At 41.2% G+C, this 241,682-nt stretch overlaps 1 protein-coding gene, 1 long non-coding RNA gene and 1 other non-coding gene across 4 annotated transcripts; 1 reads left to right on the forward strand and 2 right to left on the reverse strand.

The window, feature by feature from the left end:
• Positions 1-11,820: 11,820 nt before the first annotated feature.
• On the reverse strand, positions 11,821-143,090 carry ELOVL6 (ELOVL fatty acid elongase 6). Of its 2 annotated transcripts, XM_043513414.1 has the most exons (5): positions 75,453-75,460; positions 75,243-75,244; positions 57,818-57,949; positions 23,267-23,418; positions 11,867-17,980 (listed from the first exon to the last, which is right to left on the reverse strand). In XM_043513414.1, exons 3-5 carry the CDS (start codon positions 57,886-57,888, stop codon positions 17,556-17,558), a joined length of 648 nt encoding a protein of 215 aa, XP_043369349.1. In that variant the 5' UTR covers positions 57,889-57,949; positions 75,243-75,244; positions 75,453-75,460; the 3' UTR covers positions 11,867-17,555. The 2 variants fall into 2 exon arrangements, with proteins under 2 accessions (XP_038257022.1, XP_043369349.1); XM_038401094.2 differs by lacking the exons at positions 75,243-75,244; positions 75,453-75,460 and adding an exon at positions 142,605-143,090 and having other exon boundaries at positions 11,821-17,980.
• A 4,773-nt stretch (positions 143,091-147,863) lies between these two features.
• On the reverse strand, positions 147,864-168,956 carry LOC122459819. The gene is made up of 4 exons (XR_006280762.1): positions 168,943-168,956; positions 168,745-168,746; positions 161,496-161,505; positions 147,864-148,092 (listed from the first exon to the last, which is right to left on the reverse strand). It is a non-coding gene; the product is annotated as an uncharacterized LOC122459819 (long non-coding RNA).
• Positions 168,957-218,451: 49,495 nt separating this feature from the next.
• On the forward strand, positions 218,452-218,579 carry LOC119855346. Its single transcript, XR_005292847.1, has one exon. It is a non-coding gene; the product is annotated as a U6atac minor spliceosomal RNA (small nuclear RNA).
• Positions 218,580-241,682: the final 23,103 nt, after the last annotated feature.

Consider the following 241,682-nt stretch of genomic DNA (forward strand, 5'->3'; position numbering starts at 1 on the left):
ATCAACATCCTAAATCACCTGTGACTTGGTATACCCATAGTGGACTCAATGATTGTCTCCTCTCTGCCTTCTCTGCACAGCTGGGCGGTGCAATGCAGCTGTAAATGCAGTGCATCTGGCTTCCTGATAAGAGAATCCTCCAGTGGCATAGAGCTGTCAGAACATCTCCAAGGCCCCGAGTCAGTAAGGTACTGAAGCACGTGCCTCATTTTAAGCAAGAATTCTCACTGCAATCAATGGGATTTACTTGTGCGCTTGGATCAGGCCCTTTGAAGTCAAAAAGAGCTGTCCCATTGATTTCAATAGGGTTTGGATCAGGCTCAAAGTGAGGCATATGCTAAAGTACATTACTGTGCCAGGTCCTAAGACCATTGGGCTTCTCCTGCAACACTCTGCTGGAGCGGAAGATGTGGCCCACTGAAATTTGACTCAGGTAAATACACTATAGGGCCAAAAATCTTAAAGAAAAAGCATTCAGAGGGTAGCATTGATATTAGCATTTATAAAACAAGCTGCTCAGCTCTAGCAATAAAACCCAATTTCCTCCATTACCCAGGATAGACCTTTTTTATTGACAGTCTCAGTTTACAAGACTGGTTGGCAGGGGCAACCAGCAAAGCATGGTGATCTGAATTAGCTTCTGTGTTCCCAGCAGGTCTGATCTGGCAGTCCTTACTGACACAAGTAGCCCCACTGGATTCAGGTGGATTATTCAAGTGACTAATAACTGCTATATTGGGTTTGCATTTTTATGTTTTTGACTAAATTAGGTGCAGCTCAGTCTTATAATGAAGATACAATCCATTGTATTAGCAGAATGAACTTGGGGCCCTTTTTTTCCTCCCAAAGACAGTGATTTATTCTACAAAGCCCTATTGAAATGAATGAGATGTTTTCAGATTACAATCATTTCATATTGCATATAAGCCTATTTGGCACAAGACTTATCCAGGACATAGTACAAGCTCCCCTGGAAGAGCTGCTAGGCAACCATGGCTGGCTACAGGTACCACATCCAGCCTCCTCTCTCTTTCGCTCAGGTATTTGACAAATTCATAGATGGGATAGATCATCCAGCAATGGTTCCTGATGGATCTGTGGTACTGGGCAGCACCATCTGGAGAAGCATTGTTTAACACAGAAGGAGATGGATATAACGTGTAAACAGGAGTGGTCAGTGGCCTGCCAGAATATGCAAGAGAGCTCATGGTGATAGGGATTGGGGGGGGGGGGCGGGGAGGGAGAGAGAGAAGAGAGACCTGGGACTGGTAAGGAGCTAACAGTTGGAAGAGGGATTAACAGACAAAACAAGATGGGGTGGGGGGAAGAATATGCAGAGAAAAACGATGGAGCATGAAGCTGGATCAAGAGTAAGTGGGGTCAGGGGAGCCAATGCTTTGGGACATGCTCCTTTCCCTTCCCCCATCCTATGGAAATCCCTGTGTAGGTTGGGAAAGGGTAGAACTGAGAGGACGGGTGTCTTCATAGCAGCATCCCCCCACAACCCAAAGGAATTCCTCTGCATGTGCTAATGTTACTTTACATGGTGAGCCCCCTCTATACAAGGCAATCCCTGTGAAAGTGAATATGGACCACCTTGCACTGGGGAATGCACTGTAGCAGAGCTCCTGAGTGAGCAGTTTCCACAGGGTGGTCCACAGATGCTTTGAGATCTGATGGAGAAAGCCCATGGACACCTGTAGTTTCAAGGAGCTGAACTACCTGTCTGCTGGGCTGTGCAGAGCATGGTTCAAAATTTTTCAAATGATTCTTTGTCAAAAATAGACTATTTTTCAAAAGTTAATTTTTTGGTTAACATTTTCAATTTTTTTGTTACTAAAACCATTTTTGGTAAATTAAAATGGATTTAAGAGTAGCAAATGTGTCACCAAAAACATGAAAAATGGGGCCATTTTGAACCCTGTCCAATGAAAACAACTTTGAAATCTGAAGTCAGCATATTTTGTGACAACGTTATTCATTTTCCATCCAGCATAGGAGGTGGTGTTGGTGGATTGTCTGGTTCAGATGGAACACCAGGCATCCTCTCTGTTACAAACAATTTCCTCCTTCCACATATTCCTTCACAGAAAAGGACAAGATGGCCTTCTGGAAGAGAGGTACTACAATATATATTACATCTCCTCTGTAAGCAACAATTCACTTACAGTGGTGAGCTGTAACACATTGGGTATCTTATCAAAGAATGGATTAAATTAATTAAATAAGATATTGCATTTAGACAGCAGGTGAGGTGCATTAGAAAAAGGAACCATTCACATCTCAGCTGATATATAAATAGCCACTGAGTAAGCTGCCCTGAGTAGTTCAGGAAATACAACAAGCCACGGAGTTTCATTCATTATATATTATATTGAATAGTTTCTATGTGTTTAGGTAAATCTGAGCCAACTTTGCCAAGTCTTACTTTAAAGTGTCGTTGGGGTTTGATAGGATATTCAAGGAAAAAATAGAGATGAATAGATTAGTTGAACACAGACCTTTATTTCAGCTGGTGTTGATATATGTCATTCCTTTTTCAAAGAGGTAGAGATTTTCAAAAGATACTATCACAGGTTGCACCACTCACCACTGGTCTGGCACATCCTGCTGGTCACTCTGAGTATTAGCTCCTGAGGTAGCCATTCCCCATCTGCAGTTTGCACACCATGGCTGGGATTCTGGTCTACAGCACCTCTTTCTCCAAGACCTGCAGCATCTCCATCATGACTTAGCCCTCTGGCTAGGTCACTGAGTGTTCCCCCTTCCGGGGTACAGTCCATCAGTGGTCCTAGGCAGTCCTTTCATTCACTGCCTCAATTCTATGCCACACCCTCAGCGACTGGTAGGGGAAACCAGGCCTCCCTCTTCTCTGGGTTCCAGTCCAAGGACCCACAGCTCAGCAGCTCTGAGCATCCTCTCTCTGCCCTTCCAGGACTACTTCCTACTACTCTGGTTCCCATTATCTCACTGAGTATATCAGCTCTAAGAAACCACTTCCCGTGGTGGTGGTGGTGGTGGCGCTGCTGCTGCTGCTGCTGCCGCCGCCGCCGCCGCCGCCGCCGCCGCTGCTGCTGCTGCTGCTGCTGCTGCTGCCAGTCTTCCTGCAGCCTTTCCCACCAGCCAGATCTGGCCTCAGCTTCTGGGCTTTAAAGGCTTCACCTCTTCCTGCCCAGCTGAGCCTCCTTGAATCAACTGCCTCCAGCCTAAAGTTCCCCTGTTTGCAGCATAATTAACTGATTGGGCCTACCTGGCCCACCCCAGCTCTTGCAGGGTTAGTGTGGGGAGCTCACCCCATCACAGACACATACAGTTCTTAGAACACTGTTAGTGGGAAAAACTCCACCACCCTCAAAATCTGACACAGAAAGCAGATTGCAAGCTCTTTAGGACAAGGGGCTGCCCACTTATTATATGTACAATGACAAGCACAAATGAGCCACAGCCTTGTGGAGACCTCTAGGTGCTACTGCAGTACACATGTATAATAATGATTAGGGCTCCATGTTTGTCACAGAGGTCATGGAAGTCACGGATTCCATGACTTCCTGCAACCTCCATTACTTCTGCAGTGGCCAGTGTAGCTGACCCCAGGGCTGCCCAAGGAGCCAGCTGCTCAGGCGGCCCTGGGACAGCCATGTCGGTTGTTGCTGGAGCGGCTCTGAAGCCAGTCACTTGGGTAGCCCTGGGGCCAGCCGCACTAGCCGCTGCTCTGGCAGTCCCGGGCAGCTGACCCTGGGGACCACCCGAGCAGTAGCCAATGTGGCTGCCACGGGGACCGCCCAAGCAGCAGCCAATGCAGCTGGCCCTGGGGACTGCCTGAGCAGTGGTGCCGGGGGCGGCTGGAGCCGCTGCTGGCCCCCCCGGGGCACACCCTACGGTGATGGCCAGAGCAGCCGTTGACTCCCTGGGGCTTCCCCCCGGCAATGGGTGCAATGGGTCCCCCAGCCCCATGGCAGCCTCCCCTCCTAAGATTCAATTAAGGGTATTTATGGGATAAGTTATGGACAGGTCATGGGCCGTGATTTTTTGTTTCTTGCCTGTGACCTGTCCATGACTTTTACTAAAAATATCTGTGATTAAATTTTAAAAAAAAAGCTTATGCTCAAATAAATTTGTTAGTCTCTAAGATGCCACAAGTACTCCTTTTCTTTTTGCGAATACAGACTAACACGGCTGCTACTCTGAAACCTGTGATTAAATTGTAGTCATAATAATGATATGTTAAACTGGCATGCATTTAGTATATGAAGATCATCAAGAATCCTGTACAAAACATGTCTAGGGACCCCGTGATTGTATTAAATGATGAGACTTTATTTTTTCCTCAGTAATACAAACAGACATCCAGAGCCCAATGCCTCAAGATACATAAAAAGGTATATCAAAGGCTGACGTTACCCTGCTACCCACACACACAGCCAGACAGCCATATGGTGGTACAATGGCGCTGAAAAGAAAAGGATCTGCAGATATTTTACAGGTGCCACAATGATGGATGTTTAACATGAGTCCAAGAGCGGAAGAGGCTGCTGTGACTAAGAAAATCACACAGAGAAGTGTCCATTAGAAAGAAAAAGAAACTGATTTAGAGTCTCCTTTGCTTCATTCAGCTACCACAGCTTTGTTGCCAAGTACCATCTATTCTGTATGTAACACCCCTTTTAAAAAAAATGTAAAGTATGGCAAATACTTTAATTTCCAATTTAAAGTAACAGAATTGTCAAAGCTTACTGGTATTATTTAGGCTTCTATTAAACATGTGTCCTAAAATATAACCCCTTACATTAATACAAGGCTATAATTTAGGCCCTGCCCTGAGAAAGGGGCAGTGTTTATGCTGCGCCACCCCCAGGAAGCACTGTGCCTCAGAAGGAAAACTCTTCCCCTCCCTACTCTGTGGTAGTATTTTGTACCCCTATGTGCTGAGGATCAGCAGCACTGGGCAGTGAGTTGGTGGGTAGCACCAAAGCTCCTCCCATTCCTCACCCTTCTCAATTCACTGGCTCTGGAGTGGAAGTAATTGGATTTGGAGTGCCTGCTTACTGCTGCATAGATACCTTGCACAGGAGTGTAAGGGGAGTTCTCACTCCCATCTACAAGTATGCAGTCCATCACAATTTAGTCCTTAGTTTTACTCACTGTTGTCTAATGATCTGTATGTGATCCTATGAGCAGAAGAATGTTCTGGACAGTATGTAGAAAACTACACTTGCAGAATCTTTTGGCTATAACAATTTACTCCATTAGCTAGCTCTTTATAGTCACATTAGTAACTGGACAACATGCTAGAATAAGATTGAGAAGGTAAATTCCTTCCAGGTCTTTCAAAATTTCTATTTTAAACCATACTTTGCAGGTCTAATAACTGGCTATATAAAAGCACTTTGGGCTGAAACCAGGTATGGCAGGGGTGGGCAAACTTTTTGGCCTGAGGGCCACAAAGGCATTGAGAAACTGTATGGAGGGCCAGGTAGGGAAGGCTGTGCCTCCTCAAACAGCCTGGCCCCTGCCACTATCCGCCCCCTCCCACTTCCCGCCCCCCTCAGAATCCCTGACCCATCCACCCCATCTGCTCCTTGTCCCCTGACCGCCCCCCTCTTGGGACCCCTACCCCAACCTCCTCCCGGGACTCCACCCCCATCCAACCCCCCCTGCTCCCTGTCCCCTGGCTGCCCCGACCCCTGTCCACAACTGCGCCCCCAAGACAGGCCCCGCAGGACTCCCAAGCCTATCCAACCTCCCTTGTTCCCCATTCCCTGACCCATCCCCATCCAATCTCCCCTGCTCCCTGTCCCCTGACTGCCCCAACCCTATCCACACCCCCACCCCTAACCACCCCCCGGGACCCCACCCCCTATCCAACCCCCCCACTCCCTGTCCCCTGACTGTCCCAACCCTATCCACACCCCCACCCCTAACCACCTCTGGGACTGCCCCCTGCTCCCTATCCCCTGACTGCCCCCGGGACCCCCTGCCCCTTATCCAACCCCCCCGCTCCCCGCCTCCTTACCATGCTGCTCAGAGCAGCAGGAGCTCGCAGCCCTGCCTGAGCCAGCCATGCTGCCCGCACTGCACGGCAGGAGCAGTGGGCGGGGGCAGGGAGGACAGCAGGGGAGGGAGCTCAGGGGCTGGACAGGACGGTCCCACAGGCCAGATGTGTCCCACGGGTCCTAGTTTGCCCAACTCTGATGTATGGTATACAAGCAATTAGCAAGAATGCAGCTTTCTTTCACACGCTTTATATTTTTTGCCAGAGTCTAGCAAAAAAAATTTTTTTGCCTTAAACAAATCAAATTTAAAAGCATTTACAGTGGTTACTATTTCCAAGTAGGAAGATCTCAGGGAAAAACTTGTGCTTCTCTCCTGGGTTTTTCACTTCTGTCAGTGAAAATGAATGAGGCACTTGCAAGGACTCCCAGACATTTTACATTTTGCATCATACATTTTAAAGCAATCTCCTAATTGTTTTGCAATGGACAGCTCAGATGATGCTAAGTCCAACATTTTCAAATGTGGCCTCTAGTTTTGATGCCTTATATAAAACTACTTCATAGGGAGTGCTTGTGTGCTTAAAATTAAAATATGTGATCAAGTGCATTGATTTGCTGTGTCAGGGTCTTAGCAACTTATCCATCTGTTTGTAATGAGAATTGAGGGGGATGCAAGAAAGGAAGAAGAGGCAGAGAGAAAGGGGCAGGAATAGCAAGTATGACGGCCCATTAGATTGTGAGTTTAGGGCAGACAAGGCAATGTGATCATAAAGGAGCTATTATAGGGAAAAATGTACGTCAGTTGGAATTGTGCATGTTCACCTTTGAAAATCAGGCCCTATGTGTCTACAATCAGGCAATCCAAAAATAAAAAAACCTTGAATTTGGAGCCACTTTTGAAAATCTGGGCCTTACTATGCATCTCATTGGGTTTCACACAGAGATGGGCTGCGTAAGTAGTGTTGGGCTGCAGATTTGGATTAGGTGTAGGCTAGAGTCTGAGTTTCTGGCTGAATCAGGGCTAGGGTTTGGTCTTGAGTTAGCTCAAAAATCTCACAAGCTATTTTGGGTAGATTTCAGTGACATAAGATCTGAAACCAGAAACAAGGCCCGTTCAGTTTTGGATCTGATCCAGAGAGCAGGTTCAATTCTGACTATTTAAAACTGAACACCCCCACGCTGCCCATGTTAAAAGAGTTTTCATCCAAGATTGTGGTTTGGGTTTATATCTAGTTATTTTAATATTCCATTTGAAACAATCAAGATATTTACACTTAAAATAGTACTTGTTGGGCATCTGAATTGTTTTACTTACATGTTTTTAAAGTTGTGAATAATCCTATTATATAAATTAATTTTACTAATCACTATTAAATAATTAATACCATTAACCATACTTAATAGTGATAACACGTTTGTGATAGGGTATATACTTCATCTTGGCATTAATGTGGGCCAGAGACAGAGGGGAAAGTAAGCTGGTACAGTCCGGTACGGCGTACCGGCAAGAGCTGGTACACCACCCACCGTACCAGCTTCACCAGGCTGGCGATTTAAAGGGCCTAGGGCTCCTGGCAGTGGCCTGGCACTGGGCCCTTTAAATCGTTGCCAGAGCCTCACTGCTGGAGCCCCGGGGTAGGGGTGGCAGCCGGGTGTTCCCTGGGCTCCGTCGGTGATTTAAAGGGCCTGGGCTTTAAAGCCCTACCCTTTCAGGTTGAGGCCTTGCTCCCCTGCTCAGGACTCAGCGTACCGGTAAGTCCTTTAAATTACTTTCACCCTGGCCAGAGAGGCCAATTAACCTCTCTGGCTGTACATGGAGGGTGGGCTAGGCCTACCCAAAGAGGAGTCCTAGCTGGAGAGGAGCAGGATGGGTGTGTTGAAGGCAGGAGGCCTGGAGCAGAAGGGGGCTTTAGAAAGAAGCACTGTGGTCTCTCCCCTGAATTTGTGAGACCAGGAGTGTCAAGAAGGAAGCCGGGGTGGGGAGAGTTGGCCCTGGGATCTGCTGTTGAGTAGCAAAGTTTGTCTAGAGAGAGCGAGAGCAGCCCATGGGGGTGCAGCAAGCTCCCAGGGTGAGCCCTGATAATAGAGCAGGAGGTGAACTTCTAGGGAGAAAGCCCTGGGAGGCTATCAGTGGGGGAACACAAGGATGAAAGGTCAAGCCCAAGGAGGGCTGAAGTGGGTTTAAGTTTATCCTTTTGACTTTGGATTTATTAGGGGATTCTGGGGGAGCCCTGTGAGTCCTGGCCCTGAAAGAAGGGTGAATGTAGAGAGGCTGTCAGCAAGGCCTGTTGACAGTCTTGATAGGAATAAGTCCAGGGTGGTGGTAACAAGGAATCTGGCAGAGTGACTCTTAACTGCCTGTCTTGGTGTCCGTGGGCTGGAGCTAGGGTTGCCATCTGTCCAGGTTTTCCCAGGAGCGCCCCTTTGTTCTGCTAGCTGTCTCAGGAAATCTGTGAGGGACTCAGATGTCCAATTTTATGGTCTTAAAATAATGCCAGATGTACCTAGTTGGTGCCCAGGGTGGGTCTGAGATCGCCTGTCAACCACTGGTAAGGTAGTGTGAAGCCCTGATATAAGGGGCTATGGACTGTTGGAAGGCCTGAGAAAAAGGTACGTGAACCCCTGGACTGAAAATCGAGGCAATGGAATGGACACTTTGTATTTTTGCTGAACTTTGTTCCCCCAGAAGAGATGGGACCTAGCTGGGGGCAAGGGTTTGAAGGAGTGGGGGCTGAATCATGAGAAAAGGAAGAAAATTGCAGGGCCAGAGTGGCCATTGGTATGGGGTGCTAGATGAGGAGAGCCTGGTATGCTCTACGGGGACACACCTGCAGGGAGTACACCCTTCTAAAATGTGAGTTACTGAAGAAAATGTATTTGATGCACACATTTCATACTTTACTCTTTAGAGTGATAGGCCCTAACCACATATTAATCACATGGAACGAAATGTTTATGTTGTCTGTCAAAATATTTGGAGAGTCGGTTTTGATTTACTGCACAGAAAAACTGGCTGTATTTATCTTAGCATTTTTAAGACATGATTTTGGTAAATTATGACATTTTGGTGGTGGTGTAATCTAAAGGATACTTTTCTAGTCAAAGTTATGCAGGATTATCACATTAGTTTTATTCTACAAAATCTTATTGAAATAAGGTAGAGGGGAAGTGGGGCTTGTATTTGTACAGTAAGTGTAATATTGTTTCATATTGCATAAAGAGAGTTTGGACTAGAGTCTGATCTCATTTACATTGACATAATCCTGGAATAACTCCATTAAATTCAGTGAAGCTACTCTGGATTTGTTCACATTACTAATAGCCAGAGTGTCCGCAGTATGTAGTATGTAGAAATAGTTGGCTTTTCTACCCAATGGAGTAGTTTCTACTGAATAAAGTCACTTATTTAATGCACCATGGGTTTCAACAGAACTTTGCTTAATTATCAGACTATTTAGGAGTTCTGCATAATACTGACATAATGTGATATAGTTTCTGTTCAAGAAGGCTAAGAAGGTTGCTGCTGCATCTGAGGGGACAAAAACCGCATTCCACTTGGGAAAATGTTCTGTGCTATTTGTGCTATTAGTTAAGACTAATCATTAAACAAACAGACAAAAGCTAAGTTATAAGGGATACATTTTCCATTTGTGATGAGGGAATTAATTCCATCAGCAAGAATAGGAGCTGTATTTTGTATTGAATAGTCTGCATACTGCTTTGAAAATTGACCCCATAAATCTGATGAGTTTACAAAAGCAAGGGAATGCAGAGTGGCTCTATGGTTTGACCAAGGGATGATCTTATCTTGCTCCAGCTTTAACTTTTGCTGGCCATTTCCAAACAAATGGTCAAATGAATGCTTTGCCAGGGTGTGTGAGCTTGTGGATATAGATTATGAAATATCCTTTTTGTCAAAGGATTAAACTTCAAGTGGTTTGCCTGAGCATTTTACACAGCAATGTACATCTAACTGCTTAATGAGCCTTTTTTTCTTTCTATTTTTGCTTCCTGTAGAGTGTCAGGATTTCTGCTTCCAGATGGCCTCCTGATGTAGTCTGTTCTCAGAAAAAGCACGCAATGGGAGCACTTTTTGGCTCTGCATCTGGCTTAGGTTTAGGTTTGACTTCAAGATTCAGGTTCAAGGCTGAATGAAGTCAAGAGTTCAGGGTTATTGACACTGAGATCTCAGAGGTGGTGGTGGCCTCAGATGGTGAACAACATAACAGGTTAGCCATTCTCCAGGTGGTTTTTCTCCATTTTTAGCAGAAAATCTGTCTGTGACTAAGAAAATAAAACCCAACTGGTTTTGGCTCTAAAGCTGTTGGGAAGAATAAACATGGAGGTATTCAAGTATGAACCTACTCTGCCTTCCCAAATTCCAAGGGGCTTAGATAAGGGGTTCTCGTTTTGGCCCATCTCTACTGTTGATCCATTTCCTAAGGGCCTCTTACATACCACATAGGCTGCAGTACTTGGCCACAGCACAGTTTGTTAAGAGCAGAATATAATCATCCCTTATCCCCCTCTTTTAAGGACACTACGTGAGATTTTGTTAGCACATAAATATTGTCTTGAGGCAGTAGTTTCTTGTATTTAATCAATATAAAATTAAACACTTTGCTGGCTTGAATTTTCATACACAGAAGTCCAAGTCTTTAGAAGTCCAAGTGACAAAAGCATTACTAAGGACATCTGGTTTCTATTCCTGGCTCTGTCACTGACTTGCTGGGTGACCTTGGACACATTGCTTCACTGCTCTATGTCTCAGGTTCCACATCTGTGAAATGGGGACAACAATTCTCACCTTCCATTGTAAGGTACTTTGAGAACAGTGGCTGAGAAGCACTATAAGAGCTAAGTATGCTTATTTTCCAGCAAAATAATACGCTTGTACATTAAAAGTTTAGCATAATTAGTTAAATTAAGTATGGCTTTGATTTAACTGGAAATTTTTAAAAACATGTATTTTTTTTTTATGTAGGATTATGGAAGAATGTGTTCATGTTTTGGTAGTGGTGTGTGTCAATGGTAATGTAGATTGTGATTCACACTACAGAGGCCTAGAACAAGCAATGTTGTGTTTAAGGTTTTGGTAAAAAGAGAAGCATTGTTCCAAACTGGACGACTGTGGGGGGCTGTTTATTGAAACTCTCATGTGGTAGGCCAGCAGTTCTCTTCTGGATGGTGGGTGGGGTAGGAAGAATAAACTAGTGGGTGGTGTGTAGGGACTAATGAAATTGTGGGAAGACCACTGGAACTGTCAGCGTGGCTGAGTAAACTGTTCAAAGGTTAAAGAAATCCTTGTAAAGGGGTTTAAAGGGCACATGGAGGTTGGGAAGAACTCCATACAGAAAGGAGAGACCTACTCAGAAAACTTCAGCCGAAGTTACTGTGACTCTTTCAGTCTTATGAAAGCAATGGGGTGTACAGTTTCTCAAAGGACTGATTCTGTGTCTGTGCATTCCACCCCTCCATTCAGAGTGCAACAGGGCCAGTCTTAGACCAAATGGTCTTGCCCCTAAATTCAGCCTTTAGTATAATATAAACATGATGGATGGAGCTTTTCTAAAGTTAAAATCAAAAGATTATGATCCTTTTGAAATCCATTACCAGTAAGAATAAAGACGCGTGTGTGTGTGTGTGTGTGTGTGTGTGAATGTATGTGTATAAAAATCATAGTAGGGGTGGGGCATGAAGTGAGATACAATAGGAATACCATAGTTTGATGGCCAAAGACTTGCCTATGTCACCCTATAACCACACATAATAGAGTTATTACCCCAAGAGATAATATAAGAAAATAAAACACAGAAAAATAATTTATTTTGAACCAAAAGTTAAAATTTTATTTTGAATAGCAATATCCCTCCCAAAAAATAAAAATAAAATTCCTTTTATGTAGGGAAATATCCATTTGAAAATGGCAAAATAAAGCTATTTCTCTTATTATTCTCTCCTAGTTATTGTACACATTTAATCTGATCTGTATAGCAATCTATCTTGAGGTTTAATACTCCAAGAAGCCAAAAGTGTAGTGGCTTTTGAGAAAGCAGAAAAGTCAATCAGAGCTGTGGCATGGGTGGGTTTGTTTTTTGGCAGATGGGCCTATTTGAATTTGCCCAAGATTAGGAAGAAGTGGGACTTCTTAGGAATTATGTAAGGGGAATACTGTTGTATGTCCAATAGCAAAGAGATTCAAACACATCGACTTGGCAAAATGCAGCATTCCACTGAGATATTGAAATTTTAGGAAAGGCCCATTACCTCCCAAGCTGCAGAACTCACTTTGCAAAGCTGATCTAACTTGGGTTGGCATAGCTGGTTATCTTGAAACCTGCTAGGTGATTTTGGCTCCCTTTGGTGCTGATCCTGCAACTAATTCCAGGTGGGTAAAGATCTCTCTGCCCATGTACAGCCACAGTGACTTTGGTGGAGCTCTGCATGGGCATAGATCCAGTTGCAGGATCTGGGCCTTTTGTCTTTAATTGAATGAACGTAAGATGTATAGAAATAAAATAATAGAAAAATATTGAAGATTTCTCCTTATAATTTTTGCAGTTCATTTAGGGAGGGTAATGTGACTAAGGATTAATGACTTTTGTGTCTTCATGGCCTGGTGCTGATCAACTTCAACACCCATTGAACTTAGCAGGATTTAGGTCTTTTATCACCTTGTAGGACTGAACTCTGAAGGCCTGAACCAAAGCCCACTGAAGTCAATGGAGGTCTTTCCATCTACTTCAATGGGATTCAAATCAGGCCCTGAACGAGAGAGACATCACACCAGTGTTGGAGTTCATCATCATCCATTCAAATCGCTTCTTCTATCAAAGCCAGTTTATTACTATACATAAAGTATACTTATATTTATTTGTATATAAATATATTATACTGTTATAAGTGGTTCTGAAATACAGGACAGAAAGCAAACAATTAAGTTGTTTTGATACATCCCATTGCACTAACATACTGTATCTGGCACCTGCCCAGAAAGGCTGCTGTTTTCATAGTCACAATCATTTGTGTTTTACAGTCTTTTATGTAAAACTGATTAGCTGAATACAGGAGGACTTTAGCTCACTTAAGTGTTTGTCAACTAACATATTCTCCCAAGACTTAATTTTATGAGAGAGAACAAACATACTGAAATCAAGTCATCAGGGTCACAAGCTAAAAACAAATCATAGAACAATTCTGAAGTTGTCAAACACTTGAGTGGGACCAAGGAACCACTGTGGAATTAACTACTCAACAAAATGTGTAGGGACAGACCATTTCACCGAAGTGTTTTCCACCAGCCACAGTATTATAAGCTATATAGGATAGGTATAACCCATTTACATTAGACTCATTTTTCGAAAGATTGCTAGTCCACATTTTCACCTCTCACATCTAATGTCCAAATTTTAACACCAACCTGCACCCTGATTTGTAAATGGTTTTTGTCAGTAACTATCATCTCTTGGAAAACAGGACAGGATTGCCTTGTCATATCTACCGTAACATACATTTTAATCCATGATTCCAGCTACTCAGGTTGCTTGTTGACTGTATTCCATTTGCATGGCTGTGTCTTTATTTCGTAAGGTAAATGCGGTTGCTAGTTTACTGTGACATTCTCCTTGTGGGCTCCTAGGAGTAGTTCTCCTTTGCATCCAGTTACTCTTATGCGCTATCTAGGAGATAGGACACAAATCATTTGTGACTCTGATGTACAAATGTTTGTAAGCATGGGTTATTTTCCCACAGGCACAACTTAAAGAGTTTTCAGACTTACCCTACTTTTTGACATTTTTATTAACCAGTTGAAAATATTTTCTTTAAATAGTCACAATACAATATCTCTGCTTAGAACGAAATTCTGCTCTTAGTTGCATGAGTGTAAATCTAGAGTAACTCCATTGACTCCAGTGAAATTGTACTGGATTTATACTTGTGTAAATTAGAATGGAATTTGGCTCCAGTGGGCTGAATTCATAATTGGTTGTAACTTCCTTGACTTCAGAAGGCCAAATGAATCCCATGAACTGCTGCCAACTGTCATTATTTTATCCTAGGTTTACAATACTTAGTGTTTTTCTTACAGTTTGAGCTCCTGGAGTCATGTGACTATAAGAGAGTCTTAGCTTTCATTGAAAAAAGATGAAAGCTCATCTTTCATCTAGCCCTCATGTTTGTAGAGTAGAGGTTGAAACTGTGACCCCCCCAATGCTCCAAATGATGAAGGCAAAGAAAAATAAACCCATCACTTATTATTTTTAAATCATGATTTTTAGGGCCTGACTCATGAATTTTGAACAGTTTGAATTGGCAATACTGCATAAACTTCAGTGGAATTACACCAGACTGAAGCTGGCTCCGGAGGTTTAATATAGATGTTATTGGGTTAAATGATGGGATCCTGAAGGGGATGTGTGCTTTTTTGAAAATAAAAAAATAAAAACAAAGATTTTTGTATTTGGACTTAATCTAATTTAAAGGAATTGAGACTATCACAACTGAATCCAGTGAAACTTCATCAGTCAAAATTCTACTGTATAATACTGCAATATAAATAGGACATAAGTAAATGAGTCCATGGTATGGCATCAGATAAAGCAAATGACAGTTCAATCTTCACTACTGTTCCTAGGTTAGCTTTAATCTAGCTAGCATTGGTATGCCTACCCATGCTATACTCGCAACTTCATTTGCTATGTAGATCTACTCATAGTGGAGTAAGGTACTACCCCCTGAGTGAAATTCTGGTTTTGTTTAATTCAATGGCAAAGCTCCCAGGATTTGAATCTTGCCCTATATGTTTAAATACAGTATCATTTGTTTTTCACCTTGACAAATTAAACAAAATGTGTAAAATACTGTATATTTTTTTAAAATACTGCACAGAAATAATCGTTTTAAAAAAGTCTACTGTATTATTTCCCCTCTGTTAAACCACTGAGATTATCCCACAATACTTTACCTACCTGTGATCTAGCTTCTTATTTGTAATGTTTACTGAGCCTTTAAATAAACATAAAATAAATTAAAATGAATGCAATTTTTTCCCATTACTCAGATAAAAGAAGTGGCATTATCGGGTGAAAATGTTAGCATCATTCAAGTCAATGGCAAAACTCCCATTGATTTCAGTGGAGTCAGGATTTCACCCCTAATTTCAAAAGACATGTGGGTCACTTTCACCTTCTTTTTATTTCAGCCTGCATAGAAATGATTAGAGACCACAGAAACACAGAACTGAACATTTGAATGGCACAATCGTTGGCTTGTTACTGATGCTTCTGTTCTGACTGAATTAAAGTTTAATTTTGCCTTTTTCATCCTTAATTATTTTGCTTCTCTTCAGTTACTGCTACCTTTCAGCCCAGGCAAAAATTAAGCAGGAGAAAAGAGCTTATTGTGCATTATAATTATCTACTTCCAAATCTGTGAAATACCATCATTTACACATTTAATTGGTTTTGTCTAATAGCTCCTATACAGTAGTTCTATAATTTAAGTTCACGTCATCTTCAATACTGAATATCATATTTTGCTGTTGGTTGTGTACGGTAAAATAAGGCCAGAACATCAATAACGCAAGTAACACACATGTAAACTTGTTTTTCTGCTTGTTATAGTTATGGGTAGGCCCCCAAGGACTTTCTGATTCTTTTAAAAGCATTCACATAATACGGAATGTAACTTTATTTTTTTTCTTCTTCACATAATGAGACACTGAAGGCCCTTGTCATCTCTAATAGGATATTATGCAGCTCTGTTTTTATGAATGTCAGCACAATTAAAGCCAAAATAATAATAATAATACTACTTTGTACTGTACAATCTCAAATTAAAGCAAGATAGATAATGACAACTTTTGCATTAGCCAGAAAATGTGATTCTCTTCCACGGGACTTTTTTCTTGTTGACAAGTCACATAACGTGTATATGGGTGTAGCTGTGTATATTCTATGCAGAACAGCAACCCCTATTCTGTTCATCTAGTTCTTCTAATTGTTTAGTTAAACTATCAAACTGATACAACTTAGAATACTACATTAACACATTTAACATCAAGTTTACATACTTGCTTTTTTTAAATACTAAGAACTTGTACACATTTTATTTGGCTTTGTAAGGACTGAAATATTACAGATAATGCAATCTACTTTTCTTTGAAAGAATATGGCTCTTATCAACTAACTCTCTCTGAGGTTCAGAGTGAAATACCTTTTCTTCTATCTGTAGCTGACTTGAGAACAGGATGTCTTCTTAAGTGGTCAGAGGATGCTACAGTTCAGATTGTTCTTAATTAATGATAATTCTCTCCGGACATTAGACTTGAGCTGTTGCAGCAAAATTATTTCATTTAGACTAATTTTTCTATACAAGTCTCAAGAAAAACTATTCCAAGTATGTTTTGTTGTAGTATCTCCACATGACCAGAGGAGGGCACTTTAAACATCTTTGCACCGCTTATGAAGCAAATGCAGAAACACAGTGTAACCCAATGTCACATACAGTCCTGCCGAATGCTATTAAGGTTGCAGATATCTTTTTCTGAAGTTCACAAAAATATAAAATATGTGCTGTACCACAGGGCTCTATTTTGTAGATAGAGAGAGTGCCTATCTCTAGCTATCTAGATTTTTTTTTGATTCCTCCCCATTTTCATTTTCTTCAATTTATATTATACTGCTGATTAATCTGAGACTCACAGATAATTGTTAAAAATATTTTGGGGTTCTCTTCCTCGCCCTCCCTACCCACTGCTCTGTTGCTAGCCGAGGTAATTTAACAGAGATTGATTTAACCCTCTGTCTTATTCAACTGCAGAAATTCCTTGACTTTGATTGGAAAATGCACTTGGAAAAAGCACTCTCTGAGATATGATATGTATTGCAACAGCACATCTCATGAGATTAAAATCTTGTAAAATTACTGCTCCTCTCTGCCTGCTCAAAGCATTGATGTTGCATACCAGATGTGCATACACAGCATAGTACAGAGTGGGGAAATCAATCTTTTATCCACTAAATTCACTACTACAATGGAGTTCAATGACTTTCCATAACAAACATTCAAGATAGCCATTCATTTTTCACTTTGGGGCTAAACATGTCAACCCTTTAGGATAAAGTTTTTAATTTTGTAACTGTACTGGTATCATAGATACAAACAGTTTGCTCTCTGCTTTGTTTTGTTCAAATTTAATGCAGAAAAAAGATTAGAAAGGATATAGAAATAATTTGTTTTTAATAAAAATCTTTCTTCCATCTTTGGGGAAGAACAACGCTTATTTTTTCCCCCAAAAATGTTATTTTCTTTCCTTTTTCAGAGCTGACAGGTACAAGAAGGAAGATGTCTTTCCTCAGCAGTCCTTTGAGATGGAGTAGAATTCAATGAGTCCTCACCATGATAGGATCATAAACTTACTGGTTTAAACCAACCTAGCTGTCCCTAAGCTGCCGAGTTTTAGCTGCACCATTCATGTTTCCTTGTGCCATTTTCTTTTGTTTGTTTTTATTTTGTTTTTCTTGATGACCCTGAGCTATGGCTTCTGTCTTGTTTATACCACTAGTCAGCCTTCCTTGCTTTTCTGGTTTTGCCGATGTAGGCCTCAAAGAAGAAATGGCAGAATAACACGAAGTAGCTGAGGTACATGAGAGAAGACCAGATGATGTTCTGAACATGGGAGTGGCACTGCCCCTGTTGCATCCAGGAGAAGACCAGATAATTAACTACACAACCAATCAACATCTGAGTGATCTGTGATAAGGTGATGAACATGGCAAACTTGCGTGAGACTCTGAAGCCAGCAGCCCGCAAGGCATAGTAAGAGTACATAACGGCGTGGACCCCATAGTTCATGGTCATAAACCAGCCACCACCAGCCACCATGTCCTTGTAAGAGTACCAAGAATAAAGCAGCACCGTAATGTGGTGGTACCAGTGCAGGAAGATGAGCTTCTGTTTCCTAAGAATAATGAATATTGTATCTCCTGTAAGAGAGAAGACAGCGGGGGAAATATCAGAAACAAATCAAACTACTTTGTAATTCTTATGTTCTGCCAGGTTTAAAATGGTGGGAAGTTATTTAGATTGTAGCGTTTTGATGAAAACCTCTGATCTAAACACCCCCATAACTTTATTGGAGTTTAGAAACTACTTCTGTATGTATGTCCAGAGCCAGATTTTACAAGTGTCCCTTTGTCTTTATGACAGGAAACAAAAACTCCAGGTCCAAACACTGTCTGTACTGGGGGCGTCTTTGTTTGAAAAGAACATAGGATCCAATTGTGGCATGGGTAACTGCTATTTTAAAATGCTACTGCTTAATTCAGAGACATTCTCTGCTCAGGAGGCAGAAAGTCTCTCATAAGCATTGTATTTTTGACTTGTGTTTTTATGTTTTGAGCACAAGCAATGTCCATTTTCTGATGCAACTTCAGGAAGCAGTGGTATTTAACAGACACCGGGAAACCACGTTGAACAAACCAAAAGCTAATTATAGTAAGGGAAGACTGACTATGAGTTGTCCCTGAGGTTATAAGGCAGAAAATTCAAGTCAACATTTTCAAACCTAGGTGCCTAAAATTAGACTCCTAATCCTATATTCAGGCATATGAATGAAATATCTGATTTCCAACCCCTGCTCATGTGAAAGTCAATGAGAGTGGTAGCTGCTCAGGTGCCTAAATATGGATTTAGGTGCCCAAATTTAGACATCCCTACCCCCCAGGCTTGAAAATTTCAATCACAGAGCGCAAAGATTTTGTATCACTGGATCCTGGCATATAGGACAAAGTGAAGAAAACTCCTTATGGACCCATCCTCTCCTGTGTCTGTTTGCTGGTGGAATTACAGTAGGGTGAGAGATGAATCAGGCTCTGTGGAGTTACACAATGCAGTGACAGTCATGAATAACTGAGGGAGGAGTTTGTGCCACTGTTTTCTCACCAATAAATATCTAGTCACCTGTGGCACTCAGTGTTAATATGAATAGGAACAGGAGGGACTATACTAAAATTGTTTTTGTAGCAAAGTTCTGTGTCTGTGTAACTATTAAGAAATCTGTTTAATGTACATGTTTTCAGAGTTTATATAAAGAATATTATGACTTGAGCAAACTATTGTCAAATTGTTCACTGTTGATCTACACAAAGGTCATTAACAAACAAAGAAAGTGAGTCTTTCTGCAAGAGAGGTTTAGGTTTTTCTGCTTTAGGTTTTTCCCTCCATGCAAGCAGGATTTTTTGAACATAACTGCCAGAATTGTTAAAGGGACTGTAGTGGTTGGAGCGGAGGGAGGTGGAGAGAATATAACATAAAACAATGAGTACAGTCACATTTTTCAAAATGATTAGTGACTTTTAGTCCTCAGTTTTTTGGCCGCCCAACTTGGGACATCGGCAATGGGGCTGATTTTCAGGGGTAGGTGAAGGTAGGTAGACCTTATTAAATTTAATTTAATAAGGTCCATTTAAGATGCCTCAAAAACCTGAGCCAAATCACTAATTATATTTAAGAATCTTGGTTGCACCTTCCACTGACACTTCACTCAGAGCTCGCAACCAACCAGGCCTGAGATTTTGAAAAGTTTCTGGGACTTTTTTCTGCCATTGGTTGTCATTTCCCCACATTTCTGCACTTCCTGGTTGTGGCTTGACTAAAAGTACTAAATAATGAAAATCGTAAAAAGAAAAGTCCTCTGCTGTTTCTAGCCAAACTGAAGCAGGAAGTACCAGACATCTCAAGGGAGAACCTGCTCTTGTGAGAGTTTGAACTCATTTTTTAAGACTCAGGTCAATAAATTCTGTTCTCAGTAGCTTCATTAATGGCAATGGAGTCATTCTGGATTGACTGACTAGTGTGACAGCATCGGGCTCAACAGGCTCAAACAGTATGAATAAGTATCTGAATGCTTGATACTTATACAAATCAACCTGAAACAGCTGCATTCACTTATTACTATACCACTGGAGAGGGAGTGCACATGTGAACACTTCCTGGTTTTAGAGAGAAAACGAGGTAATTTTGAAATACCTTATATCCCTTTCCTTCAAATTCTCATGCTATTGTTGCAGAAAGATGTTTTAGTCTTCTTCCCACTTGCTGTTTCTTTCCTCTCTTCCTGCTGTTTGCCACTACTGCATTGATCTTCGTTATTTTATTTATATGCATATGCTCTTATTATAGACAGTGATTTATGGGGGGGGGGGGAAGTGTCAAGCATGAAGCACAAAGTGTGTTTATAGGTGCATATATCCTTGGAGAATCCAAAAGATGAAAATTAGTGAGGGGTGGAACTGAACCTATGCCTTACATACGAAGGTTACCGTTACACTCGCTTCTGCTTGCTTTATTAGCTGCAGGAATGCTGAGTCACATTTGTTAGCACCTACATTTCTAGCAGATAGTTCCTGATTTTAACAAAACCAAATCTAAGAGGGTTTTCATGTAATTCAAACAGTAAGAAATCAAAGAGTCTGAAACAGCATGAAGGGGGCTGTGTCTTCTTGTCTCACGAACTGTATAAATTGCTAATCTGAAATCCACTGAATTGTGTTTGCTGCTGAAATACAAACCTATTCCTGCTGTTTATCGGTATTTAGTGAATTCTGCTGCTTTGTGAGGTTTCAGTAACCTGCAGCCTCAGAAGTGAACTGGAGGGCTGCTGAATCGTTGTCCCCTATTTTGTATTAAGACCATTCTCTCTCATACTAAGAAGTCCTATGAGCAGCAAACATATAGGCTGGGTACTAAACATACTCTAGCAAGTATATTCTTTATAGCCTTACAAAAATTGCTGGAGAGAAAACCATTTACAAAATCTGCATTCAATAGGAGGGTGGGTGGAAGAACTGCAATACTATGGGAAAGGTATTTTCTGTCTGTAAGAAGCAAACTGCCAACTAAGCTTCTGGTGTGTTCGGGGGAGGGGGGTCGAGGGAACACACAATGTTCATGTGTGTACACACACAAATAAGGATAAATAAAACAGAACTGAGGCAGAATGGGACCTGAAGCCTCCTGCTTCCATAGCTTGATGTTATTGTGTGTGGCTTCCAGATTTATATACAGTAAGGCAGATGCTGCAACTCTGCAAATCACTCTATTAATGTTTATCTGTAATCACTGACAACTTCAGACATGGGGCCCCTGTACACTCTAACAGTGAGTTTCTTGTACATGGTTATTTATGGGACAGGCCTAGATAAGGTATGGAGGAATCTAGTGTATTGCTCTATACTGGGTTCAGGACCTGTCCCCCATCAGTCCAAGTACAGTGATAAGCCCAAGGCTGCAACTTTCCCTTGACACTGGATACAGTCAGTATGATGTCTATTCTTGACTATTAAACCTGTGACCTACAGACCTTAACCGTGAACTCAACAGCTTGAGTTTAAGGATCCTGGCTGAAAGCTGTAACAGATTCATCTCTGCTGCAGACAACACATAGAGGGGGGGACACTGAACAATGGGTTACATCAGGTTTTCTTGACCTGCTGACTAATATGTATGTTCCTGAGCTACCAGCTGCACAAAGCTGAATAGCCCCAGGAACCTAGACTTAATACCACTTCTATTTCAAGATGGAACCTCTTTTGCTCCTTCCCCACCCCCTAATTTCTACTGATCTTAGGTGGCTTTTAGGGTGGTTTCCCATAGCCATATGGAACAGTCAACTGCTTCCTCTCCTTATACTCCAGTCTGGATAACTTGTTCTGGCTGAACAGTCTAGGAATTTCTATTAAACTTTATTTTTATTCTGAACAAACTGCATCAGGAGTACGGGCTTGATTCTGCCTTCACTTACGCTGATATAAGTGAAGAGTAACTCCACTGAGGTTAATGCCATTTTACTGGTGAAAAGCTCATAGCAGAGGATGTATCAGATCTTACGTATATCTATATGTTGGTTGTTGTTCAATTTCAGTCAAGAAGTCCTGGTCACTAGCTCAGTGGCCGACATCCAGCCCTGCTAGGTAGCAGACTAGCAAAAAGCAATTGATTTTTAGTTATGTTCAATGAGTTGATGGTCACTAGGTGCCCACATCACCAAAACCATGAACACTAACTAGCACCTATCAGCCATCTCTGCAGAGACCAAGGACCGAAGACAGACCTACAATTTCAGTCCTATATGTCATCTGTCTAGATCAGGCTTGGGGTATATTAGCAGGGTAGTATGGGGGAAGCTTGGATTGCTAATGCCTGTACTATATCTGAGAGTGCACTTCATGGTCCAGCATTGCTGAACTAACAAACTTACCAAGTACTAAATTTAGAAATAGGGGGCAAGGCCCAACTATTTTGCAGGAGACCTCTGTATATGATCATTAAAGTAAAGGAATTAAGTTTCCAATGCCCTATCTGGTACAACCATTAGATAAATGCTTATTTATCTCTAGATAAGGTGAGAGGAGAAACAAGGAACCCTATGAAGAGATAAATGAAAAACAATACAACGTGGGCTTATTTGTCACCTCCTATGGGACAGGAAATTGCCCCAGCATGAATATTTTGCTTAATCAACAGGTGACAGACTGCCCCCAATCTAGCAGATAACACTAGGTAACTCTCACTTCCACGATGAACCGCTAATAGGCGTTAGGTTGTCCCTAACCCTAGCATAGGTGTGCAGAAAGAGTGGGGAAAACAAGGGCACAAAAGGTTTCTCTGCCTCCTTTCATACCCTCCAAAAAAGTCAAGGAGAAATAAGATCCCCTGTACCTGGGGGAGCATAGAGACTGCTCCATCCGTTGCCCCTCGTAGAATACTGAGCCCCAGAGAGGGGGCTGCGAGCTACAGGGCCATGAGCCTACTTGCCCTCCACATTGGCCCACGGAGTTAGTTGGGAGCACAGGGAATGAGCAGGCTGTATCATCTCAGGGGACCTATGGGAGGGGCACAATGCATGGGCTTCATGTGGTTCTTTAATGTCCCCAACTCAGAGCTGTACTAAATGCCACGGGTTAGCCCAGGGATATGAGTTAACTACGCAAAAACCCAAGCTTGCATAAACTGAATCAAAACTGCTAAAAATTTGAGGTGAATTGACCTGAGGGGTTTGGGAATCATCTTGTTCAACTTTTCATGGCTCTAATCTTAGCTCAACTGAGCTTAAAGCCTAGTGACTGAGGAATATGGTGGTTTGGGGTTTGGTTTTTTATTGACAAGCCTGAAAAGCGGTTTTCAGCAGCACTGAATGGCCTGCCTGTTTTCTACATAAACTCTTTTGCCCAAAATATGCACATTAAACAAAAACGAGAGCAGGTACTCACCTAGTTCGGGTGCTTTGCTTAGCACAAATGCGTACGCCCAGAATTTGCTGACAGGTCCATTGTAAAAACTCTGGTCACACACTGACTGCTTCAGGCCTTTGGTCATCAGAATGTACAGCATATAAGCACCAGTTCGAACAGCACCAAATATACTTCAGAATAGAAAGAGAAAATAAAGAACATTCAGTATATATTTAATAGCTAAACTTAATCACTTCAAATCATTATAGTAAAAAGCTAGTGATGGTCTTAATTATTAGCACTTTGGGACCAAATATTGATTCAGGTGTATAGCTAGAGTAACTTCACTGCCTTCAAGAAGTGATTCTGAATTTCCAGAATGAGTGGAGAATGTGGGTGATCTGCTTGTTTTATTGGACTGAAATAATACCACTGATGACAGTCTGGAACAATCATGTCAGCTCCCTTCTTTCAGACCTAGGGAAATGTTACTTCAGGTATCAAGCGTAGATGGGAATGTCTTTTTTAACTCTTGCATAATGACAGGTTTCAGAGTAGCAGCCATGTTAGTCTGTATTCGCAAAAAGAAAAGGAGTACTTGTGGCACCTTAGAGACTAACGAATTTATTTGAGCATAAGCTTTCGTGAGCTACAGCTCACTTTTCACGAAAGCTTATGCTCAAATAAATTTGTTAGTCTCTAAGGTGCCACAAGTACTCCTTTTCTTTTAACTCTGCGTGTGCAACCTGCAGAATTTTGATCTTGCTGGCTGGGAAACTGCACTGTCCACAAACAGTGAGTTTAATAGCAGCTTGCATTTTTTATTGTTATTAACTCCCTCCTCTGGGTTTCTCAGTATGTTCCATCATCTGTTTTCTGTGCCCCGGTCCTGCAATCCTGTACCCGGCTAGAACTCCACTGACTTCAGTGGGGAACCTGCTTCAAGAGAGGATCTTAAGCATTTAAACTCTTTTGGTAGAGGCCCTGGCTGGCTTCATTTTGTGTCTCAGACACCACCTGGCACATTGTTTGCTCTTAACTCATTATTAATAGAGGAACTGACAAGCTAGCATTAGACAAATTCATTTCATGAGACACACAAATCACCCTCATTTCCTTAAACCTGTTTGGACAACCAGATATGTTGTGTTCTTTCAATGTGATATATTAGGATGTACATTATGGTGTTAATTAGTGTCATTGATGGAAGAGTTCATTTTAGATTACAACTGGCATACAGGTGGCACTACTGAAATGGCTTCGCTTCAGCAACACCAGCTGTACCATCATCTAGTAGCTGAGCAGGTCTCCACTTTGCAACCCCTAGCTGTTGGCTCAGTAACCAGAAGGATGAAAGGCCATTCTGGATGCATTACACTCCAGCTTGAAAACCGAATGTGGAGATAGACTCAAAGGCGTCTTTCTCACCCTGCTTGCTAAGTTATAAGAGCACTCATGCATACTGGTTAACTGAATGGCTTCACTACCATTTCTGAAGTCATACTTTAAGTAACTTTAAGTACTTTAAGTAACACAAACAGCCTGAAAAAAGTTCAGGCCTTTCACCCTCTGAATGCTCAGGCATGCAGAATTCACCACACTGGATCCCTGTACCCCACCACTACCCTACATCACCTCAGCCAACACTGCCTTGTATCGCTGTGCCCAGTCAGTTCCCTGCATCACTTCAGCCAATGATACCTCCCATTGCTGTGTGCCAGCACTGCCTTGCATCACCTCCCCACATCCGTGAGGTCCATCATTGTCCCACAGCACCAGGCCCCATTGCTGCTCAATTTAACTGCATCACCTCCCTCATCACTGTGACTCATCCCTTCCCAGCATCACATCCCCACTCCCTACCTCACATCACGTTGCCTCACATCGCCACATCGCCTCCTCCATATCTGTGCCCCATTACCAGTGCCCTGAACCACTGTTCCCAATCACTGGTTTGTGATATTGCCCCCATCACTGTTCCACATCACCTACTCCATCAGTCCTCTGCATCTCTATGCCTCTTCACTGCTTGGGGGCATTGCCCCCGTTATTGTGACCCACCAGAGCTTCCCATCACCTCCTCCATAACAGTCTCAGATCATTGTGCCCCCATCACCACTGCGTCACTGCCCCCATCACCTCCCCCATTGTCCCTCATCCCTGTGACCCATCACTGCTCTGCATTCACCACTTGGCCCAGGTCTCCCACTCACCTCATGGTCCCCTGTCATGGACACCCATGTGACAGTAAGAGGGGTGATGTGATGGATTTGACTGTGGAAATGTATGCATATAGGCATTACGTATTAATCACACATGCAAAAAAGGAGGAAATAAGGTGCACATTTTTAACAGTGTGGGTAATCAGCCATTGGGACAGCTCACCTAGAGTTGTAGTGGATTCTCCATCACTTGCAGGCTTTAAATTAATACTGGATCTTGCCAGAGATATGCCTGAGCTCAAACAGAAGTTATGGGCTTGAGGCAGAAAATACTAGTTGAGTTTCTATGACCTGTGTTACACAGGCTACACAATTATAATGGTCCCTTCTGGCCTTAAAATCTGTAAATCTATTAATCTAGGTCTTTATATCATTTTTATAAAGTCTCTTGATTTCTAGACCTATAACATTAACAGGTATGCATAAACTGATCATTGCAGGCCAGCAAAACACCATCCCCACTGCTATACACAGCATTGCACAAGAACATTGTACCAGACATTACAGTGGTTTTTAACTTCCTGTGGAACATCAAGTACTGTGCTCTTCATCTGTGCTGCACATGGAGGGAAATGTTGCTTCCTGACTCCTGCACTTATCACCTTATATCTTGAAGCATAAGGTTTGGGTATTCTATTAGTATATATAACTACAAGTGTTATTAATGTACAAGTTATCCTGTTCTTCTCAACTCAAGCTTCAAAAGGCAAGTGATATGATGGTGATATCATCATTTGTATTGCAATAGCTATTAGGACCCCCACTCATGGACCAGGACCCCATTGTGCTAGGTGCTGTATAAACACAGAACAAAACAGAAACATCTCTATCCTTAGTATCTACCTGGACTTTATGGCCTCTCTTCTGTGTAGGGTTGCTTTCTTGTAGAACCTTTTTCCCAGCATACTTTTCTCATATCTTTCTGGGGCCACCCTTTAACTTTGGCAGAGACGGACAACTGCAACCTTAAAGCAGCTATATTGAAACTGGGTGCTCCTTGCTGTATCTCCTCTTCTTCCAGCTAGTAAGTATTCTAACTCCTGTTTTGCTTTCCTTTTCTCAGTCCTGAGGAGACAGCACAGTCTCAGTTATTTGAACTGATGTTTTCCTGCAGCAGTGAATTCTACAGGCTGACTGGGATAGCTATGTTCTTGTTTCATTTAGGAGTTGGGTGGGAAAGCAGGGATTAGTGGGATCAGATGGAACATGTCCTGGATGTGCAGTACCAAGCAGTCTAATGTCAGCACTGAGGCATTTGCTGACATGAAAATAAAATGGGGAAAAAAATCGGAGAGAAATATCCTCTATTATAAAGTAAAATAATTGCAAGCAACATTATGTCCATTGCTCTTTTAAAAGAATCATGTTTTAATAACATTTGCAAATCAAACAGGTTTCTGAATCATGAATTTAAGCTCAGATCAGAATAGTGTCTGTCTAAAATAACAGACCAAATTCTGATTGAGCTAAAACTGGTGTAAATCTGGAAACTGAAGGAGTTACTCTAGTTTTATATCCAAGTAACGGAGCAAAATCTGGCCTGTAGGGCATACTGACCACTTAATTTGGTATGGATGAGATCACATAGATCTTCATATATTTCTTTTTTATTAATATTGTTCTGTCATATTTCCCTTTGGTACTACGTGTGAGTATATGTGTGTGTTTTCCCAATTACTCTGGAAGGCTAGATGGGTAATAGCAATCCCATGGCAGGACACTTAGTTCTACCTTAGTGACTTGTGGTTAGTATTCTACCCAGAGTTTTCCTTCCTCAACCATAGTGATCTTTTATATTAGGCAGATGAGAGCAACGTTATCTTTAGCATAATACATACATTTAACTGATATATTGGGCTGTGCTTTGTGCCTACACTCTATCCAGTTGACAAGCTGAAGTTACCGGACAGCATAATGTTTACTGAATGCCCCAAAGTGCATGTCAAACTCAGAGAAACAAAGTGGCTTTTTGTGCCCCCACCATTTAATCATGTTGTTCCTTCTGTGAGATGTGATCAACCAACTGATTTATGTTTCACATAGAAATGATGTGCAGGAGGGTGATGGGATTGCTTGCTCAGTAAATCACTTCCGCTTCATTTTGCCCAAGCCCTGCTCTCTACTGTCACTATTGTGAGGCATTAAAATGAACTGCCTACCAAAGCAGTCTGGCAAGTGGGAATCAACTGCGATTCTAGAATTAAGGTAACTATTGAACAGTTACAGCCATTCCAAATAAAGAGATTTATCAAAGACATACTGCACTGGTAAATACTGCTTTCTCATCTGTTCAAATAAAAAATGGCCTGCATTTCTTTCCCTTCAGGCTGTGCCTTCTCGAGTAGACTAACAAGAGTCCAATTGATATATTTTGATCATGTTATGGATAGGTAAATATCTGCTAATATAAAATTAATACTCTTCACTTACTTTCTCCTTTTAACATGAGACTCTCAAAACATTTTACAACATGGATTAAGACCATGAGACTTTTGAGTGGGCAGGATCATCACTCTATTTTGGAGATGGGGGAAATTGAGGCACGGGGCAGGTAAGTGATGGGACTAAGGTCAAAAAGCAAGGTAGAGATAGGAGCTAAGCTAAGGAATGGTCTCTAGGAACCCTGACTCTTAGGTTGCTGATTTAACCACTAGACAACATTCTTTCCACACAACTGTAATAATGGGAATTGAACCTGCTTCTGTGGGGGCTGAATTAACTCTTGGTGTTCATGCTACATAGATATGAAAGCATCTGACAAACACGACTACATATACTAAAACACTGCCACAACAGTGCTGAGCAGAGAATGTGGTCTTATTTCAACTCTTTAAAATATCCAAAAATATCCAATTTTCTTGTTTAGCTTGCTGCAGCATCAGTACTGTGTATTGTTCTACCTGGAATATTTGACACATATTTTATTTTCTGCTCACAGATCTAGAGACAAAGCCCATTTTCTGGCTCTGAATGACATGCACATCTTAGAACAGAAAACAACATCAGCCCACAAGTCAAACAGTTCCGCGTATCAGCAACACAAACAGAGCACTATGGCTCTTCTCTAAAAACAGACACAAAACAAAGACATAGCTTTGTGTCTGCAGGCCTAGCTGAAGTTGGGACCACACTGGAATTTATAAGAATTCTGTGTATGGTTCTGCTCAATTTAAAATGAATTAGTTATGTGTTACACATGTACACTGTGCCCAGATCTTTGTGTTTTGCATGTACATAGTGTCTCTTATTCCAAAGGATCCCACCATACTTTACTAACTATGTACATATGGCACTAATGAAGTGCAGCCAATTGGATCACAGCATACTACACAAACATAAAGGCGGGGAAATTCTGGCCAAGGACTTCAGGCAAAACTCTGCTTATACACATGGGAAACTTAAACCCAAAACAGAGAGGAGCTTGGCTTGTAAGAGCTCATCACAAATTCATCTTCTCCCCTCCACCAACCCACACTAAGCCTGGATTGGAATAAAAGGATGAGCTTTGAACCACTAATTTTAGGAAAAGCCAAGCTATTACAAACTTGCAGTTCGGGTGTCACTCCCTTCCCAGGGAACATCCATGGGAAGAACTGGGGGGAAGAGAGGGCTGTCATGTGACTACGGTAAAGATTCAGAGAAAGTCACTTTCTTCTAATACTCAGGAGGGAGCTTCATTAGAATGAGGATAACAGTATTATCTGTAAAGCTACTCGGTCTCATTGTGTTTCACTGTAGATCTTCTGCTTAGAAATGGCTCCAACCTGGCTTCCTGACACAAGTTTAAAAAACTCCAGCAAACACACCCTTGCAGTTTCCTTTTTTTTATAAAGTGTCTTTTTACAAGAATTTATATGTCACAATAAAGTATAGATCTGGTCATAACATAACACTGGCTTTATCACCCTCCTGGAAGTCCGGATATCTCTTAACAGGTATAGGGAGGACGGTGAGATGGTGAAAGAGTTTTAGGGGACTTGTAGGGCCCATGAAGAATCCAGTGGCAGAATTCAGAGCTGTCTAGTTTCAACCATTGTGGGGCTGGCCTAGCCCTGAGAATTGGGGAGCCTTAATTCTGCCTTGACGTATTTATAAAAAGTGTGTATTCCTTGAATTGCCCATGTATCAGCAGTGAGTTTCTGTTGACGTGCACATCTGTAGAGTTAGCCAGATTTTCTACCGAGCATGCTTCGTAATTAAAATCCAAATCAAAGAACTTTCATACGAAGAGTTCATAAGAGAGCACATGTTCCTAATTGAGATCAATTCAGCAGCCTTCAGCCTATTTTGCTGTATCCCAATAAAGATAAGAATTGAGGCCACAATTTTTTATAATGAGAAGATTTACAGGTGAAACATGCTGAGTCAGATAGAAATGTCTCTACGTCAGTTCCTAAAAATTTGACATTTTTTTGAGCACATAATAAAAGTTCATTAGCCTTAATGTTTAATTCAATAGAAGATATTTTATTGAATGTATTAGGTTTCCATTCTTCTGCCAAAGAACTGGTTTCTTAATGGTTTGGGGTGGCCTCGCTGTGCCAGCATGTCTGCATGCTGATGTAATTGCTGCAACCTCTTACAAATGTGCAACAGGTTATATTTCCTTTTAGTAATATGGAAATTGAGCTGTTGCCTGCATGTTTGAAACAACGACATCCCTCACACTGACAGGATGGAGTGGCCTGGTGTACTACAAACATGCTGAGACAGATGAGAGATGAGGTAAAAATACCTAACAGAAAATCTCTATGCTTAGCAGAGTGAGAGAAAAATGAATAGCAGCTGGTTACATAAGGGCGTCTATAGGAAAATAATTATTTTATCAAGGTTCATAGTAAACAGATGTTCTGTATGTGTAAATACATTTATTCCTGTAAACAGAAGTCACAAAACAATCAACATAGCCTGTCTCAAATCCTTATATTGGAAGTTGTCTTCTTTGAACTCTAGATCAGTGAAGAAGCAGATTTTAGAATCTGAGACTACAAATCTGTGATATCACATGCACAGTGCATCAAGTTCATAACTAACATAAATGAAGTTCGGCCCACATAAATCAATTTGGCCCATACCTCCCCATGTTGTAAGAAACACTGCCAGTATCTTTTTTACGTACGTAGAACACATTTCAGACAGAAGAACGTTGAAATATAAACTTTTTTTTAAAAAGTCCTTTACGAATGTTTATAAAGGCTTTTCTATTCTCCTACTGATGTTTATAAGGGCAACAGAGAAGCTTCTTTCAAAATGTTTCATATTTGCTAGACCCTTTTGAAGCTGGATCCCAAAATACCTGTGACCAGCTTTGTTTGAAAGTCTACCATTGAGAAGCACAGGGAACAAATTCAGCCATGGCATAAGTGGAAATAACTTCCATTTATTTTTGCAGGACTTGTACTTGCTTAAACCAGAGATAAATATGGTCCTTGGTCTTCACAGACTTTAGAATAGTGGGTCTTTTTCCTGTTTATTACAGACAAGTTTTTCCACACATCTAAGAGAAGGCTGGCAGGAAGCTGTTGTTGAGAAATAGATATTCCTTTGGCATGCATAAGCACTGTAGGATAGTCTGCAACAAACAGTGCAGAGATCCTACAAAACAGCTTCATTCATTACATAACCTTAATTCAGCTCTAGAATATGGACCATCCTGTGCATTGTACAAGTACTGGAGGAAAAAAATAGTATGTGATTATGTAATTAAAAACTGTACTCAATGCATACATACAAATAAGATGATTAGGATTGCACAGGCCACCTAAAAATTCCTAACTTTTGAGTGCTTGACTAAATAACTTTAATATTAAGAGAGTGTATTTTTTAGTGTAAGCATTATGATATAAGATATGAGTGAAAGGCTGGTTCTAACTATGCAGTACTCACATAGATTATAATGTGTTAGCCAATTTGCCATTCTTGTAATTATCATGCCATCCAAGGAATGGGAAAGAGAATTTTTAAAAATATTTTCTTACTGTTTTTTATATTGAAATGTAAATAAACTACCATTCATATTTTAGCTGTTTGTTTTTTTGAATCAACACTTTCAGTTGGCAGTTGAAAGTGTTCTTGTTGTGCTGGGGAAGTCCCCTCGAGATTCTTGAGTAGGACTTTAAGAACAAGCAAACAAAAACATCTGTCTTTTGTAGATTTGTGTCTAGGTTTTACACTGACAGCAGCTCACGCTGGGGCAGACCTCTGGGAGTTTAAACAGTGCTGTGTACAAGAAAGAGCTGTGTGAAAAACTTTACACAGAATTTAAAAGCCTGAAACTTTAAACAAAATTTAAAACACTCACAAATTTTGCCTCTTTTTTTGAATTTTCAAAAATTTTTATTTTGTGAAAAACCTGCAAATATATGGCAGTACGGAGGGCAAGTTGGTTCTAAAAATAGGGCCAGCAGGGAGTGAAGTTTTCCCTTTCTCTGTGTCCATGTTAAAATGCAAAACATTCCTGGATGATGGTTGGGTGTCCTCAGAGCCTCACCAAGGCAAGCACTGAAGATGCAAGATGGAAAAGAGGTTACTTAGTACTCCTTGAAAATCCAACAAAGACAGAGGGGAAGGTGCCTTTGAAGATGAGACGGGAGGTTCTGCAACTTAATGGGGGCGGTTTGTGTGTGTGGAGCTTATTGACAAATTTACAAGGGTTTATTCCAAGTACATCTTGGAGCTTCCAAGTTCCGACCAACCTAACACTTCAAGCAAGGGTTGTGATGTATACAAGTCATGCCATTTAAGGTTTGCGAGACTTGCACCATCTGCAAGTGGGATATTTTGCCCAGCTGTAGAGCTATCCATTAGCATGAGAGAATTGGAGCTCGTGTTAATTTCAGTTGTTGATGGCTGGTTTCCACTCCTCTAGAATGGTAGTCAAAGAAGGGAGTGTGTTAATTCTAGGATCAATAATCTTTTTTTTTTTTGCTATTTATTGGACACTTTTTTAAAATGTATTGTTTAAAATAGCCTATATTGTGTCCATTTGTCCATCTCAAGGAAGAATTCACCAGGACATCACATGTCAATAGTCCTTCTGCTGAATTGGAATTCCATTCAATTGCAGGGACAGGACCTGCTAGATTTTCTATGAATATGAACTACCTAATATATGGAAACAAAGGATGAATGAGCAGTATAACCCCTGATTATATTTTCCCTGAAGAGTAAACTGGCGCATATCTACATTGTTTCTCACAAACACATGAGCTTTTCCCCCTTGTTATTACCAATGAATGGATAAACGAATGAAAGTTGCAAAGGAGCAGAACAATTAGCCAGAGTCAGTAATAATTTTGCTACACTTGATAGCACAAAAAGTACTATTGGGTACTTGCAAACTGGACAGATTTGCTGAAGCTGTTATTTCCCTTTTTAAATTTAATCATGTCTTACTCTACCATTTGTTTGCTTAAATGAAAAAAATACACACTCTTCCATAGGTGCACAGCTTTGCAGTGGGGAAGAGACAGGCCTTATTAGTTTTGTTGAGGATAACTTCTTATGCACACTTTGGATGCCATATAAGTAATAATGGATTTTTCAGAAGGAATGAATTCTCCTATTGACCACAAGTAATAATTCATCTTTTGACAGCTTCAACATATTTTCCTGAGCTGGCCACTGGGAACACTGATGTGACCTTAAGCATGATTCTGATCTCGCTTTACAATGATTTTACCCAAGTGTAGCTTCATGTCTTCAGTGGAGTTATTCCTGCTTTAAACAAATGTAAGGAGTGTGGTATTGCTGTTTGTATATCTGTGACTGTATAAGCATGATCTTTTATCAAGCCATGGCTTTAAACTGGGGTTTTGTGTCCGTTACCATGAGATATGCAGTGTTGTTGTAACCATGCCAGTCCCAATAACAGAAGTTGGTCCAGTAACAGATATTACCTCACCCACCTTGTCTCTCTAATCACCAGGAGAGGCTAAGTTACTGATTTCTAGGTAACCAGTTAAAATCTGGAGCAGGTTAATAATGACTGAAAGCTATTACTATCTTATGGTTGTTTGGTGACCTAGGTGGAATTAACCAACCTCATTTCAATGACTAATGGAGAGGTGTCTGCATTGCAAAAACAGGCATGACAATCTGGCATGTTGTCTATCTCCACATGGAAAAGAGGATAGAAATGGGTTTGTAGTCTGACAATAGGCTCATACCCTGCCAGTGCCACATAAGGACAGCACTTTTCAGCATTGCGTTGGCTGCCAGGTGCAGGAGTCAAAACACTGACCCAAAGAGTACAGGAGAACCTTATTTAACCTGATTCTAGTTATCCAAAAATTCAGAGTCAAACTGATTCTTATCCTGAATTCAGAGTAGCAGCCGTGTTAGTCTGTATTCGCAAAAAGAAAAGGAGTACTTGTGGCACCTTAGAGACTAACAAATTTATTAGAGCATAAGAATGCATCCGATGAAGTGAGCTGTAGCTCACGAAAGCTTATGCTCTAATAAATTTGTTAGTCTCTAAGGTGCCACAAGTACTCCTTTTCTTTTATCCTGAATTGTGTCTTACATACATAGAAAAGTCTTCATCTTATCCAAAACCCTGATTATACACATTATTTTCACTTCCCCATCTCATTTTGATAAACAAGGTTTGACTGTAACTGATAAAAATGTAGTGTTCAAATAAGATGTCTCTCTGAATTTTCGGAATGCTGTGCTGATCAAATTGTATCTGGTTTCTTTTAAACAAGATCCAAGAATGAGAGCGTGCACAAAGAAATCACTCTATATTTGACCTCTCGGTCTTCATCCTCAAAGGAAACCTGCACACCACCTTCAAAAGATGAGCCTGGGAGCTTAAATTCATAATTCTGCTAGACACTAAAAATAATGGACAAATAGAAATACTGGATTTATGGCTCATTACAACAATCATTAACCCACTATCCTCCCCTTACCCCCAGTCTCCCTTTCCTCTTCCCATGATTGGAGGGGCATTAACAGGCCCCTTCACCTTGAATGGTCTCTTGAAATATGGGTTAACTACTTATGCTAAACAGTCTGTTCCAACTTGTATTTAGCTGTAACACTAAGTTCCTTTCCCAGACCTGAAGAAGTGCTCTGTATAAGCTCAAAACCATACACACTGAGAGTGATGCTCACCTTATCTGATCACTCTCGTTACACTGTGTATGGTAACACCCATTGTTTCATGTTCTCTGTATATAGAAATCTCCCCACGGTATTTTCCACTGAATGCATCTGATGAAGTGAGCTGTAGCTCACGAAAGCTTATGCTCAAATAAATGTGTTAGTCTCTAAGGTGCCACAAGTCCTCCTTTTCTTTTTGCAGGTAAGGTGAGCTATTAGCAACAGGAGAGCGGGGGGGGGGAGGAGAAACTTTTGTAGTGATAATCAAGGTGGGCCATTTCCAGCAGTTGACAAGAATGTCTGAGGAACAGCGGGGGAAGGGGAAATAAACATGGGGAAACAGTTTTACATTGTGTAATGACCCATCCACTCCCAGTCTCTATTCAAGCTTAAGTTAATTGTATCCAGTTTGCAAATTAATTCCAATTCAGCAGTCTCTCGTTGGAGTCTGCTTTTGAAGTTTTTTTGTTGAAGGACAGGCACTCTCAGGTCTGTAATCGAGTGACTGGAGAGATTGAAGTGTTCTCCGACTGGTTTTAGAATGTTGTAATTCTTGACGTCTGATTTGTGTCCATTTATTCTTTTACATAGAGACTCTATAGTTTTTCACCTATAGTTTTTCCAGTAACAGCTCCCTGGGTGCCTATGTTTCTGCCTCCACATGTGCACTGCAGTCTCTCTAGGCATCTGGATGCCTAAATCCCAGTGCAATGCATGATCTGAAAAAATATATAAGTTCCTCTGCCTAACTTGCCTGCAGGGCCTGATCCAGAAAGTGAGCTCAGAGGCCACTTAGCAGATTGGGCCCCACACACGAGCTAAAGGGGAGGCAAGAAGAATTTCCCTCAACTTTGAGCCCAGTGGTTAGGGTACTCAATGGGGATGGGAGAGTCCCACAGTTCAAATTCTCCCTCCACCTTATGGAGAGAAGGGATTTGAAACCTCTCAGGTGAGTGCCCTAATCACTGGGCTATGAGATAGTTTATTGAGCCCCACATTGTCTCTACTTGAAGCTGTTCCACTTTAGATAAAAAATTAAAGAGTCACTGGCACTAGGGGACTGGGTCTCCCACAGCCTTGGTGAGTGCTTTAATCACCAAGCTATAGAGTCATTCACAGGCTTGCTTTCTCTCTTGGGCCCACTGATGCTTTAATTATTTATACACAGTGGAGCAGCTTCAACAGGAGAGACTGAGGGAGACAGGAGCCCCCCTCACATCAGAATATCCCATAGCCTAGTGGTTAGGGTACTGTGCATCTAAATCTTTTAAATATGTGCCTGTTAAGCTCTAAGGCCTAGGAACATTTACGTTCATCTAACACTGTTTAAGTTTAAACAAGAACAGGAACTTATTTTTGTGCAGTCTGCCAGTGTTAAAGTTCACAGAGTATGACGCAAAAGCTGAGTTTTCATCACTAGTGTTGATATAGAATTTTTTGTTTTTTTTTTTGCTTTCACTGTGGATAAGTTCACTTGCACTTTAAGGTTTAGGTTTGATCCTACTCAAAATCTCAAAGCTCTATTCAGTAGAATCTGATGACTCGGTCCCCTTTTTAAACAAAACCCACTGAAATCATGCATTTGAGAGCAAAACAAACAACTGACCCAGGCGGTCTCAAAAGACTCCTTGGTAAGCTTTTCAGTTAATGTGATTTGGCTTTCGATTTGGAACAAAAAGCAAATCCAGGGAAGTTCAGAGTGATTTAGAATTTTGTGCAAATATTTTACACGGCTTTATTAAACATGCATTGTCAAGTGCAGATATATAAATAGGCAAGTGCATGTGTCTGTTGGTGGCTGTTACTTTCCCACCTGAGGGTTTGTTTGCTGTGTGTGTGTAAAAAGTGAGATGTTGCTCTTGAGTTATTGGACACAAAGTGAGAACAGAGTAAATTAGCACTATGAGTAAAAATTTGTCTAATGCTTTCCAGAATAAGTTATGCAAAATATTAATTTGGATCATTCTCACTTCTCTTCAGTTCTCCTCTCCCTACTTTTATAGTCTAGGCACCTCCCTCCACCTCCCAAATGGAAATATAACGTGTCTCATGTTTACAGAATTTAAATGACAGAGCTGTATTTCTAGTATACAATCCAAGTTCCATGCCACATAAAAGTAAGGATGGAATAATGAAGTGGTCATAAGTATTTAAAAAACCCTAAACAACCCAACTGAAAGCCTAGTTATTATAACATATTTCATTTTTTGTTTACTATAGACAAAAGTTTTCAAACCTAGAGAGCTATATAAATTTGTTCAGATTTTCAGTGTGGCATATTAACAGCCCTCAACTTCCATCAGCATGAATGGGAATGAAGTATATTCAGCCCTTTGCAGGCTCGGACTCCAAATCTCCTATCTCTGCCTGCATACAGAGTGCTTTACCTAGGAAGTTTTCAGTCCCACTCTTTTCCATTCTTCTGCAGATAGAACAGAACCACATCTACAACCTACAAACAAATCTATCAATTATCAGAACTTACTCTGACCTTCCCAAAACCATGTAGTTATATGTACATTTTGAATATGCATATATTAATTTACTGGCCTGGATAACCATCAGTAAAATGGGCATAATAATGCTTCCTTTTTTTTCCTTTTTGTCTGTCTCTATTTAAATGGTAGTCTCTTTTAGGCCAGGACTGTCTCTTACTGTGTGTGAATATACAGTGCCTGGGTCTGGTCTCTCAGTTGGAGCCTCTAGGTCCTAGAGTAATACAAATAAAAAGTAATGATCATGAATCTAAATTTTATACTTTAAATGTAAAACATTAATAAGCAGGGAACTACCAGGAAAGTTTAAGAAAAATCTTTTTAGTGATGAGAACAGATGTCAACACATGGAGATCCAGGCCTGGACTGGGGCTGTAAAGCCCATAGCCATGGTCTTTCCCATGTGGGCAATGTGCCTGAAGCAGGTACTGTAGCTCCAGGGGCTCTAGTGGAATGCAAGCTGGAGTAGTCCCTGCTCTGCCTTTCCAAAAGGTGCGGTATGAGAACAGCTCTGCTGGGTGCTGTAGAGAGGACTTAGGGCCAGATTTTTAAAACTATTTAGACACACAGGGATGCAGATAGGGTATTTTCAAAAGCACCTTGCTGCCTAGCTCCCATTTAAATCAATAGGCACCTAAGGAGCTTTTGAAAAATCCCACAATATAAAGAGCTGAATTGATCCTGGTCCCTGTACCAGGAGAGGTTGAGGGGCAGCCTTTCTCTCCACAACTCCTTTGAGAATCTGTGCAGATCTGGGCATAATCTAGTCCAAGGTGTACACATTTATTTAACAAAATCTTCATGAAAAAACTGGTGTGGTCTGGCTTAACCCTAGGCAAGAATTAAGGCGGGGGCCGGGGGGAGGGATAATAATAATAATAATAAAAGGCAAATTGGGGCAAAGTGAAGAAAGGACAAGGAGAAGGAATAAGAGACTAGAAGAAAGGGAGGAAGAGACAGAGCTGGAAGAATAAAGACGAAAAATGAGAAGGAAGAAGTGCTGTTAAGTGGAGGATGAATGCTTGGGGAGATGGGATGACAGAGTGCAGGTGGGAGAGGTAGAAACATAATAAAATTCACTCCTGTAGGAGCCTCGTGTCCCAAGGTCTCAAAGTACTTCACAAATACGAATGATTTAATCTTCAGTCCACACTGGGATGGCGGAGAGAGGGAAGTTTCAAAGTGGGAAACTGATGCACTGGGAACCAAGTTTACTGCTGATGTATGCTGATACAACCTCACTGAAGATGCAGCCCCTAATAGCACAGGTATATCTGGCCAAAAGAAATCTCTGTAGCTTGCTTTACATGACATCAGAAGTCTGTGGCAGAGCAGGCCCAGAACCCAGATGTCTTAACTACCAGTCCTCTGCTTTAACTAAATGCCATCCCAATTATTTTGATCAGTACTGACAGCTCACAGAGTCTCACATGATTCTAACAAAGAGCCTCTTGCTACACCACTGACAGGCTCAAGTTCAGTCAACAGAATTTTCAATTACAACCCACCACACCCCCAGAACCTGTCCCCCTGTCCCTTGCATTAACAGAATCTGAAAACATCATGCCTAACCTATTCCTTCAAGTGCCAGGAGATCTCATTAAGCACTCCCAAACAATAGCATCTCCCATTGGCCCTAAACGCTGAGAATCAATGAATGCTGTCCACTGGACTTTAAAATCACATTCATGCAGCAGTAAAATGAAATCCAATCACTACTCATCACTAAAGTGATAAAACTCAACATCTCTGCCAGTTACTGCGGCTACCACTTGGATTGATTTTTTATACGTAAATAGGACTTCCATCACAGCTACTTTATCTTTCAGTTTGTTCTCATAGAATCTTAGTTCCCTGTCGAGGAATGCAATTTGATGCCCCAAATATACCCTCCTTATGACAGGGATTAGCTACTTTATTCCAATATTCAGACAATCTCATGGAGCACAGCACATCAACAATCAGTAAATTGAAGCTCTCTGAATTGCTGAAAAGAACTTTACCAATTTAAAAAGCAACCACCAAAGAAATAAGTGACACGATTAAGTCCTTGCTTATATTCTTTTCACCAGATGTGAAAATTGGTGGAAACAGAACGGGAGTGCCACTCCAGAAAATAAAAGACCATTCACTGGTTATTGAAGGCCTGGCAGCTTCTGGCTAGGAGATGAAAAAGCAGCAACCATCATGCTAGAGACTAGCTTTGGTCAATCATCTCTCTTGAGACACGAAAGACAACATCATCTGCTTATTGGGACATCAGCTTAACCCTATTCCAATGAAGAATTACTAACTGTTTGTTCTCCAGGATGGAAGAAACATCTATTAATCTTTTCCACTGTCAACTTTCCATTTGAGAGTCCCCACGAAACTTCCAAATAGTCCTGTAGAAACTAATCAACAGCTTCATACTATTGATTCTTTCTGTATAAGCAAGGAAATAATATTATCTTCCACATGTGCTGTCAATTGAAACTGTTTACTGGATTTCTGATATGGGTGATAGGCATCTTGATGAAGCAATATTTATTTAGCAAATCCATCGTTTTACAAATAAAAACTCACTAATCCAACCACAAAAATAACTGAATCTCTGTGTATGCCCCACTGACTCCCCAGCACTCTTAAAATAATTTCTTGTCAAGTGAACAACCTTATCAAGAAACATTTCTTAGTTCCACAATATTCATGTTAACAAGTTTGGACTATGGCTAAATTACTAAAAAAAATATTCAATTTTCAGCTTAAACCTAGTGTTTGGCAAGAAATCTTATAAGAATTAAGGAATCCACTTAAGGATTTCTAAAGTAGCAATAAAAGAATTCATAAGCATAACATAACTTTTAAGTAATCCTTAATGAATGCTTCAGGGGCATTTTCGCTCATTCCCTGCATTATTACTGAAACTATTCTGGGCTCCCAACATTATCTTAAGAAAATTTCAGAATAACTGTAATATTCTGGAGATTTGAATACTAATCCAAAAAAGGGGTATACTTATTGCTGCATGATAATTTTAAGATTCTTACAGGATCAAACGTATCAAGTTGTTATAGCAACTGGAATACCTAACACTGAAATGTAGGTATTCAGGAGTTTAAAATTACCCTAGCCAAATAATGCAACAAAAGTAATAAAGTAAAAGATTTACCAGTGAATTACATCAACCCAAGAGGACTAGTGATCACTAAAACTGTAAAGCAGTCAGCAAACTAATGTAACAAAATCTAAATTACAAGGAAAGATTAGTATTTGACAGATTAAAGGAGGCTTAAAGAAGCTAAAAGCTATAATATGGCTATAATGAACTGCTCAGCTCCATAAAATGAATGGCAATTACAGGGCCAGAGCTTCTTACTTAATTTTCAGTCTTTACTTTGGCAGAACTCCTATGGACTTAAGTAGAAGTGCAGCTCTCAGAATTTGGTCTGCAGTTAGTAAACAATAAATACATTTGCAATCTAACAGCAAGTTAGAGAAGACCCTGAATGGAACGTTGCAGATAAAGCTGAACTGTTCCTCTAAACAAACTTGTAGTTTACAGAAAAATACACAAATCTGTAGCTTCACCTCCTGCCATTCCTCCTCTCCTCTTCATTTCATTAGAACTCATGGTTTCAGATTACTAAATTAATAGGCTCATTCACAAAATCAACCGTTTGATTTGCTGAGGCATAACGGTTTAAAGGTTTGTCAGCATTTGTTCCAGTGAAATGCCACAAGAATAATCTTTTGGGGCCTGTTCAGCAGAAAGTACCTGGAGACTTCTCTTTCACAGGTCCATCTGCACCTGTCAAAGGTTTATTTTACAGAATAATACGGGCTACATATCCAGGTTGACCAAGATGTCAAGGTGCCTCCCACAGACACATACTACTGGGGTGGCTGATTTCCTATAAATAAGTCCCATTCACACAAGTGCAATTCTCTTCCTGATTCATCAGCCAGGGTATTTTTAATTCCTCAAACAATCAAAATATTTTATCCACTAAAAAACTAGTGAAAGGACCTGCTCCTGCCATTGGACCATATTCTGATAGCCTTGCTCTTGTTGAGTAGTGCCTTGCATAGTCCCATAGACTTCAATAGGGGTATTTGACAAGTAAGGTATGATTCAAAGAGAGAATGTTACCCCTTGAAATCAATAGCAATCCTTCACTGGCTTTGATGAGAGCAGAACTGGACCAAAATTCTCCTTGAAACAGCAGGTCTCCAGAAGATATACTGGATTCACAATGCAAAAGTGAAAAACTAAAAACAAAAACACTTTGGCCAAAACCATTTTTAATTGTTGGGTCTCTCTCTCTCTCTCTCTCTCTCTCTCTCTCTCTCACACACACTTTTCCAAGGAAATCAGGAACTTTCCAATAAAATTTTAGTTTAGTTGAAAACCCAGTTTTCCACTGAATAATGTTTCAATGGAAAATTTCCAGCCACTCCTATCCATAACATCTGCAGTAAATTGGCAACAATCCCCTACCCTTTGCTTGTGGCAAAGCCATGATTTAGCCCTTTATGGGGCTGATTCTCCTCTCAGTTATACCAGTTTAAATTTGGAATAACTATTAGAATCAATTGTTACAGACGGGTAAAACCTGTTTGCATGAGAAGCGAAATGGACCAATGACATAAAAGTACAACTGTATGATTTATTTCTAATTTAAAGACATATAGTAACAATTTCATCTGATCGCCAAAGAAACAATAACATGCCTGTGCTGGGTAATAAAACTATACAGGATCACAAAGGCTAGGAAGTGATGAGAAATTAATAGCAGGAAATGCCATCACATGATGTTAATGCTGGGTCTGTATAGCCGTAAGAATAGAAATATTTGGATGCAATGGTATTAACCAGAATAAATTAGAGATTGTATTTGTGATATTAGAAATATATCTTTACTTCATTATGTTATCCTGATTGATGTTAAAGAATATATGCTATACTAATATAAGAAATCATCTCTATTTTCTGTTGCTAGCCTTGTGTAATTTGTTTTTCAGTTTGTCAATTCAGCCTACACAGCACTACTTGTATTTCCTTATTAGGATTACAATCTAGTTGTCATTACTTAAGTTATTTAGGTTTTTTAGACTCTAAAGTAGTGGTAACTTAATTGTGTTTTTTTTAAGGCGGAGTTAGGAATAAATTAATGGGGACATAACATTTTTGTTTGATAAATGATTGCTATAAATAAGAGGGCTTTTATTTAAACAATTTTATTATGTTTTATATATATTTGCTGTAGCAGTAGGTTTAGAGCATTTTAAATATTTATAGTTACCCAAAAAGTTTGAAATAGTTTTAAGGAATCAACAACCAAGCTTCTGGAGGCCCTCCTTCCATCCAGCTGCTGGAGAACTTAGTGTCAGATCCTTGCCCAAAGAAAAACTTTCTCGGACTGCTCCAAAGTACAATTCCTAACTAAATTTTTTTATAAATTTTCTCTGAACAAAAACATAATCTATAATAGCCCCTAAAAGGCAAACAATTTCCTCAGCAATGACCAGTAATAATTAATTATTCTCCTTATTAGCAAAGCATTTCTAACCATAACAACACTAAAACTTATGTGCCAAAGGCACCCAAAACCATGGTCAGCTGTCCAAACATTCCTTCTATTAAACATTAACTCCCTGTTCCAACCTTCCATTCTAATTAGCAAAACTGCAAGCATGTAGCTATAGGGCCTTGCCTCTCTGAGCCTGGCAGTGGCTAAACACACAAATGGCTAACTGAAGTACTATCCCGTTTGGGGTACACACAGGAATGTCAAATTCGGGGGTTACAATATCATTCTTCTTAAATCCCTATACTTTCTTTTTCAGTCTCTCACCAGCTTCTTTTTCCTTCTGTTGCATCTCTTTTCTGCCATATGCCATGGCACCTCCCTATCCCCACTCCCCAAAGATGTACAAAAAGCTTCATTGTGCAAATGCTGCTTCTAATATAACTTTATTATTTTTAATCTGTCCAGGATTTTATTTGGGAAAATTAGGCTTCAATTCAATCAGGTACTTAAGCATGTGAATAGCCCTATTGAAATCAATGAGGCTATTCACATGCTTAAAGTTAGAAACATAGTAAGTTTCTTGATGATTTAGGACCTTAAACAACAGTTACTTTGAGAATATATGAGTGCATTACAAATTTAGGAAATATTTCATCATGAATTCTCCTACTCTTTAATTTATACTGTAGACTAGAGCTGAACAAATAATTCATAATAAATGACAAATATTTGACAAATGTCTCTTCAGTTTCCAAATAGATAACAAAATTGTTCATTTGTTCATCATTCAAGTTTATTTGCAAATCTCTTCAGTGTATATTGCTTGGTTTTCAGAAAACTTGCTAACAGTTTATTAAGAATACTTGTGACTTTTGCTGTGTTTCTTAGTTAGATAAGTCACGTTTGTTTTTCTCTTGGCTGATTGGATTGCTTGGCTCATTGAATTGCTCCACCACAGAACTCCTGATTGTATATTCAGTTCATGACATCTGCCAGTTTGAGATTCAGTTTTCACAAATCTTCACAGTAATAGAGTTTGATGGTTTGAATATTTACAAATACAGGTGAACTGACATTAGCTTTTTTCAGACTAATACTTTCTTTTTTCCTCCTTGTTCAGCTTTAGAATATAAATATATATAGTTTTAATGTACAGATTTGTTGAGGATGTAACCCCACAGGGATGATTTTGTTCAGAGTTAGAATATGAAATAAGTGACTTCAAGTGTGAAGATCCATTTATCAATCTATTACACATTTCCAAAAAAGGCATAGTACTCACAATAAACAATATATTACAACAACTTCCCGAGAGGAAAAATAACAGTGATTTTCTACTGCGATTGGTATGTATTGCAATCCAAGTATAAGATGGATAACTAGTGGGATACTTGCCTCTTACGGCTAACCCATTAGTATTGCCGCAGATGCGACTTGCCAGTGGCTTCAACAGAAAGTGAAGCTGCCACTTCTGAAGAGCTTGCACTCAAGAACTAAATCTGAAAGATGCACCCATGGGAATTATTTTATTGCCATCATTTAATTAGACCTTGTCTTCACTACAAAACTTCGTGGCATTGGACACAACTATGAAATGTTCAGTTATCTAAGATGATGAACACAGGGTAGATAAGGACAAACCTGTTCTGCATTGCATCAGCTCGTCATGGTTAAAACTTGGTTTATTCATATCTTCATTGACTGCAAAGTTGTAGTTAGCACTGTGTTAGTTAACTTGGCTCCTTACTGTCATAGAATCATAGGACTGGAAGGGACTTCGAGAGGTCATCAGTCTAGTCTCCTGCACTCAAGACAGGACTAAGTATTATCTAGACCTTCCCAGACAGGTTTGTCTAACCTGCTCTTAAAAATCTCCAAAGATGAAGATTCCACAATCTCCATAGGCAATTTATTCCAGTGCTTAACCACCCTGACAGGAAGTTTTTCCTAATGTTCAACCAACACCATCTTTTCTGCAATTTAAGCCCATTGCTTCTTGTCCTATCCTCGGAGGTTAAGGAGAACTATTTTTCTCTCTCTTCCTTATAACAACCTTTTATGTACTTGAAAACTGTCATCATGTCCCCCCTCAGTCTTCTCTTCTCCAGCCTAAACAAACCCAATTTTAAAAATCTTCCCTCATAGGTCATATTTTTTTAGATTTTTAGTCATGTTTGTTGCTCTTCTCTGGACTTTCTCCAATTTGTGCACATCTTTCTTGAAATTTGGCACCCAGAACTGGACACAATATTCCAGTTGAGGCCTAATCAGCGCGGAATAGAGTGAAATGAATTATTTTTCGTGTTTTCCTTACAACACTCCTGCTAATTCATCCCAGAATAATGTTTGCTTTTTTTGCAACATTGTTACACCGTTGACTCATATTTAGCTTGATTCACTATGACCCCCAGATACCTTTCTGCAGTGCTCCTTCCTAGGCAGTCATTTCCCTTTTTGTATGTGTGCAACTGACAGTTCTTTCCTAAATTGAGAACTTTGTATTTGCCCTTATTTACTTTCATCCTATTTACTTCAGATCATTTCTCCAATTTGTCCAGATCAGTTTGAATTTTAATCCTATTCCCCCAAAGCACTTACAACCCCTCCCATCTTGGTATTATCTGCAAACTTTGTAGATGTACTATCTATGCCTTTATCTAAATCATTGATTAAGATATTGAGCAGAACCAGATCTAGAACTGATCCTGCAGGACACCACTTGATATGCCCTTCCAGCTTGACTGTGAACCACTGATAATTATTTTCTGGGAACAGTTTTCCAGCCTGTTATGCACCAATCTTATACTAGCTCCATAAAACCAACCTAATCTCCTTTTTTGAAAAAGTAACAGATTTTTTAGATAAAGGAAATGCAGTGGATCTAATTTACCTAGATTTCAGTAAGGCATTTGATACCGTGCTACATGGGGAATTATTAGTTAAATTGGAGAAGATGGGGATCAATATGAACATCAAAAGGTGGATAAGGAATTGGTTAAAGGGGAGACTGCAACGGGTCCTACTGAAAGGCGAACTGTCAGGTTGGAGGGAGGTTACCAGTGGAGTTCCTCAGGGATCGGTTTTGGGACCAATCTTATTTAATCTTTTTATTACTGACCTTGGCACAAAAAGTGGGAGTGTGCTAATAAAGTTTGCAGATGATACAAAGCTGGGAGGTATTGCCAATTCAGAGAAGGATCGGGATATTATACAGGAGGATCTGGATGACCTTGTAAACTGGAGTAATAGTAATAGGATGAAATTTAATAGTGAGAAGTGTAAGGTTATGCATTTAGGGATTAATAACAAGAATTTTAGTTATAAGTTGGGGACGCATCAATTAGAAGTAATGGAAGAGGAGAAGGACCTTGGAGTATTGGTTGATCATAGGATGACTATGAGCTGCCAATGTGATATGGCTGTGAAAAAAGCTAATGCGGTTTTGGGATGCATCAGGAGAGGCATTTCCAGTAGGGATAAGGAGGTTTTAGTACCGTTATACAAGGCACTGGTGAGACCTCACCTAGAATACTGTGTGCAGTTCTGATCTCCCATGTTTAAAAAGGATGAATTCAAACTGGAGCAGGTACAGAGAAGGGCTACTAGGATGATCCGATGAATGGAAAACTTGTCTTATGAAAGGAGACTTAAGGAGCTTGGCTTGTTTAGCCTAACTAAAAGAAGGTTGAGGGGAGATATGATTGCTCTCTATAAATATATCAGAGGGATAAATATAGGAGAGGGAGAGGAATTATTTCAGCTCAGCACCAATGTGGACACAAGAACAAATGGGTATAAACTGGCCACCAGGAAGTTTAGACTTGAAATCAGACGAAGGTTTTTAACCATCAGAGGAGTGACGTTTTGGAATAGCCTTCCAAGGGAAGCAGTGGGGGCAAAAGATCTATCTGGTTTTAAGATTCTACTCAATAAGTTTATGGAGGAGATGGTATGATGGGATAATGGGATTTTGGTAAGTAATTGATCTTTAAATATTCAGGGTAAATAGGCCAGATCCCCTGAGATGGGATATTAGATGGATGGGATCTGAGTTACCCAGGAAAGAATTTTCTGTAGTATCTGGCTGGTGAATCTTGCCCATATGCTCAGGGTTTAGCTGATTGCCATATTTGGGGTCAGGAAGGAATTTTCCTCCAGGGCAGATTGGAGAGGCCCTGGAGGTTTTTCGCCTTCCTCTGTAGCATGGGGCATGGTTGACTTGAGGGAGGCGTCTCTGCTCCTTGAAGTCTTTGAACCATGATTTAAGGACTTCAATAGCTCAGACATGGGTGAGGTTTTTCATAGGAGTGGGTGGGTGAGATTCTGTGGCCTGCGCTGTGCAGGAGGTCGGACTAGATGATCAGAATGGTCCCTTCTGACCGTAGTATCTATGAATCTATGAGACAATATCAAAAGCCTTACTAAAGTCAAGATATAGCACATGTACCACTTCCACTCGATCTACAAGTCTTGTTACCCTGTCAAAGAAAGCTATTAGATTGGTTTGACATGATTTGTTCTTGACAAATCCATGCTGACTGTAACTTATCTTCTAGGTGTTTGTAATTGATTGCTTAATTATTTGCTCCAGGTACTGAAGTTACGCTGACTGGTCTGTATTCCCCGTGTTGTCCTTATTTCCCTTTTTATAGGTGGCAAATATAGTACCATTTTCCAGTCCTCTGGAATCTCTCCTGTCTTCCATGACTTTTTGAAGATAAAAGCTAGTGGCTCAGATATGTCCTCAGTCAACTCCTTGAATATTCTAGGATATATTTCATCAGGCCCTAGTGACTTGAAGACATCTATCTTGTCTAAGAAATTTTTAAATCATTCTTTCCCTATTTTAGCCTCTGATCCTACCTCATTTTCACTGACATTCCTATGTTAGATGTCCAATCGCCACTAACCTTTTTGATGAAAACTGAAACAAAAAAAGAAAAGGAGTACTTGTGGCACCTTAGAGACTAACAAATTTATTAGAGCATAAGCTTTCGTGAGCTACAGCTCACTTCATCGGATGCATTACACGAAAGCTTATGCTCTAATAAATTTGTTAGTCTCTAAGGTGCCACAAGTACTCCTTTTCTTTTTGCGAATACAGACTAACACGGCTGCTACTCTGAAACCTGAAACAAAAAAGTAATTTAGCATTTCTGCGATTTCCACATGTTCTGTTATTGTTTTCCTCCCCCTCACTGAGTAACAGGCCTACTCTGTCCTTGGTCTTTCACTTCCATCTATTCACTTCCATCTATTTGTAGAATGTTTTCTTGTTACCCTTTATGTCTCTAGCCAGTTTAATCTCATTTTGAACCTTGGCCTGTCTAAATTGTACCTACATACTTGTGGTATTTGTTTATATTCATCCTTTGTAATTTGCACTTTTTGTAGGGCTCTTTTTTGAGTTTCTGATAATTGAAGATCTCCTGGTTAAACCAAGGTGGTCTCTTGTCGTACTTCCTATCTTTCTTACATAGTGCTCTTGTGCCCTTAACAATGTTTCTTTGAAAAACTGCCCACTCTCTTGAACTGTTTTTCCCCTTAGACTGGCTTCCCATGAATCTTACCTACCAACTCCCTGAGTTTGCTGAAGTCTGCCTTCTTGAAATCCATTATCTTTATTGTGTGTTTTCCCTCCTACCATTCCTTAGAAGCATGAACTCTACCATTTCATGATCACTTTCATCTAAGATGCCTTTCATTTTCAAATTCTCACCCAGTTCCTCCTAATTTGTCAAAATCAAATCTAGACAGCCTCTTCCCCAGCAGCTTTCTCTACCTTCTGAAATTAAAAAAAAATTGTCTCCTATACAGCCCAAGAACTTGTTGGATAATCTGTGCCCTGCTGTGTTATTTTCACAACAGATGTCTGGGTAGTTGAAGACCCCCATTACCACCAAGTCCTGTGCTTTGGATGATTTTCTTAGTTAAAAAAAAAAGCCTCTTCTTTGTGGTTAGGTGGTCTGCAGTAGACCCCCCCACCATGACATCATTCTTGTTTTTTTACACTTTTTAACTTTAACTCAGAGACTTGCAACCAGTCTGTCTCCTATTTCCATCTCAACCTCAGTGCAAGTATATATATATATATTTAATACACAAGGGAACATCTCCTGCCTGTTCTTCCTCAGCAAGCTGTATCCTTCTATACCAATATGCCCATCAAGCGTATCATCCTACCAAGTCTCTGTGATGCCAACTATGTCATAGTTGTGTTTATTAAATAGCATGTAAGAACATGTGGTTTGAGCATTAGCTTGCTAAACCCAGGGTTGTGAGTTCAATCCTTGAGGGGGCCATTTAGAGATCTGGGGCAAAAATTGGGGATTGGTCCTGCTTTGAGCAGGGGGTTGGACTAGATGACCTCCTGAGGTCCCTTCCAACCCTGATATTCTATGATCTGTGAACATGATAAAAAGTGGTAGTGAGGACAAGCCCTTGGTGGCATTAGAGGCGATTATGTCACTCACCCCCCTGCACATAGCATTTTAAGGAGGGAGTTCAGAGGAAAATGAGGCTGCGCTGCTGCTTGGAGTGAAGAGTAGGTGGTCAAATATACACCCAATCTATGTAAGCTTTAGTTGCACAATTCTGGATAATACATATACAATAAATATTCTGTAAAACCTATGAAAAATGAATTGCAATAATCCAGCTGAGGTGTAATGAAATTATGAATTAATGACTCAGGGTCCTGCTGTGAAAGCACTATTCACAGCTCAGCTGTGTCCTAGACATGCCGGTGTGATGGGTTCGGTCACAGAGGCCCCCTTGGGACTGTTACCTGACGTGCTGAAACTACCTCTGAGCCCGTTTCTCCTATCAGCATGGGACTCCAGAACCCTGCCTTGTTGAGCCAGACATGCTAGCCTGCTGCAACACAGATCTAGGGTCTGAACCATGTCCCCAGAATTGCAGGCTTTAACTGAAAACCACTCAGCAGGTACTCCTGTCTCCAACACCCAGCTCCAAATGGGATCCAAACCCCAACTAAATCTGTTTTACTCTGTATAAAGCTTATACAGGGTAAACTCATAAATTGTCCACCCTCTATAACACTGATAGAGAGATATGCACAGCTGTTTGCTCCCCCAGGTATTAATCACTTACTCTGGGTTCAATAATAAACAAAAGTGATTTTATTAAGTATAAAAAGTAGAATGTAAGTGGGTTCAAATAATAACAGACAGAACAAAGTAAGTTACCAAGCAAAATAAAACAAAACACGCAAGTCTAAGCCTAATACATTAAGAAACTGAATACAGGTAAATCTCACTCTTAGAGATGTTCCAATAAGCTTCTTTCACAGACTAGACCACTTCCTAGTCTGGGCTCAATCCTTTCCCCTGGTACAGGCCTTGTTAATTCCAGCAGGAATCCTTTGTCTCTCTCTTGGTCTGCCCCCCCTCCGTGGGAAAGCCCCAGGTTAAAGATGGATTCCAGTATCATGTGCCATGTTCACATATCCTGTGAGACTTCATTATCCACTTGCTGGCACACACTATACAGGAAGGCTTACAAGTAAACAGAGCCATCTACAATCAATTGTCTTAGTTAATGGGGGCCATCAAGATTCCAAACCATTAATGGCCCACACTTTGCATAACTATAATAGGGCCTCAGAATTATATTTCATATTCCTAATTCCAGATACAAGAATGATACATTCATACAAATAGGGTGAACACACTCCATAGATTATTGGCTTTGTAATGATACTTTACAAGAGACCTTTTGTATAAAACATATTCCAGTGACATCATATTTACACTTATAAAAATATTTCCATAAACATATAGAGTGCAACGTGGGCATGACATTTTTGTTGTACTATAGCTAAGAAACAAGTATCAAAGATGACCCCAACTTTACCTTTGTAACAGGATATAAAGTAACCTTATCTAGAGGAACTGGCAACTCAAATTAGCTGTGTTCTCTCAGAATTTAACTTCAGGAAATGTTCAAACATCCAGTACTGAATATCATTTAGACACCTAATCAAATCAGAAATTTCTTCCCCAGGTCATTTGAGATGGAAAAATAAATCTCTATGCCAGAATCATAACCACAATGACAGTGGTTAATTGTTACTCATCCTGTAGCTGAAATTATGCAGTCGAATGAGAGGAATCAAGAACAGCAAAGGTTCAAAAACTGAACCATATGGAACTTCATCGTAGAACTGAGATGGGTACAGTACATCCAGCTCATGTAATTAAAATGTGGGAGCTGAACAAAATAAGACTAAAATAATTTTAGACAGCACCAAAGAATTACTCTTAAGTCTCTCATACTTGAAATGGATCAATAGGCCTGTGAGAGGAAACAAATGCCTACATTCTTAGCAAAACACATGAAAAACCACATTTTTGTTGTTTCAAAATGGAAAAATATTTTAGGGTTGTAACTGTTGCTATTGTAAAACTATTTTTACTGCAAAAATGATATTATAGCAGAGACAAATGTTTGAAAACTGGCAACATTTCCAAAGAAAAAAACAAGTCAAATTTCACCCTCCAAAAATGCTGCTTGCTGCTGACATTGACAGGTTTACTGGCCAAGAGGATGGAGGGAAGCATTAGATGTTAAATATTTTGATTTTAGTAAGGCTTGACATGATGTGACATTCTCATAAGCAAACCAGGCAAATGTGGTCTAAATGAAATTACTATAGGGCGGGTGCACAACTGGTTGACAGACTGTACTCAGAAGTGGTTATCAATGGTTTGCTGTTAAACTGGGAGGATGCATTTAGTGGGGTGCCACAGGATCAGTCCTGCATCCGGTACCATTCACGATTTCATTAATGACTTGGATAAGGGAGAGAAAAGCATGCTCATAAAATGTACAGATGACACCAAGCTGGGAGGGGTTGCTAGCACTTTGGAAGACAGGATTAGGATTCAAAATGACCGTGACAAATTGGAGAATTGGTCTGAAATCAACAAGATGAAATTCAATCAAAGCAAGTGCAATGTACTATACTTAGGAAGAAAGAAAATCGAATCCACAACTAGAAAATGAGGAATAATTAGGCGGTAGTGGTGCCAAAAAGGATTAGGGGGTTATAGTGGATCACAAATTCAATGAGTCAACAATGTGATGCAGTTGTGCATATCATTCTGGGGTGTGTTAAAAGGAATGTTGCATGTCACACACGGAAAGTAATTATTCCACTCTACTCAGCACCAGTGAGGCCCCAGTTGGAGTATTCTGTGTCCTATTCTGGGCACCACACTTTAGGAAAGATGTGAACCAACTGGAGAGTCCAAAAGAGAGCAACAAAAATGATAAGAGGTTTTTCTAAATCTATGAGGAAAGGTTAAAAATATTGGCATGTTTAGTCTTGCAAAAAGGGGGATCCAATAAAAGTCATCAATTATGTTAAGGACTCTTATAAAGAGGACGCTGAATTGTTCTCCATGTCCACTGAAGGCAGGACAAAAAGTAATGAGCTTAATTTGTAGCAATAAAGATTTAGGTTATATATTAGGAAAAACTTTCTAACTATAGGGGTAGTTAAGTCCTAGAATAGGCTTCCAAGGGAGGTTGTGGAATCTCCATCCTTGAAGGCTTTTAAGAACAGGTTGGACAAACACTTGTCAGAGATTGCCTAGGTTTACTTAGTCCTCACCACAGGGGCTAGAATTGATGACCTCTCGAGGTCCCTTTCAGCCCAACATTTCTATTCTAAAATTCACCTTTGACCAAACTAATGAACTCTCATTAAGCTCTCAATAATTTGTGTTTTTTTGTTGTTGTTTTTTAGAAGCACAGCTACTTTCTTATTGTAGATGCCACCATACTTCAATGATCTTAGTAAGGAAAGGCACAATAATACAGTTTGAAGACTGGCCAACTCATTGCCTGGCAGATAGAATTTCCTATTTCAGTCTAGAACACAGTTTCTCCAATCTCAGTGAAGTGTTAAGATTTCTGATGATGGAGATTGAGTGAGTGAGAAACCCACTTTTTTCTTTAAAAAATGACTTGCATAGGCCTTGAAATTGTCCAGAGAAGTACTCTATCAGATTTTGCTTAGACATCATAGCAAATTCATAGCAGATAAGAACATGGATTATTAAAGGCTTTGACTGGTATAATAAAAGTAATATAATTTCAACAGAAAGCAAGAAAAGCTAAGGAGTAATACTGCATATAAAAAAGAGTATTTCCCTATAGCAGATGGGAGTCTGTATGCATAAGAGAAGGATCTAACTCTACCCAGTGTTCCTGAAGTTTTGCAGCAGACTTTTTCCTCTCATGCCATGCGTTATTGCCTACAGCAGAACAATTACCTCCCATGTCTTACATATAACGCTCCTGTTAATACACCTCATAATGATATTAGCCTTTTTCACAATTGCATCACATTGTTTGTTGGCTCATATTTATTTTGTGATCTGAATTCCTTTGGGAAACTAGCAAAAGCATTAAACCCACTGGCAAAGATTACAGCAGTAGCAACACTGGATTAAGTGTAGCACACTTGGAAAAGAGTGGGGATGACTGAAGGCCTGCAGGATGGAACTGGAAATTGTGCGTCAAGGAAGAGACACTGAAAACTAGTTTAATCAGAACTTTCCATCACAAGTTTTATTTATTATTATGGATTCTTTCTCTGAGGCAAGTGGCTCTTTCTTTTTCTGTGAGACAGTATGTGAACATGGAAGCCTCATAATTAGAGTTGGCCAGAAAAGGAGAATTCTTTCCCATAATAAATGTTGCATTTTTGGAGAGCGGGGGAAGTTAGTCCTGGACTAGGATAAAAAAAGTGAAAAATGAACATTTTCATGGGAACAGATTCCAAGAAAAATTCTCTTTTGGGAGAATCAAAATGGAACTGTTTTGCTTCCTAGCTGCCTGCTTGGACAGCTCCTGTCCCCTGAAACAAACAGCATCCAGCACAAAGTGAAACTGACAAGAGCCTTCAAGACCAGCTGTGGGAATTGCAGGTCAGGCCGCTAGAGAAACAAAGAGCCTGGCTGCTCAGTGACATTGCCCCCCCCCCCCCAGGTGGAGAGGTGGAAAACTGGGGTGTTCAGACTCTGTGGTCCCAGAGCTCGGCACAGTGCTTAATTTGTAATAAAAGAGGTGCTGCAGCTCAAGCAACTAGGTGCCGGAGCTCAAGCCATTTTTTTTACACTTGTAACAGATGCAGCAAGCCCAGAGGTGCTGGGGCTATGAATTGCTGAGCCTAGAGATGCCAAAACTCAGCCCTGGCAAGCCCTGGAAGAAATTAAGCACTGGCTGGGCACCCCATCTCTGTGCCTCATTGCTGGGAAGTGAGCCTGAAAGCCCGGGAGGGAGAAAGTCAGGGTGCCCAGCCTTGGCAGCCTTCCTGGAAGACTTTTGTTAATTTCACTGTCTGCCTGCAGATGGACAGTGAAATTGGAATTGGAGAGCCATTAGTTTGCTCTTCCCCCCATGGAAAACTGAATTTTTTCCAGCTAAAATTGATATTTTTGCAGAAAAATTTCAATTTTGCAAAACCAGCATTTTCTGTCAGAAAATCATTCCAATGGAAAAATCCCAACCCGTTCTGCTCAAAATCAACCTTATAATTATATTTTCTTTTCATAAGATGTTGACCTACTTTCTCCCTCTCCCCCTTTCATCCTATACAGTGTAATTGCATCACGTAATTAAGATGCTCTAGAGTCCTAGAGAAAGGCATATATCTTAAACTTACTCTAATAGTACCACTATCGTAGAAATACAGTCTACTGAAGCAAAATTAATATAGTCTTGATATAGTCTTATGGGAATGCTAGAAGGGACATCTAGTCATATGTTTTAGGTACCCTTAATGTAAGCTTTTTTTTTTTTTAAAAAAGTCCTTCCTAAGGGTAGCCATACATTTTAATATAACTCCACCAGTAACCCAGGCAACTTAAAAACTCAGATCTCTCTCCCTACTCAACAATTGCCCACCTTTACAGTTTCCTTCCAAAAAGAAAAGGAGTACTTGTGGCGCCTTAGAGACTAACAAATTTATTAGAGCATAAGCTTTCGTGAGCTACAGCTCACTTCATCGGATGCATCTGATGAAGTGAGCTGTAGCTCACGAAAGCTTATGCTCTAATAAATTTGTTAGTCTCTAAGGTGCCACAAGTACTCCTTTTCTTTTTGCGAATACAGACTAACACGGCTGCTACTATGAAACCTGTCAGTTTCCTTCCACTTTCCAGCATGCGGGAAAAATTATGAGTTTTGCAATGTATCCTGAAGATCATTGGAACTGGGCTATTTAAATGGTGGAGTGCAAGGAAGAGGAAGCAAATTCCAAAGCAAAATTTTCCCTCCCAGAGAATGCCCTGACAACTGCTTCTTCTTGCTTACACTGATGCAGTGCCAGCTCAAGTGCTTCAGCTGATCTCAACTGAGGCAGCATGGCCATGGAGAGAAGTAGGCAGCTAGGTCCTGCCCACTGAGAGCTTTAGAAGTCAAACCAACACCTTAAAACTTCACCCAGAAATCTGCAGGCAGCTGATGCAAATCACAGAGCATGGAGTTAATAGCTTGTCGCAAGATATTCCATTGACCAAGTGGACTAGCATATTTTGTACTAGTTTCAGTTTCTGGATGTTCTAGCCTCATGTTGAGATCATTTACTAAATGTAAAGTATATTTCTCATGTTCATTCTCCTGAGTGGAGTATATTATTTACGTTTGGAAAACTCTCAATAAAAAAAAGCTTTAAAAACTGTATCAGGTCATCATTACTATATATTTACTTCAACACATGTCAGCGTGGGGCTAATCTACATTGAATACAATTTTTTTAAAAAATCATTTTGGTGACCTTTTTCAAAAACAGTTATGAAATCGCACTACACTTTCTCAAATTGGGAATTAAGCTAACACAATGTTACAGAAGACAGCTAACCACTAACGGTTATATTTTATTGGAAACAGAATTGTAATTATGTGTGTTTTGCATCCAAATGGATTCTAAATCACTTTACAAACATCTACAAACTGAATACCATCTAGGAACTGAATGCATCCAATGAAGTGAGCTGTAGCTCACGAAAGCTTATGCTCAAATAAATTTGTTAGTCTCTAAGGTGCCACAAGTACTCCTTTTCTTTCTGCGAATACAGATTAACACGGCTGCTACTCTGAAACCCATCTAGGAACTAGTTCACCCATGACTGATATTCAGCCACTTCTGGGCTAAAGTACAGCAAACGCTAATAGATGCCCGGCAACCCTATGGGTCCAGGTAGGATAGGAGGTGGGGAATGCAGTGCTAATTGAAGGTATCAGGAAACTAAACGTAGCCAGAACGTAAGAACTTAAAAGTAGAATTTAGTCAGGACATTCAGGCTTGTCTTCACTAGGCAAAAGATGATTATTTTAAGAACAGTATTTCCCAAACAGTGGGTCCTAACCCACCAATGAATCACAGAACGGTTCTAGATTTGCCTAGGCAAACACATGCTTCTCCCAATCTAGCACAAGAAGAGGCTACAACTCTTGGTGGGGGGCGGGGGTAGAGCCTGTCCTGCACTCACCCTGGAGCAGTGGCATCTGTCCCATGGGACTGGACTTGGCTCTCCAGTCTGGGTGTTGTGACCTGGTGCATGCAGTCACAGTGCCATTCAGGTTTGATCTGGCCACCCCTATGACTTTGTGTACCAGGTCCCAATACCACTTGCTCAAATTTGACCTGGCTGTCCCTCAATGATGAAGGGATGGCTTGGCCAAACCTGAGTGAAGAGTGACTGGGAAGCTGGCCCAGCCACATGGGACAGGAGCTGCCACTGTGGGGTGAGTGTGGGGTGGTACTGCTCTCCATTCTCCCACCCCATGGAACCTCCCATCTGCACCGAGCTGGGATTAGGGTTGCCGTGCCGGAGCAGAGGGTGCATATATGTAACTAGGCAATGGTGAGTCACAAACAAAAGACAAAATGCAGTGGTGGGTCACCTTAGTAAAGGGGTTGGGAAACACTGTTTAAGACCATCTTAGCTAGCACGTTCAAAATAACAGGTTATAAAACTCTAGTGCAGACAAGGCACAGGCAAGCACAGGCTAGCTAGCTGAGTCCATCCAAAGTACACCTTGCCCTCTCTAAACTAGGTGTTAAACTTTTAGTCAAAACTTGCCAACATTTTAAAAAAACAAACCCACACCATGTTATCGTAGTGAAGACAAACCCTCAAACTAACAGTCTGTGACATAATTTGCAAACCAGCCACAGTGTTCTACTGACATCTCTGTTCACTTTGCAAACCTGAATCGTGCGTTTGTGAACTGCTATAATGAATAATTCATGGAATTAGAAATATATGCAGCTATCAGTGGCCTCTGATATTGGTTTACAAATTGTTTTCATGGTACATAGTGAATTATAACACATGTTCCATATAAACACCGAAATCTGTGATACTCGGAATTCCCTAGTTTCTCTGTACATTAGCTGACTGTGGTTAGTGAATTGAGTTGGTACCATGTGTACCATTGTATTTGATGGTACTCTTATCCTCCCTTGCATTCACAAATTCTGGAAGGGATATTAGGGGAAAGCTGTCATTAAGATCAGTCAGACTCACGGCTGGGTCAGATAGGTGACAAACGGCCTGTCTTTGCTCTCAATGAGAGTTTTGCCACTGACTTGAATGGGGCAAGATCAAACTCGGAGGAGATAGGTCACAGTAGAGCAAGATTATTTCCCACCTCCTCTTATCCTCCCTTGCATTCACAAATTATTTATTTTACTTTCTTGGAATAACCCAAGGGCTAGATTCTGATCTCAGTACACCAGTGTAATTTCATTAATGTCAACAAATTTATTCCAGATTTACGCCAGGGTAACAGATCAAAATCATGGCCTAAGGATTCTACTAACACAACCATATAAATGTAATACTAACTATAAACAGGAACAAGGACAGGAACAGGAACGTAATTGGCTTATTTCATTTTGTAATTTAGATCACTAGGAAAGTTTGGCTATCACAATAATACAAAGTAATTTTCTGATTTAATCACTTCCCTCCTTACTCTTGAAAAGATTGGCTATTAGTTTCCTCCTCTTAAGATGCTTGTGATGTGACAGGCAAAACAGAACTATTTTGGGGTGGGGGGAGGTTGGAGGACTCAAAGACATTAAATGATATAACTAAAGAAATACTTCTTCAGGTGCAGCTTTTTGTCATCTTGATGCTCTTGTTATGTCTGTATCTCTTTTAACCAGTAAACAAACTAATGCAAACAATTCCTTGCTTAAAAAAGGCCTACCTGAAGACTGCAAGGCTCAGGGACCAGAGCACTAGTGGTTTCCTCAGTTCAAATTTTGCTCGTTTGTTCATTAGGTGCCGACCACCAAATATAAAGGCAGCATAGAGAGCTGAAAACAGAAAAGATTTCTTCCTGTAAAAAAAGCGAAGAAAAAAATCCCCATAAAATATTTATTATTCATCAATTGTACACAGTGTTTTCTCATCTTTAGATGATTGACAAGAACTTGTCACTTTCCTTGCTAAAAATAAAACAATTCCCATTTGAACACACTTCTGCTACTAATTTGAATAGTCAAATGTACATGAGCATAAATCCAGATCTTGAAGTTCCTACTCAGGGCAAAATTCCAATTGACTCAATTGGAACTTTCCTGACTAAATACTGCAAGCTTTGGCTTGTATTGCAGATATTTTCTCCCCCTACTCAGGAACGTTTTCCTTTAGTGAAGGAAAACATATGGCACATGGCCAATTTGGTCCTCTGCCCATGCATGTAGTTCTAAAAATCAATTCATTTCGTATCTGAACCAATTGATCAGGTTTAATGGAACATTCAACATGTTCAATTGATATAGCACTGCCTGCATGTTTCATGCTTAACATGCACTTGTCTCTCATTGATTCCTCAAATAAGCATGTTGACTATCTTAACAAAACAAAATTTGAAGAGGCTCCTAAAAGATGGGAACATCTAGCTAGAGGGCAATAGTTCTATTAATCAGTGGCCATACTGTTTTGATTTTTATAGTTCATGAGAAGCAATTTGGGTGCAGTGCAGGGTTATTCTCTGTGGAGAAGTCTAATGAGTTGCTGAAACGGTCATATACTACTTTGCTAATGAACTGAACTACAAAGCAAGCATCACTTGAAAATGCTTGTAATGATACATCAGGATATATATTTCCATCAGCCAGCATTTGAACCTCATTCTTATAATTCGCTAAGGCTCAACTGTAGCAGATCAAAAAAGGATTAAATTTGGGACCCCTTTCTACGCACACAAGAGATTCTGATAGCTTGTAACAAGTGTCTGTCTGCCAAATTAATAATGATGCACAACATTACTAATGTCCTAACTGTGAAGATATATATTTAGGAGCAGATTTTTGGATGAAGTGTGTAATTGCAAAAAAGGGAAAATGAGTAATCATAAATATCAATGGACTAGATAAACTCAGCTGCAGCAGATTGCTCTTTGCTGTAGTAGTACAAAGTCAGCCAGTTTCATCTAAGCCTTAATGAGTGATAAACAAAACATAAATATCACATAACAATGAAAGCCAAATAGCAATATGAGCCCAAAGACATTGCATTAAGACTTGGATAACATAGGACTTTCATGTGTCCTAAAAAAGTACGTTTCTCTTGACATAGTTAATGCAACATATAACAAATCATCAACTGGAATGAAAAAGCAATTAATAGTATTGCATGCAGAGTTATGCTGATGTACCAACAGCTCTGCTGTACCTCAAGTCACCCTCCCCAGCTGAAAATATCCTTGTCTGGCCTGGCACTGGAGTTACCTATGTTAACTTCAGTGTCCCTGGGGATAAGAACACTTGCGAATCAACTCAGGATCTCAAATATTCCATGACAAGCATGGGACTGTCCTCCCTTGAAGAACACACTGAGACTGAGAATCACTGGGGTGGCCATTACAACGGCATGTTTATCATCAGCACTAGTCTTTTTTCCAGTCGGACCTGGATGGTACCGCCGTGTGCTTCCCTGAGATGAGGCATGGATAGCCTACTGAGATGAGGCACTGATGAAGATGAGTTGGTTGAATTTCTCTCCAGGCTAGATGGAGGTGACACTGATGGGCATGGAAAGCTTCTAAATAAATTGGATGAGGTGGTGTATACTCCCTCTGTACAGGGTATACTCACCCTTTGTCTATGAGATTCACACCTCAGGGGTTGTTTGGACCCTAACTTGCTCTGGACTAGAATCACACTGTTTTACATCTATGCTTGTCTGGGAGTTTCTATCTTTTTTCTTAGCTATGGCCTTGCCCATACAGTTATCCATACCTTCAACATCTCTATGCCGGACTAGAGTAATGCACTCTACCTGGGGCCACCCAACAGGGAATCCTCAGCTGGTGCAAAACTTAGCAACCTGCTTAATTAGCAATGAAAGCTGCATTGAGCACATTATACCTGTTCTCTGTATAGCCTACTTGCTTTGTAATTTCTTCCGAGTGGGATTTTCAAACCCCCTCCCCACTCTGGGGGAGGAATCAGACACCTCAGCTGGGCATCCAAATCTCCTAGACAGTTTTGAGAATCTGAGTCTCTATGCATATAGTTTTAGGGTTAGTGCTAATCTATAAAACCATTCATGCTGAGCATCCTGGCTGCTTTAATCTGTCTCTCTCCCCATGTATATATCCTCCTAAGAGCTGAGATCAGCCAAGGTGTTTTTGATAACAGTGTTTGAATTCCGGGTGGCCTGGAGGCAAGTCATTTTCTCTGGAGTGTTCATCACTCTGGAACTGATCCCTATTCTGCTTTACCAGTGTTCCAGTTTGTTGAACTTAAGAGCAAGGTGTTAGAGCCTCTTTGTTTGCTCAGACTTTTCCCAGAGATCAACTCAATAAAGCAAGTGTTTGATTGAAAGGATGATTCTGGAAAGGTCTGGGAAGAATTGCTTTGACTGCATGCATTTTATAATGCATTATGGAATAAAGATCTGAGGGATTGTCTTGATTCTTCCAGCTGTTGGCAGTATGTTGTTAAAGGTCTTATAAATGATGATATATTAATGTAATGCAACCAGAGGCTTAGACAATGGGCTATTAAAGCAAATAAATAAAAATATATTGGAAGTGCTGAAGAATGTGACATCTAACAATGTGCGTAGAGCACCCTCTCTATTTCATCTTCTCTAGCTGCTGATTCTGTATCTAATGCTGAATCTCCACAGGGAAGGTGTGATGGGGCATCTGCCCCACACTGGCAGAAGTGGGGTTAAAGCAGCCCTGGCGAGGCTACGGAGGCAGCCAATCGGGAGAAGGGTTAGAGAGACAGCCAGTCAGGGCCAGGCTGGGCCCTATAAGAAGGGCTGCTGAACTGAGAAGCTTCAGTCACTCCCTGGAGTTTGAGGAGGGAGGTTTGGCTACCCTGAAGGAGGGAGAAGAGACAGCACTATTGCCAGAGCAGCACTGGGTGGGTCAGAGGCACGTGAGTGAGCTGCCGGACTGGGACCCTGATACAAGGGCAGAGAAGGTGCTAGGGCTGTGGGGAAATGGCCCAGGGAAACAGATGGCGGAGGTTAGGGGAGATGCAGTGCATAACTGCAGGGTCCTCCCCCCTTTGGTCCCAGTTGCCACTGATCCTGGACTGTAGCCTGCCACTGAGGCAAGTGGCTGGACAGAGGACTGCTGGCCCCCTACAGAAGGGGGAAGGGAGAGAACTGAATGGGGCACAGCCAGAGGGCTGTGTTCAGAAGAGGACACTGCAGTCCTGAGAGCAATAAGGGTCCTGACGACAAAAGTGATGGCAGCGAGATGCCACTAGATGAAGGCACACTGGTTAACCAGAGCTAATTCCCAGGACAGCCAGCAAGAGGTGCTGCAGTGGTGAATTGTGCCTCATCACAGAAGGAAATTAAATGAATCCCTATGGAATATCTAATATGTCAAAGCAATCATGGGTCAATTTTTATTTTGGTATCTAAAGATATATATATATAGCTGCCTAGGCACTTTTAAAAATCCCACTAGGTGCCTCTCTGCATATTTAGGTATGTAAATTAATACCTTTAGAAATCTGGGACTATGTTCCTTCCTTAATAAAGAAGACATAATGCAGTTTCAATGCTTGTTCTTAATGTTAACAGGAAAGAAACATAAATATCCCCTTTCATAGGCAAGATAACACTTATTTACCCAAATGCCATTTCACTTAGACTCTTATTAATGAAAATATTGCTTTGTGTTAAGTAGGTCAGTACTGTAATTATATTACACTAATTGGAATTGCTACATTTTAGGTCACTTCACCAGCTTTTTAATGAGTTCCATATTTCTTATTTAAATGGTACAGTATCTGTATAAGACTTCCCACTGGTGCTGACAAATACTAGGGAAGTTGACTGTATTGGAGATGCGTACTGTACAGAACAGTTTTAAATTAAAAGGGGCACAAAAGTACAGCCTTGAGGTCATGACAGGTTCTGTATATAAAGGAATCTGATATTGAAAGTATCCCTTCTCTCTTTTTGAGATGATAAAAATAACCATTCACTTTTTCTATTTTTCCCTTATGGAATAACTGTATTAGGGAGATTGTATTGGAGGACTGAGAGTAGTACAGATGATTGGCTATTGGGCTGCAGAACCTTCCACACTAAGATTATTGGCCAATATCATTAATGACCAGAAGTTATTTTGTAATGTTTGTATAATGGTCTGTTTGAAATGTTGGTAGTCTCAGTCCAGTTCTTAATGAACAGATATAAAGCAATGGTAATCAAATGCTGCTCAGTTTTTACTGCAATAGTTCTGGCCAGCATGACACTAGTAACACAGAAGTAATTCTACAGACAGAGTTCTAGGACACTGTAATACGATTGTCATCAGGGATTTTATCCTTATATTACAATCTAAACACAACAGAACAATAAAGCAACATTAAGACTTGAAGCTCAAAACCCAAAAAAGTAAGTCAGTTGCAAAGTCTCACATCTAATAATCTCAGCATTAGCACATTCATATGTCTTCCTTCAATTCTGTTCTCTAGCGATAACACAGACAAAAAAAGACAAGGCTGCCAAGTCCCCCACATTTTGCAGGAGTTCCTGCTTCTCACAGTTGTCCTCCACCTTCCTACATTTCCAGTCTTCAGGGATTAAACACTATCGGTACTGAGTGCTCTGCACTCTTTGTTAAGCCTCTGAAAATTGCCTGTTGTCTCACAGACTGGAAGAATCTTCCTAAAGGCTGTACGGAGCACTATGCTCAGTATGGGAGTTGCTAGAGGGAGAAAGATAATGTGTGGACTTGCAGGCTGAAAATGTGGGGGAGATCTTCTGGAAATCAAGAGCAGAGGAAGGGAAACCTTAGCATGGCAGAAAGGAAATTGGAAAGAAAAGGGTTGTACGAGAAGATGGACAGAAGTGGGTGACAAGTGGAAGGCAAATGAAGGAGGGAAGGAGACGATGATGACTATAGAAAAAGAGAAAAGGATGTTGGCAGAAAAGAGAAGGAAGTGAAGGTGAGAAAACAGAAGGGAAGCAGAAATGAAGTATAATAACAGAGGGAGGAAAAGTACAGTGAGAACAGGAGATAGAAAACCGGAAAAGGAAAGAATTAAAAACTGAGAAAAAGGCAGAGACTGAAGGAAACAAAGAAAGATGGAGAAAATCCATCCCACCAGAAACAGTGCTTCTTGTCAGTCACAGAGAGGAAATGTTCCCTCCAGGAAAGCCAATTCAGGCATCAAGAAGTAGCAGGGAGAGACTGAGTCACCTGGCCTAAGGTAGGAAAACAAAAGAAAATAAACAAGACAAAGGTACCAAGTGATAAATCTTCCTCCTCTTCCCCCTGCCCCTCCCCTCCAAATGTAATTTGTAAAATACTCCAAGTGTTTTTTTAGGCCAAATATTCTTTTGGTGAAATGAAAAATAAGTTACTTTTAAGTGTTTTTCCTCTGTCAGAATGAGCCTTCCACAGAAAAAGGCTATGGCTATTTTAAACTACATTTGATCTGAGAAACTTTAAACTATACAGCACATCTATGTGCTCATTTTGCAAGCAGCCTGTTCTTGGTAACTCAGGTAACGTTACTTTCTGCAAGATGCCAATTTACAATTGCAAGTTCTATTCATATAAAAAGGTGTGAAACCATTCCTAATCACCTTAACATTTGCACTTCTGAAATACCAACAAAGCAAAACCTTGTTCTTGCTTCACAGATATGAGAAAAATCACTGAGAACGTGTTCACTGTACAGATTTGTCAGCTTTATATAATAAATAGTAACTATAATGCTGGAATGTAAATATGCAATTCTGCAACTATTTTTTCCACACCCTACAGTACTTAAGAATTTTAAAGGAGGGAAATATGTCAGAAGACCAATCTTATATGCACGTCAATGTAATGTGGTTTATGCCTACAGCAAAATGTCCCATGATATTTATATTTAGAGCAGTGACAATGAAAGTCACTCATGTGGGAAAGTGCACTCATTAATGAGATTCTTCCAAGTAACGTGCTACCAGGGAAATACAATGCAAACAGCAGTCAGCTTCACAATGGTCCCCCATTCGCTAGATTTCTAATAGAAATTAGCTTTCAAAATGCTCGTGTGACAGGGTATGATCTAGACTGATGAACCTAGGGTGCTGTTTACACTGCTTTGAGCTACCATTCCTGGTCTGCTCACAAACAGCCTTCAGCATGTAAATTAATCCCAATTATAGTGTCTGAGTGCTATAGCCACAGTTTTGAATTACAGTGCAGAGCAACACCAGCAAATTCCCAGTCTTTCCCCCAGAAACGTGCATCTTGTACTGCCCAGATCTCTCCTGGACAATAACATTCGTATAAAGTTCATCATTTTATTAAAAGAAAGTGATATGTACAAACCCTGTTATCCCAAATGGTGTTTCCCAAATACACTGGTTTAGATAAAACAATAAAACAAATGTGTTAACTACAGAAAGATAGGTTTTCAGGGATTACAAATAATGAGGCATAAAAGTCAGGATTGATTATAAGAAAAAAGTAAAATGCAACTAATGCCTAACTTAACAAGTTAGCGATTTCAAAGCAAAGTCTCTCTCACCACATTTTTCAGCAGTCTTACCAGCTGAATTCCTTTCAGTCAGGATCCCTCCCCTAGGGCAATGCTACTTCCTTTGTTCTTCACATGTTGTCAATGCCATGGGTACAGAGGAAGGGAGAGAGCACTTGGGGCATCTGTTCTCCCTTCTTATAGTTCATTCTCTTCTTTGAGAATCCTCTCCAGCTGAGGTTCAGGAGACAAAGTCTGTGTGGACAGGAACCCTCAGCTGTTTCTCTGTCAAGATATAGGTTTTCACCCACATCCTCTTTCCTGCCAAAAATGGCCACTTAACAAGGTGGTGGTCCATTTGATTTTGTTGACATGTGGCTGAGGTGTTGGCTAGCCTTTTGTCTCTGGAGAACTGGTTTGTGACTGCTTTCCAGACTTGTGACATGTTTTAGTAATATCAGATAGTAGGTTCTGATAACTTTACATACAGTGTTACCACACATACTTTACCAGGGCCATAATGATCAGCAAATTATGATTTTTCAAATGATACCTCACAGGCATACTTTGTACAAGATTTATCATAGTTCTATAAAAAGGGTGAACATAGGGGTACAGACTGTCACAGGTAGGTAGCTATTTAAAACACATAGGACAAATCTGTCTTTCAATATCAAGATATCAGCAATAGTTTGATAAACATTTAATTGGACAGGATGTTCAATAGTAAGAGTTTGATTACCCTCTCAAATCAATGCAATTACACTGATGTGTATGAAGTTACTCCTAGTTTATACCAGTGTGAGAATTAAATCAGGTCCTTAGTATAAGACACAATATGTGTCTTAATGGTGAAATCCTAGCGGATCTTAAACATAAAAAAGAAGCTTACAAGAAGTGGAAGGTTGGACATATGACCAGGGAAGAGTATAAAAATATTGCTCGGGCATGTAGGAAAGATATCAGGAGGGCCAAATCGCACCTGGAGCTGCAGCTAGCAAGAGATGTCAAGAGTAACAAGAAGGGTTTCTTCAGGTATGTTGGCAACAAGAAGAAAGCCAAGGAAAGTGTGGGCCCCTTACTGAATGAGGGAGGCAAGCTAGTGACAGAGGATGTGGAAAAAGCTAATGTACTCAATGCTTTTTTTGCCTCTGTTTTCACTAACAAGGTCAGCTCCCAGACTGCTGTGCTGGGCAACACAAAACGGGGAAGAGATGGCCAGCCCTCTGTAGAGATAGAGGTGGTTAGGGACTATTTAGAAAAGCTGGACGTGCACAAGTCCATGGGGCCGGACGAATTGCATCCGAGAGTGCTGAAGGAATTGGCGGCTGTGATTGCAGAGCCCTTGGCCATTATCTTTGAAAACTCGTGGCGAACGGGGGAAGTCCCGGATGACTGGAAAAAGGCTAATGTAGTGCCCATCTTTAAAAAAGGGAAGAAGGAGGATCCTGGGAACTACAGGCCGGTCAGCCTCACCTCAGTCCCTGGAAAAATCATGGAGCAGGTCCTCAAAGAATCAATCCTGAAGCACTTAGAGGAGAGGAAAGTGATCAGGAACAGTCAGCATGGATTCACCAAGGGAAGGTCATGCCTGACTAATCTAATCGCCTTTTATGATGAGATTACTGGTTCTGTGGATGAAGGGAAAGCAGTGGATGTATTGTTTCTTGACTTTAGCAAAGCTTTTGACACGGTCTCCCACAGCATTCTTGTCAGCAAGTTAAGGAAGTATGGGCTGGATGAATGCACTATAAGGTGGGTAGAAAGCTGGCTAGATTGTCGGGCTCAACGGGTAGTGATCAATGGCTCCATGTCTAGTTGGCAGCCGGTGTCAAGTGGAGTGCCCCAGGGGTCGGTCCTGGGGCCCGTTTTGTTCAATATCTTCATAAATGATCTGGAGGATGGTGTGGATTGCACTCTCAGCAAATTTGCGGATGATACTAAACTGGGAGGAGTGGTAGATACGCTGGAGGGGAGGGATAGGATACAGAAGGACCTAGACAAATTGGAGGATTGGGCCAAAAGAAATCTAATGAGGTTCAATAAGGATAAATGCAGGGTCCTGCACTTAGGATGGAAGAATCCAATGCACCGCTACAGACTAGGGACTGAATGGCTCGGCAGCAGTTCTGCGGAAAAGGACCTAGGGGTGACAGTGGACGAGAAGCTGGATATGAGTCAGCAGTGTGCCCTTGTTGCCAAGAAGGCCAATGGCATTTTGGGATGTATAAGTAGGGGCATAGCGAGCAGATCGAGGGACGTGATCGTTCCCCTCTATTCGACACTGGTGAGGCCTCATCTGGAGTACTGTGTCCAGTTTTGGGCCCCACACTACAGGAAGGATGTGGATAAATTGGAAAGAGTACAGCGAAGGGCAACAAAAATGATTAGGGGTCTAGAGCACATGACTTATGAGGAGAGGCTGAGGGAGCTGGGATTGTTTAGTCTGCAGAAGAGAAGAATGAGGGGGGATTTGATAGCTGCTTTCAACTACCTGAAAGGGGGTTTCAAAGAGGATGGCTCTAGACTGTTCTCAATGGTAGCAGATGACAGAACGAGGAGTAATGGTCTCAAGTTGCAATGGGGGAGGTTTAGATTGGATATTAGGAAAAACTTTTTCACTAAGAGGGTGGTGAAACACTGGAATGCGTTACCTAGGGAGGTGGTAGAATCTCCTTCCTTAGAGGTTTTTAAGGTCAGGCTTGACAAAGCCCTGGCTGGGATGATTTAACTGGGACTTGGTCCTGCTTTGAGCAGGGGGTTGGACTAGATGACCTTCTGGGGTCCCTTCCAACCCTGATATTCTATGATTCTATGATTCTATGTACCTTGACAGTGATACCCAGTTCTAAACACTGGAGTTGTATTATTTTTTCTATTACTTGCACAGGATCCACAGCATTTTAGACTTTGTAAACATCACTCTGTCTGTGTCTCGACTAGTGTGCAGTTTAAATAGACACCATACAGACGCAGAATAAATGTGCAAGTGGAATGTGGCTCACCTCTTATAGCTCCCTGATTATTATATATGAAACTTTTTTCATTATTTAAAAGGATATTAATGATCAAGTTTGCAGAACATAAATTTTGTAGAAAGATTAGCAATAATTAAGTCTGCATTTCGGAAAGAATATAGCAAATATGGCAAGGGATTAAAAATAATCATTCTTGCTTTCTCTTTTTAGTGTGCAGATGCTAATGGAAATTAAGAGAAGGAACAGAACTTTACCACCTCATATGAAATTCAAGTGAAAGGATCCAATTCTGAATTCAGCAGGAAGGGACTTCAAGAGGTCATTGAGTCTTTCCCCCCCATGCTGAGGCAGGACCAAGTAAACGTAAGCACCCCGACATGTGTTTGTGTAACCTGTTCTTAAAAACCTCCAATGGTGGGGATTCCAAAACAACCCTAGGTAACCTGTATCAGTGCTGAACTATCCTTAGAGTTAGAAAGTTTTTCCTAATACCTAAACAAAATCTCCCTTGCAGTAGATTAGGCCCATTACTTCTTATCCTACCTTCAGTGGACGCGGAGAATAATTGATCACAGTTCTCATTATAACAGCCTTTAACATATTTGAAGACTATTATTGTAAGGATCTGCAGGACTAGAAGCTGCGGCTGCAGCCTGGGGCAGTGACATTCCCACATCACCATCAGGAGGCTACAGGGGCACTGTGGAGATGAGGTGCCACAGGAAGTATCACCCAAAGGGAGCAGAGCAACAGCACCCTGTGGCCTTCTGATTGGTCCATGGTCACTATTTAACCCTGGAGGATGTCCCTGGAAGTTGTCTGGGTAACCATGTAGACTTCTGGCCTGCTGTGATGGTACACCATACCTTGCTTGCTAATCTCCAGTCTCTGACCCCAGCCTGACTCTCACCATGACTCTTGCCTCCTGATTCTAGCCTGGTAGCCATCTCTGGTCTCTGAATCTGGGACTGACTCTTGCCTATTTGACCATGGCTCTAGTGATTAGTCTGATCCCTGATTGCTGACTGCTGTCTTGTGATAGTTCTTGACTTGGTGACTTCTAGACTAGACTGCCTATGGCCTGGTTCCTTACACTTATCAGACCCCCCTTCAGTCTTCTTTTCCCAGGACTAAACATGCCCAGTATTTTTAACCTTTCCTCATAGGTTGGGTTTTTCTAAACCTTTTATCATTTTGGTTGCTCTCCTCTGGACTCCCTCCAGTTTGTCCACATCTTTCGTAAAGTGTGGTGCCTACAACTGAACACACTACTCCAACTGAGACCTCTGCTGAATAGAGTGTGACAATTACCTCCTGTGTCTTACAAACAACACTTGTCTTTGGTATAAAGATTAATAAACCCCAGAACAATATCAGCCTTCTTCACAATTGCATCACATTGTTGGCTCATATTCCATTTCTGATCCTCTATAATCCCCCACTCTTTTTCAGCAGTACTATCACCTACTCAATTATTCCCCACTGTGTAGTTGTGCATTTGATTTTTCCTTCCTTTTGTTTCTTTATTAAATTTCATCTGGTTGTTTTCAGACTAGTTCTCCAATTTGTCAAGGATCTTTTTTTGATTTTTCTGGTCCTTAAAGAGCTTGCAATGGAGCCATGTTGGCCTCTTATTCTTCTTCATAGCTTTCCTTTGCATTGGGATATTTGTTATTGTGCCTTTAGTTTTGTCTACAAGAAACTGCCAGCTCTCCTGTGCTCCTTTTCCCCTCAGATTTTCTTCTCCTGGGACCTTACCTACGAATTCTCAGAGTTTAATGTCTGCTTTTCTGAAGTCCATTGTCCTTATTGTGCTGCTCTCACTCCTTCCTTTCCTTAAAATCATGAAACCTAATCATTTCATGATCAGTTTCACTCAAATTGCCTTCAACCTTCAGATTCACAACCAATTCCTCCCAGTCAGTCAGAATCAAATCTAAAATACTGTCTCCTTGGTTACTTCCTCCACCTTCTGAAACAAGAAGTTCTCCCTAATGTACTCCAAGAACTTATTGCACATTTTGTGTTTTATACTACAAAGTCTTGTGTTTTGGGTTTTTTCTGTTATTTGTTCTAGAAATGCCTCCTCCACCTCTTCCTCCTGAGTTGGTGGTCTATAGTAGACCCCTACTGTGATTACGGTCATGGCACTGCCCTTGGAGGTGGGTGATGAAATTCAAGTTCCGTCCTCATGAGGCAGAGTGGGGATCTGAACATGGATCTCCCATGTTCTGGATGAGTGCTCTAACTAGTTGGGGGCACCATCTTCTCCTCCTCAGTCATCTTTTGTATGGGTTTAGGTATGCTCTGAGCACATCTACCGAGTCAGGCCCTGAAGGCAAGTTAGGAGGGGGAACACCTGGTTTGTGAATTCCACTGGGGCTTATGCATGAGATATGTGTGCTGGACTGCCAGGATTTAGGTGGTTGATATTTAGGTGCTTCAGAGACTCTTGGAATGGAACGTTTAATTAAAATGGCACAATTTGGTACACTACAAACAACATAACAATAAAGTTTGAATAAAGTTGTTTTTGCCACAGTACCTGTGCTAGACCCAATGCACTGTGATGGAAATGTCAGTCCTCTACCACTGCAATAGCAACACAGCAACTCTTTAAATGACAGTATCTATTGAAATGGCCAGGGCATGAAGGTAGGAAAAATGTAATTACCCCAAATCGAACTTAGGATATTTAATTATGATAAAAGTCAGCAGTAAGCTGATTGTATAACTGTCCTAAGAGATGAACTCTCCAACAGACAATGACCATTTGCACTATTAGGGGCATTTTCTCAGAAATTATATTGTCACAGCTACCACCGGATTGTGAAAAATGTTGTGCAGAGGCCTCTTGTTTTTCAAGAGGGTTAACATGACTTACTCCAAAGAAATATAAAGGGACACCCAAGACTTTCTCGAAAAATCACACACCAACCTTACCAACAGGGGCATCCAAAGATATGTTCAAGTTTATTCATGCAAAATTGATGGAAGGTATTTGGGAAATGTTTGCATATTAACTCATTCAGATAGAGAATGTTATCCTTGAAAAACCAAAATTAAAGCTATGTGAAAAATATAAATTAAAAGATAAATTTACAAAAAAAAAATTGGATAGGGGAACTGGCCAGGAAAGCAAGGCACCTGCACTGCCTGGATCTTATTAAAAGACAATGTCAATATGGGTGTGTGACATTAAAATATTAAATTAAATAGGAATTAAAACTAATTAAAATATAACCATATAGGTCATTGTTGTAACCACTGTTATATATTTGCAGCAAATATTGTACAAAGATTGAGTGAGATGTCTATGTAAAGGTTATGTTTTGCTGGTTATGATTATGCTATCTGTATGCATGTATCATTTTTGTATGTGAAGTTATAAGTATTGGCTCTATACTTGGATTTCAAATGTTTGCTCCTGGGGTAACACCCACAAGGTAGCTATCCAGCACATCTTGAAGGAACTGTTCAAATTAGGTAATACAGTGATGGCAACGTTCTTGGTTTAGGCTTATAGCAGTGATGGAATAAACTGCTGGCTTATGTCAAGTCTCTGGAATACATCCACAGCTCAGATGGGTTATTTAGTCTTTTGTTCAGTTTATTTAGTCTTTTGCTTCAGTTTGTAGCAAAGTTCCTCTAGAGGTAAGAAGTAGGATTGAAGACAAAATGGAAGTGTTTTCAGAGCCTTTTATAGCTTTTGCCATGTGGAGGGCCTCCCATTGTTCTTACTATGAGAAATAACAGCACCAAAATGGAGTTTGGAGTTACATGGGCAAGTCACATGTTCATGCCCAATTTCCCTCAGTCATTGCAGGAAGCCATCACCTACACTCCAGACAGCAAGTTGACATGACAGTCCACTCAGTGTAAGCGGGCCATCTTCCATGGTCCATTGTCAACCAAGTGTTTCTTGATGAACCACTTAATTTGAACAGTTCCTTCAAGATGTGCTGACTAGCCACCTTGTGGGTGTTACCTCAGGAGCAAACATTTGAAATCCCTATTTCTCAGCAGTTCATCCTGAATCTGGCATCCTCAGTTGTGAGCCACTAAGGCATGGTCACAGGATGTCATCATAATGATAGCACTTCAGCACAAAGCAACTTACTATCTATTATAGTAACCTCACATACACACTGAAGCAGAGAAGTGACATAACAGAAACTGCAGGTGAGAACCCTTGGAGTGGGTGACCAATTACCCTAGAATACTTGCTGACACCTCTCAGGAAAGAAAGAACAGAGCTGCCAAAGAACAGATCCTCCATTCCGACAGGTCCTGGAAGCATGCCCACCGCACCTTGTGGTCATCAGTATGAAAGGCTGCTTGACAGATCTAAGGAAATCTGCAGGACTCCTAACCTTCTTTCATTGCCAGGAGGAAATCAGTGACCAAGAATACTAATGAATCACTGTAAAGTACCCAGACCAAAAACTTGGCTGAAAGGAAATCAGAGGTATCCAGACGACGCTGCAGAAATCTTGTCACAACCTTTTCAAACTCCCCCGCCAACAAGGAAGGTTTGAGAAAAAGGGATCAACCTTGAGCCCTGCTACAAAACCTTTGCACTGCTTATGCTGCCAGCTGGGGATTCTGCTGGTGCAGGGGACAGAGCAAGAGTGAGTCAGGGATGTGGCTAGACCATGCTGTGCTCCAGCAATGTTTAAATGGCAAAACTCCACCTGGGGGACAATTTACAGTAGCTCTGAAAAAGCTCTAAACACCACCTCCTGGATTAGGGAGCAGCAACCCTCTCCTTTGCAACTCCACTGCCTCTGATGTGACCGGTAGAGACTGAATGCAAGAGAGAACTTGGCTCAGAATCTTAACTGGTTAGGTCATTAAGATGGTGTATTCTTGAACAAGCATTTAGCCGTGGTTTATTTAAAGGGGGGTTGGCACTTTGTATTCCCAGAGGAGGGTTAAATCCCCAGCAATGAATAACAAACTCAAAGTTTCCTTGCTGTTGACTTTAACTAATCTATGATAGCTATGTAATAGACTACTGCCTCCAGCTTCACCATTAAATCCAGAACCACTGAAACTAGTAAAACTCCAGCAGTGAAGACAATACATTTGACATATCTTCTTTTGACAATGCTCACATGGAAGTAGCCAAACCCATCTGGATCCACTTCATCTTATTTGTGGAGAGGCTGGAAAGCACCTGAGAGTGAGAAATACCTGAAGTGGAAGTAGTCTCTATTTACTGGGCAGCTAACCAAGTAGAACAGCCCAGCTGGTCAGAAATTCAAGGATACAATGACAGGTATGGGGAAAAAAACCTCATTTAGCTTCCATTACAGCCACCTCATTGGAATGTAAAATCTCAGTTCTGCAGTCTATCAGCCTTGGAATGAATTTCCTGCCCCTGGTGCTCAATTTCCTTCACACTGATCCTACCAGGACTTAATTCACCCAGATAGCCTTATTCACTCTTACACAGCCCCTACACATCTGAGCAGGAATTTGCAGAATCAGGCCCTCAAACCTTAATTTTAGCTCCTCTGCTGTTCTAAGATGCCCTTACCAGAAAATAAATTTTTGGGCAGAAATCAAGGAAGGTTAGGATGGAATATTAATCAAATAAATAATAAAACATTCAACATGCTCAAGGATAATTTAGAAATAGCAAAATAAAGAATATAGCTTATTAAAGTACTAGATAAAAACACAATAGTAGTGTATCATAAAGGATTGTATAACCCACAGTTTTCCAGCCTGGTGCACAAAACCATTAGTAAATGTTAGAATATGGAAAATACAAAAGGAGGATTAAGAAACAAGGTAACAGATTGTGATGGTGCAAGTGATTACAACTATAATGGAACAGACTATGGAACAGTCTGCTACTATGGTGGAAGCAGTAACTGATACAGTATTAAAATGCTCTTGAGGCACAACAAATAGCTACTTTTGAAGAAATAGCAATGTTCAGTTTGATTACACTTGACCAGAGCTATCTCAGTTCCCTACAGAAGATGAGCACAATGGGCCAAAAACGAATTTATTTATTTTTAAATGAACATCTCAGAATATTGGACTTAATGAAGTCACTAATAGCTAGGATATAATACAGCAGTGTGAAGTTCAAAACCAACTTTGTGAATGGCTGAGTGCTGTTGTGATTTTTAAGCAGAACTCCCACTGCCATCAAGGGCAATTCATGTTCCTATAATAAATCTACAAAAGTATCTCAAGCTACAGATCACTATACAGCTAATAGTATATGTTGTAGGTATACTTTATTTTATCACATTATATAGTTCCAGGAAAATTCAGAGCAACTGCACTTTTAAAATATGAATATCTGCCTTTTGGAAAAATATTAATTGTTCTGGGGGCATTCCCCTTTTTAATTATAGACAATATCTCTCAAACTGGTAGAAACTTTCATAAGGGAGGAAATTTTTAAAGTGTGACCTCTGTAAAGGCAAAGTGATCAGGTTGATGGATGGCATTCATCATGTTAGTTCTATGGGTATATTTTACAAAAGTACCGGATTTCCATTTCTTAAAGTCACTTAGTCTAGTCACCCAGACTTTTAATTTAGGCATTGCTCTAGTGAGCATTGCATGGCCTATATGATTTAGATGGCAGAGCCCCATTTTCAAAAGTGACTTGGCAACTTAGGAAACTACATCCCATTGACTTTCAAGAAATGAGTAAGAGCAGAATAAAGGATTGTTGGACTCCTGGTGTCACATGATCAAAACAGTTGGTTTTATACATTTGAAACAAACCTCTTTACAAACATTCTTTTTTACTCTGACTATCCATCAGTAGCTTTTTATGTAACTTTAAATTTGGTTTTCTCATGATTCACTTCATAAATATCAGATTTAGTTAATTAAGAAGTTATGGGTAATTGTGCTCCAGGCAGCCTTTTAAAAAATAAATGTAAAAAGTGAGAAAAATCAGTAGAAGCCTCCAATTCCACATTTTTCTGACCTCATATTCATGAGTAAAGTCATCCTATTGTACATTTGTTGCAATCATTGCTCTGTTTAATATCCAAACCATGTCTGAATTTATGGTTTGGATCATTTGAAAATTTCCAAACAGGAGTTTTGTAACATTTTGATGATGTTATTTTAGGAAATGAGAAATTCAATTAATTAGACTGTGAATTAGGTATCCAAACCCCTTACGCTGCTTTGAAAATCTAAGCCAAAAATTCCAGAGATAATCCATCATGAAATCTATAGAGACATCCAATCGGTGTGGTTTATTATACTTGTTAAGGTGGCAGCCAGCAAAATGATATGGGGTTGCTGTTTCCATAAGCAACAAAGGTGTTGAAAAGCTTAACAGTTATGGGCAGTTGTAGAACAAAGGGGGGGAAAAAAGAGTTCTCAAGTCTTTATTTTTCTTGGCAAACATTGGTGCCTTGTAAATCATTTAGAAGCTGTAGATATTGACTGGCACCTTTTTAAAACGTGTGGTATTGTGGCTGTTGCATAAATATCTCTATGTGGCAGGTTTATTTGCTCATATTTGATCTATAAATAGATGAAGAAAATATGACTAATAAAAAGGCTTGTCTTAAATTAATGGGAAATTGCCACACTACATACAGTAAACATTAGACACTTGTGCAATAGAAAATGTTTTTTCCTAATAGAATGGGGGACATGGAAAAGTAGGCTCTTTTCAATGGAAATAATGCATCTTATGGGACATAACCACTTAACAGGCCTTTTGGATAAAAACAGTTCAAGTCAAGAGTATCTGCTGTATTCAAACCTACATGCAGGAAACTGTCTTCAACCAGTTTCTTCAAACAAGTACAATTTTTATAAGAGCATCAGTGAATCTGTGCCACTGCTTTTATGTCATGACCAGATGTTATTCCTGCAGATGAATTCAGTAATGCCTCTTGAGTTTATGGAAGACATTCTCTTTCATCCTTTCACTATTGTTGCTCTCTTAACTGTTTTTATAAGGGGTACAAATGAACATGTTGGTTCTGTAGCAAACAGTGGAGGGCTGGAGGGGCGTTGGGGGAGGCAAAGAAGGGGAAGAGAGGGAAGAATAAAAGCCCCTGCTAAGATGCCATTTTTCAGAACATACCCCAAATGTTACAAAGCTTTCCAAATTTATACATAAATTGCTCTTTGCTGTGTGCCCAGCACAGCCTGTATATCACTCGCTGAACTGTGAGAGCACTGACAACCGTGTTCCACTCGGCACTGAATGGGCTGTCACACTGGTATGCCTTTGGCACACAATGCAAGTCTTTTCAGTGCCATGCCTTCTTACTATCACTAATAACTTCCTTCTGCAAACACATACCAGTCCACTTACTACAGTTTTCTCTTTCTCTGTCTAGTTTAGGGGTGACCTGACTTTGCAACACCCCCTACTAAAGTGGTATTTTGCCAGAATTCTCAGGGCCATACTTAATGGGTATGTATAATATCATATGCGGACACTTGAAAAATCAACCAACCAACCAACCAAAAACTACACAACCATACTAGTTGCTTGTATCTCTCTTCCTTGTTAGATAAATGGAAATTGCTTGTTGATTGAGTTCAACAGCAATAAAGACATAAAGACAAAGATATTCACAGAGACAGATGAATAGCAGCCTTGGACTATTGCATTCTGGAATCAGTAGTCTCCATGGGCCATACTTTTATATCTATTGTAAATTATGCAAGATGGTAGCTGTGCACCACATTTTAAGATCTCAAAGGTTAAATTTTAGGCATCCATCCAGTCTAAGGTATTTCTAATGCACCATAATTATATCATGTAGATGTCATGTCACCATAAATTGATTAAAATGTACAAGTTACCTATGTGTATACTAGTGCTACTTTACTCTCATGGAAAGTTAAACTACATGACTTGGTGCTAGAGTTTATCTTGCATGTTTTAATTACACAGTGACAACTTTTAAAAGCTAAAAAGCCTGATTTTTACACTCTTTTCCACTTTGAGCAGTTGATGCAGTTTCACAGAGGTAATTTTGCTTTTATGGGCCAACATGACTGTACAGCGTGCCATACAAAAGAGCTCCAAGAATAAATGTAATCAATACTTTATCCAACAACTTTTCTGCTGGCCGAATATCCTGGAGCAGATTCCAGTTTCCTCGTGGGTCTTCCTTTTCAATTATTATTTTCGTAACTGGAGTTTGGCACAAGCAGTTTTCTGTGATTATTCCCTATTTTCTTTTTGAAATTCATGGATTTTAAGGCCAGAAGGGACCATCAGCTCATCTAGCGTGAATGTCTGTACAACACAGCTCATTGAATTTCACCCATTTACTCCTGTATTGAGCCCAATAACTTGCATTTGGCTAAAGCATATCTTCCAGAAAAGTGTCTAGCTTGATTCAGAGACAACAAGATATTGGGACTCTACCATTTCCCTTGATGGTTTGTTCCAGTGGTTAAAATTATGTATCTTATTTCTTATCTGTATTTGTGTTGACTAGCTGTGACTGGTTAGAAAAAAATCACATGACATATTATTTGTTTACCAACTGAATGAAGACAAAAACATTTTTGATGTGAATACTTGTATTCACCAAAAATTGCACACACACAAATGCAACTTTGAAAATCATCACTTTGTTAGCACTTCAGAGAGTTTATTCCATCTACTGCAAAATGTCTTTAGCTGTTTCCATGTTTTTTCATCTCCTCAGAAAGCTAGAAAATTGTTTTTTGATGAAAATGAATCAGTGAGATTTTATGTTGTATATAAAGGTACAGGACAGAGAAAGGAAGAGGAAGATATTTAACAATACATGTATGCTGCTTATCTTCTAGAATAAATTCACAAAGGTATGGTGCAATTCTGTAGTCTTCCTCAGTCTTCAGAGTGGTAGTTGTGTTAGTCCGTATCAGAAAACAAATCGAGGAGTACTTGTGGTACCTTAGACACTAACAAATTTATTTGGGCATAAGCTTTCGTGGGTGAAAACTCCCATCATCGGATGCATGCAGTGGAAAATACAGTAGGAAGATATATATACACAGAGAACATGAAAAAATGGGTGTTGCTATACCAACTCTAATGAGACCAATTAATTAAGATGGGCTATTATCAGCAGGATTTTAAAAAAACCTGATTATCACTACAAAAGGTTTTTTTTCTCCTGCTGATAATAGCCCATCTTAATTAATTGGTCTTGTTACAGTTGGTATGGCAACACCCATTTTTTCATGTTCTCTGTATATATATATATATCTTCCTACTGTATTTTCCACTGCATGCATCCGATGAAGTGGGTTTTAGCCCACGAAAGCTTATGCCCAAATAAATTTGTTAGTCTCTAAGGTGCCACAAGTACTCCTCGGTTTTTTTCCCCTTAGTCTTGTCTTTCATTATACCTATTGTCTGTTCCTGGGCCTCTCCTGAGCAGACACAGCCAAGAGAACTAGACTTTGTTCTTGACCTGCAGTAGCCCAGCAATCCAGGCCAAGGCCTCTCATGAGCAGAGGCTGCCAAGTGTATTAGGTTGTGCCGAGATTAAAAACCAAACAACCCTGAACACATTCACTTCTGTGTTGAATTTGAAAATATTTATTTTTAGACCTTGGTTTATGTTTTAGTCTATCTAGCTACAAAGATATCAACAGAAAGTTCAAAAAAGCCCTTCTTTTAGGTATCTATCAATCTTATGTGAAGCTGATGGTTCATTTAAAAAGAATTAAAACTATACCCACAGAATGCTGTCCTTTATATTTATGTTTGAAGGCAGAGATGGACTTTTCTCTCCAGTATTTTAGAAATGCTAGATTCATATTCAAAAAATTCCTCCCAAAAAATAGTAATGGGGTTATAGTACAGATTTGGAAGTTAGGCAAAACAGATTCTTGTCTCAGCGCAAGCACGCTTTTTGTGATTTCAGACCAGCCAGTTAACCTATGTCGTAGTTTACACCTTTATAACAGGGGGATAACACCTGCCTAACTCACAGGACTGTTATGACACTTGAATGTTTGTAAAATGCTTTGGGTGGATGAAAGGTAAAACAGATATGCTGGATCCATGATCCTACTCATATTGAATAGTACCAAACTGTTCAAGTGGTCCTATTAAAGAACATGAATTCACTCACAATGTTTAAGGATATCAGAATCTGGCCTTGTGAATTATGATGAAGCCATTGTGACACAGCTGTTAAGTTTGTGTTTTGTTTTGCTCTTAAATAGGAGTACAACCTCCATGTTTTATAAGAAAAACCCAGCGTACCTGTCCCAAATTTGCAACATATAAACTGAGTAAAGTTTGATTTTTCTGAGATGTTTCAACAAAACCAGTTAATTCATTTGAGTTTTAATCAAACTTAAAAATTACAGACAATAGAAAGTAACAATGTGTACACAGTGATTTTGGTGGGCTCTCTGGGATTATGTAATTACTATTTTAATTAACAAAGGAAAAAATGGCATTATTGGTCATAAGTGAATTTTATGTGCTACAGTTAGCCAAGAAAGAAAATGTTCTCTGTCAACGACGTCTATTCTCCAACACAGTTTTAGGAATCATTTTTACCTGGTTTAGGAGAGGGATATTAAACTACGTTTTGGCATATACCCCAATAATGTTCCCTGTATCCAAAGTTTCCTTTTAAAATATGAGGTGTAGGGAATGGATTTGGCTAGTCAAATGGCATTAGTGTTGTGTCAAAGAAAATACTGCAATTGCTGCATGCAAGCCACTTCAATTTCTAAGAGTGAAACACGATTTGCTGCCTCTGCTTAACGCAAAACACTTTTTGACTACTGAGAAGGCCTGGGGTATTCTTATACTCATTTTAAATAAAATATACAATAATGAAATATTTGTGAGGAATAATCTGAACCATAAGTTCACTGGCACAAAGCTACCACAAAAACACTACCATAATGTTACTGAGGACTGCAATGGCATGTCACCAGAGGCTCAAAGGCCACATGTAATTGGCATGTATACATAACAAACACAGACACTCTAAATAAAAAGGGTCAGGGTGCCCTGTTGTAACCCTAATATTATTTGCTTTTACATCTCTTCAAGATTAGATGTCTACAGCACAAAAAACACCATCCCTCCATATTAGCCACCTCAGTTTGCTCTCACGCTGGTAAGGAGGGAAGACAGATAAGTTCTTTTTGTTTTTCTTTTTAAAAATGTGATTGGGAATGCTTGTGGAAGAGAGGGCTTGATAGCCCCCCCAATCCTGACCTGAATACCGGCACAAGTGATTCCATTACTTTTGAGCTGTTCCAGTACAAAAACAGAAGACTGTAAACTCTTCAGGGCAGAGATATCTACCTACATTATTTGTGCAACAGCTAGCACAACAAAACCCTGATATCAAATGGGACTTCTGGGCACGAGTGCAATACAACACAAAATAACTGGCTTCTCTCTGTAGAGTGTCTTTCATACAAACTGTATCCAAAGGCAATTTACAGAGTTAGTAATACATTAGAGAAGGAGAGAAATTCAAAGCTATAGACAAAGCAAGAAAGGTATGTTCACACGTTAAAGGATAGAATGTGGCTAGCCTTACATAAGTATGCCAGGGGAGTAGAGAGCACCAGTTCGTAAGTCTTCTCCCCCTCCCGGCAATGGCCATGCACAAGGATTAGTCCCAGTTCACCAGGTTCCTTGAGTACAAGGACCTTAAAACTAACAGCTACAAAGGGTATGGGAGGAATGAGAATGGGGCGATGGCCACACATACCCCTGCACTGATTAGTTGAGCTGGGCAATCATTGGAGGAAGTTCAAACTGCTCTCTTTCAATAGGTGGAGCAGGCAGCTCTTCTGGCCCAACCACTCCCCAGCTATACCCACAGTGCCAGTTTAGCAACTGGACGTGGGGACATGAGGAAGCTACTTTCATCTCCCTGATTTGCTTTCTGGTTTTATGCTGGACATATCCTAGCAGAATTTATAGTAGACCAGGGGCACTTTAGGCTTGACTATTTCACTTGCACAATTCTTCATCAGCTAACAAAATCAGCATACAATTTTTGAGGATTTGACAATATGTCAGTTGAGTAAGGGCTGACCGCTGAAACCACTCTTCAAGATGCTGAACTGTGCAAGGTAATGCATGCTGTACAAGCAGATTGGACAGACCCAGTCCTTAAGAGAACTTTATATACATTCTTCATGGTGAGCTCAGAATGAATTTTGTAGATGTGCGACTGGACATATCTTATGTAGAGGAGCCCAGGTGATCACCCCAGCTGCGTTGTGACAAATAGTCCTAGATATGGTTCATGAAGTATATTTGGGAGTTATGAACATGAAGGAACTTCTGCTTAGTTATTCTTGGTGGCCAGTACTACACTCAGCCATTCAGCATCACATGAACGTATGCTAAAACTGTACAATGCATAGAAGTACTGCTCTTCTGGCCCTTTTGAAACCAGTAATCATAGACAGACCATAGCAAATAATTGCAGAGGATGTTACTGGCCCCTCAACTGCACTGCATGGCTACATATTATTGCCTGTTATAGATTATTATTCACATTACTCCTTTGCATTCCTAATTTCACAAGACACCTCCCTCAAAGGAGCTCATTTCTTGCCTAACCATGTTAATTGTGATGTTTGGTCTACTAGAGAGCCTTGTTTCAGGTAATGGGACACCTTTTGTATCAAGAGAATTTGAAGGCTTTCTGATGAATATTGGTACAGTACATTATTAATCTACTGTGTACCATGTCAAAGGAAAGAGGATAGTGAAGAAATTGCATGGGAGAAGAAGCTGTGTGTAGCTCGCGTACTGGAGGAACGCCCAGATAACACCCTTCCTTATTGCACTGAGTCACTGAGTCATTACATGATATTCGGAGTACACCTCATGAAAGTACTGGAGAAGCCCCTGTCTATTGGCTGTTTAGCTAACCTATAAGGACTAAGTTGCCTATGCTGACAGAAAAGGTTCATCCCATCCCTTTGCCATCCTCGAAGCTTACTGATGTAACTAGGAAATATAGGACTTTCAACAAGTGTAGCCATGTAAGTCTCCATGCATTTTGTTCCGGACAAGCAGTGTACGTCAGGTGAGAGTCTGGAAGCGTTTTTGATATGCATGATGTGATCTTGCAGGCTACAGGAAACAGAACTTGGCAAGTGCATTTGCCACTTGGAGAATGTGTTGTTAACCCAGCAAGATATACTGCCTACTGAAAGAGGGAGAGATAGAGAAGAGGATGCTCTTTCTGCATATGATGATGTAATGTGGCCAATGGGGGAAGTTGTGCCAGAGGAACAACATCCACCCCAGAGCTGAATCAGAGGTATAACTTATGCTCCCAGGATCACCTGGTGCCTCTGGAAACATACCACTGAACTTTTTGTGAAAAAAGAAGGAAATTGTGATGGCTGGTGTGCATGTGTGCGCACACGAACTTCTTGCTCCTTGCTCCTGTTTGTTTCCTGGTTCCTGCTCCCTGAACTCAGTGTTCCAGTGTGTGTGTGTGTGTGTACGTAGCATTGGATGTATGTAGTTACCCAGGGCCTATTGCTACATACCTGCGATTTGGACCGTTATGTTTTGTTCTAACTGTTGCAGACGTAACTGGTTCATAGTTATTACACATTTTGATTGGCCATCTACCTGCATGTCTTGCTTCAATTTCCTTGTGTTTTGGGATTGCTGTTCTGCGGTGCATCAGAGTGTAACTCCTGTCCCATGGGGAAAAACCCCTTAAATCAAATACTTACTTCTCTATTAAATTTTCCTACTTGGTGTGTGTAATAATGTTTGCTTCTGTTTCTGATTACATTTTATTGCATCTTTCTTTAGAACTTTTACAGATAGTAGATATGACATTCTATGCTATTACTTTTTCTCTTTCATGCCAGTATCTGGCAGATGAGTTAGCAGCCAGGATTTTTATATATTTAAAAACAGGGGCACTAATTACCACCTACCTGGGGTATAGTGCATTTTAATTCCTTATTGGTTGGAAAAGTTTAGCTTGATCCTGATCCTGATCAAACTCCTCATACAGGGTAGTATGTTTCAGTCATCACTTGAAAACACCTAGTGGAAGGTCCTGAAAAGCCTTTGCCAACCAATAATGAATTATTAAAGAACTAGGGGCCATCAAATGAAATTAATAGGCAGCATGTTTAAAAGAAACAAGAGAAATGTTTTTTCACACAACGCACAGTCAACCTGTGGAACTCCTTGCCAGAGGATGTTGTGAAGGCCAAGACTACAGGGTTCAAAAACGAATTAGATAAATTCATGGAGGATAGGTCCATCAATGACTATTAGGCAGGATGGGCAGTGATGGTGTCCCTAGCCTCTGTTTGCCAGAAGCTGGGAATGGGCAACAGGGCATGGATCACTTGATGATTACCTGTTCTGCTAATTACCTCTGGGGCACCTGGCATTGGCCTCTGTTGGAAGACAGGACACTGGGCTAGATGGACCTTTGGTCTGACCCAGTATGGCAGTTCTTATGAGACATACCTAAGGTAATGCTGATTGAACTAGTGCAGTAAAAATAGAGTGAAGGCCGGCAGCGTGAGCAGCAAGAGGGGCTAGCTGCCCTGCATACATTCCTAGTTATACCAATAGAGCTAGACCAGCAAATCTTTTCTAGTGAAGAACTGGCATTAGTCTCCTAAATAACTTAGATGCTTTTGGAAATTTTACCTATCATCTAAAACTGTTACACAATAGGGGTAAACCAAAAATTCTGAACAGGTGAACCATGTATGGCCCTTTGATTCTGATTCTGAAATATACATTCTCATTATGGTGCCAAGCTGGTAGTGACAGAGGATATCTCTGAAAGACTCATGGGAAAGGTGCTCCTTGGAAATCTCACTCATGCAATTCCTATTACCTGCAAGCCAACTGATAGGAGTATGCTGGTTACATCTCTGTTCAAGAAAAGGCTTCAGAGAACCTGTGAGGGACCAAACTCACTGGGGAACTTTCTCTGTTACATAAGAACATGTTTTTATGCCCCCAATGAAAAAGAAAGTCCTGTCTACAATGGGCTTTTTTGCTCAGAGTAAATTCACAGCACCAGTGCAACTTCCTAATGCTAGCTCCCACTTGCACTGATGCCATGTGTCTACATTAGGGATCCACAGTGGTATGCTTACTCAGAGGTCTCAAACTGTGGGCCAGGACCCCAAAGTGGATCACGGCCCCATTTTAATGGGCTCACCAAGGCTGGTGTTGGCCCTGGGTCACAGCAAGTCTGAAGCCCAGGCCTGAGCCCCACCGCCCAGGGCAGAAGCCCATGGGTTTCAGCTTTGCCCTCCCCCCCCCAGCCCTGCCCAGGTGGGCTTGGTCTTTGGTCCCCTGTCCTGCGGTTGTATAGTAATTTTTGTTGTCAGAAGGGGGTCACGATGCAATGAAGTTTGAGAACCGCTGGCTTACATCAATGTAGTTACTCTGGTGCAAGTTTACCTAGTCTAGACAAGCCTTTAGAAGGCAACTAATGTATATAAATAAGAGCAGAACTTATTGAAAGCAAAGCGTACAGCTTCATCTTTGTCTTACAGTAACTAATAAATCATTGTTATGTATAATACCAAATCACACTCTCACATACTCCTCCCATTAACTTTTCTATGAGTCATTTAATTTCTCAGTTTCCCTTCTGTAAAATTGGGATAATGATTCTTCCTTTCCCTGATCTTTGTCTGGTCTATTTACACTGTAAGCTCATGAGGCATGACTATCCCTGTACTATGTGTCTGTACAGAACCTGTCCCAGTAGGACCCAGATCTTGGTTGGAGCTGGTAGGTGCTATTATAATAATAAACAAAATAAGGCATGTGTATCTGAGGGCAGAATTTGATTCTCTTTCTTCAGCTGGTTTCTCAGACCAACGTTTTATGACCCACCTGAAATCATGTTAACATTGATGGATTAGTTCTCTTTTAAAATATGGTTATCTTTACATATATGATATACAATCCTTTGCATAACTTAGAGAGACAGAGCTATTGTAAATGCAGCTGGATTCAGTGCCTGATGGTGCTTGCAAACTAAATTCTGTGTTTGGTTTATGAACTGCCTGGCAAAGAACCAGCTGTCTATCAAAAGTACTTCCATGGCCTCTGGCACTATTGTATCTAGGCACCTCACACTCTTTAGCATCTGTATCCTCAGAACACCCCACTGAGGTAGGGAAATGATATTATCCCCATTTTACAGATGGGCAACAGGGCACAGAGTGGCTAAATGACTTGCGAAAGGTCACACAGGCAGTCCGTGATGGAGTAGGGAACTGAACTCTGGTCTCCTGACCTACTGCCCTAACCACTGGATCAGTTCCTTCATGTTCACTGAGAGGTATGAGTTAGCACATGTAAACTTACCAGGGAACATCACAATCCACTATTAGCCTGGGCCTCCTACGCATACCTTGCTCTCAAAGCCCTTGAATGCTTCTATATCCCATTTGCCATTTTCAGGGGAGCCTTCTTCATCTGCTGTCCCCTGGGACAGCCTGGGTTTCCAGAGGGACTGAGGCCCAGATCTAGACAGGGACCACTGGTGTCACAGCACCTAAGTTTTGGGTGCCTAGAAAATGAGTGGAACAACACTGTGATCCACAAAGCCTAAACTAGATGCCTAAGCTCTCTATACAATGAATGGGGAGAAAGAGAGGCAACTAAGAATGTGATCCACAAAAGCCAGCATGCTAGGTGTCAAGTATCAGAGGGGTAGCCATGTTAGTCTGGATCTGTAAAAGTGGCAAAGAGTCCTGTGGCACCTTATAGACTAACGGACATATTGGAGCATAAGCTTTTGTGGGTGAATACCCACTTCGTCGGATGCATGTAGTGGAAATATTGTATTTGGAAATGTATTTCCACTACATGCATCCGACGAAGTGGGTATTCATGCTAGGTTGGGAGTCATCTACGCTAGCCAATGAGAAATGCCAACAAGAGGGGTGTGTCCTAAGCCCCACTTCTGTCTCGGAGATAGGCACCTAAGTCTGGGCTGCTGGGAGCACCTATCTGTGCTTGTGATCCACAGCAGGGACACCTCTCCTGGAGGCACACTGTTTAGGTTGTGAGTTGTTTCCTGTGAGAATGAGTGAGGCAGGTCCTCCCTCCACACAAAATGATGTCAATCGTGGTGATAGCAGGAGGAGCCCACCTTATAACTTTTAGCCCAGGGGTTAGAGCACTCACCTGGGATGTAGGACACCCAGGTAGAATTCCCTCCTCAGAGAGAGTGGGGGGAAAGGATTTGAACAAGGGACTTCCACTCCACTAAGGAGAGTGCTCCAAACACTATGGGATATTCTGATACGGGTTTCCTCAATGCCTCCTGTTGAACTCTTCCACTGTGAATAAATAATTAAAGAATCATTAGATGAGAGAGAGAGAGAGAATACGACTCTGTAGTCCAGTGTTAGGGCATCCACCTGGGAGGTGGGAAGCCTACGGTTCAGTTGCTCTGCTGCAATGACTAATTAATTAATTATACACAGTGGAATATCTTCAACAGGCGAGACTAAGAGAGCCATATCAGAATATCCCATAGTTCAGTGGTTAGAGTACTCTCCTGAGAGAGGTGGGAGTTCCCTGTTCAAATCTTTTTTCCCCATCCACCAGAGCGGGGAAGACCCTGAACATCCCTGATGAATGCTCACACCACCGGGCTAACAATTAGGGGGTGGCACAACCCTCACTCTGATCATGATTTTGAATGGGAACTGAACTGGTAGGCAGTCTCTCAGCATGCCTCCAGATTGGGCCCCATGGGTGAGAGAGGAGGAGGAGCACCTATCTTTCCCAAATCATGGATTGCTCTGGGCTTAGGTATCAGATGCCTTAGAGGAGGGAGCAGTGCATATGCTCAGAGGCAGAAACGTAGACACCTAGGGGATTTTTTACCTTGAAAATTTAGGCACTGAGTGAGTTTAGGTACCTACAGGGTTCAGTGGCAGCCAAGTGGGATTCTGTGGATCACAATGGAGCCTAAAACTGGGATTCAGGGGTCTGAGTACTGTTGTGGATCTGGGCCTGACTGTCTAATCCACCATCTTCTGTCTTTAGGGGATGACAGACTAACCCAGCATCATTAACCCACACATTCCCATCCCAAAGGTGTGTACTGAGACCAGAAAATGTCTGTCCTTTCCAGAGGGGAGCAGGAGAGAGGAAAATCTCCTCCTCCTGCCTGAGCAGCTCCGCACTAAGCCCTAGGGCAGATATTGGCCTATTGTGGTAAGTAATCTTTGAGGGCACCAAGACAACAAAGCTGTTCTCAAATAGCCACATGCAAGGAATTGCACGGACTCACTTTCTTGATCGTTTCAACATACAAACTGGGAAATGACTGCCTAGGAAGGAGTACTGCGGAAAGGGATCTGGGGGTCATAGTGGATCACAAGCTAAATATGAGTCAACAGTGTAACACTGTTGCAAAAAAGCAAACATCATTCTGGGATGTATTAGCAAGGTTATTGTAAGCAAGACATGAGAAGTAATTCTTCTGTTCTACTCTGCACTGATTAGGCCTCAACTGGAGTATTGTGTCCAGTTCTGGGTGCCACATTTCAGGAAAGATGTGGATAAATTGGAGAAAATCCAGAGAAGAGCAACAAAAATTATTAAAGGTCTAGGAAAACATGAACTATAAGGAAAGATTGAAAAAAACTTGGTTTGTTTAGTCTGGAGAAGAGAAGACTGAGAGGGGACATGATAACAATTTTCAAGTACATAAAAGGTTGTTACAAGGAGGAGGGAGAAGAATTGTTGTTCTTAACCTCTGAGGATAGGACAAGAACCAATGAGCTTAAATTGCGGCAAGGGCAATTTAGGTTGGACATTAGGAAAAACTTCCTTACTATCAGAATGGTTAAGCACTGGAATAAGTGGCCTAGGGAGGTTGTGGAATCTCCATCATTGTGGATTTTGAAGAACAGGTTGGACAAACACCTGTAAGGAATGCTATAGATAATACTAAGTCCTGCCTTGAGTGCCGGGGACTGGACTAGATGGCCTCTCAAGGTCCCTTCCAGTTCTATGATTCTATGATTGCTTGGGAACCACTGAGCGCTCCCTATCTATTGATCTTGTAAGGTGTTACTTGTCCTTGCAGCTCCCTGCAGAGCTACTAAAGCAAGAGAAGAGTTTCCTGCCCCACCCATAGTGGAGTCTCAGGCCACTTCCTGCTAGCTCCTACCATTGGGCAGTGTTCCACCACCTAGGGGCCCCCTAAAAAGTGAACATGGGAGATGATTGGCCAGCTCACACTTCCCAGAGAACCAGGGGATGGGCCACTGTAGAGACAGTAGAGAGGGGAAAGGGGCACTGTGCTCCTCTGAATACGGTCATTGTCAGTAAGGAGACCTCAAGCTTGTGGGGAATGGGAAAATTATTTATGAAGAGAGGGAGGCTTGGGCAGATGTTTTGAGAATGGGGTGCAAATTTTTGTACCAAAACATCAAATCTTGAACCCAGGCTTAATGTGACTGGGTTCAAGTTGTGATGCAAACATTTTACCTAGTACCGCTTTGCAAAGCTTCTGAACCTCTGAAGTAGTCAGTAAGATTGAAAATGCTGCACAGGACCCTCTTTCCCTAAATAGACACACTTTGATTATTCATTCCAATAATTGATTGCATTAAGGAATCAGCAGCACCCAGCACTACGTGTTTAGAACCTATCTGCATTTTTTTTTAAAATTTCTTTCTTAATCATCTACAATGTATTCCTCCCATTTGCTATAAAAATAACATTTTCCTAATGCAGACTGAATTTATTCTGGAGGACAAAAGTCAATTACCTCTACTACTAATAGATGCACTTCATGACTATTAATGAAATAACATTCCAGCTTTTGACACTAAAATGTTAATGAGAGGGACTGGATAGTGGCTTAGTAATGGGATATAGATCCTTTTACCTCTAGTTCAATAGTTCAAATCTCGCCTATGTCCATAGTTACCAAAGGTCATTATTACCTGGAGGCTATTTGATAATCTATGTGAAAGGAGTAGGGGGTCTCAGTTTAGTTCCTAGTAGAAAGAAGCATCACAAAATGCAACATCACAATTTCTCACTCTCAGCAGAGAGGTGGAGGGTGGTAGGGCTATGGAGAAGGGCTATTCTTTCGCTTCTAGAAGTAGTCTTTTCATATCAGTGTTGAGGAACTTTGGTAAATTAGTGCAGTGCCACTGCTTGTACTATACCTGGCCTGTGGGCAGAGAACTTCAGTATTCAGAGTTGTTTATTCACCAGTAAATACAATGAAGAAGAATCAAGCGGAAGAAGTTTTAGTTTAAAAGGAAAGATTGGTTTAATGTAATATATACTTAATAATGCTGCGGGTTATTTAGCAAGCAACTTAGCAAGCCTCAAAAGAGAATTAGACAAGCATAAACAACAATAGCTCAGCTAAAACCTAATGAAGTTATCACCCAGTCCTCTCATGTTTCAGAGCATACACTAATCACCAGCTGCGTTCAGGAAGAAATTTCCCTCCATGCTATAAATTTGCACAATTCTTTGGATAAATATCAGTGGGTGGAGGTTTATGTTATTCTTAAGCATCTGGTAGAGGCTATCGCTAAGGATACTATAGTAGACTAAACTGCTATAAATGCTGTTCAGGTCTCCAAACAACATAGTAAGTAATTACTAGTTTCTATAATGCCTTCAGCCAAAGATCCCAAAGCATTTGACAAACTACAGTAATATAGGTGACCATTGCTGAAGCAGAGACACATCTGGGATGTAAGATGTAAAATTCCACAATCCTACACACAATTCAGAACAGAACTGAAGATTACTTGATCTTCCATATGGGTCCTTAGATGGTCCCCTACAACATAGTACCTGAGCGCCTCCCAAAATCAATGAGTTTACCCTCACAACATCCCTGTGAGCACAGCAAGAAATACTCTCTCCATTTTACAGATGGGTAACTGAGGCATAAAGCAATTAAGTTCTTTGCTCAAGGCCACATAAGAACTGAAACTCATTAAAACTACATGGGGAATTTTAGGTAGGCATAATGTAATTACTGAACTAAAAAGTAAACCAGTTCACCAAGGAAAACATCCCTTCTCCTATAACCACACATGGGTCTAGACTTAGGTTTTATGTTTAATTGAAAAGATGGCACCTCCACAGTGCAGTTCCCTTTACTACCATGCTGGACCACTGCTTCAGCATTAGACCATTGCTTCAGAGGAAAGACTGCTACCAACTGTATCTACTTCCTACAGCACCTATAATTTTCAAGAGAAACATGAACATATCATCCTGTATATCGTAATCTGAATTAGGCTTTCTTGTGTATCTTACCTTTCTCTTTGCTTGTTTTTTGATCATAGGAAAGTGTTTTTATTGGACTAGATTCTCTCCTGTGGGTGGGACAGATGGGGAGGGAGCAGGCTCATTGATTGTCATGGATAGCATCAGCTTGAAGCATTTTAAGCTATTGACAAGTAGCTATAAATTGTGTCTGTGGATCTCCACCACATCCTTCACACATCAGTGTATTATGTTTGATCACTCTTTTAAACGTGTTTTTTGAGATACAGTGCCCTGAATGCCTTGGTGTGCAGGGGTAGGAGAAATACAATAATAAAAGGCTTGTACTTTGTGGTCAGCAAAATTTCATGGGAAACCATTGCAATATATGAAATAATTGGTTTCACTCAGGCTAGTCTAGAGCCAGTCTTGTGGCCCTTTCAGAAAGCAACATTTTAATATAGTCAAACCCAGTGATTGCAGAGCATTCTTTTAAAAGATATATAAAATTATGTAAAATGGGTCACATTGAAAGTGGTCTATGTTGACGATGTAACTCTACTGTAAACATATAAAACTGGTATCTAATTAGTAATAAAGGATGCATCAGTCAGTCGAAGTTGCAAGGAATAGGGATTTATTAAACATAATGGCCTAAATTTTCAAAAGTGACTAGTGATATTGAGTGCCTCCATTTTCAGGTGTCAACCTGAGACACCTTTAAGGGACCTGGTTTTCAGAGGGTAGTTGCTCAGCACTTTTTGAAAATCAGACTCCTCTAAGATATTTCATATCAGGCACCCATATTTTAGGGCCTCTGGCCAGCATGACAGCAACCAGAAATGCTCCCTTTACAGAAAGGTATAGCAGAGAGCAGCATGCCAAGAGCTCAAGTGGAGGCTCCGTGAAAGTTGATAAAACTTATCAGCTCAATTACTGCAGGGAAATTGCAAACCAGTCCCTTCAGGAAGTGGGCGGTAAGTGGGTGGGTAAATACAGAGTAGAGGTCTATTGGGGGATGAAACACACTGATGGCTGACAGATGTACTCTGAGGAAACTAATACATAAACTCAGAAGATTTTAAGGACAAGAGGTAATTTTGTATGTCTGGGATCTTAGCTGGTAAAGGGAAAATTTCTTGTTGGTTACACCAGAACATAACTTTGCTTTGTTCTAACACCACTTTGCTTTGTAACATTTTCTGACAGTCTTTTCTTCTGCTGCTCAGAATGAGCATCAGATGAACAAACCCTCTAATTCCAATGTCCATCCAAATACCATGCCCTCAGGTGAAGTGCGGCTGGGCTGGGATTGCAAATTCATCCTTCGTCCTGGGTTAGCAGCTGACATATCAGGCGAGTACATAGAGGAAATTGGGCAGATAGTTGCATAAGCACTGAGTACCAGAATTGTACTCTCCCACCCTTCAGTGCTACAAGGATGACTTGTGTCTTGTCCTGCCTGATTTGCCTCAATACCCCGTGTAAGAGTGGAACTGGAAGGAACACATATCTCAGGGCTCCTGACCATTGTATGAGGAACATGTTGCCCAGAGAGCCTGGACTGTAATCCCATCTGGAGCAAAACTCTTTTCACTTATTATTTACATGGGAGGTGAAGAGGTGTGTGGATAGGAGACCCCACATCCAAAACACCCTCTGGAAAGTTAGGTCATGTAACTCCCACTCATGTTCTGTAGAGAAATGCCTGCTGAAAGTATCTACCAAAGTACTACGGATCCCTGGCAGCTCGTGGCTCTCCTCTTAGGGAATTGTGAAGGAGGTTCAAACAATAGTGGAGGGCTTTCTGTTCAGGTGTGATGCTCTATTCAGTGTTAAAACAGATGAGTCCCTTCACTTGTTGATTTCAGAGTAGCAGCCGTGTTAGTCTGTATTCGCAAAAAGAAAAGGAGTACCCGTGGCACCTTAGAGACTAACAAATTTATTAGAGCATAAGCTTTCGTGAGCTATAGCTCACTTCATCGGATGCATTTGGTGGAAAAAGCAGAGGAGAGATTTATATACACACACACAGAGAACATGAAACAATGGGTTTATCATACACACTGTAAGGAGAGTGATCACTTAAGATAAGCCATCACCAACAGCAGGGGGGGGGAAAGGAGGAAAACCTTTCATGGTGACAAGCAGGTAGGCTAATTCCAGCAGTTAACAAGAATATCAGAGGAACAGTGGGGGGTGGGGTTGGAGGGAGAAATACCATGGGGAAATAGTTTTACTTTGTGTAATGACTCCTCCATTCCCAGTCTCTATTCAAGCCTAAGTTAATTGTATCCAGTTTGCAAATTAATTCCAATTCAGCAGTCTCTCGTTGGAGTCTGTTTTTGAAGCTTTTTTGTTGAAGGATAGCCACTCTCAGGTCTGTAATCGAGTGACCAGAGAGATTGAAGTGTTCTCCAACTGGTTTTTGAATGTTATAATTCTTGACGTCTGATTTGTGTCCATTCATTCTTTTACGTAGAGACTGTCCAGTTTGGCCAATGTACATGGCAGAGGGGCATTGCTGGCACATGATGGCATATATCACATTGGTAGATGCGCAGGTGAACGAGCTCTGATAGTGTGGCTGATGTGATTAGGCCCTATGATGGTATCCCCTGAATAGATATGTGGACAGAGTTGGCAATGGGCTTTGTTGCAAGGATAGGTTCCTGGGTTAGTGGTTCTGTTGTGTGGTGTGTGGTTGCTGGTGAGTATTAGCTTCAGATTGGGGGGCTGTCTGTAAGCAAGGACTGGTCTGTCTCCCAAGATCTGAGAGAGCGATGGCTCGTCCTTCAGGATAGGTTGTAGATCCTTGATGATGCGTTGGAGAGGTTTTAGTTGGGGGCTGAAGGTGATGGCTAGTGGCGTTCTGTTGTTTTCTTTGTTGGGCCTGTCCTGTAGTAGGTGACTTCTGGGTACTCTTCTGGCTCTGTCAATCTGTTTCTTCACTTCAGCAGGTGGGTATTGTAGTTGTAGGAATGCATGATAGAGATCCTGTAGGTGTTTGTCTCTGTCTGAGGGGTTGGAGCAAATGCGGTTATATCGTAGCGCTTGGCTGTAGACAATGGATCGAGTGGTATGATCTGGATGAAAGCTAGAGGCATGTAGGTAGGAATAGCGGTCAGTAGGTTTCCGATATAGGGTGGTGTTTATGTGACCATCGCTTATTAGCACCGTAGTGTCCAGGAAGTGGATCTCTTGTGTGGACTGGTCCAGGCTGAGGTTGATGGTGAGATGGAAATTGTTGAAATCATGGTGGAATTCCTCAAGAGCTTCTTTTCCATGGAGAACACTTCAATCTCTCTGGTCACTCGATCACAGACCTAAGAGTGGCTATACTTCAACAAAAAAGCTTCAAAAACAGACTCCAACGAGAGACTGCTGAATTGGAATTAATTTGCAAACTGGATACAATTAACTTAGGCTTGAATAGAGACTGGGAATGGATGAGTCATTACACAAAGTAAAACTATTTCCCCATGGTATTTCTCCCTCCCACCCCACCCCCCACTGTTCCTCTGATATTCTTGTTAACTGCTGGAATTAGCCTACCTTGCTTGTCACCATGAAAGGTTTTCCTCCTTCCCCCCCTCCCTGCTGCTGGTGATGGCTTATCTTAAGTGATCACTCTCCTTACAGTGTGTATGATAAACCCATTGTTTCATGTTCTCTGTGTGTGTGTGTGTGTGTGTGTGTATATAAATCTCTCCTCTGCTTTTTCCACCAAATGCATCCGATGAAGTGAGCTGTAGCTCACGAAAGCTTATGCTCTAATAAATTTGTTAGTCTCTAAGGTGCCACGGGTACTCCTTTTCTTTTTGCGAATACAGACTAACACGGCTGCTACTCTGAATACTTTCACATAGACATTCATCCAGCATACAGGAGATTCCTGAAATTTGTAGCCAGTCAACAGCACTACCAATATAAAGTTCTCCCCTTTGGATTCTCGACAGCACCAGGAGTGTTTACTAAGGTATTGTCAGTGGTAGCAGCTCACTTTCTTTGGCTGGGGGACACGGTTTACCCTTACTTAGATGACTGACTTCTGAAGCGATGATCTTCCCAGGAAATATGAGAAGCAACTTTTATGCTTGTACGTCTGTTTGAGAGGCTGCACATAGAAATGATCCTGGGAAAGTCCATCCTCTGTCAATGGAATTCATCAGGACAAGGCTGGATGCTGTTACAGCCAAGGCTTACTTATTGGGGAACCACTTCCTCTCTGTCACCAGGCTCATTCAGTGACTACATTTGAGCCCCAAAACATCCATGCAATCCTGCCTAGCACTATTAGACCATACGGCTGTGAGTACTTACGTGATTCTGTTCACAAGTCTTCATCTCAAATGTCTGCAAGCCTGGTTGTGGGCTATCTATACTCCAGCCAAACACAGTCTTGAGCTATTCATCATGGTTCTACAAAGTCCCTTAACCTTGATAGCAGGATGAAAGAAAAGAATGTGTGTGGGGTATCATTCAACACCCCTCCTTCAACAAAAACTATGACCACAGGCAGCACACATGGAGGGACAAGTTGCCCAGAGGTTATGGTCCCGTCACGAGACTACGCCTCATGTCACTGTGTTGAAGCTGAGAGCACTCAGACTAGCCTGCAAACAGTTCCTCCCCTGCATTTGCAGCAAGTCAGTCCAGGTACTATCAGACAACATGACGGAGGTCTATTATCTATATCAACAAACAGGAGTGTGCTTTTCCTAGCTCTGAATGCAGACTATCTCCTTCTGGAACTGGTGCATATCCATGCAGATTACCCTAACTCTTATGGGTCTCACCACCATGTCCACTGCATCTAGGGCAGTCTGAACCACCAATCTTGCCACCAGCTTCCCTTCATCAATCAGGGCCTGGAACTGGTCTTAACGTCCTGAAGCACCTTATTGCCAAAGCTGGCCAGCTTGTCCTAGATGTTAAAATTGCATTTGACCATCAGAGCTTGGCAGTTTAAGACTCAGAACTGCAGAAAAACCGAGAAGCAGAGAATACATCTTCTTGACAAAGAGGTGAAGCCTCTTGCATCTTTCTCTAGTGACATAGACCAGATTTGTCTTAGGTAACTACATTCAGTGGCCACAGATACCATCAGCAAGCTGAGAGGTGAGAGAGAAAATAAGTACTCTGACCCTTTTGCAGTAACGAAGTACCTCGTCTTAGCTTGCTTGGATACCAGTGGGATTGTGATGGATGTCTACCAGAGGGCACTGGTAGGTTCAAGCATGGCCTCATTAATAGGGAATGCCACCTTGCTCAGGCCCGAGCTGTGCAAAATGTCCAGCAGTTTGTATGATGCTCGCTGGACCTGTTCCAGGCAAATGTGAAGTGACTTTGCCACTTTCTTAAGTAGTCCTGGAAAGCTTTAGGGTTACCAGGGCGTGGTGGAGAAACTGGAATCACCATGTCATCCAGGGGAAAAGGGAACAAAGTCATGGGCATAGATTCGTCTTATTCTTGTTGCTCTTCTTGTTGCTGCGGTGGTTGAGGCTCCTGAAAAGGCTGAGAGAGCGCCTTTTCTATCCTCGGAACTCGTGGTCTGCTTTGGTTCCTTGTTCCATGATGTGGGTGTAGTGGGTGATGCAGACCAGCAGGTCTTTTAGGACCCAATACATCCTCTATGGGAACTCATAAATCTTTGGTACAGGGCCCCATGTGGCAGGGTACTAGTGAATATAGGGCAAATATTCTCTTGTATGGGAATGGTAAGAAACCTTGGAACCTCCCAATATTAGTGTAGCCAGGGTAGCATAGGCAGCAGTGAGCAGTGGCACAGGCTAGCCGCGCTGAGCGCAAACATGCCTGAATCCTGTGGACATGTACTCGGCACAGCTAGCCTGTGCAGCAGCTTCCATTGCCTGGGATATCCCAGCTACACTATCATTTTTAGCATGCTAGCTCGATGAGTGCTAGCATATATTTATGCAAGCTGGGAATCATAGCCCTAGCTCTGTAGTGTAGACATACTCCAATAGACAAAAAACTTTTCTAAAACTATTTACAGCAGAAGAAGGAGCCAGCATGAACACTGAAGCTCCATCCTAGACCGTGAGCGGTAAAAAAGAAATAAGTTGATGGTGGTCCTGCAGAGCTTTTTATCCCTTGGTGCACAGCACAAGGAGAGCAACAGAACACAAGCAGACCACATGGACACTGCTGAAGAAAATTATCTCGCAGACCATATACATGTGCAACCCTGAAGTGTGCTACACATAGGGACAAACAGTTTCCCTGTACCATTGAGCATGCTCATTGTCCTTCTGAGAGATAATAACGCCCACCCCAGGAACAAACTGGATCCACTCCCCTCTTCACTTGACTTGACTTGAATGATTCTTTACAGCTGCACAATGGGGTAACTTATGTTCTTTCCATGAGCGCGACTGAATAAAATCTGGAATATTCTCACTATGGAGAAGCTCCCCATATTAAAAAACACCCAGTAAACCTTGCAGTACCTTGACTGGATATGATTCTTGCACTAACTCTCGCACACTTCCCAGAGGTTATTGGAGTTATGAAGTAAAAGTTAGAGTGGGTTGGAAAATTGTGTTTTTATTCCATGGAGAATTTTAACAAAAATTGTTTTTCCATTTTTTTCAATTTTCCCTGGAAAAATTCCACTTTTCAGCCAAATATTGAAAATCAAAATATTTTGATTCCAAATGTCACTGAGGTGCCTCCAGATGACTGAAGTTTGGGTGCCTTATGCTCCCATTCTCTTCTCAGGTGAGCTGTCTGCCTCGACTACATCACCTATGACTGCACCTCTTCCTCAACTCTTAAAGAGAGGAGTGGGTGCATCATAGGAGTCCCTGCCCATAGTGCCTCATTGTGAGATGTAGTCTGGCTTGAGAAGCCGGACCATTAGGAAGAACAAGAGCATGGGGCACCTGAACTACAACTCCCATTTAAAATTAAAATATTTCCATTTTTGGCTGAAAACTAAAAACTTTTCAGTTTTCACATGGCATAGCAAGAATTTCTGCAGAAAGCTGATGCTTTTCACAAAAAAATAGTTTAACCAAAACCCCAATTTTCTGCCAAAAAGCAGTTTAGAAAGCAGCTCTAGCAAATGTAAATATGTTAATAAAATATCTGAAACCACCAAATTCTATTTATTTGCCCTTTTAAAACTCCCAAACATCCAGATGAATTTTTCTTTTTCCACTTTAATTTTGTGTTCCAAGTTTCACCTTGGAATGAATTTTTAAATCTTGATTACAGACCCCTGAAAGCACAGGTTTCCAATAGAAATGTTTACCCATTTTAAGGGATAGCAGGGGGAGCCATGCCATATTACCTAGATGCTTTGTCATTTTCAGTGCAACGAAATTTAAGCAATTTGTGCATTATGTAATTGTATAATATTTACATCTGCTAGTCTTACATGGCAATTTCCTACAAACATTGATGACTCACATGCAATACTGATTGAAGGACATCCTTTACAGGTAGTCTTAATTAGAGTACATTGGGATCTATCTTAATGCATATTTGCAGTACACAAAAAAAATTTGTTTAATAGCTCAGCCTGAACTTTACAGTTTGCTGCACTGGAAATTTAACCTTTTATCTAGTGTTCATGACTTTAACCAGTTGAAAAGATGTTCTCTCCATTGGTTTCTTGTTGTTCAACTGATCATCTATCTTAACATTTGGGGGGTTTTCTAAGTGGGATCCTCTGCACTTTCCAGTGACTGTCCTGAAATTACTTTCGAGAAGAAATAAAGAGCCTCCTCTTATTTCATAGATTCTCTAATACAAGGTAAGCAGCTTTACAAGGCTTAGCTAGTCTCTGCTGACCTAACTGCATACTTTACTCCTACGACCGGCTAACATAAGCAGCCCGCTTCCCAAGACAACTCAGTAATTAAAACACTATTTTTTTAAGACCATGCACAATCTTTGAATCACACAGATCAAGTTGCCATGTATGAGATTGTTAGAAACATTTCATGTTTAGAGAGATCATCTTCATATTAATAAGCAAATCAGCATATTGATTGTTCTCAGGGACTGATATAGCTTCCCAATTCAATGGGTACAGTATGGGGTCACTGCCCTCCCTGCACTGATGGGGTAAAAGAATGCCAAGGCCTCTGGGGTCACCGCCCTTCCCATGGGGATGCAGGACTCTGCCCTGCATGCAGCCAGGGGGCCACTCCCAATCCAGCCTCTCCTTAAACTGTGGCCCTGCTGCCAGAGGGATAGATATCCCTGACCCCTGACTCCACTCTCACCCCAAGCCCAGCACAAAACCAGCAAAGGTGGGATTTGGGACCAGCTAGGCAGCCAAGTTGCTCCCAGCACTACAATGGCAGGCACCAAACCTGAATGGTGCTGCAATCCTACGTGCCAGGTTGCAATGTCACTCACTCAGATTTGGCCTGGCTGCTTCTTCATCATGTTGGAAGGGTGGCCGGGCCAAATCAGAGATGAGGGGCCCTGTTTGCAAGTGCACCGAGCGCACACTGGTTGATCCAGGCCTGCTTTCTCAGGGTGCAATTACACACCTATAAAAGCCCTTGGTTGTTCTGTTTTTTTTTTAATTTTACAGTTGTTTTGATTTGTCTGCCTTTGATTCATATTATCGTGAGCAGACCTTGTGTCTGAATCCCTGAAAGCTAATAAGTTTGACATATTGCCAATCAGCACTACAGTATTTATATAGGATCAGGCTGCTAGTGAGTCACGCCATCCCTGCTGAGAGCATGAGCTCACTTGCTGCTAGATCAGAACAGCAGAAGAGCTCCCTGACTGTAGATGAGCTGGAGTGTGGAAAGAGATTTAGGTAATAGGAAGATTTGAGACATCTAAATACCTTTGAAAATCTGGCCTCAAAAAAGGCAGATCGGTGCCCCGTGGGATTTTCCAAAATGCCTAAGCAGGTGAGGCACCTAACTACCTTTGACTTCAATGTGAGTTAGGCGCCTAAAATGCTTGGGTGCTTTTGTAAATCCCACTGGTCACCTACCTGCATTTTTACGCACTTTCAATTCCTCTGAAAATCTGGCCTGTAGCAGCTATCGTCCATAAAGTTTCCTACATTCTGTATAAGAGACCATCATTCATCAGTAAATTCAAGTTTCAATGTATTTACTGGCTGGACAAACTATGTACTATATTGCAAAGAAGAAGAAATGAAGAGATATGTGGCTCTATATTATATACTTATATCTGGAAATAATATCTTTTTAGGGATCAAATTGGAAAAGAAAATGTGCTATTACTCTCTCAAACTCTGCCAATGTGCACTCAGTGCACTTGCGAATAGGACCCACCATCTCAGCTATGGCTTGGCCACCCCTCCAACATGATGGAGTGGTAATGCTACTCACAGTCGACTGTCCAAATCTTCATATATGACTATCTCCAAGCTTTCTTTGTTCAGCAGTAAATGGCTCACACAGATGATGTTTAAATTGACATGAAATTGACATCATGGCATCGAAGCACCAATCTTTAATTTTCTAATCTCTAATCTCTCCTAATGTACCTCTTATTATAATAATCAGGCCATCATGTGTGGCTGGCAATTGTCCTGAATTCAACAGTAGATAAGAGTTTATAATAGGTAGTCTGATGTGCTTTACTTTATGACCTCAGATACACAGTCTTTATTACTGTAACTGCAACAGGAAACTGTGCTCATGATCTCCACATTTCCACTTTCACTGACAGCAGTCTCCAGAAAATCTTTCAGTGATTTGCAGCTGGCTGTCAATAAGCAAGACTTTGTAGTGGCATTGCAGTCTTGCAGAAAACAGAAGCACAGGGAGTCCCAGTGATGGAGTCCAAGAAAGGAAGTCAAAGGGTAGCTTTAGTTTCCAAAACTTTCCCCCCAAATAGTCAGATCAGGAAATCACTTATTCCCATCCATCTCTTCCCCTGAAACCCAGTGAGAAAAATGATGGAAAGACAGCTGGAAAGAAGGGTTTCATTAGAGCCAAAGTACAATGTCCTGAGAAGTCTTTGCCCCAGAGCTTCAACTTGGACAAGCTCTTTTTGCTGCAGCTGCCATTGCTGGGGAGAGTCAGATTAGAAGTGAAGTGTTAGCCCTGAGGAACACTGTGTCATGTAGGCATGATTCAGTAAGACAAAGTGACTGTTCCAGAGGTTTCAGAGTAGCAGCCGTGTTAGTCTGTATTCGCAAAAAGAAAAGGAGTACTTGTGGCACCTTAGAGACTAACAAATTTATTAGAGCATAAGCTTTCGTGAGCTACAGCTCACTTCATCGGATGCATTTGGTGGAAAAAACAGAGGAGAGATTTATATACACACACACAGAGAACATGAAACAATGGGTTTATCATACACACTGTAAGGAGAGTGATCACTTAAGATAAGCCATCACCAACAGCAGGGGGGGGAAGGAGGAAAACCTTTCATGGTGACAAGCAGGTAGGCTAATTCCAGCAGTTAACAAGAATATCAGAGAGATGTTCCAGAGGTGCACAGCTCAAATTGGACTTTCCCCTAGAGCTCCCATCCCTGTTCCCTGCCCTGTATCTCTTCTTCTTTCCTGACCTCATTCCTCAGCCCTCTGCCATCGAGTCAGGCTGCTTGATCCTTCTCCCCCACACTAGCTGGACCCCAGTGTGAGAGCACTGAAACTTCCAACCCCCAAAAATCAATCAGGCAGACACGCAGAATAGAAAATTTAAGCCTGACTGGTTTAAGTTTGGCAAAGTTATAAGCAACTGAAACCAGAGTCTTACAATGGAATAGCTCAGTGGTTTGAGCATTGGCCTGCTAAGCCCAGGGTTGTGAGTTCAATCCAAGAGGGGGCCATTATGGGATCTGGGACAAAATTGGGGATTGGTCCTGCTTTGAGCAGGGGGTTGGACTAGATGACCTCCTGAGGTCCCTTCCAACTTTGATATTCTATGAATTAACAAGAACTCTGCCAGCAAAGCATACATTTATAATGGTAGGTTTTAGTTGGGGTGCTAATAAGCGATGATCACGTAAACACCACCCTATACTGGAAACTTACTGACCGCTATGCTTACCTACATGCCTCCAGCTTTCATCCAGACCACACCACACGATCCATTGTCTACAGCCAAGCGCTACGATACAAACACATTTGCTCCAACCCCTCAGACAGAGACAAACACCTATAAGATCTCTATCAAGCATTCTTACAACTACAATACCCACCTGCTGAAGTGAAGGAACAGATTGACAGAGCCAGAAGAGTACCCAGAAGTTACCTACTACAGGACAGGACCAACCAAGAAAATAACAGAACGCCACTAACCATCACCTTCAGGCCCCAACTAAAACCTCTCCAACGCATCATCAAGGATCTACAACCTATCCTGAAGGATGACCCATCACTCTCACAGATCTTGGGAGACAGGCCAGTCCTTGCTTACAGACAGCCCCCCAACCTGAAGCAAATACTCACTAGCAACCACACACCACACATCAAAAACACTAACCCAGGAACCTATCCTTGCAACAACGCCCGTTGCCAACTCTGTCCACATATCTATTCAGGGGACACCATCATAGGGCCTAATCACATCAGCCACAGTATCAGAGGCTGGCTCACCTACGCATCTACCAATGTGATATATGCCATCATGTGCCAGCAATGCCCCTCTGCCATGTACATTGGTCAAACTGGACAGTCTCTACATAAAAGAATAAATGGACACAAATCAGACATCAAGAAGCAGAACATTCAAAAACCAGTTGGAGAACACTTCAATCTCTTTGGTCACTTGATTACAGACCTAAAAGTGGCAATTCTTCAACAAAATACATCAAAAACAGACTCCAAGGAGAGACTGCTGAATTGGAATTAATTTGCAAACAGGATACAATTAATTTAGGCTTGAATAAAGACTGGGAGTGGATGTGTCATTACACAAAGTAAAACTATTTCCCCTTGTTTATTTCCCCTCCAACTGTTCTTGTAAAGTGCTGGAAATGGCCCACCTTGATTATCATTACAAAAGGTTCCCCCCCTCCCCCCTCCTGCTGGTAATAGCTCACCTTTCCTGATCACTCTTGTTACAGTCTGTATGGTAACACCCATTGTTTCATGTTCTCTGTTTTTTATAAAATCTCCCCCCTATATTTTTCACTGTATGCATCCGATGAAGTGAGCTGTAGCTCATGAAAGCTTATGCTCTAATAAATTTGTTAGTGTCTAAGATGCCACAACTACTCCTTTTCTATTTATAATGGTAAGTGTCAGGCAACCTTAACTCTAGGTTTCACTACCTATGCAGCCTAAAATATATGCAGACCCATCAGATCATTAAAGTTACATTTAGGTCCTCTGAATTCAAGTAGGAAACAAAGAGCTACAGCCTACAGCCTGAGTCAGGTTGTTTCCCAATTCATCTTGTATCGAGAGCTGTGTGCATGTAAAATTATACAAAGTCAATTCAATGTGTGTTTTGCTTTACTTTGTTTCAATTAAAAAAATCTGAGAAAAATGATGAGTTTTCTAACACTTTTTATCTACAGAGTAGGTGCCTGTAAAAATATGTAGCTTTTGGAAAGATTCTATCATTTGAAGAAGAATTCCTATTTATACTGATAGGGAATATTGCTGAAAAGACTAAAATCTTTCAAAATGCTAGATATTTTTACATGCTCTCACTTTACATGTGTAGGGACAAGATTTTATAATTATACTATAAGAATAGAGCTTCTAATGTATGCCTTGATTTCATTCTGCCAGCCACCCTCTTTGAATAACAAAAAGGAATGACTGTCTGAGACTGGGATCCTGTTTCCCATATGCATTACAATTAGGAGCTGTTATAAAGTTTAGTTAGTAAAAGACAGGATTTTGTATTGTGTCTATGGTAAATAGATTAGAGAAATGTTGAGGGCTTGAAGCCCCAACATGAATTGTTTTAGTTATAAAATTCAGCAAGGCTTGATTTACAATGTATTCTGTTGAATATAAAATACTGCTGTCTGTGTACCTTTGAAGGTTTCTGTGAGAGACTGTTTGTGTGAATGAAGAATGCGTGCATCAGGAAAAGATAAGGTATGAAAGCCATCACAAATGTCCAGATGATTAAGAAAAATTGAAAGACTTGGAAACACCAGGAGACAATCAGAAAATATCAATTGTATCTGAGGCTAAACATGTTAGCAGCATTGAGGACCTCAGAGGTGAGGCAGGCACCCCCGAACGTGAGACAACAAACAGGAGATAACGAAGGGAAGCCCGACAATAACCATCAAATGATAACAGCAGAAAACCCCAAGATTAACACCACTTGAGGACAAATGATTACAGGATGACATTGCAAAATGCATGGACTCAAATGGGAATTTACAACTATAAAGATGGGGTGTTTCGCCTTGCAACTCTGGGTTCAGTCTTGCAAAGCCTCGGGGCATCAGATCGCGACCGTCAGAGCCTAGCTCCTCACTCGTCTCAATCTAACTGGCCATTAAATTGACTTGAGCTACAACAGACTAGTAACTATAAAGACCATCTGCAGGACTTGTGTGTGTGTATGTTGTGTGACTGAAAAGCATATGCTAACTGTTGTATTTTCAATAAATACAGCATATTTACCTTCTCTCCTATAAAAGATCCCGTGTGCTTTGTATAGCATAACACGTCTCTGTGAATACAGTACGTATTAAACTGATTTGTATGTATTTATATTAGAATGATTAGATCTGTGTAAAACCACCAGAAGAATAATGTTCCAGTGCTTGGTATTGTCAGAGCAACATTCCAGATCCCACATATAATTTACTCTTGTTTATTCATAGATTTATAGATTTTAAGGCTGGAAGGGAGCATTATAATCATCAAGCTTGACCTCCTTCACAACAAAGACCACAGAATTTCACCCATCTCTACCATGACTCCATTTAGTATCTTTCTTTAAAAAAAAAATCTGCTTTGGAAAGAGAACAAGGTAGTTTGAATTACACAGGAAAAAGTGAAGGAACAGTTACCAGGGTAAAAGCTAAGAAAATATGTTCCAGGAAGATTCTTATCCCCATTTTAGCTAAACAACCCAAAGTAGGTCTGAGATGAAAACTTGTACCAATTTCCCATCAGCCTTAGAAAACTATCTACATTGGTATGCTTGCAAATGCAATTTTGAAGAGTGAGAATCATTCTCTTCACAAGTCATTGGAGATTAGCTCTCCATTTTTCATTTTGCATGAGAGTGACCAAGATTGATCTCCCTCATTGTCACTTAGTCTTTTGAAATGGAATCCGCCACTCCTGCTCTTTGCAGCCATATAAAAATTGTCTCAAATCCCTGACTACTGTCCTCATTGGCAACATGCACACTGCCAGAGGATTTCTAGGTGTAAACCCTTTGCCCCAATAGATGGGGTTGATGGGTAGCCAGTAACTTCTATGAAGGTAGAGATTAATGAACTCAGATTATGATCCCAACCTATGACCCACTAGAGTAAATGGCAGTTTTGCCATTGACTTCAGTGGGTGTGGTATTTGGTCCTTGAGGGTTTCCTACATTCATCTCTGTTCATCCAGTAAGGAGGTCAAGGCTCCATCTCTGTCTGTGCATTTGACTCTAACCAGTAGCTGACCTTTTACTGCATGCACAAGAATGTATCCTACGCTGTTTCTTCCTCTTTGGACATTTGACAATGCTCTGATGAAGAGAAAATGCTGACATGTCTCTGTCCAAAACAGGAATAGTGAGGGATCAGACATGATTTCTACATATGCTGTTTGAAGACATGATGTAATCACACACTTGCACCATTGCTTCTGATTGGAGACCATAAACACATGATGTATCTGCTCATTTTCTCCACCATCTATTTTATTAAAGATTAACAGCAACAGTGTGAAGAAAGGTATTGATTTATTGGTCTTTTGTGGCTGTACAAAAAGGGGGGGAACCAGCAGACTGACAGCAGGGGAATATAAATACTGGCAATTTCCCAAACTTTGTAACCCGAGAAATACTCCCCATGCACTGTGTGTAAAGGAAATGTCAGAGCAGACAACAGCAAGATGGGAACAACTAAAAGTATAGAAAACCCCCAGGTGGGCCCAATATGAGAGATCAAGATTAAGTATATATGTGAACAATTCACAGTTCAGAGAGGGAAAGGGTAGGAAAGATGTTGTGATTTTACATGTAGCAAAGGGAAAAAAGGAGAGTTGGCATATTTTTACATGAGATGTTCATTTCTTCGCTGACTGTGCGTGGCAAACAGCATATGAATTAAAGAACATATTAAATATATCTCCTTGTTGTGAACCACAGTAAGAAAGTGGACGGACGTTATGAAGGCAGCATGTTAACACTGTCATGCTTGAGATACTGAAATATCTGTTCACTAGTAGTCTGATAAGTATGTAGCAAGCCTTGTGCATTTCTTTTTCAGAATGAGATGGCCAGCAGGAAGAATCAAGAGAAATTATATTCAAAAAATTCATTATTCAATTTAAAGGTTAAGACTTTATTTGCACAAAAGTAAGGACACCTAGTTTTATCATTCGCAAACTAACTTTGTCCTCTTGCACTTATGCATTGCATTCTTCACATTAATGTGCAACTTTAGGCAATGTGATATATTTATTCGGCAAATATTACAATGTACAAGAAACTACACTTTTTAAACAGATGCATAAATGTTGTCATTTGCTTTTCTGTAATTATTCCAGTGCTGTACTTTAAATACTGTTTCTTTAATATGACTACGTAAAAGTGCTTAATTCTATACTATGCATGTATATTTGAAATGTACCCTTTTCTCAATGCTTAATTTGTAATGAAACAGGACCTGGGGCTCAAGTAATTTTTTTACATTCATAACTGATGCAAAAGAGGTGCCAGGGCTATGAACTGCTAAGTCTAGAGGTGCCAGGGCTCAGCCTTCGCAAGCCTTGGCACAAATTAAGCACTGCCTTTTCTATAATTACAAGTGCACATTACATTTTGTATTTGTCATGTGATTGGGTACTTCAAGATCTTATTGTAATGCATGGGGCAGAATTATACTTGCTATAGGAACCTTAGCTCTGAATTTAATTGGCAATATTTTGAGTTTACACCCCATAATCCCTCATTGAAGGCAATTACTTTGCACAAGATGAATGTTGGCTCATTGTTTTTTGTATCATTTTAAAATCTGAAAGGTAACAGTTTATCAATAGTTTTGGGCATACATCTAGATAATATTTAGAGTCATAAGCTTCCCACAAAGTAACTCTCATTAGCCAGAAAGGGAATGATCTGCAAATGCTGAAAGGAGAAAAAAATCAAGTTCAATTCAATACAGCATTTGCTTTTTGTTTTTTCTTTTCTTGCTATTGATGAACACTGCATCCTCTGGCACTAATTCCCAAGTTTCTTCCATATACTTTCATTGTTCTCCCCATATGCACAAGTCCTATAGAAATGTAAAGGGGTGAATCCAGTAGGGTATTATGGGCATTATTCTAAAAATTTACAGAATTTAAAAGGGAATGAGATCATTTCAACAGTTCTATAGTTGGAATCTTATCCCCTAGTAAATTTTATAGGACACTTCCATAAGGTTCTGCATTTGTGTATATGTATCTGAAAGGAAATTTTGTGATGCACCTGATCTCCTAATGGACATAACAGGCCAAATTCAACCCTGGTATAATTCCATCTATTTCTCCCAGGATGAATTTGGCCTATTATATCTCAAGGAAAGTCAGATCGTATTTAAGTCTCTATGTGTAGTTTCAATAATTAAGGAGGAGATATCAAATATTACACATGGGTCAAATGAAAGGTAAGGAGACACAAGATCCTGATGCTCAGTTGCTACTGTACTTTGACTATGGTCATTAACCATAGACACAATCTCTGGAATTTTAAAAAGATTAACAGATGTCCTGATATTCTGATCACAATTTCCCAGCTCCTAATAAAGTTCGAGTACAAACCATAGACAACAGCAGGGACTTTTCTGTCTTCTGGGATGCTCTCATTTCTGGCAGATTTGGAGCTCAATCATTCCCTAGGCTACATTGCTATGGCTGGCTTCAGGGAGCAGGAGTAAGTAAACATATAGAATCAACCTCCTTGGGCAAACAGAGTGAGCGCACACCGCAGCACTCAAGTGAGCACTTAGCAAAAGTGTACAGGTTAACACATGAGCCTATGCAACACAGACCCCAGCCCTTTGGGTAAAGTAGTTAGGAGATGTTCAACTCCACTAGTGGTTACTGCAGCAGCAAGCCTAGTCAGGACATAGATAAGAGGATGACTTAATCATGTGACTACTGCCTTGTCATCCATCTCCTCCTACCTGTGGATTCCTGTCTTGGTTGGCAGGAGTCATTTGCAGGATAAACTGGGCAATGTCTCTATTCCTCTTCCTCAAACAATTTAGGACAGAATTTAGTGCTTAACATTTTTTACAAAAACCAAGTTGAACTAAAATGCATTTTAATTATGCAAGACAGACTTAATTTACCAGGCCCAATAACAGGATATCAAGTGGGGTTAAATACCAGAGTGATGAGGGCAGTATAGAAACTAAAGAGAGAAGAGAAGAGAAGAGAAGAGAAGAGAAGAGAAGAGGTGAAAAAAACATACAATGGATTTCAGTAGAAGAGATTTCTGACAACAATGACAGGAAATGAATTAGAAACAAAGTATCATCTTTTACTTTTAATTGAGTCCTTTCCTTTTCCTATTAACAGGCACATTCTCTTGATAGAAGGTGTTCTCTAATGCCCATCGCGATAGTATCTAAGCACTTCACCGGTAAATTAGATCTGCACCAAGAAGTCCAGATTGGATATGAAGGAGTAATTCTACTGTCCTCCCTTCCCACATGCCAAAGGAAAGGTTTCCTAACCACTGTCTCACCATTCTCATTTTGGTGGAATTTTTTTTGAATTAAAAAGCAGTTTGTGCTATGCAGATGTTGAGCTTTTGGTTAGTCTAATCCAGTGGTTCTCAACCTTTCCAGACTACTGTACCCCTTTCAGAAGACTGAGGTGAAACTTGGGGTATGCAAGACAAATCACTTATAAACTACTTACTTACAAAATCAGACATAAAAAGACAAAAGTGTCACAGCACACTATTGCTGAAAAATTGCTGACTTTCTCATTTTTACCATATAATTATAAAATAAATCAATTGGAATATAAATATTGTATTTACATTTCAGTGTGATACTTGAACCTGTTTTTTACTTGTGAGTCTTGTCTGAAGCTGGAGCCCTGGGTGACAGGGCTGAAGCATGTAACTTAGCTTTGCGGGTCCTCCTGTGGCATGGTGCCTCAGCAATTGCCCTGCTTGCCACCCCCTAATGCCGGCCCTGCACTTGCAACCCTCCCTAAACCTATCTTGCGACCCCCCGCTGGGAGCTGTAACCCCCAGGTTGAGAAACACTGATCTAGATGAGTAGGACAGAGGGCTCTGCATTGGCAATAGAAGTTCTTTGGTTAGCTAGTGGATGATAAGGTGCTCTGGGTGATATGCTCACAGCACCCTATCCTGCTAAGGGGTGGGTTGCCATATTCTACATAAGTTGCAGCCTCTATTGCTTTCACCTTCAGCTCCAGGTGCAATGAATTACAGAAATAGTCTGGCGCTTGGCTGTACCTACTTTTATTTCTACCTGATTTTAACTTACCCTCACCAAAATAAGACACTGGCTCTGGGATAGGAATATTGTGCATAGAGCTGCTATACTTTACATGTCTGTGTGGCTAGCATAGGTCTTAAATGCTGTGGCTTGGAAAGAGAAGGAAAGCAATATTAAATAAGAGGTGTAAGACTGTTACTAGCCCTGAACCTCAGTTAAAATAATAATTTTGTAATTCAAATAGTTTATATTTTGAGCTAGCCATTTAGTAGGCATGCATGCATGCGCTCACGCCCATAAAGATAACTGCAGACTTTCTTTGGAGAGCTTCTTCTGCAGGGTGAGCATCTAAAAAGTGTAATTGGTTTGTGCTTTCACTTCAAGAAGTCTATACTTTATGTTTCAGTTCTTTCTAATTTCTCTAGAGAACCTGGTATCCTGATTTATGAATCTACCTATAGCAAAGCATTAAAGTGATATGCTGGAAATCTTGCCAGTACCTTTGACTGTCATTTTCAGCACAAGCCCACCTCATTACAATAGCATACCTTTTGGGCAGATTTTAAATCTCCTAAATTAACCTCTTATCAAATCTAGTGTGGTTAACTGAGTGATGCTGAAAACATGATGACCTATTGTTTTGTTGTAATGGTTACAGAATAAAGTTATGTAAAATAAAACTGTGGTAGAAACGTTGAAACTTTTCTTAGACTTTAAAAAAAAATGAAATTGATGTGAAACATTTTTGCATTAAACAGTGAGTTGAACTTAAACTTCAAAGAGTACAATATAATGGGATTTAGATTCCAGTTTACGTTCACATGACAGGAGATGGACTACACCCAAAAACAAAGACCCCCAAGACATAGTATTTGAGATCTGGACCTGAATTTTGTATCCAGTGTATACAAGTCTGATTTTGATCATCATTCTGATGTGAATCAGCAGCAAGTCCATTAAATTCAGTGGAGTTATACCTATTTAAGTGAGATCAGAATCAAGCCCTACATCTCTAATAAAATAATTTTTTGTAAAACAGAGCACATACAGAAAATATAATGATATGATACTTTTTATCGGCACTTGTTCTTGATTGTGGATGCAAAATGGGAAGCTGGGATCAGGCCTCTATAAAATGTTGTCCCTTTAAGTTCGAGTAAGACTATGAAATTACAAACTGTTATTTTAACAATCACTAATGCCTATCAGGTAGCATTTCCTGTTCAAGAACTAATAAGCTGATGTTTGCTCTATCGGAAATGCAGGCATCTTTAGGACCTATTAAATGATACAGTCCTTGGTCAGAAAGAAAAGGAATACTTGTGGCACCTTAGAGACTAACAAATTTATTAGAGCATAAGCTTTCGTGAGCTACAGCTCACTTCATCGGATGCATTTGGTGGAAAAAACAGAGGAGAGATTTATATACACACACAGAGAACATGAAACAATGGGTTTATCATACACACTGTAAGGAGAGTGATCACTTAAGATAAGCCATCACCAGCAGCAGGGGGGGGAAAAGGAGGAAAACCTTTCCTGGTGACAAGCAAGGTAGGCTAATTCCAGCAGTTAACAAGAATATCAGAGGAACAGTGGAGGGGGGGGGGGGGAGAAATACCATGGGGAAATAGTTTTACTTTGTGTAATGACTCCTCCATTCCCAGTTTCTATTCAAGCCTAAGTTAATTGTATCCAGTTTGCAAATTAATTCCAATTCAGCAGTCTCTCGTTGGAGTCTGTTTTTCAAGCTTTTTTGTTGAAGGATAGCCACTCTTAGGTCTGTAATCAAATGACCAGAGAGATTGAAGTGTTCTCAACTGGTTTTTGAATGTTATAATTCTTGACGTCTGATTTGTGTCCATTCATTCTTTTACGTAGAGACTGTCCAGTTTGGCCAATGTACATGGCAGAGGGGCATTGCTGGCACATGATGGCATATATCACATTGGTAGATGCGCAGATGAAGGAGCCTCTGATAGTGTGGCTGATGTGATTAGGCCCTATGATGGTATCTCCTGAATAGATATGTAAAAACACCATCCTAGCCACTATGGATGTAGAAGCCCTCTACACCAACATTCCACACAAAGATGGACTACAAGCCATCAGGAACAGTATCCCCGATACTGTCACGGCTAACCTGGTGGCTGAACTTTGTGACTTTGTCCTCACCCATAACTATTTCACATTTGGGGACAATGTATACCTTCAAATCAGCGGCACTGTGATGGGTACCCGCATGGCCCCACAGTATGCCAACATTTTTATGGCTGACTTAGAACAACGCTTCCTCAGCTCTCGTCCCCTAATGCCCCTACTCTACTTGCGCTACATTGATGACATCTTCATCATCTGGACCCATGGAAAAGAAGCTCTTGAGGAATTCCACCATGATTTCAACAATTTCCATCCCACCATCAACCTCAGCCTGGACCAGTCCACACAAGAGATCCTGGACACTACGGTGCTAATAAGCGATGGTCACATAAACACCACCCTATATCGGAAACCTACTGACCGCTATTCCTACCTACATGCCTCTAGCTTTCATCCAGATCATACCACTCGATCCATTGTCTACAGCCAGGCTCTACGATATAACCGCATTTGCTCCAACCCCTCAGACAGAGACAAACACCTACAAGATCACTATCATGCATTCCTACAACTACAATACCCACCTGCTGAAGTGAAGAAACAGATTGACAGAGCCAGAAGAGTACCCAGAAGTCACCTACTACAGGACAGGCCCAACAAAGAAAATCACAGAACGCCACTAGGCATCACCTTCAGCCCCCAACTAAAACCTCTCCAACACATCATCAAGGATCTACAACCTATCCTGAAGGACGACCCATCACTCTCACAGATCTTGGGAGACAGGCCAGTCCTTGCTTACAGACAGCCCCCCAACCTGAAGCAAATACTCACCAGCAACCACACACCACATAACAGAACCACTAACCCAAGAACCTACCCTTGCAACAAAGCCCGTTGCCAACTCTGTCCACATATCTATTCAGGGGACACCATCATAGGGCCTAATCACATCAGCCACACTATCAGAGGCTTGTTCACCTGCGCATCTACCAATGTGATATATGCCATCATGTGCCAGCAATGCCCCTCTGCCATGTACATTGGTGAAACTGGACAGTCTCTACGTAAAAGAATAAATGGACACAAATCAGACGTCAAGAATTATAACATTCAAAAACCAGTCGGAGAACACTTCAATCTCTCCGGTCACTCGATTACAGACCTGAGAGTGGCTATCCTTCAACAAAAAAACTTCAAAAACAGACTCCAACGAGAGACTGCTGAATTGGATTTAATTTGCAAACTGGATACAATTAACTTAGGCTTGAATAGAGACTGGGAGTGGATGGGTCATTACACAAAGTAAAACTATTTCCCCATGGTATTTCTCCCCCCCACCCCACCCCCCACTGTTCCTTAGACGTTCTTGTTAACTGCTGGAAATGGCCCACATTGATTATCACCATAAAAGGTTTTCCTCCTCCCCCCATCCCTTCCTGCTGGTAATAGCTCATCTTAAGTGATCACTCTCCTTACAGTGTGTATGATAAAACCCATTGTTTCATGTTCTCTGTGTGTGTATATAAATCTCCCCACTGTATTTTCCACCGAATGCATCTGATGAAGTGAGCTGTAGCTCACGAAAGCTTATGCTCAAATAAATTTGTTAGTCTCTGAGGTGCCACAAATACTTCTTTTCTTTTAGTCATTGGTCACTAGTCTTTAAACTTTGGAGATCAGAGTTCCAATGTGGTTTAGATTAGAAATTTTGTGGCCACTTTTGTCTTTAGTGGACATTTGTTTATTTAATAAAATCACCATATAAAGCTCTGTCCACACTGTATTCGTCTAGCCTCTTTACAGACAAGGTCTCTCCTTATAATCTAAACAGATCACATGCAGACAAAGGAGAAGTGAATGGGAGCAATTAAAGGTAATGAGATTGAGTAGTGAAATTAACTAAGCATTTGTAGTTCCACAATTTCTGCATGGATTGATTTTTCTTACATACTTTTTCAGTAAATTAAGCTAGATATAAACTCGCTGTGAGGTAGGGATTTATAAACAACCTTGTAGAATTCAGTGTTATGTTGTTTTTTTTAAAGATTATCTCTTCTATAATTATACAACGGTGTATATATTTACAGAAGGAAAGATTACACAAAGCTTATACAAAGAAACTTCACACAGCAGGGGCAAACAACGGCGGGAACACCTGGAACTTCAGTTTAGTCCAGAGTGTGTGTCATTATTTAGGGAGAACGGTGACTTAAGGAGGGAATTAATGGGCAAAATTTGGTAAATAATTGTGGATACAGAATATGACATTTCAACATCTCACTGATTTCACTCACAGTTATTATTTTAATATACAAATGTCAATCTGCACTTGACATTTCTAAATATTAGACAGAGAGAGCTGATCTCAACAAGGTGAACAGTCATATTATACCATTTGTCCTGAAGATGTCAGAGATCAATAGGCAAAATATTCTCAACACGAGGTTTGGGAAAATTAAGTTGGCAATCTGTATATGGCTCTGAACAATAGAGATACTAGCCTCTTTTTAAGTGGCATTTTGCAATTACAAATTGTTGTTCTGGAAATCCGTGGAAGTTTTGCCTAATAAAAGGTGCTCAGGGCTTGATTCTGTAGGACACAGTTGCAGAAATAGGCCCCATGACCAGACCTCTGAATTATTTCTCATTTGCAATTGTCGCTAAGATCTGAACGCAGGATTTCAAGAGTAGAAAGGCTAGTGTCTACTCCATCTACCTCATCTGTTCTCCATACATTTTTTCTCCCTAAAGTAACAAAACCTACTGGACCACATAAAAAACTGCTTTCAAAATTCAGTTTTGAAGAAGACTTTTTAAAATTATATGAACAAAATTTACCCAAAGTAGACAAATGCCCCTTCCGTTTATATGTATATAAATAGATTTACGATACATAAATGTAATAAGATTTGTTTTTAATTTGTAGAAAGAAGAGTAACACTTAACGAGAACCTTACATGCCAGATGTCATTGACAAATATGTACAGCTGAGATAATAAACTCAAAAAGTAGGGTTTTATAGTTATTTACAAGAGGCTCACTGCCACCTCAACTATAGTTCTGCATAAGCTCAGATAGCAATGTACATTTTTGCTCTGAAATACTAAATAAGAATGTGAGATCCCAGAACAGAGAGAGAGGTTGCAGAGTACCTTGCAAGGTTCTAATTACTGAGGCCTGGGTCCACAAAAGGGACCTAAGCCATTGCAGTGTGTGTAAACAGTCACTGGCACATTCAGAGAGAGGGAAAAGGCTAGGGCACCCACCTGGGAGTTAGGAGACGTAGGGTCCAGTCCCCCTACTGTTCATCCAAAGTGGAACAGGAGAGATTGTTGGAAACCCAAATCAGAATATCACATAGCTCAGTGTTTGGAGCACTCTCTGGAGAGGTGGGAGACATCTGTTTAAATCCTCTCCCCCTATTAGGCAGAGGCAGGTAACTGAAATCATGGCTCCCATATCTTCGGGGAGTGCTTTAACTACTGGGCCAAAAGGTACAAGGGAGTCCCCACCTCCTCCATGATTTTGGATCATGCTCTGGCAGGCAAGGTGTTCCTCTGCCTATCTTCCTTAGTCTGTGGATCACACTGGGGCTTAGGCATGAGACAGGCATCTCAATGCCTATAATAAGGCAGCAGCACACATCTCCAGAGACAGAAACTTAGGCACTCAGGGGACTTTTACATCAAACATTTAGGTATTGAGTGTAGGTGTCTACAGGGTTTGGCAGCAGCTGGGGTGTGTGTGTATGTGTGTGTGGGGGTGTCTGTGGGTCACAGTAGTGTCTAAAACTGGGACAAAGGCTTCCAAGTCCCTTTGGGGATGTGGGCCTGAGTTTCCAATTTAAAACCAGACTTAGAAGAAAACCAAAGTGTTTTGAGGCCAGAAATATCAACCAATTCTAGGCTTATTTTTAATCACAGCAAATCAGAATGGAAATTACCAGCCACTGGAGAGCAGATTAAAATCTAATGCAGTGCAGAAACTCTGGAACTTAAAACTGAGTTACTAGAGAAGCATTTATGCCAGCTGAAAAGATGTCAAAACAAAATACCAAAGGAATGGCTGGTATTTATTATTGAGTATATTGTTCTACAGCCATATAACCAGCAGGATGCTATTTGGGGTACTGAATAGGACAGGAAAACTTCCAGTGCTAGATTACACACCTTAAATTTCAGTGCAAGGGGGTTTTATTGTCCATTAGACAGCTTAGACTCATAGACTTTCAGGTTGGAGAATTCACCATTTACACTAGTTTAAACCTGCCAATGACCTGTGCCCCATGCTGCAGAGGAAGGTTTCTGTGGACTCCTTGGCTGTGCGTTTTACATGCGTCATCCAAAATAAACAGAACCAGTTTGTCTCTCTTCACCAGCCACTGAAAACCACTGTACACTGTATTTTCTCATCCCATGCCTCCTGCCACACACAGGCACATTCCTTAAACTGAGACAATTGTGCCATGTATGACTTAAATATATAACAGGTCCAGCTCTATTAGGAATTCCTTGAAAAGTCCCCCTTATGTCTGAATACAGCATTGGATCGCCACTGGCTGAATGATAGTAACAAGTATGTCCATACAGAAAGTCATCATGTATCCAGGAAATGTGACTCTAATTTTCCTGTCAATTTCACCCAAGAGAGAAGCTTAAATACTAGCATACACTAAAGACAGAGGACCATGGAGAGCAATAAACAGGGCTAGATCAAAGCATAGAAAATATAAACCCATGCCTAGGGCCCCAGCTTCTGGAGACTCGTGATGAGTCAGAATCTCAACTTTCTTTTAAAACAAAAAATAAGAGTTTCAAGCTCTCATGCATGCAAACAATCTTGAAAACATGAACTCTAATATAACCAATGCAGGGATGTTCTCCTGCAGGTGCATATAGTCTGAAATAACAGATCTGAAAGATGAATGAGACAATCCTCACCTTAGCTCTGAAAGCAAAGCTGCCACCCCGGGAGGGGTGGGACCACGGCACAGAAGCATGGCCCCAATGTAATGACAAGGTCATGGGAAGGGGACATGTATGGACTGTGTTTCGGGTCTAGGATTGCCATAATTCAGCCCTGGAATTAGCTCTCTAAATTGTGGGGAAATATTCCCCTCACAGGACAATCAGTCACTTCTCCCTACTTTTTAAGCAGGTATTTGAAACCTGGGCTGCAAGGCCCCTTTTCCAATTGGACCTGCATGGGGATAGCTATGTGTTGGAGCAACCATTCTGCTCTCAGAAATTCACCATGCAATTGCAGAAGGAGACATAAAAAAATTACCAGACGCAGGAGTTGCAGTCTGTGAGAAAAAAAGAGTTCATTTGCTTGAGAGGTCCATGGTTCAGTCCTCACTATGGCAGAGTGCAATGTAAAAGAAAAAACCTATTTGCCTGCAATAGGCACCAGAAGCTAAGAACTATGTTACTAGAACAGACCCAATAGCATATGTGATACCTACTACTTACTGGCAAAAATAAGGTCTTTTTTGTTTTTAAACTCTTGCACTAATATGTCTGTTTCAAACTCTTCTGCTACTTTGAGGATACAGAAATATTAATTCAAATCAGAGATAATGCTCTTGACCAGTAGGTGTAATGCAAATTCAAAAGGCTAGAAAAGAAAGGTCAAATTTAATGCGGGATAGGAAACCCTGTTAATCCCTTATACACAGTTACAATGGCTGACCGGGCCATGCTTTGCATTGAAGTCTCACTGGAAATAAACCAGAAAATATATCTATTTGAAATTGTTGGAAGCAAATATTTGGCCCAGTTCGTATTTGGACCAGATCCTAAAATGTAAATATAAAGCTGAATAAAGGGCTTGATCTTGCAAGCTCTTAACACATGGAGCTCCCAGTGAAGCTAATGGAAGTTCTGCACTGGAAAGAGTTCAGAGGACTTGGTTCAAAAAGTTGAATGACATTTTTGCCCTGAAAAGTGACTTTCTGCTCAATTAAAATACCACAAAAGTTGGGAACCTAACTCCCTTCAGCTCTTTTGGAAATCCCAACCTAAATCCCTAACATTTTAAAATCCAGAACGTCTGTTTGCAAACTCTTATTTTTTGTTTTAAAAGAAAGTTGAGATTCTGACTCATCACGAGACTCCAGAAGCTGGGGCCCTAGGCATGGGTTTATATTTTTACTTTATAAATACCAGAGACCAATATGCAGACATAGCAATGACATCAGAAAGGAAAATTGAAGATTTCAAAAATACTGCAAGTGCTGAATTCTGTACAATGAGGCTGTGGAGTGTTGCACAAGAAAGACCCTAACAGGAATGTAATGGAAGGCAATCACTTTCTTAGTCATGGTCTTATATCTTTAGTGCCTCACACTGCTCCCTTACAGGCCTGCTACACCCAAACCACTGCTTCTTTCTGGTGGCTGAAGCCTTGAGACTCCAGCCCCTCAAGACCATCTTCCATGGAGCCCTTGCTCCCACCCCCAGGAATATCTTTCCATTAGCTCCAAATGTCTTAATTTGTCTTTTCTCCCACCATCCAAGATTTAGATAGCATTCTTCACTTACCATCAGTTCTGCTCCATCTATTTTTTTCGTAGCTGATGGGAAGTAGGACCAATGTGGTGAGCATAACCATACCCCATAGAAGGTGATTTCCTTCCCCCGCCCCACCAACATGAAGCATTTATAAAGTTTTATTTTGTGGGCTGCCAACCTCAAAAGCCCAATCACAAGGGAACTCTTATTTCAAATTCCTCTATGGACTCACTTCTTCCATGGTGTCCACAAAAAGTAAGTCAATTATTAAGAACATAAGAATGGCCATACTGGGTTAGACCAATGGTCCATCTAACCCAGTATCCTTTCTTCCAACAGTGGCCAATGCCAGGTGCTTCAGAAGGAATGAACAGAACAGGTAACCATCAAGTGATCCATCATAATAAATAATAATAATATTAAATATATTATTCTAGCTATTCTGTCCTCTGGGTTTCTCAGTGCATGTCCTCTATACTGTATCTGTGATGTGTAGCTTGAAAAGTGTTTAGAGGCAGAGCCTTTTTATAATTTGTATCTTTTACAAAGCAAAGCAAACAAATGGTGTTTAACATTAAATAACAGAAACAGCACTGGGGGATTCACAAGGACCTCTAGACAATAGGAAAGAATCCAGTAAGAGGCACTGCATCCTCCATTGGGGGTTCCTCGGTTTTGGATCTTTTACAAACCCCAACATGCGAAACCTACTAAAACTGGGTTTCATGTTTTTTTTTTTAACTGGGTAGAGAGCTTGCAGATGGATAATAATATTGTATCCAAACCTTGACACTTCTCACCACAATCTGAGACAAATGTGAATACTCTGTGTCCTGCAGTGTCTGTGCACAACACTAATAGCTGAGATAAAGATGAACACAAATGGGGGGAGGGCAGAGGGAATCAGTACAACAGTGAGTCAGCACATTCTCACACATTAGGCTGATCCGTGCTTTTGAACTCCCTGTGAGATTATTAATATCCCAGACAAAGTCAATATGTGCAATCAGAACCCCATCCAGCTCTGCTTACTTAAACAATACATAACCTTGTGTTAGGGCCTTCTTCTTTTGCAATATAAGCTATTTATTTCAATAGTATTTTGTGGAAGGCATCACTGCAGTTTTCTTCCATTACTTCAGTTAAGGTTGAGAAGGGAAGAAAAAGGTCTATATAATATTTAGAAAGACACAGATTTGTATGTAGTCTATATTATATTTACTAAAACAGAGGATTATGGTGATGCTAATGCTGTATTAAACTGTCATGACAAAGAATACATTTTCAGAATTAGCCTATTTACTTTGTCCATCATTTAATGCACTCTTACGTCTGTTTTACAGATCTATGCCTGTGCTCTGACTTATTCTCTTTAATTCAGGCACATCTCAGTAAAAGAAAGGTTACGTGGCTCCTCAGAACAGAATAGAAAGAAGGTGCCAAATATGTAGGCCATAGCACAGGTTTGCAAATATTTTTAATCAATGGATCTGATTGCATACATCAGAAATAATTCAATTGAAATTGGTGGACGTACACCAGCATAAAAAGAGTGAAATAGGAGAATCAGCCTCTAAGCAAACGCAATCTGTGCTTTCGCTGAAATCGCTGGACCTTAAGGAAACTATGATACTGTGTAATCTTGCTGATCTGAATTCTAGGTTTTGCTAATTGCCTTTGTTTGATGTTACAATGAGAATTTCCAAAATCTACAATTCCAATCAGTTGATACGCTGTGACTTCATCAGAGCCTTGCACTCTTATTGTTTGCCTCTGCCACTGCTGTTTATAAACCAGGGATACTTTCAGGATATATATATTCAACTATATTTCACACACAAACACCCAGTTTATATCCTACCTGTAAACAACCTTTAAAACAGTGATGTGAACTTGGATTTTTCCTTTACATTTTGTAGGCCTTGTCTACATGAGAAAATTATATCCACATTTTAAGTGCTATATCTATAATAGAATGACTCCCTATGTGGATACTCTTATTCCAGAATAAGAGTGCCGATACAGGGAGCTATTCCAGTCAATTTCTCCTTATTCTCCATTGCCATAAGTTAGCTCACAAGCTATGTGGCCTTCTGGTGATGCTCCAAGTGCAGGAGCCGGGGAAAGAAGGCCATTTTCCATCTCTTCCCCTTTGCTCAAGTTTTTTAGAAAACATCTGTGTACAAGTTGTTTACTCAGACTTTAAGGAGCAGTCAAGAATTCAACTCTGAGTCTAGTGCTAAAGCCAACTGGTATATTTATGCACTAAGATTCCAACTCTCATTCAACTCACTGTGAGTCTTTCCATAGACCTGAATGGGCATTGATTCCAGCACTGAGTTTATTAATGCATGACCACAGATACACTGAGGTCACAAGTAAAGATCATCCTGTCTGATGTATTAAAAGCTGTTAACTTCCTTTCTCCCCCGCCCCCCACTATTACAATTCTTAAAACTGGTGTTTTACCCATTCATTGAACAAAACGGGTAGAATTGGATATTTTGGTGCCTGTAGCCCAAGATACTATCTAAGCAAGCTGCATCCCTGGTTTCACTTATGGAATGGGCAACAGTGTTTGCCTAATTCAGAAATTTGAAAGTTTGGCTGCTGACGAGGCAGAGCCTTTTCTCTTCATGCACACAGCCAGGTATTATCCTTTCATACTGAACACGAGTGCATTTCAAGGTCCACCTGAAGAAAGTACCAGCATGCAAACCACGTCCATGCCAGCATATATGTTGACATGAGCAGACAACATAGCAAATGAGTGGCAGATTCTCTCTTCGTTCTGTTGCTAATGGGACTACTCAGAATAAGGGACTACTCAGCATGAATAATGGGGAGACTCTGCCTCTAAGTCAATGGCTCCAGCTCCAAGCAGCATTAAATACCACCAAATAGTACACTATGGTAGCCTGTCCTGATATCACCCCATTGTGCAAGCCCAGGAATCCACCACTATTGCCCCATGTGCCGGATAACAAGAGAAGGGCAAGATCTAGTTCACTTAAATAAAAATAGTAAAATAAAGAGCAGACAGCATGATTAGTTCAGCCATCAGAAAGCAGTGCTGGTACATATGCGGGGTATTTTCCAAAGTGTCTAAAGGACCACAGATTACAAGTCCCACTGACTTTGAATGGATGGAAGAGCAGAAGTCCCACTGAAAGTCATTTGGGGTTGTGCTCTCAAATCCCTTGAATACTTTTGAATATCTCCCGCAGAATACATACAGGATAGTAGCTTTTGAGCCTAGTAATAATGCTCAATATTTATACGGAGCTTCATAGTCTCAAAATACTTTACTGCCTTTTGATAATTAACTTTCATAATCAAATACTATGAGCTATTCTTTCTTACCCTCTCCCTCCCCCTGTACCTGGCCCAACCAGGAGCCTAAGGCATCCTCTAAATTGTGCTGGCTCCTGTGCCCAACTGAATAAATGCACATGTTGCAAAGGCTAAACTGGCTTATTCCGTTATAGTCTCTCTATATATTAATAACAACTTCATCACCAAGCCTAGGCTAAATGCAATGTATGGACAGCACATGAAAGGTGCTTATTCTTGTTTTAGATGCTTCATATTGCTGAATTGAGAAGGACAAGAACCAACACTAAAAAGGTTTATTTTCAAGCTATTAAGAGAGAAAGAGCCTGAACATGTATTTCAAATTTAATGTTATACACCTCTTTTGATTTAATTTTTGCCATGGTTACTTAGAATATGCAATAAAAATACCTGTGGCTGGCTGATGTCAGCTGACTGGGGCTCACGGGGCTTGGGCCGTGGGGCTATAAAATGGCAGTGTAGACGTTCAGTCTGGAGCCTGGTCTCCAAGACCTCAAAAGGGGGAAGGATCCCAGAGCCCGGGCTCCAGCCCAAACCCAAACATCTACACCGCAATTTTATAGCCCCAGAGCCCAAGTCAGCTGCCATGGGTGTTTTAGTGCAATGTAGAATACTTTTAGAGTCTAAGCCTAAATTCCTTACACTCCTATAACTGCTCTTAACATCAACTGAAGTTTTGGGTATGGAATGAAAATGTGAAGTTGCACTTTGCATGTAGAGAGATACCACAATAGTAATTAAACTTTGGGAATAAAATGGCTAAAATATCTTTAAAATGTTTCTCTTCCAACAACAAAAAAGTTATGGACCCAGATCCACCAGATGCGTCAGACCCCAATCCTGCAAACGCTCACATACGCTCAGTCTCATTGACAGCGAGGGGTCTGATTACTCGTGTGTAAAGTTGAGCATGTGAGTGTTTGCAGGATTATGATCTGAATTAGAGAACTCCATTGACTTCAGTGGAGTTGCCCCGACTAATATTAGCGGTCAATAAAGATATATAGGGCAAAATTCAATGTACTATTATTTTTGCATACTACATTTTCCATTAAGCTTGTTTGTATTTTGCTAACACAATTTTGTTTAACATTCACTGCAAGCTTTTATTTATTTCCTTTCTCCTGGGAATCAATTGTTGTTTCCATTATTTGACTTACCTCAAGTTTCTCTACAAATATTTTATTATTTGTACCAAGTTATGACTTCAATGTATATATTTGTTCTGATAAGTCTTTCAAAAGAGAAAACAACAACATGATAATCCAATCAATACATAAAAGGAAACCTGTTACTGAAAGTGATAGACTTTTTTGACCAACTCAAAAATACATAATGGCAGAGCTGGTTTTAAGAGGCAAGCCACATGTGACTGCATGGTAAATCCGCACAGTTATGGGATGCCATTAGAGACACTAGTCAATGGAATGGCTGGTGTTTAAGGCACTGACCTAGCTTTAATTCCTGGCTCTGCCCCAGATTTCCTGCATAATGTTGGTCAAGTTATTCAATATCTCAATATACCATCTTCAAAATAGGAACCATAATCCTTCCTTTGTCTATTCACATTCTAAATTCTTTGGGTGCAGGGACTGTCTCTTACTATGTGTATCTATAGGGACAGATCCTCAACTGATCTAAATTGGCATAGCTCTGCTGATTTCCAGGGTGCTCTGATAATTAACACTAGCTGAGGATCTGTTACAGAGCTCAATGTGGGGCTCATCTAAATTGGGGCCTCTGGGTGCTACCATAATGCAAACTAAATAATAATACTTTTGGTGGTTCTTTGTACTGGAGATCATCTGAACACGACAAAATGCAAATATTCCTGTGCTTGTTTTACCCCCTTCCCAAGTCTTGTAACTGAAATGTTTTCACAAACTCAGGTTCCATCTGCTTTGATTGTTGGAAGGTGCAATGTTAGGTCCTCATGGAATGGTTTTGATTGTCAAATTTCAGAAAATAAGCAGCTGAGTGATCCTACAATGCATGTGAATGAGATAGCGTGTTACCTCCTTACAGCAACTAGTATCTAGCTAGCTAGCTAGCAATTAGCTAGCTAGCAACTAGCATGTCCAACAACAACCAGGGCAGCAAGATTCTAATAGTGCAGCATGCCTGCATGGATGTGTTTCTTCAATAACTGCAGCTCAGATTGAAACTGACTAGTCACTTTTACTTTACAACAGAGGTGGGTAAACTACGGCCCACGGGCCACATCCGGACTGTGGGACTAGCCCCAGGCCCCTCTCACACTGTTCCCCCTCCCCCGCAGCTGCACGGGCAGCGCTCTGGGCGCCGGGGCTGCATGCTCATGCAGGGCAGCGTGGCAGCGTGTCTGGCTCCGATGCGGCTCCAAGACATGCTGCTCTGAGCAGCATGGTAAGGGAGCCGAGGCATTGGATAAGGGGCAGGGGTCCTGGGGGGCAGTCAGGGAGCAGGGGGCAGTTGGATAGGGGATAGGGTCCCGGGGAGGGGTGCTTAGGGGTGGGGGGTCTTGGGAGGGGGTGGTCAGGGGACAGGGAACAGGGGGTGGTTGGATAGGGCAGAGGTTCGGGGGGCAGTTGGGGGGGGTTAGATAGGGGTGGAGTCCCAGGGGCCGGTTAGGGGCAGAGTTCCTGGGAGGAGGCAGTCAGGGGACAAGGAGTGGGGCGGGGGTTTGGATGGGTGGAGTGTTCTGAGGGGGGTGGGAAGTGGGATGTGGCAGATAGGGGGCAGGGGCCAGGCTGTTTGGGGAGGCACAGCCTCCATACAGTTTTGCAACCCCGATGTGGCCCTCGGGCCAAAAAGTTTGCCCACCCCAGTTCTACAATAAGTGCTGCTGGCAAGCTCTTCTGCACAGGAACTCTCTACTACCCCAGGTCACCAGAACTGCTGGCCTGTCTGTTCTTCAATGAAAAAAGATACAGAGAAGATCAAAGAGAGAGAGAGAGATAAAGGGAAGAGGCTGAAGGTGGAAATATGTAGAGAAAGGGAAAGGGATATGTAGAACAAGGTCCACAGACTATGGAAGACAACAAAAACTGGGGAGATGCACAGAGTAAGATGACAAACCATAGTCCAAAACTTGTTTTTAACCAAAGCTAGTGTCCCACGTAAAGGCTGCATCAATGATCATGCACTGCAGACTAGCTATGGCTCACAGTTCTCTCACACATAATACGTCAATTTGTCTAATGCACCACAGTCTTTATTCTGCAGTTCACGTTTTAGTCCAGGTCTCTAGTGATTGAAATGTAATGGCATCTCGCAGCTGTTTGGAGTCCTATGGACAATTAAGTTGGTCTGAATCAGCTCCTAGCAGACAGGAGTCCACAAAATCATCACAAATTAGTACTAACTAGATGAAGTCTGCAAAGTGCTTGAAGAGCAAAAAGCAATAAAATGAGTAAGAACTTGCACTCTTGTTGGCAGTCAGCAAATGCCAGGGATTGAATGGGCAAGGGAATGGTAAGCCTCCCAGGACAGGAGCAAGGCACACTGGTGGAAGAGTGTGTGGGTAAGCCTGCATTGCCACAGTCCACCCTGCACTAGTTGGGTGGGTGAACAGATGACTTCAGTCTCCCAGGCTGTCGAAACGACACCTTGTGTAGGCACAGTGGGCCAGAAGTTTTAGAAGAGCTCAGCATCCACAATCTAGCTTTTCAAACTGAATTGAAATCCCATTTGGACACTAAAATAAGTGGCTGCATTTTCAGAGTGTAGTACCTTGGGCACTGAGGTCTTTTGACAAATCTGGCCATAAGTGTTGCAATGGGAGCTACTAAGTCTTGAGCAATTTTAAAATCTGGCCCTTATTCAATTACGTGTGTGGGAGTTGAGCTCTTTTGCAAATCTGGCCTCATCTGTGGGTGCTGAATACTTGAAAATCTGGCCTGCGCTCTATAGAGAGTCTGAAAGTTTACTAGAGTCAGAGGGGGAAAATATTTTAGATAGTGTGTCTATTGACAGTACAGTTCTTTGTGAATTCAGTGTTTCAACTGTTTTATTTTGCAGTCTTTCCAAAGTTTTAATTTTTTTTTGCCTTGAAGTTGCTTGGAACTTTGCTGTATTGCTATACACCAGCCACATGCAGCTCTTCAGAAGTTAATATGCGGCTCCTTGTATAGGCACCGACTCCGGGGCTGGAGCTACAAGTGCCAACTTTGCAATGTGCTGGGGGGTGCTCACTGCTCAACCCCTGGCCCTGCCCCCACTCCACCCCTTCCCACACCTTCCCCTGAGCCTGCCATGCCCTCACTTCTCTCCCTTCTCCCCAGAGCCTCCTGCACGCCACAAAATAGCTGATCGGGAAGGGAAAGAGGGGAGGGTGCTGGGGGGGAGAGGAAGGTGCTGATCGGCGGGGCTGCTGGTGGGTGGGAGGCACTGGAAGCCGGGGAGGGGGGCTGATGTGGGTGCTGATGATGTATTACTGTGCTCTTTGGCAATGTACATTGGTCAATTCTGGCTCCTTCTCAGGCTCAGGTTGGGCACTCCTGCTGTACACCATCAACTGCTACTGCATTCCAGTGGAATTTGAAATGACTCCCATATTCTATAAGTAAGTGTGTAAAGCTTTTTGAATCTTTCGGAATAAAAAAGTATGTTTTGTGTGTAATACATTATTATTGTTAAAAATGGATTGACATATTTTGGACATCTGGCAACAAAAGCAAGTAGACTGGTAGACAGACTTCCGCTTCTTTTAGCCTTTTCTCCATGCAAACAAAGCATGCTAACTCTGTGGCTGACCTTTTTGTATGTTTGTTTCACCCTCCTCCTCATCCCTGCCACATACTTAGAGCCAGCTCAGCATACTGGCACAAAAGCTACTCGCTTTCCATCACACCATTGGGCACAATGCAAAAAGTTCACCCAAGTATCACAGTGATGGTGATGACATAGTACAATTGATCTCACTCTTGCATTACTGATACCGACTGCTAATATTTATCTTGACCATTTGGGGGGAAAAGTCACACTGTGTTTCACCCATCTGTTGAGTCTTGTCTAAGCCTTGGGACGCTTGGAAAAGGGACTGTCTTTCTACAACATGTCTGAACAGCACCTAACATAATAGGACCTGGCCCGGTAGGGACCTATCGGCGCTACTGAAATATATATTATAATAATTTGGAGTTTTCCACATCATCCGTCAGACCATGTATAATTTTTTAAAAACAGATTTTAATTCTAAGTTACTTATTAAGTTCTGAAATACCAAAAGAATGATGCAACAAAAATTAGCTGTTGTCTGCCTAGACTGGTCACATTTGTGATGAGCAAACAGAATAAAGTCAAAGCCAGTAATATATAAACTTGGCACTTTAGAAGGACCAATTTCACAAAGCTGAAAACAATTATGAACCAAAGCAGCTGAGAGAGAATTTAAACAGAAAAATATTAATGATAATTTGGAACTGTTTAAGAACATTTTACCAGATACCACAATCGAGAAAGAAGCCACACTGATTAAAAAAATAAAATAAAAAAAATCAACTTGGCTTACAGGGTGTGACACTGTATGGAATTTGAGGGACACTTCAGGATATTATGAATACCAATATTGTAAAATTGCAATGGGTTATGCCAGATATGCCGTGTAAGATAAAAATGTTATAATTTGCCAGATATGATAATCTTCTTTATGTGTTTGTATCACCTTTGTATTGTAAGTTTTATATGTATGGTATGTCTGTAGTTCCAAACTCGTGCTGTGCACCTGGGTGACACCCCCAGACGGATTGGCATTAGCACTGCCTAGCCTGCTTGACAGCCCATCAAGGGCCATCAACTATACAACTGACCCATTGAGAGAAGGCAAGGGATACACCTCATGACTCAGCAAGGCATGCAGGGGCATGCCTATGGACAGAACTCTAAGGCTTCCAGGCCATGTGCTGGGCAGCTTATGTTTAGAACAAAAGGAAATCAAGCTGCATGGCAAAAGACTATAAAAGGCAGCTGCATCTTCTCCATTTTGTCTTCATTCCTGCTTCTTACCTCTGGAGTAACTTTTCAACAAACTGAAGCTTGAACAAAATACTGAATGACCCATCTAAGATGTGGATGTGTTCCAGAGGGACTTTCAAACCAACAAACTCAACAGTACTGCTAGGAACCTAATACAGGAACTTTGAAAACTTTGTATGCATGTGACTGTTTTACCATTTAACATCTCTCTTCTTGTTCTTTCTTTTTTCTTTATAATAAACCGCTAGTGAAGACGCACTACATTGACCACAGATTGCTCTCCCGTCGACTCCTGTAATCCACCAGATCGAGAAGAGCAGGGGGAGTCGACCGGAGAGCATCTCCCATCAACATCGTGTAGTCTGGACCCCCTGGTAAGTAGGTCTAAGCTATGTCGATTTGAGTTACACTATTCATGTAACTCAAATTGCATAGCTTAGATCGAATTTCCCCTGTAGTGTAGACAAGGCTTAAGGAAGAAAAAGAATCCTAACAATGGTACAGGTTTATTACTAAATGAAAATAGTACAATTGTCAATGATAATGCACAAAAGGAAGAAATGTTCAATAAATATTTCTGCTCTGTATTTGGGAAAAAATAGATGTAGTCATATCATATGATGAAGAAATATTTTCCATTTCAATAGGAACTCAGGAGGATGTTAAACTGCAGCTATATTTTTAAACAGCAGATCTGGATAATCTGCATCCAAGAGTTTCAGAAGAACTGACTGAGGAGCTCACTGGACCGTTCATGTTTATTTTCAATAATTCTTGAAACACTGGGAAATTTCCAGAAGACTAGAAGAAAGCTAATGTTGTGCCAATATTTTAAAAGGGTAAATGGGATGACCTGGGTAATTACAGGTCTGCCAGCCTCATATTGGAATTGATTAGTAAAGAATTAAAAGAGGATAATATAATTAATGCCAGTTAATTTGGGTTAGGGTCTATTTTCCTAATTATCTAATTTCCTATTATCTAATTAACTTCATTTTTTTTAAATGAGATTACAAGTTTGGTTGGTAAAAGTAATAGCGTTGATGTAATATACTTAGATTTCCATAAGACATTTGACTTGGTACTGCATGTTAGTTTCATTAAGAAATCAGAAGGATATAAAAATCAACATAACATATATTAAATCAATTAAAAACTAGCCAACAGGTCTTGTAATGTATTTGTAACTGGGAAGTCAACATTGAGCTCAATCTATTCATCTTAATACAGAAATCTGAGGGATGACTTGTTCACTGACTATAAGTACCTATGTAGGGAACAAATATTTGATAATGGGCTCTTCAGCCTATCAGACAAAGATCTAACAACATTCAATGGCTGGAAGTTGATGGTAAACAAATTCAGACTGGAAAATAAGGTGCAAATTTTTAACAGTGAGGGTAATTAACCATTAGACAAATTTACTAAGGTTGTGATAAATTTTTCATCCATGGCAATTTTAAAATCAAGACTGGATATTTTTCTGAAAGATATGCCCTAGTTCAAACAGGAATGAACTCAGGGAAGACCTATGGCCTGTGTTATACAGGAGGTCAGACTCGATAACCACATTGGTCCCTTCTGACACTAAAATCTCTGAGAGTTTTAACAGGAAATCAAGAAATGGGTTTGGGGGAGGGGGGTGAGAACAGGAAAAGCACATAAAAACAACCTGTTCCACACAGTAGTGTAAAAACTTGCTCACATCAATTTTGAGTATTTTTACTGGTAAGGTTCGCTTTTCACCAGTTTCATGACTTCAGTTTTCACTTTGGAAACACAAAGTGAAAACACAAAGACCAGGTGAGTTTTGTTGGATTCATATAATCCTGAACTTCTCTTCCCCACAGTATCCAGAGCCTCGCCCCCACTCTAGTCTCCTGGTCAGGCAAAGGAGACCCAATGGGCTTTTACCACACAACTCTCAGTGTATTCAGGGAGGGGCCATGCAGTCTATTCCCCATCTCATCTCTCCAGGTACTGTCTGCAAAGCAAACCTCCTCTCACCTCGCGTTTGGTATCATCAAGGAAATGCTTCTTTTCCCACGGCTGCTGAATACACTGGTCTCTAACAGCACGGCTCATGAGACAATGTACAGAATACTCACCCTGCTCTTGTATGAGAATGGGGATTTCCTTTAGGCCCACTGCACTCTAGGGCATCAATTAATCCTAGAGGTAAAGGGTCAGTACCGGAGTAGCCAATGCAAGAAAATGCGTGGCAAGTAGTGGAGGCAGTTAGTATGCCACTGGAAGAAGAGCGTCACAATCAACCATTCCCCGAAGAACCTGGGAAGCTGAGAATTGCAGTTCTACATATTCTGCACTCAGGGCCATCCGTACAGTGATGTGGGCCTGAGACAAATCAGCCTGTATGGGCCCCCCCTTAACATTTTTTATACAGGTGAAATCTGGTTACAGTGAACTTCAAGGGCAGCTGCAGGCTGCAGGTTAAATATTGATAGCACCCAACTGTATAATTATAATGTAGTTCATATAATTTTAAAAAACCTCACCAGGACTGAGCTGTGCATGGACCCTCTAGTGGGGGGGCAGTGTCCGAGCTGCTCTGCACCCCCGCGGGGAGCTCATGGGCCAGGGCCCGGCAGGTCAGACCAGTCCCCTGCCCTGCACAGAAGTCCCACAAGGGGCTTCTAACAGGCTCCCAGAGCCGGGCCTTCCCATGACCCTGCTGCCAGCAGGCTGGGCTGGGGACCCCGGGAGGACAGCACTGACCCCTGCAAGATGGGGCTGGGAAGTCCCAGCCCGTGGGATGCCTCCACCCTGCTGTGCTTCCCCCGCAGCCACACAATCATCCCCTGCCCCTCCAGGGCCGCCTCCTGACTCTGATCCTGCCGTCACCACAACCCCATCTCCAGGGCAACCAGCCACGAGGCCCACACAGGGACAATCGTCGCCATCTCCAGTGCTGTGGGGCGAACCTGAGAACCACCGCCAGGATCCCCCACGGATCGCCATCGGTCCCCCGGGATCCTCCAGCCCCAATTGGCCCCCAGGATCCCTGAACCCCCCGAGCAACACACACGCACACTCTGATGGATGCATGCAAAGTATTGCATTTGACACCGTGATGTCAAAGCGCTGGGCCTCCCAAAGCCCGGGGCCCAGAGTGGTTACCCCGATTCACCCTACCCAAGGGACGACTCTGTCTGCACTTGACCCAATTCCCAGTGATGTCAATACAAATTCTACATTCAGAAAAAAGAGAGATAAGCAACAGAGATCTGCACTGCAAATCAGAGAGGACAATCGTTCCCTTCAAATTAAAGTTAAAAGGAAACTTAATTTTAAGAGCCAGGGATTGTCAACAGTTGTTAATGAAACCACTACCCTTTCATGTCCCACGGAACAATGCAATAATCTCATTTTTCTTTCATCCACATCTGAGTATATCCTAAGGGTCATACACCGCAATACAAGACATTCAAAACACAGAGTCAGATTCATCCCTGGTATAATTCCAGTGTCTTCAACACGGAGACCATTTCACTGAGGTCAGTTTGGCCTATTATCTCTTCCTCTTGAAGTATCAATTAGCCCCTTGCAATCCCAGGGTCATATTTTTTCCAGTGTAATTACATTTAATTAATGCTTGCTTGAGATTTACAGAGAAGGTATTTATACATACAAATGCTCTTTCATTGGGCACAAGTTTCATATCCTAGAATACATGAGGCAGTCAGTTATTATAATCAAGATATTAAATTTTTAATCAAGATATTAAATTTGAAAAGCTCATTAGAACAGAGGATTTTTTTTAAAAATTGTTCACTCAGTTTGCAGATTTCAGATGCTGCAGCTATATAGCAACAGATCTTGAACATCCTTTTCCCACAGTTTACGCTCTAGTTCTCTCCACCAAGGGATAGGGGCTCCTATGCACAACTGAGATCTGGCCACCATTTCTTCATTATGTGACACTTACTCTCTGCAGACTCTACATCATGTCACTATTCGTCTAGCTAAAGAGTAGACAGTACTCCCTTTGAAGTCCCTTTGTCCTGCTTTTTAATCAATAAATGGGGCTGATGATAATCAAAGTAACTGAGTCCACACAGGGCCTCAACCAGTTGCTTCTGCTAGCCTGGGGAGATTGGAAACAAACTCAAATATAGGTTGATCTGACATCAGCACACGTGAGAACTAGCACTGCACCCTGTTATTATTATTAGTAAAGTAGCACCTGAAGGCCTCACGCAGAGTCAGGGAGCCATTGTGCTAGGTGCTGTACAAATAGAATAAAGTCCATCCCTATCCCAAAGAACTTAAATTGAAGACTATAAAACTAGACTCAACAAGGGAGTTTGTCAAACAGGAGACAGAAGAGGTGGAAGGGTGAGGAGAGCAGTGATAAGATAATGTGGTTACATAAGGCTAGCTAGTGCCTACAATGAAGAGGTCAGATTCAGTTGAAAGTTTGTTTTAAATCTTGACCGATGTTAATTTCCATTTTAAAATAATAAGCCCTAGGTGGGGATTAAAATGTATATTTCCATTTTTGAAAAATGTAAAACTTCTCCCCAGACTTAATCTTTTTTATAATTATGGATTAGAGACTCTTGCCATGTGCACTGCCTACAGGCTCTGTACCATAACAAACAAGCTATCATAGCTCCCTGAATGTTAATGAGGTTTATCCCTAAGAGCAGAAACCACATCTCTGCTCCCAAGATGGCCTCCTGGATATTTTTAATTTCCTACGTAGACAGGTACTCTACACACCCAAATTACCACACAACCATAATTCCCTGAATTCCTAGCTCAGTCAACCATCCTCCATCTTATCCAACTTATAACCACCATGAAAACAGAAACAGTACAGCCAGATGCAAAAATATCAATTATCTTTTTTTCTCCAATCTTATTACTATAAATCAGCGGATTTAGTAAATTGGCTTAAAGAAGGGTTATGATAAAAGCCTTCATTAATGGCCAGATTGTGACCTGGGATCTTGTGGCGGTGCAAAGGAGGAAAGATGCACAAACCATACCCTTACACCCTGGTGCCAGCTACCTGCTCTGCAGGTAGCAGTACAGAAAGGAGAACACCTTCCAAAGTGCTGATGCCTTCCCACCTTGTACACACAGTGGGGAGTGGGTGGAGCCTTGGCTTTGTCTTGTCATACTACAGCAAGCATAGTTCTGCAGGTGAACTGCGGAACCCCTTTGGAGTGAGGAGTACCTGGCTAAGAGTACTTTCCCTGAAGTTAAGGGGAAAACATGAGGCAAGATTGTGAGTGGGAGGTCCAATTTGCCTTCCAGTCTGTTCCTATGGCAGCACAACAATGCACTGCCACTTGTTCAGGCTCATGGAAGAGCCCTAAGTAATAGAGCCCAAAGTGGACACAGCAACTTTAGTGAACATGACTTCAGGATACACAAGATACTGTCATAACTCCCCCTCCCCCACATAAACACAAAACAAAAGAGTGTTGATTCCTCTTTGCACTGGAGAGTCAAGACATCTGTGGAACGGTGGGATGGATTCCAATCTGCCTCGTGCGTCACCCACAAAATGGTCAGCAAAGTTCTGATTATGGGATCTTTAGTCCTGGAAACATGTTTCCAGATCCCAGGTCAAGGTTGTACACCAGAACCAGCAGTTGCAGTGGCCTGGCAGAACCCCTTGCAGAAAGATCACCTACATGGGAGTCACAGCAGCACAAACTCTAGGAGGGTGCAACTGATTGGCTCAGCTAACAAAAGGGGAAGAAGGGATGGCCTGGGAGAGGACAGAGCAAGACTCCTGGGCCTATGTTTATATAGTGCCTAGTACAGTGGGGCTCAGTATGACTGGGTTTTTAGGCACTACAATACCAATAATGAATCAATCAGTTCCATCATGTGGTGATGATTTTCCCCTGTGCTTGCAGGAGTCAGCTGTGCTGGAGAGGGGACTCAGCCATAGGGGAACCAGGTGATAGTAATTCTCTCTGATCTCCCTCAAGGTATTGCCAGGCTGAAAGAGAGTTCAGTTTTGGTCACTTCTCAGTAGTGGAGTATGCCCAAGTGCATGGTGTCAGCTAGACAAATCTAACATGGAAGCCAGAGTTTCACAATACCAGTTCTTCAGAGCTTATTTTCAGAGCAGAACCATGTTAGTGTTCAGATAATTTAGTCTAAATATTGTCACAGTCCAACCATGATTCACTCTAGCAATACCTAAATATACTAGTTCACATGCAAAACTTCTGTCCATTGTTTTCTCAGGTAACCATGACTTATTTCCAAAATTATGGAAAGTTATTGTTATTTATCATTTACACAGAATCAGCTGCGTACTTGATGCTTCACACTTCTACTAAACATTTCATTTTCTCCTCCCCCTCTGTCCCCAAATAATAAAACCAATGAGGAGGCTTATTCAGAAAGAAGTGAACCAATCTTAACTAAAGAAAAAGCAAGTCAGGTGAAGAGACGTTACCACCTATTGTTCGGTCAATATGCGCCTACTCTATTTGGCTTTGTATGCTATATTCATCACTGTGGTATTGGATTGTCTATCCTGAGCATGTTTATCATTTGTTCTGACATATGACTTCTATCAACACTAACCTTTGACTGATCTGTGCAGTAAGGCTGGAAACCTCATGTCGTTACTGCATCTGTTACGACATTACTGCTTTTTAGGCCGGGCACAGCCTCGCCTAATAGGCAGGATGGGGAACTGGCCTAATGGTTGGAGCCTGGATGACCAAGTCTAGTAGCCACAGCCCAAATCAGGAATCAAGTTACCAAGTCCAGGGAGGGAGCTGGAGTTGTGGACCAGGAACCAATGGTAAGAGCTGGGGTCCGAAGCCAAATATACAGGCCAGGGAGCAAACCAGAGCTGAGAGCCAGGAAGCACGAGCCAAGGGTCAGAAGCAGAGTATGATCTGGAGTAGGAGCCAAGAATTGGGGCAAGGAGGAGACCAGGAGCTGGAACAAGTAGACCAGGACTAGGAAGTGGAACCAGAAACACAGCTGCAGGTGTGAAATGCTATTGAGCAGCCAGGGTCCAGGGTTGCTGCAGGGTTTAAGAATGTGCCTGCTGTAGTCTTCAACCAATCAGGCCAGGTTCATTAGCTGAAGGCAATAAGCTTTGTGTTGGTTCTGCTGTAGGTCCCTGACATTGTCTACTGAAAAAATATATAACCACATTTTCAATCAGTAAACTCACTACATGACACCTGGAACACTGACTTCATCATCAACACTTAAAATTGATCTCAGAGTAATATATTAGCCATACCAAAAATCATAACTAGTACTCCGTGTTTGTTACAGAGGTTTCAGAAGTCACAGATTCCATGACTTTCTGCGACCTCCGTGACTTCTGAGGCAGCCAGTGTGGCTGATCACAGGGCCGCCCAAGCAGCTGGCTCCGGGGCCAGCAACACTGGCTTCTGTTGGAGCAGCTCTGCAGCCAGCCACTGGGGCCACCCAGCAGCCAGCCGCACCAGCTCGCGGCCCCAGGCAGCTGGGCCCAGGGATTACCTGAGCAGCGGTCCCGGGGGGTGGCCAGAGCAGCTGCTCTCGGCAGCCCCCAACAGCGGTCGCCAGGAGCAGCCACTGTTAGTAGCCCCCGGCAGAAGTTCCCAGGCGGCCAGAGCAGCCGCCCCCAGCTGCAGTTACCAGGCGGCCAGAGCAGCCACTCCTCAGTGGCCCTGGCAGCTGGTGCCGCTGGCCCCAGTTCACCCCCTCAGCAGTGGCCCCCTGGGGCACATACCCTACAAGTGAACCCCCCCTTCCCAGTAGTGACCCCTCCCAAGATTTAGTCATGGGTATTTATAGTATAAGTCATGCACAGCTCATGGGCCATGAATTTTTGTATATTGCCCGTAACCTGTCCATGACTAAATCATAGCCTTAATGATAAATGTGGAATATATATTTACAATCCAGGAATTTGAGTTTATTTAAAAAAATCTTAAACTAAATTCTTGGCCTCATTATAATTGCTTTAGGAGGCTCCAGGAGCATAACATAGCTGTAAAGCTGGCAGATCCACCCTAAAGATTACACTTGGGCAAAGAGAATCCCAAACAGCTAACATAGCAGCTCACCAGCATCGCCTCTCTCTGTCCCTAGTGCAAGGGGCATTTCTTGAGAATGGTGGCGTCAATGAGGCATCCTTGTACTTTGGCCTTCCCTGGCAGTTGGAATGACCTCCGGGAACCATGGAGAGTGGGACACACAAGTTAGAGCAACCTTCAGTTTGCTCTAAGTTATGTCCTGCAGGGATCTATCCTGGGTTCAGTTCTATTCAATAACTTCATAAGTGATCTGGATAGTGGCATAGAAAGTACACTTATAAAGTTTTCAGCCAATAACAGGCTGGGAGGGGTTGCAAAAGCTTTGGAGGACAGAATTAAAATTCAAAATGATCTTGACAAACTGGAGAAATGGTCTGAAACAAACAAGATGAAATTCATGAAGGAGATATGCAAAGTACCACACTTAGGAATGAATAATCAGTTTCACAGATACAAAATGGAAAATGACTGCCTAGGAAGGAGTACTGTGGGAAAGGATTTGGGGGGTTATAGTGGATCACAAGTTAAATATGAGTCAACAATGTAATACTGTTGTAAAAAAAGCAAACAGCAGTCTGGGGTGTATTAGTAGGAGTATTGTAAGAAAGACACAAGAAGTTCTTCAGCTCTACTCAGCACTGATAAGGCCTCAACTGGAGTATTGTGTCCAGTTCTGGACACCACATTTTTGGAAAGATGTGGACAAACTGGAAAAAGTCCAGAGGAGTGCAACAAAAATAATTACAGGACTTGAAAGCATGACCTCTGAGGAAAGATTGAAAAAAATTGGATTTGTTTAGTCTGGAGAAGAGAAGACTGAGGGGCGACAAGATAACAGTCTTCAAGTGTGTAAAAGGTTGTTATAAAGAAGAGGATGATAAATTGCTCTCCTTAGCCACTGAAGACAGGACAAGCAGTAATGAGGTTAAACTGCAACAAGGAACATTTAGATTAGGAAAAAACTTCCTAACTGTAAGTGTAGTTAAGCACTGAAACAAATTACCCAGGATGGTTGTGAAATCTCCATCACTGGAGGTTTTTAAGAAGAGGTTAGACAAACGCTTGTCATGAAAGGTCTAGATAATACTTAGTGCTGTCTCAGTGCAGGGAACTGGACTATATGATTTAATGAGGTCCCTTCCAGGCCCACATGTCTATGATTCTAATTTATGCGAGAGGATAGGCAGTGCCCAGGATTGTGGGAACACAAAGGTGGCTTAAACCCATCTCTGCCCTCTATACATGCCTCCAACCTTCGACCTGGGTTGAGCATAGCTCAAGCAGACCAGAAAAACTGGCTCCATAAGTGGACAACACACATTTCTTTAGTTATAGTGCTTATGCAAATTATTAAAAGCAAATGAATTTTTAAAATCCAATTGAGTTATCAACGTTTATGCTCTTATTTTTACACTTCCACCAGCTTTGACTCTGAAAAATCAACTGTTAGATTCAAGTTTGTTTGTCACCACACTCAGCGCTGCAATGTTAGTTTCAGACAATAAAGGGTTAAAAACAATTACAGCCATTGGAATGTGTTTTTAAATTGCAGAAACATTTCTATTGGTCTCAGGTTTATACATTTGAGTTGCCTGTGCCTATTAAATAAGTGACTGGCTTACTTCACACACAGTGTTTCATTTTGTACAAAAGCTTTATTATTAAACAGCCCTTTTCTATAATATACTCCAAAGAACATTTGTAGCAAAATAACTTACAGAGTTAGGACCAATGCTGCTCTTACTTATACCTGGAACTCCATCTGGTCTGCAAAGTGTTAAAGGAGAGCAGATATTGGCCTGTATATTATATATATTTGTTTGTTTGTTTGTTTGTTTGTTTTAAAGAGAGTAAAACATTTCAGAAATAAGCAAACCTGAAAAAAAATCTGAAAAAGAAAGAGTTTGAGAAGAAGCACCTACTGGTAGTATACATCACTATACGAACTGCACAAGGTTCTACAGAACAGAAAGGGGAAAAGTTTGTGCGTGATTTTAGGCAAACCCTCTCTCATGACGTAACCTCACACACACAGTCTCCGAGCAGTCAGCACAGACCTCAGGCTTTCCTATTGGTGAACACAGTGTCAGCAGACATCAGAAGATAATTATTATTGGCTAGACAATTACAACAAGCACTGTCATTTAGTGCTTCTGGCATAAACCTGGCTGTCTGCAGGAATACAAGGAAAGAAAGAGTGAGGATTTATTGCTTAATCAGTTAATTTTTATCATTTTTTCCAATCACTGACCAATTTTGCTACCTCACTGACTGCAGCTGTAAACTAGAAACTCAGCTCTAGAATCCATTTCACAGTACATCTGACTGCAATGTAAATTTTCTTTAAATAAATCATTTCTATGTATGTTCTACCTGACATAAAATAAATACAATAAATAAGTAAAAATGTGTTAACTCCTCATACAGCTGTTTAGCTAGAGAAGCAAGAGTCTGCAGATTTTTCTAATTTCCTATATTCCCCCCCCCCTTTTTGCAAGAATTTGGGGGGCGGGCGGATAATTTAAGAAATCATCTCAACAAGTACTGGGCCCAGTCTTGCTCCCGCTGAAGTCAACATTCCTAAAGTATGGGCAGAGCAAGGGTGAGAGACACGGTATAGTTTGGTATTTTTTAAAAAGCCATCAGCTATATGTAAAAAAAGCATTGTGTGATTCTGTAAATTAACTGCTGAGTCAGTAATCTCACCTCGAGTGGGTGGTGCATTGCCAGGTCTTCGTTTGGCAGCCAGAAGAATCATTCTCAATTAATTTTTAAGTGGGAAAGAACCAGAGATTCTGTGGGGATAGCTGGAGGGATGTATTTACATTATACATACACACTTATTAACAGAAACACAAGATATGTTATCTTATACAGATCACAAAAAACATCATTCGTTTTAGAGTAGCAGCCATGTTAGTCTGTATCCGCAAAAAGAAAAGGGAGTACTTGTGGCACCTTAGAGACTAACAAATTTATTTGAGCATAAGCTTTCGTGAGTTTAATCTCTAGGGTACCACAAGTACTCCTCTTCTTCATCATTCATTTTGCCTGCATTTAAAAACACTCTGCTATTTACTACATTGCCAGTTTAGACCCAGACTTCAATGGGACTGCATCCGCACAGCACTCCGCCCATGGGCCTCATTGCAGGATCAGGGTCTTCATGAAGTAAAATAAGAACATCTGGAGTTAAAACATGGAAGGCTTGATTTACCACAGTTACTCCCACTATATGTCAGTGGAACTCCATTAATGAATTTCAGCTTCCAAGAGGGAAATTTTCAAAGGCCCAAGTGCCTAATTCTCATTCACTGTCAAAAGTCCCCATGTAGGCAGCTTGCTGGAGGCAGAGTTGGAGAGTGAGAGCATGCCAATAGTGCTTGTTGCTGTGAGGATTCTGGACTGCATCACAGTCCATGGGTAGCCCAGGATGGGCTATTGCAGATGGACATTTCAGTCACTGGAGTGGCCCAGAATCCAGAGGCATGAAAGGGTGTAAAGCCACTTTTGCCATACTCTCCTGTAGGCTTCAGCTTCTGTGCTGAGTCTTTGTATGAATAAAATTGTATAAACTATTAAGATTCCAAACATGCTATACAAAATGCAGACACAGTATATTCCTTAGGTCAGTTTCACCCTATCCATTCAGAATAATCATTTAAAACATTGCAGATTTATTTTCTTTAGCTATCAAGATACATTTCTATCATGGAACTGAAATAATAAATGCCACACCTATTTGACTTTCTTTCTACCTCCATGTTATGGTGATGATGATGTATTCTAACTTAAAAGACTATTGCAACTTGTAGTATAAAGCCTCCCACCAGTGGAATGTCTTGATATTTTTAAAGCAACAATTTTGCTTATTTCACTGATATTTGCATTTGCCAGAAAACCAAACATGTTTATCCCTGAAACATTTTCTTTAATATGCCTATTTTAGGGCCCATATGTTAATTACACTGGTCCAGACAACTTCATATCAAGCCTATAACAAAGTCAAGAAGCCATTTACTATCCTTCATCTGTGTATAGAAATCCCATTATGTTACTCAGGTGGGGAGATAAAAAGGCCTTTCCTCATGCTCTGTACCTACTGGATTTTACTACATAAGTTCTCTTAAAAATTAAAACACTGGAAACATGATTGTTTTTTTAGGGAGGTGAATTTCCTGAATAAGTTTATCATCTACTTGAACTTCAAAGAATTTTTACTAGCATTTCTCAGGGAACACTCACAAAGCAGAAAGCATCTCAATGGACATGATTCCATTTCATTTTCAGTAATGTTCTCAAACCTGAGCAACTCTCCTCCTACAGTTTAATATGAACTGGAGGTCTTAATTCATCTGTACCCTTAAAACAGATGAAGTTAGATTGAGAAGTTCACATACGGGTGATGAATCTCTTCAACTACAAAGTAAGAGCATGAAAATGTTTGTTCCCCCCTTGAGTCTAGAGAGTGGGAGCTTAATATTATTGGAATCGCAACAGGCAAACCTTTGCAATAAATTGAGGCACTTAAGAGGATTTTAATAATACTATTTAGCACTTATACGACACATCTTCAAAGCAATCTACAAACATTAACTAATTAATCTTCAAAGCACCCTATCAGATAATTATGCAAGCAATATTATCCCCATGTTACACCTGGGGAAACTGAGGCACACAGCGGTTATGCAATTTCCTCAATGTGATGGTCACATAATGAAGTGCAGCAGAACTAAGAAGATCACAGGCACCTGACTTTCAGTCAAGTATTAATTCATTACGCCACACGGCTTCCCTAGTGGTCTTATAAAGTATTTATTGAGGAAACAATCTCCTCTACCCCAGGGTAATCAATTATTTTTTGTCAAGGTATAATCAAGTTGCAGACTCCAGAGAAAATAATACAAAAATAATAACAATAATGATAAGTAAATAAAAAATATTTGCAGTCTGTTCAAAAGCATCTGGAGGTCCGGATTTGGCCTGCAATCTGCCTATTGACTATCCCTGCCTCCACCCCTTTACTGAAATGTTACATTATGAGGAGAATTTTCTCCATTAGTAGAGAGAGTTAGAACAAAAGTAACAAGACCCAGAGCTACTAAGCCTAATAAGATTTTTAAGATCTAAGAAAATAAAAACAAACATAGGCAAAACAAATAATCAGGCGGAAGAGAGTGCCTTCAGGAGCTAATTTCCCTAATCATCTCTCCAGCAGGTGAACAGAGAAGTCAAAGCATTTAATGGTTACTTTAATACATTGCTGTTCTAGAAACCACATGTGCCACTGAGCTATCCCAGAAGCATCTCTGGTACCCCAGTGAGGGCCTTGGATCATTCGGCCTAGCAAACCCAGGATGTGCAGCCTTAGCTTGTAGCCGGCTCCTATCCCTCCTCTATCACTCACCGGGAAATAAGGAAGTTACTCACTGTGCGAAGTGTTGGAGTAGCAGGATGAGAAGAGAGATGGCAGGGGATGTGAAGGGAGTGTGTGGTAAAGGAGTGAAGGGATGGGACACAGGATATGAGGGGAAGGATGCAGCACAGAGGCAAAGAAATGAGAGGTTTGGGGGCAGAAAGCAGCAAAACAAGCAAGCATAAGGGGCAAAGGGAGGGGGAAAAAGGGGGGGAAGTATAGCACAAAGCAGGAGGTGAATGCAGAGGGTGAAGGAATGAAGGGCACAGTGTGCACTGAAAGGCAGATGCAGAGGGGAAGGGATGAGAGGTACAGGAAGCTGGGAGAGAGGAGGGGGTGCAGGTCAGGGGAAGGTGGCACAGGGGAAGTACAGCACCAGATAAAGCTGGTTAGACACTTGCTTATCACGCACAATCAAACCACAGCAGCAGAGGAGGTGGTGGAGGCTCTGAGCCTTGCACTGGGGGGTTCTGCTTTTTACCTGGCCACTTTAGTGTTCATTTTATAAGGAGTCTCATGATATTTGGTGTGTTTGTTAAAGCCCCAGCTCCTGGAAGCATGTGATGAGGTGAAACTCTTGGCTTTCATTTCCTACACAAAGGAAGTTTCTAGCTCTCTTGGTTGCCCAGAAAAACGTGTGACCCAAGTGCAGCCTAAAGGTGGGAGAAACCAGAAGGCACATAGAAAGAACTCAACATGTATTATTAATTAGTTTTAAGTCTCCAGATTAAGGCTACGATTTAATCATGGAAGTTGCAGAAGTCACGGAATCCGTGACTTCCAAGTGACTCTTAGACTTCAGCCTTCGGCGGTCGGGAGCTGCTGGGTCCCCCGCCACCCGTAGGGGCGGGGAACTGCAGGGTATCCCCGCCACCTCTGGCAGTCCCCAGAGCTCCAAGCCACTGCAGGCTGTGGGGGTACCCCACAGCTGCCCGCCACCGCAGGCAGCAGGGAAGCCCCAAGCTCCCGGCCACTGCAGGCCCCTGGATCTGTGGATGGCTGGGGTACCCTGCAGCCCCCAGCTGCTGCAAGTGGTGGGGGCCCCACAGCTCCCAACCCTGGGTGGCAGGGGACCCCGGAGTTCCTAGTGGCCGCACAGCTGCCCCGCTGCAGGCAGTGTGGAGACCACAGACCCCCATTTTGTCACGGATATTTTTAATAAAAAGCCAGGTCACCGCTTCCCAGAATTTTTCATTGTTGTCCCTGACCTGTCCTGATTTTTACTAAAAATATCCATGATAAAATCTTAGCCTTACTCGTGGATTTTAAGGCGCTCATCATTTTGGGGGTCCTGACTCCTGATTTTTTAAGCTGGGGGCTGGCAATTCTGCCCTGCCGGGGGCTGCAATGGTGTCTCGGCTCCCGGCCCCCCGCTCGGCGCCGCTGCTATCGAGGTACCCCAGCCTCCAGCTGCCTCCGCAGCGGGGAGCAGAGGCAGCCCCAGCTCAGCTGTGGACACCCGCGGCCCCGGGCACCAGAGCAGGGCCGCCTCGCCATCCCCGCCCGCCCCGGAGGCAGCCTAGGCCCCGGCGTGAGGCGCCCGGGGAGCAGGAGGGTTAAATGCGGCCGCCAGTGGGGCGACGGTCCGCCACGGCCGCGGCCGGCCCAGCCCCGGGAGGAGGAGGAGGAGGAGTGGCAGATTTGCAAGGGAGGCGAGCGAGAGCCGGAGAGAGGCGCACGTGTGTGGCCGGGCGGCGGGGCCAGCCAGCGAGACCCGCCGGCCCACCGCCGCGCGGGCGGAGAGGGGACAGGCCCGCTCCCTAACATCGCAGCAGCGGAGCGTGCGCCCTGCCTGCAGCGACCCGCTCGCGTCTCCGGCTCTCTCCTCGCCTCATCAACCAGAGACCGGGGGGGGGGCAGTCTCGCCGGCGAGCTCTCGCCCCGTGAATGCCGCCAGCCGGTGTCTGGGTGGACCTCACCGCCGGCTCTTTCTAGATCCCATCCTCCGCCTCGAGGACCCCGTCGTTTGTTTGGTCTCATACATCCTGCCGGCGAATCCACATGCACTTTACAAACCCTGCCGGGCGACTCCATGCTCTGGCTGGCTGTACCCTCCCGCGCCCCGATTGCCAGGCACCCCTCGCAGACAGGATGTGCCCCGCCTGGGAGCTTTGCCGGCACGCGTTCCCCGCCTGCCCCTACGCACTTTAACTTTTCGCTTTTTCTTGTCACTGAAGATCTCCCCCGCTACAGCCATGCCTAAAAAGTGAATAGGAGCATGGCGGCCGTTTAAGTTTTATTTGAAGCAGGGGACTTTGGTTTTTCACTTGTTCTTCTGCGTTAGAGTTGGAAGGAGGTAACTGGAGCAGTGGGAAGGGAGGGCTGGGGGGGGGGGAGGAGAGACCCCGAAAGAGGAAATGGGGCACACCTACAGAAAGGAGTTGCAAGGAGAAAAGAAGGGCATTAGGGAGATGGCAAAGGTAGGGGTACAAGAGCGAAAGAGGAACAAAAGTAAAATGGAAGGAGGTCGCGGGGAATCGTTTTATCTCATTATAAAAAAAAGATTTTTTTTTTATTAGTGGGATGGCCATCGATGTTATATAACTTTTTAAAATTAGAAAACCAGAGCAATCGCTCAATCTTAGTATCCTTGAGCTTTTGTTGTGTGGTTTGTTAGGTCACTGGAATAATTCACACACACACTAATGTGCATATGCACACACAGATGCATATATTGGTATGTATGTTTATATATACATACATACACACACACCACTGCACCTCATCGGAGCCAGTAATACACAGAGACTGGCTCGGCGATTAACCTGTAGTCAATTATGTCTAATCCATTCATAGATATAAAACACACATGCTCAGAGAGAGACAGCTACAGTAGCTAATGGTAAATACTACATTAACCATCACCTACCAATTCTCTTGCATCCACTGGATGGCTTCATTCTCGTTGAATTGCTTTTCAAATTCGTATTCTTGCAAAGTCAACACTGACATGTTCATTGGACCAATCTTCTGGGGGGGGATGCCTTCCTATGTCTAAATATAAATATAGTATCTAAAGAGCTTTTCCCCTGGGTCTTCCCTTCAGTCGCCCCTTTCTCTCTCCCCCTCTCTTTCTGTCTCTCTCAGCTATACCCTTGATTTCGCATTGCTTTTCTCCTCTTCCTATCCTTCTCCACCCGTGTCTGGCGGTCTCCTCCTCTCAGCTTCTGCATCCACCCTGAGAGGAGATGGAGGCGTTGCGGTCTTAGTGCCCGTCTGCACAGGGTTTAGCCTCTGCTTGCTCGCAGTGACATGCATATACCTCCTGCAAGTGCAAACATAGCCCCCGGGCTAGAAAATCCTCCACCGTTTAGAACGAGACAGTCTGGTTCATGCAAAAACTGGGAACTAACACAATCTAGACTAGGTTGCAGCATTAAGGAAATCGTGCCCTGAGCATTAGCTTCTTTGGCGTCTACTCACGTTCACTTCCTTTATGGGTTTGAAGAAAAGGAGTACTTGTGGCACCTTAGAGACTAACAAATTTGTTAGAGCATAAGCTTTCGTGAGCTACAGCTTGAGCTGTAGCTCACGAAAGCTAATGCTCTAACAAATTTGTTAGTCTCTAAGGTGCCACAAGTACTCTTTTCTTTTTGCGAATACAGACTAACACGGCTGCTACTCTGAAACCTGTCTTTATGGGTTTGAATGAGTCAGGCTGCCCAAGCTCCCAGCACTGGAAGCTGCTAATGATCTTACCCACGATGACAGGTTTCAGAGTAGCAGCCGTGTTAGTCTGTATTCGCAAAAAGAAAAGGAGGACTTGTGGCACCTTAGAGACTAACAAATTTATTTGAGCATAAGCTTTCGTGAGCTACAGCTCACTTCATCGGATGCAAGTGAGCTGTAGCTCAGTAAAGCTTATGCTCAAATAAATTTGTTAGTCTCTAAGGTGCCACAAGTCCTCCTTTTCTTTTTACCCACGATGTTCACGTTAGAGTAGTAAAAACATAAATCCCAGGAAACATTAAGTAGTGCTGATGTCAGAGCAAAGCTTACAGCACATTTTCTCAGAGACTGGATTTGGAAGAGAATTAGATCAATTGTCCCAATCAAATTCTGTCTCCCTCCTTTCCCCACTACTACTAATTTGAATAATTCTCTTCAATTAACTTTGGAGATAATATTAATCGTTCCTCAGTCAGATTCTGCTCCGGCAACCACTGTTCAGCCTCCTGCACATCATAACATACATGACTGGCCAGAAAACTCAGCCTGGTTAGTACTGGTCCCTAGATACTGCAGTGATGGACACACTATAAATGCATAGGGTGGATAGCACTAAAATAGATATTTACAGTTATGTATGTTACACATCACACATTACCCTTCTCTCTTTCATTTCCCTCACACCCTACAACTCAGCTGTACCCACAGTTGTACCCACAAAACAATTTAAATAGATGCTGTCAGGTTAAAAATCATATGCAAGGACAAACTTCCTGAATTATTTTATAAACCCCACCTTCTATTTTCTTTATTAACAAACAATTCCTTTTATGCTGTCCCCCCCCCTTTCAGTTTAAGCACTGATACTAGTCACTTTCACAATTAACCATTTTCACCTCCAGGGTCATGCTCCAACACAAGGATGCACCAGTTCAGTGGTTTTCAACCTTCTTTCATTTGCGGCCCCCCTAAAAAAATTTGAATGGAGGCACAGACCCCTATGGAAATCTTAGACATAGTCTGCAGACCCAAGGGACCACAGACCAGGGCACTACTTAGAAGTTAAAAGTAAACATTCCCCAGCAGTGTTTGCAATCTCTCTCTCTCCCCATCCACCCCCAACAATCCTTTTTTAATCATTTTAAATCATGGGAATATTTTGATTGTTTTTAGGATTCTGATAAAGCATTCAATTCTGAGATCTAAATATCTGGCAGAATTTGACCTGACCTGATCATCCTTAGCAGATGAATTTTTATAGTTCTTTGGTTGATGGGATGGGTGCAAAGGGTAATGAAATGGTGGGCTTCAGGACCCAGGAGACAGCTCTCCCTCTGCAGTTGATGAAGCAGACAGGTTCTCTAGCTGAATGTCATAATGGACTACACCACTGAGATCTAAAAAGGGGGATACGACTCTCCTATAGAGGGTCTATAAGGATGTTTAGTAAATTAAACAAAAACACTGAAATATAAGAGTCAGCTGAAGTGATTTTTAAATAAACAAGCAAGGACTGAGATTTAGGTCAAGAGCTAGTGTCTAAATGAAATGTTTAATTTATTGTGAAATATTTCAGAAAGGTCTAAATAAGTTAGGGGGGATCCACCTCCTATTTTTTCCATTTGAATTTGTTAGTCTCTAAGGTGCCACAAGTACTCCTGTTCTTTTTACCTCTCTAAATTGTTCTGTAATTGAGGTATGAATGAAGTGATGTCAGACTAAGGAGAGCGTATGCACCTATGTGTGCTCCAGCAGGAGGGGATGAATAAGGAGGGAAAACCAGCAGGATGCTCATATGTTAATACAGATGCATGTGGCAGATAAAATCACTGCAGACCAGGTGATCACTATTGGGCATGTGGTTGTAGCTGAAGTTTTCTATATTCACCTCTCCCGTACAGAGAGGCACTCACAGACAGGCACCCAAAGCTTTATGATGTTAGGACATGTGTTTTGTTTATGTGACTGTTTAGCATACAATCCACATTGTGGGTCAGGGAACCTAGGTTGCTAGCTGTTTAACTATCATTTTCTCATGATTACCGTTTATAGCACTTGCATGGCTGTAGCTTTGTTTTCACGTCTTTCCAGTCTCACCTGTCACATCCTGATATGATTGCCACTAACTTCTTATTAGTTAGAACAGCACCATATATGTACTTAGTGTTTTACAATATGACGAAGGGCTTGCAGTCTCTGGACAGAAGGTTTAAAGCAGTAGGTTTTGGTACAGAGAAATCTAGTAATAAATGAGCCAATCCCAAAGAGCTGAATGCTCTTAACTTGCATTGAGTTCAATGTGATTAAAATGTGTTCATACTTTGTAGTTTCAATATTGTCAACCCCAACCTTTCAAAAATCAGGAGTCAGACCCCCCCCCCCATAATGAGATATTGAGCACTAATCAGTTTGGGGTTCTTTTTATTTGCTGTCTGGTTTTTGAGTCCTTGGGGGAATATTTTCAAGCTTTTCTCTTTTTCTCCCCTGAGGATTAGACATTTACCTTTTAAAAATGAAAACAGAGAGTCTCATATCATCCTCTGGCTCCAGGTGCTTGGACTTTAAGCAAAACACCAAATATCACAAGACATGTTAAACTGAAAGGATTGGCAACACTGAATTATTATTAATCACTGTAGCACCTAGAGATCCCAACTAAGATCAAACCCATGTTGTGCCGGGGCAGTATTCTCCCCAAAGAAAGTACAATCTACATAGACAAGACAGGCAAAGGACGGTAGAAAGAAAATAATATTATTCCCTTTTGACAGATGGGGAACTGAAGCACAGAGGTTAAGGATGGGATTTTCAAAGGAGCCCACTGTGGCCCAGCTCTGCTTCCACTGAAGTCAATGGTAAAACTCCCAATGGGAGCTGAGTTAGGCCAAAGTTACATGCTTTTGAAAATCCCACCCCAAGGTTACACAGGAGATACTTGCCAAAGATAGTAATTGAACCCAGATATCCTGAACCTCAGCCCTGTGCCTTGGCCACACAATCATCCTTTGGGTGCTAAGCACCTCTCAAGATTGGACATAAGAACATAAGAATGGCCCTACTGGGTCAGACCAAAGGTCCATCTAGCTCAGTATCCTGTCTTCCGACAGTGGCCAGGTGCCCCAGAGGGAATGAACAGAAGAGGTAATTATCAAGTGATCCATCCCGTCGCTCATTCCCAGCTTCTGGCAAACAGAGGCTAGGGACACAATTCCTGCTCATCCTGGCTAATAGTCATTGATGGACCTATCCCCCATTAATTTATCTAGTTCTTTTTTTAACCTTGTTATAGTCTTGGCCTTCACAACATTCTCTGGCAAGGAGTTCCACAGGTTGACTGTGCGTTGTGTGAAGAAATACTTCCTTTTATTTGTTTTAAACCTGCTGCCTATTAATTTCATTTGGTGACCCCTAGTTCTTGTGTTATGAGAAGTAGTAAACAACACTTCCTTATCTACTTTCTCTACACCCACTCTTAGAATTATTTATCATTTGGATAGTGCTTTAGCTGTACCTGATTCTTTACAACAGGTAAGATCTGCTAAGCAAAAAACTAAACAGAATACAATAGCATTGACTGAGAATGTAAAAGTGTGAACAGGTACAGTAGACAAATTGGCATAGGGGCTTTATTGCTGTCAGGCTACATGGAACAGATGAGTTTTCAGAAGTGATTTAATGAGAACGAGTGTGCTTGCTTTCAGCACATTCATTAGGAGGCTGTTTCCAAGAGTAAAGAACAGCATGAAAGGAGACAAAAAGAGCAGATGTCATAAACATACAGCTAAGGGTAGCATAAAATCCCTCCTTTACTTGTAAAGGGTTAAGAAGCTCAGATAACGTGGTTTGCACCTATCCAAAAGGACCAATAAGGGGAGAAGATACTTTCAAATCTGTGGGGGAAAGTTTTTGTTTTGTGTTTCATTGTGTTCTCTGTGGGACAGTGATGAACCAGGGCAGGAAAAATACATCTGCTAAAGCCATACTTGAACTAAGCATCTAAGATTAAAATTTGTAAGTAATAGGAAGGAAATGCATTTGATTATTTTTTGTTTTAACTTGTGAATTTTCCCTCGGCTAAGAGGGAGGTTTATTTCTTTTTTTGGGGGGGGGGTTGTAACTTTGAAGTATTGCCTAGAGGGGACTCCTCTGTGTTTTGAATCTGATTACCCTGTAAAATTATCTTCCATCCTGATTTCATAGTGGTGCTTCTTTTACTTTTTCTTTATCATAAAGTTCTGCTTTTAAGAACTTGATCAGTTTTTAGTGTCCTAAAAACCCAAGAGGCTGGTCTGTGTTCACCTTGTGTACTCTCAAGCCTCCCCAGGAAAGGGGGTGAATGGGCTTGGGGGGGATATTTTGGGGACACAGGAACTCCAAGTGGTCCTTTTCGTAAATCACTTGGTGGTGGCAGCAATACCATTCCTAGGACAAGGAAGAATGTGTGCCTTGGGGAAGTTTTTAACCTAAGCTGGTAGAGATAAACTTAGGGAGTCTTTCATGCGGATCCTCACATCTGTACCCTATAGTTCAGAGTGGGGAGGGAACCCTGACATAGTGGTAGTGCTGGGATACATTTGGTTACACCCAGACAACTGCTCAGAGTTATACAACATACCAACATTGTTATAACCTGGACTTTAAAGAGGATACAGTTTCTGCTGTTCTTCCCTTGTTTTTTTGACTTGGAGCTGGAGTCTGGCAGTTTCTTGTTGCATCTGGTGAGTCTTCTGTTGCATTTGGTGAGCTTTCTCCTCAGCAGCCAGCAGCTCCAGATGCCCCTTACAAGCCCTTTCCTTTCTTTCATCAGCCTCCTTCTCCAGCTGGGCCAAGGCTTGCTTCTCTATCATTTGAATTTCTGAATTTTGTTCATGTTCCAACTGCAGGCCATCTCTCAGGGCTTGCAGTTTCATTGCGTCTGCAGTATCAGGTAAGGGCTGTGCTCCTGTCTTCTGATCACTGTCCATTAACAGATCCCTCAGTTCTTGATTTGTAGCGTTGTTTCTAAAGCGTATTTCTTTTTCTGAACACAAATCTTTCAGGGCTTTTTTGTCAAGGGCCTCATATGCTCTTTGCTCACCCATTGCAACTGCTCTTTAACCAACTGAACTCTCAATACCAAAATTCAAATTTGGATAGCGTGGGTTCTGATCCAAAGTTTAATTGACCTGGTTCTGTGGATCCTAGCATGATTACACCACTGTAACGATGCTGGTTCTGGTGGGACCCAACTGAGAGTGCCAATTCAAGACAAATTGCTTAAAGCAGGGCAGTTACAGCCCAAGGCTGAGGTTTTTCCACCTCTAAGGTGAACCAAACCAGCCAAACAGATAGAACTTTGGTTTTACACCACTGGCTAACCACAAGTCACACATGCAATTCCCTTAGACACTCCAGTTTTCCAGTACCACCATCAGTGCCACTTGTTATGGGGACAAATGGTTATGAAAATCAATGCCCCAGTAAAAGAAAAAAAAAAGGTCTTCTTGAGTGGGGAGGGAACCCTGACAGCAGAAAAAACTGAAGACCAGACTGGCTGGCACATGCGCAAGGGAGTAAAGAGGGCACACCCTGTGCAGGTCATACCACAACTGCAGTATCTATGCTGTCCTGAATGATGATAGGAATGCTTCTGGCTAGCATCTCTTAGGGCATACATTATCACAAAGTGGACATAAGCCAGGCTACTCTTCGTCACTCCATTCCACACCAACCAGCAGTGCCTAGACATGCAAGGGAATGCCTTCCTGAGGAACAACGTCTTCTGGTGCTCCCACTAGGTGGTCCACACTACTCCAAGGCTGAGCTGTGCCTAAAAGGCTACATGTAGCCCTATTTGGCTCAACACAATATTGTGTGTATTTTCAATAGGACATTTTTATACTGAAATGTGTTCAAATCAATATCTGATAAAATCTGAAGGAGATCTCTGTAACAAATACTGGTGCATCATTACATGGTTTAGTAGAGAATAGTCCTATTTAATGAAGAAATCTAGCATCTTATAGCAATATCCCAGTTTTGGTAGGGTGATCCTGTGTCCTGCAAATATCCTTCCAGCAGCAACATGAATTTTTGCACATTGCTACCATAAAGCTACAGTTATTATGGGGAGACAGCATTTTCTCCATAGGAAGGTTGTACTTTGTTTTCTATACTCAGCCTTATTTTAATTCATAGATTTTAAAGACAGAAGAGACCATTATAATCATCTACACCTCACCCAATAATTTCTGAATCAACGCTTTACATCCTTGCGGAGGTTTTAGCTCAAAAATGCCACTGATTTTGTCCAGATAAAACCAATCCATCTACAATTTCTCATGTGACATTCCTGGGGGAATTCTGCATCACTGTACAATGCAGAATTTTGCAGAAATTAATTTCCCTCACAGAAATGGGCTGCAATACTGCTGGCTGCCACTAAGGGCTGATGGACCCCTCAGAGCCCAGCTCGCACATAGAAGACACTGCCAGGGGGAGGACCTGGAGCGTTCCTGGCAGCTGTAGTTCCCCGTCTGCCCTGAAGAAAGGTGGTGCTGTGCAGGAAACGCTGGGCAAGCCCAGGACCCAGCATCAGGCCACTTCTCCCTCTGGATCCCTGGGCTCTGAGTGGTAAGCTGGGTTGCCCGGGGAGGGGGGGGGCTGCAGCTGGGCTCTGCGGGTAAGGGGGTGTGAGTGTCTCGGCTGGGGGGAGTCTGCAGGTGGGCAATGTGGGGGAGGGAGTATGGGTGTCTGGGCTGGGGGGCCCTGTGGCTGGGCTCTGGGGAGTAGGGGATTCAGATATATTGACTGGGGGGATGCCCTGCAGCTGGGCTCTGCGGGGAAGGATTGTGGGTGTCTGAACCCTCAGCTGGGCTCGGGGGAGGGGGGGAAGAGAAATAGGAACTAGTTTGTCATAGGGGTTTCTTTAACTCTCTGCTCCTAGGGAAATTTTTTTGGTGTCTGTATCATTACAGACATACTTGCTGATAGGTATTTTGAAATAAATTACCACAATAATTGAAACTGGTGTGACTACGTAGTGTTATTTTGACAAATAACATTTGCAGAATTTTAAAATATTGTGCAGAGAATTTTTAATTTTTTTGAGCAGAATTCCCCCAGGAGTAATGTGAGGTCACTGACAGATAAGACTTGTGTGTGTAATAACATTGGGGTGGGGGAGGGAGGGTTCACACAAGTTGTTAGCTGCAACCATTTGAAGTATCAGAAGTCTTCACTTTTGGAAATGTTTTCTAACTTTGATTATGAGGGAAAAAAAGACAGTTTGGATTAAGATTTGGTTTAATGTGCTGCCCTCTGGAATGAGAAGGGCTTTTCATGAAAATTTGCCAAGAATTTGGCAAGTTTGTGAAATTTGCAGCTCAGATTGGGGGGACTTTAAAAAGTCTGAAGTTGCAGATGAGCTGGAAAGTTATATGAGGTTTAGGATGTCTGCATCCTTAGACTGAAGAATGCTTAAAGTCTGTGTCACAGCTGGCAAGATACATGGAATAAAGCGGAAGAATGCAGTAAGAAAAACTTTGGCAGGGATTTTTGTAATGGTAACAGCCACCACAGGGATTTCTACCCAGGAAAAAACTCTTGCAGGGACCCCTGTGAGGATTATAATCACTGCAGGCTGCAACCCTCTAGGAATCCCAGCAGTATTTAGAACCTGTGCAAGAGTTCTTGTGGTGGATATAACAGCCACAACATATCAAACCAAGTTGTAATCTGTGCTGGAAACCCTGGGATAGTGCAAGATAATAAACTCCATTGGGATTCTCACACGTTTTATAAAACTAGCAGGAAGTTTTGCAGGTTTTATAAATCTCACAGGACTCCTGCAAAGGTTAAAAGATCTGCAAGGAATCCTTCTGCAGTTACTGTCAGATCCCCACAAGGACTTCTTGAAGATTTTTAATTCCACATGAAGTCCTGGGAGTTTATAAAATTCATACAAATTCTGGACATTTACAAAGTCTGCATGGACTCTTGAAAAAAATATAATTAAAAAATAACAGAGAAATTCTCATATAAAAACTTTGTTGAACTGGAGTTAAAGTTGTAAATACATATTACATCCAAAAAAATTATGCTAAAAGAATGATAAGGCTACTAAGTCAAGCACTCAAAGTTAGGAAATGCCAGAATTAAGGTTACCTATGCAACCTTAATTCTGGCCCCTTATCTGTATATATTATGATACAGTCTGTAACTACATACTCACATACTATTTTTTCCATAGGATTCCTGCCTTATTCAGTGAATGGGAAATTATTCAATATTTCTTTATATCGTCCTTATTCAGTGTGTCACCGCTGGCCTTATTTAAATTAACACCATCCAAACCTTGCACTGAACACAAGATTATAAATATCCTCTTGGGTGGTTTCTGGTGCTCCTACCATATGAATGCCTCACAGACATTAATGATTTTATCTACACAACACCCCTGTGAGATGAGGGGGTATCGTTATCTCCATTTTACAGATGAGGAACTAAGGCATGGAGAAGTTAAGGCCAAAGAGCTAGATTTTCAGAAGCACTTAAAGATGCAGATATGCACCTAATGGGATTTTCAAAAGTGTCGAGGCAGTTTAGCCATTTAACACACATTACTAATCAAAGACCCTACCCTCCTCCATCTTATCTTCCCACTGAAGCCAAAACACCACAATGGGTGTCCATTTTACCTTCTACATACTCCAGTTCCTGTGTGCTCTGTGACAAACTGGACCCAAATTCTTCAGCAAAGTCCCTGGATTCTGTAACTCTGGTATGGTTGTCTGGAAATTCTTTGGGAGCTTTATTTAAGTTAAACACTGGAGGTTTACAATGAGTTAGACATGAAACTGAATGATACAACTAACATAAAGAAAAGGAGTACTTGTGGCACCTTAGAGACTAACAAACCTCTGTATTATTTTAATGCATTTAATGCCTTCAATGCATTTTACGCTGTCCTCACACTTTCCATTTTCAATGGACAGGTTTTTATACTGGCAAAACTCAATCACATGGCAGAAGAAGTAAAAGAGGAAGATGAAAATTTCAGCAACTGGATAGGGAAGAGGTGGGACTTTTAGCATCTGGGAATGTTTGGGAAGTGGTTTGGGCTTATGAGATAAACACATTATCTGGATATTTCTGCAGAAATGATCATCAGTGAAATAGTGAACACTATTGACATATAAATAGTCGTCTTTGGGGTTCAGTTTAAATCTGTCAGAGTTATTGTTGCAGGGTGCCAATAGGTTCTGGCAGATATCCCTGCACAAACACTGCCTATTTTCAAGGCTTTCTTCATAACCATGAGGGATAGAAACATTTTTCTAAATGAAAGCTTAAGTTCTATGACAAGAGGTGGGTCCCATGGCAAATTCTGTGGTCATGAAATACACATGGTCCTGTACACATAACATACATTCCACAAATACCACCATATAACTAGGGGTGCTGGGAGTGCTGCTGCCCCCACCCCCTGGCCTGAAGTAGTAATAACAATCCAAATACATGATTTCTGCCTTCAGCATCCTCATGATAAAAATTGTTCCAGTACCACTGAATACCAAACTTCCTTTCTCAACCACTCCATATAAACTACAAGTACCAATCTATCGTCTCCACAGAGATTAGAAATAGCCCTAAACATATCTTATTTACTCCCTCAATAGGGCTCCAGGACTCCACTACCCACATGCAACTAGCTGTCTCCTTTGAACCTTCTCATTTTGCAAATACAGCCACAGATCCCAGAATATTTCATACTCCTAGGCAATACATAAAATAATACATTTTTCTTCCATAGCACCTTCCATTTGATAAAATCATCAGCTTTACAGAAATAAATTTAATCTCAGTACACCCTCATGAGGCCAACAAATATTATTATTCTCATTTTTCAGATAGGAAACAGAGATTAAGGCCCCAATGTTCAAAGATGGGTGCCTAGCTATGAATTTATAACTTTAGTCACTTAAATTTGAACATTGGGGTTACACATGATGTCTATGGCAGAGCCAGGAAGAGAAACCACGCTTCCTAACACCCACTCCTGTATTTCGGCCACTAGACTGTATACTTCTTTTCTCCCATATAATCTATGGTTTTACCTATTCTGCAGAGAAAACACAGAGGAGTTGACACACACATACACTATTTTTTCATAATTCATAGTTTAAAAAATAGTTACAATACTAAAGACTGCACAATACCCATGTTAAAAGATTGTTTCATGTTGTACTGTGGAAAGGGGAGGGTCAGGTTGTTTGGACAACTTTAACTGTGTGGTGCCAGTGTAATGTTTATATTTATATTTGGTGGTGAGTAGGTAGGGATAGAAGGATACAAACAAGAATTACAGCTATTTGTACTACTTTGACTCTGTATACTTTCAAAACAAATTTTTTAAGTATGAAGCAAACTTTATATTTCTGGTCTCTGTGTCTGTGTGTGTTTAAAGGGACAGGACCAGATTTTCAAAAGTGCTCAGATCCCATCTAGTCACCTAAGTGAAGTGGCCAGATTTTCAGAAGTCTGAGAATAGAAGCTGCTGAGTATTGAAAATCTGGCTGACAATGTTCTTTGAAGATTTTTTTCCCCTTAAGTCATTGATATTTATTTACAATCTTAAGTAAGTTGTTTGTTTGGGAACTGAACTGAGAAAAAAGTTGTCAATCTTTTTTGTTCTCTTCTCCTAGCTCCTCTCTTAGCTCTGCTGATTTTTTTCTTTACTTCCACAGTCGCCACAACTAATATTGTTGCATCCCAATGAACAAAATGGCTTTCTCCCTCTTCTAAATATTGCTGTGTAATAATGCTGGTGCCAAATGCCTGCTACATTCTACGCTCCAATGATTGCTGCTTTTCAGTACATTCAGACCTTAATCCTGCTACTGGATCTTCTAGCAAGGATCCCTGTGCTCATGTACAGCCCTGAGGGGATCTGCACAAATGCAGGGGTCCAGACTAGCAGATCTGATTGCAGAATCAGTTCCATAGGCACTGATCCAGCTGCCTGCTGTGCTCACTTGATGTCAATGGTAGGACTGGGGCCATTGTTTGTAAAGCATTTTGGAATCTTCTAGCAGGAGAGCGGTGACATAAGAATGTTATTTTTCATTATTTTTATTAAATCCAATATAGAAGCACTACGCAAACCCCACACCAAGTCATTTGCAATGATGGACGGGCACAGTAGACTAAATTCTATCCTCAGTTACACTGCACAATCCCTTTGGTTTTGATGGGATTATACAGGTATAACTGAATGGTCACTCATTTTAAAAATAGGAAAAGGGGTTCTTCTTAATAACATAAAATGTAGCTTTAAAATATTAAATATATTACATTTTTTAAGTTGAAAAAGTTTCTTCAACAATAACTCAGCTACCCCTGGAAAAATGAAAAGGAAAAGCTGACTGTTAAGCTTTTTTTGCTGTTGTTCTTTTGTTTGATCACTTGGGCTACTAGCTGTAGTTAGTGATGAAGGGAGACAAAATGCTGCACCTACATGTACAGTCACCTGCTTCAAATTCTGAAGCTCTAAGTAGCAAAATCATTTGCTCCACACCATCCGGAAGCTGTGAAGAAAATGAGGGAAAACATATGCAGGTACTGCACTTTGCAATTAAAATAGTGTTGTGCACTTCAGCATACAAGAAAGAAAGTTTAATAATAGGACAATTAAACTTTTAAAGACTATCTAGATTTTTGAAGGGTCACATCTAACCAGTGTGTCTAGAGTACCTTCCACAAGAAGCAAACACAAAATATTTATTCTCTCCCTTGTTAGTGCTGGGACTTTTTTTTTAAATAAATGAGGATGCTGATGTGTGGTTGAGAGGTATATTGTGAGAAAGCCACATCCAGGAGATGGGATTTGTCTCTAGTTCTGAGTGCAAAGGCATATTGTTACTAATTCAAAAGGATCAGGAAGCTCTTATGCCCTGATTCTGCCACCCTACTCAAACTGAGGGCTAGTCTACATTAGAAGCGCTACGTCAGCACAGCTGCACTGATGCAGCTACACCACTATAGCACATCTGGTGAAGATGCTATATGCAGATGGGAGAGAGCTCTCCTGTTGACATAATAAAACCACCGCAGTGAGAGGCGGTAGCTATGTTGGTGGGAGAAGCTCTCCCACCAACATAGCACTGTCCACACAGGCACATATGGTCGGTATAATTTATGTCGCTCAGAGGGATGGCTTATTCACACTCCGAGTGACGTAAATTATATAAAGTAAGTGGTAGTAAACCTGACCTGAATAGTATCTTACTTCTCAAATAGTCATATTAATGTCACCAGAACTATGTATAAAGTACTACTCCACATGAGCAAGGTGGCAGAATCTGGCTCTATGATTCCTTTAAATTTGCCCCATCAGCAAGTCTCTAGGTGCAGACATCAGAAATAGGCTTTCCCCTCCCAAACTGAGCTATAATAATTCACCTCTGTCCTTATTCCCTTCCCAGTCCTGCTGTAAGACTCACCTGTTGTCTCCTTCTTCCTATACCAGGAAAGCTGGGGGAGAAAGATGAGTCTTACAGAACATCAGGATGGTCACCATATCCATGCTTTAGTCTTAAAGGGCTAAACACTGCCACTGCCCACCTTGAGAATTTGGCTGGGGGAGACTATCTGTACATTCTGTTCAGAACTCCAGCAAAGGAATAGCTTGACTAGCAAAGGATGCCCTGACTCCCTGTAACATGCTGCTGGAGATGCCCAAGGTTGTGAACCACAGTGTTACCACTATGCCTCAGCTAGAGTGAGTTTTGCTCATGGTTAGACTGTCAGTCAGCTCTCTGCTCCACCAGTCTGTCTTCCTCACCAGCAAACTCAAGACTTTCCTGGCCCAAACCTTGCTAGCAGATAACAAGCAGTGAACTCCAGCCCCCGAGCTCCTCAGAAATGTTTCTCTGCTATGCACAGCCCCTCCCACTATGCATTCATAGACTATATTAAGTTTGCTGCTCTGTAAAGAGTCAGTACATTACAGTTTATTAATTTAACTGGGGTAAATACACCCTTCCCTTCAAACACAGCACTGCATGGTTTATAGGGGATGTAAAATAAGCTTATTAGAAAAAGAGCAGGGATTAAGAGTCATAGGCTCTGTTTGACCTGCCCCACTCTGTTTAGAGATAGAGCTGATTAGGCTCCATAGAGAGTCTTTTGGTTTGTTAAGTGACCACTAAAGCTGAAATCACTGATAATCAGGTTTAAGTGCTTAGACCTGCTGTGGGACAGTGTTTCAGTGGAAGAGACAGCTCAGCCTGCACTCACTGTGAGGTTCCCCCACTGAGAGCTGAAATCACTGAGAGCTGGTTGGAAACTTGAGAGACCAACTCAAAGAGGTCACAGTGGCAGGTGGCAGCAGAAAGTGACAGTGCAGGGCCATTGGAGATGGAGCAGTAGAGTGAACAGTGGCACAACAAACAACAGTGGCCAGAGCATTAGACTATGTTTTAGGGACTTTGCTCCAGAATGCTAGATTTGTTACTGGGAAACTTGTATAAATATGTTTTCTAGTAGGCCAAGATTTTTAAAATGCATTATTTGCAAGGTCGTTATCTCACAACATCACTATCTCAAGAGGTCATTATCTTGAGGAGTTTCTGTACTAAACTTTTTTATTATTATAATTATTTTTTATGTAAGAATGGCAATATTGGGTCAGACCAATGGTCCATCTAGCCCAATATCCTGTCTTCCGACACTGACTATTCCAGGTGCTTCAGCAGGAATGAACAGAACAGGGAATCATCAAGTGATCCATCCCCTGTCGTCCACTCCCAGCTTCTGGCAAACAGAGGTTAGGGACACTCTGAGCATGATGTTGCATCCTGGCTAATAGCCATTGATGGACCTAACCTCCATGAACTTATCAAGTTTTTTTTTTAACCCTGTTATAGTTTTGGCTTTCACAACATCCTTGGCAAAAAGTTCCATGGGTGACTGTGCGTTGTGTGAAGAAATACTTCCTTTTGTTTGTTTTAACAGCCTATTCATTTCAGTGGCTGACCCCTGGTTCTTGTGTTAAGTGAAGGGGTAAATAACACTTCCTTATTCATTTTCTCCACATCAGTCAAGCTTTTATAAGCCTCTATCATATCCCCTCTTAGTCGTCTCTTTTCCAAGCTGAAAAGTCCCAGTCTTTTTAATCTCTCCTCATATGGAATCTGTTCCATACCCCACATCTTTTTTGTTGCCCTTCTCTGTATCTTTTCCAATCTTTTTTGAGATGGGATGACCAGAACTGCACACAATATTCAAGATGTGGGAATATCATGGATTTATATAGTAAAAATGGAGGAGCTTGGTTTGCCAGACTGGTCAGCTAAGCCAATACTGGCAACCTATATGAAAAGGCTGCAAAACACGATACCTCTGGACTGCCTCAACATGCAGAAAGCCTTATAAGCCAGTCACTGTCAAAGCCAATTTTAGAAGGACTTAATGAGGCTGTTAAGAATGCTGTCTACTCTTAGATCAATCAGAGAGCTATCCACTGAAAAAGTACTGGAAGAAGCAAAGACTTCAGTCTACAAGTTGACTAATGAAGGCATTTATATTGACTCCTTAAGTGAACAGGACAAGAAGTGTTTGTTAAGTCAGCTGAAAAAGAAGACAGACTTGATTCTTACAAATCTACAACAACTGGATTCTACTCAACATCTACATATCTTTTACAGATGCCTGTCTTATAAAACATCTACAGTTGAGTGGAGTGAGGCATTACCAGCAGTGGGTCTGCCATGTGACCAGGACAGAATAGAAAATTTTGAACACAGAGTGGAATATCATACGACAAACAAATGAAGATTTAACTTCAACTCCTTCTTTATCATCACTAGTGGTTCAATCCGATCTTTGTGCTGTTTCCTGAGATGAATGAAGTAGGAATTAATATCTTGCTGCTCCCAGTTACAAGAGCTACAGCTGAGCATTCTTTTTCCTCACTGAATAGAATTTTGTGTTCTGAAAGAAGTTACCTTCTGCCTGATCAGGAGCATATCATGAAGGACTGGAAGTAACAGACAAGAACACACCAAAGAGTGCAAAAGTACAACAAGAACCCAAGAAGGATGTAGATGTTGTGCTTCATAGTAGGCTTGAATAGCCAACTTTAATTTTTGTGATGATTTTAAAACATGAGTTAAATCTAATAAAATGGTCATGAAACATTTTTCAGCTTTTACTATGGTTCCATACAGCCCACCTTTGCCCTCACAGTCTCAACCCTCGTCAGCCCTCACCCCCCCAACCCGAATATTCCAACACCTCGCCTAATTTCAATTCCTGGGGGAAAACACTGAATTTAGAGATAATGGTAGAGATGGGTAAAAGCAAATAAAAGTGAAAACACATCTAAAAGTCTAAAACTTAATCTAGCAAGATAGTCTTTGTTCAAGATGGTTTCTCTTACCCTCAGTCTCCTTTCCAGCTTTTTACTAGCCAGCCTGGTCAAGACCCATCACAGTGATCAAATTGCTTGGTTTCTGTGTCTCCCATGTGAAAGATAAAGATGGAATCTCTCTATATTCCTTGTATTTCCAAAAGGATAGCCTTTGTTTTACAAGTCAGGAAGGCATTCTGGGGATTCAGTCTCCTGTATCTCTCTGGCATGCAGGTGCCATGCTAATTCTTTGTCTCTCAAATCCATGATAATCCCCACTGGTTTAGCTCAACAGGTTTGTTTACTGCTAATATATAAACTGAGGTAAACCCACATTCCTTTGTCTCGGACAGACCTGTTTATTATTTTTACCTAGGTTAGTTTGTCTGGTCTTAAATGTGTTCTAGGTAACATCATACAGAGGGAATGCATTACTTCACATAAGGTAATGCATGCATTTTACAATGATATTAATAACCAGCATATTATTAGTTTTCATATGATATCTCACAGGGCATATTTTGTACAAATATCATTGCAGTAGTGTGTAGGGTGTGAATACGGGGATACTTACGCTCACACCTCCACTCTCCTTGGCCAATCCTGACCACTTCTTGGTTTGTTCAAGCCAGCTCCAAGACCCCTCCCCCCACCAGCAGAATAGGGATTATGGCTGGTTTATTTTGCTTCTCCCTATAATCTGGGCAGAATTTCTGTCCCCAGGAGCCTGTAGTCTAGGTTCCACAGTTCAATGGGCCTAATCCTACATCACTGAAATCAATAGGAGATTTTGCCAGTGGCTTCAGTTGGTTCAGGCCCAATGGGAATGGGCCAATCTCTAGAATTACATATACACAATATTTATGGTTAATCCATAGGACTGAGAATCTGGAGATTTAGTTTCTATGCATGGGTTTGCTGCAGAGTTTTCAGGTGCCTTTTTGCTTAACTGCCTCAGTTTTGCTCTGTGAACTGGAGATTGTAATACTTATTTTCTTTACCATGGGTGGGGGGGGGGTGTTGGGTCGCCCTCAAAGTTAGATAAGTATGATAGAATTATAATTATGTACTAGTAGAAATAAAGATAGACAAAAGAGTATGTAAAAAGGTATGAATATCAGTTCCATGCTGTTGAATTTCACTCTGTAACAAATGCAAGGCCAAAGTGCTAATTATTTCAGGCTGGTACAGGACAAAGAGTATGTGCTTGAAAGTGATAAGAATTCTTTAAAACAACATCCTGATGCTCTTCCCCCCGCGGGGGCCCCTTGTCATGCCTATGTAAATCTTGGTATCCAAAGAGGGAAAAATAGATAGTGGGATAAAACTTGTTAAATGAATCAAGAGTCATAATTTGTGTTGTTAAGGAAAAGAATGAATGATGAGTGAATGGACTTGAGAGCCTGAAGCAGGGAAATAATTGGTTAGTAAATGGTGCCAGCCTAATCCTAAGAATTTCAACCTTGATATCGATGGGCCGAAGACTATACAAAGTGGAGATAACTGGATGACCCCCGGAGGGAACTGGAATCCACCCAAAACACATCAAGGAAGAACAAGAAGATAACACCTAGCCATCATGGAGCTGTCATGGATGTACCCCCTGCTGATTGACGGTCATCTCAGTTGTAAATTCAGCATGATAAAGCAACTCCCATAGACTTGTATTGAACCAGAGACCTATAAAAATTGGGCCCAGGGACTGTGTTCTTTGAGTCTGGTTCTACGACCACCCTCCAGGAGCATCGGATGCGCATCTGACAACGACTCGGCTCCACTCTCGTGTCTAGGCCACCCGGCCAGTAACTTGGCACGAGCAACATCTAGGCTGGTAACTATAACAACCTTTATGTAGAACCTGTGTGTGAATGTGTGTGTGTGTGAATGGATCTATATAGAAATTGCATGTAGGAATATTTTGTTGTATTTACAATAAACGTGGCAATTTGCCTTGTCCCTCTTACAAGATCTTGTTGGTATTATTTTTATTAGTGTAACAGGGCAGGGGGAAGGTTGTCAGGTTAAATTCATTACTATATGTAAAATCTTGGAGATTCTCAGAGGGACAGTGCTATGTTAAGTGCAAAGTATTATTATTACGCTGTATAGACACTATATACATTCTCAACAAAATTAAAATGTGCTGTATTTAAAATTAGTGCTAAAAGAGAATAAAACTTGTAAATTATATCATTATCTTAGTCATTTATAGAGCACCAATCATGGGAGTATCTAGGTGCTGTAGTAATGTAGCTAGGTGTCAGTTTGTATTTTGTCACATATGAGGACTATATTTCCCAATGTGATCTGCTGAGCAAATGCATAAAGGACAATTGTGTCTTTGAACTGAGACTTTAAGGCAGAGTGGTACATTGGGCAATGCAGAGTTGCACATATACAAACTGGAACATAGAGAGTGGAAGAGAATGGCCTCACCTCTACTCTGTTGCTTTTGGAGTGCTATGCACCTTGATCCAAAGACAGGGAGCAGTCCCTAGGCAATCCTGAGTGCTGAGACAACAATTGTTACTGGTTTGCTTAATGGGAAACCCTGTGCCCCTGCCTCACAGGTGGACTAAACACACCCTGACCTATAGTATAAAAAAAATATCTGCACTTAAAGTGGCTATTTTTCTGTTTTTCACAGCACAGGTGAGACCAGGACAGGCCCCCAATCAGCAGGACTCTCCTAGGGCAGACCCTCTCTGCCCTCGGACAATAGGCCTTTGCTACTCTAGGTGGAATCCAAGCCAATTACATTTTTGAGATCCTTTGGGGTTGAGTCACTTAAGCAGGTTTGCCTAATAAAGGCTGTGGGAGGTTCTTGCACAGGTTTCATTGTATTGCTGAACTTCTTGTTGAATATACTATTCAGGTGGGGCCAGATTGTCAAGAGTGCTCAGACCAACTGGCTCTTATGGGCGAGTTTTATAGGTGCATTTTCAAAAGAGCTCAGCACCCAGAATGCTTTTGAAATATCTGACCCCATATTTTCAAATAAAGCAAACTGGAGCTATAACAAAACTATAAAAGAAATATGAAAAATATATAGTATTATAAGTGTAGTGATACAAAGTGAGTTTTATGAATCCAGCCAATGGATACTGAAAACATTACAACATGCTCATTAAAGTTCTCCATTTTGTAACAGTACATAATGTCCATCCTTTCAAAGAAACACAACCAATACAAAATTAAAAGAATAATGCACACATAATGTGGTCATGTATATTTATGGTGTATGTGATTTATTTTATACACCTAAGGTAAGGGAAACTCATTAAAGTGTGCTAACCGAATGATACCTGAAAATGGAGAATTGGTATGGGTTAGAAGAGAGGTGCTGATGATTAAATGTGCTGTATGTGGCTAGAATTGCTCCTAAGATTTATGTAAGGACAGAGTTGCTGGGACACATTCTTAGCTGGTCGGAACCATCAAGGTAGAGGTATGCCATTTTACATCAACTGAGAATCTAGCCTGTCTATTATAGACTTTATGAACATTCTTTTTGCAAACAATAACCCAGGAAAGTACTACATTTCCCCCTTGCATCTAGTGCATACGTACTGAATTGTAAGGACTTGATTACATTGTGGTATGTATTTATGCCTTCCCCTTTGATGTTGAAAAAAGGTGTTCTCCAATATAATAAATGAAATCAATAATGAAATTTATTCACAGCCCATTCCCCTCTCCGTGCCTTTATGCATGCATATGCTACGCACTTTGAAGGCTGATTCTGTTTTTATTTATGTCGGATTATATGTATTTATCCCCCCCCCCCAAAACTGAGTGCTTCTAAAGGCAGACTATTGTTCAGGTGACATATGTTCCAGCTGGCTTTTTAAAAATAAATTATGGCCTATGTGGAGTGAATTGAATGGTCTCAGTCCAGTTCCTAGTGGACCAGTATTGATATTACAAAACCCATCCATACAAATAGTACAACTTGGCATCCTCAAATGAGAGGCCAAAGACTGGATGGCCATGAAGACTGATCTATCCTCTCACCTCTAGCAGGCTTTCTGGGACACTTTCATGGGCAGAGCATTGGAGCTTGTGCTACAACTCTCCATGCTGTACCTGCTCTGTAGTTAAACACAGAAGATCTCAGGACTAGCAGCTTTTACAGACACTGCATCATATTCATTCTTAAATCAGTCATCTGACACTAAGATTTAATTATTAGACTTCCAAATTATTTTATTCTGCAAGCTTTCAATGTTTCAGTTTTTTGACCCAGTTCCTGGGTCAGTTAATGCCACATCTTTCCCAAGTCCTAGACTCACATACAAACACCAGCCATTGATTTCAACACAGTGCAGAAAATAAATATGACTTGCCAAATTACAATTTGTACAGAACACAAACATTGCTGCAACCATTTAAGAAGAAGAAGAAAAAGCCTTAGTAGAGCAGAAGTGAATCACATCTTTCCGTCAGCCTGCACATGCATGCCCCCAGAAACTCAACGGTGCTTGACATTTTTCACTTCCAGAACATAATAGAAATTTTGTAAGCACAATGAGCTAAATATATCCTTGGTGTAACTATGACTTCGGTGTGGGTTTTCATGAGGGCTAGATTTGGCCTGCACGGATTGATTCTTCTGTGTTAATCAGTCTTCCTCAAAGAGAATTCCCATTGACTTCAGCGTCATGCAAAAAAGTCAAATTTGCTGTTCGATTGTACTTGAAACTTGTCTGTGAGAGTTTTGCCTGAGTGAGAGCTGAGAAATTGCCAGTAAAGCACCATGCACATCTGGGTATTATATAAACAACCAGAATAAAGTTGTGAATTGGCACAAGGGTTATAGATTCTGTATTGTAGCCCCTACTTTAGTACTGTAGAGACAAGCAAGAAGATTAGGGGTAAAATCGTGGCTCCATTGCAGTCAATGGCTTCTATAGGGCAAGAATTTCATCCATGCTTTCTACCTCAAGGAATTTACAATCTAAAAATAGACAGTCAATGATTGAGGATCCAGGGGGAAAATAGGGGAGATAAAGGGAATGGGAAAATTGCTCTTGGGAGAGTACAAACAGCTTCAATCATCCAGTTTGTTAGCATGCCTGTATATCTTTTTCTTTTCTCTCTCTTTTGTATGTTTTTTTTTAAATTAAACAAACACATCTTTAAATATAAATTTATACATATCTTGTAAAACAGAGAAAGATTATATAATATAAAACAGTGAATCTTGATATAATTAAGCTATCAGAGAGAGCAAATAGTGCCAGAGCTGAGATCAGAGGTGCATTTACGTATGCATATCTTGACATGCCTTTTGTGCCAGAGAGCGGAAACTGAGAATGGGCTTGCTACCTGGTTTCAAATGGCACCAGTTTGCAATCCCATCCTGCAAGATTAAAACCCTCCCTTTCTAATAGCATAGAGCACCTCTATGCAAAATTGCATAAGAACTTCAATGCATCACTCCAAAAGTGATAGTAAGGTTGAGCCATAGTAAGTTCAGAATATGGGAATTCAGGTTTCTGGACTTTTATAAGGTATCTTCTGCCTACGCTGACTTACAGGCTATAATTAACCACCTCCTTGCTGGTCCCTTGCTTCAGCATCTATGCTGCTGAACTGACTGAAAAAATAGCAAACATAATCCAAAGGTCTAGGGTCTGCAGCCAACCTCTAGCTGATGTCTCCTTTAGGCACTGAGATAATTCAGTGGTGGGTGCAGTATAAGAACCCAAATGACAAAAGAGACTTCAAGATTAAAGAAAAACTATATTACATGCATAGTTTTCATGGCCAGAATGGACCATTAGTTCATCTATTCTAGATCAACCTCCTGTATATTACAGGCCATTACATTTCATCCAGTTATAGGTAGTCAGCATACTTCACTAGAGAGATGATTCATACTCAGGCTTTATCTCCCAGCTGTTTCCTTAGGCAGAAGCATTACACTGAGGTTAAGGTATAAAAGAGGTAAAATTAGTCCTATTTTTTACTTGGTTTAATTTGATAATTTAAACAGCTAACAATTTTATAACATGGCTATTTTTATAGAAGTCATGTCTTTAAACAGCTGACTGGTACTTTAAAAATGCATTTTTTTATCTTCTGAGATTGTTTTGGATCAAAAAATCACTTCAGTTCATTTTAAAAAGCAGTAAACAATAAGAAGTTAGCTGATTGATGATAGCTAGGTTGAGAGGTAAATGGGGAAAGCTAACTGTTACCCTGACTACTATTGGGACTGGATTGTACCTTTAGCCCTGATTTTACACTGGTATTGACTTCAGTGGAGTTACTCCTGATTTACTTTGGTAGGAGATCAGAATCAGTCTCTGTGTCATGCAATAGGTCCTGGCAAGGCAAGATCTCATAGGAACAATAGACCTGCTTTTCCTCACACTTACACTGGTTTTACATCCATTGGCTTCAGTGGAGTTACTCCTGTATTGTACCCATACAAATGAGAGAATAATGAGGCTGTATATGTCCCGCATACTTTTATATCAATAGCATTGTTTATTTTGCTTTGTGCTTTATTAGCTTGTATTTATATTTAACACAGATTTGTGTGTGTGTAAGAAACATTAAAGTTGCAATGTCAAACCCTCAGAAGTAAGGACATGTTAGAATTAAGGTTGCCTGTGCCAGTGGGAACGGGGCACGTTCAGTGTAGGTGGCATCTTCAGAGAATTTAGCTGCTAAACCAACAAGTCTCAATTGGGCATGTGAGAACAGAGGTTTTTTCAATGGTTTATAACTTGGCCAAATTTGTGATTTCTCCCCTTGAGAAATACAACCCTCTACCCACAACAAAATTTCAAGTTTCTGCTCCAAATCACGGGGGCACTAGAGCTTTTGAATGAAATTGTTGTAAGAATATTTTTAACATGGAGCAAAATAATGTATGTTTTCCTAATTTTGTTCTCAGTAACAGCTGAACCATTTTAACTGAAAATTTACCAAAAAATTCAGCCTGAGGCAGAAGTTCATGGAAAATTTCTGCATGAATGGTTATAGCTTTGTCAAATGTTAAGCAATTGAAAACTGTGTGTTATAAAGGAAGCGTCAGGCAACCTTAATCATAAGTGGCACCACCAGCTCTACTGGTCACCTTATAAAAATTAGTACTTTTTAGTGAAAATTTGTGCTGGGGTAGCTATCAGTGGAGTGATTCAGCCTCCCTGTACAAGAATATGCCTAATTGAAATTGTGTGCAGATACAGCTACAATTTATTGTAATTGTATTGTACAGAGCACTGTATTGTACAATTGTATTGTACAGAGCACTGAAGCATAATGCTAATGATTCCAGGCATCTTATTTTGATGAACAAAAGAAGTGTCCATCAGCATGGCTCAATGTAAGAGAACATTCTTAGCTATGTCTGAAAGAACAGATTTTAAAAACAGCAATTTGTTGTTATAGGTGCAATTTTAATACATCTATTAGCTGACAAGGTTCAGATAATATTATAAACCTATCGTAAAGCATGCTTAAATCATCAGGTTTATAATGAGTCATTGGTTGCAGTGGGAAACACGGATTTTTTTTAACCTGAATGTACAAACATGAATAAACCAGTTAGTTACAATGAACACTTAGGACCAAATTAAACACGGGATAAGTAGGCAAATTTCTAACTGAAGTCAATAAAAGTTGGGTCATTAGCGCTGATCAAAATTTTATGAATTTCAATTTTTTTAGATGGAAAAAAACCTTGAAAAATGTTGATTAAATTTTCAGTTTTCCCCTAGGTTTTTGGTCAGCTGATTTTCACCCATAGTGCAGAGGTAGGTGTGCAGTCAGATTTATTTTGCACATTCAGATTTCCTGTGTGTATGGTTTTTAAATGGAATTTTAAAAATGAGTTCAGTGCTCCTAAATATGAATTTAGTAGTGTGATCCCTGCATAAACTGAAGTTCTTGCTTTGGCCTCCAATTCAGCAGGGCATCCTTATTCAATAAAACACTTAAGCATGTGCTTAAGTCCCATTGACATCAAAGGTAAGTACAATCTTAAACCACTGGTCAATTAGGACTTCAATCCACAGGATAGTATAGCATAAAAAGCAGTAATAAATAATTCACCACACCACCCTATCAATGTGCCTCAACCCTGACCTCTAGGGGTGAGAGGAAACTTCAGTTTCATGCACATTCCATCTTTGGCTTATCATCTGAAGCTGTCAATTAATGTCAATCATTGTGATTGTCGTGATCTGGACACTTATCTGCTAGGAGAGGGACTGCCATCTCATGTCACATATGCCACTGAACTACTGTCATAATAGTGATTTTTGGTCACTGTTGACTTGGATTATATTTGAACTAATAACCTAGAAGTGAAAGGTTTTGAATCCATCTCCTGAAACAGCTAATATATCATCATCCTTGAAGTTTACCAAACTACCAGTGTGTAGGGTTAGCAGTAAACTCCCTCAGCCATCAGCTTTATGCTACTTAGCTGGAAGGCATTAATGGTCAAACACTTCTCAGTAATATTTTGCAGTGCATGTTACGGATTTACTTTGTTATGCATGTTAGACAATCAACATATTTATAAAATAAATATTTCAGGTGTTTATGATATAGTGAAGCTATTCTGAGCAGTTTCAAAGCCATTTTCAGTTTCTCTAACTTTTATGCATTCCTAGGTGGACTCGTACCACAAAAAGACAAACAGCCAGATCTTAATATCTTCAGCATTGAATTTCTTTTCATAAGACTGTTATTTGCATTACAATACATCTTGAGGCCCCAGCTGAGATTAGAGTCCCATTGTCTTAGGTACTTTATGCACACACACTAAGAGACAGACCATGAGACACACTAGAGATAGACCATGTTGCAAAATACTGTAACTTCTGCCAGGTGTTAGCAGCAGCAAAATGGGCTGGGTTCAGTTTTCTGGGGGTTCTTTCTGAAAACTTAACTAATGCTGACTTGAGCCCCACTGTCCCACGCAGAAACCCAAAGAAACTATGTATACCACCGTAGGTACACTGCTGCTCTCTGCAGCTACAGCCCAATCCATTTCACTGCCATCCCGTCTCAGCTCAGCCTGCCATAGCAAAGCCACCTCAGCTCTGTCTGTTGCCTTTGTGCCGACACTTCAGAGAGGAATCCATGGTACATAGGACCCTTAACAGAGTCCTTACCATCAGAAAAGTACTCCCCACTCTCTGCCCTACCCTCTCCAGGCTCTCTTACCCAGCTCTGCTTGACTGCAGTCTCAGTAGGGTTCCCAGTTTTGGTTGGATGTATTCCTGGAGATTTCATCACATGATTTAATCTTTAAATCCTGGAGACTCCAGACCAGTCCTGGAGGGTTGGCAACCCTAAATCTCAGTCTGGGTTAGTCCTCACCCCAGGCACATTTGGTGCAGTTCTCCTGCCTTTCATTTCCCAACAGGGTCAACAGCATTGTATTGGCCTCCCCCTCCCTCAACTCCCTACCCAAACAAAACAAAAATGTAACTGTATTTTAACCAAAGTTTGGGCTAGGGCTTCAGGACACAGGGCAAAACCAGTCAGATCCTTAGGCACTGTACATACATACAAAGACATTCCATGTTGCAAAGTACTTACAATGTAAATAAACAAAAAGATCAGAAGTACTATCCCCATTTGCTGGTGGAGAACTGAAGCACAGAGAAACTAACGCTGAGATCCAGGTGCCACTGACATTTTAAAAACTGCCACTCAGCTGCTGCCTAACCCCATAGGTGCCTAAGTTTCTGCTGGCTGACATTTACAAAGTCATCTAAGTCCTGACACCTCCCTGCAGCTAACCAGCTGCCCAGTGCCCTAGCTGAAGCTTCAGTGGCCCCAAAGTTCAATCCTGCAGGTGTAATCAAAGCACCCCTGAACTTTGATATGGGTTGGGAAGTGGGTGTGTGAGGGCACTTGTCTGGGAGGTGGGAGACCCAAGTTCAAATCCCTGCTTCAATGAATATTTATGCATTGGAACAACTCTGAACAAGAGAGCTTGAGAGGCCCTCCCCAGAATATTCAATGGTCTGGTAATAGGGCAGTCATCTGGGATGCGAGTTCAAGTCTCTGCTCAAAAAATCAGACAGATCAGGGATTTGAACCTAGGTCTTCCATTTCCCAGGTAAGGGTCATCCATCAGTAGGCACTCAGATACATTTGGGGGCCTAGGCCCCACCCCTTTCCTCTGCATTTCAGTCTTACTAGTTTAGACAGCTCTCCGAGTATCCTTTTCTTAGGCACTGAACTCTGCTCATGCATTGTATGGGGAGCCTGGGTAACTAGCTTAGGACTAAGAAGTCCACTAGGCAGGATATCTAGGGGTTAGATGTTGCAACACTGAACAGCCCAATTACTTTTGTGAATCTGGCCCTAACTGACCGGGATAGGCAACCCACAGCAGAGCGAGTCACTTATCCACTCCTGCATACATTCAAGTCCAGTGCTCTAACCACAAGACCAACCTTTCTCCTCATTAAGTATGTATATTTATTTTGAATATAAAAATACACTACACAAGCAGGCTTGTCTTTTCTTTATTTCCCCCATCGCAATGAAGACACCTGATGACTAGGAACTGGCTGTGAGCACCAAGCTTATTTGATATGAGCAGGGCTTTTTACAAGAGATTCTCTTTCCTAAACACACACACACACACACACACACACACTCTATTGCTATTACTGCTACATGTGTATTGGGAAACACTCCCATGAGCAGATACCTGAATTGAGCTGAAAAAGCAGAATGTGTGTCAAACTGGTTGAAGAAATCCCAGTTACTTTCTTAGGCTACTAACTGGCATTAATAAAAGGATGAACACACAGAAGTTTGATAAGACGGACACAGGAAAGAGCTTGAGCTAATGATAACCCTTCCACATGCGTCAGCCATGCTTGTGGGACAGACAAAACTTGTCACAGAATGTCTGATTATTTAGTCACTTAGAAAAAGAAACAATTAGTGCACAGGCTAATTATTCAGCATGTATGAATTTTAAACCAGTATTCATGTTCCAAGCTGATACATACAAGTTAAGACTTACTGGATAGGCTGTGTGGTCTAGAACAGGTCAGAGACTAGCAACAAGAAGCTCCAAGTTCTTGTTCCTGACTCATGGTGTGAAATGCACTCTGTGCAAGTCAGGTTCTGATGCCGAGAACCCTTTCACAAGTAGTCTCATTGACTTCAGTGGGACTATTTGTGTAAGGATTTGCAAAAGCAGGCTACCAACTTTTCTGTGCCTCAACTTTCCAATCTGTAAAATGGGGATAATGAGGCTCATCTAACTTTTGAGAGCTGTAGATATAAAGTACTGTGTAAGCAGCAGTTATTGAATATAGTGGTTAATCATTGTGTTTAGCAATTAAAAAACAAACAAACAAACAAACTACAGCATTTCCTTTTGTACTTCTGAGGACTCCAGATCTGCACTGGGGGTAAAATGACCAGCTGTGGTATAAAATTGTCCTTCATATTATTTAGATTTGATTCTTTGATGAATGGCCCAAATTGAAGACTGTCTACTGCTAGGAGAATTATATTATTCCTTTGGGAAGGGTTCTTTTATTTGCTGACAAGTTAAGGTTCAACATTTTTTAGTGACTATCACATCTATCTGAATATGCAATCAGGAAATTGTAACTGGGTTCTTGGCTGAGAGCAGAATTTTGCTTCATAATGAATTCATTTTGTCTCAGGCCTTTTTGTCACAAAGGGGGATAGAGAAGGAGGGCACAATTTAGATGGTAAAATTCATTTCACTGTTACCATTGCTCTGGATTTTGCACAACAACAACTTCTGTTTTTATACTTAAACTTACAACATATCAACATGATAAACTGCAACTGGGAATCACTAGTAGTGAGCTAGCAAGATCCTTTATGTTTCGCTAAAGAAAAGAATAGTTAACCCCTTAACATGATAGATGTACTTATGAATCTGCAACAACAGTTCAATGAATTAGAGACAGGAGCCTGGACCCCTCAGCAAAGTGGAGGCTAAAGAAAGTAATGTTTCTCTTTTCCTTTAAATATCCGTCTCACTTGATTTAATTGGCTAGTTGGAAATGGATTTTGAAATTTTGCAGCCGATCTCTGACATTTCAGAACTACACAATAGCCAGTTTTCTTCTTTGTGGCTAAATGTACAGTTCTCCAAGGCACAGGCAGATTTAAAATACTGCTACAAAATATTTTTTGTGACTTGCACAAGAATAGGAAAAATATTGCTTAAAAACAAATGATAAAGTCAGTTGGGGGGGCTCTATGAATTTTTGTTTTGGCACAGAAGTAAAGGTGAAATTAAAATATTTTGAAAGCATCATCATTTCAATAGTGTTTTCTACATGCAGATGTGAAGGCCCCAGTAGCACCATCCAGTAGAGAAGCATTGATATGGGACTTCAGAAACGTCAATTCTCTTCCAATGGCAGAGTCCGAACTTCTGCATGAATTTGGGCAAGCACCTCTATTTTCCTCTCTACCCTTTATCTGTCTTTTGCAGTGTTGTAGCCATACTGGTCAAAGGATCGAGAGAGACAAGGTGGGTGAGGTAACATCTTTTATTGGACCAACTTCTGTTGGTGAAAGCGATAAGCTTTTGAGCTACACAGAAACTTGAAAAAAAGAGCTCTCCGGTCATGGAGCTCTCAAAAGGCCAAATTCAACCACGGAGGAAGTAAGTGCATCTCAATGGGATTGGTGCCTGCTTCCTTCAGGGAAGAAGTTGGCCTGTGTTGGCAGTTACCGAAAGGAGACAACCACCTAGTTGTCAGAGGTGGTGATAGTCACAACTTAAACCTACTGACCTACATGCCTCCAGTTTTCATCCAGACCACACCACACCACACGATCCATTGTCTACAGACAAGCTCTGCAATACAACCGCATTTGCTCCAACCCCTCAGACAGAGACAAACATCTACAAGATCTCTATCATGCATTCTTAGAACTACAATACCCACCTGCTGAAGTGAAGGAACAGATTGACAGAGCCAGAAGAGTACCCAGAAGTCACCTACTACAGGACAGGCCCAACAAAGAAAATAACAGAATGCCACTAGCCATCACCTTCAGCTCCCAACTAAAACCTCTCCAATGCATCATCAAGGATCTGCAACCTATCCTGAAGGATGACCCATCACTCTCACAGATCTTGGAGACAGTCTGTCCTTGCTTACAGATAACCCCCCAACCTGAAGCAAACACTCACCAGCAACCACACAACAGAACCACTAACCCAGAAAACTCTCCTTGCCACAAAGCCCGTTGCCAACTGTGTCCACATATCTATTCAGGGGACACCATCATAGGGCCTAATCACATCAGCCACACTATCAGAGGCTCGTTCACCTGCACATCTACCAATGTGTTGTATGCCATCATGTGCCAGCAATGCCCCTCTGCCATGTACATTGGTCAAACTGGACAGTCTCTACGTAAAAGAGTCAATGGACACAAATCAGATGTCAAGAAGCAGAACATTCAAAAATCAGTCGGAGAACACTTCAATCTCTTTGGTCACTTGATTACAGATCTAAAAGTTGCAATTCTTCAACCAGAAAACTTCAAAAAGAGACTCCAATGAGAGACTGCTGAATTGGAATTAATTTGCAAACTGGATACAATTAACTTAGGCTTGAGTAGAGACTGGGAGTGTATGGGTCATCACACTAAGTAAAACTATTTCCCCATGTTTATTCCCCCCTCCACCCCGCACTGTTCTTCTTGCTGGAAATGGCCCACCTTGATTATGACTACAAAAGGTTCCCCTCCCTCCCCGCTCTCCTGCTGGTAATACCTCCAACAGTGATCACTCTCATTACAGTGTGTATGGTAACACCCATTGTTTCATGTTCTCTATGTATATAAATCTCACCACTGTATTTTCCACTGAATGCATCCGATGAAGTGAGCTATAGCTCACGAAAGCTTATGCTCTAATAAATTTGTTAGTCTCCAAGGTGCCACAAGTACTTTTTTTTTTTTTTTTTTTTTAAACACAAACTTCCACTGAAGCCAATGGGAGATGTGAATGCATAGCACCTCTGAAAAATTAGGTCATACATTTATATTTTTGATATTTTCTAATCAAAGTATTTAATCAGCACCTTTACCAACTGTCAGATATGGTTGGAAAAACTCCAACTAAACAAACACTTTTTCATTGGAATATGTTGATGTGTCAGAATCTAAATGTTCTGCAGAGACATGTCAATTTTCACAAAATGCTGACAGAACCCAGGCAGGGTTCCTGCCAGCTCACCTGCCTGGCTCCTTGGCTGCCTGCCCAATGGGCTGATGGGGAGCTAAGGGCATTTAAACTCTGAAGGCCCCAGCTTCCAGGCTCACAGTTTCTCAGCAGCATGGACTCCCTGGGTTTTCTGTGCCCAGAGATGTGGGCAGCCCACCATGAGGACTACCTCAGAATCAGGGACCCTAGGACTTCCAGGGTCTGTACCCGTGGTGCAGCCTGCCAGGTGCATGGACCAGTAGCCAGAGCTCCATTCCTTTTCATGGAGAATTTCCAAATCTGGATTTTCTCCACACAGCTCTAGACTTAAAGTTTAGGATTCATGAATCAGTGTCATGAATTACACTGACACATGGATGATATTCCACTTTGTATAAAATTCTTTAATATTCATTGGGCCAGAGAGAGTGTTAGAATGACTCTACAGCTTGGTGGTTCAGATGCTCACCTGGGAGACTCGTATTTCAGTCCCTGCGCTAATGAATACATAAAGTGGAACAGCTTCAACAGGAGAGATTGAGAAACACCCACACAGAAAGCCCAAAGCCCAAACAGCTAGGGTACACTACTCAGAGGGAAGAGATCTGGGTTCAAAGTCTGAATCAGGCAAAGTGGGGATTTGAAGCTGGGTCTCCCACATATTGGGTGAGGTCCCTAACCACCAAGCTATTGGGTATAAGGCTACCACTCCTCCCCTACCCACTCTCAGTTTTTGCAAGAAATGACTGACCAGAGTCAGGGGCCTAACTCCAGGAGAGGGTTCACAGCTGTGAATCTCAAACAGAAGAAAGTGCCACCTCCTAGCTGAGAGTTTGAGGGGCAGGGTTTAGGGCACACTCCTCTCCTCAGCATTTCCATTGGTTAACTTAGGTAGCTCCCCACCCAGTTTTGCAGATCCCATTCTTAAGCACATAACTCTTCCCATGCATTGTATAGGGAACCTGGGCGCCGAACTCAGGCTGTAGATTCCACTAGGCAGCAGGGGATATTAGGTGCTGCAACCGTGAGTCTAAGTCCCCTGTATGATCTAGATTTGAATACCTGATGTTGCTTCTAGGCAACTGCTAAATGCAAATTCTGGTTATATACACGCTTTTCTTGGGGATGCACAAGCTATGAACATAATGAGAGTGCACTGTAACATTAAATGAATTTAAAGGTAACACATTTTAATATTCTGAGACACTTGCATCTTTTGAATTACCAGTCAAAAGCCAGGTGTTTTGCTTAGTATTCCTCCTGTAATTCTAATCTGGTATCTTCTGTCTGCTCTGTTAAGCAGCTGCAAAAAATTCAGCAGCAGTGCAGTAGCCTGTGCAGTTATGAGGACTACTACAATTCCTAAATCTGTAGGTAATAGAAATCAGAACCATTTGCAGCAGATTTGAAAACCAATCACAACATCAGTCTCAGTTTCATTGGATTTACCACTCGGGAGGATGTTGCATTTGACTGCTACCGTCCTGTGACAAGTGTGTGGGCTGGCTGGTATATAGAGTACAAAATCAGCCTTAACAAGCTACTGCTTGGGGCCCTGTGCCTCTCTGAGCAGATTTGCTATTTACAGGGTGGCTCAATTTCCCCCTCCAGCAGAAAGGATGCAGTTCATGATCCAGTCCCCACCTCAGCACCTTTGGGGGCTATATATCATGAGGTTATCACTGCACTCATGATTCACTAGGAAATGCCACGGAGTGCTATTATTGTGTACCAGTTAACCAATGGAAATGCTGAGGAGAGGAGTGTGGCCTAAGTATGATATGTAGGTGATAGTATGATTGTAGGTGATTGAGCAAAATTCCAAAAGAAGGAAGCAGCTGAGTTTTCAGCTGTACTAGTAGTTGGTATATTAATTCAAAAAACAGGATACAATGGCTGCTTGGAGCATCTTATACGCCTGGCAAAAATACGGACTTCTGGTGCAAATTACAAACAACCTCATCTCTTTTGTTCTCCTATTCTTCTCTCCCTGAAATAAAACAGTTCAGCTAATAATTGTTGAAGTCTGATAATTGTTGCAGTCATGAAATGTTTTGAAAATGTCTGATTTTTTTTTAAACAAGGTGATGCTTTCTCAGGCATTTTCTGACTGACACTAGACAGGTATTAGGAGGCAGTGTGGACTGGAGGACAGAGAATGGAGATGAGAGTGAGGCAGTTCTACTATCTCATTCCAACTCTGTTTTGAAGGACTTCTCATTGCCTTACTTTTCCTATCTGCAAAATGGGGATACTACTACTTATCTACTTACCTCATGTAGTCAGTGGGAGGGTTAGTTAGTTAATGTCTAAACAGTGCTTTGAACACAAAGAGTGTCATCTATAAGTGTTACTAATGTTACAGAGAGCCAAGCAGAGAATTTTTCTTTAACACCACACATTTTGTTCCTCAGCTCCTGCAGTTTTTCTGTTTTCATTCTTGATCATAACCTCACACAATACATTTTAAACCAATTCTATTTTTAGATTTGAGAGAGAACAAGACAGGAATTTATAGCTAAATCTAACACCTCCCCCCGCAAACTGCAGCCTTTTAGAGCTGATCAGAGCAAAATACACAATCGTTATCTAGGAGCTGAAAAAATGCTTTCATACATAATGTCATCACAGATGTTAGGGATGGGAAAGGCCTATTAGATCATCTAATCCATCTCCCTGGCACTGAAGGATTATTCTCTATTCCATATTTACTAGTGCTTTGTCCAGTTTGGTATAAATGTTCAAAGTTGTGCGCTTCCACAATTTCCCTCAGGAACCCATTCAACAGTCTAATAGTTCTCAGATTTGGAACAGTTTTCATGTTCTTCATTCTAAATTTTCCTCAGTTTCCCCTTGTAACTATTATAGACAAGCCTGAACCAACACCTCAGACCTGAACTTCTCTAAAATTTGGGGGGGGGTGAAATTGAGGGGGTGTTTGGGTGCATATTTGGAATCTAATCAAAGATGCGAATTTCCAAACCAAATTCCAAGATTCAAATATTCTTAATTTTAGGAGTGTTCAAAATCAACATCCAAATGTTTTGATCCAGACCCAGGTCTACTATTTATACCCACTTGTATCACCATAAAAATTCCCCCACCTTCTTGATATTTAATCAAACATTTACAGACCTGTCCTTCCTCCCCCTTCAGTTCCCCACCCCACCCCAGTTCATCACTTAGTCAATCTAAACCTATAATTTAGGATCAAATAAATCTTCCCCTGCATAGCCAGGCTTGACACGGTAAATTTTTTTTTTTTTTTTTTTTTTAAAAACAAAACCACACACAGGGGCATAAGGTCCCTCCTCTTCAGTCCTATCTCCAGGAAAGCAGAGTATTAGCAGAGCAACTTCAGAATCTATTACTAGAGCCCTGAAACTATAGTAGACTGTCTTGGAGGCAAGGCAGAGAATCTCAATTGTGCCTTCATAAATGAAGCCCAGAACAGATTTTTTCCCCCCTGCCATATCACATTGCAAACTCCTTTCATTTGCCTCATTTCATTCACAATCTTCCATATGTTTTTTCATATCTCTCCCTTGGGTTATTTTCTCCCCAGATGTATTAGTTTACATTTTCCCATCTTGAATCACATGTTGTTACTTTATGCCCATGTTCTATCCTTGCTAGACTCTTTTGTATCTTTTCCTTGGGCCTTGTTGGTGATCACAGTACTGTATCATCTACAATTTAATTAACATTCCATTTACTCTCGCATTAAAAATATATCAAATGAAACCAGCCTAATCCCAATAGACACCTCCCATTGGTAAACAAAGTCATATTTCCCTTTACCCTTTGTTCATGGTACTTTGGCCTGTTTTCAAACCATGTGACAGTGTCTCCATTCCCCTTTGAACTAACTTTGAGTGGAAGAATTTGTCAAATGCCATTTGAAAATTCAAATGCACTATGTACTGCTTTCCATTCCTTCATCCATCCACTCATTTTGTAATTCTTTAAAAAAAAAAAAAAGCTACCAAATTTTCTTAGCAATTTTTCCTTTAGGAGCTCATGGTTCTATTATCCTCAAAGAACCTCATTCTGCCATCACTTGCAGCATTTTTACTCCAATGTAATTCCACTGACTTTGAATGTTGTCATTTACATTAGTGGAAGTGAGAGGACACTCGGGCCCTAGATGTCAAGTGATGTTTTCCCTCAATATTTGTTATCTTATTACCATATTAAGGATAGATGCAAGATTTAGGAGACCGTAATTGCCTGGATCAAATTTCTTTCCATTTGTGAAGAGCAGTATTTTATCTGCTCGTCTCCAATCTTCCTGTAACTCCCCACTTTCCATGATTTGTCAAAAGGAATTGTCAGTAGCACAGTAAAATTGTCTGTTAATTCTCTCAGGGCCCAATCCCACAGTGATGGACTGAGGACATTTGTAAAAAGCCCATGACTGAAGAGTCCAAATATACATCCACTGAATATCCAAGCATGCATACAATTCAAAGGGAGTGATCTGTAGATGTTCAAATTTCATATGTATTCTCTCAGCTGCTATCAATATCCATAGCCATTATTAGTAGGTCTTCCTTACTATCTGATTCTCTCTCCCTCACACACACAATTCTAAAGAGAAATTCAGTATCTCAGCTATTTTCTAGTCCTCATTAATTTTACTCATGTCTCATTTGTTTTCCTCTGACCCATTTTTCCTTCATATATTTGTAAAAGTCCTTATTTCTTTTAAGCCGCTTTGAGTAGCATTAACTTATTCTGCTTTTTTCTGCTATTTTTCTTTTCTCTCCACATCTTAACCAATTCTGTGCATTTCTTTTTGTTTGCCACTCTCAACACTTTCAACTTCCAATCCAGGGTTTATTTTGCTTTTTAACTTCAGACATTGGAGCTTTTTATAAGTTTAGTGATATTTAGTGCATTGCATACATGTATAAAAATCACACATTTTTTCTATGTTTAAGTAGCACAAAACAATTTCTATTATTGCTCTAAGCAGTATAAAGGACGGATTTTCAGCGATTTCCAAACCCAATATGTGCATTGCCAATGCTTGAATGATTACACTATTTCAATTTGGTCATCTTTTTCAATGTCAGCAGTAGTTTTCATCACCAGTATAACACACAGGGAGAGAATGAATGAAAGTGGAGAACAAAGGAGAGGATAATGCTGAAAATAAAGTGGGAAGAGGAAGGTGCATAGAAGTATAATTTCAATATTTCCCACATGATCTATGGGGCAGATCAGCCAGTAAGGACTATTCATTACTTAGAAGTTAATAAAGGTTTAATACACTTCTCAAAAATTTTATCAGACAACTGCCTTTTCTGCAGAAAAACCTAAATGAGTTAGCATCTTACTAGTCACTGAACACAGAATGCAGGACTACCCCTATAGTAAGCAAATTCAGGTGCTCAGCACTTCTGAAAAAGACGGGCTCATGGCATCCCAAGCTCGACAGCCAAAATGCAAGGCACCCAGTTTTATTGGCCACTTTTGAAAATGTTGGACTACGAGTCTGCTTCAAAGCCCAGTGAAGTCAATGGACTGGAACTTGGGTCTCCCACTGGGCTAGAGAGTCATCTCACACTCTCTCTGGACCAATAAATATTTAATACAAAGGGAACAGACTCAACAGGAGAGTTTGAGAGACCTAACTCCAGCCCATGTCTGGCTGTGAATCACAAGTAAAGGGAGGCATCTCCCTCCCGCCCAGAGTTAGCACCTCAGTTCCTGTGGGAGGTGGGGCTTAGGGCACAAACCTTGCCTTGGCATTTCTTACTGGCTAGCTTAGGCAGCTCCCCACTCAGCTAACTGGTGTTTTTGAATCCCATTGTTAGGTGTCCAGCTGTCCCCAGGCATTGTAATGAGAGCTTAACTCAGAGTTGAGCATTCCACTGGGTAGCAGAGTGCCTAATGGTAGGTACTACAACACTGAGCCTAACTCTCCTTTAAGGATCTAGCCCTAAGTGGTTTTTGTTTGAATGGTCATGTTCCTATTAGGAAGCATGGGGGGAAGCACGGGAAGAAACATGTTCCTTACAGCTGTGCAAGTAGGGCACTACAGTCTAGTACGCTGTACCAGCAAGATATTTATAGCTGGTATGGCATTCCAGAAAGAAGAGCAGCAGAACTTGGGGCCATTGGGCAGCCCCAAGCTGGCAGCTCCTCTGGTGCAGCTATACCACCCCCAATCCTTCCACGCACAGTCTTCTCTGTCTGAACAGCAGCCCCGCATGAGGACAGGGCTGGGGGGAGGGGGGGGGGAAGAGGGAAATATGCCCATACGAGAAGAGTTGCAGGTGTGGGGCAGCCTGGTGGCCCCATGTTCCACTCCTTTCCCCGCTGTGGTTCCCAGAAGAGTGCTGTGGTTCAGGGTTCTCCCGGGAACCACAGCAGGGAAAGGAACAGGACCCCTAGCCCCACTCCCTGCCCTTCCATGGAGCTGCATGTCCTCAGACCCACCGGAGGACAGGGCTGGGGCGGGGGGGCTACAGCCATCGGAGGAGCTGCTGTGCAGGGCTCTTCTGGGAACTGCAGCGGGGAAAGGAGCGGAACGTGGGGCCACTGGGCAGCCCCATGCCCGCAGCGCCTCCAATGTGGCTGCTGTACCACTCCCAATCTCCCCCATCCTGTCCTCCAGTGGGGCTGGCTGCTATACAGATGGAGGAGATCCTGCATGGAAGGGCTGGAGCAGTACAGCCATGCCAGAGGAGCTGTGGGCATGGGGCTGCCCAGTGGCCTGGCGTTCTGCTCCTTTCCCTGCTGCGGTTCTGAAGGCGCAGCGGGAGGACAGAGCTCCTCTTCCCAGATAAGGGGGTTGGGGAGGAGTCACGTGCCCCCCATACTGGTAAGAAATGTATTCCACTTGAACCACTGATTCCTTCAGGTCAATGCATCTAGGAAGCAAGAACAAAAAAAAAAAAACATTGAAGATTGCTGTACGCTTGATCTGGCTCTTTCAGGCCACTTCAGCAGAGCTATGCTAAAGATGAATGTGGAATGGGGGTTGACAGCCATGGTGTTGCTATGAAAAGGGTGGATAGAAATACAATTATACACTGTATGTGTTATTGATAGTACGGTCATCCTAGAACTGTAAGGAGTTCTATTGTTTCTTTTCCCCTGATAAAGATAAAAGGTCAGAAGGAAATGTACAAAGTGTCAAAAATGTACATGAAAGGGAGCAATTGAGCATGTAATTTAAATAAGGCTCTTTTCATGGAATTTAAAGATTTTGTAAGATTGCTTTTACATAATGGAGATTTTATATAGGGTTTTTTCACAATATATACAATGAACTCATGGGAAAAAGATCCCAACCATTTATGGTTAAATTACTCTCAGTTGTGCAAATAACCTTTGTCAACTGTGAAACTGGATCATTTTAACTAACATTTGTGAAAGAACAATTTTAGCAATTACAATGACAGCTGAAAACAGGCTTCTGTAGGTTAGCGCATAAGTGAATTGCATTAACTGTTCTTTCTTTTCCTCTTTATCGGATATCTGGGAGCTCTGCTCATTTCTAGATTGCATGCATTTTTTGGTTTGGTGCCAAAACTAAATTCCAAGTGAAGCTAAATAGATTCAAACTTGCAAGGAAACCCACAAAGTTTGACCTGTGAAACCGGAGCAGATAGTTTTTATACCACCCTATTCCTGACATAATTCCCATGAACTTGTCACCTATGGAAGAAGGGTTACCTATAGGTAACCACTAGCGATAGGGTACAGATCAGTTGGCTTGGAAACTAGATCCAGATGTTGCGAAAGTTATTGCTCAGGACTCCAGGTTTTATCCAAACTACAGCAGTGGTCTGGGTGTGGCTTCTATATCAAAGTGGTGTGAATCTTGCAAAAACAGCTAACCATGAGACTTCCAGCATATCTGCTTCCCACAACTCACCAGTGTTGTTCTCTGGGAGCACAAGTTTCCTATCCATATCCACATCTATAGGAGAATGCTGGCTACTCACCTCCACAGCTTCCATAAGTCTAATAGAGATCTGTCAAAGCATGGTAGCCAGTCTGTTCTTCAGCCTTCCCCCACACAATTGGGACAGTGCTCCTGCTCCACACTGCTACTGGAACTACAAATTCCAGAAACCCTCATTCAGAACCCTATCCTTGGGGAGAGAGCTCTATTCTACTTCTGAATCTGGGAAATGGAATAAAGCACTGGGCGAGATCCAAAAATCAGGATCTGGCATTCCAGAGCCAAACAATTCCCAAAGTCTGAGATGTTCAGATAAATAGCTCTAGTTTAGACACATCTCAATGGTAGGGTACTTCCTCTCTGAACCAGAGCTGTCTCAGCCACTGTGAATCATGCTCATTAATTGTGGACCAAGAAATTTACTATATTCTTACTTTTTTAATTATAAAAAGGATTGAATATCAGCCATTTAAATTCAGGAAACAATATTTGTACTGTCTGGGCAGATGCAAAGAAAAGGAATTGTACTGTGTAAGCAGAACCCTATAAACTAGATATAGATGGATGAGTATATGCATATGTGCATAGACTCCAAAATACTGGGCTAGATCCTTGGCTGGGATAAAGTACAATAGCTCTATTGAAATTAAAAAGAGCCATGTCAATTTATAGCAGCTACGAATCTGACTCATAGTTATTACAGATTGTTCTGAAAGATTTTTGTTGATGGAAAGTAAAATCCACAGAGCCTTTGAACTGACTAGGAATATTTGTGGCACCTTAGAGACTAACAAATTTATTTGAGCATAAGCTTTCGTGAGCTATGCTTATGCTCTAATAAATTGGTTAGTCTCTAAAGTGCCACAAGTCCTCCTTTTCTTTTTTGCGAATACAGATTAACATGGCCGCTACTCTGAAACCTTTGAACTGACTCTTCCTTTCCATACTTCCCTGTATACCCACCTTTGCAACTTCCATTAGTGGCAGTGGAAGTGGAGCATGATTCCTAGATAAAACTTCTAACTCCAAGAGGGGAATTTAGTTGAATTGCTTTATTCTGGCTTCTCTTTTCTGGCCCACACTTAACTAGGGATCTTTGAAAGCTTGGAGTGGAGGACAAAATATTAGCATTAAGCCCAGTAGGCTAAGTATCTTTCTTTCTTCAACTACTTATATATACCAGTAACATGAGAAATGCTCACTTCATGCATCTTTCAGAAAAGTACAATAGGATATATATGCAGACAGAATGGCAAAAAGATCTTTACCGAGACTCAGAAGGGGAAGATAGAAATAGTCCTTGAATATACAGAATATGTGAATAACCACATTGTTTTTTATCATTAAAATAAATGCATGTGTGGGGAGGGAGGGAGGAGCCTTTGCAGTTGTTGACACTTGTTTAGTTTTCATCCATCTTAAAAAATATTTTTTCCCATATATAGCACAGAGAGGTTGGCATATAGGGCCTAATTTTATTACTAGCTATACTAGAGGTTGTGTGATCCACTGGCTAGATTTCAGACTACAAATTAGTTGATTTAGGTTTTATTCCTGGTTCTGCCATCTAATCTGTGTGTGACCTTGGGCAAAGTCATTTCAACTCTCTGTTCCTTATCTGTGAATGATGATGACGACGACGACCCACCTTTGGATAATGCTTTGAGCAAAAAAATGCTTATCACCCTATCTATAAACTGATTTCATAAGCTATATAGGGTATCTTACGCTATCGCACTGAAGACAGTGTTTACTCACAAATCTGAAATAAAATCTTTACCTTCACTGTTTGCTTCCATAAAGGACACCTGATGGTTCATTGTATACTGGTTACACAAATAATAATTTGCATAAATTATTGGGATACTTTATGGAATGTGTGGAACAACAACAAGGAGTTCCTCCTACCCATACCACTCTGCCACTGAGGAAATCTACTCTCTAGATGAGTGTTACATGAAAGTTTGAAATATTTTCACACTAAATGACATCTGCTCTGCACACTCAAAAAATATGATTTCTGATTCACCTCAACCATTTTATAAATTCGTCTAGAAAACACCTTTTCAGTTCAATGCCTTTTTAAAAAGTCAAAACACAGGTACAGCCCATAATGCTGATTAGAAGGATTGTGAGCAGAGATGGAAAGGACCATCCTTCATCCCTGGGCCAGACCTAGGAATCCTAGGACATGTAAGCCAAATGGAACCCTCTAGCAGACTTGGGTAATCTGTATAGCACACAGATCTGTGTAAAGTAGTGTAAATTGGTGTTTTCAAAATTATATGGAGAAAAAACTTAAATAAAAATCATATAAGTAGCATAACTGCTTGACTCAAATTATTCCAGTTTCAGTGTAATTTCTTTTTCTGTTGCAAATATCCATCCATACCCAACATCATACTATTCAAACTATCACTAAAAATTCACTTTGTTAGTGTTGACAAATATATAGAAAAAACCCTTAAAACTATAGGTCAGTAAAAAGAATGGTTAGTAATCCACCCAGTTGTAGGGAAATTTGCACTGTAAGAGGCATATATCAGCTATTTTAGAGAATTAACATTTTCAGATACTATACACTGCAGTGTAGAACTATCTTACAGTAATCTATAGTTTTCAATGTTATGGCTAGAAAATAATTAATTCCTAAAGTACTTTGATAGCTCTAATACTAGTAAAATATTGACCAACTTCCTCACTCTTAGCTGCTGATAAAATATGTATCTGTTGTTTCAGGATTACATTTTGGTATTTATTTTTTTCTGCAATACAAAAGCCAATTGCTAATGAAAACAACAATTTTCCAGTTCCATAAATTGGGACCTTAACTTTATTACAACCAGTTACAAGGTTGGAACCTTGCACTGTAGAGTTGGTGTAAAATAGAGCAGCTGCTCAAAAGTAACCTGGGAAATTGGATGGCTCAGGTAAGTAGCAACTAGCTACACAATCTTAGCTTTTGATCATTGGTTCATCTCCAGCCCAAGTCAACAGTAATTGAAAGCAGTTACCATTTGATGGCTATTCAGTGGCATATATATGAAAGGAGTTTGTATTACAAGTCTTTATCATGCGGACAGGTGACCACATTCCTATCAGAAAGTATTAGTTTACAATCTCAGAGAAGCCAAAGATGCAACAGTCATAGAACCCCCTGAATAATGGTCTCTCCACAGCATAGAAAGCACCTAGCACTGGCACTGCTTGTATTGGACAAAATCATTGTGCATTATACACCTGCAGCCTCTAGGGGCCACTACTTCGAACTCTGATACAGGTGGGTGAGCAGTGGGGTGACAAAAGTGAGGAATGGACAGAGGTTTGACTCTACCCACATATTGCACTGGCCAGAACAGCTGAACTGGCACAGTGGGGGAAGTAATCTGCATCTGGTAAAAGGATGACACAGGCTATTGCTCCCTTGCAGCAAGGGGGTACTAGGGACCATATTGTGATTCAGAGTGTCACCGTTTAGTCCTGCTCTGCTGGAGGTTATACAACTACTCAGGGCAGAATGCAAAATGACTATCTAGCCCATTATCACCCATTTTGTGGATAGATGACAGCATCTTTCCTGAGCCCTTTATATACTTAGAAATGTATATGCATGCTATAATATGTGGCCACCTTAAAAATCTGTTACAGTTTTTAAATAGCAAAATATAACACGATCTCCCAGCTTGTTAACACAAAAAAAGCCTTATTCCCAATTATTAAAAATGTAAACAATAAAAGAAAACTACATACTTTGCTCTCCACACCTAATACAATGAACATCTCACACAACATGTATTTGGAAATGAGGCTGTTTCACAGTTAGATCACATGGTTGAATTTAATGAAGCCACAATCAAGGCCAGCACTGAATTAACTATTCTTAGAGGGTAATGCCACAAATTCCTCTAGATAGTACCAGTAAATTCTGGTACCTCCAAAATAAATTATGTTTGGCACTTAAAATTGTTAGTAGTTACGGATTAGCCTTTGGGGGCTGGACCAAATATTTTCTTATCTGAATTCAGGCCCATTGTACTATAGAAGAAAGATGAGCAAAGATGATAAGAAAGTAGTGGGGGAAAATGCACTGCTTTAAAACTAATGGCTAACTTTCTCTCTCTTGCAAATCACCCATCGTAAAGTGATGGCCAAATGCTTGATTCTGAATCAGCTGTGGCAGGCATACTGTACTGCACATATATGGCACAGCTTTATTTGATTTTATATTTACCATAGTACATAGTTTGATGTGAAAAGGGTCCCAAACATGTAGGGTGAATCTTCACTGTTTTTCACATAGAGAAAGACTATAATCCATATATGATACTATTAGCACCAGGTGTAGGGCGTTTCACTGCCTTGGGCTAACTGGAAATTATATCCCTGCTCTAGAATCAGTTATGCAACTCAAAGAACCACCACAAAATATTTTGCTGCCTTCATTGATCTCCTGTTCTGCTTGCATGACTGAGCTAGCCCTGCTTACTGTAGTTTACTGTACAAGCGGGAAAGGCAGACTTTGCCCACATATATATGGCACTGTCAAATACTGAATGAAATAGTATTTCTCATTTCCATTATAGATCTTGCCATCAAGGTTAGTCTGACTCAGCACACAGTTTCCATTTAGAAGATATAGTTATACTTTTTTCTCAGATCGATGACTATAAGTAGTATTTTGTTGAATCAGAGAGATGGAACAGTTATAATTTCTAAGACAGCTTCCCACTGTAAAAGAAATGTGCAAATAAGCAACTTTCAATTTTTACTATGAGAGCTTTCAAATGTGGCAGAAATACCAAGTCCATGGGAGTGCTGATATAAATTGGGAGGAATCCCACTGAAGTCAATAGAGATACCCCGATGTACAACCAGTTTATGCGAGTGGAGAATAAGACTCCATATGCCTTCTTCACTGTAGCTATATGGATGAAAAGGTGTTTTTATAGGAGTTTATGTTTTTAAAAAGTAAAGTAATAGCACTTTACTAGTTGTGAAATGAGTGGAATTTTAAAAAAAATAAAGTGAATTTGGTGCTCATCAACAGTTCTTGACTGAAAGACTTGGAAAGTTGTTGTATCCTTGTTGGTTCCAGGTCCCAGATTTCCTGAAACAATTTTTTCCTGAACCCCCTCTTCCAGCCTTCTACTTCTAAACAACCTTCACCCTCTCCAAGCTCATCCAAGCAAGCTCCCCACAGATCAGGACACACCAAATCAAAGCAGCACCAGATCCTGCCAGAACAGATGCAAAACCTGCAGACATAACACCACTCCTACCATGATCAACACCCTCCACCACTCCTACCATGATCAACACCCTCCACAACACATCTTTCAAGATCCATAGGTCCTACGCATACCTAGTACATGTGGTGTACCTCATCCATCCTCATAAATGCCCCAACAGCAACTACATGAGTGAAACCAGACAATCACTAGGCTCTCGTATGAACTCACACAGGAAAATGATAAAAGACAAAAGCACCACGATACCTATGTATGAACACTTTTCACAAAGTGATCGCTCTTTTTAAAAAAAACAAGCCTGGGAACTTAAATTCATAGTTTTGTTAGACTTTAAAAATCATGGAATTAATAGAACTACAGGCACAGATTGACAGTGCGTTGTGTGAAGTAGTACTTCCTCATGTTTGTTTTAAATCTGCTGTCTATTCATTTCATTGTTCTAGTGTTATGTGAAGGGTAACACTTCCCTATTCACTTTCTCCATACCATTCATGAACGTATAGCTCTCTGCTATATCCACCCTTAGTCATCTCTTTCTAAGAGGAAGAGTTCCAGTCCTTTAATCTCTCTTATTGAAACTGTTCCATACCCCAAATTTTTGTTACCCTTCTCTATACCTTTTCCAATTCTAATATATTTTTGAGATGGGGCGACCAGAACTGTATGCATTAATCAAGATGTGGGTGTACCATGGATTTATATAGTTGCATTATGATATTTTCTGTCTTTATATCTATTCCTTTTCTAATGGTTCCTAACATTCTATTAGCTTTTTTGACTGCCACTACACATTGAACAGATGTTTTCAGAGAACTAACCACAATGACTCCAAGATCTCTTTGAGTGGTAACAGCTAATTTAGACCCATCATTTTATATGTTTAGTTAGGATTATGTTTTCCAATGTGCATTACTTTGTGCTTATCAACACTGAATTTCATTTGCCATTTTGTTGCCCAGTCAACCTGTTTTGTGAAACCCCTTTGTAAATCTTTACAGTCAGCTTTTGACTCAACTATCTTAAGTTATTTGTATTACCTGCTAACTTTACCATTTCACTGTTCATCCCCTTTTCCAGATCATTTATGAATGTGTTTGAGTCTGTACTCTTATGTTCACCCTTTTACAAGATTATGATACATTTTGTACAAAGTATGTCTTGTGAGGTATCATTTGAAAACTCAATCTCCTGAATATTAGTGTTGGTAAAATATGCATTGTAACATTGTATGTAATGTTATAAGATTCTACTCTATGGGATTACTAAGGCCATGTCTACACTATGCATGAAAGTCAATCCAAGCTATGCACTTTGAGTTACATTTATAGCGTAACTCAAGTTGACATAGCTTATATTTACTTACTGTGGGGTCCACAGTTTAGAAAAAGCAGGCACAGATCAGTTCTTCAGAAGCAAATGACAAATGGATGCCTCAGTCAGGTATCAACATAATCAAGTGGGCTATAACTTGGGTAAGCGGCCAATCTTTGGCAAGAAGAAGGGTGTAAGTGAGAAATTTACATATTGGCAAAGACACAGCTGGGGTTCCCATCCCACAGATCTCCTGTCACCTGAATCCCAATGGGAGATGTCCCTCAAGGAGGGGAGAAAGGTACAAGAAGAGAGAACAAATCCCACAAATCACCTCTCCTCCATTCCTCTCTGCTCATGGCAGCAACAGTGCCTGAATAAACACTGAACTGGGGGGAGGGGGGAGAAAGAGAAGGATCCTGGCTGGGAGGTTTCCAGCCCATAAAACCTCCAAAGAGCATGTTTGAGAAAAACCTATGCTTTGAATTCATTTAGCTTGCTAAATTAGGTATTAGTTTGCATTTTTTTTAAAAAAGAAAATGAGTACTTGTGGCACCTTAGAGACTAACAAATTTGAGCTGTAGCTCACGAAAGCTTATGCTCAAATAAGTTTGTTAGTTAGTCTAAGATGCCACAAGTACTCATTTTCTTTTTGCAAATACAGACTAACACGGCTGTTACTCTGAAACCTTTATTTTCTTTGTAACCAATTCTGATTTTTATGCCTCACTACCAGTAATCATTTAAAATCTAGCTTTCTGTAGTTAATAAACTTGTTTTTATTGTTTTACCTAAACAGTGTGTGTTTGGAGTGAAGTGTTTGGGAACCTCCACTTCAGATAACAGAGTTTGTGCATATCATTTGATGAAAAAACGGATGGACAGACTTTCTTTGAGCTTGTATTCTCCATCAAGATCTGGGCAGTTCTAAATGCACATTTCTGGGGGAAGGTCTGGGACTGGGTATTTGCTGGTGTTGCCCTGTAATGTAATTCATGAGTGACAGGCCAGAACATTCATGTAATTCAGCTGAGTGTGAGTTAAATGCTAGAGGCTGCATGCGAGATGGACCAGGAGTGGTTGCCCTCACAGCAAAGCAGTATAAAAAGCACTCCAGGTTGGAGATTTGAGGGGACCCAGCTGTCCAGATTGTACCCTGCCTGGGTAATGTTACAGTGTTGACCAGCACAGGTCTCAGTCCAGTAAAGATCCTTGGGACACCCTGCTATTTATCGCTCTCCATTGTGCAAACTGACCATTTATTCCTACCTTTTGTTTCCCATCTTTTAACCAGTTACTGAACCATGAGAGGACCATCCCTCTTATCCCATGGCTGCTTACTTTGCTTAAAAGCCCTTGGTGTGGAAGCTTGTCAAAGGCTTTTTGAAAGTGCAGGTATACTAAATCTACTGGATCGCCCTTATTCAAATGCTTGTTGACCCCCTCAAACAATTCTAGTAGATTGTTGAGGCACGATTTCCCTTTACAAAAGCCATGTTGAGTCTTCCCCAACATATTGTATCCATCTACGTGTCTGATAATTCTGTTCTTCACTATAGTTTCAACCAAGTTGCCTGGTACTGAAGGTAGGCTTACTGGCCTGTAATTGCCAGAATCACCTCTGGAAACTTTTTTAAAAATCGGCATTACATTACCTATCCTACATACCACAGTTAGTAGTTCTGCAATTTCATCTTTGAGTTCCTTCAGAACTCTTGGGTGAACACTATTTGGCTCTGGTGACTTTTTACTGTTTAATTTATCAATTTGTTCCAAAATTTCTTCTTTTGACACCTCAATCTGGGAAAGTTCCTCAGGTTTCTCACACAAAAAAAAGAAAAAGAAAGGTGCAGGTATGGTAATCTCCCTCACATCCTCTGCAGTGAAGACTGATGCATAGAACTGATTTAGCTTCTCGGCAATGTCAATGTGAGTGTTTCTTTAGTAGCTTGACCATCCAGTGACCCCACTGATTGTTTGGCAGGCTTCCGGATTCTGATGTACTTAAAAAAATTTGCGGTTAGATTTTGTGTTTTTTGCTAGTTGCTCTTCAAATTCTTTTCTGATCTTCCTAATTATATTTTTACACTTGACTTGCCAGAGTTTATGCTCCTTTCTATTTTCCTTAGTAGGATTTGACTTCCAGTTTTTAAAGGATGCTTGCCTTTTTTGTTCTTTAACTGCCTCTTTTACTCTGTTGTTTAGTCATGGTGGCATTTTTTGGCCCTCTTACTCCAAATAAATTTTTAAAAAGATATGAATTTATTTTGAGTCTATTATGTTTTAAATAAATAGTTTCCATGCTTGCAGGCCTTTTACTCTTGTGACTGTTCCTTTTAATTTCTCTTTAACTAGCTTTTTCATTTTTGATTAGTTCCCCATTTTGAAGTTAAATGCTACTGTGGTGGCTTTCTTTGATATTTTCACCCCACAAGGATATTTGATTTAGTTATATTATTGTTGTTCTTAGAGGGCAGTTCAGCTATATTCACCTTGTGGATCAGATCCTGTGCTCCACTGAGGACTAAATCAAGAACTGACTGTCCCCTTACGGGTTCCAGGATGAGATGGTCAAAGAAGCAGTTATTAATGGCGTCTAGAAATTCTCTGTATCCAGGCCGGTGGTGACATATGCTCAGTCAATATGGGGATAGTTTAAATCCCCTATCAGTGCTGGGTTTTCTTTTAGCCTCTCTAAACATTTCAATCACCATCACATTCTGGTTGGGTGCTCAGTAGTATCTCCCTACTGCTATATTCTTATTATTCATGCATGGAATTTCTACCCATAGAGATTCTATAGTAGTTTGATTCATTTAAAATTATTACTATATTTGACTATCATTCTTTCACAAATAGTGCCACTCCCCCACCAACGCGACCTAGTCTGTCATTCTTATATATTTTGTGCCTTGGTATTACCATATCCCATTGATGATCATCTTTCCATTAAGTTTCTGTGGTGCTTATCACATAAATATCCTCATTTAATACCAAGTACTCAGGTTCACTCATTTTAGTGGTTAGGCTTCTAGCATTTGTATACAATCACTTATAACATTTGTAAATATTTGGTTTTCTGTCTTCATGAACAATGACATTGAATAATCAGTCATTGCATATTAGCCATTTCAAGCAACTGAAATATTCAGATCAAAGCAGAATGTGCTGGATAAATGAGCTGGTTTTAAATCCTGTCCTAGCACTGCAAGTGTAAAATGGCCTATGGCAGTGTGATAGTGGTAAGACAGAGTCTACTATATAGTTGGAAGGGTTTTTTGGGGGTAAACCACATAGTAACACTCAAAGAGTAAGAACTACACCCAAGTATGTAATTAAAATAATAATAGTGGAAGTAGTAGTTCAGAATACAAGCCTGTTGCCTTCTTTACTGTAAACACAGTTATATAATCCTATTATACAGAAGTATTTTTCACAGCCTGCTTCTGTATCTGTCAGCCAAGTATACAGATATCTTGCCCAGGATAAATAATCTGCAGGTGTTCTTCCTGATAGATTTGATTGCCTGGGGTTACTCATGTACCAGAAACTCAATGTTCAGGAAGCTTTTAATAAATGGAGTCCAAGGAAAGGAAAGAAAAAATTATGCCAGCAGTATTAAAGCAATAGAAAAGCCCCGCCAGGTAGTACTGTGCAAGAGTTATGCATCAGTTGAAAACAAGAGTAAAATAAACTGGAAGTTTCCAGAGTAAGGGGTGCTGGTTACAGATGTAAATAGGGAGAGATTAAGGCTACCTGGGGACTAGATACACCATTATGTGTCTCCCATCTGCTTGCTGCTCTTTTCCTCAACCAAGCCAACCCGGTGGCTACCCTACTCAGTTCCCCTAGCCCCATAATCTTTAATTATTTGGGCCACTTAAAGGCATGAATTCCAACATTTGCACAATGAACAAAAGGGACAATGACACAAGTCTCTTTCCCCAACAACTAGTCAGATTTACTCCTGCCATCTGGTGGTCAGGGCAGGAGGGTTGAGTGACTTAGAAGGATTTTGAAGGGTCTCGTTGCCATTAGCCAAGCAGCAGGACTCTTTCCAGCAATGAATACTGGCCCCAGGATTTCAAGGAACCACGGATACGTCTGTCCCTGCATAAATCATAGCAATTGCTGGATAACTATTGATACATGTCCCCTGCTTTGATACCTGTTTCATCTACCTCAGGTAAAACCAGACAAAGAAGGATCCACTCAAGCCCAGAAATTGAACTGAGAGTCAGTTGGCCTGCTCTATATCTTTAAATGCAGAAAATAATAGTAAATCAAGAGCCATGTAGATCCTCAAATAATCTGAGATAAAGGCTCCAGAGCTGACATTCTAGAAGCGTTCCCATCTAAGTGGACAATTGTAATCAGACTATTATGGAGATCACGGAGGTCTTATTTTATGATAGCCTTAAAAATGTCACAATTAACTTTAGGTGCTGTGACTTTTGTGCATCTATTGTGAGACGTCAAGCTTGTGTTATGACCCAGTTTGCAGTAAATGGATTTTGATTGCCTGCACAAGGTCTGTAGTATTTGAAGGAGGAAGGGGTGTGAACCAAGCTGCAATGATTTCTGTAACAAAAAGCATTCAGTGCAGTACATGCATAAGGCAACGTTGTTAACATGAAGTCCTCTTCATAGAGAAGGCTAAAGAAGACTGAGAACAGGAAAGGAAGTGCTTCCCCAAAGGCTAGCTCCATGAAAATGGTGCTTGATAAACAAGTATTCAAGTTTTATCCAAAACTAGATGCTACTACCAAATCAAATGAGAGTTTCTAAAAGCAAATGTATGAACAAAATCAGTAATCACCAACCTGCACCTTATATTGAAGAACTGGTGCCATCCTCATCAACAGATCATGAAGCAGATGATCATCTTCAGTATTATGGCTGAGCCTGATGCAGACCAAGCTACATCCTGGTCTAGGTGGAATATACGAAGTGTGGATCATGAAGGCAGTAAAAATAGAAAACAGAAACAGGAGGGATAACATTCTTCAAAATAGCACTACACTACTGAAAGTACTGATCCAAGACACTAGTCTATACAATGGTGATACTGTAGCCTTTAAAGGCATTGTTATAGTGGCTGTATTACTTGGGATATCTTAAATATCCTACAATAGGCATTTTAAAAATTTTTATGGCATAGCAAAAAAAGGAAGCATTTTATCCACGCTTCATCTTGTGGCATAATATATTGAGATCATCAAAGTTTTCCCAAAAAAGGGATTTTCAGCTTTCCAAAAACCGGTTCCTATTTTTGAGCTGTTTGGCCTATAGTTCTGCCTGGTAGAACTTCACTGAAATTAGGACTAATATATGCACAAATTGTGGCATTATCTTTACAAGAGCCCTTATTAAGTCCAGCTGTTGTAACTTTAATTAGACCAGTATTCTAATCCTGGACCTAATGCTCCCAAACACTTATGCAGTGAGTAGAATTAAGTATGTGTGGAAGCGTTTGCAGGATCAAGTCCTATCCACTGTGTTAGTGTCATTGCAGGGCACTGAATAAAAGAGGAGCACAAAATTAAAAACAAAGATAAAAGATGTTAGGCTTACGGCAATCAGAGGAGCAATGCAAACACTTCAAAACTATTGCTTAGAGTACTGGACACCTATTAATATTTTATGAAAACAGAACATATATTTACTTACAATTCTCTTGGCAGTTTTCAAGAAAGACTCCTCATCCCTTTGTCAAGCTGCAACATTAGAGAAGGATCACTGCACTGTGCCATGTGTACTGGGCTTGCCCTCAATTGATATCTATCTACAGACACACACAGACAATTAATTAGTAGGAAAATATTTGCAAAAACCTCTGTGAAATAAAACAGAAGAAAGGTTTGTGGTAAATGTGTCTCTCTCTCATATTTTTGATGTCCTGGTGTTGCCAAATGCATACTGATGGCACAGAAAAAAAATCAAATCAAATACGAAGTTACATTACAAAGCCATATAACTTTGAAGTGGAAATCCAAATCAACAACCATAAAAACCTAATTGCAGTTTCACCACCACCCACACACCAAAGCCCCCTGCCTCCCACAACACACACACTAATGTAAATCATGTATACAAGCCCTAAGCTTTGAACTCATATGGACATTTCTATGTTATTTTATGGAAGAAAGGTAGGACCTCTGCACATAATCATCTCTGGGATAAGCACCAACACATAGAAGCACATTATATATACACAGCACAAATATACAGTATGCACATGTTATTTACAAAGTAGTAAGAAAAAAAGGCAGATTGAAATGCCAACCAATTGTTTTCTATTTTTATTTGCACATTTAAGTTGGTTTCTCTTGTATTGTATTGTATTCTACTGAGTACATCTATTTTAGGTTAATTAGACTTTAGATTAATTGAGTGAGCCATATTGTCCATATACATCTTCTAAGGGAAAACAGGTTACAAAAAAAAAGAAATCTTTTGGAAATAAGGAGAGATTAAAAAAATCCAGACACAGCTCATATGGCTTACACCCACCTGATCTCAATAGGTTCTTGCTGCTCTATGAGTAGGTAATATTCCTCTGGCTTAGAAAATTCATTTTTCCACCCAAAATCTGTTATTTATATTTCTGTGCTTGTGTACAGAAATATTTAACATGACAGAAAATAAAAGGTTCAGCAGGCATCCAGTAATCCATCTTATTTCTTACTACTGTTAAATAGAGAAATCTAAAACACTGGTGATTACTCTACGAGTTTAAAAAGAGCATGTTAGATCAAATACTGATTTTAGCACTTTAGTAATCTGGAATAACTGCACTGATTCCATAGAGCCTTACCATATCTTTGAGAGTCCCTTTTAGGTTATATAGTGACTCCTCAGTCATTTATATTCTGTGAATTATTGAAATGTGTTCCATATAAAACTTGCACTTGGTCCTTTGCAGAGAGTTATAATTGTGGATGTACATTCAAGAATGTTATAAATAGACATTGCCCTCTAATTGAATACAGCCTTGATATAGTGAGCTAAAAAATGAGATTGAAACTATACCATGGTCTTTAAGCTTCTGATTTAAAAACTAAATGAATGCAATTTCCTTTAAGAGGAGAAGTGGTCAGACAAAAAAATTCTCATTAAACAATTCTTACAAACTGAAACAGAAAAGAGCACTGTTGCACAGACCAAACAAATAGGGCTTTACAATAATGGCAGGAATCCAGTAAACATGAGAGTGTGTTACTGGGCCAATTAGATCAGCCAATAGTGTAAAAATATGAAGGTCAAGCCAATTATAGTGGCTGGCAGATCTAGGAGAATTAATTATATCCTAAATGATTTTCTGGAGAGAGAGAGGAAAACATTAAACCCAATAACAAACTCAAATAAAGTGTTAAGGGGTAAGGAAAAAAACAAATTAACACAGGCAAACAAATTAAAGACAACAACACAAGAAGCATTTTTAGCAGTAGCCCTTGTAATGCACATTCAACTTACAACAGAGAGATTCACAACTTAGTGTGGTGATTGATCAGTCTCATGCTTCCGAGGATGTCATCAAGCATGTGAAGTAAATCTTACTCTAGATGAAAACCTGGTTGTGCGCTTGCTGAGTGCGCTTGCTGGATGAGCATTACAGAAGAGTTCCTTATCCCAAGCAGAGTTTAGACCTTTAAAAGACAAAAGTGCTAGACACCATGAAGTCCATTATACGAAGGACTTTGATATTGCATGGCAATAGGATGACCAGATGTCCCAATTTTATAGGGACAGTCCTGAAATTCAGGGCTTTGTGTTACACAGGCACCCATTATCCCCCCCCTCCCAATTTTTCACACTTGCTAACTGGTCACTCTACATGGAAAACGCTCAAGATACCGCAGTAACAGGTGGCAGAATAAAGTCCTAAAATAGATAGATAGGCTCTTATTTGCAATGAGGCGGACTTTTAGTTCGAGTTATTTTCAAAGTTCAGTATTAGGTCGATTAATTCTTTTTAAAATAGAACAGTAATGGTCACAGGTATTAATTAAAACCCTCTCTCATCTACTTCTACTTTTGAAGGAGGAAAAAAATGCTGGGTAACATTTTCAAATTAGCCTAGGTGACTTAGGAGCCTAAGTCCCATTTTCAAAAGTCACTAAAGAAGTTCATGGGATCTTAGGCTCTGAAAATGGGACGTAGGGGGAGCTTTTGAAGAGTTTGCCCAGTGTCTTAAGATGTTAAGATACTGGAGTTTTTGGAGCAGTTGGAGAGGATAGCCCAAATTTTCTGCTGGCAAAATGACCCTGAAATAGCAGCATTATGCTTGCAGAGAATTTGACTCAATGTTAGGAGGGATACAAAAACAGCAAGAAAGAAGAGGACAGAAAGAAGAGGACAGAAAAGCCGAGCAGTCATAAAGGACCTGATCTAACTCCCCCTGACTTCAGTGGGCATTGGATCAAGATAAAAACTTTTTGGGAGAAGACAGGGGCTGGAGTGAGGCAGAGAAGTAGGAGATTGAGTGTTGTATTAAGAAATACTACTAATTATTAAACATAATTCTTAAACTTCCTAGGGATCTACTCAGAGGAAAACATTATTTACTGTAACTGTCAAACTAGGTGCTCTGTGCTGTCATAGCTTGTAAGTTAATCAAGCCTAAAATGGAACTCGTAACGTTAATCAAAGAACTGAGTGATGCTATGGTTTTAAAGCTAAAGTAATTTTAGATTCCTGATGTATCATAAAAAATGGTTTTAAGGATTCCTAAAATTAAAAGTATTTATTTGTTAGGTAGCATTATCTCTTAGCTTTACCATTAATGAAACTTCTTCAAAATAATAAAAAACCACCACCGCCACGCGAAAGGGCAGTAGCCAGCTATAAAGAGCAGAAGAGTTCACTAGCAGAATATGCATCTCAGATACTGTCCCTAGCCTAGCTAATGCATGATGTCCTTTCGCAGGCAAGCAATGGTGAACATAGATGCCAGAGGACAGCACTCCCTTTAGACAGTACATTTGCAGACATTATAATGCATTTGCTGGGAGCAAGATAGACCCACTTTCCTTTAACCTGACCTCCCATCTTAAGAGTTGCCAGGCCTCCATCCTCAACTGCTAAGGTGCAGACCTGGTAGTGTCAGTTTGAGTTCTTTAGTGTGTTAGGTTTCAGAGTAGCAGCCGTGTTGCAAGGCACTGAATTTAGCCATATAGAGTGGAAAAATGTGTTAGTCTCTAAGGTGCCACAAGTACTCCTTTTCTTTTAGTGTGTTAGGTGAAGGGAAAAAATGCTAATTGAGAGAGTCCATTAAAATTGGCCATTTTGCTACAAGAAATTAGCAAGAGGAAAACTTTCTGCTTGTACATTTCCAATTCTTCAGGCCACACACTCCCACATACTGGTTCTCCTTTCCTTCAAGTACCAGTCCTAAAACCAAAGACATGAACTCTCTAAATGTAATCCTCATTTTAGCATTGGACACTGCAGTGAGACCTGGCACAAATCCAGCCCTGACTGGTGATTAGCAGATTGCTCTTTATCTTCCTGACTTTCCCAAAAGAGAAGCTATATATACACACTGTAGAAACTTGCCACACACAGAATTTCATAAATATAAGAATATTCCCTGCAGTGATTCTTAAGGTTAGATGTGAACATGTTACATTTTAATTCTAACCATACCACTTTGATCTAAACACATTTCTCACAATACATATCACTGTTTTACAAAGAGACTTGTCATTACACATAAATCATTTGTATGTTCAAAGTGTTCTCAAATTTCAAGAAATTTAAGAGTTGATTATAATTCTAAAGTGTCCAAAAGAATTTATTTTGTAGCCAGTTTCATCTTTCTTCAGTTCCATATAATTAAGTTTTCTGAATGTGTGTAAACAGATTTTTACTCCAATAGGCTTCCCCCTGCCATAAAAGATGTTTAATCAAACTGTCAAGCTTCTCTTTTTTTTTTTCTTTGATAAAATATTTATTCTCCGTGTGTACAAAACACATTCAGCTGAATTTAGAGCTATGACACAACAACAACAACGGGAAAATATTTTAGCTTTTGAGAACCTATACCACAGCTGCTTTCAGTGCGACATATAAATATGTATAATACAGTGGCATATCCTTCCATAAAATTGAATCGTTGTATTTTATAAATCTAAATTAATTTGCTTCTCCAAGAATCTAACATGTAGTCTTCCAAAACAACAACTGCATCATAAACTGTAGGCTCTCTATATTGAAGCACATCTTTGGTTCTTGTTTCACTCTTGAAGGATGAGCTACAGAGATCCTAAACTTGTATTATTTGTAACTGCTGGGAAATCCACATAGCTATTCATCTGGGAAAACTGACATAGCTTTCAATAATGCAGTCCCACTGTAGATTTATTCTAAAGAATGTACCGCCTATACAAATTTAGACAAAGATAATTTTTCATGTCAGTGTCCTTTTCAGTGTTCAGCAGATCAAAAATGAGTCCACAATTATTCTAAAAATGTAGTCCTACTGTACTTTCAGGGACAGTACAGTACAGTACAGACTAATGCAGAAGTTAGAGCTACAAAAAAGAAAAAAATCATTTCCCACCATTTCCAAGCCATCACTGCTGAGTCTATAGGCCCATGTGTGATTGAAGCTACTTTTGGAGCCAAGATCTTGTGCATATTATTTGTATAACCAAAATTCATGTCACAAATTGATTTGGAATTTGGGCAGATAAAGCTTCGAGTCTATTTTCACAGTTGTAAGACATGAGAGACAGTGGGACAAACGGTTTTCAATTACCCCTTTGTATATGCAGAGTAATTCCATTTAAACCATTGAAGTTACTCTGGATTTGCATCAAAAAATAAATTCATTTACCACATAGTGCTGCAACTTATCAGAGGGATATCACCTCCACGTGTGGGGTGAAAGCCTGGCTCCATTGAGGCTAATGATAGTTTTACTACTGACTTCAAAAGGGCCTGAGATTTCAACTTTGGGATGTATGTACATACATATATACAGACTTCAGTGAAAACTACTGCATGCTCAGCACTCTTGAAAATCAGGCTGCAGCATTGGGTGCCTAAATATGGATTTAGGAATCTAATTTTAGACACCTCTGTTTTTAAAAAAAAAAAAAAAAAAATCTTTCCATAATGCCTAATCAGCATTTTGCAGCTGTCGCTGAGGCCAGTATTTCTCTCCTATAGTTAGGAGCAGCTTCTGGGGTTGCTGAAGCTCATGAAAAGCATGGACTTTCCAAGACCTAGCTGCCATGAAAGTGCATTTGGGCTGAAGAGAGCTCTGAATAAGTTAGTAGATTCATCAGCACTCACTATCAAAAATAGTAAATGAAGAAATTGTCAGTAGTGACCAGACTTCTTTGCCATCTGTTGGCTGCTTGGTAACATAAGTGACATGAGATGGTTTCGTCCAGTTCCAAATGGATAGATGCCCACATCACAAAACCTACCACAGTTGGCACCAACTGGCACCATTGTTGGCTGGCAATCTCTGCACAGAGTCAGAGAACTGAATCAAGCAAGGAGAAGAACTATTCCCTTTTCCCTAGAAGTAGTCCCTTCAGGCCAGGTTGTAAAGGAAAGCTACAGTGAGTTAGCTTCAGTGCTGCTACTTGTATTATACTTATTATGTGAATAAACAGAAGACTCCAGTCTTCAGGGCTCACAATCTGGCACCTTTCACTAGTACAAACACAGACAAAGAGAAAGAAGTGGAACTAATCATATCACCTTCTCATACAATTAACATTCTGTAAATGGCAGATCTGTACATGGTGACATTTATATGAGTTGCCAGAACTGACAAATCTTGTATTATCCAAAACATTTTCCAAGAGAAATCAGTAATGGCAAATGAACCACTGAAGGGTTTTGTCCAAACTTGTACATTCACACCCCCCCACACACACACACACACACACCATCTGACTGGAGTGTAGAGCTGTGCAAATAACTGGATTTTTGTCTCACTATCCATAACAAAAAGACAAAAAACAATTTGCTTCAAGTCAAACGAAACATTTTGTTTGACTCATTCAGTTTGAGTTTAAATGTTTATTTTAATACAATTTAATAACGCCACATTTTGATTAGAAAAATCAACACGTTTCAAAAACGTCAAAATGAAACATTGATTTTTTTTTAAAAAGAATTTCCCCTCCCCCACCTGAAACAGTTTGGCAAATTCATCATCAATTTTCAAAATGGTTTCAATTGCCCTTAATTTGCACTTTTCAGTGAAAAAAAAAAGCTTTGGCTAAAAAATATTTATCCAGCTCTACTGGCATGTCCCTTACATACATAGGACTTTACCACCATAAGAGCAGGAGTAATAGCTTCATAAGGTCTCTACCAGCACCACTTACAAACAGTAGTGTCTCACTCTGGGAGTAGCTCCACTGGAATCAGTTATGCTAACTGTAAAGTTAAGCACAACTCAAGAGAAGTAAGAGAGGCAAAATCTGGCCTTAAATGTTGAAATGGCTTAGCTACCAAACTCTATTTTTCTTTTATTTCGTATTTTGAAGTGTTGTTTCAAAAAACAAAAACAAAAAAAACACAACAAAACAAACCACACGATAATATCTGTTCAGCAAATGCAAACAAAAGCCTACACATCTGATATTCATAAATGTTATCGGGGCAGATACTCGGCAGAAATTGTCATAGTGCCACTGAAGTCAACTAAATATGAATCAAACTTTTCATGAAATCCCATCGCAATTTGAAGTCAATGGAACTATGACACTTTACACCAGCTGAAGATCACTGCCCCCAGTGAATTTAACAGGAGTAAGGAAATATAAACGGATCCTTGATTTTGGAATTTGTTCCTCTTTTTGGTCTGCCAGAGCCCAAAATATGTTAACATTCTAAGCATGACACAGAACCCATCTTTTCTTTTTTCCTCTTTGTTCAAAGCTGCTCAAGATGGTATGGGTTGAAATGGATACATTTATGGGCAATCCTTTCTTGATGTAATTTTTAATATATGGGATAGATGCCCAGAGCACTGGATGGAAATTTATAGATTTTTTTTTTTAAAACTGGAGGGAAAAATAAATGAAATGTTTATATGAAATCAACACCCATCACACAAGTGCTGTACACTGAGATCAGGCTTCTTGGAATTCTCATTTAGTTACAAATTTATTTTTGTTACACTTACCAGGTCTAGTCAACTTGCAGTATTAAAAAGGGCTCCATTACATCACCTACTAATTTTGTTTGTTTCAATTGTCCCTCCACATACAAGATAAATAAGCTTTGCATTGTTCTGAAATGTGAGGTGCAACAATGGGAAATTCCATTCCTCCGCTGAGTAACTCAGCCATGGGAGCTCAGAAGGTTGCGGATGAGAGTCCATCTCATGCATCCTTCCATTCTATCTGCTAGTTCCGTTCTGCATAGGTGCTGGAACTACGGGTGCTGCCGTACCCCCGGCTTGAATTGGTTTCAATCATATACAGGGTTTACAGTTTGATTCAATGGCTCTCAGCACCCCCACTAAACAAATCGTTCTAGCGGCCCTGCTGTTCTGGTGAGCTGGCAGGATACTGAAATTGGCAAGGATCCTACACTCTGGTCACTTTAGAGAGCAACATGCTCTTAGTTTCAATGCCTGTTAACAAGAAAAGGAGTTGGCAGGGGTGTCAACTACACACACGCAAGGACCTGTGATCACAATAAACCCAATGTATTGGGTTTGTCCTTTGCCCAGTTCAGAGGTTGAGATTTAGTAATAATAATACTCAGCATTCACTGTGTGCTGTACTTTATATCTTGAAAGTTCTGTGCAGACATTAACTAATGCTAACATCACAGCAGCAGTATCAAACTGGCCAATACTTTTGGAGTTACTTTTCATTAGGTGGGTAAAATTTCCAGCCTCTAGCACTAGCCCTCTTGCTTTAGGCTCAGGCAGTGGTGCAAACAGAATTCATTTCTTACCGGCACACTGCACCAGCTAACAGAAGGGGGAGGGGACGTGACTCCCCCCACGTGACTCCTCATATGATCCCACCCCACCCCTAGCCTGGGGCCCCCGTGCTCTTCCCATGATCCATCCCACATTACCACGGGGGGGGGGGGGAAGAGGGGAAGAAGGGAGCTCCCAGTGGGTGGACACGGCACTGCTGCTGTGTGGCCTGCTAAGAGAAGAGGAGGGTTTGCTCTCTGGAACAATAGCCAATTCACAGTCACATCTGCTTTGGGAATTGCCAGCAGAGGAGTTTCAAACCAGCTCCCTCTGACAGCAGAGAATATTTTTTTCAGACACGCTAGCAACCGAGCCCCATGCCGGCAGCTCCTCTGGTGCAGCTGTACTGCCCCCAGCCCTTCCATGCAGCTGCATCTCCCGAGTCCTGTCCGGGTGTGTACAGCCTCCCCACCAAAGGACGGGGCTAGGGGCAGTACAGCTGCGCTGGAGGAGCTGCCGGTGTGGGGCCACTCGGCGGCTCTACATTCTGCTCCTCCTATGTCTTTCTGGTAAGCCAGACTGGCTATAAATAGCTTACTGATATGGTGTACCGTACCGACCTACTTGTACCACTGGGCCCAGCTTCCCCTAACTAGGCTGATTCCCCCCTTTCTTCCTAGAGGCCCCTACACTGGGGTTCCCCAGCTCTGGTGCAACCTCACCATAAAGTTTTCTTCATCCTTTGTTTTTCTCAATGGCTCCCTGAAACAGCTCTCCTCTGCTGCTCCTGTTTCTCCCTGGGTCTCTCCTTTCTTCCTGAGGCAGTTCTCATCTTACCTCACCTGCCCCTTATCCTGATAGATTCCCCCAGTCTCCTTCCTGCCCTCTCTTAAGCCTAACTGGGTGGAGGGGCATCCTGTGACAATTTCCTTCATTTAAAAATCTTTGTCTTTGGCTTCTGAATGAAAATGCTATAGTAAAAAGTTCTAAAGCACCGAATTTTGGGAGGGAAAGAGTTCTAGCAAACTATTGCTAACAACAAAATAAAACTTCACAGCAAAACTAGGCTTAAGGTTAATCGTGGCTATAAAATTGCCAGAAACTGGGAACAATTAGCCTTAGTTCATCCACCTTCTGCAGGGCTGGGGAAAGAGTGCTTGGAACAACTGGGTCTTCTAATATAGGAGTATTAGCAAATCAAAAAAGTCCTTAAGACAGACATGTATGGGCCTGTTTGCCTTTCCATGATAGACATCCCAGGGCATTTCATCATTAATCCATTTGCAAGCATAGCATATTAAAAAATAATGCAAGTATAGATGGTCTACTCTACTGTATATACCAGCAGGCTGAACCAAATTCAAATGCAAAAAAGGAAACCACTGAAGAAATTTAGAAATGTCTTTATAATGAATCTTTCTGGCCTGCACGTTTTCTATTCTCTCTCTTCCTTTAAGTTTCTTCAGTTTCCCTTTCCTTCTATCTACTTGTCTTTTCCCCTTGGGTTGTTAGTTTTCCCTGTGATTGCCTCTGTCATTTCTTCAATCATCTAAATCTCTCTCCTGTCTTCTCTACATTTTCCCCTTCTGTCCCTTTCCATTCTCCCCTTTTCATCCTTCTCTCTCACTCCCGTTTGGGTCTGCATTCTCCCCTCTGTCTCTCAAATTTACTCTCCATCTCCCAGCTACGGAGTTCCCAAAAGGGAGAGGGAGCTGATGTTTTGTTGCCCCAGCGATCTTCTCTCCCTAGGAGTGGGGAGGTTCTCCTCTTCTATCCTCCTCCCCACATGGAGCGGACAGCAATGGGTCTCCTTATTCTCCTCTCCCCTTGGAAGGGAGATAGAGTTGGTGAGATGAATTGGGGACATACTACTACTCCCATTGGGTACTGCTGCTTCTCTTACCACTGGTAGGAAGGCTGGAAACTCCCCAGCCACCAAAGCCTCCTCCTGCTGCTCCCACCATGGACTCCCCTGGCTCATGAATCCTCACTTAATTACAGCAGTGAGGAGCAAATTCTTTTGTTCATAGGGGCCAAAAAAAAGAGGGATTTGAACTTTTGCTTCCTACACAGATCTGAAGAGTTGGTGCTGTAAGGAATCATGCACATAACCTCACAGTCACTGCTTTCCACTTTCACTTTCTACCTAGGTGCTGAGAACACCTGCAACTACTAAGAGCAGGGTTCTAGGTGGTTAATTCTCAAAGGAAGAGAAATCCTTTTATATACACCTTATACCTTATTCTGCAGCGTAGGAGGCAGATCACAAAACTAGATACATAGAGAAGCCAAACAGCCATCAAGTAGCTTTACTTATTTAATCCATTGCTACTAAGGTGCAATATCACAAGTGTCTTCTGGCCAACCCTCTTCTCTCATTCCATTCCAACCTCTCTCTCTCTCCTTTTGCTATTAGAAAATAGATGAAGGCCAACAACACAACACAACACAAATCAAAATGCATGTCTGCAGATAATATTGGGCTACATGTTATGAAACAACACCACATGCATACCGGAGAGAAGTCAGAGCAAGCAACATTCTGCAATTTAAATTTGTTTTGATTATCGCAACAGTCACATGACAGGAAAGAGCCTTTAGGGTAGCCACAGTGTTTGCTTATGAACTTGCTGTTGAGGCAAACCATTAAAAGGGAACATCTATGGCAATTATCACTGGATGACAGGCCGTTATCTAGTGCTACATTTACAGAGGTTTGATTTTGGTATGGCAGGTAATAGAATCCTTTTATCTCATCTTTAATTACCATCAGGTGTAACTGAACATTTGTTTAAATATATACAGAGAAAAACTTACCCAGAATGGCCCAGTGGTCACTATCAGAAAGCCAGCATTTTCCAACAGTTACTGCACAGTGGTTTATAGGAAATATTGTGTATCTCACAGAACACTGTGTGGTACCCCTTAGTGAGTATTGGATTTTTAATACTGACCCTTATAAGCAAGCCCTTTATCACCAGATAGCCAGACTAGAGAACACTGGGGAACAGTAACACTCCAAAAATGTTTCATCTACCCCTTTTTGCTCCTCATCTTGGCCTCCCATCCTTCTCCCATTTTCTGCCTCACATTCCTCTTCCTCCCTGTACCAGATTTCTTCATCTGTTCACCAGGTTACACCAGTCCCCCTCCTTCTGGATGAGCTCCCATTCAGTTTTACCCTGCTAGTCAGATCCTATCTCACTGCTACCCTTTTCTCTGCAGTCCCTCCTGGGATTCCTTCAGCCTCTCTCTTACATCTTTAGACTCCCATATCCTGGACATACTTATAAGCTGCCAGTGCGTCTGTTGGGCTCTTGGACTGCTGCTGCATGAATACCCAGGATACTCTGTTTTCCCAAGTCAAAGCCACAAAATGAACTTTGGAATATATCAGAGTGGTAGCCATGTTAGTCTGTATCAGCAAAAATAACGAGATTCCTCGTTATTTTTGGAATGTATGTTACTGGGGATCCAGCGACTAAAAGCAGGAGCAGGCTTATGCCCAGCATGCTGCTGGACCTGTTACTCCCTTCAAAGATCTTCAGAGTTAGAGTAGTGGGGATAGATGGTGTGTTTAGAAGAGCATGAGGAGAGTTTGTAGAACATGTCTGGGGGAACCCATTAGGAAATCCCACGAGAGAGCCAAATTTTCAGGGACTGGGGAACCCACTGAAGGCCATCTACAGGAAGGTGTGTGAAGGAGCCATTTGGGGCCAAGGAGGAGTTCCCATTGGAGAGCAGAGATCTAGAAATAAAAGGTTATAAGTGAGAGGAAATTTCAGGGAATGGGCTTCAAATCACATTGATTTGTATTTTAGCAAAGCTATTTTGCCCATTCCCAGCATATGCATACAAAGCACATATCACATGCTATCATGTGGCTACATTCTGATGTAGCTAAATTAATTATATATACTGTGGCAAGATGGCCGATGTCCATATGGTGGGTCCTGCACTTTTCTTGGGGAGGGGCTTAGATGCCACCCCTTGCCCCTGTTCTTGAGTGCTGAGGGCCCCGCTACTATCTCAGAAAGGTAGTAGAGCAGGGAAGCAGGGGAGGGGTCTGGGTTTGCTCCTCACTCTGAGTCCCAGCCCCACCTAAGGGGGATGAGGGTAAGCAACCCACAGGGGTTGAGAGGAGTTACCCTCAGTCCTTAGATCCTGGGGAAAAGGGAGTCTCCCTGTCCTGCTGGGGCAGGGTCTCCCTTACTTCAGTTCTCAGGTCTTCCAAATCTCTCAACACACTTTCAAGCTCCAGTCCCCCCCGACTGCCCAAAGCAAGGGCTTTTAGTAGGTTCCTGACAGGGTTTAATTGACCACAGGTGCTCCAATTAACAGGTAGCAACCCTCTAGTCTACAGGGAACCACGCCTTAATTAGCCTAGGGCTTATATATTTCCCCTCAACCACTCTACCACTGCTCCCTGGCCCTTCTGTATCACAATCCCTCCCCATCCCCCCTGCTCAACACCATGGCTACTTGGGATGAGAGACAGTGTTGTCGTGACAGGCTGTCCGCATTGCCATGTTGGCTTCCAGCTCTGTGCTGCATCTGGAAGTGGAAGTTGTAGGGATAGAAACCATCTAGTCACTCGTGCATTCCTCTCCTTGTTTGTGTGCATTCACTGGAGTGGGGAATGGTCTGTCACAAGGGTTAACTGCCGCCCAAGCAGGTAGTACCGTAGAATCTCCATGGCCCATTAACCGCTAGGCATTTTTTTTCTACTACGGCATATTGTTGCACCCTGGGCAGGAGCTTTCAGCTAAGGTGAAGGATTGGGTGCTCCTCATTCCCCACCATCTGTGAAAGGACAGCCCCAAGTCCTACCTCCGAGGCACCTGTTTGTAGGATGAATTCCTTTTTAAAAATCTGGGGCTATGAGCACTGGATGACTGCAAAGGGCCATCCTTAGGTCTGTGAAAGTTTCTTCTGACACTTCGATCCACTTAACCATCACCTGGCCCCGAGCTCTTATCGGTCGTCAGACCTGCTGCCCTTGTGGCGAAGTGAGAGATGAACCAGCAGTAGTACCCCACTATCCCTCAGAATACTCTGACTTGGTTCTTTCGGATCGGGCAGGGCCATTCCTGTATTGCCTTCACTTTGCTCCATTGGCGCTTCACTAGCCCCTTCCAACTACATACCCAAGGTATCTGGCCTCGGCTAACCTTATTGCACATTTGGGTTAGCAGTAGACCGCCTGTCTAAGAGCATCTAGTACTGCTTCCACTTTCCCCAGGTGCGTCTCCCAGTCAGGCTATGGATTATCACATCATCTAAATAGGCAGCAGCATGCGGGGTATGGGGTCAAAGTAATCTGTCCATCAATCATTGGAAAGTTGCAGGGGCCCCAGGGAGCCCAAAAGGGAGGACAGTATATTGGAAAAGGCCATCAGATGTAGAGAAAGCGGGTTTTTCCCTGGCCTCCTAAGCCAGGGGGATCTGCTTGTAGCCTTTTGTCAAGTCCAAGGTGGTTAAGTATCGGGCCTTGCCTAACTGATCCACCAGCTCATCAATATGTGGCATTGGGTAGGCATCGAATTAGGATACCTCATTTAACTTCTGGAAGTCATTACAAAACCTCAGGCTGCCATCAGGCTTGGGGACTAAGCCGATAGGGCTGGACCATTGGCTGTGCGATTCCTCAATCGGCCCAAGTTTCAGCATCTTCTTTACTTCTGCCCTAATTTCTTCTCTTTTTGCCTCTGGTATGCGATATGGTTTTATTGTCACCCTTGCTCTGGGACAGGTGACGACGTGGTGCTGGATAAGCATCATAAAGGCCTGGTTGTGTGGAGAACACATTTTGGTTCCTCTGGATCATTTTGACAACCTCTGTTTGTTGTTCTGGGGCAAATTCGGGGGATCTCTTTACCTGCCCTTGTGGGCCATCTGCCTGGGATGGAACTGGCAGGACAGCCAGGCATGTCTCTCAATCTTACCAGGGTTTCAGTAAGTTGATGTGGTATATCTGCTCTGGCCTTCAGCAGTCTGGCTGCTTCACCTTATAATTCACCTCCCACATAGCTTCCATGAGCTCTTTGGGTCCATGCCACCTGGCCAGGAATTTACTTTTTGTTGTTGGTACCAGCACCAGCACCCGTTCTCCTGGTTGAAATTTCCGTGTTTTTGCCCGACAATTGAAGTAGGTTCATTGGGACTCCTGTGCTTTTTCCAAATGCTCTCATGCTATCGTGGTCACTTGGACTATTCGTTCTGCATTCTGGGCTACATGTGTAATGACATTCTTCCCCAGGTTGGGTTGTTCCTCCCATTCCTCCTTTGTGATATCTAATATGCCACGTGGGTGGCGTCCATATAGTAACTCGAAGGGGGAGAATCCAGTAGATGCCGGGGGAACTTCTCACATTACAAACTTCAGGAATGGGAGGAGGGTACCCCCATCTTTTCCATCTTGGGCCACCACCTTTTGGATCATGCTCTTGAGAGTTCAGTTAAAATCGCTCAACCAGACCATCTGTTTGGCGATGGTAGACCGAGGTTCGCAAAGCTTGGATGTGGAACAGGGTACATAAGTCTTTCATTACGCTCGACATGAAGGGAGTCCCTTGGTCTGTCAGGATCTCCTTAGGGATGCCTACTCTAGCAAAAACCCACACCAGTCCTTTTGCAATCATCTTGGACGTGGGGTATCTAAAGGAATGGCTTCGGGATACCGCGTAGCATAGTCCAGAATGACTAGTATGCTTCAGTGGCCCTAGGCCATTCTTTCTAGTGGGCCCACTAGATCCATTGCTATCCTTTCAAAAGCAACTTTATTATAGGCAAGGGTACCAACAGGGCCCTTAACTGAGACTGCAGCTGGCATTCTGGGCAGGAGGTGCAATAGCACTGGACTTCTTCGCATACCCCCAGCCAGTAGAACCTCCTTAAGACTCTATCCAGGGTCTTGTCTACTCCTAAATGTCCCCCAAACAGATGACTGTGAGCTAACTCTAATACGGCCCTTGTGTGCTTCCGTGGCACCAAGAGCTGTTCTTCTACTTCCCCCTGTATTGGCACTACCCAGTACAACAGATCCCGATTGATTACATAGTAGGGCCCTGGGCCTTTGATTTTCCCTTCTACTTGTACACCATTTACCTCTACTACCTCCTCCCTCACATTCGCATACACTGGGTCATTGGCTTGGTCCTGCCCAAAACAGTCGTGTGCAGGACCGATCTGGCCTGATTCTATTGGAATGGGCTCCCCTCCTTCTCTTGGGGTGCTTCTGCTCATGCTGGAGGCCGTTTCTGGGTCTCCATGGTACCTCCTTCCAGCCAGGGAAGCTCTTTGGTTTGCTGCTAAAATCCTGGTTCCTAGTCTTTTGTCTGCCCTCCTTTCCAGTCTGGATTTCCGAGACTTCCCGGGGGGTGAAAATAACTCTGGGGGAAACCCATCAAAAATTGTGGTAGGGCCATCTATGGGTGCCTTGAACTCTGCTTGGGATTTACTTCCCTTCCCTAACTCGATGGGGAGGAAGTAAGCTCTCAAACCCAGAGAAGTCCCTGACAAATAAGACTGGGTAGAGGAGGTTGGGTACCACCCTGCAGTCATCTTGGTAGTGTTTCCCTGGATCTCAATCCGTATTGGAATTGTGGGGTAGAAATTTACTGTGCCATGGACAGATGTCACTCTGGTGCTCTTGGCCTGGCTCAGTTGGTTTTGCCCCGGCTCAGTTGGTTTTGCCTCACTAACTTCCCTGAGACCAATTGGAGAGCACTCCCAGAGTCCACCAAAGCTATGGTCTGGATGCCGTTCATCTTTACCGGCCTGGTGTACTCCTGTGGGGCCATCATGACCCCCCCCCAGGCTGATTAGGCCACATTGGTCTCCAGGATCCCCCAAGTTACATTGCATGGGCTCCTCCCTGTTGGGGCACTTGGCTGCTATATGCCCCAACTCCCCATACTCATAACAGTGATATCTCATCCCAGAGGTTGCCCTCTGTCTTGGGCCTCTGACACACTCTCCCAGCCCTCTCCCCCCAGACACCCAGGGGCCTCAGGCCACTCCTGACACCACATATGGCAAGATGGCCGATGTTCATACAGTGGGTCCTGTGCTTTTCTTGGGGAGGAGCTAAGATGCCACCCCTTGCCCCTGCTCTTGGGCGCCAAGGGTCCCACTACTATCCCGGGAAGGTGGTAGAGGAGGGAAGCAGGGAAGGGGTCTGGGTTTGCTTCTCACTCTGAGTCCCAGCCCCTCTCAACCCCTGTGGGTTTCTTAGCCTCATCCCCCTTAGGTGGGATTACCCTCGGTACTTAGATGCTGGGGGGAAGGGAGTCTCCCTGTCCTGCTGGGGCAGGGTCTCCCTTACTTTAGTTCTCAGATCTTCCAAATCTCTCAACACACCTCCAAGCTCCAGTCCTCTCTCCTCCTCCTCTTCCCCCGACTGCCTGAAGCAGGGGCTTTTAATAGGTTCCTGACAGGGTTTAATTGACCACAGGTGCTCCAATTAACCTATAGCAACCCTCCCTGGTCTACAGGGAACCATGCCTTAATTAGCCTTGGGCTTATATATTTCCCCTCGACCACTGCTCCCTGGCCCTCCTGTATCACATAACCCACCAGCTAAATATGTACCGCCTTTCCCAGCCTATGTTATAGTAATGTGAAAACAAGTTGATTATGCATGGTCAGAGATAGCCAGATGTAATAGGAATACTGGCAGTGTGGTATAGTAGACTGGGCACAAACTAACCCTCAGAAAACCTGGGTTCTGTTCCTGGCTTTACCACGGATATGCTATGTGGCCTCAAGCAAGTCATTGCACCCTCTGGGTTTCTACTTCCTCTCCAACCATTTGTCTATTTACACTGTAAACTCCCTGGGGCAGGGACTGTCTCTTACTATTTGTAGAGCACCTAGCGTAAAGGGCCTTGATCTCACTTGGGACCTCTAAATGCTACTGTAATAAAATTATTAAACAACAACAAACATTTGTAAATATAAAAACACAATGCACCAGGTTTGCCTGACCTTTGTTTCAGTTTAGCACAAAGATTCAGCTAGACCTAGAACGCATAAATGGAATAGTCAACATATTGATTGAAAAAAACAGCTTTTACGTTGGCTCTGAATAATAATAATTCAGGATAATAAAAAAGCGATAGAGACCTAGATTGTTAAAAATAGGCTACATGTGGATAGTCTGAAGTCCGGAGGTACTCACCAGCAACATAAAGCCTAAAAAAAAAATAAAATAAAATAAAGATTACTATTGCTCTCTGAATCTGTACTGCATATGGGCTTCATGTAATTTTTTAAAAGTTTGTACCTCGTGAACATAACTAAATCCAAAGGTCACAGATATGCTCAGAAACATAGCCATCATCTAAGTGCTCTTGAATTGTCCAGTGAATTCCTGGTGGAGTGTTTGATATTTGCTGCTGTGGCTCATTCAATATACTTAGTTTTATTTTACTGAAAGTGTGGCTGTTGTTCTTGAGGATTCTTTCCATGATAGATGCCAGGAATTATCTCAGAGAAGAGAATGGTCTTGTGATTCAAACAGTGGTCTGGGTCTCAGAATATCAGCTTTCTATTCCTGACTCCACTGCAGGTGACCTTGGGCAAATCACTTGATCTCCTTCTGACCTTTTCCTCATCTCTAAACCAGGAAATAATATTTTCCCACTTCACTGAGAAGCAGTGAAGAAATATTAATTCATATTTATGAGGCACTGCAGTGATTGTGATGAGCGCCATAACAAAGCTGACATACGTTAAAAATCATGCTTGTTCTGGTTTTCAAGTACAAATGTTTTTTTCTTGGGAGTCATATTTTTCCATCTGAGACATTTCTTGCTTTTACCACTGGACAATATGTACATTGTAATTGCAGCAATTATCTTTATGAACCTAAAGGCTATATAAAACCTTCAATGCCATCAATGCAAACTGAAAAACAGAACCAAAATGTTTTCTTTTAAGATTTATTTTTTCAAACCTTTTAAAAGGTACCAGACTTGGAGACCACAAGAGTGAAGGTTGTCACTTTCTTACACAAAAATCAGAGAAAGGACAGGAAGCCACAATGAAAGAGAAGTCCCAGTTCCACATTCCTTCAGTCCCAGGAAGGATATAGTTAAGATACTGGATTTAGATTTAGGAAATCCATGCCATGCTACACATTTCTTGTATGACACTGGGCAAATTGCTTATAACCATATTTTCCTGAGAGCTCATGACCCATTTAGACATGTTAATATGAGCCAGATTTTTCAAAAGTCCACCCAGCAGCTCCCATTGAGACAATCTCTCTGTGCCTCATTTCCCCAGCTGTAATACGGAGATACTTTCTGTCTCCCACCCTTTGCGGGTCTTGTCTATTTAGATTGTAGGTTCTTTGGGACAGGAACTGCCTCTTACCATTACCTATAATGCGTAAGACAAGGAAACTCCTTTCACAGTTAGGGCCTCTAGAAACTGCCATGGTAATGATAGTGTAACTCTTCTGCCAGGTGGTTAAAATCAGCAAAAACTACTGGGTGAAATATATTTAGGGCCCATCTTGCCAATAATTAAACTGCTCCACCCTCTTTGTGTGCCCTTAACAGGCAGGACCCCCCCCCCCCCCCCCATTTGCAGCACTCTGAGATTGTGCTCAAAACAAGGAAATCTTTGGTAAGGGAACATGGTCATAAACTTGGGAAAACCCAGCAACAGAATATATCAAATAAAGAGTAACATACTCCCACCTTCCAGTAACTTGGCAGTAGTCCCTCTAACTCCCTTCCACCCAACGATGGGAATGTCCCATAGGTAAAAATCCCTTGGACTGAATCACGTCAGCCATCCACAAAACTCCACTAATGGCTGAGCTCAGTCCAAGTGTCTGTCTCCAGCCCCAAGGGAGCTGCTTCCCTGGTCCTTTCTGGAGACACCCCTATCTAACCTAGCTTCCTGATTCAGATTTATTAAAGTGGTGGGCAGGCAAGGCCTCACTAGAGTCTACTCAAGCTCTGCTGCTATCCTCTGTGATGGCTCTCACAGCGAAGTCCTCAATCTGCATTGTCTCTGGCTAGCCAGCCCTCTGCACTATTTCTCTCAGTGAAGTCCTCACTTTGTGCTGTCTCTTCCACCAGAGACCCCACAGGAGCACCTAGGACCTCTGAGCAGAATGCTGGCTGCTTGGAAATGACCTCTTTGCTAGACATTAGTGATCTTTCCCCTCCCGGAGAGTCCACTACTCTCTAAAATTCAAGTTAATACATAGTTATGTTGACTCCCCAAGATTCACGAAAGGAATTGTTTCAGAGTAGCAGCCGTGTTAGTCTGTATTTGCAAAAAGAAAAGGAGTACTTGTGGCACCTTAGAGACAACCCTAACTTGCATCCGATGAAGTGAGCTGTAACTCACAAAAGCTTATGCTCAAAAAGATTTGTTAGTCTACAAGGTGCCACAAGTACTCCTTTTCTTTTTGAAAGGAATTGTGGGTTCATAGCCTGTGCAAATGAATCTCTTTGGCCATACTTTTTGCTTTCACCACATAGAGCAAAGAATTCTTTCCCCTCTGGAGCTTCTGCCAATAGTGCTTCCAATCATGACCACCATCATCATCTCTGCTAAGGTTTGCTAACCCTATTATTGTTAGACACACCAGCCAGATTAAAATAGAAAGAAAGGGATAACAATGGGTGCTGAAATTTAACAGAATCACTTGTATTGGGGATAAATATTATGGGAATTGCTGCTGATTTAATCGTTGTGGAGGTAAGCTCTTGATATGATTAACAATGTTTCAGGGTTTGCACTAGTTAATTCTCCAAATGGTAGTGGAAATATAATCTAAATATTTATATTTTGTGACCACCATAGTATCTGGGTACTTAACAAAATTACCACCACCACAGAGGTAGTTACTACTGTTGCTATAATATTTACCGAGTACATTCCACTTTGAAAATACCAGAATCTTTTTACTACCAACTTTACAACATCAGAATGACAGGCATAAGTTAAGTTTCTTCTATTGATGATTGAACAATTCTTTTCCTAAATATGAGAGTTGGATAACGTCTGAGAATATAGAAATTAGTCAAGCAATGTTGTTTCAGAATTCCAGTCAGTAAATGAAAAAGTGTATTATATACAGTACTGGTTCTCAACCAGAGTCTGGGGCCTTCTGGGGGCCTGCAGGCAGGTTTCAGGGCATCCACCAAGCAGGGCTGGCTTTAGACTTGTTGGGGTCAAAGGCAGAAATCCAAACCCCCACCATCTGGGACTGAAGGCCAGTAAGCCAAGCCCTGCCACCTGGGGTTGAAGCCAAATCATGAGCAACTTAGCTTTGCAGGGTCCCCTGTGGCATGGGGCCCTGGGCAACTGCCCTGCTTGTTACCCCCTAATGCTGGCCCTGGCTCTTACATGCAGAAAAACAGTAGTTGTGGGCCATGGAGTTTTTGTAGCACGTTGGGGGGCCTCAAAGAAAAAGGTTGAGAATCCCATATATACACAGCATTTTAAAAACAATTTGATAAAAGGTCATCTAAAGAAAGATTCTAGATCTTTGGCAATATTTTCGTATGCTTGACCAGTGTAAGGAACAGCAGGAAGGGGTGCCAGACTGTGCAGACAAACAGAAGATTATCTAGACAAGCTTCTATTCAATGGAATTCAGTAACCACTGTGCTTATCCTTTCCTGCTAATGTGATGTAGTTGATTGAGAAACCACTACCGGAGAAGCATTTTTAAGCCATATACTGCCACTTGCAGGTCAAAGTAAATCTGCATTTGTTACACTAGGATACATGAAAACAAATATGTTTGAAGTCATGCCCAGCATCTGCACAATGAGAGACAGATACATAACATATTGGAAACATCAGATCTGGAGACTATTACCTTGCAGACTATTACCCCATTACCCAGACTATTACCCTGCAGACTATCACCCGGGAAAGGGTGTTAAATGTGACCTCAATCTGAATACAGCTTGCTTTACTATCAGTGAGCAAATGTTTACTGGATGAGATTGTTGCTCACAAAAGAATCTTATTTAGGGAAACAATTTTGATGTCCAGGATTTTACTGAAGATGCCATTAGACCACTCCTCCTTGACAATACAGTACTATGAGCATGCTCATTATAATAGGCCCTTCCTTTAAAATTTGAATTATTCATTGCAAGTTCACCATAAACATGTGAAGAACTAGGAAATTTAATAGATTATATAGCTTAGGCTCAGCTGCAACTGAGCTGCAGGGAGGCATAACTGGATTTAAATCACCTTCTTATATCCTTGACCCTCAAACTGGCTTGGGGCCTAACTGGATCCTAGTGCAAATCAGAGCAGCCACAGGGCTGTTCTAAATTGTGCTGGCTGGAACAGTTCACTAGTGGGTTGTTCTGCTGGCCCAGGATCATCTCTATCCATTCCCTACCTTTTTTGAGGGCGAGTAAGAACACAGATCTGGCTATGCCAGCTTTTTATTACTGGTGGATTCACCAACATCATGGCAGCTGTTAGGGCAGCTTTAAGTTTCCTTTGTGCCAGTGTATCTTTGGCTGAGGACCAGGCTCCTTGTCCACAAGGAAAGGAAACATTCCAATCCATTATAATAATCCGAATAGAATATTGTGGATGGATAGCAATTGAGGACCATAGAAAGACAGCGAGAAAGAGGAGAGCAAATAGAAAATAAAAGATGAAGGCAGAAACATGCTGCTTCAGCAACACTTGTGATTTAGAATATTTGACCTACCTGATTAATCCTATATTTTTACATAGGGAAACAGAGGCTTGGAGAGGTTGTGATCTGCCCTAAAAGCCTTGAATGAGAGAGTTTGTATGGCCTAGTGGATGAGACTTGAGAGTGCATCAGAAGACCTGCTTTCTAACCAGGAACTGACTCTTTATTTGTTGTATTGCATGGGCAGGTCATCTGTGGCTTGATTCTCGAATATTCAGAGTTCTCTTGGGAGGTGCTGAGCTCTCAATCTAGCTGACTGCAATGGACGTTGAGAGTACTTTTAATGCTCTGCATCTTTTTCTGAGCCTCATTTTTCCCCATCTGGGAAAAATAGGTACAATACTGCCTACCCTCTATACCTCACAAAGGCATAATTATTGTTGAAAAGTACTTTGAGACCTTCAACAGACATGAATAAAGACAAAAGGAAAAAATTCTTCTCTCACTTCAGCAGATATCCTCAGTACTTCCACAGCAAAAGAGGAATTACTCTGGGTTTGCACCCAGAATGCAGAATTTGGCCCAGTAACTTCACTGGATGGAATTAAACCTGGATGATTTGGAATATTAACAATTACGCTCTACTTCTAAACCTTATGGGAGCTATAGTTGCTGCTTAGGTCATAAATTTAGGCATCCAGCTTCAGACATATTGGGCATATTTTTGAAAATGTAAAGCATTATATAAAAATTATTAGTTGCTCTCTGGTGTCTGGAGGGCAACATTTCAACTCCCTCCTTGTATCCCAGCTCCCCTTCAGGACTACTCCATGCAAAGTAGCAGGACTTAATAAAGGGGCCATGACTTCGTGGGAGGGACTAGATCAGTGCAGGGGCAGCATTTAGTTTGGTATGCGATTGACTGCACAGCAGTACACCCAAGATAAACAACTGTGAAGCTTCCAAGCCATTCCCAGGGTTGGCTGCTGCAGTGCAAGGCCACTCAGTCAGCACTCCTGGAGCCAGTTAGTGCAGCTTCAGAAGTGGGCGGAGCTGACCAGGGAAAGGTAGAGTCAGGGTGACGTGCTGATTCAGTGTGTCCCACTTGGCATCCTCCCCAAGCAGTGCTCCTTTAAAGCCTTTGGCAGAATTCCCCAGGGAGGCAATCCCCACCTGAGACATTTTGCAAATGCACCCCACCTGGGAGGCAGGGGCAAACCAAACCTGGAGCACCTTTAAAATCTTCACCTCTCAGAGTATGGCTGCATCAGTGAACTTGCACATGTTAAGAGAATTTAAAGAAACTGAACTCTTTCATTGAGAGGGAACATAGTTTGACAACAGGTCATAAGAGGGTAAGAGATGGCCATCGTCTGAGAGCAGGGAAGCACTCATGGTAATACTTTGAATTAATGATCCATTAATGAATGCTGAATTGCAGTGGAAGTGCCATATTACTGCATGATTTTATCACAATAAACTCATGGCAATTTTTTGAGGAGCAGACTATTCTTAAAACTCACCCTCTCTCTCTTTTTGAGTACCACACAGTCACTCTAGCCAGCTCCAGCTCGTCTTAAGATCCCAGAATGCATCTGACTGGCTGGGTACCCAAAAGCTGTAGCCGAGTTGTAGACAAAGCATATTTAAAACATAAGCCAAGAGATTATAACTTTGTTGTAAACTCATAACTTTCTCCTCTTGGATAGGTGAGCAGTTTCAGTTTCATAGAGCCTAGAATCACCAACACTGGCCAGTCAAACCAAACAGCCCTTAATTTTCCTCTTTCACCCAGCCCAGCCATAGCCTTCCTTATTTTTGTGTATTTGTGGCTAAACTTAATACAAAGCTATTAGGGCTGTCAAGCGATTAAAAAAACCTGCAATTAATCGTGCAATTAAAAAAATACAATAATTGTGCTGTTAAACAATAATAGAATAAGATTTATTTAAATGTGGATGTTTTGAATATTTTCTAGAATGTCAAACTTTAGAGCCTACAAGTTCAATCAGTCCTACTTCTTATTCAACCAATCGTTCACACAAACAGGTTTGTTTACTTTTGAAGAAGATAATGCGGCCTGCTTCTTGCTTACAATGTCACCTGAAAGTGAGAACAGGCATTTGCATGGCACTGTTGTAGCAGATGCCACAAGATATTTACATGCTAAAGATTACGTCCCTTGATTCTTCAATCACCATTTCAGAGGACATGCGTCCATGCTGATGACAGGTTCTGCTTGATAACCATCCAAAGCAGTGCAGTCCAATGCATGTTCGTTTTAATCTGAATCAGATGCCACCTGCAGAAGGTTGATTTTCTTTTTTGGTGGTTAGGGTTCCTTAGTTTCTGTATTGCTCTTAAGACTTCTGAAAGCATGCTCCACACCTTGTCCCTCTCAGATTTTGGAAGGCACTTCAGATTCTTAAATCTTGGGTCAAGTGCTGTAGCTATCTTTAGAAATTTCACATTGGTACCTGCTTTGCATTTTGTCAAATTTGCAGTGAAAGTGTTCTTAAAAACAAAGATGTGCTGGGTCATCACCCAAGACTACAAAAGCATGAAATATATGACAGAATGAGAGTAAAATAGAGCAGAAGACATACAATTCTCCCCCCCCCCCCAAGGAGTTCAGTCACAAATTTAATTAACACTTTTTTTTTTTTAAAATCAAGTGTCATCAGCATGGAAGCATGTCCTCTGGAACAATGGCTGAAGCACAAAGACGCATATGACTCTTTAGCATATCTAGCACGTAAATATCTTGCGACGCCAGCTACAATAGTGTCATGTGAACGCCTGTTCTCACTTTCAGGTGACATTGTAAATAAGAAGCGGGCAGCATTACCTCCCATAAACGTAAACAAACTTTTTTCTCTTAGCGATTGGCTGAACAAGAAGTAGGACTGAGTGGACTTGTAGGCTCTAAAGTTTTAAAATGTTTTGTTTCCGAGTGCTGTTATGTAACAAAAAAATAAAAATAAAAAAAAATCTACATTTGTAAACTTCACTTTCATGATAAAGAGATTACATGACAGTACTTGTATGTGGTGAATTGGAAAATTTCTTTTTTACAGTACAAATATTTGTAATAAAAATATGAAGTGAGCACTGTACACTTTGTGTTCTGTGATGTAACTCAAATTGATACATTAGAAAATGTAGAAAAACATCCAAAAATATTAAATATCAATTGGTGTTCTATTGTTTAAGGGTGCGATTAATATCACGATTCATTTTTGAGTTAATCGTGTGAGTTAACTGCGATTAATTGACTGCCCTAAAAGCCATTCATCTTAATAAATAAATAAATCGTATTCATGTTCCATACCCATGTGAAAGGGAGCTGATGAGCATATTGAATGACAAGAACAAACCTCAGAGCCCTGGTTTTAAGTTGCAAGGCAAAACTTAACTGCCCTCAGTGTTGAATGAAAGGAGAGAAGGTTAGCACTCCCCTTAAGAAGGATGGAAGAGGTCCTAGTGACCTTAACAACACACATAAGTTTAAGGCATTTCCACTTACTTTGCAGATTCTAACCATGGGTTGTGGTGTTTTGGGGGGGGGGGGTTTGAGAGAGAGTGAGAGAGAGACCACATCTCTATGATTTTCTAGTAAATAATTTTGCACAGCTAAGATGTTAGGAAGCATAAATAAAGGCAGTCACTGAATTCATCAGGGATGAAAAATCTGTTATGGAATTACACAGTAATTGTAACTAACTGCATTTGCTCCTTGATGTAGAATTTAATTGCTCTATTTTTATTAGTAGAAACTATACGCATTTCACCCATGGATGGCATAATTAAGTTAATGATCAGTGAATGTAATGAATTTGTGGTTAAGCCCTATTTTCTGAACCTTTCATTCTTGCACTTTCTGTAATCAGGGGTCTTAACTACCTTAAATGAGTTGTAAAAATGTTTGCTTTTCTTTAAAAACCTTCCTGGCAAAGAAAAAAAGAAAATACAATAGAAGCTTGCTAATTTATACTAATGACCAAGAGCCCCACAGAGCATTACTCATCTTGGTGAGTTATCAAATGAACAAACAATTGTTAAAAAGTAAGGATAACATCACCAAATGTACTTTGTTCATTTATGTTGAAAATCATAGTTTAGTTTTAATTATCTATTAAACTAATTCACAGAGAATATATATTAGTTAAAATATTGACATCTTAGTTATCCGAAACCTTCTCTTTGTGTTCTGCTGTTAACTCTTGTGCAGAAGTATATACACACACTCAATACCCAACTACCTTCAGTTTATTAGTTCACCTTGTCTCTCTAATATCCTGGGACCAAGATAGCTACAACATAATTGCATAGTTCAAATGGGGTCATTCTAAACTTAGATTCAGAATATTTAGTAAAAAAAAATTAAAAACTGAGCAGAATAATGCATATTTTAATTCAAAAAGCTGACATAGTTGCAAACACTATGCCACAGCTCTGTTTCTATGACCAATGAACTGCAGAGGTCTGAGTGATTCTGCATACATTTTCAAATTTGTGTAACTAGTGACAATTTAATAGTGATTTACAATTCTTTTTGAGCGAGGGAATGACTTAACCATACAATAGTGTGTAGAATGCAACAAATAGCAAAGCTAAGAGGAGAACAAACTATTCTTAAAACTCACGTCTTTCTCTTTTTTGGGTACCACTGTCACTCTAGCCAGCTCCAGCTCTCCTTGAGACCCCAGAATGCACCTCACTGGCTAGCTCTGACACCAAAGATACCCGAAAGCTGTAGTTGAGTTGTAGACAAAGCATATTTAAAGCATGAACCATTAGATTGTAACTTTGTTGTAACCTCATAACTTTCTCCTCTGTGGGTGGGTGAGCAATTTCAGTTTCATAGAGCCTAGAATCACCAACACTGGCCAGTCAAACCAAACCAGTCCTTAAACTTTCTCTTTCACCCAGCCTGGTCATAGCCTTCCTTATTTTTGTGTATTTGTAGCTAAACTTAATACAAAGCCATTATTCCTCAATTCTACAGCTAAAGTCAATAAGAGGTTTTTCTGAGTAAGAACTTCAAGATTTGACCTTAAGAATAAAACACAGTCTTTAGGGATAGTTAGTATAGTGTTTTTTTTAAAAAAAGAAAAGACCATGGCAATTCTGTTCAGGTCCTCCAGTTGGTACTGTACATCAACAGCAACCAGTTCAAACAAAGCTAGTTCCTAAACTCAGAAGCTATCACCCTATAGCTTGAAAAAAAAAATGTTCTACATGCATCTAAACTCTGGCTCAGTCATATTTCATCTGTACTCAGATCATAACATTAGTTTCCCATTCTAACAAAGATTCCATTGTTAACATTCAAGAATCTCATGGTCCACCACACAAGGCTCATCATATTTTATTTTCCTGTCATACAATTTGTTCTGCTGCTTTTGGTTCACAAGCTGCTGGTAAAATTCATTGTGAAATGATGGATGCTGAGAAATCGTTGCAGAGTAGCCACCTATGAGCCAGGGGAACTGAAAAAGCAGCTGGATGCCCTTGAATAAGGGTTCTTGCTGGGCCTAAGAGGGGTAAAGCAACAAAGGGGTTTAGTTCACGCTATGGGCTTGTTGGACTCTGCCTGACATTATACAAACCTCACTTTGGGAGCTCATTTGAAAATCCACTCCTCAGAGGATTCTGCCTAGCTGGGATTTTTGTACAGCAGAGATTTTACTCCAAGAACTGAAGGTTTATTCTTGGGACTGGTTAGAAAGAAATGGAAGCCTTTGAGGTAGGGGATATGGGCAATTAAATTATACTACTTAAATTTCCCAGAGAGTTTCCTGTGTGTTTGGTGATCCTACCTTTATCCTACCTTGTGAATCTGGATTAAAATGTGCTTCACTTAAAGGAATTTAAGTGGATCATTTGGAGATTTTTTTTAGAAGCTCTCTGCTGTTGCATTATTTGTGACACATTAGAATACTATCCTGTCTTGGGATTGCTTAGTTCACCTCCAAATCACAGACACATATAACCACATATACTTTATGTGAGGGTTTCTTTTGAAGATTACACTGGATGAATTCACTATAGTATTCAAAATTCAGATTTCTTTTAAACTTGTGTATAAAGCCCAGTTATTCTAGCATAATGTACATTACTTCTTCAAAGGGCTCTGGGATGTTTACATGAATGGCACTATGTACATATATTTTTCATTGTCCAACTGAAAAGAAAAATTAGAAATTTAGATGAATTTACTTCACATTCTGTAATTGGAAGAAGCATAAGCACATGGCACCAGAAACTGTCTGCATAGCATGTACTAAATTTTCTGCTTAATGTTTTAGTGCATGTTGGTAGCTTAAGAAAAACCTAACTGCCCATAGCAAGGATGGGGCTGGTCTCCTTTCTCGTGTACTTAAGAATATCAAACTTCAAGTGAAAAAATAATACACTCTGTGCTCTTTCAGACTGATGTGAAATGAAATGAATCTAAGAAGCTCTTCAACACTTTATATGTAATGTTCTTAGTTTGCCAGTTACGCAATACAGTTAAAATCTAAGGGAAAGAATCTAAGCTGGACCTGTGTCTCCCTGTGACATCTGATTCTGTTGCTTACTAATAGAGATTCTCTCTACAAGAGAGGGAAGCTGGTGTATTGTCAAAAAATGTTATCCACCTTCAAGGATTTCCGCCTCCCAAGGGCTGCATTTCCTATTCTGGCCCCGATGGTCCCCTGGCACAGCAGAAATTATGGCATTTTTCCTACCACTTCAGCCTCTTCTACCAAACTCTGGAACCTTGGGCTCCACTAGCGGAGACCTGGTCTGACTCTGGTCCACTATCAAGAATAGAATATCGTTTATACAGCACTATTATCACACTTTATTAAAAAAAAGTGCAAAATGTAGTGCAAGAGAGGCCTTTAAATCGATGTTTCAGTTTGAACTAAAGATGAGCCCAAATCAAAACACCAAATGCCCGTGAAGTTCTTGAACTTGGGATGTTGAAAATTCGGAGATGGATTTTGAGGTTTCGGTCAACAGAAACCTGATTTAAATGGACCTCAGGCCTCCAAAGCTAGAAGATCTCAAAACAAAGTCAGTACAGAACACAAAGGCAGATGAGACCTACGCTGTAAAGACTACTACATTTCAGAAGCAACATTTAAAAAAAAAAAAAACAAAAAAAAAAGTGCAATAGGCTACTACTACCACTGCGCATATCTCAGCAAATGAGAAATGTCTTAACACGCAAGAGGAGTCTCTTTGCTGCATTTTGTATAATCTGCAAATGTTTTTACTGAAATCCTTTAAAAAAAGGACAATTATTGTAGTCTAGTCTTTATGTGATAAAGTCATGGACTAATGTCTTCATATCAGCCCAAGAAAGAAAGGAACATATTCCGGCAATGTTCTGCAGATAACAGAAAGAACATCTGAAAACAAGTTTAATATGTTCCTGTATAGAGAACTCACAAAGATGAAACCCAGATTAGTGGCTGAAATGAAGTAATGCTGCAGCTATTAAGGGGAAGAGTCATGGAAAGAAGAACTCTAAGTGTTTGCAGAGTCAAAATGCAATTTCAGGCTTATTTGAATTTAACTTTTAAAAAAATAATTGTTCATCCAGTTATTTTCTCAGATTCTTTGAATTACTTTGTAGAGAATTAGGGCTGCGCCTAATAAAAAGGGAGAAAAATAACTAGTAATAGCCAGCATGACAATGGTAAAGTAAAGTGAAATGAGGGGGCTCACTGATATCATGGTGATTGGTATGATGCAAGAACCTACACAGACAGATAGAGGAAGCACATTGATGTTTAAAGTAGCTGGATACCAAAAAGGGAGCCAGCAAGAATGCCCTATTGAACCTCCACTGTTAGTAGGGCATTTAGTTTGAGATAACTGTGACAAAACCTGTCACCTACTCATGTAAAACTCCTATAGGTAGATTGAAAGCAATGGGAGCTTTGTCAGAGCAAGGACTTCAGGACTGGGACCTCTGTGATTGAACAGGATATTCAGGAAGTCTTTAGAAGGCCCGGGGGGTTCTGTCCTGTGATCCAACTGTTGTCACTCTCGATTTTATTTCAAGTCTCATGACATTTGATATTTTACTTAACGCCTCAACTCCTGGAGACAAAAAGCTCACCTTTCATTTTAAAAAAAGGTAAGTTTCTAACCTGCATAGTTGCAGAGAAAAGTTTGAAAATGTGACCCACGTGCACCTTAAATACTCAGAAGTCAAAAGCAAATAAAATGAACCCAATGTTTATTGTTTTGAAAACTTGCATGATTTTTAAGTCAATAATAATATGGGGGGGCCTGACTCATGATTTTTCAGCATTTGGGGTTGGCAGTACTACTGCTTCTTATTATGAGTCACAAAACTAGGACAGGATGTGCCTTCTTAATTCTGCAGTCTGTTAATGAAAAAGAGGACCCAGTTATTTTAGTGTCAGCTCTTGGAAGGTGCTGAGTCCCTTTATCTCTCATAGATTTCATTGGGAAGCTGAGGACACTCATACCTCCTGGAAAGCTCAAGCGTTTGATCCTTTAAGAACGGGGGGATGTTTCATTTGTTTTAATCTTAAGCCTTAGGCCACTGCCATGTTTGTTACTTTGCCAACCAAAAGACTCTAACTATGGTACGTGGATGGCTCAGCAGCCAAGGGTTTGCTTTAATAATTCATATAAATTCTGGCATTTCTCAACAATTTCCTAGACAACATCTTGCACTTGATGGAAATTCCTGGGGGAAAACAAGCGTGTTTCTTTACTAATGGGATGTCGGAAGGCCAACTCTGACATTTTCTTAACCAGACGTACAATTTTTATCATTAGCAAACTGAAGCAGCATACATTTTCTTGTTACAGATGCAAATGTAACATTTGTATGGATCAGTAAATACTTTTCCACTGCAGTGTAAACAGACTTGACAGTTTAAATATGTCAAAAATTGCAGTGATAATTATGCAAATACCATACAATAGCAAAGGAAGCCAATTTCTTAAGTATTCCCACATGAATATTTATGTTGCAATTATAACAGCAAGGTACAGAAGATTAGAGATGTGCTGACCATAAAATATCCATGATGACCTTATTCTGCCTGAGTAAGGAGGAAAAAAAAAAACAAAAAACACACACCAGACCCTTCTATGGTAATTGTGACTGCTAGTACAGTAGGCAAGAAACTCCACCATTTTAAAGATTATCTGCCGCTGGGGCCACGGCTGCACAGCCACTGCCTCACAGGGTACCAACATTTGCTTGTACCAGGATATACCACATAGAGCACCAGTTTATGCCAGTGCTAGTATATTCTATGTTGAATGCCTTTTCAGAGTATACATGCAATTTGCAATTTCTTGGGGACATTTATAATAGTACTAGCAGGCTCTGCAAGTGCCTGTACTGTGTTAGTGATCACATTCAGACAGATTCTGATCCATCTTACACTGATGTAAATTAAGAGTCTCTCCATTGACTTCAAGGGATTTACTTTCATATGTAATGGTGAGTTTTCAGTGAAAGGTTATAAGTATACTGTAGCCTGAGTGTGGGAAGGATGCAACAGATTTATTAGTGCATTTACCAATTTGAGATTATTAGCTCTTCTGAACTATTTAGGACTTGATACTCTGTCTTTAGATTTACTGTGATTGTAGCTGCAGTCACATCATTAATGATGAATTTGTCATAACTATTGGGAAAGCTCCCCTCCTCATGTAGACTGACATCATATTAGCAACTGGTGAACCAGTTTGACAGACAAACTGAACAGAAACATTGCTCAACCCCTCAACCAAACTGAATATTAGACTAAGTGAAGTGCTGCCAAAATTTTAACAAAGGGCTCTCTCAAAAGTTTGCCATCTCAAGTGCTGACTTTTCATTTTTTTAGGTAACTTCTTCCCCTTCTCCTATTACCCACCTATGTTTCGAGGCAATGTCCCAAGTACATGTAATTTACAGGGTCTACATGGTACATCACCTAGAAGCATGTGTGGTTGTAGACAGCAGTTGCCATAGCCACAGCAACAGCGTGGGCACTCAAAGAGCTGAACAATTACATAAGCAGTCATCTTCAGTATTTTGGGGTGTGTTACAAGACAATTTTTGGAACCTTTCCCACAATTATAACCAATTTCTGGCCATGATTATCCTTCACTATATACAGAGTTAGCCTAAAGATTTAGGGAAAGGTCAGGGAGATTATTTTGAGAGACACTGCAAGGTTGACTAATATCAAGAGCTGGTCAGAAATTTTTCATCAAAACATTTTTTGTCAGAAAATGCTGATTCATTGTAATCGAAACTGGTCTGGGAAATGGTCGGTTTTGATTAATTTCTGATTTCAGAAAATGCTGAGACAGAGGTTCAAAATTGTTGAAACATCCCATTTTGAAATTTTTAAGAGACAAAGTTCCAGATTTTGGGTTAAAACTTTTTATTTAGAAATTTAAGTTAATTTATAGTAAAATGTGTAAAAATGTAACAAAAAAGTCAAAATCAAAATTATTGCAACAAAAAGTTTAGATTGACGTGATCTGAATTTGGGGGGGGGGGGATTTTTTGCTTGCAAAACTTTTAGACAGATTGACTTTTTGTCCAAATTAGGGACAAGAAAATTTTTTTGGCTCTTGAAAATTCATATGGGATGGGAAAATTGGTTCCCACCCAACTCTACTTTTATCACATAAAGAGTGTGGCAAGGAATGTGTATAGGTGGGACCAAATTTAGGTTCCCCCACATGCCTCCTGCTGCAGATGTGGAGCTCAGAGGAATAAGACTTTCAATCTTAGCAATACATTTATATCAGTTTGCATTTTTAAGGCAATTACCACATGTTTAAAGGCTAATGACTGTTTTTAAAATGAAAGCTGAGATTCTCTCATCACAGGGTTGCTGGCCCCTTTAAGGAAGTCTAGGCCCAGACTACCTGTGATGAAATAATTTAAAGGGAATGAGCCTGTCTAGGCAGTTAACTGGATAACAACTACCTGCACTTGATACAAGGCCATCAGGGCTCCTAAATGAGAGGGACTTTAGAGACCACAGGCTCAAAGAGAAGGGTTTGCAACCTCTGTGAGCCAAGGGGAGAGACTACAGCCCAGAGAGGCCAGAATTGAGAACCACAGGAAGAGACTAGTTCAAGATTATTTGGGGATTTAATGAAGTAGAACCCTCACAGAGGAGTTTTGTCTTCCATTCTTTTGAGCTGTGTGGAGTTCTTAAGAGGCTCTGAGAGAAGGGAAACTGAGGATGGATGTGCCTGCAGCACTAGGTCATCAGGGGGTACTACAGGCCAGGCATTCCTTTACAGGGCCCTGTGATGGGGCAGGACTCCCCCCCTGCAGTGCCTCCTGTTGGTTGTCCAGGAATTAGCTCTTTTTATCAGCTCCGGAGTGCCCTCTGTTGGTGTATTGCTGTCACGGGCCCCCGTGTCCCTCCGGACCTCGGTGCTCTTTTACCTGAGGTGCTGCCCTTCCAGGCAATACCCCACAGTCTCTGGCCTCCCCTTCCTAGGGGAATCCTCCAACCCTCTAATCCCACCTTGCCTCAGTATAGAGCTACTTCCAGTCACCATCTAGCCCCTGTTCACTGGGGTGGACTGCAGTATAATTGCCACTCATCACAGGCAAGAGGGATTTAAGACCTGCTGCCTTTGCCCATCTCTGGGCTGCCCCTCTGCAGCCCCAGTACCTTTTTGGCCTTTTTTAGCAAGGCCTGCAGCCTGGGGGCTTTCTTGGCTAGAGCTCCCCTGCTCCCTCTGCCCTTCCCCAGCACTGCTCCACCTCAGGTACCCTTCTCTGCTCCCAGGCAGCCAGGTCCTTCTCTCTCTCTCATGAAGCTAAAGAGTATGTGTCAGCATCTAGCCCACTGCCCTCTTATAAGGGCCAGCTGGCCCTGATTAAGCTGACCACAGCTGTGGCTGTTTTCCTAATCAGCCTAGCTTTCCCTTTCTAGGGCTGCTTTATCCCTTCAGGCAGGAGCAGGGCTACAGGCCCAAAGCTCAGACTTGGAAACAAGGGGTTCATGTGAGCCTCCTCCTGCTAAAATACCTTCACTATTTTTCATTGTGAACCTCTTTGAACAAGGACTCCTTTCTCTCACACAAGACCAATATAGTTGTGGTACCATCCCTCTCCCCATGATTGCCCAGTTGCTCGTCTCTCAGTGATAGTGGGCCTAGTCCCTCAACACTTCAGAGGGCTCAAGTACCCACCACACCACTGATGACCCCATTGTGAGGCCCACAAGACTCTTCACTGGGTCCTAATTCACTCTGTGGGGACACAGTCCACAAAGCACGTGACCGACAACAAAAGCCCAGAAGCAGAGAGGCTGCTAGAGTTAGCAATCTCTGTGCTAAGATCTTTAAAAGTGAGGAGGAGGCCCAGCCTGAAAGATATGAATTTGGGAAGGTGTTACAGCCTTCTGCAGGATACCACTGGAAATACAGACAACAGTACCTGTTAAAGGGCCCCAAGAACACAAAACTTATTCTCAGACCCTGTAACACACCTGAGGCCAGTTCTGAGAGGCCAAAAAAAAAAAAAAAAAAAAAAAAAAAAAAAAAAAGAGCAGGAAGAGGAAGTGGGTTAAATAATAAAGAGAGAGGATTGCAGAGAAAATGTTCTTAGGCAAGGTTCTATTCAACTGTGAATTATCCTTAACCATGGAAAATTGGTTAAAGGTCCTTTTATTAGAAGGGAGAAGAGATATATCAAGAAGATAGTATAATCTTTACAGCAGTGATTCTATTAATTATTATCTCCATGATAGCTGACTTCATCACTCCTATAAATTGCTGCTGACAGCTCAAATCTCTTTATCTCATCCTGCCCTATAATTCTCTATATAGGTGCCACTGTTGCAGCTAAGGATGTAATGAGCCCAATTTTTTTTTGAATTGTCTAGAACACTAAACATCTATTAAAAATGGTAACCAATTTTCAAATGCTTATACAAGAAAATAACTTGCACTATCAGCAATTCTGTTGATCTTTAGTACAAACGCAGCAATTGAAAATGGTCAGACGCTAACTACCAAATCAGTCTATTTGACTGGACACACAATTTGAACAGAATAATTAAATTCTTTTTTCTGAAGCATTAATATGAAAGCTATCACTGCACAACAGAAGTGTGAGAAATATTGCACACATTACAATTTTCCAATGTAAATTGCACTATAAAATATTTAGTTTTGTGAGTGGAAGCAATTCATTTAAAATAGTAATAAGTAATATTTAATATGCAAGATGTAAGTAACATCTTTCTATATGATTGCTATTTGTATTGCAATAGCAACCAAAGAACCTAACCAAGATCAGGGACCCATTGAACTAGGTTCTAAATAAACATGTAACAAAAGACAGTCCCTACCTGGAAGGGTTTACTATTGGAATTAAGAGGCAAGTGGGTTTAAAAAATAATGGGATGCAATGTAGGAGAGAGGGCAATGTTTAAGAGGGACATGTAGTTACAGACACTTGTGCAGGGGGATGCCCTTCTCTTGTAGCATGCTCCAAGGCACCTTACCTTGGGGTGGAAACTCTTATTGCCTTTTAGGGAGGCAGGGATTCACCAGAAATCACTGTAGGACTATTATCAGTAACAATCAGTTTATCAGAAGCAGTCACTTACATGAGTGAAAAAACAGCCCAGGTACCCCTCAACATCAGTCATTGATCACAATATCTTTTTCCTTTTGGGTTCTTGCAGATTCTTGCATGCCATTTGATGTAAGCCTTCTACTGGCTATGCAAAAAGGCCCAGGCCTGTCCCCCAGCCCTGAGCTCAAAAAAACTCTCAGCCTGCTCTATCATTGCAGCCTATGTAGTCCCTCTTAAATTAAGTCCTCCTCCTCCAAATAGAAGACAGGTGGCAGCAGGGGTGGGATTTCCTGCCAGCTTTCTAGCCAGCTAGTGTTCTGGGGACAGAGCAGAAAGCTGGTTCTTTCACCCTGTTGAGAGTAGATTTGGTGATCTGCACTAACTATGTGCACAATTAAATGATTTTTTAAATGATAAAATATAAACACGTAAAACAGAGCTTAAAATCACTGTCTATGGAATACCGTATCTTTGAGGCCAACCAAAGTCCATGAATTACATAGGTATAGGGCAATTATGTTCAAAGTCTGAACCAGTAAAAATATTATTGTGCTAGCATTCATGTTAATTTGGATGCATTTGGACCATCCCCTTTAAAATCTTCTTTCCTCAGCATAGTTCTGATAATATAGATAGTTGGGTTTTGGTGGCTCATTTATAACCTTTTACATTAAATGCATCATGAAGAGACGGAGCTGACAAGTAAATTAGCTCAACAGCTTAAGAAAACATAAATGGTCTTATGCACACAAAGGCTAACAAGTGCATAAGTGAAACAAAAAGAATTTTTACTGCCCATGAGAGCTTGCATATATCATGTGTTTGGCTGCATGCATTTGTTACAAAAAGTGGCATGAGTTACATGATCATGAGCCAGTGATCATATCAAGGTGGCAAACAAGCTGTAACATGGCAAAGCATCAAATTACCCATTTGCACATGTATGAGGCCCAATCTAACTCATAATAAAATCAATGGACAGACTCTCGTGGGAAGTGGATGAAGCCACAATACCTTCTCTCTGAGATTTTTCACAGCACTGAGCAGAATTATGAGATTGAGGCAAAGAGAAGTTAAATGATTTATCCAAGATCACACAGGAAATCTCTGGCAGAGTTGAGAACAGAATTCGGACCTCCTAAATTTCAGCCCATTGCTTTAGTCACAAGATTGGACAGTACTTTACAACCACATAGTTTTCCCAAAGGCACTTAGTGTGGGTTGTCATTAAATTCAATTGTAAATGATATCTGTAAAGGATCACATGCAAATGGCTTTGTAGTCTTACCCTTGAGGTCGTTAAGATAGAACTTTGCCAACAGTTAGTATGCGAGTTAGCACAGCTATTTCTCTATACTTAGAATAGTGAATTAACTGTGGTATCTCAGATATACATACAACTGTGCAGTATCTGTGGCAAATATAGACTATTTAAAATGGTCCCCACTGAATCTGGAGACTTATATTTTTAAATAAACATTTAAATAGAAATCAGGGTGGCTACCATTACAAACAGGCTTTCAACCACAAAGGGCCAGATCCTCAGATGTATCTGAGCAGCTCTCACTAAACCAAAGGAGGGGAGATTACATAGGGGATTTCCTGCGATTTCCACCAACCCCCATCCTGGAAGTAGCAGGAGGCCACTTTTGTCCTTGGCAAAAGTGAGACTAGCCACAGCACACACAGTTATTTCTGGGCACATCCTCTGATTGCCCCCTGCATTAGCCAGGCTGGAAGCAGGTGGCAAAGAGCTGCTTATGCTGGCTTTACATCACCCAGTGATTCCCCTCTGCATACAGAACCTCAGACTGGCTGTTTCAGCCTACCTGCCATTCCTTTTGTGCAGCTGGAGTGACATCAAGAAGATGGGGCAGGGAGCAGGATCTACCCCACTGCATTTACTACAAAGGTAAAACTATCCAGCCATTTACATCTGAGCATTTCCAGATGTCAGCGCTGGAGTCAAACTTTTGCTTTTTAACCATAATCAAATCGGTGCGATGTAGGTGCCTATTTGATCAAATCATGGCTCTGTTGTTTTTTTTTATGGCCAGTGTGATTTATATAGATTGGCAGTGTAAAAATAGCTTACGCTGCTTAGAAGGATGGCAGTTTTCCCAGCAATCCTGGGAAAGAGATTTAACACCTCATAATTAAAAAGCTGGGAGCTGGGAGAAATTCCATTTAAAAATAAAAATGAACAGTGTATGTGTAAAGAGTCAGTGCCCTCTATTTCGCAACAGAAAAGCAATAAAAACACCATCACAATTGGCACTGACTGGCAATCTGGTAGGCAGTTTCAGTACAGATGCCAAGTATTAAGGGTTAAATCCACTCAGTGTAGAATATCAATACATGGCCCATGGCACAACAGAAGCCCAGGGCATTGATGGTACCAGAGACCTTAGATGGGCTTTTGCAATGGGCCAGATTTCACACTTTGGGCCAGATTGGGGCCAACAAGCCACAGATTTGAGTGGAGCCAGGATGATCCATCCAGGGGGTATTGTAGGCAATGCTTTCTGAGACTTCTCAAGAGTGCAGCTCCTGAGCTCCCCTTGTGGCTATTCTGTTCCACAGATGGTCTTCCCACCCTTCCTCGTTTCTTCTGGAGAGACTAGCAAATGTGAAGAAATGAGTTCTGAATAACTTTTGTGCTCAGAAAGATGTAAGGACTTCAATTTTAGCTGGCCCCTACTAAGGGAATACAAAAGGGGTAAGGCCCATTTTTGCACTTTCCACTCTTGTGCACTGAAGCTAGCCACAATCTCACCTTAAGTGAGCAGGGAAACTGAACTACTTTCTCTCGCCCCTAGACATGCCGCCTAGGTCAGGGATTAGACATACTGATGTAAAAGCAAGGAGGAGCTTTCAGTATCATTGCTTAGACTGTACCTTGTAGAGAGAAACAGAGCACTTTGTTCTCCAGGGCTGCAAAGCAGGCACCTTGTTATGAGCCTTGCATTTACACAGGGCCAAATCCTTGCTCAGGCAAAAGCTCCCATTGGTTTTACTGTGACCAACTAACATCCTGAAACAAAGTCTCCTGAAGCCAATGGAAAATCTCCCAGTGTCTTCAATAGACTTTGGATCAGGCTCAAAGTAAGGGCTTCAGAATTTAGCCTCCGATACTTTTTCCTTTAGTTACAGAAGTGTACAGATATTGACATTTAAATGACTAATAAGTTGTTTGACAACTTATGTGGAACATTCCAGAAAGTAATGATTCCAGTTAAAAAAAATAGGTCTGCCAAGAAAAAAAGCAGCATCAGAAGAGGGAAGCGTAAACAGCTTTAATAGAAAGGTTTGTGTAAACCTTGGCCACACAGACTCAAGGCGTAACCAAAACACAAAGGAAGTGGAAAGCCTGAAATAGGGAGAAAGGAAGATTTAACTATTCATTTGGAATGTTGAAATGGGAAGCGGGAGATTCTGAAGAATTAAGTATGTCTAAAGTTGCTGGAAATGTTACATTTTATTTAGGGGGTAAGAGAAACAAATGATCTGAGAAACTAAGACCTTTTGTAGGAGCTATACTGCAGTGGCAAACACATTCATTCTTTTCATGATAATTGAATGAAACTGGCTATTAACTTTCAGAGTAGCAGCCGTGTTAGTCTGTATTCGCAAAAAGAAAAGGAGGACTTGTGGCACCTTAGAGACTAACAAATTTATTAGAGCATAAGCTTTCGTGAGCTACAGCTCACTTCTATGCATCCGATGAAGTGAGCTGTAGCTCACGAAAGCTTATGCTCTAATAAATTTGTTAGTCTCTAAGGTGCCACAAGTCCTCCTTTTCTTTTTGCGAATACAGACTAACACAGCTGCTACTCTGAAACCTCTCCTTACAGTGTGTATGATAAAACCATTGTTTCATGTTCTCTGTGTGTGTATATCAATCTCCCCTCTGTTTTTTCCACCAAATGCATCCGATGAAGTGAGCTGTAGCTCACGAAAGCTTAAGCTCTAATAAATTTGTCAGTCTCTAAGGTGCCACAAGTCCTCCTTTTCTTTTTGACTATTAACTTGTATTCACACTTACAATGGTGACTAATTACAGCTCTACTTTACACAGAATAAATTCCAGATAATTTAATTGATCAAAGGCCAGATTCTGTTTAGCTGCTGTGTTAGTGAACAAGGGAGGAGGTGGCTGAGGCTTAGGGTGTAAAAAAGACACCCTCCTCACAGCCCTTGTGTAGGAGCCAAATACTACCACAATCCCCGTACTCCCTAGAACACTGTGACTGCTCCCTCCTACAACTCATAGCAAAGAGAGCAAGCAGTAGGGGAGTCCATGGCTCATTTTGTGCCTGGCCAGCAGAGCTGGCTAGATACAGAAGGGAGCATGCTGCATGTCTTCAAATGTGGCAGAGTGGGTGCACTCCCCCTGTATACCCAGGAGCTCTGGGAGAGATCATATGCCTAGTAGGGGTAGGGGAGGGCAGCTTTATGCTGCCCCCAGTACTTGTCAGGGACAATCTGGCCTCAGGAGATTTTCTTCCCCTGCTTTACACATATAGGACCACTGAGGTGAGTAAAGGTTGCAAGTGCACAGTGGACTGCTTGCCCACACCCTATTGCAACTTGCATGTTGGATTTAACGAAAGTGACCTCTGCCCAGGCAGAAGGATGCAGTTCTACTATGTAGAGTCCACAAGTGTGTTCATCAGAAACTCAGCTGGGCAGCGTAAGTGTATTTCCTCCCCAGTCCCTAGGTCTTCAAGTACCTAGGAAGACTGGGGCGCACACAGGGAGCTCAACCTTCCCCGTGAAACATTTTTTTAAATTACTGGGTGGTCAGTTAAAAGCACTATTGTGGTTGTGAAGGTGTGGAAAGGGTATATTGGAGGCACACTGCCTCAATAGAAGCACTCTGGGTCATTGTGCCTGAGGGAGGCCAATGCCTCCAGGAACTGGAGATCCTTTGATAGCAGACAGCTTGTGTTCCCAGACAATCCATCTCAGCTCCACCATCAGCAGCCCTTCTTTTTCAGTCCTTGTTCTCATGATATCCCAGTCCTTTCCACTTTATTTTCTAGAGATGCCAGTAGACACATTGTACATATCCCTTGGGTCTTCAAACAGCATAAAGGTGGCACATAGCAATGAGGCAGGAACTCCTAAATTCTTATCCCAGATCTGATACAGTGTGGCCTTGGGCATTTCACAGTGTCAGTTTCTCCATCTTTAAAATGGGGTTAATGTCCATATTTAACAGTGGTGTTGTGGGGATTAATTATGTTGTGTATTACAGTGCTTTGAGAGTATACCATGCTATAAATCCTGACTACTATTTTATAGATATAAGATCAGTTTCTATCTTATACATCACACAGGCCTTGTTCCTTCAGTAGCCTTTCTAGATCTAAGGTGCTTTTTCTTACAGTTGGTGCTTTCCTCTTCTCTTATTTAACACCTGTCAGGTAAGGATTTGTGTAGGGTACTATTAACATTCCCTCTATGAACTTCCTAAGGAATTTACCTCTTAACTTACTTCGTGCTTGCTGCTAACTAAGCAAACTTTTTGGATTGTTGATCATTTTGCTTTTAACCATCATTTCCATTCACTCACTCGGCACTTTCCGGATTACCATCTATTCTTTTTTCCTCATTTAAGAACTGAGGAGTCAAAAACTGATTGACACTATTAAAATCAGAAACTATGCACTTCCAACCCCCCTTTCAAGGCTCTCTGTAATTTTGCAGGAAATTAAAAAATGCCATTTCTGCAACTCATTTAGAACATTTACTTTTAAGAGAAGAATTTTGATCAACTGATTTGGATTGGTGCTACTGTCAGAAAACATATGGCTCCCTTAACTTTGGAAGAAACTCAGCTGCTTTTCCTGACATCAGAATTAACCTATTTCTTATTCCAAACTGAAACATGCCAAATATTTATTCTGTTGCCATACGAAAATCCTAGTAGCTTTCTCTAGGGGGTCAAATTTTGAATCCAAGATAGCTTCCAACATTGAAGGAATATTTTCAATAATTCCCTCCAATCAGAAGCAGTACTCCAAGGCTACCCTTAAGACGTTTCTTAAAGGTTGGTAAAAGCAAGTTCATGCTTGGATATGGATCCAAACTTTTACTAAGAACATAAGAACAGCCATACTGGGTCAGATCAATCTAGCTTACTATCCTGTCTTCCAATAGTGGCCAATACCAGGTATTTCACAGGGAATGAATAGAGCAGGGCAATTATTGAGTGATTCATCCCATTATCCACTCCCAGCTTCTGGCAGTCAGAGGGTAGGGATACCCAGAGCATGGGGTTGCATTCCTGATGATGTTGGCAAATACCCATTGATAGACCTATCCTCCATTAACTTATCTAATTCTTTTTTGAAGCTTTTGGCCTTCACAGCATCCTCTGGCAATGAGTTCCACAGGTTGACTGTGTGTTGTTTGAAGAAACACTTCCTTTTGTTTGTTTTAAATCTGCTACTTATTAATTTCATTCTTCTTATTAATTTCATTGGGCGACCCCTGGTTCTTGTGTTAAGGTGTAAATAACACTTCCTTATTCACTTTCTCCATTCATAGACCTCTATCATATCCCCCCTCTATCAAATTCCCCATTTTCCAAAGGTTGGTGGTATTGAAATCTGAAGTTTTAGTTTGGGTGTTTCTGGGTTTTTAGTCTGGGTCCATCTCTTATATTCGCCCAATACACCAGCGATGTACCATTCCCACAATTTGTGCAATGGTAATAAAATCTATTTCATCCTCCTTATCAGAATCAATATACTTATTCTAGTTGCAACATTGTGAAAGTCCCAAGAACGTCGCTGATATTTTTCTGTAATCTTTTAGTCAACAATTAAAATAACAGCTGATTACAGAGTAAAGTCCACTCACATGTAACACTCCAGATAGTGAAGAAAGCAATTCCTGTAATTTGTTTTAAAATGTGACTTGTAAATCATGTGTAAACAAACAATTAACTTGTTAAGGATACAAGAGACTCTTTAATTTTAATATTGTACCAAAAATAAAACTTATTGAAAGTTAATACCCAATATCAAACTAAGTATAAACTTGTTGCCACATACATTTAATATGCTTTTATCTCTACAAATATACAGAAAGATGGTGGCTAGCCATTATGCAAGTGCACAGGGTAGGAGGAGGACATATGGATTCCTGACCCCTCACCTTTCCTTTTGTGCACCTGAAAAGGGCCACCCACATTACAACTTGGGGAGCTCAAGGGAACAAAGGGACTGCATGCCAGACAATTTATCTGGGTGAAAACTGGGTAGGGAGTAGACAGAACTATAACTCTGCCCCCCGCCTACCAAACTCTAGTAAGCAGAGCTGGCTGGCTGCTCAGGGTTGTGTACGCTACACCCCATAAAGGGGTGTTGTGCAAAGTCACTAGGAAATAATTTGTTTGCATACCTGTTCCTCTTATGTAGATAAGGGGAACTCTGATGGAAATTTCTGTCACCACGGAGTCTGACAACTGGAGCATATTCTCATGAGAACAGAGAATGTAACACTTGAACACAGCCACATGTAAAATGGATGGGGTGAAATTCTGTCCTCACTGAAGTCAATGGGGTTTTGTCATTGAGTTTAATGAGGCCAGTTTTCCACCCAAGGGTGGTCTATTTTTGCAGGAGTGGTCAAGATAATGGAAGTTTGCTAGAGATTAATGATATTCTAGGTGGAGTTGATGTCCTAAGGGGCACTGAACCAAACTCTGCTCTCATCTAAACTGATCTAAGTCTGGAGTAACTTAATTGTTTCAGGTGGTCATTAATCTTTACAATATATTCCTGCCATGCCTTCTATTGCCATTTAAAATAAATCTGTTTTTTAGAAATAAAAGGCCCACTTGGAGGGTTTTCGATAATTTTACTTTGACTGTCAGAGTAGACTGTGCAGGTGTTGTCACTGATGGGGGTCGGTCTACTGGTATCTCTTGGTATAAGACTAGACATTTGACTGAATTAGATAGGAAGTATTATTACTATCTATTCACCTGATTGTGCCTTACACTCCTCACCCACCTGTTATTCCTCCCCCTTTCTCAAGAAGAAATGGGGCCCTTTCTCATCTTCCTTCCCCTCCCACAGACTCTATAGCAGAGCCCTAGCTCATGCCACTGCCCTACTGTTTTATTGTTTTCCTCCCTATTCCCACCTGCCTAGCTCCTCACTGCTGCCCACTTAACATCTTTGTCAGTCTCCTCTCCAATTCTATATATACGAGCTCTCTGCGCTGTTCTAAAAAAAATCGTATGTTGCAAGGGGATAATCAATGAGGGTTTCCATTAGCAGGGATATGAAAAGGATAGAATTCATTCCAAGAAAGAGTTTTGACCCATCTTCCTATTGCCCTTATCCCTGCACCCAATCCCTCATTGAATGTAGTGGGAGCAGCTTAAACCACTGCACATTCATCAGAAGGTTTTTTTTCCTTTTGACTGCTCCTTCTCTGTCAGATTTTAATTAATCATAAATGTATGAACAATAGACTTTTTGCTAAAATACTTTCCAAAAATACATCAAATTTCTGTTGCCATTTTAAAATAAACATATTTTTAGACATACAAGGCATTAGCAGGCTGAATTAGAAAAATAAGTCAAATTATCCATATTTCTGTGTCTACTGCCATTGTTTGCAAGGCCAGTACACATGTTTATTTGAGTCCCTTTCTCCAGAGCCCTCTGTGTCTTTCTATCCGCTGGCTAAATAATAGCTACTGCAGGTAAACCGACATTGAATGATTGAATGAAAACCATGGATAATGATTGGCAGTTCAGGGAGGTGAAAGGCAAGTGTTATTTATAATTTGGGTGTATACACAAAAAAGACATAGTTTTCCCCTTATGGAATGGAAGAAAACAAATCTTTCTGAACACTGTATTTTTATCCATACTGTGTCACAACCATGACTGATTCTAACATTCCACTGGAATGAAACTGAATGGTCAGAAAAATCACTTCCTATTTTTGTAATTTCATTTCTAGGCATCAGAGTCCTCACACCTATACCAAAGGTTGTCAGGAGCAGTCATTTTTAGCAGCATTATCATCAGCAGGGAGATGCTGCCGGACCTGCATAACTTGCAACTGCTCAGTTCCCAAAAAGGCATTTATCTGTACTTAGTTTTTTTGCTTAGCTGTTTGTTTTAAGTGAATGGTAGGCTTGAAGATAAGACACTGATCAGGTCGATTTAATGGGTTCAAATTAAGGAAAAGGAAAAATAATGTTGACAGCAGGGGAAAAAACCTGACAGTGAGTGCTATTAGATTGCTGATTAGTCAACCAAGTCAAATCAAGTGAGGAAAAAGCCCATCACTGAGACACTGAAAATTAGATTAGGAAATATACTATCAATCTCACACTGTGTCCATAGGGTGAAATGGTTTATTTGACCTTACCATAATAAAAGTATCTTCTAACCCTAATTTCAATGATTTTGTGATACCATCAAGGCTGAACATTTATACAGTAAAATACCATGAAGAGGATTTGTAGAAGGATTCCACTTCCCTCTCTCCAAAGCTGGGAATTTCTTTAGGTGGAAATTTGCTCTTTACTTCTGCATCACAGAAAGTGATGGAAAATCTTTGAGGTGACTGCAATCCTATGTAGAATGATAGGAAAGGCACTGAATACAGTAGACATGATGAGCTAACAGAATAAAGCTACTTTCCAGGTGGTAGATGAGTCTAGCTGGTAACAGGGATGCAGAATGTCCCACTCAGCTCCTCACAAGCAGCAGAAATATAAGGCTGAACCTGCTTTAATGGCACCACTAAAAAGTCACACTAATCTTTCTTATGGCTGGTGATCTACTCTGCGCTGGGACTCATGGATTCTGCTATTTTCAGTACGCTGCTGAATTTCATTTTCTTGTGGATTGACAGTGCTAGATATATCAGCCCTCCCTACTGATAAAATTGATTAATGGAACACAAAGGGGAATCTACTTCCATACGGCAGTGGCTCATGTGTGTGACCTATGTTAACACTCTTTCCCCTCTGCAGCACTTTATCAGTGTACTCCAGGAGAGACTTTGCAGCCTGATCCAGAATGAAATGTTCCTAAGTCTGACTGTGGTAGTGCAGAATAACAGTGCAGAACCCAGACATACAGCTGAAGGTGGCAGTGGCAGTGGCAGTAATCCAAACATCAGCCACGCAGAGAAAGAACTGAACTGTTGGTTAAAATGTTGCTACAGTTCTGCCTGAAATTTGGATCAAATCTAGATACAGTCTGAGGTAGAACATTGCATTATTGGTGGGCTACCAAGGACACAAGACACCGCCACCTAATAAATATAAGATTCTCCAGATAAACTTGCAGGAAGGTTATACACCCCAATCCACATTTAGGCACTTTGAAATTCAGGCCATTTATTTACATGCCTAAATATGTATCTAGGCTCAGCTTTGGGCACCTAAATTTGAAATGTTTGAAGTAACATTTGTCACAGGACAAGAGGGAGAAGCTTGTACAAACACCTCTTTCAGTACTATGCCTGATTGCACAGATTGTGCCTAATTGTGCAAAGATCCAACACCACCCCTCTCTCCCAACCCCCATTCTTCCTGCCCCTTATAAATGGTAGCCACACTAAAAGGGTGGAGGTGAGTGGTTGCTTGTGTGTGGGTTTATGATGTTGGGGTATGGCTTCATGAGCCACATTAAAGAGTGGGTATGCGGGGTTTCCCCAAAAACCTGTGGGGACAGAAGTACTGTACAAAACCATGTTGTTTCTAAAAAAAGAGAGTCCTTTCTTCCCCTTACCATGTAATCCCAACCTCCTGAGCACCCTAGCATCCCAGACCTTTCCAGTGTGTTCAACACTGATGTTCAAGAACTGAGACCTGTGGTCCACTAAGCCTCGGAGAATGAGTGAATAGTAACATTTTCAGTTCACACATTCACTGCCCCCTTTTGGTGGGCAAAATATTGAGATGCGTGCTGCGTCAGTGACCCTTGCACAGTTCAGAAACCCCATCCTCAGAAATCCTGCTATAATTTCAGGGACTTTGGTTTTGAAAATCACCAGATTACAATATCCCTGACCTGGCAAACCTGTACCACCACCGCTCTGACAGTTGACTTCCCAAACCCTAACTGATTAGCAACTGACCAGTACTGTGAGGTACTGCCAGTCACCCATTTCTGTACTGGTATGGGTTTCTAAAAATGAGTGGTCCGGCTCTGGAGGTTGGTGGAAGCCGCTCTCACATCTCCATGAAGGGCTGCTTCCTCATTTGGAAGTTCTGCAGCCACTAGTTGTCATCCTAGGTTTCCAAGACAATGTGGTCCCACCACATCAGCCTGGTTCTCTGGGACCAGAAGTGGCAAGGGCATCCTGTTGTAATCCCAGCATTCAACACATGTATTCCATGAGACCCTGGGATGGTGTACAGATGAGGAAGGTGCTTCGAGAAGCTCTGGGTCAAGCACATATGATAGACAGGAGACCTTTAAAAGGGAGGAAACTGCAGTCATCTGGGGGAGATGGAGCAGGATTGCCAAGCAGGAGATTGCTATTTTGACTTCTGGAGTCACAGAGTGAAATCCCATCCAGGAGATCTTCACCCCAACCCAATGGGGAGTGCAACAAACTCCCAGGGAGAGACCTAAGGTGGCTGCAAGGAGTAGGGGCCCCTTGTGAGTAGTAAGAAACAAGGGCCTGTGGTGGAGCCACCTAGTGCAAGTACCTAGGTGTGGTCAGATTCCACCACCATCTGGGAGACAAACCTCAGGAGACTCCTTTACAGATCCCCATGGATTTTCATTCGCCTTCTGGGTCAGCCACCTTCAGTGTCTCCAATTTTTCTGGACCCATTCTGTCCAGTACCCCAGTACTGGATCACATGAACATTTGTCCTGCAAGCAGGAGCAGAACCACATCATCATGGACTACTCCACATCTGCAACGCAGTTTGACAAAAGAGAGAGGTGACCAGGAGATGCCATTGCTAAGTGTGTAAAGGTGGTGTACAGTGCCAGCATCACGCAGAAAGACGGTTCCCAGAGTGTCTCCTGTGACACAAAGGACTCTGGGATACTATCGCTGAAATGGTAACACTACCATGGCATACCAAAAAGGGGCAGTATGGATGTGGGTATATGCCTGTGCACACTGTATAACCGTGCCCAGCACATGTGAACACCTAGGGTATGTCTGCACTGCAATTAAAAACCTGCAAGTGGTCTGTGTCAGCTGACTCAGGCTCAAAGGGCTTGGGCTGTGGGACTGTTTAATTGCAGTATAGACATCTGGGCTCTTAGGACCCTGTGAGGTGGGAAGGTCCCAGAGCTTGGGCTGCCACTCAAGCCAGAACATCTACATAGCAATTAAACAGCCCTGCAAGCCTGAGATAGCTAGCATGGGCTAGCCACAGGTGTCTAATTGCAGTGTAGATGTACCCTCAGTGTGGGTGCAGGGTATACAAGCTGGCAGTACATGGCCAAGTACCCAGATAAGCATGCAAATGTATACATAGACTAAAAGGTACCTACCTTGCATTAACAGTCTTGTTTGACTCTTATCATAAGAGAATACGTAGAGCTAGAAGACTCACGTAACTTTGGAAAATCAAATTTTTAAAGCGAAAGTAAATGTCTGGTATGAAGAATACTTCTGATCTCACTTGTAGAAAGTGTAGAAGTGGAAATCTGGAGTAACTGCACTGAAGTCAATGTACAACTGGTGTAAGAGAAGTATCAGGCCCTCAGGTCAACTTTATTTGCTGTATTTATCTAAAATTAGGATAAATTATGAATCTACCTTAAAATTCTATCTGTGGGTTTTATACTGCTGTGCATCACTGTAGTATCCAAATGCCATCCAAAAATTAATGCATTATCCACATCTGTTGATATGCTCAATTATACTAGCATAACTGTATTTAGCATAGCCACTTTATTTTTTTCTGAAGCCTATGCTCCACAAACTATATTATGTTCTCATAATCTGAAGATATAAAATACAACATCATGGGATGCCTCCTTCAAACTACTCAATTCCTTTGACTTATTCATCTTTAGAGTAACACCTCAAATTATGAAAAA

The sequence above is a fragment of the Dermochelys coriacea genome, chromosome 4, assembly GCF_009764565.3.
Source record: "Dermochelys coriacea isolate rDerCor1 chromosome 4, rDerCor1.pri.v4, whole genome shotgun sequence".
NCBI classification, from domain to species: domain Eukaryota; kingdom Metazoa; phylum Chordata; order Testudines; family Dermochelyidae; genus Dermochelys; species Dermochelys coriacea.

Bases quoted from the DNA above. Each gene is read 5' to 3' on its own strand.
- ELOVL6 (XM_038401094.2), bottom strand. From the start codon at position 142,693: ATGAACATGTCAGTGTTGACTTTGCAAGAATACGAATTTGAAAAGCAA. The intron at 57,950-142,604 runs GTAGGTGATGGT...CTTTTTTTACAG, and splicing joins CAGTGGATGCAAGAGAATTG to GAAGAAATCTTTTCTGTTTT. The intron at 17,981-23,266 runs GTGAGTACCTGC...TCTCTCTTACAG, and splicing joins AAGCAAAGCACCCGAACTAG to GAGATACAATATTCATTATT.